The sequence below is a fragment of the Phlebotomus papatasi genome, chromosome 1, assembly GCF_024763615.1.
Source record: "Phlebotomus papatasi isolate M1 chromosome 1, Ppap_2.1, whole genome shotgun sequence".
Lineage (NCBI taxonomy): Eukaryota > Metazoa > Arthropoda > Insecta > Diptera > Psychodidae > Phlebotomus > Phlebotomus papatasi.
In genome coordinates this window covers 96,455,191-96,743,548 of record NC_077222.1, presented here as the reverse complement: position 1 = coordinate 96,743,548, position 288,358 = coordinate 96,455,191, and the positions used below count along the sequence as shown (strand labels likewise).

Sequence of the window (288,358 nt, the reverse complement as noted above, 5' to 3'; positions counted from 1 at the left end):
GTTTTTTTTCCAATTTTTTTTCTCGAATGTCAAACAAATAAAATGCTGTTGTGACAACGTGGATAATTTATTTCCAATTCCGCAAACTTTTTTATTGATTCATGTGGCAATTATAATATAATTAATTATGCGACCCTGCGTTTCGTGTACGTAATAGTGAAGTGATTACATTAAATAGGCCGCCAACCTAAAATAATACTGTTTTTATGTTATTTAATATATATTTTAGGAAAAATTATTTTTTTTTATAAAATATTTTTGTATTGCTCAAAGTGTTAATTCGTTATTGCTGGTTTAGTAAAACATTATAATCCTCGTAATCTTTGCTATTTCTTTAATATTCGGAAGTAAAATCATGAGGTGCATGTGACAGCTTCATTTTTTCTCCATTTTATTTTGGTGGAAAAATCCACATAAATTCCCCGAGCATTTCCATGGATGTATTCTATATAAAAAATCCATTAAATTTTCATTGGAACGTATTATGGAAAATCCATATGGAATTTTTTAAGGAACAATAGTGGAAAATTCTGAGGAATTTTTCGCTTGTTATTCCTATTCCGCTTTCTTTTGCTATGGGGTAGGACCTTCTAATAAGAAATGTCCGCGAGTTTCCATGGACTTTTCTCTGACGAATATTTGCACGGCTTTTCCTATGGATTATTAGCGTACAATCGGCAGTCAGCCATTTAAAAATTTGGAAAAATCCTCTTTATGTCCATGAAATTATCCGTGGAAATTTCCATGCAACGGCCTTAGAAGCTTCCGTGGTTCATTATTGCGGAATTCCACGACTTTTCCAGTGGATTTTTTTAAAAATATTTTTCTTCAAAATAATTCGAAAAATTGATTAAAAATTTCGTGGAACTTTCATAGAGAATTTTCCAGAAAAAAAACATCCACAAATATGGACGATAAGTGCCAATTGGCAGCTTAGAACTTGGAGAGTATTCATATATCAGACGAACACTCGGTTGTTCTATTTTTGAGTTGAAAATATTGTTACCATATCGTTCATTTGAGTATGTCTAGCTCGCAAGAATTATATAGCGTTAGGACGAAAAATAATTGCAGAATTTTCGCGTTTACTTCCATGGAGTCTTAGCTCGAAAAATACCAGAAAATATACTCGGAATATTCAATAAAAATTTTGTTTCAATTTCCAGGGAATGCTCTTAGATAACTGCAAGAAAATTCCTCGGACTTTTTTTTTCCAGGAAATCCAGGCGAAAAAAAGCTGATAACTCCGCAGAATTCCAAGCGGAATATTAGCGTTTATTTCCACGGAAACTCTCGCGAAAAAAATAGAAGATAAATTCCAGGGAATTTTCTGTTACTGTGAAACTTTGCGGCCGATCGGCTACAGGGAAACGTCATTATGTCTCGCCGCTTGTTGTTTGCATTGGTCAAACGGGTCAAACGATTTGCAGTCTTTTGTGTTTTTTTTTTCTAAAATATCTTGAAAAGCGCTTTCCTCGTTTTCTCACTTTTCTCGCAGAGAAAACGGTGTTTTACAAAGGTGTAGATGAATAAATTTTCTATGAAAATATGTCATCTAGGTATTTTTTCAAATTTACGGAAGCCTGTAATGAAGCGAATCAAAATATGATAATACCCAGGGGGTGACATTAGCTCTGAAAAATGCGACCGGTTTTAGTGTAAATTTTTCCCTGTTTTCGTACACGTTTCACAAGATATCTCCAAAACTACGTAGGTTTCCAATTTGTAGTTTTCGGTTGCCTATTCATTATTAAGTTGGCTTTTATTTTATATTTATATTTTTTGGTAATTCATTCTACAATGAAAGAAAACAGCTAATAAACCCAAAAGTTTTTTCAGCACGCTAGAAACATATGAAATGTCATGCTTCTGATAATACCCTATGTCTGGTACTATTTGCCCTAGCATTTTTGAGAATAGTCATAAAATTACCTTTTAGAAATTGGCTCGATAAGCGTATTTCCTTACAAAATACAGGAAAATTACTTTCACAAAGTTGTAGAGCGGTAAATTTCCTGTAAAACTGTGCTAATTTTTTTAAACGCTCGAGTAGCTTGTAAAAAATAAAATATCCGTTTTGTGACTTTTTGCCCCAGTCTCCTCTACGCTTCCTAAGCCATTCTGGGTTTTATTGACCATTAAACCAACGAAATTAGCAAAAACTTTTTATAAATTTCTTCCTCTTCCAATAGGAATACAATTTGTCAGTCCAAGATCACAAATTTCAAACTGGAAACTTTACACGAGAAGATGCTTGTTATCTAATCAGAAAAACGAAGATCTAACAATTTACTTTAATTAACTTGTTATGCTTCTCGCCGATAGGCCGAACGTGACTAAGCTTAAAAATATTAATAAACCTGCTTTCATTATTTTCTATGCATATTAAAAATCTTCAAACCTAAAATGTATCAAATTTTAACTTCAAAACCGGAACAAATCCTTGCAGTTTTAATAAAATTTTTAAGGTGTTTTGTTAAATTTGGTGAAAAAACTGAAAAAATGCATTTTCTTCATTCTTATATTTTCTTTGCTGAGAGTTGTGTTGGCCTACAAAATTTCGTATGGAATTTCTGTTGCACATATTTTTTTTCTAACTCCTGTTTTATTGCTGCAATCTGTACAAATATATTCAGCATTCAGCAAATGTTTTGATTAGTATGAAAGAAAGAATGGAATTAGGGGAATGAAGCCCAATGGCGGACACATTTGAGTTTCTGCTGCGAAAGCGATATGACTCGACTTGACCTAGGATACTTTGCACAATTAATATTTTTTGCAAAACATGTCTAAAAAAAATCTTATATTTCAAACAAAATAAATTCTAACCTCAAAAACATGACAGAGATCATAGCTGTCTAGAATGCTAGAGTATTTTTTTGATTTTGTTCAAATTATAAAAAAGAGTAATTGTAGATTTTTATTTAACTTGATTTTGTAGGGAAATTACATTTTACATTCAATTTAGAAATCTACCGCATTGGGATGTTTTTTTTAGGTTACACTTAACCTCAAATTCTAGAGAAACCTCTTCATAAAAAACAACCCGTTTATCTGTTGTATAGAATTTTTGATTAAAACAAGAAAAAAGAGATTCAACAAATATTCCATAAATTTAAATATGATATTCTAACCTTAAAATTAGAACAGATTTGAAAAATATTTGAGAAACTTCGACAAAAAATTTGTTGATTCTTAAACTGACAAAATTTCATATCACATTGAACGTGGAAATTTTCAGTTAGTCATTCTTTTTTTTGTTTTTGTGAGGTTAGGTCGAAGTTAACCTCAAATTTTAGGATTAATGATTTTTAATTCGAACTCTAGTAAAGTATAAAGTAATTAATTTTGTGAAGAAAATAAAATTCTTGTTATTAGCGCCTCTAGCGGTTATTTCTTTTACTTCTGATGTTCCAAAAAGTTTTTAAAAGATCAAATTTTCGCTCAAGAAAAAAATCTATTCAAAAAGTTTATAAGAGTAACTATTCAAGAAAACACATTGGCAACCAGAATTCAAATCAGGAAAGAGGATGAAGGCCAATTTTAACAAATTCGACGGGATGTCGAATTTTCGTCCGTCATTTTGAGCAAAATTTTTGCATGATTCACGCTAAGCGAGAAAGAACAACAAAGTGTATTCCCATCTCTGTCGGGCTATTTTTTTCCAAGTAATTGAAGGATTAAAGTAACTAAAAATCCATTCCTTACAGAAATTCGAATATCAATTGTCCTGGAAAATAAATCATCTAAAATCACTAGATTTGTGTATGATGTATAATACCATGGTAAGGAATGGGTTAATAAAAATGAACGAAATCACCAGGGCCAATTTTAAGGAAAGGCAATAAAAATAAAGTTTTTGATGCGGATAAAAAGGGGTGAAGAGTAATTTCAGTAAGTTAGTTCGCTAGAGAATTTTGATTTATGGGGGGTCACCGAAAACCCAATTTCTAGCCAATTTCTCATGGAATTCGAGCAGTTAAATTTTTTAATCAACGTTATAAAAATTTAAGAAAAAAAATGGTTAGTCAAGACACTTACCTTCTTTGAGGTCGCTGTCTTGGGCATGACGAACAGCCATCCGGTATTCCATCACGAGATCTTCAGGCAAGGTCATATTGGCGCCCAGATCCAGCTGCTTCTTGGTCACTTTCATGCTCAACGGAGACATCTTGGCCAATCCCTTGAGGACTCCCTGAGCCCATTCGGAATTGTCCTTCCTGAGTCTCTCCAGAATCTCTTCCACAGTCGCTCCACTGAAACACTCATTAATCTTCCCCATGTGCTTGGCCAGGACGAACTCCGAGGAGTCCTTGGGGCAGAATTTAGCCAGAGTGTCTGCTACTTCCTGGTCAGAGGAGCATTTGCAGAGAGCTTCCTCAAGTTCCGGAACCTTGGAAGACTCACAGTAGTGAGTGGCCACACCACTTTTCTCTACGTCTCGGCCTTTGAGGCGGAATCCCGTGAGTCCCAGGAACATTCCCAGCTTCCCGGACAATCGTGGGAGAAAGTATCCGCCTCCGACGTCAGGAAAGAGGCCAATAGCGGTCTCTGGCATTGCGAAGAGGGTTCTTTCTGTGGCCACACGATACTTCCCGTGAACAGAAAGCCCGACTCCTCCTCCCATTGTGATCCCATCGATCAGAGCCACGTAGGGCTTTTTGAGGGCTTTTATCGTAGCATTTACCATGTATTCTGTATGGAAGAAGTGCTTAGCTTCCTCCAATGGACCCTCAGTTATTGCCCGGACATCTCCCCCGGCACAGAAAGCCTTCTCCCCGGCTCCTTTGATGATCACTAGTTGCTTTGTTTCCTCAAATTTTTTAAGAACTGGGTAGATTTGCCTGAAATTGAGGAAACTTTATTTGGAAGGCCACAAATTAGACAGAAGGATAGAGACTTTACCTAACCATCTCCAGATTGATGGCATTCAGAGCCTTCTGGCGATCCAGAATGATGATTCCTGCATTGCCAACTTCCTGAGTGACCACAGTAGCAGGCTTTGATGCCATTTTTCGGGCATATTTCACAGTCGGCACACTATTTCTGACTGCTCTAGACAGGATCTGCAATTCAATTAGGAAATTAGTCGCTGTAAGTGAATAAATTACTGCTAAATTACCATATTTTTGGAGGAATTATGTAATCCAGTACAAAAAAAAGTGGCCAAAAACAAGACAACCTAACCTCACTTTTATACACTCTCCAGGGATTTTCAGTCGTGCCTGTGCTGCCCAACAGATGTCGCTTGCAGCATTGGGTGTTGTTGTTTAGGCGTTTTTGGGTGAAATTCCAAAATGGCGTCACACCTCTTGTCGCTTAGGTGTATCATTTTGGTGTTTTATCAAATTAAAATGATATCATCTGGGCAGGGTCGTTAAGTGTTGTGTGGAAAAAATGCAGAAATCCCCAGTGAAGTGATTTAGCACAAGTGACACCCTATTTTGCATGGTTTTAGTGGAAAAATAGTGACGGTGGAGAGAACCTTTTATGTTAGTGGCCTTTTTGGGCTGGTTTTTGCACAGCAAGAAGTGAGTGAGGAGGAGAGCCAGTGACACAGAAAACTTCTATTTTCGCCACAACACAGAACTTTCCCATTGGTGACGCACAACAGCCACTTCCTGCACCTCCATCCCGTCTGGTGACATCGACAAAGAATGGATAGTGTGACGACAACACGAAACACTGGTAAGTTTTTGCCATCCGGAAGAGCCTTTTGCGCCTCCTGGGGCATTTCCAAATCCCCATAAGTTCCCTCCTTGAGGTGTGAATTTTCCCAAGACACTCGCGAACACGATGGAAGACGGAGAGGAAGTGTGAAGAGAGATGGGTAACTGTAAATGGGCCACCACGCGGAAGAATGCTTAGTGCGGTGTTCCGGGAATGTCGCGAACTCTCTCGCAACAAAGAAACGGTCCAAGAATACTTGATTTTGCTACTGAGGGAGCCGGAAAAGTGCCCCGCGGGCGTTTCCATAGCACTCCCTAACCCAGGTGACCTTCCATCCCTTTTATGGGATATGCGAATGACCTTACATGAAAGCACTTCAGTATACATTTTGTTAGGGGTAGTTTTTTTTCAAGAAAATCTTATTTTAAATACTCTTTGAAGTCTGTGAATATCATTTCATCCAGCAAAAGAAATATTTTCTTATCACTCTTTCGTTTCCTGCGATTTTTACAGCTTGGCCTCAGACAAGAGTGCTATGTATAATTTGTGGATTAGAAATAGCAATAAAAAACACTCCCACTGATATAATTTTGTTAAAAAATGCTTTAGTTTAATCACTTACCTCAAGTGTGCATTATCATGCAGTACTTATTAATAGTTCCTTGAGAAGCTCTTGATTTCTGGGATCATGGTCAATCTTCTGGTATCGCAAGTTCTCTTAAAAATGTTCTTTCCCAGCAGCGAAAAGATGCCTTACATAAGTTTTACATGATAGTGCATGTAAGCCTTACTAATCACTATCACTTATGGAGGTTTAACACGGTATAACCACACTTTTGTCACCTACGTAAGCCTTACTTGTAAGGTATAGTTAAGCTATTGAATGCAGGGGCATGACGTTTCCTATATTTCCCATATGTTTCTAGCATGCCGAAAAAACTTTGGAGTTTATTCGGTGTTTTCTGTCATGGCGGAATGAATTAGCAAAAAATACAATTACAAAATAAAAGCCAATTTAATATCGAATGGGCAACCGAAAACCCCAAGTTGGCAACCTACGTAGTATCGGAGATATCTTGTTAAATATGTGCGAAAACAGGGAAAAATTTACACTAAAACTGGTCGCATTTTTCAGAGCTAATGTCATTCCTCTGATTGAATGCATGTTTATGGCTTTTAAGGATGCCTTACATAAATACATATGTAAAGCATTTGTAAGCAAATTCTGTAAAACTATAGTAATAAATACATGTAAACCATAAGAAACGCATTCATGTAAAGCATCCCAGAAGGGAAAAAATGCTCTAGGTAAGCCTTAAAAAGGACCATCCCGTAAGCCATACGTTAAACTAACTCTTATGAACGTTTAACATTGTATAGCTACCTTTTTGTCACCTACGTAAGCCTTAAATATAAGGCCGACAAACGCTTTTCATGAAAAGCATTCGTATCAAAACTTAAAGTGACTCTAATTAAAAAATCACTTTAGAATATGATCATAAGAATCATATTTATAATCATTCATCTTAATAGTAGGTTTTAGTCCAACTAAGCCCCACTGATGAATAGAAATAAAATAATTCAACTGAATCTTTATAGCAGGACTTCGGTGTACCTCGCATGAATTATATTCTTAAAGTGAAAATTTCTAGTAAGCCATTCGTAAAGCATACTTATGTCTCACATGATAATGTATCTTTCATAAAACTTACATGTTGATTATTTTGCAAATAATACATAGTAAAACTTTCATAATGATTTATTGTCGAAGAAGGGAAACACTTACACTCTACTGTACTTTTACCTTACATGACAGATAAACTTTCATATACCTTATTTCTAAATTTTATGAAAGCAAAACATGGTAAACCTTTAGAATAGTTTACGTGTTGATTAAAAGAAAGCTTTACACCTTACTTAAGCCTTACATGAAGGTGAACCCTTTCATATACCTTACATATTAATATTACGAAAGCAATACATGGTAAAGCCTTTGTATCGTTTACATGTTCATAGAAAGAAAGCCTTACACTGTGACTTACTTATTCTTTACATGATAGTATACTCTTTCATATACCATACATGTTTCATTTTGAAAGCAATACACTTGCAAAGCTTTCGAATGGCTTACATGTCGTTGAAAAGTAAGGCTTACACGGAGCCTTACTTATCACTATCACTTAATGTAAGTTTTCCTTTCGCTGCTGGGAGACTTTTTTGACACAAAACGTAAAAATTAAAATCTGAAAATTTGACATTTTGAAGGAACTTCGACAATTTTTTTTTCTCTACCAAGAATAAAGTACAGTAGACTCTCTTAAATTCGGGCATTTGGGACCGAAATGTCACCCAAAATAGAGAGAAATTCGGGCGACAAACTTTGAAATGCAACGATTTTTATTATTCATCTGCATACTCATATTAAGTTTACATACTCATACTTATGGTAAATTTCATGAAAACCTCTTAATAATGCAAAATCACATAATAACTAAAACAAAACATGGCAAAGTTGAGCTATATTTGCTTTATTAGAAAACCTAAAAAATATCGATGAACTTTTTTTCAAATTTAACTGCTGCTCAAATTAAAAAATAGTTCGAACTTAATTGCGTCGAATTAGCGAGAGTCTACTGTATGTGCAAATCGAGATGTGTGTAGAGGACTATAAAGGCTTCTTCACATATTGTTAAAGATTTTCATCAAAATGTAGCATTTTGAAGTAAATCTCCACCATTTAATTATGATTACCTCTAAAGAACATATTCTGTTTTCAAAATATTTCTAGCTATTGTCCAAAATCTTCATGAACAAAAATTGTTAAAAATAATAAGATCACCAGTTTAGTGTGAATCATTAATGGGTTGTTTGAGTAATGTCTCCCTTTTAGATGATTTTACATTCTTATGCGTGAAGAGTAATAAAAGTGTCAGCTTCTTCTAATTTATTCTCAAGTCTTTTCTTCTATTTATATTCTCGAATACCAAAATGAAACTACTATGGCGTACCCGAAGATCATACATATTTTGGTGGTGATCATAGAAACGTTATTCCATATAATTCAGCATGACTTAAGTATAGGGGAAAGTGCCCATGCATTGTATCGATTCGCATTGTAGCAATTCGCATAAAGAAAGTCGATTTTGTTTGTTCTACACAAATGTACAAGTCTTACAATACTTTGGCTAGGAACGTACGGAATTTTTAAAAGAAACTTTGAAACTAAGTGACTTCATTCAAGTATAAGCTGTGCAAATATGGGAATGAAGATAACTGGAATTATTTGTTTAATTAAATTAGTGAAGAATGATGAATTTTTTTCTGGCATAATTCTTATAATTTAATTTTTATTTTTGTAATTTATTCAGTATTTTGTGACAAAAAGGGACACAATTGAATATCAATTACCATAGGTCATTAACATGAACTAAAATTCCGATTACTCTGCACTTAATGTAATACCTTCCATTTAATATCAGTTTCTTTGTATTATTTACATTATTTGCATTATTTGCCTTAAGCCAAATGTTCTGGAAGGGAGTACACCTTTTGAAGCACAATTATATAATAAATATAGCACATTTTATCTTTAAATTACAATTCTCTGTAAGCTAAATTAATTTGTAATTTGTACTTTACGTTATCCCCTTTTTATTACCTTATAACTGATATTAAAAAAGTATAAAAGTTATAGCGAAATTTTAGGGCATTTTAAGGTTTTTATATATTGAGCCTTGAAGCTTTTATAACATCCTTATCACTGTCACGAATGTATTTTGAGATTATCTTTCTCTTCTGTGGCTTAAAAATGCAAAATATGCAACAATATTCAGTCCATTGAATTCTCATTCCAAATTGCAGGAAATTTTAAATGAGCGCAATGCAAATGACAACAAAGCGTGTCTGCAATTGTGATTTTCAATCATCATGTTGACATTTTTCTGAATAATAATGTTTCTCCATAAACTTGGTTTATTTATAAAACAAGTGTTCCCCTTGCTTGAAGTGCTTTGTGCATTTTGTTCTATCCCTTATTCATATAGCATACGAATAGACCACAAGTAATGATATTAGTACTGAGAGGATTATTAATCATCACAATAGACATTTATTTGTGGTCAGCTGGGAATAGGGAATTCTCTTTTTAAAAGCAGTCGCTTTTGTTGTGGCTAAAGTAGCTTTCCTTGGTGGAAGCTACAAAAGAAAAAATCCCTGCACCTAATTTCAAGCACAAAACCACATCAAGTAGATCAAATACCATTTAAGGGGAAAAAGCAAAATATAGTAAAATGCTGCGGTCGATAGATCTCCAAAGAGCAATTGCATCAAGTGTTTCTTGAGCGAATAATTGGAGACGGTAAAACTATTAATTAAAAATTGTGTGTCTGGAGCGAAAGTAACTTTCATCGTGCCAAAGAGTCTCTTTGGCAAATTGGTTGAAAGGGGAAGAAAAATGGTGTATATAGAAAAAAAGAGAAGAAGTAAACATTTTCCATCACAGTCCATTATGTCTTTCTTTTTTTTGCCTATTTTATGTCACTTTACTTTATGTTCAATAACAATAAAAGATTTATATGTTCTTTTCACACATAATGGTTGTGATAGGTTTACTTTAGTTTGTGAGACTTGTGATTCCTTCATAGGAAATCCGGTTTGTTAGCTCAAATTCGGATTTTATCGTATTTCGAAAACAGCTTGATTGAAATTTAGGTACAAAACGATTTGATGAAACATACCGAAAACTCCTAAAACTAAACGTTTAAAAAATATCTCGAGTAGACTTACAATATTTCGACGATGAATGCGATGAATCTTTAAATCAGAAAATAAGCGTATATGTCGATTTTTTAGCTAAAACGAAAATTCAAAGAATAAAATTCAAAGCAACATATTTCGAAATCGATACACTGAACTTTCAAGTATGGGAAACTTCTGTAAGACCGTCTTCAGACTAGAGCTTTAGCCCAGTTCCCGAGGGTCTCAAAACTTTAAACAGCAACCGATTTTATTGATTTTTCAAAATGTAATAGGTCATTTGCCCTTATTAATCCAATCCCAATTCAAAATTTTCCAAAAAATCTTGACTGATAAGATATTAGAGAAGTTGTGGCTATGCCTTAGGTCTGAAGCCCGTATAAAGGTTTGGGTTGGGCGTATAACCTGTCAAAAATCTCCTTAAGATCATAGCCTAGTCGTTGAAAAATACATTAAAATATGAAGAAGTCTAGTAGATAGCTAGGTTTTAAAAAAGCAAACCTATTCGAATTTACCTTAAGGTGAACTAATGAGTAAAAAAAATGTCAAATATCTTTCCAACCAAACTACAATTTTAGCGTATTACGATCGGTCGGCTGTACGCTGTACCATGTTTTTCATCCGATGATTTTCGGAATCACAGATTAAACTTACAAACGTAATATGGATTTCAGACCTAAGGGCCTAAATAGACTCAGGCTGATCGCCGAGAATATTTAATCAGTAAAATCTGGCAGTAAAAATCCGGTAAAAGAAATTTGTAGACAAATGAGTTCTAATCGATAATTCAAAACCCTTAGTGTACGGCAGTTTGGGATAGATCTTTACTGCCAAATTTTACAGGTCAAATATTCTCGAGGATCAGTTTGAGTCTATTTAACCCTTTAACGACGAAACAGTTTTTGCGGATCGAAAATCAGCAATAAAAATGATACCGATAAACAAAATCAGTAAAAGGTCTTACATCTAACCTTAGAAAATCCAAACGAGTCTGATTCGGTGTATTTTTTTTTCCTCTATGAGCGATAGGGACTTAAGTAATTTTTCTTACAATACCAATGAATGATAATTTTCATTCTAATGAAAAATATTATGTTTGAGTATTTGTAGTTTCTTTTTCCAAAACGGGTTTGCTTAAAAAAATTGAAAGTATAAAAAATTATTAAAATTAATTTTCATTATGAGAATTCAAAAATTCGTCATTTTTAAGCTTAAAAATTTGCTGTATAACAAATACCTGGAGACTTGCAAAAAAAATCTTAGATTCGATCAACCTTCTACTTTGCAAAAACTTACAAACATAAGGGAAAAATAACTTTAAGTAGTCAGGAAAAATTATTTTCTTTATGGGACACCGGTGTTCAAATCGTCCTTAAAGGGTTAAGCTTTAAGACTAGCCACACAGGCTTAACTTGTATAATTTCTTAATACACAAAATTTTTGGAAAACTTTAACTTTACATTGAATTAAAGAGAAATGATCCATGATACGGGCTTCAAACCTAAGGCTTAGCCATATGGCTTCACTACTCTAATTTCTTATCAATCGCGACTTTTTAAGTAAAATTTAACTTAGGATTGGATTATTAAAGATAAAGACCTATTAGGTTCTCAAAAAGCATTAAAATTGCTCGCTATTTACGATTTTGAGACCTTCGGGAACTGGGATAAACCTCTAGCTAGACTTAAGACCGGTTTAGGTTGGGACAAGGAAGCTTACCATTTTATAGGTTATACTTTAATTTTCTTTATTTTTCTACAAGATTCAAATGAAAGAGTGTGTAGTTAACAGCTATCCGTCGTCTGATAAAGTTATCAAGAAGACAATTTCCTTCTATGTGAATTTTTCTTTCTGTGATATCTTTTTGGCGCAAAAATATTTATCAAGGCACCGTGAATGAGCTGGATTAGTGTTGCCAGTATGGCTATCTGTAATTTCCATCACAGTTATCTACACAAAATTTCCGATATTACACGACTTAACGAGCTCAGGCCGTGACATTACAGTATCACAAGAGCTTTGCAAGTTAGTGCACATTGTGTGTGCGAGGAGCTCGCAATGAGAACCACCACAAGTGTTTATTCGTGGTAAGTGCCATTCTAAGGGGTAAAATTGAGACTTTGGAAGTCCGGCAATGAATTGGGGCGCTTCAATAAAAAGTTGTGCAGGACCAAGTTAAACTTAGTGAACAGAGCTTCAGTCGATCAGTTGGTAGTTTAGTGTCTCTATTACTGTGAGGTATCGGTTTCGAAATTCGGGAACTGTAGATTTTTCAGCAGCCTATAGAGTTATTCCAGTGAATGAGGCAGTCCGGTACAGAAACGAATTCTGCATAAAGATATCAATCGGATACGATTAAGTGTTTACTACTAAAACTAGTCTACCGCCTCTACTGCAATACAGAAACGGCACTGTGTGTTTCCCTTTAGCACACAGAAGCCGAGGGGCCTAAACTTGTGGTCTAGTTGCAGCGGGACCGGTAAAGGTTTGCCTAGATTAAAGGCGCAAAAGTTAATTGATTCAAAGAGAGAAAAAAGAAGGTGTCTCGGATTAAACGATTTTGGTGTATTGTACTAGATAATTAGTAGTGTCTATGGCTAAATTTCTTGTTACAACCACTCAGTAAATTTATGGTTTGGTATAGTTGATATGAGATCAATCAGAAACAGTTGACCGAACCAATAGCTGTGATAACACAAAAAATCAAAGCCCAAAGCAAAAAAATACTACATGTGACTCATAAACCATGAATAGATGAAGAAACCTCACTTTTAGTGGCTTTTGATAAGGAATCATGGGGTATTTTGATGAAAAATGAAAATTGCAACATGTATTACTGGGTCAATGATTTTTCAAAGAAAACTTTTATTGGCATTTTTCCGTAAATACTTTTTCCTCTTGTTTTCCAATGAGAAAGCACTTGTGGTGAAATTTCCTCAAGCAAGGCATCAGACTGTTGATTCACTTCCTTGTCTGCCGTTTTTTTTTCCTCCTCCAAACCCACCAATTAATATGTCATGTGTTGTTTACCATCGTTCGAAGAAGACCTTCAATTTCTCCAAACGAAAGAAAATCCTCAATATTTTCCTGTCTGTTGCAGCTCAAAATAGCGTTCTTGGGTTAGAGTGGATAGCAAATATAGTGTGGGTGATTTGATTTTCCATGACTCTGTTTTAGCATAAACTCTCATGGAGGATGACTTAATGAAATTGTCGTACGTGCCATGTAAGATAGTTGTACATGATAATTGTGCCTTTGATGATGACAATGATCTGGGTCAATTTTGCTGTGACACTTTTGTTCCTTTACTATTATTTGAATGCCTAACAATTTACATGATTACCATTATGTTCTCACATCCATAACTGCAAAGGCAAGGATATTAATAAAATGTTTGAGCAATAAAGTTTATTTTGTAAGGATTGCTCATTATAACATTTTGGAATAATTGCCAGAGTACTTTTAGTATATATGGTTATTGCAAAATTTAGGGATCACTGAACAAAATGTTTAATTGTAGGGACCTTTATTTGCTTGGAGATTTTAACTTGATAACTTAACCTTGACCACTAAATTATAGTGATTTAAATACTGGGTCATTGGATCACAGACAAATCTAATTTGAAACGGATGTTAAACTGTAAGCTAATTTTCAACACTCTGCTATGAATTGATTAATTTACAAGAGTGGGAGCAAAAAAAGGCAACTGAATTGTCTCAAAAGACTCTAAAAAAAATTATAAATATGTCTCATTCTGCTTAACAATGGAGCTATCAAACTGAAAACAATAGCGAAAAAAATTCGCAATGTGCTTGAACTCTAATCAAATTCTCAAATTGAAAAACTGAATTTAAAAACAAAGAAGTCAGACCACCTTGTTGATGTATCTTGGCTTATACCTGTAATTAAGGAGCTTTTCCATCGATTTGCATTGGAGGTTGGGTAACAACGCTAAGACGAAGATGGGCGCAATCGTGGTGATCAAAGACACAGTTTAATTCTTCAAAAGTGTCTTGGCTAAATAAGATAAAACGCCCTCAAGTCGACCGGTTCCTCAATTCGACCGGTAGAGTTATTTATACAATTTATTTATATTTTCACTAATATTTGGCGTATGATCTAACATTAATAAGTCAATTATTCCAAAAATAAATACGAATCATTGGCAATTTTATAGAAATTCACCATTAAAACATTCAAATATTGACGACCGGTTGAGTCGAGGAACCGGTCGACTCGAGGGCACTTTCCCTTAATTTGTATAAAATGTCGTTAATGTTCGAAAAATGCATACAGAAATTCGAGTTTTCATAATACATAGATTATTAAGGAATTCATGGGACGGATATTAGGATAACTGTACCATATTCCGGCCAGCTTGCAATTTCGGCAACATTTTTTGTTTCTCGAATTTCCATGAATATTTATTTTCTGCATACTCCAGAGATTATACAATGCAAAAAAATAACAAAAAATGTCGCTTCGACGAACAAACTGATGTCAAAAAGACATTGGAAGAATTCCGGAAGGGCAATGAACTATGAGAATAAAGGTGGCCGGAATAGGCCACCAATAATGCTATGTCTACATTTTTATTCATTTTGAAATCTATTAAAAATGATTTTAATGCTTGGCTTTGGAGTGGCTTTGTCTCTTCGAAAGGTTATTACTGAACGGAGCCAAACTGTCTACAAGATTCCAAACAACACTCCTTATAAAAAAGTAACAAAAAAATCAATTTGTTTTAAAAATATTACATTCCGAACTTGAGGCTTTGGCGCTTGCATTCAACTATGCCGAAATTTGGCACACTTACCCTATTATTATGATACTCGTTGTTTTGATTATCCCTATTAAAGTAAAAAGACTGACACACTCAGACCTATTCGAAATTCGAAAAAGAAATATTTCGGCCATCACGCGGATGACACGTGAATTAGAAATGTCCTTACTTTGACTTTCGAAGCCGATCTTCGAATGTATATTCTATTGGGGAAACTGGCTTTATTTGTATTATAAGTACTTGTGTTAAATTAAAACACTCATAGTTATTATAAATTTAACGAAAAATCCTTAATAATGAAAAATCACAGCAAAATCAAGAAAAACCCCTATAAATTTTAACCAGACATTGCAGCAAACCCGCCCTAATTGAGAATTAATTTATTGTTTATAATTTTAATAATTTAATTTATTTAATAAAATTTATTATTGATTAATTTATTTTGCTACCATTGAAATAATATAATTAACTTTCTGATAAAAATTAGTCCAGTTTTAACGATTTTAGCACGATTTAAAATCAATTTGGACTTATGGGAATTGTAAAACTTGCCAAAATAATCCCGTCTTGATCTAAATCAGTTGACAAATAAGCCTTTTATTTTGCCATTTTGGATAAAATGCCTTATCAATCTTGAAAAACAGAGATAATTTCCAATTTTATATTATAACTGGCATTCATAAGCACATCCTAAAAACAGAATATTACCAATCACAAATAGAATTTGAAAAATCCAAAGATTTTTTTGAAAAGCCAGAACAGAGACATTCTTATTTCTTGATTAGTTGCAAAGGTGGCTGAAGTACTTCCTGTTCGGGTTTCAAAGTTCTCGAACGTTAATAAATACCAGTCTTCACTTTGTTAATAAATATTCTTTTAATTTTTAAATATTTTTTTCTGTCCCTAAACTTTTAATCCATTTAGAGACCAAACGGTAAGAGATACGAATTTTCGTTCTTCCGTGACCCTCCCCATAAGTCGACGGAAGGATCATTATAATTTTCGAAAACCATATTTTTGGTTTATTTCGAAAACGACTCCTACGATTTTTTTTATTTTTTTTTATGTTTTGGAGATAGTTCAGGTGAATATTTCCTCTAATATCCATGACCTAAAAAAAATCTACATCTTGAATTTTTGAAGGTCAAATTTTAACCAGTATAGAGGGCCTATTTGATTAAATTTGGATTTTTTTGGAAAGATTTTGAAATCTCTAATGAATCGGTTAAATATTCGAAAATGGCTTATCTTTCTCATGTTTACATTTTTTTAATTGTCCGTTTGCCTGTAACTCATGCCAGAACAATAAATAAAATAAATTTCAACATTTTGACAAAAGTGTCAATAGAGGTTTCCTGTCGAAGAGGTGCTCATTCGACCGTATATCAAAATTCTTTAATTAACATTTAATAATTCGAATATCTTTTTATTAGTAAACTGGACAGCGTAATCATTACATGGGTACTTAATTTTTTATAATTACACATATTCAGACCAAACGGTCGTAAAACAACCTTGTTAAATTTTTATTGAAACCTAAAGTAAATTTAATGTAAAATTAGGATTTCCTTCGAAAATTGCGTAAATTGGCAAAAGAATTCCTCCACGAAGCATTAAATTCCAAAGTTATGTGCATTTTGCATGTGATGTGCAACAAGACGCGATGTTGTCTTATGCAATGGGCGTCTTTATGACGAAAGGATATATCAATAATTTACACCTGATGGTAAAGAATTTCACCAAGAACTCACCTTATTGACATTGAGAGGTATCGTATATAGAAATGCATCTTCAAGCGTATGAGTCATAGTCATGTTGTGATTTTTATAGTGAAAATAACTGACCCTGCTTCAAGATTATGAACTTTGGTTTTCCAATTGACTGGAGAGTATTTTAACTTTTGTCCTTTGTGCCATGTTTATGCCAATAATGAATCATCTCTCAAGAACATTATTGTATGGTCCGGGCTTGAACATGATTTTTTTTCATTAAAGCAGCATAAGAAGCATAAATGGAAAATGGGAAGAGAGTCATATAGTGAGATGTATTTCGCGATGCATTTCTAATTTGTCATTCATGAATAATTCATATTGAAAAATGGAAGGCATTAAGTGGAAAGAGAAGGAAAAAAAAATACTGTGCTAGTGCAAAACTCTCAAACGTAACACTATATTTGATAATGTAAGATGATGTCAGAGAAAATGGGAATTTTTGTCTCTGAAAACTAATCAATGATGCAGATTCGAAGATGAGTCAACCGGTTCTTTTGCTAAACGAAAGTTGGAAATTTGAATGAGAATTGTGTCTGTGGCGCTAATGATATTGATTGGTCTTGTAGAGGAAAATCATGAATGAATGTCTAGATTGGACCATTAAGCAGTGATTTTTTTTTAATCACTGCTTCTGTGATGATGTAGTTCAGTTGACAATTTCTAATCGAGTTTAGATGCACAGGGCTCTTATTTTGAACATTTAAAATGATAAATTCACGAACATAACCAGACAAAGTATAGGGTATTGCCTATTCTACACGGTAATTTTTTGATTATAACTAAAAGCTAGAGCTATATAACTAATACTAACAAATGTCGAAGAAGCACATATTGGTACTTTAAGAACTTGTGTTATGACCTATTGGCACTCTATTTTCTGTCATGATGAAATTTAAAGACCTATTCTTTTAAGAAAATAGAGATTAACAAAAATAGCGTCCTATTACTTGCATTTTATAAGACACATTAAATAAATTTCACTATTTTGACGAAATTGCCAACAAGTGTTCCCTAGCGAACTGATGTTCGTTTTCGACTCTATCTAGTGCAATATACCATTTGTGTGTAATCTTGCATACATTCCCGTATTCCAAATCGGAAACTTAATAGAGTTCCTAATTGCAACCAGTAAAATTTTGCCTGGTTGTATGTATTTTACTTCAAATTACGGATATGACCGGTCACTAAAATTAATCCCGTTGACCGGTCTGCCTTGTAACGTAAGTACTGTAGGTTGTACCGGAATAGGGTTGGTGGGACAGTTTCGCCTTTTGAAATGCTTTTTGAAAATACAAAACGATAGGAGAATAAATTTATGAGAAATATGATGTACATTTTCAAATAGCCAATACTAAAAGGAAATGACCTAGACTTATGGGCTCTTAAGAGTTCATCAAAAATTGTCTGCAAAAAATGAATAAAAATATAGACATGGATTTACTGTAAATTTGGACACCTTGCTTGTAATTTTGGACACTGCTTGTTATTTTGGACAGCTGTTTCGTCGCAATAAGATACCGATTCTCGTCCATTTCAAGAACCCAATTTACCAAGTTCTCTTCCTGCTTACGGAAAGAAGTAGCAGGATGTCCCAAGGAGCACGAAAACTTTTCATATAATTCATTAACGAGCGTTGACTTCGGCACTCTAAGTACGCGCAGATTCATGTATTCCCTTTTCTTTTAGAAATCCTACTACGTTTTTTGCACTGCATATCATTTGTAGCGGTAATGCTGTTTTGTTTCTTTAGGCATTGTACAATCAACAAAAATTAGAAATTTATAGAATTTCAAGAAATAAAACAACTATTATTATTAATCGTATCGAGACACTTTACTTGGTATTACAATATAATCATTACAAGGTGCCTCGTGTTGGAAGAATCTGCAGATCGTAGATCGCCCAGGAACGCCTTCCCCGTAGTGAATGCTTCTTCCGTGCTCCTGAAGGTTTTTGGGCAGAGGCGATGCATTTTATTACAGAGAAAAATGTTTTCCCGACATTCAGTTGATTGCACCGGGCGGGACTCAAACTCACAGCTGTGACAGTCGAGTCAGAGATCTCACTGCCCAAGAGCCAACGGTCTAGCCTATTGCGCCACTGAGATCCTAAACAAAACAACTGTCCTAATTAGGAAATACAACTTCAGTGGTAGGGAAAAGTGGGTTACCTTTGAAATTGAACTTTTTTTTTCTCTATTTTTAAAGGATATTGAGGCTTATCGTTGAGCTTCACAATTATTAGTTTGTGAATTTTAATAATACCACGGTAAGGTTTAGTTCCATTTAAAAATAGAAGACAAAAACCCAATTTTAAAGCTGCCCGACTTCCCCCTAAATCTCACACAAAATTGTTTAGTTTTTGCAGTAAAACGCAATTCGCAAAGCATGTTTCATTTCAAATCTAATAAATCACTGTTAGCATGTATTAACACAATATTCAATGAATATTTAATCATATCGCTTTAAAATGTCGAAGAAAAATTATTAATACTGAACTAAGGCTAAACAAGATAGAAAGTAAATACAAAGTTTTGTCCAGTTTTGTCATATTTTTCGTCAGGAACTGCTTATGTTTACACTGGAGTTTCAACAAAGCAAGTTTAATTCAAACAACATTCAAAATTGAACGAATTGAATGTCAATATCTTCTAGCAAGAATATATATTTAGATAGAATACACTGGAAGCACACTCCATAATCAATTTTAATCAATTTATTTAGTGTCTAGCTTTACTCTCAAAGTGTCCGAAATTACAAGCTGTCCCGAATTACAAGTACTTCCCCTATAAACAAACCATAATAATGTCTGTAAATGGGCGAGAATAAATGAAACAATTCAACTCACTAAGTTCTAGTATTATGTGCTGGGAAATGTAGTATACAGTAGGACTGTTTTTTGTTCACTAGAGACATTGAGCCCGATAACAAGTAGATTTTGATTCTCCAATAGTGTCTTGGATGAAAGGTAAATGGAACTCTATTTGCACAAAAAGTCGTTGAAGTTCGAAGAATTCAAATTCAATTTCGAATTTTCATACTAAATTTTCGAACAAGTTGGGGGAAATTTATCAAATATCACACTAAAAAGCTGGCAAAAGAGTTACTCAGTGATTATGGGGTGATTGCATAATGGGACAAGAACAGTAATCGTTGTTGTTCAGTTTTTTCCTCACTAAAATGTGAAGACCGTCACATTTTGACACTTGAGCACTTCGAAATTCGAACAGGATGTTACTTCCGCCACCTTGCGAAAGTGTTAAGAAGTAAGAAAGTCTCTTTTTTGGATCTTCAAATAGATTTTCGAATTTTTCAAGATCTACTTCTGTACGGAAAGATTGGAGTTTTCGTGTTTGGGTCAGGTCTAAGTTCAGAGGATAGGAACATCTTTAATTGAAAGTTGCCTGGTGCGGATTTTGATCTTGAGTAAAAAGTAAGACAGACACATTTGGAATTCAGACAACTCCTTCTAAAACATTTTAGAATTTAATTAATTACTAAATGAATATTAAATTAACAGTCAAGAACTCTCAAAAAGGTTCGTCCAAACTTACACATTGTCCCCATTGTCCCCATAATTATTACATAAAAGATTTACGACCACTGCACTTCCTTTAACATTCATGCTCACTTTCTGCATCTTTTTTTGCAAGATTTTGTCGTGGAAATTGTTTCCCTGACCATGACTAAACGCGTCTGCGGTCATGACATGAGTGTCAGTTTAAATTCAGGATTGTTTAACTAATATTTCAATTCTTTTTTTTAATTTATAGCTTCTATGGCTTAATATTTGGTGTTTCCTGAAGCATTTTACGTTCTTTGATTTGGTTTACAAATGAGGTTTCCAATGAAAAAATCACAAGTCTTACAAGCTTCAACAACTTATAAAGAAACTTTTGCAGAAAAGTTTCACTTTCAAATTTAGATATGCGACAAATTCTTTATGAATTTGCTATCAATTCTTATCGCCGGTATTTATATGGTGCTGGCAATGAGGTATGATGTATAAAACCGATTAATGAAGGAACGGGGAAAAACTGTTTGACTGACACTGGATAGATATTGGTTGCTGATGTTAAAAGTCGGCAATTGATAAGAAAATGTTATGGTGATATTTTTGAAGGGTGTAGCGTAGGTTTAGCTAAGGACATCTCAAAAGACATAGAACATCATCACGTGGGTGCAATTTAATCTAAATGTTCTGGGGGTATTCTCGAAGTCATAAGATAGCTTTTCTTGAAGAAAGCAATGTGTGTAAACCCTTTGGAAGATATTACCAAGAAATTTCAGTGATCGTGCAATCCTAATATTTGTTATTTATATTAGTTATTCTTGTCCCTTAAATGTCAACATAAACACAGTAAAATGTTATACCACATAACTCCAAAATTCATGGGTTTTCACATGTCTCCGAGACTTACCCGTAAATTGCTCAAAGACCAAATTGTGAGGCAAGATATTATATCAGCTTCAATATTAATTCTCTTGATAAATGTTTCAACTGCAATACACTGAAAAGTTGGCACAAATCTCTTGTATGTATTGCAACATTCAAAGCTCTTGTCGTGTTAGAGAAATGAAAGTTCTATGATATGACATATATATATCGCGTTATGTACAATGTGTTTCAGGAGGCATCAACCTTGTTTAAAAAGAAGTTTTTCAAGAAAAACATTTACTGTTACCGTTTTGAACCGATTCATCAATCACTCAAAACATCCCACAATCTTTCCGTACAGAAGTAGATCTTGAAAAATTCGAAAATCTATTTGAAGATCCAAAAAAGAGACTTTCTTACTTCTTAATACTTTCGCAAGGTGGCGGAAGTTACATCCTGTTCGAATTTCGAAGTGCTCAAGTGTCAAAATGTGACGGTCTTCACATTGTTGTGAGGAAAAAAACTGAACAACGACGTTTACTGTTCTCGCCCCAGTATTTAATCACTCCATAATCACTGAGTAACTCTTCTGTGAGCTTTTTAGTGTGATATTTGATAAATTTTCCCTAACATGTTCGAAAACTTAGTATGAAAATTCGAAATTGAATTTGAATTCTTCGAATTTCAACGACTTTTTGTGCAAATAGAGTTCCATTTACCTTTCATCCAAGACACTATTGGAGAATCAAAATCTACTTGTGATCGGGCTCAATATAGTTTTAAGAATAATACAATTGATCGGTTCATAACCGGTTCAATACTGGCTCTCTAAATCTCTGAAACCACTGCCCAAAATACCTTAGGAGTAATATCTTTAAATTTCGGATTAATATTAGTTATCGGTTATAAACCGGTTCATCGTCATTTTCAACCGCTTATCCCTATTGGGGTCGCAGACCTATGATATCCAGATTAGCAAGCTTGTCGATCCTCCGCCCTCTCAGAAAGATGTTCGGATTCGATTACAAGTCGCTCTAAGGTAAGATTCTTAATTTGATTCAGCCACTTCGTCATAGGTATGCCTCGAGGTTGACGCCTCCTCACAAGGGCTTGCTGAACCGATTCACAATCGATTGAAATCGGTTCAGGCTTGTCCAGAATTCCAGAATCCAGTCGAAACTTTTTCCAACTCAACTGGATTGGTAAATTCTTCAAATTGTACAAAGAAAAATTCTAATTGAAATAGTTTAGTTCCTATTGGAGTCTTGTAGTGGCCTATAAGAAACGTTTATCGATCTAAAGTAAATTTTGTCTTGATATTTTCAGAATTTATAAAGAGAAAACAAAATTAAAATTAAAATTTGTTAATCTCTTATACGGGCTTCAGACTTAAGACTTAACCATATGGCTTAACTGCTTTAATTTCTTATGAATTAAATTTTTTCGGAAAAATTTAACTTAGGATTGGATTATTAAAGATAAGTCACCTATAGGGTTCTCAAAAAGCAATAAAATTGCTCGCTATTTAGGATTTTGAGACCTTCAGGAACTGAGCCAAATCTCTAGTCTGAAGACCGCTTAAGAATTGTACAAATAATAATACTAACTACAAAGTAACTACAGAGTTCTAATTAAAGTTTTGTAGTAGTCTATAGGAGTCGTATATCGCGTATAGCAGTAGTCAACCTCCTAATGGGTTTTTAGGGCCCGTAAGGGGTAATCAGTAAAAGATAGATAAATATACATATATTTGATGTGTTTGTAAACTCTGAAGAACTGACCCCGGGTTTAGTCATTCAATCTCTCTCTCTCTCTCCATCCTTCTCTATCTCTATCTCTTACTCATAAAAACTCCATACTTATAGTAACAGCGAAATGTATGTAAAAGTACTCCCAACTTTGATACATAAATATTGTATGTGCTTAGGTCTTCTCTCTTTCGAGCAATTGTACAAAAGCTACTTCAACTATAGAGTCTCGATCTTTTTTTTTTGTATATTTCTTCATGTCGTGTTGTTGTTTCCTTCTTCAAATGAAGAGACTTCTTTAGCGATGAATGTAGCAAGAGAGAGAACAGGTTTATCCAATGTGTTTTCGTACTAAAAGGCACACAAAAATGACTTTTAGTGTAAATATGAAATAACTATATACATATATACAAAAATACACAACAAAAGCTTTGTGTGTATACATAGTTATATGCACATGAGGTGAAGTAAAGAACAAAAAAAATGAGTAATTAAAATGGTTCTTTAAACAATGATAGAAGTATAACAAAAAAAGCATGTTTCGCATTTGGAGAATTGCCGGAAAAAGCTAAATAAGTTGTCTGAAAATGCATTTACTGGTAGATCGTAATTCATTAGTGGAATTTACATAATTTGACCAGGGAATGTTTTTTGGGGGCTTGATGGTTTGCACTGCAAAAACTGATAAATTCTCCGACTTTAATTTATGTAAAAAATTGTACAGTGTTTTGAGGGAATTTCAAAATGCTACAAGAAAAAAAAATGCAAGATGGTATTATTACAAAAGCATGACAATGAAATTATTGCTCCAGAGCAAAATAGAGGGGCACAATATAGGGAAAGCACACTGAATGAGTTGATCCAAGTGTTTAAGTAACAAAGTGAATTATGGAGTTCATAACAGAGAGTTAGTAAAAGTATGCTATTCCAATGAAAAGGAGAAATCTTACTCTTGAACATTTTTTTTTAGTACATGACTGTTCTCATATGCTTCTGCTTAATTGACCTTTTTGCATTGGTTCTTCTCTCGACTGTTCGGTGATTTTGGAACACGACTAGGAGTTTAAAAAGCAATCGTGACAGGAACCAATACAAAGAAAATTCGATCATACAAAAGCATATGAGAGCAGTAATGTACTAAAAAAGAATGATTTCCCCTCTTCATTTTCATTGGAATATCACCATTACGTCAATTCCCTTAAATTATTTCTCCCACTTAGTTATCTCTTTTATATCTCATCACTTGTACTAAGATCTTGGCTATGCAATTTTCTCAACATACTTATAATTTAGTACAAATGTTTAGGTAGAATTCCTAACACATCATGACCTTGCTTATAGTAGCGTCTCTAAAACTAAAAATATCCAAAATCTATATTTACCAGTTATCTAAGATTTTATTTTAGTACAGGAGTGTTCTAAATCTTTAGCTTTTTCTGTACAATTTAATTCAATTCTTTTTCAATTGAAATCCATTGCAGTAGATTGCAAAAAATGCTAAAGCTCATTCAAATTGCAGAAACTAAGGATTGATCCGTTGTGACATTGGAAAGATAAAGCATCTGTAAACGTTTAAGTATAAAATTTGCTTTTCATTGTCGCTTTGAGGTTCTTCATGTCTTACACCTGCTTTGTACTAAAAACTTTGGTGTGCATTTTCTACAAATTCATACAAAATATCCACTACATTATTTATTGCAATTTTGCCTTAATACCAGAAAAGTCTATCTGGCTATCCTTTTTTTTTAGTACAAGCAAGTTTTAAATATTTAGTTTTTTCTGTTTAATTCAATTCAATTCTATTCAATAAAAATCCATTGCAGTTCATTGTACAGAATGCTGAAAGCTCATTCGAATTCAGAAATTACGGATTGATTCAGCTGTGACATCAAAAAGACAAAACAGCTGTAAACGTTTAAATATTAAGTTCATTTTTCATTGTTGTTTGTACTAAAAATTTAAACAAGCATTTTCTACGATATAGTTTACGATTTAGTACAAAATATGCATTATCTTATTAAACATATTTTAACCTTAACCCTAGAACAGTCTCTCTGGTTTTCTTTTGTTTTAGTACAGGCAAGTTCTAAAATTTTAATTTCTTTTATGAAATTCAATTCAATCCTGATGTGTAGCTGGATTAATTAAAGATTGATTCAGCTGTAGGTGAAACTTTGGCAAAAGTAAACATGAGAGTTGTGAACACTGAATTATATTTCTATACTATTTGGACTTAAATCGACTATTTCTTCAGTGGACAATGTTTCTTTTAGTATCTGTGAGCTTATATAAGTCTTGTCATATGCAGTCTAGCATCTGATTCCAAAAGGGGTAGTTTTTAAAACTACTGCCCCAGTTCCCCATGGAAAAGATAAAATGACTATACGTTATAAAATGCTTTTCCTTTGTAGTTTTGAGATTTTTCATGTCTTATACCTAACTTGTACTAAAAACTTGGCCACACATTTTCTTCTATACAATTTATAATTTAGTACAAATGGAAATCAGTATTTCATTATTAATTAGTATTCAATTAACTTGTTTTTTTTTAACCTTAACCATAGAAATTTACATAGAACCTTGTTTACGTTTACATATTTTAGATTTAGTACAGGCATGTACTAAATTTTTATTATCTTTCGTGCAATGCAATTTTTTTTCAATAAAAATATAAATTAAAGCAAAGTATTTAAAATATATTAAATGCTTCGCAAAAACCAGAAAAAATATACCTATTGAGTTCTAAAAGCAAGAAAAGCGGTATACAGTCTGTAAAGTTTTAAAACAAATTACTTTGGTCAATAAAGAAGATTCGAGATATTTGTATCATACAATCTATTGCTCTAACTATTTAGTAAATAACTGTAAGCCTTTTTAGTATTTAAATGTGCTAAATATTTAGTTAATTCTCCAATTTTTTTCACATTGAGATATTGTTAATAAAAATTTTAGTAAGAAATAAAGTTGGTTGACCCACGGTATAACTTTTAATGCAATTGATGATTCACCTCTTTAAAGATAAATTAAAGAAAGTGTAATGGTGATATAAAATGCGTATTACAAAATTCTGCTACAAAATGAAAACATACTTGAAATAGGGTGAAATGATGATTAACAACAGGTGTAGAGAGGCACTTAAATTATGTTATTATATATGAGTTGGGTTAATTATAATTCTCCATCCATCTGCCACCTTGGCAATATTGTTTCATGATAATTTTTATATGCATTAATTCCAAAATCAGACACACGAAACCCCACTGAGTTAGAAAAAGCAAAAAAATAAAAATAAAAAAGTGAGGGCAAATAAGACTTTTTAAACTCTTGAAGAATTCAATTCCCTAAAAAAAAGATCATTCGTAATTTGCCACTTGAAAAAGCATAATCAAAGATTGGTATTCATGAGAGTGCCTCAACTGTCGTCAGAAGTGCTTAGGATATATCTCTGCGGGTGGAAAAAAAATAAACGTGTTTTATTGGGAATTTTGGAGGTGAATTTGCGTGTTTTGTGTGTGGGAATCTCTCAAAGTAGTTTAATGACCTAAAAGAGGAAGAGACTTTTCTCTGATGGAGTTCTGCCAAAAAAAAATTGTTTTGTGTGTCATGTTGTGGGCCAATTGTAGAAAACAAAGATCTGTCTGTTTATTTAAAAACAGAATTCCTCCATCATTCACCTTTTTATCTTTATGTTGTCTCTCTCTATCTTTCCAGTGAGTGCAATAGTTGAACATGATTATACAGCGATGCAACCAGATGAATTAAATCTGGTCAAAGGTGCCATCATACAAAATATTAAAGTACAACCAGGTGGTTGGTGGGAAGGAACTATAGCGGCGTCTGGAAAAACTGGAATGTTTCCTGATAATTTTGTGCGTGTCCTAGAGCCGGATGATAAAAATCCGGTTGTACTGAGGTAAATACTATCATAATTATTTAATTTTTAACCCTTAAAAATCCGACAGAGAATCTTTAGGAATAACAAGTGAAAATACGATCTTTCCCTTTTATTTACAATCAAAGTAAAATCTGGTTTCTCAATCATTTTTCGGTCCTAGAATCACAGAAAAATTAAAATTCATGAAAAAAATTAAATTCATGAAAACCCCAATAGGGATAAGCGGTTGAAAATGAATGAATGAAAAAAATTTAGGATATAAAACTACTGATGGGGTTAAAGTTACCCTTTTTCATGTTAATTTTACCCTTAAAAAGGTGTAAAATTAACATTAAAAAATGTTGATATATTTTTACACCTAAAAAGTGTTAAAGTTATGAGGAAAAATAGTTAATCGCACCCCCGTTTTTTTCTAAGTGAAGGAAATATCTTTAATAATCACATTAAGTACTTTTGCAAGTTCAGGATGCCGTGCAGAAGTTCAAAAAATAGTGAAGCACAGGCTCTGTTTCCACAAGTAAAAAATATTTTGGAACTGCTCTGTGTTACTCCCTCTTGCTTAGCAGAGGCTGAGAGGAGGTTTTTATTACATAAAAGGGTTAAAACATTTCTACGGACGACCATGACATCACATCGCCTGAATCATCTTTGCCTGCTCCATACTTATAAAGAAGAGCTAGCCAAAATTTTCCATGTGAGGCTTCTCAAGGATTTTATATAATACAATGAATTTAGAAAGAATATATCCGGAAAGTTTTAAAAAGTACACTTTTTGCCCCTTCCCCCCTTGAACAAAAATCCGTTCCTACGCTCTTGTTTATTAAGCACTTAAAAGCACCAGGGAAGGCAGGAAGTCGGTAGGGGATGGGGCAGTGGTTCTTCCACCTTGAGCTGCTACGCCTCTTCCTCACAGCTCTGCGGGAACGAACCAATATACTAGAGAACAGGACAGGACCTCTACCGTCAAATTCACGGAAAATCCTGATGTGACTTGCCGGGCATGCCGGGAGGCCCTGGAGACTCTGGGTTCCAATCCAGCGCCATAATAAGATCCGTGATAGCATAACGGACGAAGAGGCGTAAGAAGTCGCAGGGGAAACGCTCTCCAAAGAGCAGGCCTTTACTCTCTGCAATGACAACCGTGGTCAACCGGGAAGGGGTCTTTGTAGTAGATGTAACAGTTAGCCAACAGTAGTGGGCACCAGGGGAGCAATCCCCCGGGGACAGTGGCGGGTTTGAAGCGCCTGGGTGTATACACCCGGAAGCTAGAAACTACTGTCTCCATGAACGTCCTCTGTTACTCCTTTGAGTTGTACTATCGATTCATGGAGTACGGAGAGCAACCAAGGCCAGAATAGGCCTGACCGCGATCCATTGTGACGTCCTATATATCATTCTTTTTGGCCGCCAATTTTAACATAATTTGTTTGTGACGTCCTAAGTTACTTAATATGACTCACTTAATATCACAAGACTTGCAATAAGCGACCAAGTCGCCTCCATGTTAAAGATCTGTAATATGACGGCAAATACGATGGCCTATGATACTATTTTAATGTATTGTACTATCACCAAATCGAAAGGTTAGGGTTAGATACTGTGGTTTGCAGTGAATCTCGTCGAACGAGATCTGGCGATTAGAAGACACTGCGATGCAGTGCCAGGAGACAGCTGCCCTCACACAAAGAAATAGTGCCTACTTCGGCACAAGAAAGAAGAAAACCCAAAACGCTAGCTTTGCAGTTACTATTTAAGGCATAAATATTTACTTAAGGTCTAGTGTTGGATAGTCTACATCTACAAGGATACTGTAACGAACGACCCATGAATGTTAAATCATTGTCCCTTCAGGCTCACTTTTTAGTAGTTTTTTAGGCATCCTCTCAGCTGGCATTCGCTGGAAGTGTCCCAGCTAGCTGATTTGGAATGCTCTGACGGTGTCTAAAATGTCTGGTTCCTCGCAAAGAACTTCCAGTTCATAGTTCATTCGAATACGGTACTCTCCACTAATTGTTTCACTCACTGGGTCACAGATCCGTCTCAGCATTCGTTTCTTAAAGATCAGTAGCGATTGCTCTTCAGCTTGCGTCATCGGTACTACAATAGACTCCCACTCAATTAGTCTCTTTTTCAAATAGGTTACCTCTCATTTGGATGGCTTTTCTGTTTCGAAGAATTGTGTTGACAATTTTCACGTTTGATTAAGTTTGTTTATTGAAACAAATATTCTCAAATTCGCTGCAGTTCCTCTTTTCTTATCGTGATTCTTTATAATTGAGCGTTTTTGTGGAATTGACAATGACTTTGACGCCCGAATCTCGATAATTCGGGTGACATTTTGCACCATTTGAAGTTTTTGACAACTTCAAAGTTTCAAGAATCGAGTGTGATATTCTTGTGGTGCCTTGGTGCCGCGGGGTCAGTTACCATGTGTTTTGTCTTCCCCTCTTTGAAAGTCCGTCATATCCGAGGCTCATCACGAATCTTCCTAACAATCTTGCTTTTACGGGGAGCGGTTAGCACCTCGCCCATCCCTCTCTAGAAAAACTTGTTCATTAGTCTGAGGTTCGTGACTTGCCACTGGAGTTGGTTACCCAATCTTCAATCACTCACCTGAGTGTGCAATGGCCTGCCAACACCAAGCATCTACTCCGCTTGGAGGTGAACATAGGAATTAAAAGAAAGACGCTATGTATCACATTACCCCCTTATATAGACCTCAATTTCATTTCATCCCTTTCGTGAAATCTTTTGTTCTTATTTTCAAGTAACAGAAGCTTTTAAAGAGGTTTTTGTAGAAATGATAAGGTACTATAGTGTAACAAAGTAATGTCATAATTATAGGATTGGTGCATTTAAACTTCTCAATAAAGTCCGAAGAGCTTCTAACGGATCATTAAATATGAGTGGGACCTGGCGTTGTCTTGATGAATCACATATTTCCTTCCTATTGACCATTTCTCGCTCACTGTTTGAAATTAAAATTAAAATTTTGAATAATGCAAATTTTGAAATAAACAAATTTCAGTTTAGACAACTTGTTTTGGATCAGTCTGGATCATATCTTAAAAGTACTATACTCGTCGTTTCGCTTTGTCCAAAATTAAAAATTTTAACCTAATCCGTTTTTTTTAAACTAATCGTCAATACTAATAAAATAAGGTTTAGATTTGCAAATAAGTAATGAAGAACTAATTATGGAACATCTTAATGTGTTGATTTTTTTCAATATTTATATTACATAAAATTTTCAATTTAAGTCTTCATCTTTTTCCGTAGATTGGTTCCATTGTTTATTAAAAAATCGGGTTTTCCCTTTGTAGGGGAAATGAGGCACCTTTAAATTGGGTCAGCTCTTAAATTTGAGTTTTTTCTCCTATTTTTAAATGAAACTGGATTTTATTATGATATAATTTAGTTGAACTAACCAAATAGGAGAAAAGCCTTAATTTCAAAGCTTCTACAATTCAAAGGTGCCCCCTTCCCCCTAAAACAAAATTCATTAGAGTCTGTACACTTCATATTGTCGAATTCTGCAGATTAAACATGAAGTTTCATCAAACTTCCTCCGTCCTTAAAGGGTTAAAAATAATCTAAATAACCACCCAATAAAAATTATCTCAGCACTCTCTTCTCTCCCGTAAAATAATTTATTAATTATGATGGTTCATTGTACATCTACCGCTAGTTGGATAATTGATGGTAAATTGAGGTGAAAATGACACAAGGCACTCACACCAACGACATCAGTTAGCAAAAAAAGAGTTTAAAAAATTGTCAACGAGAAAACTTTTGATGATTCATATGTAAATTTAGATCTGCTGTATAACATGAATAATTCAACGTTATACATTTTCTTGAGACATTTACGGTGTTTGTATATTATAAAAAAAATAAATGTCACTAAACCGATGTAGATGCGGCAACAAAAATATAAAAGAAAAGAAAAACAATGCAAACAGTGGTTGGCAAAAGTATTGGCACGTGGAACGAGGAGGGTCAGTATGACATTGCAATTTTTATTGTAATTGGGATTTTAAGATCAATTTTTGAAGAATAACTTCATGAGATTTCTTTAATCGGATTTGCGAATTATTCAAATGTCAGTCACAATTATGCTGAATATTAAACAGAACAGCTTTTATTGCTCGAACTCTACAAGGAAGGTATTTAGTATATCCATGGTTCCACCCCATATAATTCGGTTTTAAATGACAACTTTTTAGGAAGACCATCTGAAGTTTCAATATTTGGATTTTAGATTAATGATTCATCCATACTCGTCTATGACTTTGAATTGAGTCATTCCTATTACCGGTTTCTCAAGGTCAAAGTTTAAAGGTCTATTTGAAGGTTATAGACCTACCTTTGAATTCCAAAGAAATCAGAAAAGATAAGTTCAAATCAGTTTAATCAACTAATGAATACGATTATTTTTCGAAAGACTTGAATTCGGTTAAATCGATTAGTTTTATTCATTGGAACTCATAAGTTGGGGTGTTCTGCGAATTGTTTTTTAATTTACCATCCCAATTTGTAGGCATTAACCCTGAAGTGAAGCTTTTAATTGCGTTGATCATTTCATGGATGGTTTGTAATTGTGTTTCTATGTTATTAATTACAAATTGTCAATCATACAATACCGCGAAGTATTGATTAAAATTAATTTAAATAATTGAATTGTAAATTATTGTGTTTATCATAATTAAGTTCAGAGAATAGCATTACGAATTTTTGGTTTTATAACCAAGTATTATTTAAATAAAGAACATATATATTTGATAATTACACTAGGATTCAAATTAATTGTCGCCAAAGAGCGTCCAAATGTTTTTATTTATGTCTTTAACACTTAATATTTAGAGTTTGTTCTAATTATTGATAGAAGGTTAGACTCGGCCTGCAAAAGCATAAATGAGTTTCACATTAAAAAAAACATAATGTGAAAATCCCATTAATTTTTGGCATCAATGCTATAAATCAATATAAACCAATATTTGCGTGGTAAGTTTATCTCTTTATCAATAAATAGATCTAATTCGAAATATTAATTGATTCATTATAGGTACAAATCAAACATTTGAACTCATAACAGCTACAATTAATGTGAAACACATTAAATTTTCAATGTTCAAGTGTGATAACACCGTTATGTTGTGTTTTTAAGTATTTCGAATTAATTAATTTATTAAAAAATATCAATTATGGTAATTTACGACCATGACATTACGGCAAAAAATAATATTTTACATAATACTCATTTTCATTTATTAAATATCAAAAATGGCAATGTTGGCAATGTATAAGGTCAATAAATGTTTCTTCTAATAATCTTACGCATGTTCTACTACGATCGGACTTAAAGTTTGCTTATGTGTAACTCGCACTTTCTTGATCAAAAATACTCAAATACTTAAGGTACTTGAACCGCATTGATGAGTCTTTAAGGGACAAAGCCGTTTACATTAGCCTATTATTGTTCTGCCCTCTAAGAACCATTTTCAGGCAGTTTTCGCAGCGGACTATGAAACATTGAGAACAAACTCCATAAACCACGAACTCCATGTCCTCACCCGCTCACCGTCTGCACCCTGGCCCCAATATAGGTCCATTATGCATCCCTGTCCATTATAACCCCCTGGATCAAGGGGGTTGTACTGAGCCAACCAGTCTTCCGGGTAAATTCTATTGTGCGGCCGTTGGTGGTCATTCCCAAGAGACCACCCGAATACCGCTTTACCTAGCAGTACTCGTCTTGTGTTGTAAAGACTAGGACAGTGACATAAATAATAAAGGACCGTTTCTTCAGTGTTGTTACAACTCCTACAGATCATGTTATACTGCATACCCAATCTGTAGAGGTGTTCATTTAAGTAGTATCCGGTGAAAAGATTAGCAAACGGCCGCACCGTGCAGCTACCAACAAGCTACTCTGTCCTTTTCCTCTCCACTTGTAGCACGAATAATCTGGATACGCGACAGTTCCCTGTAACAGCCAAGACCGTTTGGTGTTGCGTGAGTAAATCTTCCTTGATGGTGGGTTTTTTTTCATTTTGGGGGATATTCCAACAGCAGGCTCAGGACTGATAAATTCAGTCTAGGTGGTTCGCCTACTCAACAATCTAACTTTACTGAGCCATAGATCCTTCCCAAGATTTCGCTCTCGATGATATGTAGCGATTGCTCTTATCGTTGGGTCACTTGCACTACTAGCAAATGATTGAGACTCACATGTAAGCCAAGTACTCGAGCTACATTTTTAAAATTAAGCAGGACGTTATAGAAGAACTGACCAAAAATACTTAGGATGTTAGGCCGGATTCAGACCTCCAAGGTTTAGCCCAGTTCCCGATGGTCTTGAAATTCAACATAGCAACCAATTTTATTGGTTTTTCAAAATTTAATGGATCACTTGCCCATGTTGTTCCATCTTAAGTGATAATTTTCCAAAAAAAAAAAATTGATTAAAAAGAAATTAGAGAAGTTAAGCCATATGGCTTAGCCTTAGGTCTGAAGCCCGTATTACAGTAGACTGTCACTCAATCGGCTCTTTTTCAATCGGGCGAAAAATTTTGTTGACAATTTTCACGTTTAATTATGAAGCTAATTTGCTCAAATTAACTAGTTCTTCCTATTTATCTATCGATAAACCGGATGACATTTCGCCCCAAATGCCCATTTGAGAGAAATTCTACTGTACAGAGAGATAACCTCCTTCCAGTTGCGATCGAAGTGTTGATCCTTTCAGAGACTAAGAAAAAATTTACCCCAAAGATTTCGGAGTGGAAGTGCGCTTACTTAAATGCTCAAAACCGTGATTTCTTTACTCTAAAATTCGCTATCTTGCACCACTTTACTCTTATTGAGGAACAACGGGGGAATTTTGGAATTTTCTCCGAAAGCACTTTGAATTTTCACACTAAACACATTACAACTCATTTTGGGTCTCCATGTTGTAGCCCTAAGCTTTGAGATATCTAATTATCAGGTCGAGTACACGGAGCTAGATTCTCTCCACCTCCTTGATCGGCCCAAGACTGCGTTTCACGGCTCTTCACAATCTCCTTCCTTTCATGCTATCGTGAAGAACACACGCCATACGACATTTGAAGCGTCATTAGTCTCAGGACGGGCGTCCACAATCCGCTCTGCAATACACAGCTAGAGGTTCAGTCTGGAGGGTATCCCTCTGGGTAAATTTTTTTTTAGGATAATAGCGATGGATTATGTCATACAAATCTACTCTGTACATTGGTGGGTAAAAAGAGGCACAGGGCCCGGAAAAAACATTTCTAGAGTGATCTAATAGAAGACAGACCTGGCAGACGCGTATGAAATACCCCAATACTGTAAAGTTAATGAGATATCCCGAAGACAGGAAGCATAAGTACGGAACGAATTCTGAGAATATTCAGGAGCGCTCAGACGCGTAGGTATGCCAAAGATATCTCTTCAAAAATCAAAGGCAGGTGAAATCTGCTTTCACCGTGAGCTCCCAGGTTCCTCACACATCCTAAGACTATTCTAAAACTTATTTCTTCAAGTGCATTGCGTTTCCCAATTTCAGATTCAAATCAAATTATTCCGATTTAGTTCACATTATGAATATCACCTACAAGGTGATTTTTTAATAAGAGTGTCTTTTGACACGAAATTCTCCCAAAACTTTCAAAGAGAGGACACTAAAGATTGTTCATTGAAGATTTGAAAAAAATACTCAGAAATGAGATATTTTTACTTAAGGATAAAATTCATGCGAGCAACACTGATGGTAAAGATAGACATGCAAGTAGTCAAGCTTAATTAGTGTGGCCTGAATGTTGTTAGTTGATTCTCTTTATCACTTCTTTGATCGATATGCATGGATCTGAACTATTGCAATTTGCAATACTTTCAAACTCTCATCCTTGCTTTTACCACCATTCCTATCTTTAATCATTTTGTATAGGGCTTTCTGTAACTCAGTTATTAGTGGAAATAACTCAATTGCTCCAAGTTATGATTCCTTTCTCTGAGATGGGCATTATTATAGGGAAAAATATCTGTATTGCGGAGGTACATTTATTAAGAAACATAGGAAAAATTTAGTGATTACGCAGTTTTAGATCGTACGAAGTATAGGGACGTTCTCCTAGTGGCTGCTGTACCATGTATCTTAAGAGAGGGAACCCACATTTAGCATAAGAGTTAGCAATAACTTCTAGTCTACAAAGGAAGTCCAGATTCATTACGCTTTCTGTCCCAATCCTTGCTCTCTTCTTCCACCCTCTCACAATAGTATTCAACTCATATATCAATGATTTTGCCAGTCACTTTAAAATATCTGTAATTGGACACTGACTGGAAAGAGAATATCTTTTTGATAGTAAATCATGTGAGTAACTGACCATTTCAGAAGTTGAGAAAATGCAAATGATCGTATTCCATGCTCAGTTTCGTCTTTTGCATGGCATGAATAAAATAAAATAACAAAAGACAACATCTCAAGTGTCTCATATTGAGAGTGCTGAGGAATTGCACGCTAAAGTGGTAGTATTAATGAAATGTCGTCAGTATGCTCATTAATAATTTTGTAGAGTAAGCAAGAGAGAATTTATCAAAGAAATATCTATGTCTCTTGACTTTGTCGTGGAAATATATATAGCGTTGATGTTTAAATTCTCCGAAACGGGGAAAGGGATGGTAGGGAAGGGAGTTGATGGGTAAATTTGTAATGAAGGAAAGTTTAAAATTTTCTCTTATGTAATGCACCAAACCACATGGTTCTCTGACGATAATCTCTTAAACATTTATACTTTATTCATGCTTTCTTTTCTCCTCTTTTTTCTCCCTTTCGCGAATCTGTGAATTATCCAGGGATAAATCTGCAACATCTAATAGACGTTGCAAAGTGGTTTACAGCTATACACAGAACAACAATGACGAACTTTCACTTGCGGTTGGCGACATCATTGAGATTCTTGGCGAGGTAAGTGTTCCTCGGTTATCTTGATAAATTTTACTATCAACGTCATATCAGATGGATTAGAGGCGATTTAATCGGAGAAGACAAATGACACATGAACTAAATTAACTCCACTGACCTCGAGATTAATAATAATCATTCTTGTTTTGGGGTGGTATTTTTCTGGTGCAGGTGGAAGAGGGATGGTGGCGTGGTAAATTGGGTAATCGAGTAGGTGTCTTCCCCTCAAATTTCGTCCTGGCCGTCGATGATGTATCACCAGTATCGGCTAATAGGATTTCAACAAATACCTCAGGCAATCGCACTAAAACTAGTCTCAACAGTTCACGCGAAGATTTAGTATCGGCTGGTGTAAATAATTCTGTCGGTCTGATGGACAAAGATGCACCGAGTTTACCTCCAAAGCCAGTCAGAGAAATCTGCAAAGTTCTCTATCCCTATGAACCTGTCAATGAGGATGAATTGGAATTGCTCGAAGGTGATATAATCACGATATTGAGCAAGGATTTACCGGACAAAGGATGGTGGAAAGGAGAACTTCGCGGCAAAGTTGGAGTATTTCCTGACAATTTTGTCCTCGTCCAACCACCTGACGGTAAGTTTCTGAAACTATTTTAGATGTTGCTGTTTTTTTTAATTCTCCCATTTAAGTTATTTATGTTTCGTGCACTCTATTCGTTATGTTTTGTGAATTCTATTTCTAACGTACGATATGGCCAACATTGACACAGACTAAGCCCCTATGATGCGAGTCTATGTTGATTGCTAATCTTGAACTAGTCGTCAATCATGGATTATTTAGTTCCAAACTGTTTCGATCATTAATTCATTTTTAACGAATTATCTCTATCGTAATCACGGACTTAGAACACTCAGATTAGCAACCTATGCTTTCCGATCTTCTGTCACTTTAGGAAGATGATCAGGAATCAAGATCGATTTCAAAAGAATTCCAGGCAAGATCCTGAATTTGATTCAGTGACCTTGTCTTAGGTCTGCAACGAGGTCGACGCTTTCTGATAATGGCAAGCATTGGTTTTCTGGGGAAACTTTGTTGATTCATGCGCAGAATATGATCATACGATGATATGATTCCGTTAATCGCCAGGAGGTACCTATCATCTCGGAAACTTTACTCTGAATCTTACTTTGTGTGTCATTATCTAAATCTCATGATCATATGTGAGGATAGGAATGAACACTGCTTTGAAAACCGCTAATTTAGCAGAACGGCTAAGCTTGGCCTTCTCGGTCTTCTTTGCCAATCTTCTGCCAAGCTCCCTTATTATCGTAGAAGCTTGAGTGATGTGCGACGAGACTTAGTGTCAAGCTTGAATTACTAATTGCCCCTACATGGAAAAATCGAACGGATTTCCAGCCATTCATGCCATTGTAAACCAAAAATTAAAATCGAAACGCTGTTTATAGTCTATCTTGCTTAGCGTGTAATTTCTGTTACAGTGCCTTAGTCTTATTGGAACGTCCACTCCATCTCACCGAAATTTATGCGTATACACAACTTCGGAGCGTTGTTCTCCGAAGTTGTTAGTTGACATTAGACGTCGCGATCCAAAAACGGATAGAGAACAGTCATCGACTATTTCGAGAGTCCTAGCAATTATAAACGGAGCTACTTGTCGACGTCGCTCTGAACAATACCGCCCGTATAGTAACAGGGTGTCAGAAGAGTACTCCAGTAGACAATCTCTATCCCTATTTTTTATGATGAAATTAAGAAAAGATAGATAAAAATATATAGAGAAAATGCAGGAATTAAAAAGGCGAAGAAATATACTATAAAAGAGAAGAAAACCGCATTTAGATTGAGCTAGACGAGAAAAACGAAACTGAAAGGATTCAGAGCACCCAAGCTATTTGGGTAGAAACTTGTCCTTCACAAGGAAGTTAAAAACCTTGGTATTTTAATTGATCATAAATTATCCTGAACGGGACACCTGGAAACCGGTTTAATACGACCACTAGATCCCTGTTCAGCTCTTGACGACTTCTCGGTAGGACTTGGGGTCTTTCGCCGAAAAACGTACTATGGATGTACAAAGTCATCGTTAGGCCAATGATTTCTTATCGAGCTGTGATATCATCGGTTACATCTACCTTTGTCGTATCTGCATTTGTTTTGTATCTGCATTCGGTGCAAGCTACAATACAGACGTCCCCTCTTGCGTGAAATGCTGACACAAAAGAAATGCAGATGCGACAGAAGTAGACACAACCGACGATATGGTGGCCTAGAGTTGAATTTAAACCTGCTTGTAGCTCGGAGTTCAATGGAATCTGGCATTGAGGGTAAGAAAATTCAGATTTTCTCAGATAGTAGAGCTGCGATTCTGTCTATTAAACTGATTGAGTGCAGGGACGCGTTAAAAGTGGCCTCACAGTAATCTGACGTCGGTCTACATTGAGTACCTGGACACGGGGGTATTTTTGTAAAGAATATTGTACATTTTAAAGCATTCAAGAGATTATTTTTTAGGTCTTTTCACTGTGAGATGCTAAAAATCTTAGTAATGATGTATCAACAATTTTTTTGTGGATTTCGCAAAGAATGTGTTACTAATTTGTAAAAGAAAATGTGTATTCATTTTTTATAACACATTATCCCTTTGGAATTTTCTAAACTAATATTTTATAACAAAAGTAATGGATAGTTATAAAACATTATAAAGCAAGATCAAAATAAACGTAGAATTAGACAATATTGATAAATTGAAAGAACTGTAAAATCTTTGAGTAGATAAAAATCACTGCTTAACTCTTTCGCGTCACACTTTTATTCAGCAAGTGAATTCATGTAAAATTGAGTTTTTCCTAATGCTTTATGATTAAATATAATAGTTCTGAAAGGAAAAAAATTCCATTGCGTGAAAACTCAAAGAAACTCTGGGTCATATATGACCCTATTGTCGGAAAAGGAAGTATACATACCATTTTCAAAATCTATATCACGGGCTTTCTAAGAGTTTTTTTGCTTGAAGTTATTAATTTGGCCAAAACCATGGCAAACTGGGTTGTCTTGATGAACACTGTACTCCTGGTATTCAAGGAATCTTCCTGGTAATCCCTTGAACAGTCACTGTCACAATATTTTGAGTGGTATTTGGCAAAAATAAACTTATCCACATAATTATTCACACACAATACAATTGCACAATATGGGGCGCTTGCAGAATACTCTAAAATATTGCAAAATATGTTATAATTCATCAGATATAAGATCAAATGTCCAGGAGCAAGATATTTTCCTTCTGAATTTCACAAAAAAAAAAACAATGTCCCAACTGTCCCAACTACATTGTTGACACGAAAACACTTTCATAAACTTTTACCATTGCCGACAATAGGGTCGTATATCACCCGGAAAATTCAACGCGCTTTTCCGGAAAATTGAGAGTAGTTTATTATATCAAAATATGCAATATACAATCTTTGGATATTCTATTTTGTATTTCTAAAGAACTTTTTGCTGAAAAAAATAAATTAATATAAAAAATTTTGAAAGAGAAAAGTCATTTCACAAAGTTCGAAATTAGTAATTTTTGATCTCAAATATTTTCTTTTCCTGAATATCTGGAGTCTTGAGAAAATTAGCCAAGAATCTTACATCTTTCTATTATGATGTCGTGCACAAACCGATAGATTTTAATTAATGTAAATAGTCAAAAAAAAAATTGTTTTTTCCCCGGGTCATATATGACCCTAATGACGTGAAACAGTTTAGGCTTCATATAGAGGTCCTTCTCAGATATTTATCTCATGGTTATTTGCGCTATGTGCGTCTCAGAGACCGTTTGTCTACAGCTATGACGCAGATTTCGTTCAATTCGCTTCTTCACCTTAAGGACGATGGTTGACAATGATGCAATTCTTTTCGGCATCCACCATAGAGTTTTATTATGCTGACGGTATCTCTGTATTGATTTCAAAACTCAAAAGATTTAATCCCATTCAGGTTTTGAAGGGACCTAAAGATAATCATTGGAAACCTTTCCGGTCAAATATAGAGCAATCCCGCCATCGTGTTTAACTGACATTACGGATAAAAAAAAAATCACAAAAAAATCCATAAATGTTTTTGTCGACTTATAACCAATAAAATGAACTAACCTTATGTAAAATTTTAACATGCTGTCTTGAACGATTTCAAAGTTACAGCGATCTAAATTTAGTTGTAGTTTAATTGACTCACTCTGTATACTGTGATGCCATTTAGAGAATTCGCGAAAAAACGGGGTGAATCTTTCACAGATCGCCTATAAATAAACTTACACGAATGTTTAGAGCTCTCAAGAGGATCTTAATGGCGCAATAGGCAAGATCAAGGGGGTGCCATTAGCTTTGAAAAATGTGACCGATTTTAGTGTAAAGTCTTCCCTGTTTTCGTACACATTTCACGAGATATCTCTAAAACTACGTAGGTTGCCAATTTGTAGTTTTCGGTTGCCTATTCTATATTAAATTGGCTTTTATTTTGTATTAGCATTATTTGATAATTCATTCTACAATGACAGAAAACGGCTAATAAATTAAAAAGTTTTTTCGGCACGCTTGAAACATATGGGAAACGTAGGAAGTGTCATGCCCCTGGGCAAGATCGTTGCCTCTTGGGCGGATAGATCTGTCCAAGTGGCGTTCCTGCGCGATCTACCATTAGCAGATTCTTCTAATACGGGATATACGACAACATGATTGAATTGTAACAAATATATCCCGATACGATTAATAATAGAGCTCTAGCTTCTCAAGCAAGAAGCTCTAAAAAACGGTTGAGTCCTTTAGTTTCAATAATATATGCGTTGTTTGCATGAATTATAGCCTAAATGCGAAAAATTGACTTTTTACAACAAATGTCACATAAAAATCACTGCAATTAAATAATTTCGCAAATTTTGATTTTTCCTCTAACTTTCCTAGCGTCACCTTCCAAGGACAATCCCAACAAACCAGATCGTCCACCACCGGCGTCAAAGATGATCATCCAGAAGACGACGAACAACAGTAATTCGACAAATTCACGAAAAGACAGCTTCGGTTCGAAGGATTCGCTGAATGAGACGGGAATTGTGACTGGAAGTGTTGCGGCTCATAGGAAATCCCTGGAGAGCAAATCAGTGGATCCGATAGCTGAGAAGCCGCCCAGGAAGGCATTTGAGACCAAAAGTTCGGGGGACATGCGAAAGAGTTTGGAGAATTTGGACGATAAAAAGGTGACACCGCCGCCGGTGCTGTCGAAGAAACCAAGCGTGCCAATTAAGAAGTCTCCAACAATCGGAAGCGTCACTACAAATTTGTTCTCGGGACTGAAGCAGAAGGTGAAATCGACTGAGAATAAGGTGAGCAATGTGGATAATTTGGATGGAGGTGCTGGGAGTAAGATGGGAACGCCTCAGGTGGCGGATAATGGTGAGAAGGGAGTGATTGGTGAGAGGATTTCACGGAGTTTTGGAGAGTCGGATTTTGATCAGGTGGAACGATCGAGTGGAGTGTTGAAGGATATGAGGGCAAATAGGGCAAAATTGCCGAAGGGTCGGAGACCTCCGACGTCAGCATTGAATTCCAGTGGAGAGAGTAGTTTGCTGAATGGGAGCAGTGGAAGTATTGAGGAGCATACCAATAGCAAGGATACGTCACAGAGTGAGGATGAATTGGTGAAGCCCAAAGCGAGAGAATGGGAGAAGAATCGAGCGCCGTGGATGGCGGAATTGAAGGCGAATCAGGCTAAAAAGACATCACCGAGCTTCGATGCGACCAAATCACCGGAAATTGCAAGGAGTGCAATTGAGAGTGGAGACAATCATCATATGGAGAAGTCTGATATGTCAAAATCCTTCAGTAGCTCCTTCAGTCAGCGCAAATCCACGGAAAACTTCGAAGTGAGGTCAAATAGTGTCGATGTGAAGAGTACGACGACGACACTGAGGGAGTCATCTTCGGACTCAATGACCAAATCCATCTCGGCCATTTCCACCAAAATCACCATTCCCGAAACCAGTCCAATTGCCCCGTCAACTGCTCCGCCCGAGGAAGTGACACCCAAAGCCAGGCCTGCGAGTGTTGGAGTTAATTTGAGGAATCGCAGTAGTTCCCCAATGAGGCAACTGAGTTCCGGAAGGCCTCCAAGTGTTGTCAGTGAAGTTCCTCCTGAACCGAATCAACCAGAATCGAAAGTGACAGAACTGGAGCACAGAGTAGCGAAACTTGAAAGAATTGTACAGAGTCAGGGAAGTGCGATTGAGGATCTAGTAAGGCGTCTACGTGAGGAAACGGATAAAGTGAGGACCCTCAAGGCTGAATTGGAAAAATATGCCCAGTGTGTGACACAGGTATGAAAATAATTTCCTAATCCCAGTCAAATGCAAACAAAAAGATTGGGATGAAATTTTTCCATGTATTTTGTTTCCCGGTGAGGGAGGAATTGTACATAATTATTAAAAACTACAATGGAGATTTTTGAAGAGAGTAAAAGATAAATGGCATTTGTACACTCTTGCATTAAGAGTTCTATATATCAGAGTCCTAGGCGATGGAAAGGAGATATGCTGATAATTTCAGCATTTATCGTGATTAATCTACATTCAGAGTATTTAATTGCAAGTTTTTTAGCATTGTGAAAAACAGTGGCTGCTGGAATTATCTGAACATGAACACTTTCATGATCTGTGGAACTTGAAGTGTCTTGGCTAAGAAATATTTCAGGATTGTTAAAGTTAACGAAGAAACTTAACGAACATTTCACGAATTTCTGTGGAATTTGTCAATGTTCCTTCAGAGAAATTAACAAACTTAATAAAATGAAAAATAAGTCTAAAAAGAATTATAGTAATAGTAATAGTAATAGTAATATTTATTCAATCACAAAAATAGGGTTCATCCCTCTTACAATTGTGATAAAGAAAAAAGAAAAACAAGTTAAAAAACAGCAGCAAAAAAAAAGGAAAAAGAAAAATAAAACAACAATTTACAATAGTATAAGAAAGGTAAATGAAAATTAAATAAGAAAAAAAAATCCAATAAGTGTTCTCTTAAGATTCAGCCTGAAAAAAGCGTCGGATGCCATCTGCAGACCTACGCAGATCACTTGGAACGGAGTTAAAAATAACTACGCCCTTTACAAATAATGACCGGTAAAGACAGTCACTCCTGACCTTAGGCACTATGAGTCCCCGAACCCTGGCCGAGCCCCCCCTAACCAGAAGACTCGATAGGTACTGAGGACACCCAAATATTAACAAATTAAATAGAAAGAGCACAGCTCTTAAGTTTAAGTGTGAAGTAAGGTCACAGCCAATAAATACATTTCTATGGGGAGTGATATGGTCCCGGCGATTTAAGCCACAGATATACCTGACACAATTATTGAAAGAAACTGTTAGACGACGGATGGTGTCACTATCCGCCGAAAAGAAGAGTTCTGCTCCGTAGTTAAAGAAAGGAAGAAGAAGCGCTCTCGCGAGGAGCAAGCGAGTGTCATAAGGTGTGATGTTTGTGTAATTATTATCAATAAAAACACAAAAATCAGTGACCAGTGATTAATATTAAAAGGGTATTTTTAGTTTTCTTGTTTTTTTTTTTATTAATTTTCTGACGTTTAAAAAGAAATCAAATCTCGGGAATATCATGAATATCAAAATTCCAAGCAGAAAAGAATCAGTATTTTTTTTCTTGCACATGATTCATCTGTGGAACTTGATGTGTCTTGGCTAAGAAAGATTTCTGAATTTTTCAACTTAACGAAAAATTAGTTCATTTAGAAAAATTAAATTGACGAAAACTATTATAAGTAATTACATATTAAAAAAAATTATCAATGAAAAACACAGGAAATTAACGACCAGTTATAAATCTTGAAAAGGTATTTTAGTTGGGTTTTTATCTTCAAGAAATTGCTTCAATCTAAGATCCATGATGTCTTATTCTTAGATAATTCATCTGTGGAACCTGAAGTGTCTACGGTAAATTAAGCTAGAGTGCCCGCTTCGTTACCCGGATGATTGGGAGACAAATGACAGATGTCCGCTTCGTAATCCAGATGGATTTTTTGAATTTGTTTAACGTCTCGAAAATATAATACAATGTTTTTTTCTAGAATTAGAATAAAAGTTTTAAATAAGTTTAAAAAGCCATAATTTGAGAATTCTATGCTATTATACGTCATTTATTAAACAAAAACATCACAGGATAATTAATTTTCATTGCTAAACACACATGGTTTTTCTGAAGTGTCTGCAAATACTTCAATAGGAAACACCGAAGATATGATTTTTTTTTTGGAGAGGTTTTCTTACTATCTCAGATAGGAAATGAGAAAAGACCAGGAATAAGAACAAATCCTGCGCTCAAGAGCAACTCAACAGGGTTTTGGAAGCCTTTCGTCGCGGTTTCACTTACACTGTTTGTCTCCAATTAGAAACTTTCCCTTGTCTACATTTGGATTAATATGTTTCCAATAGAAGCATTTTACGCTCGCGTATTTTTCTTGTATTTAAGAAGTTTATAAATTATATTTAAAGAATTTTCACTAAACAGTAACATTCTAGAAGAGTTAAGGAGCAAATTAGTGTAATTCTCTTCAGAAAAAATTAACTTAATGTGTTGAATCTTCTGTCAAAGTTAAAGCATGTGGAAATGGTTTTGAATTAGGACATATACCCTATCAAAAAAATAAATAAATAAATAGTTCAATAAGGAAATGACATAAAAATAGTGATTCAATTTGATAGTCTATTTGTAGGGGAATATCAAATTTTCAAGCGGTAAAGAAGTCATAAGGTCATGATTTCTTATTCTTACGTGATTCATCTGTGGAAGTTGAAGAGTCTAAAGGCGTCTACACATTGGGAGCAATTTTTGTCAAAAATTGCGTTTTTGACAGAAATTTGACGTTTCTCCCTACAACGCTGCAGGGAATTTCCTTCAAAAAAGCAATTTTTGACAAAAATTGCTCCCAATGTGTAGAGGCCATAAGCTGAAGAACAAAATTTCAACACTGTCCACACTTAACGAAACGCCAATTCTGTTAAAAAAATTGTTTTCAAATTTCGAAATTTCAACAAATTCAACAGACAAATAAAAGTATTTGTCAATAGTGATGTTTCGTTAAGTGTGGAAAATCTTTAAATCTTGTTTCTTAGTTGAGACATTTTAAGTTCCACAAATGTATCATATCAGAATATGAAATTTTGATTTTGGAAATATTTGACAGCTTAAAATTTTGATCTTGATTTTGGTCCCGAATTGAGGCCAGTATCTTAAAATTATTGGATTACAGTAGACTCTTGCTTATATCCGTGGACTCTTTTTCCGGATGACATTAAAAAGTCCGTGAGACCGTCATATATTATTTAATACAACCTATAATAAATTTTTCTAATTTATACGGCGAAGTTTCAGCAAATTCGGCAAAGTAATGAAGATATTTGTCAGAAGTGACGTTTCGTTAAGTGTGGAAAATCTTGAAATTTTGGTTCTTAGCTAAGACATTTTAAGTTCCATTAATACTTCGCGTCAGAATATGAAATCTTGATCTTGGAAATATTTGACAGCTTGAAATTTTTATCTCAGAATTGAGGCCATTGGTTCCACAGTTATAAAATTTCGAAATCCACTCGGTTTGTGTCATGGATTTCAAGACAATAGCTTTGTGGAATTAAATTATATCACGGTAAGGTGCAGTTAACGAAACATTTAAAATATCTAACGAAAAATTAAATGACACTTCGATGTTGCTTAAAATCAATTTGATTTGTGTTTGGATAACTCTGTAAGCCACTGTGTGTATGAATAAATTGAAACACTCCAAAAAATGAGACACTAAAATATTTGCCTTTTAAATAGATTCACTGTTTTTAATGAATCAGTAAATTATGAATCCTTAAAATGAAAAGAAAGAGAAAACATAGAAATATATACATTTTTGTGTCAAGAGCGAAATTTTTGTAAAATTTAGCGATAATAATTGTATTATTTCAATTAAAATGAAATGGTAAATTTTTTCTAAATGAATCACACACATTTTTTGAATATAATTGCGCAATTTACAAAAACAAAAAAAAAAGATAGAAATATATTTTTGATATGCTTAATGAGTGATTTGATGATATAAATATCATTCCGTGTGAGATTCTTTTTTTGTAAATTGAAAAATGAAATAAAAAGTGAAAACGTTTAATAGATGTCATGGGCAAATATTGCAATTTTTACATAAAGCTTGTCTTTTGCAAAACATAGAATAAAAAAATAATAGAAGATTTTAAAAAAGAAAAAAAGGCACAATTGTAGAAAGCTATTTGCTGCAATATTTAAAATTTTTGAAAGTTTTAATAGACGAAAAAAAACATAGAATTGGACATTCCAATTTTGTTAGCGAAAATAAAATGAAGTGCTCGAAATTACACGACGATATATCGACATTTTTTATTAAATGCTTGTGCTTCCTTCACAACAAAATATTCAGTTGCTATTTTTTAATTTAGAAATTTTTGCAGTTAGTGATCAGACTAGTGGGCATCATTTTGAAACGTTTTATCGATAGAATTTTCTAAATATACACCAAGATAAAGAAAAAATATAAATATATTTATTTTGCTATTTATTAAGAATACATTATACAACATTGAAGAGGAGAAAAAGAAATATTTTTTAAATAAAACATTTGCATTTGTAAATAGAAAGAAATGAGAAATATTGTGTAAACACGTTTTGAAATAAAGTCGCGAGTGAAAGAAGATTAAAAAAAAATGCCAGGCCTTTATGCATTTCTTTTAGAATTTATTGATATCAAAATGAAACAAAGATTTAAGTAAAAATAAAAACAGTCCTTAGTGAATTGTTCTAAATAAAGACAGAATTCTACTATGCAATATTGGGGACTTGTGGACTAGAGAATTGAACCATGGAATGGGGCTTTTTTTTTGAAGCGGTTCCTGTTTCGTTAGAGAAGGTTTGAAAATTGTGAAAAGGGGAGCAATATTTGAGCAAAAGCTCTCTCCACTCAATTATTCAGAGGGTTTTGTAAGAGGAAACCATCAGTACGTTCATAGTCCATTTTGTAAATTACAGATAACAAACGCTACTCTTTGGTTCACATTCTCGAAATAGTGATGGGGCAAAAGGGGTGAGACTTGAGCCAAGTACCCAATGAATCCTTGTAATATAATGCTTCATGAGCATTTTCAGTCTAAATGAAATATCATTCCAATTTGTATTAATGATAAAGTATCCAAAATAGGAATATTCCAATCTATCAACAGATATAACATAGAAAAAAAATGAAAATAAAAACGAGAAAATGAGAATGGAATGTAAGAGAAAAAACTAAATAGGTATTATGAGATTGATTTTTTTATAAGTCTTTATTTTGATAAAATCTAAAAGAAGATTGAGAATTTGTGCATTTCCTATAGATGAAAAAAACAAACTATTCCATTTACTTTGAAATCAATAATTACAATTATGCAATCTATATTTTTAAAGAATACTGTACTTACGGAAAATTTTCCATAATTATAAACATTATTTCTTCTATTGATTTCATAGTACGTAAATAATATTAATAATATATTTTTATTGATAATAAAATTAAAATTCATGAATTTAGTCTATGTTTTAGTCAAGACACAAAACATCGAAAGATCGCCCTGAAGAAAATTATCCTCTTTCTCAACTGAAATCTTCAAGCTGAAAGGAGTTTCTACTACTATATCTTTGTAAACTTATAAGGAGATATTCCTTCTGCTCTATTTGTCCTAAAACACGTACAGTTGGGAAAAATTTTATTTAAAGAAAAAATTTTCAGGTAAATTCATGGTGAATGACGGATCTTTTTAAGGTAAATGTGTTTAATGTTCTGCAAATGCCTTATGTCTGAGGGACAGGAATATTAAATTATTTAAGATGATCCTCCTGACCCATCTTATACCTTTCAGTTCTTAGATCACAACATAGCGAAAATTGAACACTGATCCACTTTACATGGAGCTATGTGTAGTCAGCTTTACTCAGCTCACAGAGCTGATCGGGAAAAGTTATTTAGACAAAATCTAGTATAATCTTTGTAAAATTATAAGGAGATTTTGGAGATCAGCTGTAAATTAATCGAAAAATTTGCAATTGGATGTAAATATTATCATTTGGGTGTATTTTTGCAAATTATTGTCCTCCTTATGCAAATTTTTGCCTATAACTGAACACAATAGCTGCGCCATCTACACTGAGACATCATAAAGCAAATTTAGTGTTCTTGTCTGCCGTATAAACACAAAATCGACGTACCCGAAATATTAATGAAGAAGCCAATTGCACTTAACAGTTTTAATTCCACTACGACTAGAAGATTGGGGCACATGTAAACATTTTCAATAGATGCGAATTTGAGGAGATTTTCCAAGGACACAGTGATTTTTTTGGAAAATATTTCTTAGCTCATGTTTTATCCTTGGGTATAGGCAATACATCGAAGGTAATGCGGATGCTGGAAAACAATTGAGTTCTCCATAAAAATAAAAATTGTGTCACTGTGCATTTTTCTCTTTTCACAAAATACCTGGGGTAGAAGTAAACACTTTCTGGGGAGGATGTAAACACCCTTTTTTCCACCCTTGAAATTAACTTTGCACCACTGTCAATTATTTTAATTACTTAAGAGATATATAAAGACTGTTTATTTTTCAAAAAATCACTACATTTTTTACAAGGAGTAATTAAAATAGCAAAAAAAAAAAACTAAAAGCATGCAAATCAAAGACATTTTTCAATGGATTTTCCCCATATTTTGACATGATGTGACTTCTTATTGAACACAGAGCCACCAATTTTTTTCATAGTATGAATTAGACATTTCACATGAAGGTCAATTTCCCGCTCTTTTACCTACTCATTTTGTGAAATTAAAATTGCCTGTTTACATCTACCCCAAATGCTGTTTTCTGACCAATTATTAATTCTTTTAAAATAATGAGAATCTCAATTTCTCTAGTAAATGCATTAATATAATCCTAAAAATGTAGGAAAAAACTGATATTGCTACATTTCGATTGTTCTACATAATTTTTAATTTCCAGGTGGAAATCCAAATGACCAAAATAATCGAAATATCAACATTTTCAGGAAAAATGATTTTTATTTTTAAAGTATTAGGATTATATTGACCAATTTATCTGTGAACATACATCCCCATGGTATCTGTGAATGCTTATGGGTTTTATCCTCTGGAGTCTTAAAATTAATGAAAAAAATCAGTTTTACAACTACCCCTGTTTACTACTACCCCAGTTCCCCCTATACACATTTTTTTTCACAATAAATTTTTCACACTTGCTATTATTATTGAATTTCTTGAAAAATTTTGCCAGTTTTAACCTAATCTAAGACTAATATATGTAAGAATTTTAGCCGTCGGATTATTGATAAGTGAACCGTCCGATATGTCAAAAACTTTTGCTCTGGGGATGCAACCTCGCGAACAAATCTTTAAGTATTTCAGTATTAAAGTCTTTTGGATACAAAATATTTATCACACAACACTCCAGGGACTTGAGTAATACCTCTGAACCACAAAATTTAATTTTTCAAATAAATAATTTGAGCAATTTTCCTGCAAAACACTGGTCAAATTTCATTGAATTTCTGACGGCACTGTCTTTTTCCGAATCACAACACAAATCTTTACCGGAAGAGCTTTTCCTCTCAATTTCTATACTATTATAATTACTGAGAAACACGCGAAAATTTTCACCACTTTGCAAAATAATTGTAAAGTGAATTAATATTTTGTCTGCCATTTGACAATTCTGAGTGACACAGCGACACTGACACTGGAAGCCGCTGGAAAGTGCTCATTTTTCCACAAAATTGACCTCCTTTTGCAAAAAATTGATCTCCTTTTGCAAAAAAGTTGGTTGGAAAATGGGTTACTAAATTTTTTGGTTAATTACATGGAGTGATGACCAACTTTTTACATCCTTTTGCAAACTATTTTTCTCAGAGATTTTTAAATAAAATTGAGCCTTATCGTGATATAATTTAGTTGCACAATCAGATTGAGAAGCTAAATTACATTATGATGTGGCTCAGTTCCATTTCGAAATAGGAAAATCCCCCACTTCCCCCTATGACATTAAGATTTAACTACTTACATATATCGTTCGTCGCGATCCTTGATTATTTCGACTATACTGCTTGAACTCAAAAAGGGAGTGGTTAATATATAAAAGCTTTTTTCAACTTGTTATCGGGCTAGAGGTCACAAAGTAAGATATTTCGACTTTCAGTCTTTAGAGACCCCCCATTCAGTTAAATATTATCTTGAGATAATATCTTTCAATTTCCCCTAAAACTTCTTCTCATTCAAATCATATTTTTCGTTATATTTCTGAGACGGCTAATATATTTTTCTTTTAACTCTTAAAGAACGAGATTTTTTTCAGACCAAAATCAACTATAAAAATGAAACTGATAAACATAGTTAATGCAAAGTATATAAGTAAATATAAGCAAAGTAAATAAGTTTAGTTAGTCAGGAAAAATTATTTCCTTTATGGCACACCGGTGCTCCAATCGTCTTTAAAGGGTTAATTTTTGGATACGTTTTAAAAGTTCAGACGAACCGTATAGCAAAAATGAGTGAAAAATGTTTTTGTTTTAAATTCTGGTCTTCGCTGCTTTTAAATTTAACGAAAATTTATTTTTTTATTGACTATTTATTTATTTCTATATTACTACATAAACGCATTATGGCTTGAGTTCGACTTCCGTACTCTTAAGTGAATGATTCTTTTGTTGATGAAGTACAACAATGAAAACTTAAAAGGTTCTATAGAGCAATTCTATTAATCGATTAGTATAAATGTGGATGCATTTAACAGGTCTCTGAGTCCTGAATAATTTTAAACTGGTGATAATAATAGAATATGATTCAATAATGAATAATATGTATATGAAATTGATTTGTTGAAACATTAACTAAACATAGCAAATTAAGATTTAATTAAATATTTAGTCTTATCATCTTATCGCAAAGCTATTGCCCAGAGCTTGAAAGCATTCAGAGAATTCAAAGCATTAAAATCTGTAGAAAAATCTATGTTTAATATTGCTCTCACTCTAATTCGGAGCAATAAACATTATTTTATCATGGGTCATATACGAACCAGTCAGCCTGAAAAGTTTAAAGTTCGCACACATGTCCTGTCCATGGTTGATTCTAAGCAACTTGTTAGATCACTCCTAATCACATTTTACTACACATTCCCTCAGTTTGGGGGAATTTTCAGGAAAGTTTTTGGAATAAAATTGTCAATGGTAATTTGGGTTTGTAGTTGTCTGATGTGGGAGTTTGTGGGAAGGAAAATTGCCATGTAACTTCTTTCATGTCTCATTTGATTGAATCCGGAGAGTGGGTGGATGTTCGGTGCGATAGAAACCACAATCAGGCGGCACCTAAAATCACAGAAATGTACTGCTGAAACAGCAATGTGTGGCGAATGAAAATGTCCTGTTTCTATTTTATGATTTTCCCTTACCATCTTCTCACGCATTCTTATATTTCGCTAAAGTGGGTGGCACTTTCGCCCTTCGCTTTTGTACATCGCGCTGGAGTATGTGGTAAAATATACAGAAATATGACTAGGTGGAAGAATGAGCAGGTGCCCATTATGTATTTTGTATCCTCGTAAAACCGTCGAATACATAGCAAGTGGATTGTACATGAAATTCTACGCGTCTTTCTATATGTAACACTTGCTTGGTGTCTACTGCGTTCTCTACAGTTACTGGATTACCATTTACGCGCTTTTGGCAATAACCTGAAGGAGTTTATTGGCTGATCATCTGGGACTATCTCACAAGCATTATTAGCTTTGGAATGATTTAGAATACTAAAGAAGCATCTTGAAAATACAAAAATGATATTGGGCTATGTGGTATGTTAAGGATAAGGAAAGTCTTCATGCAACTTCATCGTTTGTAATTCCGTTTTAATATTCGAACATAAAAAAACGAAGCTTTCGAAGAAGATTTTTTTGCGCCGAGAGATAGAAAGAAGTACACCGGGCTAAGGGCCTTGACAGACCTGAGGATTAGCCGAGAGACGGCTTAGCGTAATTATATTAGAAATGATGGTTAAACTAAAGCGTGTCCTGGATTTAAATGACAAGTTTTTGACATGAAGTTAGTCACAATAGGAATTGAATTTTGTTTTAATTTTTTTTCACGTTTTCTAGAGAATTTCGTCAGCTTTTCATTTCTGAAAAAAAATATTAAAAAAGGTTGTCCTTCCGGTGAGCATCGGTGAGGTGGTTTAATCCAAAATTAAAACACTCAAGGTTCCAGAGCTTTCGACACTATATCCTGTCTTCTTCAGTGGTTCTTGGTTAGCCTATTATCTTGGATATTGTCACTATTTTTGTCTAATTTTTCACTGATCAGATTGGAAACAACAGTTGGGAGCTATTAATGAACAATTCACAAAAATTATCACAAACAATTTTTCTGTCTTTTTTCTCTGCAAACGGCTTGGTACTCGAATCTTGGAAAAATACTTGGAAAAATTAGACAAAAATTAGATTAGATTAGATTTCAGTTTATTTCCTGCATTTTGGATCCAACGATCCTTTCTTAAGACTATATGTACGAATTTTACATTGAGTTGCGACCGCCCATAATACAGAATTCTAGCTTACAATGTATTCCCTGATTAATTTTTTAAATTCCTTAACATGGATTTCATTTTTCATAGTTTTTAGTTTTTGTGGTAATTTATTATAGTTTGTGATGGAAATATATTTTGTAGAATTTAAACCATATTTAGTGGTTTTAACTTTTAGGTTAATTATATTTCCTTTACTTCTCCTGTCTTGTGTTTTTAAGTCTATTTTGCTTTGTGTGTGAATTTTACCAATTTTCATTTTATGTATGTGAAGTATTTGTTGTAATTTGGTTAAATTTTGTAATGGAAGCAAATCTAATTCTTTATATAATATTTTACTACTTGTGAATTTATTATAATTAAATATTGTCTTTACTAATTTGTTTTGTGATCCTCGAACTTGTTTTAATAGTGTTTTATTTGTACAGCCCCAGATCTCAACCCCATAACTCAATAGAGATTCACATAGAGAATGATAAATAATTTTCCTAATTTCTTTCGGGATGGTTTTATATTTATTTCTAGCTATTGTTCCCTTTAGAGCTGCCAATTTTTTAACTAAACTATTAATATGCTCTTCAAATGTTAATTTATCATCCAAGACAATTCCTAAGTATTTGAAATTTTTTACAATATCAATTTGTTTATCTTTAAAATGTAAATTATCAGAACTACTTTTTCTTCCAAAGTGCATATATTTTGTTTTACTTTCATAAATAGTGACAATATCCAAGATAATAGGCTAACCAAGAACCACTGAAGAAGACACGATATAGTGTCGAAAGCTCTGGAACCTTGAGTGTTTTAATTTTGGATTAAACCACCTCACCGACGCTCACCGGAAGGACAATTTTGTCCTGAAACAGCAGAATAAAATGTCGAAAGACCGTGGCGATGATCTTATGAAGACCTTGATGAGAGGAATCAAAAAGAAGTTGCGAAATTTTCCTCATCAAAACCTTGAATAAAAAATCAATGTATCTAAGTAATCTGCAACAAAGTAAAGTTTAAAACAACATTTTCCTTTTTTTTTTGTTTCTGAAACATTTTTCTTTGGAACAATTTTATCGTGGACACACCTTATTAAGCATCGCGAAGTTCAAACTGTAAGTTCTATTATTAGGACAATCGATGACAAACAATAAGAAATACAAACTAATTGCAAAGGTAAGTTTTAGAAGCACTACTTTACAATAAAGTTTTCCAATTCCTTAGTATTGTAATAACCTTTGCATATACATATTGTGAGAAATTTCTAATGAAGCATTTGACGAGATGCTGTGCAATTTGCGTGCTCATCTGCAAGTAATTTATATCAAAATACTTCATTTTAATAAATATTTCTCACAATACATAGCCTTATTATAACAGACACAAGAAATAAAATTGGGTCATTATTGTGGATTCTTTCAAAAGTTTCAATTTCACCGCCAGAACTTTAGAAACTTTGGAAACTTTTATAACTATTTCAAGTTTCCATAATTTGTCTCACTCTCTTTCAAAAATAAATTTACCATATAATAAAACCTTATCTTTGAAGTTTATCAATCCACGAAACATACAGTGTGTCTCCTAAAATATGTTGCTGAGGATTCTTAGATCGGAAGTTTTCGTCAATTACTTACTAGTTTACGTGTTAATCATCTGAGGTTTTTTATTTTAATTACACTGAGAAAAAAAACGAGGATGCGATTAACTTTTCTTCCTCATAACTTTAACACTTTTTAGGTGTAAAAATGTATCAACATTTTTTAATGTTAATTTTACACCTTTTTAAGGGTAAAATTAACATGAAAAAGGGTCACTTTTACCCCCAATACACCTAAAAAGGGTAATATTTACACCGATTTCGGATCAATAATGCAAAGTAAAATTAACATTTCCGGAATGTTATTTTAACTTTTTCGGATTTCTCTCAGTCAGTGTAAGATAAGTAAATCAATTCACAAACTTCCTCAGAACGCTTCAACTTTTGTCCACCATTTTAACTATTTTGGCCATATAGAATAATTATCTCATAAATGAAAAGCATATCGAGTTTATATATTTTTAATAGAAAATTTCATAAAATTATTGTTTGGAAAAGAATTTCAAAAATAATCTTGAATATTTATTAGGTGAGATTCTTAACAATCTCACCTACTATAATCCTAACAAAATTTCATGTCGTCCGATCGACCTCAAACTTGGCCAAAATGTGTTTCGCCACTTCCTGATCACGAATATATATATGGCTATTTTACGTTCCCGGCCGGCCGCTCTTTGGAGCTTAATAGCTCCTAAACTAAAAAAGATATCGACTTGCGGTTTTCGGCAAAGGTTATATATCGGGTGAAAATTGCAACTTGGTGCATTGACCCCCCACCCCCCACCCCTCCTTCCGCCATTTTGAAGACCCCCCTTTTTTGTTTTCTCAATAGCTCCGCCCCTATGGCATCGAACGGGCTCAAATTTTAGTATGTTATAGCTACGCCTTATAGCTTTCCATCAATACCAAACTTAAGGTCCCCCGACCCCCCTGACCCGAGCTACAAGGGTCCAAAAAAAAATTCTTAAAATGGCCATAACTCCGGTTCTAATTGTCAGAATTTAAAAAGTGAGGGCTTTTTGGAAAGCTCTCGTGAAATACCACTTCCCCTTCTAACATCGCAAGTTCATAAAACCACCGCTAGGGGCGCTTTTTTTAAAAAGAAAATTTTTAAATCTTATAAGTTAAATAACTCAAAAATTCCATTGTGCATCGGGCTAAAATTTTAGTATGTTGTAGCTGTTGATTATACCTATCAAACAAAAAAAACCTTAAGTCGATCCATAACCCCTGACCCGAGCTATAAGGGGTCAAAGTTCGAACATTGACCGGCCTCTATCTCCGGTTCTAATGAACATAGCGACCTAAGTTTTACCTTTTTGGTTTCGTCTCGATGAGCACTTTCAGATGGAAGTTCAAAAAGTCACCACAGGTGGCGCTGTGATAGCGCCAAAATTCATCGAAATTCAAAGTCACTTTTCTAAAAAACGGCATTGTGCAAGTTAATGAAATTTTAGTATGTTGTAGTCCAGTCTAGGGCGTTTCCAAAATGGTGCGCATGCGCGCTGTGGTTAAAACAGAACCGGAGATATGAGGGGTCAAAGTTCACGAAATTCAAAAAATCATATCTCCGGTTATATGTGACCGATTTTAATAATTGAGGGCTTAAACGAAAGATCTCACCAAATGCTACAACTTTCTAGAATATTTGAACTTCGTGGGACCAACACCAGGGGCGCCACAGTCGAAAAACCAATTTCAATATCACATAACCTCAATTATCTCGACTGTCGCTGAACCGATTTTGATGATTACTTCAACATAATTGTAGAGCACATTTGTCTCTACATTTCGTCCATACATAATTTTCCGCTCAGACTACGCTATCACTCCGATTTTGCCGTTTAAGTGTGAAAAAATTGATTTTTCCCATAATAACGCTTTGAAATCACTCAGATGCCAATTTGACTGCCTCTACTCCACCAAGACACTTAAAATAGGGTTTTAAATGGAAAGTCCCACAAAATACAACAATTTTTTGATATAGTTGAAGTTCAACAAATGACTACTTGGGGCACTCTGGATGAAAAAACGAGTTAAGAAACAAAAAACCTCGCTTATCTTGGCTTCTGAGTAATCGATGAGTTCAAGTTCTACGGCAAAATTATAGAGAACATTCTGGTCTACATTTCACCCATATAACACTTTTCTGTCAGTTCATCCAAATCCTTGATATTTTGGTTTAAATACAAAATTTGTATAATTTCACGAATTTGATTCAAGATAACTGAATGGCGTCTCCTAACTTCAGCTCCAAATCGAATTTGTATGCACTCCGAGTTAGCTCACGTTAAGAATCTCACCTACATAAGCCGGTTAGGATTATCTGTCCCTTTTTAATTAAAAATCATAAACCCTTGCCTTGTGATTTAGGGGAAAGCTTTCAGATTTAGCACATACTCTGGCTTCGCATACTTCATATTTTTTCCAAGTTCCTTAATGAATTTGGTTTTTTGTTCTGGAATATGAGAAAAAATACATATGAAGTGTTAGAAGATTTAAAGCCACATTGTGTGCGAAATCTGAAAGCCTTCCCTTAGTAATGTTTCACAACGCAAAATAACGCATTTTGGCTTATCATATTCGAAAGTTCACGGAATTAGTTTATGAAATTTCCCTAATTAAAGTGTTCTTATAACATAATGCGTATATGATTCACTTTCCATGTCACCAATTATTTTACTTCACCTAAGAAGTGCAAAAGTTTACTAAACTACAAAACGAGCGTATCATGAGTTTTGATACGAGTTTTATAACTTCACAATTTTTCAATAAAATAAAAACCTTTTCGTCAAATAATATCACAGAGGTTTATTTTTCTCGAAATTCTAAACCTTCGCGTCCACTTAGATGTCCAGAGACTGTAGACCTTCGATGAACGTAAAGCTGCCACGGGGATCCCTTTTAGATGCTATATTTATACGCAGCGCAGCATTTGCAACGCTATACAATCGACTCCAGTGGGATTTCAAGGCGAGCCGTGTGCAAGTTCAGGTCCAATTGGGGGTGGTTGAGGGACGAGGGATGGATGTGAAGGGCCCTGAAAAAAGCAGAAGTGAGCAAAAGAGGATCTAATGAAGTCGATGGGATGGACTTTGGGTCCATTGGAGCTCATCCGTGAAGTTTTTTATGTGTCTGTTTCTTGCACGCGGTGTTCAATAAACTGTGTGAGATGAAATAAATATTCCAGTTCTCTCTCGCTCTCTGGATCGAATGCCACTTGTGGCGCGTGGTAATGCTTTGACCTGTTGGCAATCCAAAAGCTTCTCCTGGGTTTCTAGTATCATCGGAGTGGAAGCTCAGCCCTCCAGCTTACACCTCTCTCACGACGGCCTTTATACGGTAAATATGCCTGCGATGACGACAATGAATCAAGAGAGAGGGGGACTCTACACCAAGAGAGCTTCGATGCCCAAAGCGCCGGCGTCAAAAGCACGCCAGACAATTTTACAAACACCAATACATAGCTATGAAAAGCTTTCTTTGTGGAGCAACTGTAGCTTTTGGAGCTCTTTGTCTTGCTCGCTTTCCTGGACGTTGAGAAGAGATTGAAAACCGATTTGATGCTCATTTTGTAACTTATATCTTACAACTTTGTAGTATTAAAGAGCTTTTACCGGATATGTTAAAGCTTAGCTTTCCACAAGTTTCTTTCTTTATTCTTGACATTTTTTAAGCTAGACTGATGAGCGTTACTAATGTTTACTAAATTAAATTAAATTAAATAACCGACTGGAATCAGTTTAGACTTATCAAAAATTCCAAGACCTTTATAAAGGACCCAAACATGACCGCATTCGGTTGAAAAATTCACTTCTAAGCTTTTTTTAATTTTTGACCTTGAAAACCTGAAGGTCCCAAGCCTCAATCTCTAACTGTTTGGCCTCTAGGCACCCTAATGGCCGGACGGTTGGACAGACAGATAAACAGCGTAATATAATTTCTCGAAAATAAAAAAATGTAAGCCCAGGTGGGGCTCACCTAAATAGAAATACAAACTTAGAGGGAAATTGGAGAACTGAAGGTACCACCCATTTTTCACTTCATGAGAGTGAACCGTCCACGGCGACTGATGCTCACTCACTGAAGACTGAGGACCTTTACCTAACAATAAAAGCCCCAAAGCAACATTTCAGCACCCATAAGGATGGTAGGGGTTGGGCGTGTCAAAGAAATGAAGGAATAGGATTGGTGGGTTATGGCTGTCGACTGGGTTGACATGTGTCGAATAGGCCACACGCTCTACAAAAACGCCTTTTAACTTTTTAATAATTCGGCTTTAGGTAATTTTCTGTTTGAATTTCGAAATGTTCCATGTGTCAGCATGTGTCAGTCTCGAAGTTTGTTGAAAAGGAACGAGGTTCACGTTATTCAAGTAACGGTCGAATTGCGTTGAAAACAATTTGATCAGCTGGACGCATAGTTTCATATGCCCCGTCTCGATGCAGCTGATCCCTTGCAACACCGCTACTAGCCGTTCCCATGTAATACAGGGCTTACTGAGTGACATTAGAACCTTATAAAGACGTCATTACTACTTATCTACTGACCTGTTGAAGTTTGTCTAGCAGAAATTAAGTAATTAATACGTCAGGTAGCTATATTAATTGTCACTAATTTTATTTTGAATTTCCGTTTTATTTTGAATTTTACATAGGGCCGAAGGAACACCTGTTCGCCAGGGAACACCTATTTGCAATTCCGTCAAATTATTGGAATCTAATTAGTGTATCTAATAAAATGCACTCAGGGTCAGGGGCACTGAATGGGTCAAGTGGTAAAGCACTCGCTCTATGATGCAAGTGTCCCGGGTTCAAATCCCCTTTAGGTCACCAGGAACTTTTTGGCGTTAAAGGTGTTGGGATTGCATCCAGTGAGCTTCACTGCACTTGATTCCACGGGCATGGGACTGACAACCTCATCTCGTACAAGAAAAAAATAATAATGCATGTCTAGAAATCCCCTCGCGGGAAGGCCTTGTTCCTTCATGAAATGTTGTGCCAGCATTATTATTAATATTATTAATAAAATGCAAGTAATATGACGTTTTTTCAGTAATCTTCCTTTTCTATACGGATATGTGTTCGAATTTCATATCCCAAATAGGACAATATAGGGTGCCAATACGTCACGATTCACGATACGATTTCTTAAAATGCCGAGATTGGTGTTACTTCGACCCTATAAGCTTTTAAATTAAACGAAATTTTAGATTTTCAACAGACAATTAAAACAACGAATGTGCCACTCAATTCTTCCAAATAGAATTAATTTGATCAAGAATTTAGTTTTGTAAAATCATTTGTAATTTAAGGATTATGTTATGTTTCAAAACATTTACGGATACCATATTTGAATGTTACTTCTCTGTATTCTTAGAAGCTCCACATAAGTTTGTAACATAAGTTTCCAACCAATTACATTCTAAACTACAGGGAGTTCCGGTTTAAGTGAAAACGGATTGAAAGAATTTGATATAAATTGCCTACCATTGGGAGATCGTTTTTAAAATAATTTTTTAATTACCCCTAAATGTAGGGGGAGGTGGGGCTACTTTGTGCTGTGGGGCTACATTGTTGTATAATTTTTTAGCATATTTCTAAACGAAACTGGGTTTTAACATGATCTAATTTGGATTGACAAAACAATTGTGGATCTAAATAAAATATTTCTAAAGACCAGATTTATTTAGAAATAGGTGGAAAAATTGTTTAACAATGTAGCCCCACAGCTCAAAGTAACCCCACCTCCCTCTACACAAATATTTTTTCACGCAGTAAATTTGAAATACATTTCATATCGCTCCTTGGAAATTACAAGGGGCCAACTCACTTTTTGGCGATTTTGAGGTTTCAATGCACTCAGACAGAGAATTTAATAAAATTTCAGATGATATGAGTCAATAAATTTCGTTATTAGAAAAGTTTTTCAAAATTTTGCTCTTTATGATTGCTTGCGCGGTTTTGTTTGAAGTCAAGGGGCACAAAATAGATTTATCGTTCAAATTTTTGTGAAACAAGGGACTAACTCAAGCAAGTTGATCCCTTGTCATTCTAATTTCATGAAAATTTGCGCATCATTTAGAATGACAAAGAGCTAACTCATAAAAACACATATTTTGAAAGGTAAAAATATGTATGTTTCGATGTTTATAATAATGCTCATAGAAATAGAAAAGAATTAAATTGTTTTTATTAACATACTTAATTGAGATAATTATTTATACAAAGTTGAATCTTTCATGCTGTCTCCTGGAAAATGGCTCAGATTGAGTTGGCCCCTTGTAATTTCCAAGGAGCGATATGAACCGTTGGTGCTGAAAATAGGCTGAAAAATTACACCGAAAATGTTTTGCACATTATTTATTAATCGTGTCGAGACACTTTTTTTGTATTACAATGTAATCATAAGGGGAAAGTGCCCATGCTTGATACCATGGGAATTTTCGTAATGCTAAATTTTCCATGTTTCACAATATGTGACTCATCGCAACCATATTTTAAAAACTATGGGAAAGTGGCCAGTTTTTAAAATATATTGCGGAGTCATGTTTACTGAGAAACATAGGAAAAAATTAGTCATTACGAAGCTTCCCATGTTATCAAGCATGGACACTTTCCCCTACAATGTGCTCGTATTGGAAGAATTTGCTGATCGTAGATCGCCCAGGAACGCCTTCCCCGTAGTGAATGCTTCTTCCGTGCTTCTGAAGTTTTCTGGGCAGAGGCAGTGCATTTTATTACGTTTTGTCACAGTGAAAATGTATTTTACTGACATTCTGTTGTTTGCACCGGGCGAGACTCGAACTCACATCTGTGAGAGTCGAGCCAGAGATCTCACCGCCCAAGACCCAACGGTCTTGCCTATTGCGCCACTGAGATCCCCTGTTTTACATACATCTTGGTGTTTCCGTAACTTATTCCAGTGACCTCTCACAAAAAAAAAATATTTTGTAAAATTGTTCGTAAATGTTTGTGAATTCCTATGGGGGAGTTACGAAATGCTCGTAAATCGTATAACCCACAAACAAGTTCGTAAAAGTTTGTATTTTTTTCACAAACATTGTTCGTAAAACGATCATTTGACGAACATTTTTTGTACTTTTACAAACATTTGTTCGTAAATGTTCGTCAGGAAAACAAACATTTTCGAACAAATGACAAAATTTTACGAACATTTTTTTGTGTGTTTACGAACATTTACGAACAAATGTTTGTAAAAGTATAAAAAATGTTCGTCAAGTGATCATTTTACGAACAATGTTTGTAAAAAAAAAGTACAAACTTTTACGAACATGTTTGTGGGTTATACGATTCACGAGCATTTTGTAACTCCCCCATAGGATTTCACAAACATTTACGAACAATTTTACAAAATATTTTTTTTCTGTGCTCCTGTGGGTATGCAATTTTTTGTGTCACTGACTGGAGTGAATTCGCGGACTTTTTTCGTTCTCGAGAATGTCTTTCAAAGCGGAACTCCGTGTAATACGAAATCATTGTATATTGAACAGCATATAGCAAAGTCGTGTGCCTCCATCCTTTGGTTTCCCTCAGTCAACAGGGGTGAAAAGCATACCTTTTGAGTGAACTGGTGTGTGTGGGATTCTGACCAGTCTGTTGCATTGAAATATCACACGCTCTGGCCGTGTATCCTCAGTGCCTGGATCGCTGTCGGGGAGTTAAGGTGCATCCACTCACGGATCTATGTGTCACGAGTTGAGAAAAAAGTACTTCACGGAGCCTCGTAGGACACTGAGTCCCTTACCTTTTTTGTCTGGGTGCCCAAGAAAGCATCCCTTAGGGTGAAAATTCTCCATCTAGCGCGAGTGAAAGCACAACATTGGACATTTTTCGCGTGAAAGAGCTTTTTTTTCTGCTGAACTTGTTGAATGATGAAAAAAAATTGTGTGTGAAGCAACAGATTGTTAATGAGAATCAACGGTGGATTGTATGTGCAAATAGATACATTTTCATGCCCTTTTCCCTCTATCTCGTGACTCTCATTATCATAAGACTTGTCCCTTCCTCAGGCCCAGAACGGTATCATTTGACTGTGCAAAGTACTGTGGAAAAAAGCTTCTTCTGAAGAAAAATCAACACGGTTTCCAACACGAGAGGCATTGAAGATGAATTTCCATAAATTTTTGCCTTTGACTCAGTGATTGTTTTTTTTATGTGTCTGTGCAAGAAAAGGAGGGAGAAGGGCTCAAAACTTTTGCCTCAAAATTTTTCCCGGAAAATTTTCTCTCAAAATTGACTTTTTATCTCCTCCGGGAAAGGTGCTTGTGCATTAGGAAAATTTCACAATTTGCTGTGTGTATATGCGTTGTTTCCCATGGAAAACTCCAACGAAAAATAAGTTGAACAGTTAAAGTAAAGAAAAACAGGTGAAGTTCAACTCAATATGAATGTTAGATTAATGTGAAAGTAAAGTGTCTGGAAGGTCAGATGACTTTCAGTGTGTTTTTTCATGCATTTTTGATAGTGATGTGTTCTTATTCAAATGGATTTTTATGCTCTAACAATCTACTCCAGAAAGTTCTGCAGATGCCTCGTGGAAAATTAATCAGCATTTAGACATTGGTACGTGACCTAATTATCCTACTTTCCCTTAATCTAAATTGTAATCCCCTGCAATACATGGCTGTTTTTTATATCTCCCGGAAAAAACAATACGAAAAAAAAGAGCTTGAGGAGAAAAAATATAATGAAAATCAATTGGAAATTTCAAAAGGCTATCAGATTTCTTTTTTTTTTTGACAATTTAAGCTCAAGTATCATTTGTTGTTTGCCGACAAAAATTTTTATGGTGAGGTTCCGCAGACAAGGGAACTCTCCACTCCTCAATATAAATCGCTCCGAGGGTTGTCCTGGGACAAGAAGAAAAAAAAAAGCTCGACAAAATTCATCATTTATCATTATTGGCATCCATTTACTCGGGCACAAAAAAAAAACTTCTACTGCTACATTTTTTTCCCTTCCTAAAAGCACTTTCCTCTGTGGACTCTTAAATTTCTCCAGAGACAGCTGAAAAGTGATAAATTTCATGAAATTTAGGAATACATCTATTAGTGCTGAAATATGTGAAAATATATGCTACAAGTTCTTAATTTATGGATCTGTTTATTCCTAAAATAAAAATCAACATAAAACACAGGTTCATCTTGCAATAAAGGGGAGATAATCTAAATTTTAAAACCTTGAAATGTTCATAAAATAGTTTCTTGACCACTTTATCAATGTATCGTCACAGTCATTCCTCTATGCAAAATTTTGCATAGTTTCTGGTCATTGCACTAGAGAGGTTTCATATTCCCCATAGTTATTAATAATAGAACTTTCTAAGTTTATTTAAAGTGCCTCAGTACCTTCAGGCACTGAAGATGATAGAAACATCCAACCAGGTTCTTTGAAAGTATTTTCTTAGCAACCATTTATTGGCAAATATGCTATGCAGTAATGTTTTTGATATTAGTTATGCAAAACTTTAGTGTATCACTCTGTCTTGTAAATACGAAAGATCAAGAAGTTCTATAGAAGATTAAGGTAAAGTGTGAGGTATCCTTGAGCAATAGAAATCATGAAAGATATAATGTTCAAAACTTCAAAATATCCGTTCAGGAGAAGAGAAACTTTGAAATATTATTTACGATCAGAAATTCTTTTTTTGGGCTAAGTTTTAATATTTGAAATTCGTTTTAGGGTAAGTGTGCCAAATTCCGGCCAGCTTGCAATTTCGGCCACCTTTTTTGTTCCTCGAATTTCCATGAACTTTTAGATTTTACGTACTCTAGAGATTATACAATGCAAAAGAATAACAAAAATGTAGCTTCGACAAACGAGATGACGTGAAAAAGATATTGGAAGAATTCCTGAAGGGCAAGGAACTATGAGAATAAAGATGGCCGAAATAGGGCACCAAAGCTATGTCTAAAATAGACATTCTTAATACATTTTAAAATGTATTAAGAATGATTTGAGAGTAAATAAAGACGGTAAACTCTTTACAAGGTTCCAAGCAAAACTCTTACAAAAGAAAGAATTAAAAAAATCAATTTGTATTTAAAATATTACATTTCAAACTTAAGACTTTGACGCTTGCATGCAACTATGACGAAATTTGGCACACTTACCATATGTACTCATGAATCTCGATAGAAGTAGATGTAACCACTTTTAATTAGAATTAAAAGATTAAATTCCCAATTGAATGTTAGGGCTCATCTTAGATTGGAATATGATAATTCTAAGCTTAATCTTAAGGCTAAGCTTTGACAAGACAACATGGTCTTTAGGCCAATCGTTTTTAGCCAAATGGTATAACATCTTAAATTCATTATCAAGCTTTAATTAAATACTATACACAGAAAAAAATATTTTGTAAAAATGTTCGTAAATGTTTGTGAATTCCTACTCTGGAAAAAATGTTTTGTCAAATTAACAAGACAAGTTTGTAAAAAGGATGTTCTTCCATACAGAATATGGAAAAGTTTTGTCAAATCGGCGGCCAACTGGATCTTCTTAAAAGTTTGTCAAAAGGGTGTTTTTCCATATAAAATGCAAGAAAAAGTTTTGTCAAATTGGTAAATAACATCCTTTTGATAAAATTTCAACAAAATCCATTTGCTCGTTTAACAAGACATCTTTTTCAGAGTATGGAGGACTTATGAAATGCTCGTAAATCGTATAACCCACAAACAAGTTTATAAAAGTTTGTATTTATTTCACAAACATTGTTCGTAACATGATCACTTGACAAGCATTTTTTGTACTTTTACAAACATTTGTCGTAAATATTCCTAAACACACAAAAATATGTTCGTAAAATTTTTTCATTTGTTCGTAAATGTTCGTAAAATGTTCGTCAGACTAACAAAAATTTACGAACAAATGACAAAATTTTACGATTTTTTTTTGTGTGTTTACGAACATTTACGCACAAATGTTTGTAAAAGTACTAAAAATACTCGTCAAGTGATCATGTTACGAACAATGTTTCTAAAAAAAAGTACAAACTTTTACGAACACGTTTGTGGGTTATACGATTCACGAGTACTTCGTAACTTCCCCATAGGAATTCATAAACATTTACGAACATTTTTACAAAATATTTTTTTTCTGTGTATAGTATTTACACCTAAAAAGTGTTAAAGTTATGAGGAAAAAAAGTTAATCGCACCCTCGTTTTTTTCTCAGTGATCTTATAAGGTCTGTCTATGAATAATAATAGTTAGCCTTTCTTTTAAAATCTGTAAAAGGATTGTATTGAAACTAATAGTTGTTCTATTTTCCTAACATTTTAAATTTCTATATTTAATTTTCTGAATTTATAAAAGCGTCCTAAGCATTCAATCGCACTTCGTCATTTGAATCTAGGCAAGGGCTTATGCAAATCAAAACCAAACGGCCACGACCGCACCCTGCATAAAGCTTTTGATAAATAATGAAAAGTTTCGAAATGAACATAAATATTTTTACAAAATTTCTCAGGCCTGAAATTTCTATAATAATATTTAGGCTTGGCGAACAAAAGTTGTGCTTTTGGGCTGGAAAATGCTCAGAGCAAGAGGCATGATAAAAATTTTAGCTTTTCTCAGAACTTACCATGACTAAGAAGGATTATTACCAATAAGGTATTAACATGGTATTAAAAGAAATTTACTAAAATACTATCTACCATATAATATCAACAAGATGGAAATTGAAAACTTTAAATTAGAAGGATTGGGCTATTTTTCAATGAACACGGTTTTTCAGAGCTCCCATAAAACGATCTTAAGATCTAAGGTGTATGTACGTATGACTTGATTTCTTCAATTTCTTTAGTTTGAAATATTTAGGTAAAATTTTGACTATTTAAAAGACAATCAATCTCAAGTTTCTAAAATCACTGCAAATGCGTTTGGCTTAAAAAATTTAGATTTTCAAAAACTTAGTACAAATATTGAGCAGGATGATCACTTAACCCACTTAACACTCAAATTCCAACGATAATCTGCTCGAAGGGTGTCATAAAATTGCATCAATAAACATTAAATAAAAAAATATTTCATTTGGGCATGGTTTTCCAATGAATATTTTTGTGGGCGGAATAAATAAATATAATCCCATATGAATAAATTAAAATGCTTATATGGACTTCAGCAAAAATATAAATACTCACCAGCTCTCAGTAAATAAAATGCAGATAACCCGTTAGAACAATGTTCTAGGAATATTGTAGATAGAATGCTTAATAATAATTGTGAAAAGCAAAAAAAAGTATTAAAAGGGCAAGGATTTCGGGAAAAGACCGGAAAGACCCTGACAAATACGAGTCTTATGTCAGTGATTATTTTTTTTTAAACAATAATCAATAACGAAAACCATTTATTTATACAGTGAAACTATCTAAGAGAAGAATTTGTTACCCAAATTTCAAATTAGAAAAGAGGATGAAGGAAAATATCATCAAAAATGAAACAATGTTAAACAGTCCGTGCATAACTTCGTGCGCAATCACGAAATTTCTATGTTAAAAAATTTCTATGTTATTTTATTTTTTCTACTTCTACATCATTGAAGGATTAAAGAAACTAAAAATTGTTTTCCACAAGGGATGAATAAGTGGTTCTCAAGGAGAACCGTGAGCGGCGATCGGTAAAATAGTGCCAATCTGGAGCTAGAAATTGGAAGATCGGCAAAATTTGGCCAGAAATCGACAGATCGGTAAAGGACAATGGAGAAAAGTTGGTCTATGGTGCGACCACTACTAAGACCTATATCATTGGATAAAGTCTTTAAATTATAAGAAAAGTTTTAGGTTTCGAAACTATTCTCAACCGCTTTTAATGATCTTATAATATGTATGTATGATATTTTTAATGTTATAGAGATGACATCATTGTATTCATCGATTTCAGTAGAAACTATATATATTGACTTATTTTTCTCTAACTGTTATTTATTTATTTATTTTCTTTTTAAATCGTAATCAGATTTTATATGACTGAATATGCTTTCATAAACCATGTTCCCATGCCGAGTTTCAGCTTTCTACCTTTTCTCAGAGAGGGGTTATAGTGGAAAAAGTCCTCATTTTGTATGGGGACTGCTGGAAGGAGTGGCGGAGGGAAATGTATATATACACGGTTAAAGAGTCCTCCGTTACCCTTGATTCTATACCAAGTTACTGATTTCTACTTCTTTTCACAAAGGAGTTATAGTGGAAAAATTCATTATTTTATATGGGTGCTAAGAAGAATTGGAGGGGCGAGGAGACTATAAACATGGTTAAAGAGCATTTCATAAATCTTGATCCCGTGCCAAGTTTCAGCTTTCTACTTTTTCTTAGAGGAAAATTGAAATGAAAAAAGCCCACATTTTGTATGGGGGCTACTAGAAGAAAGGGATAGTAAGCATGGATAAATAGCTTAATACATCGCATTTCATGAAGATCCCTTTAACTGATGTTGAGTAATTCGATGTGAAAATAGTATTTTTGCGAAAGGATAAAGGTGTTTTTACAAGGACTCCCGGCGAATATCGTCTTGGGTCTCGGTAGTTTTACATACTATACCATTACCTATAAAATGCGACTAGTCCCATCTGTGGTCACTACATAGACCAACTCCTATACATTTTTGCCCAATGTCCTTTGGCCAGAAATCGGCAAATTGACACTAGATCGACAGACCGGCATCATTTTTGGAAGAAATCGACAGATTAGCACTTGAATCAACCGTAAGCGGCACAGATATCTACCCCTTAATTTTCCAGTAGCAACTTGGATATCATTTAGGCAGAAATAATTTATCCAAAGTCGTGTAGCTTGCGTTTAATACACACAGAAAAAAATATTTTGTAAAAATGTTGGTAAATGTTTGTAAATTCCTATGGGGGAGTTACGAAATGCTAATGAATCGTATAACCCACAAACAAGTTCGTAAAACTTTGTACTTTTTTCACAAACATTGTTCGTAACATAATCATTTGACAAACATTTTTTGTACTTTTACAAACATTTGTTCGTAAATGTTCGTGAACACACAAAAAATATTCGTAAAATTTTTTCATTTGTTCGTAAATGTTTGTAAAATGTTCGTAAGACTAACAAAAAATTTACGAACAAATGACAAAATTTTACGATTTTTTTTGTTTACGAACATTTACGCACAAATATTTGTAAAAGTACAAAAAATGCTCGTCAAGTGATCATATTACGAACAATGTTTGTGAAAAAAGTACAAACTTTTACGAACATTTCGTAACTCCCCCAAAAAATTCACAAACATTTACGAACAGTTTTACAAAATATTTTTTTCTGTGTAAGGGAAACTGAGGCACCACTGAACACAGGGTAGCACCGAACACTACGATTCTTTTAATTATATATTAGACTTCAGGGGAGGAAAACCTGTATGAATTCATAGATACTCTCCACTAAAGAAATGGTCGTCAGAATCCAAGTGATGCAAGTAGTTTGGAAATAAAAAATGGTGTTCGGTGGTGCCCCAGTTTCCTCTACTATGCAGATACGGCAAAAGACGATCAAGTTTTTTGTTAGCGCGTTATGCAGTAAGGCATTTCATCGTTTTTAAGAAGTTGTGACACATAACACTGTAGTAATTGTGCCTTAGTCATTGGAACTGCATTAGAATTTTCTGTAAATTGCACATTCCAGACTTCATGATGAAAAGTGACTTTGAGCTTTGAGACCAATATTTCACTTCATCACTTTCTGTGAAACTTTGCAACCCCCATTTTATTTCTCAAGTCACTGGTCTTAGATTAATCACAGGCCATACAAATAGCTACTGGGGTAGTGTAGGAAGGTCCTTTTGTAATTCAAAGAGATTAAGCAAGATCTGATTTCAATAAATTGCATCGAGTCTATACTATAAAATCCTGAATATCCCACTGTGAGAATTCTTGCATTCAGAGATGATATGAGTCATAGACTCCCTGGGAAAGGACGCAACATGTTGAAAATGGTCTAAGTCAGGGTATGAGAATGCGAGGTGGATAAAATAAAATATTCTCAATGAGAGTGAATTGTGTGAAAAGAAAAGAGATTATGTGATTATCTAGCTCTAGCATGATGCTAAATAATTTGATCATTTTCTAATTGCATTTTCTTCATCTGTTAGACCCGGATGAAATTATAACAACACTGTGACGGAATTGGCTCAATGGTTGGAATTTTAATTAAAACTTAACTTTGAGGATTTAAATTCGAGCATGAAACTGCAGTAGAGTAGGAAATTTCCATAATTAGCCCGGGCTTAGAAGGAAAATGTTGTGTTTGCAGATATGAAGATCTTGTGCAATTTATAATTTAAATTTGATTACCTGGGTATGTTTTTCCTTCCACTATTCAATCAACTATGTAGAGTGCTTTTCTTGTTATCATTCCAAGGAAAAAAAAAGAAACAGAGATGTTTTTTCTCAGTTAAGGTATCTAGGACACTTGAGAGAATTAAAGAAAAATTTTTCATATTTACCTTACTTTTCCTCAAGGAATATTCCCATGAGAGAATTCATTTTCTTACAAATCATTGAAGTATTAAAATAAATATTTCTTCTTTGAAAGGATTTTCTTAGTGTAATATCGATAGCATATAAAGCAGTTAGGACACTTGGTTTATTTTTCGATGGAACATGGGTAAGGGAAAGGTAGGTCTGTAATCGATATTTTGCTCATGCATAAAGGCCTTTCCTCGGGGATCATTCACAGATACTTTAATACAAATTTCATCAATATTTTTTCCCTCTCTTATTTTCCATCTTGAATATTTTATGTTGTAGAAAATTTTAAACGAGTTCTTGCCTCATTTTGTTTTTGTTTTCATTTAGAAAATCGCTGAATACATTTTCTTTTTATTTTCTCAGATAAATATGCTAATCTTAATAGTGCTTTTTCATAGTGCTAATAGCCGAATACCCTGGTGAATTAATCACACTGCATAGTATGCATTTTCAGAGATACAACTGTAAATCCCTAAATTGTAATAGAACAAAAGCGGAAAAATCCCCCGCAGGCAATATAACATTTGTCAAAAAGATGCTCTTACATGTCCTTTGCATATATTTTTCCAAATTATACCTTTTAGTACCATAACACAAAATGTGCATAGTTTTTTTTTGTCTTTCTGCGACATAAAACATTAAATTGTGCACTACTATCGGGGCCTTTGAACACGTAACATCCCCGGAACCGCAGCACGTGCTTTTCAAAAGCACATAATAGTGCTATTGATGGGAATGAAGGGAATGGACATGAAAGGTGCCAATACAATTTTAAATCAATTTAAATTATTGTTCTTTTTATGACAGTTGTCTGAAAGTGTTCAAAATGATGATTATTTTTTATTAATCCTCTGAATTGTAGGAAGAGGAATTGCACAAAATTTCAGACAGCTTCCGATATCAGATACCTTTTTTGTTTCTCAAAATTCTATGATTTTTTGATTGTCTTCAATATTTAAAAGTTATTACAATAGAAAAGAAATAAAAAGTGTCTTCTACCAACAAGATGCTGTGAAAAAATCCTTGGAAGGATTCCGAAAGAGTATGAAATTGCAAGAAGCTCCCTGTCCGGTATTGCACACTAAGCAACGTACCAATTTTTATTACGTTTTAAACTTGTTAAGAATAATTTTAAAGGAACAAAGACGATAAAACACTTTTAAAGTTTCCAAAGAAGAATTCTTAAAAGAATGGTAGGGAAAACTGGGGCACCGCCGAACATGGGGTAGCACCGAACACTGTGATTTTCTAATTAGATAATAAACTTCAAAGGACGAGACCTGTATGAATTGATAGATATTATTGTCCACTGAAGAAATGGTCGTCATAGTCTAAGTAGTTTAGAAATAAAAGTCACTGTTCGGTGCTACCCCATGTTCGGTAGTGCCCCAGTTTTCTCTAAATATCAATCTTTTTTGAACTTCTTTCTTTCAAACGATTAAAGGCCGCGTTAGTATTCGAATTGACGTCCATATGGATGTCTCTCGGAGCCGACTTCTCCTAAGAGCGATTCTAGTGTTAGCCTGTGAGTTAGCCCTTTTAAACGAGTATCGTAGGTTTAGTAATGAGAGTTAGTTTGTATTGGTCCATCGATCGTAGGGATGAGATCATTAGAAGAAACGCTGAGGGTGATAATGGTGATAATGAAACCTTTGCCGATTAAGACGCTCATTCACCCGATGACCTTTTAAGATTGTAAAATTTATTAACACAAAATTTTAAAAGTACTTTATTTAATTAAAAACTCTGACAATTTTTAATGAGCAACTACTGTGAAAACTGCAGCAACATAAATTGTTAATGCGTGTACACAATTGGAGTTGTACCACAATTTCCTATAAAGTAAAACGTAAAACATCATGTTAATAAGTAAAGTGTTCTCAGGCTGTTTTCCCAAACGGCATTTAAAGTACTCACTTATTCGTCATTTTAGAATTTACTATGAGTGGCATATTGATAAACTTTTATGAATGGTGGAAACTTTCTCAATTACCATCAAAATTTATAACTCTAATTTTTCACACCTGTCTAGAGAAATATGTTGAATATTATTACTCATACTGCGCATATAGAGGGTAATATTTAAAATCCCTCTTATTTTATAAACTAAATTTGCCACCCCATCGCTTGGTAATTGATGGAAATTTGTTAATCTGTCGATTTCTGAAAGGTTCTGTCAGGATGTTATTCTGTCTATCTATCCATCCTAAAGTTAGGAGACCTAGAGGCCAAACGGTCAGAGATTGCAGATTGAATTGCATAGGACTATTTAGGTAAAACTCATTACAATACTTAGATTTAAAAAATAGAGATAGGTTCGTGGTTCATCCTTATTCAAATACCTCGGATCGGTACTGACGACGGTTAATGAAGAGGTTAACGAGAGATTTGAGTGTCCTTTGCTCTTATTGAGAATTTCCCATATATAAATGCAAATGTTATTGAACAAAATTCCTACGTTAAATTTAAGGATTATCATTAAAAATAATACCCGTCATTTGAGATTACATTCAGAATTATCCAACCAAATCATGAAGTATTTGGTATACTACCCGATCGTCAATTTTCTCTACCATTTGCTTTCGATATCAATCTTAATAAGTCCCTTCTTTTTCTTCTCGCTCTTCAGATGATTCTCAAAATATAGGGGAAAGTACTCTCCCTTCGAACGTTCATGCCTTCGAATAATATAAATGTACTTTTAGTTTTCCTAAGAAACTTACACATTTCTATTATGGCTAGCTCTCTCTAAAATCTCTTAAGGCTAAATCTCTTAAGAAAAGTAGAAGAAATTCACATTATTCGAATGCATGAACGTTTGAAGGGAGAGTACTTTCCCCTACTTAGAAAAAGAATTTTCAAATTTCAAAGCAGGTTTATAGCCAACAAATTTCAAGGGAAGTCTTGTAGAAGTCAGTTCTTCTATTGAGTTGTTAGGGTCATAAATTGTATAATTCACGAGTTCATTTCCCTCACTAGAAAGGGATCGAAAGGAAAGAGTTCGTAGGGAGAGCGAGATAGTCTTTGGAGAACTACGGAAGGGTGAGCATCAAGCTCCGATTTCTAGGACTCATGAAGTGGATTTAATTGTTCCAGGACCAGCGACGATAGCCTAACCTTCCATTGATATGGTTTCAATTTGATAAATATGTCACTTACGTGAAAATATAACAAAACAATAACATTTCAGAAAAATTTATCTAATTTTTTGAAATTTAGTATTTTTTCTTCAATTATTTTTAACATTTTAAAAAATAAGCTTTAAAAAGAAATAATGAGAATACCCATAGAAAAACATTATCAACAATTTAATTATTAAAATAATTTTATGAATGCGAATTAGAATTAACTAATAACATTTACGAATGGATCATTCCTTATTTATTTATTTATTTTTGAATTTGACGGAGCGTCATTTAATGGATGGTCTTCTGTGCATCACACATTTTGCCAATTATTTTTGAATTTCTGCTACCTTTTATTCTAAAATTAGTAACTTTGGAAAAATATGACAAGGAATATTTTCTCCAAGGTCTTTTTAAAAATAAATTTCAAATTTAGACCATTCTTACGAAATTATATCGCTTTAACAAACTTTCCTGGAGATCATTAGGAGGTAGTAGAATACCTTTAAATTGGGATATCTTTGAGATATGTTTTTTTCTATATATATTTGGAACTCAAGAAGAACTTAAGTTCCATACGCAAATTGCTATGAGGCTTAGTTCCATTTTAAAATTAGAGAAAAAAGCTCTATTTTAAAGGTGCCCCAATTCAAAGCTACCCCACTTTCCCTTATCCTCTTTAACGTAAACGCGAATGTGCTTTTCAGTCATGTCAAACTCCATATCGTATTCCTTGATCAAATCTTGTCAAACTTTAAAAGTTAAAGTTAAAATACTTGAAACTTTATCCTATTTTAAAATCTTGAAAGACATTGAATTTTGAAACTTTCGCTTTCGTACAAACTCTCTCAATTTTCTCTACTACATTGTACCACTCCAATACTGTCAAAAGGTTTGATCCTTATTGTTTTACAGTTTTATAAGTTATTGTTGTAGTAACTATTTTACTCGTAAAAAGTTGTTTCTGGTTCTTACTCTTCTTATTTAACGAAAGTACTTCAAAATTTTGTAAATTAGACAGGATTTAACTACATTTTTTTAAATTTATTTTTCAAATGAGCAGTAAAATAGTGAATTTGATAAAAAAAAAATTGATAACTAGTCAATATATAAGTTGAAATATACTGAAATTTTCATGTACAGTCGGTGTCAATAGTTGAAAAAATGTTAGAAAAAATTTACTTTTTCAAATATTTCTTTTTGCAAATCAGTTCCCTGTAATCCGTAGATCTTACTTATTATATTTCTAAAAAAATAATTATTTTATTTCATATAAGAAAAAATAATCGTTTTTCAAAAGTTGCTCATCTTTTATGTGTCAAAAGTTTGTTGCCTCATTTGAAAAAGTGATTAAAAATCGTAAAAATATGGAGCCATCTTAATGTAAACCGGTTACATTTTGAGTCTATATTATTTGAGAGGCAAATGGTGAGTTTGTATATTTCTAAAGTTATCAATGGTAAATATACTCGTATGTATATAAAAGCGACGTTGAGGTAACAAAAAATGATCAACTTGTGAAAAACAATTCTTTTTTACATGAAATATGATTATTTAATTTTCTTAAAATATATAAATAAAATCCACGGATTACAATGAACTCATCTGCATAAAGAAAAAGTGAAAAAGTCATTATTTTCAATGATTTTTTCCACTTGGTTTCTCAAACATAGGGGAAAGCGCACTACCTTCGGACGACTAAAGCTTCGGACAATTTAATTTTTCTTTATGTTCCTTATGGATTTCATCCATAGCTCTTTTTTGAAAATTTGAGGCATTGGACAAGCTATTAAAATATGATATTATATTGGGACAAATTCATTTATAAACATTGAAAAAAATGATCTGTGCGAAGCAGAAATCGTCCGAAGGTAGCGCTGTAAGTTTTGGCAAACGAATAATTAAATTCATTCAGAGAAAACCGGTTTAAGATTAAAAAACTCTTTCTTAGCTTTCACATCTTAGAGGAGAACACATGTCCATTTATTAATATCCTTTGAAATAAAATCGGTTGTTAAAAATTCTATTTTCAGAGTAGATGAATCTCTGCGGGTGTTAAGAAAAATGATTGATTTCGGGTCAGAATGTGGAATCACAAGGAGGATAAGGAGCATTCCCTGCACAATATATCCATTTTTCATGATAAGAAAACACAAGTGTTTTTCCGTATTGCGATACAAACCACGAGCACATAAATATGTTGAGAATTTTCACATTTATCTTTCATATTTTTTTCTCATATATCCTTTTTTCCATCAAATCCACCTCCCGATTTGCGGATAGAAAATTGTTTTGTTTTCGGTGGAATTTTTGAAGTGAAATTCCCAACGAGAATTGACAGTGATATTTCAATATTTCAATTTCAATTACCCAAAAAAAGCCCTGAAATTTCAATTCCAACACCTCATGTTCACCTCAACAAATTAATTTCGATTGTCGATGTTTTTTTTTTTTGAGGGAATGACTACGGTCTTTTTTTTTCTCCCCGGGAATTCCCTGTAGTAAAATATGTGTCGCAATAATTTAAAATGTGATTAATTTGTACCGGAGACCACACCCACATTAATAAAGCGTTATACATTTTCGGCTTTATAGCGCGAATACCCAAGAAATTTTGTTGAACACACAAAAGATACTTCCTGAAGCGTCAGTTTAGGCATTCTGGGGTTGATAATTAAATCTCAGCCTGTGGACAGATAACCATTATCCTGTGTAGGTAGAAATTTTTTTGTGTTGACATTTAAAATTTGGATTTTAATTTAGTGCTGACAGTTTCATGAAAGAGAGATTGCTTTTCATCAAAATCGTGGGTGATGCTTATACTTTAACAATTTATTTGTTTTAAAGTCCTCAAGCATACCATAAAGGTCAAAGTATCATCTGTCTGGAAATTTGAAAATTTAAGAAACATTCAAGTGAATACTAAAGAGCACCTATGTTAGACATACATCAAATCATCTTTCACATTTGGTTTTCAACGAATATTGACTGTAATATCCTCGCTCTCCCCTATTTACGAAGGTATCAGTAAAATTTATTCAGTAAAAGATTTTTCTTTTACTCTATTTAGTATGCAAATTTCATACCATAATAACTTCCAATTTCAAACTAATATTTAGATAAATTATTCAATGCAAATTATGCGGCGGCATTCTATTTTAAGAAAGTCTACAGAAAAGCTCAGTCCTGGGGAAGCTTTTAACAAAAATCTCGATATAATAAATTTAAATAAATTGTGATAGCATCGGAGTGCAGAAGCATAAATGTAAATAAAAAATGAGTAGAAAAATGGATAAGGCTTTGCCGTATGCTGAAAATTGTGGTTACGATGCTCTGCCATTAAAAATATTTATGATAGCTTATCTGAAACTTGTTTCGCAAGACTAATTTGGAAGGCTCATCCAATCAAATTTTCAGTTCAGAGCATTTTACGGATCTTCATCCAGTCTGCTAGTCTAAAAGAGATTTGAATTTGTTTCAAAAATATTATTAAACACTTAGAAAGAGACTGGGGAGGCTAAGTATAATGGAATCTAGTGGACTATAGTATCTCTTCTTGCTCCTTACAAAAATACTCCGTTTGTGCCTTCCTTAGTTTTTATTCAGAGCGTCATACCCAGTTTAAACAGATAAGATATCAAGACCTTTTACCCAAAAGCAATTTTGTTCCTTTCGCTTAAAAAATGAATTCTTTATAGCCGATTAAACTTTGCCCTTGAAAAATGTCAATAAGGGAAGATTCAAGGTCATTGTCATATATGGATGAAATATTCGCCTGATTAAGCTCTAAATGAAGACAATGAAAGAATCTTTCACCAGGTAATAATTTATTGTGTAGAAAATATTTTATAAATTCCAACTTTTAGGATACGAAACCCGTCAAATAATTTCGTCAGATATCTTGCAGATTTCCGCAGAAAATATCTACGTCTCTACCGAAAATCTGGCGAAAAATCTGTAGATATTCCTAAGAATTTTATTTGGGCTTGGGACAAAATTCGTCAGAATTTTTTGCAAATTTTCTAACGAATCCTGGTGCATACACTGACGAATTTCTGTAGATATTTTGCCGATTTTCTGTAGATTTTTTCTACATTCCAGACTTTCCAGACAGCTGTGTTTGAAAAGATGGAATATTATTCACTGAAGTTTGCAAAATTGAATAGAGTGATTCTTAGTGATTTCACAGTGATTATATAAAATAAAGAATTCTGCGACGCCGTGTTCACAGTAGAGAATAATGAAGTGAAAACGTTAAGCAGAGTGTCGACCTAAATTTCGTATTTTTGTATCATTCCATGGGCGATTTTTAAGAAATTAGTATTTTTGCTTGAATCTTTTTACTCATCTAAAATGTTTAATCGGAAATGCTTGTTAAGCAGAGCATACCATTTTCTTTGTAACTTCTACAGTTTCTTGATAAATCAACAATATTATTGTTGAGACAATGGAGACTATGCAGATTTCCAATGCAGAAATTCTGCCGAGAATCTGCGGATTTTCGGCAGAAATTCTGCCGAAAATCTACAGAATTTCTCTAAATGTACTAAAATGTACCGTTACAATTCAAAAAACCTCCGAGTAAAATCGGCCGAGTAAGTTGGCAGATGATTTTCGGAACCATATTCCTCAAAAAACAGACCTTGCGGTAGGCAGGATTTCTCCCAGTAGGTTCAAATAAAATAAAAAAAAACCGAATATACTTTGTTAGAGGCTTAGGTGGACCCGTGGATGAACGAAGGATTCTTGAAAAAACTAAATTTGGATTTTTGACAAAAGCTATTGTAAAAAAGTATCAATTTTACTCTATTTTTCAACACATTTTGTATTGTAAAAATGGTTCTGATTAAAGGAAGTGCAAATCCTTAGTTCAAACAGTAGATAATACTTTTCAAAACAAGTATGCAAAATTTCAGAAAGATCGGTTCAGTAGACTCTGAGTAATCTTGACTACCGCATTGTAAAACGGTATTTTGAGAAAAACGCGTTTAAAGTTTTACAACAACATGCGCGCGCGGTCGGAATGCATAACTAAAACCGCTCTACCTCCGAGAGTTTTACTCCGATTGACTTGAAATTTTTAGAAAATATTTTTCAAGTGTTGTACTATAAAATAAAAAATAAAAATAAAAAAAAATGATTTTTTTGACCTGAGAAACCCATGTAACTTCCTTAATAGAGAGGTGAGACTATTTTTTCTTACAATGAATTGACCTTTATCAGGGTATTACTGCATTTATACCGATTAGTACCAACATCTCATTCAGCTTTCAAGCTCCGACCCTTCGCTGATGGAACTTTTGCACATCATTCGATTTTTTTCCATGTTCCTCAATTAATTTGACCGACGTTTCTTTTCAGGAAATGTTAGGTACGGGGTACGGGACTAGCAAATAAAATGTATATTATATTATATAATAATTATATTACGGGGTAAAGAAACTCATCCGTGGCCACTATGGCAAAAAAAAAAAATAAAATTGTGGCGGCAAATAAGTAAATTGTGACAATTTGTGATCAGAAAATATATGATGCCTTTCTAAAACCCTAAATCACTGTCTCTCACTGTTTAGCCTTTACAATTCTTATGCATTAAGAATTGTTACTGGATTCCTACGAAATTTTAAATAAGATTATTAAAAAAAAATCACAAAAGAGGGATATAAAAGCATTGAAAAATTAAGTAATAATATGCTATCCTCCCTCTGTCTCTGTTCAGAGTTCGAGCAATAATTTAATCGTGGTATAAATAGAAAACTTCATAAATTTTCCCACCCTTAAATTAACAGAGACAGATTGGACGAAAAAAAAACAATTAATGAGTAAAAATTGCAATTGACACGGTTATACGGTAGCAACAAGTTATTTTGGCCACATAAAAGTCCTTTTACTAACCAGATAATAAACGTTGGGCATAAAGGCTATACATTGCATAAGGTGGTTTACCAGGATGTGGTTCCACCAGGTTAATCTTCATGCTCTTGCACAATTTCCTATCTATAGGTCACTCTTTGTGTTGCTGTGTAGAAAGTTGAGATATATGCCAATGGCATTCTAAGCAATCAATTCATCTCTGTTAATTAATACACATGAGAGCCTTGGAAATTTATTGAATACCTGTAATGTGGTGCATGTGAATTAATTTTGAATTTTCCACCCTATCAACTGGAAAATTCGTGGAAAATTACACGCACAAAAGGGAAACTTTAATAAAAATATTGACATATAACTTCATTTGCAGACCACGGTTACAAAGAAAACACCATGTAAAAGGAAGGGAAATAATAGGAATGAGATGATGAGTAAATATTAAACTAGAAGTACGAATGAATCACAATTTCATAAAAAATTGCCTGAAGCAAAATACGAAAATTCAAAACTTTTCTCCATAGCAATTTCATTTCTTCTTCTTAACCGTATGTCAGAGGTTATTCTCACTAAAATTTGTGGGAGCTATCATGAGCATTCTTGCAATGGAAGTGAAACTTTTTATTCTCGCAAATAATTAACATATTAAGTCTTTTTTTTTTCTTTTGAACCGCCCTCAAAGAGCAAACAACAATTTACATAATAATAAATAAAGAAATTAATTTCTTTCATCAGTTTTGCATTAAACGTTTATTAGAGATTATACAGCATTTTATAAGAATAATGGAAAACTTTCTTAGAAATTTTAAATGATGTTGCCTTTTGAAGAAAATTGTTTATTTAACAAATAAAATATCAGCAATTTTTTGAAATTAATATTTCAGAGTGCGTTTGTTCATACTCTGAGATTTCATGTCTTACAGACATAGCTATTTTATTTGAACTAAAAATATTGTGTTTTACTCACTTATATATTTATTATATTTCTCAATAATTGTTTAATAGAGGAAATTATTGGCTGAAATGTAATGGTTAGTATTTTTATTACATTTGTATGAGTATCCTGGAAAGGCGAATTTTTTCTGTCTTCAGGCATCTCTCTTGTAATACCTCCAAAAATAGAAGCATTTAAGTTTTTAGTAAACTTAGGGGAAGGCTTAGGCTCTACACACTCCTTGGCATCGAATACTTTATATTTTTTCCATATTTCTTTAATGAATTTGACCTACGGCGATATAAATTAATAGCCCAGTGCAAAGTTGGACAATTCCTGAAAAACTTATATCAGATTTATTAAAGAAACATGGGAAAAATATCGATCGCTCAGAATAAGAAATGAATAACTCGCAGAAGGTAAATTTTGACACACAGGAGAGCGATATGAAGCTATAGGATTTTTGAGATTTAAAATCTCTATAACTTTGAAAATTATTATCTTTCGAGTATAACATTCAAGTAGAACATAAGGGGTATAAAGAAGTAGGAGAAAGTGCGCTACCAATCATTTTTTTCGATGTGTTGTAAATGAATTTGACCCATTATAATACTATATTTTAATAGCTAATCCAATGCCTCAAATTTTCAGAAAAGGGCTATTGGTGAAATTCATAAAGAACATAGAGAAAAAATTGAATTGTCCGAAGTTTCAGTCGTCCGAAGGTAGCGTGCTTTCCCCTACCAATAAAACGGTAGCGAATAAAACGATTTTTGTAATAAATCGAGTTGTTGGACTTATATTCTGAGTCGTCGATATGAAGTGTTCGAACTTCGAGTGACTGTGAAGCCTAAAAACTTAAAAAATAAAATAAAGGCTATTAAGATAGCCAACAGTTACAAATTACAGAAAATTCAAAGAAAGTTCAAATTACAGAATGCGATAGACCAATTTGCATTAGAACTCAATAGCGAAACGTTGTTTTTTTTTTTAGCAAATCTTGTTTTACTTGTTTTACACAAGAATATTTCAATCAAGTGCATCGAATCCAATATTTCTTACCAAATATAGTAAGTGTCATAAAACTTTTATCGAACAAAATTTAATTTTTGAAGAAGTATTTTGCCTATTGAATATTTAATTATATTCGGCGAATACACAAAAGTTGTATTTAGTTAGTTAATATTTCATTTTATATTATTTTTATGTAAAAATGAGCCATGGCGGAAAGTGGTAATATTCTAAAATTGATTCACCGCCTGTCGCCATAGCTTTTCAATAGGCGACGCTAACTTTACTTCATAGATTCTTAGTTGTCAAATCTACTTTGTTTACTTTCTGCAATAGTCTAATAATTTGATTTCTCAAAAAAAAGTGAAGAAAAATCATTTAATGTGAGCAATAATAAGGTGATCATGTGGAAAAAAAATACTGAATGTATTCTTTGCATATTATTGCTCAAAATAATCGAGTTTAAAGTTTTCCAAGTGGGTGGCGAGAAGTGGTTACAGAACTGGCGAAAAGTGGTAAAAAGTGGCGACGAAATGATTATTTTTGCATTGTTAATAAAAACCAGTTTTTTAGGTACTCCCGCGTTAAATTGTAGGACAATTGTTTTGACGAATCTAGAGTCAATATATTTAAGTAGCTTTGTGTCAATTTTGAGTTTTCTGATAAATAAGAGGTGAAAAGTTATAATACAATTAATTTCACTTTTTCCTAAAGGTGGCGATAAGTGGTTACTCCACAGTGGCCGTAATTGATTTATTTTTCTCGAGAGTCTGCGCATTTTGAGATTGATAGACCAGTCTTTGATTATTTAAATAAATGTGGCAAAAATATTACTAATATAGAGTTATTATATGTTGAGCTCAGAGGCAAAATAGCACATATCCTATGGATAAAGCATAGGACATGTGTCATTTTGCCTCTAAGCTCCACATATTAAAGTATATACTGGTGAGTATATTATATTAAGCGCTATACAAAATGTCAAGATAATTTTCTGAGTATTTAAAATAATTCCTTAAAATCAAAACATAAAAAAATGTCTCAAACATGCCGGTTCTCCCCTATTCCTCTTTTTGTGCGTAATATCCAGATCTAAAATATTAAGACATGCAACCTGCATAAATAATTTTCTATTTCACAATGGTTTTCTAATTTTTGAATCATTTAAATAGGTAAAATCATGCGAAAATATGATTTACGGAGAATTCTAACTCGTAAATTCAAGCATTCCGTTAACCTGGGACGCTTTGCCATTTCTTTAATAAAAGATTTTTATACTTTCTTAATCCCTGATTGGTTCTGGTGGTTCTGGTCTATAGTTAATTAGAGAACGTGAGGATTAAAATACTTCTCAGAATTCAATGCCTAACAACGTGTGTACTGTGCTAATTGAAAAATTGAACAGTTAAGAGTAAATAAAAGGACGTCAAAAGGATATTAATGGGATTGGAGATATACTATTTATTTCTAGTCGTTTTAATGAAATATGTAAGATATGCATGTAAATAAAAATTCTAAATATATCAAAAAAGGCAGGTAAAATACAAATTTGTTTACATCCTCTTTTCTATAGAAATTCATTAATTTTGCAAGTCTAAACCTAGAATTTTTATAAAGTATTTATATATCGTCGATTCTCTGGTACTCTCGCATATTACTGTATATAGGAAAGCATATAGATTATAGTACATTATTTCAAGAAGAAGACGATGGAAAAAAAGATGAATTTATTTATTATATATTCTTATATTAAGCAATTTTAATTAACTGTATCAGAATATGCGGTACCTAAATAACTTGTAGGGGAAAGTACTCTCTCTTCGAACGTTAATGTCTTCGAATAACGTGAATTTTCTTGAATTTTTCCTAAGAGACTTACACATTTTTATTAAATATTAGTTAGATTATTATCAATTGTTGATAATTATGTAATAAATATGTGTAAGTATCTTTAGAAAATAAGAGAAATTTCACATTATTCGAAGGCATGAATGTAGTTCCCCTAATAGGGAAAAGTACTCTCCCTTCGAACGTTCATGCCTTCGAATAATGTAAATTTTCTTGAATTTTTCCTAAGAGACTTACACATTTTTATTAAATATTAATTAGCTAATTATCTATTATTGACAATTATGTGTACGTCTCTTAGAAAATTAATAGAAATTCGCATTATTCAAAGACATGGACATTCGAGGAGAGAGTACTTTTCCCTAGCAATGGTTCGACGGTCAATGTGTCTGTGCCCTGAGAAACCCGAGAATAAAATGATTATAACGAGTGAGATTATTAAGAATTTCATACGGTATTATATTTTACGCAGACAGACTACATCCTAGCAACAACTTTTCCACATCCTGTGCTGCAACGCTCTTTTCCATTAATATTTCATAAATGTAAAGCATACATATTGTTTAAGGCATGTTGTGAAAATAAGACTACATATGAGTAATATAATATCTGTTTAACATTTTGGGATTTAGCAAGAGAATCCGAGTGAATACTAATTGTTGAACAAGTCAAACCTATCACCTTCATACACACCTTAGATTCTCAATATAAATTCCATCCAACTGTGAAAATTTGTCGAAGAATTTATACATTATGTATTATCCTGTTATGAGAGAAATTATGTTTGGTATGACAAAGATATGTGATTTTATCAGAGAATTATTGTGAGGAAAACTTAATTAAGGGCAAATTACAATCAGTTGCAATCCAATTGCGATGGCATTCCTAATTGGATGATCTATACCACCATGTGAAAAGGATAACGTGAGCAAATAATGCTTATAAATTTTGTAAGCATAGCACTGGGATCTCCATGTCTCATACGTGTTTATTCCGTTAATACATTTTAATTGGAAAATTACAATGTTAGCTGTAGACATTTAGTGTACAAGTGAAAATATCTTACCCATTTGGCAATTTGGACAAAATTGTCCCATTTGATTTGCATTTGAATGTGTTCTGGATAGAGATTCCTAGCATAAACTAATGGTTGAACAAGTTTAAATTACAATCAATCATGTCAAAGTAGTATCCCGGATTGATGAAGGGGGTTTACTCATCTAGATATTTTGGAAAATTTTCAGTTTTCATGAAACCCATGAAACTGACAAGTTTTCGCAAAATTCAAGAATAATAAAGTTCAGCAGAAATTATGAAACTTAAATAATCGAATAGTAGTTTCTTTAAACTCGATATTCTCACAAAGTATTATGAAATCCAAGAAAACTCCTAACTATCAGAAGGTTTGTAAAATTTAATTAATTGGATAGTTTGAAAGAGTTTTGCAATTCTATAAATTTAAGAAAGGCTTTCCGGAAACCTGGAAATCTTCGGAAGGTTTCTCGAAAAATAGTAAATAAAAATAATAACAAAGAAACAGACAAAAAACATAATAAATTTCACAAAAGTAGTTTTGCGAAACCAAAAAAAAGAACAGTGAGATGGTTTAACAACACTTAAGAAAGCTTCTGCGTTACCCGAAAAATTCAAATTTCGAAAAGGGTATAGAGAAGTCCGAAAATCATTCACAAAGTTTTTAAGTATTTTAATAAAATGGTTTCGCAATTAAAATGAGAAATCATACATTCGAAATTAGACTTTTCGGAATCTGAAAATAATTTTGCGAGATCCAAAAAAAATATCAGTAGGTACATAACCCTAGAAACTTTTAGCGGACTTTGAAAAAATATGGTTTCGTAAAATCAAACAAATTTTCACAATATTTTTCCAAACTAAAGTATTTTTACGAAACTCTGAAAAAAAAAGTTTGCGAAGTTCAAAAAACATTTATAGGTTCTTGAAGAATTTTGAAATGATTTTGTAAAACCCAATAAACCTTCAGAAAAAAAATCGAAAATAAAAAAAAGGCCTCTAGGAACCTGAAATCCTTCGGAATATATTTTTTAATCGAAGAATATGAAATTTCATGAAACACAATAAATACATTAAGGGCAGAATCACATTGACAATAAAATGCTCGCCGAAGCCTCACCGTATTTCGTTAATTTACACATTTTCACTGCAATTCCTACGCAAATTTTCGATTACCGTATTACCTTATCTCATGTTCGGTGGCACTACGTGAAAATAATATAAGAAAATTGAAGAAATAAAATGAATAATTTCTAGTACAGTTTTTTTTGCTCACCGTTTATCGAATTTTCGTTTTATTTCTTCAATTTTCTTATATTATTTTCACCTAGTGCCACCGAGTATGAGATAAGGTAATTCGGTAATCGAGAATTTGCGTAAGAATTGCAGTGAAAATGTGTAAATTAACGAAATACGGTGAGCATTTTACTGTCAATGTGATTCTGCCCTAAAAGCTAAAACACTTTTGCCAAAAATCGAAAAATATTCAAAATTCAGAAAAGATATCGGTAAGTTCCGAAAAATATTAAATACGTTTTATATAATCTTAGAATAGTTTCACAACAAAAAAGAGAAATCTTTAGAAGGTTCTGCTAAGTCACAAAATTTCACAAAACTCTTTAAGCCGTTAGAAGGTTTTGCAATAAGATATTGTTTTCCTAAAAACTTACTGAGGGTTTTGTAAAACGTATAGGAAAAACTTTAGGACATTTGAAAAACCAGGTTTTGCAAATAATAGTTTCGTGAAAACCTTGAAACCTTCAGAATGTTTTACGAGACCCGGGTAAGTAGACTTTATCTGATCTTTGAAAATACTAGTCAGTAAAATTTTGCAGTAAAAATTTATTACAAACTGTCATAGATTAAGGGCTTAGATGGCTTAGATTTATCGATTAGTGGTCATTTGCATAAATTTCTTTTACAAAAACCTATATTGCTAAATTTTAGAAATTAAATTTTCTCGAAGATCAACGTAAGTCTCTTTGGGTCCTCTTGGCTCCTAAGAATGGTTTCGAAAAACTTAAATAACCATAAAAATGTTTTACAAAACTATTATAAAATGCTTTTCGAAACTGAGAATTCCGTCAAAGAATTCTTGAAACTAAAAAAATGAGTAACCACTGTTCTGAAGACTTAGGAAGGACTAACCCCTTGAGTTTGACAAATGGGCATAAATTTTGAGACTTTGTCAGCCTTTAGGGACAAACTTATTAATACGCTTTATTCCTGCGGCTGAATTGCGCCGTTTCCCTGTGAACCCCATGAAGTCTTTACCCTTAAGAATACAATACAATAACTTATTTTCTCACATCCGCTTAGGAGCTTAAGCTATATTTTATTAAGCACAGTCTTTGGCAGAGGTTTTCCCAGAATACTAATGTGTTTGTGCATGCGGAAGTAGCTTCTGAGATAGATGTTTCAATTTGCTCCACTTGAATAATTGAGGAGACAAGTCACCGTCACTAACGTCACATAAATACCCTTGCTACATCAAGAGTAGCTCTCCAATTTCCCAAATGCATTGAACGTTGTGCCTGACCTATGACAGGGAATAAACGCAAATTGGCACATTGAGTTGGTAATTTGGCCATTTTTGTGCACTCTACAATATAATTAAATCGATTTGCCATTCTCCCAACTGACGATAACGAGAATTGTGGTCTGAAATTAAAGTAATTATCTCACAAAAGCCTAAAATTCTTCCTCTACCAAAAGCTCCCCCAGGCATCCCACCGATTCCAAAAACCCATCGATTATCGCTCTGTTGAATTTTCAAGGGAAGACGAAATCCCCAGTGAATCCACCAAAATTCTGCCATAGAAACGCCAAGATGTTCCCGCACGTTTTCACTCATACAAAGAGCTCCAATCCATCACCATCGCACCCATCCCTCAACAATCAACAAACCTCAGCGTGAGGGCTTTGTTTTCCCACCCCCTATCACACCTCCCCAATATATAGCTAAACACACCTGATTTTGCCAAATAACCGTTGCTGGGAATCTAAGAAAAAGTATCCTTGGGAGCTTCGATGAAAGCGTTTCCTGGAAACTCCCAATAACTTTGAAGGTAAATGTTCTTGGAGTTACTATACTAAGAAATTTGCTAAATGAAACCAAAGCTATTTCATCAGTAGCCTCAGACTAAATTTAGAACGTTTCGTATTAAATATTGCTTCAAAATACAAAATTAACTTCAGTATAATTCCGAAATGCCCTAAAAAACAGTGCCTTTGTCATTTAGAAAATTGATTAGAATTTGGAGTAAATAATCTGAATCATCTGAACAATATTATGTGTAATTTATGTTAATGACAGTGAGGTAAACCATACTAACTGCTATTCTGAATTGCTTACATTTAGTAATAATTTTGAGAATGTGGAAATAATTCTTCCATTCCTCCTTTGTTAGAGCAGCCTCCAAACTAGAGGGACTAGAGCAGGCATGTGGCAAGTTAATTTTTTTATATGGAGCTATTTGAAGCCAATTTCTAAATTGATCTCGGACTCAGCTCACAGTGCTCCGAGGAAAAAATTTATTTAAGCAAAAATTTAGTATATTTATCCCTCCGTATGGAAAGGTATCTTATAATACGGAAAAACTTCTCACTTTTTTGTTATTTAGTGTAACGGTCGCGAGTGCAAAAGAATTCCCATATAAATTTAAATCGAAGTATGAGAAAGTGGCTTCAAATTTTAGGCAACTTGCCAGGGGCGTGGACTAGAGGTTTAGCCTATATCTTTACATCTCTCTAAACGGGACAGTATTCGAAGACAGATCCCTTTCCATTGTGTAATTATTTCTACTTTCTAGACAAGTAAATGGATAAAATAAAGAGGTGTGATTATGTAAGAATCGCATCTAAAAAGATTTAGTTAATTTTTGTTAAAAATTGTATAAGTTACTTGATATTCTTTTTTTACCTTTATTTAAGTATATTAAATATAAATCACGAAGACTAAAAAAACAAAAGATTTTCTCAATTTTATTAATATAAAAAAATTAAGCACTTAAATCTAAAAGAAAACTTTCAGGTTTTCAACATATAGTAATGTGCGGTAACCGGATCGTTTCTGTAGAGTGCTACTTAAACGCTTCTTTTTGAACTGATGAAATTCTTTTTTATTTCTTAAAAATCTATAGAATTATTCACTGTTTCATTTAGAAACATAATATAAAAAAATTACTAAAAATATTAAAGAAAATTTATAAAATAATGATAATACTGAAATAAGTTAGCGTTCACTAAAAAGATCGCCTCTTCGCTAATTGGGTCAAATAGTCTTTTAATTGGATCACTCAATTTACCAGCATATTAAAACGAGAAAATAATTTTTTATTACATTTTTAAATTTTTTACTGGATTATTTCATTTAATATTTAATGTGATCGGCAATATTTGGTGTAATATCAGTTTTATGAACAACTATTGGAAGAACAATTTGGTCAGTAGCAGACACCATGAAGAGTGTTGTGGCACATTCCTTTAGTCCAGAATTTTTAAGAGCTGGCACAACACGTTAACCTTTCCTGGCCAATACATTTCCATCTTCTGGTGTCGAGAAAAAAACGCATTTTCGTCGAAATTAAAAACCCGATCTGATGAAATGGTTAGCAGATCGTTTTCTGTGAAATATTCTCGACAATTCTGAAACCATTCCGTGAGATCTTCAGCAGTAACCACAGCCCTTTCCAATGAGAAGGACTTTGGCTTGCGCATGCTGAGCTCTAGATCACGCTTAAGAAAATTTCTGAACCAAGCATCTCCATCCAGGCCTTCCATCCGTAAAATAGTTTGGAATTTTGAAGTTCTCGCAGATGATTTTGACGCTGTCCAGAATTTGTTCCTTGCCGATGATGGGATACCAACCATCCGCACATCCCAGGATCTACATTACGAGTCACAAGTTCTTCTTCTTGTACTTTTGTAAGCGTCGTTGGCCTGCCACTACGATACTCTTCCGGGTATCTGCCTGACAATTTGTTGTACAGTGTCGCCCTTGGTACAACTAATATTTTGAATGCATAGATTATGATAGAACCATCTCGTACACACTTCAAGGCATTCTTTAGATCTTCCTTAGAATAAGGTTTGTTCTCAGGAATCTTTTCCTTTGTTCCCTTCGGCATCTCAAATAATAAAGCAGTGCTGAATAATGCGATTTCCGGAAAGAAATATTGATTTGCGAAGCGTCCGTTTTAGAGCAAAATATAAACAGCCACAAATTCACTAATTTCTTTATAAAATAGTATTATTTCATGAAAATCGATTTACTCACCTTGTAGCAGAATTATTGCACTTCACTTTTAATTAAACCTTTGGATTAAAAATACTTTTTTCACACAGAAAAAACAACAGAAAGCTGGACTTCTTGGTTCGTGCTGTAGTCGATCCATCGAAAGCTAGGTCGGCCTCATTTCCTCGAAGCGTAGAGTCTGTCACTAAATATTTTCCAAGTTGATTCGATCTCATTTCTTCAAACTAGATGACCAGCCTTCCAGAATCTATTGAGACGTATTTGCTTAACGACTATTACCTTTTGGTAGCGCTCAGACACCTCATGGTTGTATAGGCTCCGGGATTGTCCCTTCTCACCACACACTAGGTCAAAAATCCGTCGTAGTATCCTCCTCTAAAACGCGACTATGATTTCGAAGTTCTGTTTGCCGAAGACCCACGTTTTAAACCAATAGGGGAAAGTACTCTCCCTTCGAACGTTCATGCCTTCGAATAATGTGAATTTTCTTTTAGTTTTCCAAAGACATTTCACATTATTATCACGTAATTATCAATAAATTGATGATAAGCTAACTAAAATTCAATAGAAATCTGTAAGTCTCTTAGAAAAAATTAAAGAAAATTTACATTATTCGAATGCATGAACGTTCGAAGAGAGAGTACTTTCCCCTGTCAGAACTGGCAAGATCATAGTTCTATACAGTAGGGGAAAATACTCTCTCTTTGAACGTTCATGCCTTCGAATAATGAGAATTTTCTTTTATTTTTCCTCAGAGATTTACACATTTCTATTAAATATTAGTCAGCTTATAATCTATTTTTGATAATTACGTAATAATTATAAGCAAGTCTCTTAAGAAAAATAACAGAATTTCACATTATTAAAAGGCATGAACGTTCGAAGCGAGAGGACTTTCCCCTACTAGCTTAGTCTTTATGCCTAAGGTGTTGGATCGGAAAAGTCTCGATAGGCTGAAATAGGCAGTCTTATTAAAGAACTTAAATTTCGGAAATTAAATTTTTCTTATGAAGTTTTTTTATTCCACATTTTGTAGATAACGCACTAATTTTATAAACCTTCTATAAGTATAAATAAAAATTAAGTTTGTATAATTTTCACATTAAATGAAGTACGGTGAAGTGGGGCATCTTTGAATTGGGAAAGCCTTGAAATTGGGCTTTTTCTTATTTTTAAATAAAACTGCACCCTTAAAAATGAGAGAAAAGAGCTTAATTTCAAAGATACCCATTTCAAAAGTACCCATTTCAAAGGTACCCCACTTCCTCCTACATCCATTCTTCAAACTTTAAATTTGTAATAAAATTTATCTCTCAAATTTATAATAAGGTTAGAAGTATATTGCTCTGTTGCTCCCCTTTGAGTTTTGAACCAGGTCTATCGAAAATATAATCAGTATTCCCTTCACGATTCTGATACGTTCTTTACATCAAATTCTTATAATTTCTGATTTTTTCCCTTGCTACTCTCGCATTTTGATCACTGATATACGACATTGTTATCAATTCCACTTTAAGAATTTACTTGCCTGAGGCCTAAGGATTTGGGTCTAATTGTCTTCCAAAAAAAACAGTAACCCAAATGTTAGCTCCAGAGAGGTTTCATAGCATACATCAAAATTTTCCACGCCTCAGTACATTCAAATTACCCGTTCCATGCACGCAATTTCGTACAAAATGAATTTGAAGGGTAATTTACCAGCGACATAGCTCGAGGTGATATCCTTTGAACTCAATTGTAACAATCTATATAACAATAGCTCATTGTAGAATTCTCCTAGCATGACTTTTCTCTAAATACTTGTAGAAGGAAAGTGTTGGACAACTTTTTAGCTCGAAACATGGTTAATTCATTGGCACCATGTTCCTTTTCCTCGATTTTCCATCTCTTGGTTTTCCTCAGAACATACGTTTGGGGAGGGTCGGAAGCAATTTATGCTGCACGTAGCAAATAGGAAAGTTGAGGTATGTTAGGTGCTTTTGCGACCTCTTTAATTGAAAGAGATGGGGGAATTGTGAAAAATTGAATTTCTGTAAATTGTTCCTCTGTCACAAGATCCTCATTGACACCCACTCTCTTATGCCTTTTGCGTTTTTCATCGCGAATCTGCCATAAGACGCTCATTGTGCTCAAGAAAGGAGCAAATCGAGTATGAAGTTTGCTCGAGGCTAGAATGGCGTCTTTCAGCATGAATTGATAAAACGAAGCCAAACTGGGGGTGTCTATTATTTCATTCTCTTTAACTTTTCGCTATTGTGTAAATGAGTCGTCAGCCTCTTGAGCCCCTTTCGCCAATTGACACAATTCTTCACCAGAGAGGAAGCGTATAAGGATCTCGCAACTGGTGTTCTGCAGAAAAGCCACAATGTTGGTCAGAACAATATGCGACAAAATCACCTCACACCCCATCGTAAATAACATCGAGTGCATTATCGACAGCAAGAAAAAGAACCAATAAAATTGCCTACAGCCGTGACTTTCTTATGTGCTGATTTCGCCTTGTGGACATTGTTTGGCTTCAAGATGGAAAAGCTTTTGCGGGGAGTGTGAGAAATCCCATGTAACAGATGAACGTGGCTTTTGCCCAGCAAAATATCCTCCAAAAAGGCTATAAACAGCTTTAGCTTCAATGTTACCACAACCCCTGCTATATATGTGACTTTGAGAGACTACATGCTGGTATAATGGTGTACGTTGTGATTTCAAATTGCGTAAAGGGATATATATATTTCCTGGAAATGTTTCATCGTTTTGTTTGTCGAATTATATCAAGCAGTAACACGAGAAAATTTCTCTTTTGGGTAAATATTTTCTAAATGAACAAAGACTAACTTCATCCGGTTTATCTTATGAAAGCAAAAAAAAAAAGTTTTTTGAATCTTATACAGATTTAACTTAAAGCATACGCAATGTGCTTTAATATTTCAATAAAAATTTTCTAATTCAATATAGCAACATAGCAGGGGGTGGATTTAGTACAATGTGAGAATGGTCGTGTGAGAAATATTAATGAGAATAGTCACGAAAGCTTTTAAAAATGCGCCTCAGGTTACAAATCTTATGGTAAAGCTTATCACTGGTCCAAGGTTACTGTTTTAGAAATTTTGTGAATTTTCTTCTTAATTGAAAAAGAATATTTCGAAAAATACTTGAAAATTCCTACTGAGAACTTACGAAAAAATCGAAAATAGTACATCAAAGTAAAAAGTTCGTAAAAGTTTGTAATTTTCACAAACATTGTTCGTTATATTATCATTTAGCTAGAATTTTTCTGTAAATTAAGCTAATTCAAAAGCTGCTTCAAATGGAAATTTTTCGTAATTCCAAATGGAAACGTCATTGTTTTCATGATAAATACAGTACTAAATTGTTATATTTATATATTTTCTATACCACAATTTCATTATTTAGTTAATTTTGCTCCAAATAAAGCGAAAATCCATTCATATTCACAAATTTTAATTTGTTAATTTCTCAGAAAAATTAAAAGTGTACCTTTTCACCATTGAATTTTTCATCGATCGACCATGTTTTCTAATGAAAAACATAATGAAGTGACTGTTGTTTATTCATTTTGTTTAACATTTATTTCATATTTCTGCCTAATTTTAGTTAAATTAAGTGCTAATCTTTATTGTTAACGGTACGTGAAGTTTTCAAATGAAATAATTATCTATTTCGTGAACAAAAAGGGTTTTCCTGAAGTGTCTGCAAATGCTTCAATAGGAAACCCCGGAAATATGATTTTTTTAAAAGATTTTTTTATTGTCTCAGATGGGAAAGGAGAAAAGACCAGGAATAAGAACAGATCCTGCACTCAGGAGCAACTCAACAAGGTTTTGGAAGCCTTTCGTCGCGGTTTGACTCACACTGTTTGTCTCCAATTAGAAACTTTCCCTTGTTTCCATTTGGATTAATATGTTTCCAATAGAAGCATTTTACGCTCACGTATTTTTCTTGTATTTAAGAAGTTTTCAAATTATATCTAAAGAATTTTCACTAAACCGTAACATTCTAGAAGAGTCAAGGAACAAATTTATGTAATTTTATTCAGAAAAAATATGAACTTAATGTGTTGAATCTTCTGTCAAAGTTAAAGCGTCTGGAAATGGTTTTGAATTAGGACATTTACCTTAACAAATATTTATAAAAGTTCAAAAAATGCTCGTCAAATGACCATGTTACGAACAATGTTTGTGAAAAAAGTAGAAACATTTACGAACTTGTTTGTGGGTTACGAGCATTTTGTGAGTCGCCAATAGGAAGTTACAAACATTTACAAACAATTTGACGAAAAATTTTCGTCAAAAAACTCATGAGGGACCATGTAAAAAATCGATGGATTTGTCATAAGAATATTGTTTCTAAATTAACAAAACTTTCTTTCACATTTTTAGGCAATTTTTTTGCAAAAAGGTGACAAGTCGATCTTTTTATTTAAAGGTATCGTAGATGCGGGTGACTTTTGCAACCCTGAGTTTTGTCAGCTCTCCATTAATTCTAAGGCATAAGGATAATTTTTATAACATATTTGAGGTTTAGAATAAAAGAAATGTTTACGAAAAAGAGGGATGCAAAGTCACCCTCGGAGTGGAAAGTCAACCACATCTACGGTATTCCGAAAAAATAAATTTGTAAAATTACAAAATTAATCTTGTTAAAAATTTGTCTGTTTGCCAACAGGATGATGTTTCCAAATTAACAATATTTTTTTCTCATCTTTCATATAAAAGAACATCCTTTACACTAACCTTTAAAAGAGAAAACCAGACTTTTGCTGTCAAATTACTCCGTAAGGATGTATTTGTAAAGTTGACAAATTTATCATGTTAAAAGTTTTTTGAAAGCACGTTATCATTAAATTTGCCAGAATTTTTTCATACTTTATATAGAAGGACATACTACTGACAATTTTTTAACAAGACCAAATTAGTCGCCACCGATTTAACAAAACTTGACCATTTTATTTATGGAAAAATGCATCTTTGTGGCAAACGTTTAATGACAAAAGATTGTAATTGATCCACTGCACTGAGGAAGACCAATACCGAGTGTTGAAAGCTTTGGAGAAAAATTTAGTCATTTTAGTTTGAGAGGAAGACAATCCTCTGACGAACACCGGAAGGAACCGAAGAGAATAGAAAATTCACCTTTCATTAGAATGGAACCATTATCCACTCCTTATAAAAAGTCTACCGTCGTCGTTACCATCAACAATTGTCGTAACTTATTCTTCAACTAAATCATCAGGTCGTTTAAACTCTGTATTCTTTTTTTAAGTTACGACAATTTCTAATCTAAACGAGGTTTTGTAGATAAATTAACTGACTTTCAAACTCATTACTGATAATTCGTCAATTGGATCAGCAATTGTCGTAACTTCCTCAACAGCACTTTTTTTAACAACATGGAAATACGCATACTATACAAAAACTACTGATGAGGTAATGAAGAAGTTACGAGGATTGCTGATCCAACTGACGAATTTTCACGAAAGTGCTTAATAAGATTACGAGAAATTTCATGTTTTACAGATCTCAATTTGTTGAAATCATTATCAAAACTCAATTTACTAATTTCAATTGTCAAATCAACTTATTCATGTGATATGTCTGTTCCTATAGAGATAATATTGAGCCTTATAACCTTTGGCTTATTTATAATAAATTTCATCCCAGATCAATTCGTAGCTTGATAAATTTGTCGCGACAACTATGAATATTATTTTTTTAATACAAAATGAAGGTTTAATTGAAATGTACAACATTTGTATGCCCCAATATCTACTTTTTAGTCATTCATTCCTTTGATGTTTCAAACAATCATAGAAATGCATTTTGACTGAATTCATAGTGAACAAATCCTATTGCAAACTGATAAGGGGTGTCAAAGTGTACCAGAGCTTTGTGGAACGCTCGAAATTCATGGCTATAACACTGTGCAATAATATAATTTATTTCCAATTAATTATTCTGATAAGTGATATTGTTTAGTGATTGAAGATTAATGGAGTAGAGAATCGTATTTATGTTTGAACACATTGCAAAGTTAATAATTCCGCGTTGCATTCTTATTATGTTTACCGGTTCATAAAGTATTTAAATAAGTTTCATTTACTGATTTATTCTCATTTTTTGTATTTTATACTACCCCTCATGTGGCTATCTTCGTCTTAGCGCCGATTCCAACCTCCAGGCCGGAATTGATGAAAAGTTCCTTCACTGGTTATATGTTTTGCTACCGTACATCATGTCACTTCTTGCCGCACTTTTAGAGTTATAACATGAATCAATTTCAAAAATTACACGGGCAGCATAGGAAATCGCCAACTTTAAATGGCTCTCCTGAAAAGTTGTCATTTTGAGATAGAATAGTATGGAATGAAACCGTCGATATATTATAATATAACATAATATATATCAAATAATATAATAAATATATTATATTTAAGGAAATTCATAAAGTTTGATAGTGACATTGTACCGTTTAAATAAGTGTTAATTTTAAAAAAGCTTTTAAATCGGTCAATTTGACCGGATCTTGGTAGGTTTAGTGCTAAAAAAGCAGAATAGTTTTTTTTTATTTCTTGATTTTAAAAAAATATTAAACTAAATAACCCATTCCTCTGGATGAACTTGAAAACGTATACAAGAATTTAATAAACTCGTGTATTAGAGATATCCTGAAGGAAAAACGAAGATAATATTATTTCATGATCAAGGGGGTTATCCGAAGATCCAGGAATTATCTAGAACTGCTTGACCTATAGAATATACAACGAACGGATTCGAAACATCTAAAAAATTTAAATTCCTTGTTTTTAGTTGATTGAACCTTTTCTTTAAGAGTACCGCAGATTCGGGCAACTTTGCGCACTCCGGTCTTTTTTATTTCTTGAGTTTAAAAAATCATTAAACTAAATAACCCATTCCTCTGGATGAACTTGAAAACGTATAACAAGAATTTAATAAACTCGTGTTTTAGAGATATGAAGGAAAACCGAAGATAATATTACTTCATGATCAGGGGGTCATCCGAAGACCCAGAAATTATCTAGAACTGCTTGATCTATAGAACTTATTACGAACGGATAGACTTGAATCTTCTAAAATTTTTAAAATCCTAGTTTTTAGTTGATTGAATTTTTTCTTTATGAGTACCGCTAATGCGGGTAATTTTGCGCACTCCGGGGGTAAGATAAGATAAGATAAGATTTTGCCAGGGGTCAGTTCTCCATTTCGGATATTCCGATGCATCCAGGCCACCAATTGGGCCCCTTATGCTTCCCCACTCCTATTCTATCTTATCCCCCGATATGGGTAGCCGCTCTATATCGCAGCTCTGTGAGCAGTCAGTGCCGTTACTATATCACAGCATCCCTTCTCGGTGTGTGTTTGGGATCAGTGACAGCGAATACTTGTATCGACTGAAGTACCACTTTCATGTCGAAACTCGTTTTCGTACCAGCCTCTATTGTTTTTAGGCGGTTCACTTTTTTTTGCCAATAATGCACCATTGACATTACTATTCATTCATTCACTGGACGAATTCGAAGCCGATATGGCATGAGAAATCTTTTTCTGCTGCCGCTCAGCCACGAACCCACGACCTCGCAGTCACAGAGCCACTGCTCTATCCACTGACCCACTCGAGGCGCCACTCCGGGGGTAACTTTACATCACTGCTTTTCGTAAGCTTTTCCTCAATTCTGTTACGTGCTTAAGGATAATCTTAAGACCATCTTTAAGTGCTGTTATGGCCTTTACGCCATCCTTGAAGTCTAGAATTAAAGAAAAGCTTACAAAAAGCAAGGGTACAGTCAGGGGGGTGACATTAGCTCTGAAAACTGCGACCAGTTTTAGTGTAATTTTTTCCCTGTTTTCGTACATATTTCACGAGATATCTTCAAAACTACGTAGGCTGCCAATTTACGGTTTTCGGTTGCCTCTTCGCTATTAAATTGGCTTTTATTTTGTATTAGTATTTTTTGCTAATTCATTCTACAATGACAGAAAACAGCTAATAAACTCAAAAGTTTTTTCAGCTCGCTAGAAACATATGGGAAACATGGGAAATATCATGCCCTTGGGTACAGTCATCCTCGAAGTGGAAAGTCACCTGCACCTACGGTACTCCGAAAGATTTGTAAAATTGCACAGATGATCTTTTTGAATGTTTGTCTGGTTTTTATCCCAAAGAAAAAGGAAGATAATATTATTTTATGATCAGAGGGGTCATTTGACGGTCTCAGACATTATCAAAAACCGCTTGACTTATAGAACTACTAATAAAGAACGGATAGAGAGACAGTGTGACACCTGCAGTGTTTTGAAATCTCTAAATTCCTAAATTTTAGTTGATAGGAGAGAGGGGGCGGGTAGGATTCGAAACATGTATACAGTACAAAGTCGATAGATTTCTATATTGCTGACTGATATGAAATTCGAGCAAAATTGAACTATTGCGATGTCATTTTAAATCCAGTTTATATATCACTGAAATATCCCCCCAGGATAGTGACATTTTGCTCCTTTGTGTCATAAAAACCGTTCACTGGCTGGGTTTGAAGCATTATTGAACCAATTTCCAATTTATTCATAACGCTATAAGAGAGATTTTTTTCTCATTTCATAAAAGCTATTATATCATTCACTGGTAAAGTGCTTTATCTAGCACCATGCCGTCCTATCTTGGGATGTTGCTGTTTTACAAATAGAATTATCAATATTACCCCCATGTTAGGGCATTAAAGCTCACAGATTGTCAATGAGGCACAAGTGGCACTAATACCAATAAATCTGCTAATAAAAGCCCTCTCTACATTATTCCAATTCACTACATTTTGCTTTTTCGTTCATTACATCCCGAACCACGCATTTTTCTCCGGGAATATCGGTCGATCCTGTTGCTGGTTCGAGGTCAGCAACGGAAATTCCCATAAAATACCAGAATAAACAAGGAGAAGCCACCTTCTCACACCTGATACGACCTGAAAATGCTTAGAGAGAAAACGAAGGTGTCGAATTAGTTCTTGTGGAATTTAATATCAAATATTCTTGTATCCTACAAAAAATCAACTTCGCACAAGCCCATCCAAATGGCAGATTGATCAAAATATGTTGGTTGTTACATAGAAAACTTTTACACATGGTACACATTTAGATTCTTGAAGAGGGTCCCCAATTAATTATGATTAATTATGTATTTTGTCGGGGGAAAAGTGATGGTACAAGGGCAAAATTTATGAGACTGGAAATTCAATATTAGAGAAATTTTGCTGAGTACCATACATTTAATATTTAGCGATGACTGTCACATTTGAATGGGAATCGCATCATTTAGGCTGTTGTGATAAATCATAAATTTTCCTCTTATCATAAGCTATTGACAGAAAAAATTTTATAACATTGATTGCTTCATTTCTTTTCATTTAATACGACACACAAGTACTACAGACTGAATGGAGGGGACATGAAAAAGTTTATTATCAAAAGCTCGTTATGGGGAAAAAGGATTAAATTTCTCGCGAATGAAAAAAGCTTTTTGTGATAAAAATTCAATCAAAATAATTGAAGTCAATTTGAATTTGACATTTTATATTATTTTTTTTTAGAAATACTTTTCATTTGAAATTTCTCCTCATTTATTTAATGAGAAAAAAATTGCAATAAGTGAGACGTTAAAATAGTAGTATAAAATAAATCATCAACGAGTAATTTATTAAATTAAGTTCATTATAATTAGTTTGTACATCTTACATTTAGCGCATTTAGCTCTCTATTTACTTGTACTTAAACACTGCACTATGTTGACAACTATTAAGATATAAATACCTTTGGTAAGCAGTTAATTAAATATTCCGCTTTCATCAGTAAAATCTATCACGTGTTTTAACTAACAATACAAAACTGTTAATTCTAAATAAATACATAGTGAAATCACGTGTTTAAATTTTAAAACTTTTAATTTAATTTAAACTAAAAAAAATCAGTTCAACACTAGTTCCAAATCAATTAGCTGAGTTTTAATATATCAGGTTCTGGGATTAAAACAAAGGGTTTCTCTTAACAATATTCTTTAAAAAAATTAAAACTTTTGACAGAGCGTCCAACAATATCAAGACTATCGTGAAACATATTTCTTGACACTTGCTCAACTATTGAACGCATGAAAATATATTCGACCGGTTTATGACACTAATATTCCACAAGTTCCTTTACTAATTAGCTGTTTCTAGTTTTATAAATTTAAGCAATAATATAAAAAAATAACAAACAAGAAACTATATGAATGAAATAAAAAAAAAACAATAAGAAAATATATAAAAAAGTAAAATTTAAACTATTTTCGAAAATTGCAATCCTAATCTATGAAGCTAAAATTAATCTAATTACGGCCTATTGAACCAGGGTTTCTGTCGTTTACCTGAGGAGGCCGGTAATGGTAAGGCAGCGGCAGACGCAACCAGGTTACAGAGTGGGAATAAAATTTATCTATTTATCTATCTAATACTAGATACTATTTAGAATTCTAAATTCTTATTCCAAAAATCTAAGAATACTTCTTAAAACAAGTGTCTAACATTTTGGAAAGCTTTTGCAAATTTCTATTGACTCTACAGTATAATTATCATTTTCAATCGCATATCCTTATTGAGATCGCGAACCCATGACATCAATTTAGCAGCCTACGTCCGTCGTAGAATACTAGGGAATACTAAATAGTAGTGAATATTAAAACGCGGACCACCCCAAAACCTGTATCTCCTGGGTAAGAAGGCCTGTGACTTCAGGCTTGCATCTCGTTTCACAGTATTCTGCTTAAAAAAAAACACAACAAATTGCCTCGGACGACGGACAGACCGAAAACGACATACGCTTGAACAGATGAACTCTACTGAGAGAAATACGAAAAAGTTAATATAACATTCCGGAAATGTTAATTTTACCCTACAGTATTGATCCAAAATCGGTATAAATATTATCCTTTTTAGGTGTATTGGGGGTTAAAATTACCCTTTTTCGTGTTAATTTTACCCTTAACAAGGTGTAAAATTAACATTAAAAAATGTTGATATATTTTTACACCTAAAAAGTGTTAAAGTTATGAGGAAAAAATGTTAATCGCACCCTCTTTTTTTTTCTCTGTGTCGGGTTCGGAGGACACCAGAGTAACGGAAAACACTCTGGAGTGGCATAAGGCTTAAGCAAGCCTACCACCATCGTTACATTATATTTTATAATAACTTTTTAAATATGAACTGTAATTAGTACTGAGTAGTAACTGAATTTACTTATACAGAGATGTGAAAAAGAATTCAAATTCAGATCATCTCCATTATAAAGCGAGTGCTCTACCGCTTAAAACATTATCAGTAAAGTGAATTTTAATGTTTCATCAAATACTTTAAGAACATTTTTTCCTTCTTTAAAACCAAGAATGTTTTTTTTAATTATCATCTGTACTTGAAAAAGTTTATTTCCTCCTTTGTCCTACGAACTCTGTGACTTTTTCTTTGGATATTTGTAAAATGTCACTCTCTTTACCTAATAAACCTTATCTTTTCTATTTTGTAACTCTTGTTTCCGTATTAAAAATTACAACACATTTGCACAATGTATGAGAAATACTGGATAGAACGTATCTTGGTCAAAATCAAAGTCCCAATCGCCAAAATCTCGAAAGCTAGGGTTTTTAGGACAATCTGTCTTTCCGGTGAACGTCGGAATCTGTTAATCAAATCCTATGAATCAAATACACAATTTTACGAGAGATTTTAACACCTATCTCTGGTAAAAGCTCTGGTGAAATTGTGTGTTTGATTCATAGGATTTGATCAACATATTCCGAAGCCCACCGTAAGGAGAGATTATATTAAAAACCTAGCTCAGTTCCACTACCGTCAGCTATCCCTTTATACATAAAATCCCGAAAAGGCCAAAATCTCGAAAACCAAAATCTCCCAAGATTGCTCCCGTGCTAGCTGGAAGCAAAGGAAAATTTTATGAGTTCTGGAAAATTTTTTAACACGTTATTCTCCGTATAATTTCGTTCCTTTCAAGTTTTTGACCATTCGGTGTTTTGGATTTCCGGATTTTGATGTTCGGGATTTTGGTTTTTTGGAATTTCTGCTTTTGGGATTTTGGCTATCAGGATTTCGGGGTTCGGTATTTTGGCTTTCAGGGTTTCTGTGTTAAGAATTTTGTCTTTTCGGAATTTTGGCTTTCGGGAGTTTTCTTTTTTGGAATTTCGGTTTTCGGAATTTTGATGTTCGGGATTTTGGCTTTTCGGGATTTTGATTTTTTGGAATTTCTGCTTTTGGGATTTTGGCTATCAGGATTTCGGCGTTCGGTATTTTGGCTTTCAGGGTTTCTGCGTCAAGAATTTTGTCTTTTCGAAATTTTGGCTTTTCGGAATTTTGGACTTTCGGAATTTTAGCTTTCGGGATTTTTACTTTTTGGAAGTTCGGTTTTCGGAATTTTGATGTTCGGGATTTTGGTTTTTTGGAATTTCTGCTTTTGGAATTTTGGCTATCAGGATTTCGGGGTTCGGTATTTTGGCTTTCAGGGTTTCTATGTTAAGAATTTTGTCTTTTCGGAATTTTGGCTTTCGGGAGTTTTCTTTTTTGGAATTTCAGTTTTCGGAATTTTGATGTTCGGGATTTTGGCTTTAGGTATTTTGGTTTTTTGGAATTTCTGCTTTTGGGATTTTGGCTATCAGGATTTTACCTTTTCGGAATTCTGAACTTTCGGTGTATTGATCGCTACCGGGATAGGAAATTATCGTCGCTTGTAACAAATATTGTCGTATCATACTTGTCATTCAAATGAGCAATTCTTGTATTAGCTTGTGAATTTTCACATTGTTGCAAAAATTTCTGATACAGATTTAGCGGAAGTTAGAATAATTGTAGATTCAAGCGACGATTTCACAAATGGAAACATGAAAGAAAATCTTTTCAAAAAAAAATCACTTGCATAACTTTTCCTTAAGTGGAAAAATTGCAAAAGGGAGTGATCAAAAATCCTTTCCATGCAGCAATTTAGATAGTAACTACACATAAATAAATTATCTGAAATCGCCTAGTTTTCGTATGGTAATACGGGTAATACCATAAGAGAATAATGGATTAAAGAAACTGCCATTTGTTTCACAAGTTATTTCGGTGTATCCTTGAGTTAATTATCATTATGTAAATTATTTTCTTATACCTAAACTTCCCAAAAGTTTTAAAATTATTTCTAATTAAAGGTGAAAAATAAATGATCAGTAAAAGAATAAAAATGAGCAAGAAAATATTAAATTTTTATTAGTATCAAAATCGCTCTAATGTAGGAGAAGGCCTTTAGGCTTCGTGCACTTTGTATTTTTTGCATAGGTACTCTTTTGTTTCAGGAATGTGTGACTTAAGACTAGCTCTTGGAATATATTGCCATAGATTAGGTCAAATTCATTAAAGGAATATTGGAAAAATATGAAATGTTCAAGGCTAGATTGAATGCGAAGCTTGAAAGCTCTCCCCTACATAATTTATAAGTAAGATGATTAGGGGAAAGTGACCATGCTTGATACTGTAAAATGATGTCCAAGGTTTGTGATTATTTTCTGATTAACACACAAACCGAAGCGATTCTTGCACTATGACAAAAAAATTTCTCACTTATTAGGTTCACAATCCAACCTCAAATAGTTCCTGGAAATCCTTAGATTTTCCTCAAGATGAAAATAGAAATTCAGTAGCGATTTTTATACAAGTTGGGTCCGGGGCCTTCCTGTATAATAATTAATTCGACAATTCGGAGGCCCATTTTCACTGCAAAAAATTCACCGGATACAAAAAATTGCACATCAATATTTAGACGGAACTCTAATCTATCTGCTTAAATCATTTATATGACTGGTTATTAGTTTTAAAATCACTTTTATGTATTTTTTCTAAGCCATGTTTTTAATGACATTAGGGCGCTAGCGAAAACCATTTTTTCACTTTGAGTCCATGAAAATGTCACTCTGCAACCTTAAAATTCAGGCAACAAGGTTGAAGGTTATGTCAATTGTCGATAAAATTGGAGGATTACAAAAGGTGTAATTATGAAAGAATCACATCTAATGATAGAGTTCCCACATTTAAATTATCATTCATGGACCCTTCTTAAAATATAGGATGGACACAAGTAGAATTTATGAAATTGTTACCACCCACAAAAACAGTGTCCACCAAGTAAAAATATTTTTACATAAATATTAGTACTGATGACCCCTCTATGTGCCTATGATAGTAGTTTTAGTGAACAGCGACATTAAATAAGAAATACTTATGAAATATCATGTATCGAAATTACAGTTTTGGGCCTATTTTTGATTTTTGCTTCCTGAAACTAGGAAAAAAGAGCTACGATCCTAATTTTTTTAGGAAATGTGAGGCTTAGCACCAGCTATTGAAATATATTGCGATGAGTCATAACTATTGATTAACATAGGAAAAAAATAGTTATTATCAAGCTTGGATCGTATCAAGCATGGTCACTTTCCCCTACAGGCAAAATAAAAAAAAATCTTTGTCTTCCCTTTTCTAAAACCTTGTATAAATATTTTTACTGTTGATTTACAAAGTGGCTTGATTAAATAAGCTCCACAAGACCTACTAAAACATACGTGTTCCGTTGGGAGGGTAACAAAATTTAGGGAATCATCAACAATTAGTTTTATATTGATTTCTTGTTAAATGGGTGACATTGATTGTGGGCTGTTTAGCTACTCAGGCAGGTGGTAAATTTTCACTCGTTTTATATTGAATAATTCATATGCAACCGGATGGTCAATTGTATACGGTTTAGCATTTCTACACCTGCTGAAAATTGGTCACAGCAACGTTCTGCATAATTAGAGTGAAATAGAATGGAAAATAGTCCCTATGAAATATTCACTGAGCCAATTTTCGTAAAAATGTTTCAATGTTTAATGATGCATTAGAATGCTAGACAAGTCGCCTGGTTTGGGATTTTAGTTGGAAGATATTTTACTTTGAATACTCCCTTCCTTTATAACGCTTGGAGGAAAAAGGATTCGCTTTTGCTCTATTGACAATCACATGAGAAGGTTGATTCTCGGGGTAGAATGGATTCTTGATTCTCTTTTCACAAAGATTGTGGGTGTTCTCTTTGTCGAGTGCTGATCTTTGTGCTGTACAATAAGGCCTACGCAGAAGCCATTAAGAACTTTGTAGGGCTTCCATGTCGATACAACTGACCTTTAAAAGCTCAACACTTTCCACAGCCAACAAAAGGATAAAAGCCCTTTTGAGATACTGCTAAAGGATTGAATTTAAAGACCATGTCTTAATTGGGTGGTCATTAGGAATAGGAGAACCCAGAACACATTACGTGGTTAAAATAGTCTCAAAATAACTTCAATAAAAATATTTTCTGATGGAACATAAATTATTTGTTGCAATTTGTTGTAATTGTAGAAAGTGGTCAACATTTTAAAACAACTACCACAACACAATGTTTTTCTTCTGCAACATATCCTGAAACCTGAATTGTTATTGTACACAAAATACATGAGTTCCAAATTTGCAAATAGATTCATGGAAATGTTCCACTTCTCTGACTCTTTGTTGCAAGTTATAAATACAGTGAACAACTGTTGACCAACACTATATACAATTTGTTTTATGAGTGAAAATTTTGGGAAAATTACGGTCGATACAAAATTGCGCAGCCACCTGAAAAGGTGTATACAGTGTTGCGGACTATAGAAAATAGTGTGAGTTTGAGCGGAAGCTGATAAGGGTTATGATGAACAAAAAAAAATCCATAAGCCCCCTATATGTCACAGCAGAATATTAATTTTTCCAGCTTTTCTCACATTTTCAGAGCTTTAAGTCACACACATTTATTATGTCCAAGCATAGATTCACATATTGCGTGCTAGAAACCTTTTTTCAATTTTTCCCTGAAAAAATCGTCAACTCTATTTACAAATTCAGTTATAGTACCATTTGAATTTAAATGGATGCTTCATACAAATAATTTGACAAATGAATTCCAGTGAAATTTTTATCAGTTGTAAATATACGAAACGCTGAAAGCAAAAGAGACCTATCGTATATGTATTTTCCTATTATTAATAGCCAATTGTTACTTTAAACGACACATATGTATATACTTTAATTTACAACACAGACTCAAAAAATCTATTTAAAAAAACTCTTAAAAATATTGTTTATTTTTTAAATGTTGTTATTAATAAAAGAATTAATCAATTAAATGAAATACTGTGTAGAAGCCATAAGACAACCTCAGACTTATGGATTGAACTGTAATGGCCTGGCCTGTATTCTGTCCTTATTGAAGCAAATTGCCTACATTTTTGTAGGGAAACCCTTATGAAAAAAGGAATGGCAAAACATCCCAGGCTTTGCGAAGTGCTCTAACTTGTGACTTAGATGCTATCTCTCAAAAGTACTTTCGCATCAATTACCGTTTATCAGTTCTCAACCGATTTAAACCGATTTGTAAATCAATCGATAGATCCTACAAAATAATTTTAAGAGTAATAAAATTGATTTTCGGACAAAAATTACTTATCCGTTCATAACCGGTTCATTACCGTTTCAAAACCTATTGGAACCGGTTTAGATTATAGGCAGTTCACTGTTGACCTAAAGAATATAAAAAAATCACTACCAAGTTTTTAAGGAACTGAACTAATCCCCTAGTCTGAAGAACGCTTAAGAGATCATAGGGAATTCTTACATAAATAGTATATCACTTAAAAAAAAGATTAATAAATTTAGGGGAACTGTACCATATTTTAGCCAGTTTGCAATTTTGGTCACTTCTTTTGTTACTCAAATTTCCATATATTTTTCATTTTTGCATAGAGAAGATACAATGCAAAAAACAAAAAATGTCGCTTCAACGAACGAGATGATATTAAAAAAAAACTTTGAAAGAATTCCGAATGCGCAAGGCACTATGAGAAGCAAGGTGGCCAAAATATTACCGAATGCTATGTATATACTTTTATTCATTTTAAAATCTATTAAGATTTTAGGGAGCAGAAAGACGATAAACTATTTATAAGGTTTCAATCAAGACTCCTTAAAAAGAATAACAAAAAAATCAATTTGTATTAAAAATATTACATTTCAAACTTAAGAGGTTACGTAGGTAAAAAAGATTGGAAAATACCATAGGGGGGAGTGGGGCACCTTTGAAATTGGAATTTTTTACCTATTTTTAAATAAAATTGAGCCTTATCGTGATATAATTTCAAAGGTGCCCCATTTTAAAAGGTGCCCCACTTCGCCCTACTTTCTCTAATATCTTTCCACAAAAAAAATATTTTAATTAAAGTTCATAAACGTATAAAAGTACAACGTTTAAACTATATTTTCTGAAATTTTCATTTAAAAAATTAAAAATTCAACCATTGGTTGGGACCTGATTTTTGGAGACAGTTTTCTGGAAAAACAAACTTTTCATTAAATAGGAATAGGGTCATCTGAAATCCGAAAACCAAATATTTTCTTTTATCTGATGAATTAAACTTTAACTTTAACGATACTTTTTTTTTAAATGAAATTTGTATTTTTGACAGTATTTTATACAAAAAAAAACAATTTTCGGCATATTTTACACCATTTTGTCTTATTAAGTAAATTGTGATTAAGGTATAAAAGTTATACAGTTAAAGTTCGAGTTTAACTCATCAGCTAACAGGAGATATTTAGTTTTTTGCCGTCAGATGAATATACTCTCAGAAATCTTGTCCACCGAAAAATATGTTTTTTTTTCAAAAACGGTTTTCAAAACAAACTGAATTTTAAAAAATTTTAAATCAAATTTTGAAAAAATATAGTTAAAATGTTGTACATTTATATGCTTTAAAGTTCGAATTGGCTCGAATTACGTTTTTTTATTATGTTAAAAAAAAGTTGTCAAGTAAATATCGACGACTCAGAATATAAGTCGAACAACTCGATTTTTTACAAAATTAATTTTATTCGCTTTTTGGATACTTACCTTATACCTTCCCTGTGAGTATTATACTTGAAAATTAATTATTTTCAAAGTTATTAAGATTTAAAATCTCAAAAATTATATACTCTACTGTAAAATCTCACCTTCAAATCGCTCTCCTGCAAAATTTGTCTATTGCGAGTTATTAGTTTCTTATTCTGAGCGATCGATAAGCTATTTTTTTAGTTTGCGCTACCCACGTAACCCCTTAAGACTGGCGTTTGCATACAAATATTCCAAAATTTGGTACAGTTCCCCTAATCACATTTAAAGTGATTTAAATAGGAGTGAAAAAGCATCCAATTCGTAGGGTAAGTGTGCCAAATTTCGGCATAATTGCATGCAAGCGCTAAAGTCTCAAGTTTGAAATGTAATATTTATAATATAAATTGAATTTATTTGTTATCTTTTTATTAGGGGTGTTCCCTGGAACCTTGTAGACAGCCTATCGTCTTTATTTTCTCTAAAATCATTTTTAATACTTTTTAAAATGAATAAAAATGTAGACATAGCATTGGTGGCCTATTTCGGCCATTTCCATTCTCATAGTTCCTTGCCCTTCCGGAATTCTTCCAATGCTTTTTCAGATCATCTTGCTCGTCGAAGCGATATTTTTTTGTTATTCTTTTGCATTGTATAATCTTTAGAGTATGCAAAAACTAAAACTTCATTGAAATTCGAGGAACAAAAAAAATTGCCGAAATTGCAAGCTGGCCGGAATTTGGCACACTTACCCTACAGAATTATTTGAATTCCAACTTCAATACTACTGAAAATTTACTTTTATTTTTTTGTGGTAATTGTATCGTCTATATAATATCAGTTTTGTTTTAGTACATTAAAAATTTCCATAATATACAACATCAATTGCGAAAATTCCATTGATTTTGTTATTTCATTGCATATTTCTGTCTATATTCTACAATTTTCGCATCAAACTGAATTTTCACTGATTTCAATTTATCATATGCTCAATACTTGCATATCCCATGCAATTTTTTACGATAATTATAGAGTTTATGCCAATACATACCCACATATTTGTTTATTTAAATGTTATGATAGCTGTCGATGGGAATAAACTATTAAACTGTTTGTGGTATCAATATATCCTTATACATTTTAAATAAATTAAACACTAAACATAGGTTTATAAACTTTTTAAAATTTTATCATATTTAAACGGTACAATGTCGCTATCAAACATTATGAATTTCTTAAAATATGCATGTAATATGTTTTTCAGTGTTTAAATTTTAATGCTTAATCTTCCCCTATAACACAGCGTATTTTAATAAGTGAACATTATTATAGAACAAAGCATTTAACAGATGAAGATTTATATCTACATCACTGTGTCTGTATTATTTCTAGAACACATCTTTTCTTTTCATTTAATATTCTCGACTCTGCCACTCTATTCTAAAATGAATGATTGGTTGGAATTACTGGGGGATTCTAATCCAGAGATTTAGTATTTCGAGCGTGTTTCATTTCACAAATCACTCTGTGTCAACGGCCATGTAAATCGTCCTGGCCCCTTGTTGAAAGACGCATTATTATCATTGGTGGCATTCCACTAGCTTGCTCCACAGTAATTTCCATTAACGCATAAATGGGAATTGCAGAATTTTCTCGGGTTCCATGAACCGAAATAGTGGCCGGAGATATGCCTTGCAGGGGGTAGTTCAGGGGGCAAAAGACAGGATATTTACATCAATTGTGCACGCAAATCACGTTATTCGCACAACTACGATGCCGCCTGTCTGTCTGCTGGGGAGACATATAATCTCATTCGTATTAGGTCCACCTCCAACTCCACGCACTTGTACCCAACTTTACTTTCACCCGCACCCACCCATTAGCTGCCCTTCGGAATTCCATTTGGCAGCGGTGCCACGATACGGGAAGTGGTGAACCTAGTTGTTGGTGGATGAGACATGGAGGACGATGATTCTCACCCACCTGCGTCCTTCATGTGGAGGCTTTCATGACACATTTTGTACAGACGTATATGCGAAGAGAGAGAGATTGATGGTTTTATTTGCTCCCAGGAACAGTCTCAACGTTAAGTGTGGGATGAAAGAAAGTCTTTTTCCCTGATGTGAGGCCAGGTGTTTTATGCCATTCTATGGCGCTGAGCACTTTAGGCAAAGAGGCTGTGTAGGTGGACGACAAATAGGATATACTATGAACTTTGCAAGCCCTTCGCAACCAAAATTGCTGTCAGCAGAAAAATTCAAAGTGCTCCTACACGTGATAATGTTATTTATTCAGTAAACTCAGCCACAGATCCTTAAATTCGCATGAGATTGGACGAGAGAGCCCTGCAGTTCTGTGGGAAAATATCAGTACACTTCGAATTTTACTAGTACGTAAGGGATTTAAAATATAAAATAATATATTTTTATTAATGGAATCATTCAAAATTAATAAACTCGGAGAAAATCTATCTAGGGATAATGCCTATGTAGGGGAAAAGCTCATAATTTTGTTCAGTTTCTTATTTTGGACACTTTGAGGATAAAATTGGACACTAAAAATAAATTGATTAAAATGATGGATTTTTATTCCAATATTTGATGAATAATGAATTCTATCTAAATATTTGTTCTTTTTGGAAGATTTTGACACTAAATACGTTAAATTTTGAATATGATTTGAGTTAAAATTGTTTTGTAGAAAATTTAGTGTGAGCGATTGCTTACGAGAAATGTGACAGAACTTCGTGTTTACTTCGGTCTTATTTAGCTGTGGTGAAGTACTAACAATGTTTCTTCGGTTTTTTTGAGTGATATTATTGAATATTAATTGAATATTGTGTTGATTCACGTTAGTGGTGATTTGTACATTTGATCTGAAGTGAGATTTGCCTTGTGAATTAGATTTTTCGTGTGAAAAATGGGAAATTTTTTAAGACATTTATCAGTGAGGTGATACTCCTTATTTTGGACAGGTGTTTTTCTCACGAAATTTCGTGAAGTTTCAGCTTTTGTGATGACTAGGTTGGACAAATGCCTGGAGAAACAAAGGAGCATCATCTCTACGAAAGAGATGAAGCGAGAAGTGCCTTGAAAGGCTCCCGGAAAGGCCAGGGAATGAGCGAATCCGCACGTACTTGGAGTACCTAAGTCAACTAACTGATGAGGCGAATTAGCTGTCCAAATTTACATATAACTTGTCCAAATTAATAACCAAGTTGTCCAAAATAAGAGTCAAATTCACCTCTACATATCAATTCATTTTTAAACGTATTAAAACTAATTTTAGTAAAAAAAGAAGACGATAAATATCTTGTCAAGTTTCTAAACAACTCTTCTGAAAAGACAGTAATAAAAAAAGTCAATTAGTATTGAAAATATCGCATTTCAAACTTGGAACATCGATGCTTATAAGCGGACTGTCCAAAATTATGAGCCTTTACCCTATAGGTCTAGAGAGGTACCGCTGACCAAAAATCCATACATTTTATACGGGCTTCAGATTTAAGATTCGGTTATATTTCAGATTTGTATACCATAGATGTGGCTGACTTTATTCTTCTTGTGTGACTTTGACCCTATCCAGTTCGTAAGCTTTTCTTTAATTTATAGCACTTAATGATGATCATTACCGATCCGATCTACCATGTCTAATCGGCGAGGACCATTTTTAAGCATTAGAATTAAAGAAAAGCTTACGAACAGTAGGGGGACAATCACTCGCATCTACGGTATATTAAAAGCAATTGATTTTAGGTAAATGGGCTAAGTTTCTTGAAGACCGCTTTACCGTTTAGCTACTAAATTAGTCCGGAAAGAAATGGGAAACCTGAAAATGATCGAACACCAAAAAGTTTTGTTCATCCCTTTTCTTGGGATTACTCGAAAATGTGTAGTCCGTTTTTTTATGTTTGAATATATTTTAGGCATTACCTGGCGGACATTAACGTCCTTAAACGAAAATCCCTTTAAATCATTCCTAATAACGGTTTTTCAAGATCAAAGGTTGAAAAGGCTCTAGAGAACGTATTTCTCAACCGAATGATATCATATTTGGGCTTCTTGGAAAGGTCTTGGAATTTCTGACAAGTTAGAACCGGTTCTAATGTGTTCTGAATCGGTAATGAACCGCTTCATAACCAGTAACTAATTTTTTCACAAAATCAATTTTATTACTCCAAAGCTATTTTCTGTGATGTTTTGAGTAATTTATAAACCGGTTCAAAACGGTCGTAATCTGATAATGAACCGGTTAAGAAACTGATGGGTAATTTATTGGATATTTTAGAAGTATGCTGTTTAGTTTGAAAGAGGTGGACTTAGTCAAGTAATCGTTTAGAAAATGACTTGATCAGTCATCGGTCATCAATAATAATAAAACCAGTCGGATGCCCTTTAAAATTACATTTTATTCCTAAAAATATTTTCTGAATATTTTCTTTCATTTTAAGACAACGTAAGTTATTAACTAGAATCTTTTATAAATTCTCTGACCGCTTATCAAATTCCGGGATGATACTGTATGATGTTATCGTTGATTTCCCTCCAAAAAGAACCGGGGTGATCTGTCGGATGTATCCCACGCCGTGGCCTCAAATCGCAGTGAAAACACGGAGCATCAGCAGTCAATCGCACAAGGAATAAATATAGATTGAGCGTAGGAACTTGTTGAATGAGTGGGCGAAAAGATAATTTTGCGTGGGTTCTACTCAACACAAACAACCACCCATAGCAACATTAGATGGTATGTTGGCCCAATGTTAATGCTCCTATTCTTACTCTGTGTGTGACGATTACAAGAGCAGACGACAGCAGTTTTGCATTCCATAACGACCTGTTGACCCAGGTCGGGTACACACTGGTATACATATTTCAACCAAGGGCGAAAGTGTAACGATAAAATGCAAAGTGAAAAATCACTAACGACGTGACATGTTCTCTCAAGAGTACCGCATTTCCCCACAAAAAGCCATGCGGAAAGACCCCCCTTAGTTGAGAAGGACTCTAATTAGTGGAAATTACAGCATTTCTCTAAAAAAAAAAAAGTTTTCATATTAAAACTCTGAAGCTGAGTTCTACAAATATTTGTACATTTCCCAGGAACCATGACAATTTAGCATTTCTAATTAATTAAAATACTGGCATATAAGAATAACACACTGTCTCTAGGGGGTTCAGTGACTCTCCTGAAATCTCGTTAGATGAAAAACACCTGTAATAAAATAAAATTCATGTCGCCATCATCATCGCTTTTGGGCCGCAAGCGAAATGAATTCGTTTCCTAAGCTAAAGGATGAAACACATTAACCGTTAAGGAAAAGTTTAAGGAGAAGAACACAAAATGAAAAGCCCTAAAAACATATTTGTAAGACAAAAACTACCAAGGACCTGGATAGCTGGTGGTGGCGACCAGACAAGATTACTCCTGTTAAGGGTGTTTTGATGTACTTGTAGCTCAGGATCGACTGACGGTCTCTTGAGAGTGCACCATATAGTAAGGCATATAAGCTCTCTGTCTAAAGTCCCATGCTCACCGGAAGATATGTACATTAATTGGCATTTTTAAAGGTGCACACCATTTTACCTCTTACTTAGAGGGCTAACTCTTAATCAGTCTTTGGGGACTCATAATAACAACAGGCACTTTAAGCCGCGGAACCGATTTTAAAATTTTAACGCTCCTAATTCAGTTATTAAATCATTTTAGAAAAAAAAAATAAAACTCACACTGTAAGAAAAGCATTATAACGATCTTTTTTAAAATAACGTTTGCTTTTTCACAAGAAATTCACAAAGAAAATTGCTGAAATTCGAAATAGAAATATCGGTTCAGCAAAGTTTTACGAACCGTCTATTTCAGTGTCTTTTTACTCTTAAGCCGTATAATTCGGGAGGGCGACACATATGAGTTAGCATGACAAAGACGCCAATACTTGAGTATAAAACACAGAACAGAAGCTTTAAATTGCCCCTTTATTACCCGGGTAATCTTGGCATGTGGTATCTATCACAATTCATGATCATTCGACTGTTGTGCGACTAGGAAAGCTCTTAGGGCTGTTAATAGCCATATCAACTTTTACCAGACATGGACGTCGTCATTGTTACTGTGGATGGAGTGTCTTCGATTCCAGAATTTAGATTGAATTCGTCTGCCATGAATACAATTGGCCAGGAAAGCTGCCTTGGAGCTTATCAGAAGTCGAGAAGCAAAACCGCTTTTATAAGGTGATGAAACCTGAGGATAACCCCATAAAGTTTGAGGACTTTGGAGATGCTCCAAAGTCAAAAAGAGATAATGCTCCACATGGCAATAGAACCGTCGGAGTTTAGAGGATCTATGCTTGAAGTCATTTTTAGGACTTTCCATTGACCACTCTGAAGCTACATTATTCGCAGTTCAGTAACCATAAAGACACCTAAAGATGGTCTAAAGATCATCCTTAAGTGCTAAAATTAAACAAAAGCTTACGAAGAGCGAGAGTGCAATATCTCCTCCTGAGTGCAAAATCACCCGCAATTACGGTATCGGAAGAAAGTTGCAAATTGACTGCTTTAACCCTTTAAGGACGAATGGGACACCGGTGTCTCAAATATAAAAACTATTTTTTCTGATTATTTAGAAGACGGAATAATTTTCTGCAGTAAAAAAAAATGTTTTGTTTTTGGGACACCGGTTTTCCACTTGTCCCTAAAGAATTAATAAATGTAAATGAAAAGCAATCTTATAAGAAAATTTTGTTAAAAATTTTATTGCATGATATACATACTAGTGCAATTTAAATTTAAATTTTTTCTGAGTATTAGGCCAGACTTTTAGAGCCTAAATCGATTCAAACTAATCTTTAAGTATATTTTGCCTGAAAAATTTGGTATTAATGGTTTAAATAAAGGAATTTGATGCAAAGGATCCCTAATCGATGAAACTAAGTCCTAAGTGTATGACAGTTTGGGTTGATCATTTTTTTACAGCTAAATTTTACTGAATAAATATTTTATATGTTTAGCCTGAGTTTATTCGGGTCTTTAGAGCCTAATATCTGTGGTCTGTTGAGACTTGAAGATTACTCAAAAGGTGGCTTAACGAGACTATCATCAAAACTAGAATTTTACAACATTTTTATCAATTTTTTTTAAACCGTATTTTAGCTGTAGCCGTAGGTCTGTCTAAAGCCTTACAAGGGCTTCAGACCTAAGGTTCAGTCATATGAATTTTACTTAGGATTGAATACTACAGAGATGATCAATTAGATACTAAAAGAAAACCACTGCAATTGGTTATTTTATTAGGATTTTAAGATAAGTGAACTGACCCAGTGAATTCTTGGGTCCTGGAATAACCGGAATAACCAATTATCCGCTCTCAGGAGTCCAGAACACGAAGTTTCATGTTTCCCATTTCACCATCAAACCACGACTGTCTCTATTTCTCTCTCGCATTTCCATTCTACTCGTGCTGTCATGGACGGAAATAACACACAACTTTCAAATAAACAATCGTTAGGACTATTGTACAGGAATTGACTCCTACAAGTTAAACGTACAGTTTGAAGTCCACATTACATTCTACATCAAATCGTTACGTTATAATTGAAATCTTGCATTATCAATTCCAGTAAGCATTGGGGGATGGGACAGCTAAGAAAAAATTGATTATTTCCAAAGCTTTCGGCACAGACTCCAAAACTTCCTCAGTGGTCAAATCTGTTCTCTTCTTCCTTTGTCATAGGTCTCCTTAGTTCATAGGGCATAGGATCTGGGGCACTGCATTTGTCCAATTTAGCTATTTTCACAATTTTCTTATTAACTTTTGTTCTGTATGTCTTTCTTGGTGGTTTCTTTGTGAGACTATTTACTTTTCTTAGCTGTCCCATCCCCCGACGCTTACCGGAATTGATAATACGAGAATCAACCGTCGGAAAAGACCAATAATAAAATCTCGCAATTCTTGCCTTTCTACGCGACCCTCAGAAAAATTTTAATTCCTAAAAATAAATTAGAATAAAATATAAAAAAAATAAGCGAAAATTACAATAACGCCAATATTGACGAGGAATATGTATAATGCAATAGGGATATGACCTCCCCCGGGTACGTCAGGGATGCTGATCCTTTCAGGGACAAAACAACAATGTCGGCAAAGCCTTCGCACTGTTGTCTCTGGAGAAAAAAAAACATTGTTGTTTGGTCTCTGAAAGGATCAGCATCCCTGACACACTCAGAAGGAGGTCATCTCCCTATTGCATTATTAAAACAAATTTTTAAATATATCATTTTTCAAAAAATCTCAGCAATAATATTAATATCTTAGATTAGCAATTATGAATTTTCTGAATTTTGATAGTTCCGGTTAACATTTGACGGGCAATATGTTTGAATCCTAAAGACGCCTTTATTAACTAGACCTTTGAACACTAAAGAGAGTCCCAAATGGCTTTCTCGTGCAAGATGTCCATCCATTTAGTATCCCATATTCTTTCGCAGAATTTTCCTCTGGTATTCATTAGAAGTGGTGTATACTTTGGCCATAAATTTTCTTATTCCACCATCCATGGTGAAAGATGGACTTCACACGCAATTTATTACTCAATTTCATAGATATAGACTCTATCGAGATAAGGATGGTTACATTCTCAATGTTTGACACATCGTTTTGTGAGTTGTCTGGATTTACCAATGAAAGATTTATATGTCCTTCTCCTGAGTTCTCAGGCTTAAATAATTGCTTTCAAGTTAAGATCTTCCCACAACAAGGCTTTGTTTCTACTTTTCTCTTCGAGTATGTTAACACCTAAACTTTATCGATAGCCCATAAATGTATAGGAATCCCCAAAATAAGTGCGAAAAAATATTATTTTCTGAGAAATTGTCAAAGACATAGACATTGATATCGATTTGGGGTTTGAGGGTGTACATAGGCCATCTCAAATATTTCTTCTACATGATATAAAATAAACATTGCAACCCTTATACGCTACACTGACTTTTCACGTATATGAAAATCGTGCTGGAATATTGAACACATTGAACAGATGATAAATGGAGTGGTGGTGTAAGTTCATGTATTGGAAAATTGCGAATTCGTAGATTGTGCACAATATACATAAAATATAAGACAAGTCTCACCCTGAGAGTGGTACTAGCTTCAATTGAAGCATATCGCACTGATATCCAATTCTGCTGAGTTACCAATGTACCAGGTATGGAAGAAGATACTTAGGTGCAAAAGATAAATTAAATTGATGCCACGGTGGTGTAGGTACAAATTAGGGATTAACCTTATGTTTTGGATGAAAGTTATAGGTTACATAGTATACATTTATGTTTATTTTATGAAATTATCAACAGGTCGATTGCGGTCAGGCTAAAGTTCAAGCACATCTTTTGAGAGTATTTTATCTTGAAACGCAAATCCTGTACCAAGTCCTTATCTGGCGCATTTGAAAGTATTCCCAAAGGTTTGTGCTGTAAATTTCGGATTTTCCCTTGTGTCCCTTAGATGAGATATAATAGAGAAAGTTCTTTTAACAAAAAATGTCTGCTGAGATAAAACAGAGAATAAATCCCTCCACATAATATGATGATTTCTTAAGGCCATTGAACCAATAAATTGACCTTTCATTTTTTTTTTACTTTAAATATCAACCTGCAAGTTAAAGGCATAACTTTAAATCTATATATAAATTCAATCAGTTTCTGTTTCAAGTGGTACAAAATATGAATCAAATTTGATGCTGAGGGATTTTAAAACTACGATGTTGAATCAGTTTTTCTCAAAGTGCCTTATCGATATTGATGTATTAATATGCTAACTTGTGCAGAATCTTGCCTTTTGATCTTGTTTTTTATTTATTATTCTAAGCCTTTCGTATGAGATTTAGAGTGAAAACTTAAATATATATTGCAATTTATATAACTTATAGATAAATTGGTCTTCGACAAATTTTAGTTCTTTCTTTTATATCGTAAAAATTCTTAAGAGAGTATGGGAGACTGGGGCCAAATTAGGGTTTTAGATATTGAGATGTTATAGTTTGCCCTACAAGGAACATTGAGAAAACCATAATTTTATCGAAGTAAACACCTCCCTTTTAATTCTTTAAAATATTTATAAATATGATAGGGTGAAAGGAATACCTATTGACACTTTAAGAACTCGTGTCAGGACTTATTGACACCCTACTCTGTACCATTTGGAATATGGAATTCGAACACCTATCCTTATAAAAAAACGCAGATTAATGAGAAAACGTCATATTACTTAGACCTTGTTAGATGCATTAAATAAATTTCAACATTTTGACAAAAGTGTCAAAAAAGGGGTTCGCTGTCGAACAGGTGTTCCTTCGACCCTACTGAACTTTTTTTGTGTTTTATACGTAATGAAAACAATCGTTTGCTGACTAATTTTGCCCCAGTCTCCCATAATACAGGGCGTACAACTTAATAAAAAATATCTTATTTATTTTATAAATCAGAAGCGACCAAATCAAATTTTTAAGACCTTGTAGCCAACTTCATCGTATCGTGACTCAAGAATTTTAACAAAAGGTTCAAAGTATAATGGCTTAATTAAAACATTTTTTCTCTGAATTTATTACTCAAAGTATTTAAATAACGGTATCTTTTAGGACCCTGCGATCTTTAGAGGTTTTAACTCTTTCTACAAGAAGAATATTACTGAACAAGCGGCATTTCCCTATATACAATCCTTTTTTTATGAATTTGAAGGATGGTAAAATATTTATAAGGAAGATCTGGAAAATTCCAGGGAAAATGAAGAGATAGGGATATGGTTTGTTCCAGGAAAATTTTCTTTGAGTCATTCTTTAGAAATTATTCTTAGAAACGACCAATATACGAGTAACCGTTATTGTATAAAGGGAGTTTTGCAAAAAAATCATTACAGTTCTCATACATATGTTTTATGCTCTTGTGATTTTCCTACATAATTTTGGGGTTCTCTGTGAATTTAAAGAATGAGCAAACAAATAAGATTATTCGAAATTCTCGCATTTTTGTTATTCATATTCCGCTTCTTAACTTGTTGATTTGACACTCCAATTGAGAACTATAATCGTTAACTGAATTGTTATAATGTCTAATATTTCAGAACGTGTATATGAGTGTACAAGAAAATAAGTTTCCTCTCATTTCAGTCGATCAATGGTCTGGAATAGCAATAAAAAAACATTAGGATTACACTTAAGAAAATCCAGTGATAAGAAGATTAAATGGTCTTATTGTCCAAGAGATTCTTATTTTGAGCAATCTTTAAGTGCCTGCAAATTTGGCAAAATACTTTTCTTTTGTATTGTAAAGGATTGGAAAGAGATGTAGGATTGGTTCTCAACTCGAAATTTGTCATTTTTTCTCTTTTTGCAGCACTTTTCAATTGGAAAAGTGTTGCTCAGCTAAGCCGTACAATCGACCAGAAGAATTGGTTATAAAAAAGAATCAAGTCAGGAAAATACAGCGAGGGTGGTAGAACATCGATTTTGATCTGGACCATAGAAGTACAATAACACTGAGCCGTTTTGCTAGCAATACGTGATTCAAATCGGTCAAACGATATTGGTACCAATTCCAATTGAGAATTTCGTTTTCATTGAGTAGCTCATAATGCGTAATTCCTCATTAGTCCTCGTCAAATCCCGAAATGATGTGCATGGTTTCCTTCCTGTAGATATTTGCCCTTTTTGTTGAATCCCTCTCCAGGTGAGAGCCAGAAATCGTTATGGGTTTTGATACTCAAATAATGTTCTTTTTTCATCGTCTGTAACACTTCTATTCTGGAAATACATTCCTTTACACTTCAAAGGCAAAATTTCGGTCGTGGATTTTTGGATTTTTTATGCTTCTCAGTCAACTCATGTGGCACCCATTTCTCTTAATTTTTTTTTTTAATTTTTTCATAGCATTTAAATCAGAGGTGTGCAAGAAACCGTTGAAACCGAATTAACGTCAAAATAAGTTTGTTATAGTAGCGTTTTGACCATTGACGTACATGTTTCATTTGACGTTAATTCGGTTTCAACGGTTTCTTGCACACCTCTGATTTAAATGCTTGAAAATACTTAATCGAATCACGTTTAATGCCCTAGAAAGTTTATTTTATCATCTTCATCCAGTATCTTTGAATTGGGGCAACTATCAAATTAGGTTTTTTCCTTTTGTAAATGTAACTGGATCTTGTCATGATATAATTTAGCTTTACAAACCTATTTCGAAGTTAATGATAAGGCTTAATTAGGTTCTTTTGTTAGGTTTAGGTTCTTTTTTTTTCATTTCTTGAAGAATGTTAGAGTACATTTTAAACATTTTTTTCTTAAACCATTACTCGGTTCAAAAACCGTAGATCTACTGTGGAGGAATTCCGTAAAAGTATGGCAATGTCATTTGACAAATTCGAATTATTTTTATATGGTAAATTCGGAAGAACTAATTGGAAATCAGATGCAGAAGACCTTCATAGCGCTATTTGCAATGGTTATTCGATGCATCATGGCTATAATGTTGTCCTGTTTCCAAATTTATCATGAAAATTTGTCATATGACATTGTCATATTGTTATAGAATTCCATTACAAGACATAATTTAGTTAAGATCCACAATGGGATCAGATTTGAAATTTTTTAGGTAATTATTTTCGAGTTCACGAAAAGGTGAATGAAACACTTTAGCAAAGTATGATACAGATCGGAGGACACACAATTTCGTACGGATTTCAATAGATGAGATAATTGAAAATCTCATCTAATGTATTCCTTCTTATCCAATCTGACGATACAAATAAGGTCAATGTCAATTCCGTCTCAATGGATTGCTGGGAGATTCTGCTTTTGACTACATAAGGGATTATCTTATGGGAAGTACATATTCCTTTTGACGGAGCATAATCTGTCTTCCTCTGGATTAAATAAAATTCAGAGAACTTGCCAAACTTAAAGGCAAAACATAAGTGATTTGGGCTTTCAATCGAGCTCAATATCTTCATCTGGAATATGTTTTTTGGGATGATATAAAAACAGCACTGAAATGGGCGGAAAAAAAATATTTGAAAAGCTAAAAGCCATGGGTAAGGGATTGAAGAGGTATATTTTATGGTTCGTTTGAAATTTAATACATTTTCATATTCTATATGCAAAATTTTTGGAAATAAAAAAAAAGAAAAGTGTTATCTTTTGGTTCTGCGAACACAAAATATAATGGAATATTTTATAATGGTGCTGTATAAAAGAGGATATTTCTAACTCCTTATGACACATTGAGAGTTAAATCGGAAATTTTACAGAATATTGACTGTCTATCAGGTCGTTTGCAAGGCTACAATCCATTAAATTCTGTCCATCATTGTCACATTTTCTTTTTTGGAAAATATGCGGAAATTCTGATGGGAAGTGGTTGTCTTTCATTTTTGCAAAATTTTTCTCATTTTCTTATGAATGTTTAGCACTTTATTCTTGTGCATATTCAGTTGAATTATCAGTAGTTACTTCATCAGATTATTCATCAACATTTTGGAAGGCTCTCACTATATTTTGCCATTTTGCACATATTATGAAGTAGATAGAAATTGTTCAGCGCTTCTTTCACTCGTTGATTTTTTTTATGCTTCTTTTTGAATTGCTACAAAAGCTTCCGTACATCACACTAGCATATATGATATGAAAGTTTTAGAAAGCACGATATTATACTATCGTGAAAATGGTTGAAAGGTAGAAGTGCAAATCATTGTCTTTCAAAGTGTCTTGACGATACACATGAGCGTTTGCTCTGCAAATTTAATTGTTTCTTTGTACAAAGCATATTACATTTATAAGATATATACTCTTTTCTGAGATAAAATTAATTTGTTCAATTTTAAATTTTATCTTCTAAATAAGACTAAACACTTTTTCTGAAATTTTTTTTTAAAATAAATTTAATTGTGATTGATAAAGCTTCAACAGTTTTGATAGCTTTTAAGTTATGGCTAAACAGAGATCGCTATCAAATATTTTTTAAGGATTTTAATAAATGATCAATTTACATGTATATTTTACTTTACTAAAAATTTAGAGATATTCAACCGCATTAAAAAAATAGAGTTGCAATTCCAGTGTGAAAAACTGTCTGGACTTTTTTAAACTAAGAAACCTTTCAAATAAATGGTAATAAAACTTTAAGAAAAAATAAGTAAAATATAATACAGTAATTTTAAAATAATTAGAAAAACATACTTATCTATAGGGCAAAGTGCCCATGCTTTGTACGATCTCAAGCTTCATAATTTCTAATTTTTTCCTATGTTTTCCAATAAATGTGACTGATCCAACACATTTTAAATACTAATGAAAAGTGTTCTATTTGTAAAATATATTGCGGAGTCGGATTTATTCAGAAATATAAGAAAAATTTAGTCTTTGAAGCTTGGGACCGTGCAAGTACTTTCCCATATATTATTGATTAAAAAGGAGTCTTAAACATTTAATGCGAAAATTAAAGATTTCTAATTCTTAAAAGGGCTACGTGAATCAAAAAGATTAAAAAAAAAGTATATTTTTCTATTTTTTTCTGCAACATAGTAAAAAATGTTTCTTTTTTTAAGAAAACTTACTTTGCGGTGGATAAGATTATTCAAGGTGAATTTATCTAACTTAAACAATCAAAGATTTCCTGTTAGTAAATGAGTTAAACTAATACTTGAACGGTAGATTTTTGAAAAAAAATGAAATGTGTATTCTTGGGAGAATTTTATAGAAGAAAGTTATAATTTTCGGCGTATTTTACACCACGTTTAATCTTGAAAAATTAGTTGTGATCAAGGCAACAAATTATCCTGCATTCAAGTGCGAGTATAACTCACCGGATAACAGAAAATTCTTTGTTTTGTTTATGTCACGTGAATTTTGAGTAGTCTTATCAGCCGCAAAGTAAGTTTTTTCAAAAAAGTTCTCCAAAAAAACAGGCCCCAACGACTGAATTTTTATTTTTTTTATATAAAATTAAAAAAAATAACTCAAAAATATTTTAATTTCATGTTCTTAAGAGCTTGAATTAAATAAATTTTTTATTATGGTGAAAAATGTAAAGAAAATATGCTGTGTTTTTCAGTTCAGGCGACCTACGTTACCCCTTAAAGCGATAAAATTAGATTATTTTATAAGCACGCCTTAGAACTTTTAACTTAAAAAAACGCTAATACAGATATTTTTTAAAAATTTTAATTTTGTTTTGTGTTTTTTTCTGTAAAATAAAAAGCAGTTTTGTGTAATCTATCTAGATAATTTAGAAGATAGATATTTGTGATTTTGCGTCCACCGTCGTCTTAGCGTTGGTACCCAACCTCCAGAGCAAAACGGTTATAATCAAAATTACTTACTCTTATCGATGACAATAAAATAATAAAAAATTAGTGTCTAAAAATTAAATTGGTATTCAATTTATAAATTATGTTGATGCTTATATTTCACGAACTAGAAATAAAGTTTTCACTTTTTAGAAAATCTAAATGTCTATACGAACAGTTTTCAAATAACTCCAAGAAATTATTTTTTTAATTTTAGAACGCAAATATCAATGTTTAATAACTTCAATTCTAAAATAAACGTTTACCTTTAAATCCCTTAATCAACCTGTACAATTTCGTGTGAATTTTGTATTACGAATAAAAAATAAAGAATTGGTTTTAAAATAAATTTAAAAATGAATTTGTATTCATTGAAAGGTAAATATCAAATTTATTTTAGATTTCTTAAGGTTAAATTCTTAAAATCCTAATACTTTTGAATTGTGATTTAATTATGTTGATCATTTTTTTTTTGAATTATGAAGTACAATTAAAAACTTTTAAGTTAAGAAAATAAACTGGGTTTAAGGGATGATTTGAAAGGGTTTAAGGATTAAACTGAAAATTTAGAGATGTTTTTGGCAATGTTTTAACAGACATGGTCAACTTTTCTTTAGAGCACTTAATCGTTTAAAAGAAACTTGCAACCAGCTTTAAAAAGAGGAAAACTGAAAAGAAGTCACGTAATTTTGTTTCAAGAAAATTAGTGAAAAGTTTATTTCGTTCTATACATTAAAAAAAGGCTTTGAAAGCCAGTTTAGAGTTTTGAAACTTCTACAATATCTATATTTTATAGTTATAAGAAAGAGATCTAGTAATTTGTAATAAGATAAATCCTAAAGAGATAGCGGGAGGTGAGACTACTTTGAGCTGTGGGGCTTCATTGTTTTACGATTTTTTTCGCATATTTCTAATGGAAACTGGGTTTTAACATGACGTCCATGATGTCATTTTAATACACAAAATAATTGTGGATCTAAATAAAATAATTGTAAGGGCCAGCTTCATTTATAAATAGGCGGAAAAGTGGTATAACAATTTAGCCTCATAGCTTAAAGTAGCTCCACTTCCCTATACAGGACCTTCAGCTTTAAGTTTCTCTTATTTCTCTAAGACAATGAGAAAGTAAATCAAAGGAAACATCTTTTGTGTATCGCCAAATCACCTTGTCTCATATGCGCATTTGAAAAATCACGGCTTTTCTCTCTTCTATGCCATACAATTGTTCGTCTTTTTGTGTGTGTAGTTACATTTGTAATGTGGTAACATCCAGGCATCTTCTTCATTCTATCTTTTCAGGCGGTCGATGGATTCCATGTCGAGTGGCCGAAGTGCTCGTCTGCCCGCCACACCATCCATCAATGTGCGTTCCTTTGAGAGCAATCACAATTATCAGGGAGGTAGTATGCCCAACAGTGCTTTCAGCAATCTCGGTCCAGAACTCGCGGCAGCCACGTCGCAAGTCCTGGACAATTTGTCTGAGCGCGAACGTCAGATGATACTTAGTGTTTTGCACCGTGATGAAGGGATTCGTCAGCGTGAAGCTGCTAGAATTATGTAAGATCTCTGCAATATTCATGGCTATTCATCTCTATGTAATATTGTGCACAAATGCACCTACAACTGCATGCTAACTTTACCATCACAAGAGTTTCCCTTACTTTCCGCCTTTCATATCATTTCAAAATCATCTATGTGAATGCTGTTGGCTGGGCTGTTGTCTTTCTGCATGCTAATGCTTTTGACAACAGGTGATACATCCTCCCATTAATATGTATATTTCCCATGATATAGCATCCATTCTATTGCTCCATTCGCTCTATTGGTATTTACAATGGAAAATTTATGTATATTTGAAAAGGGGTGTAATGAATTCATCACCCTAATATACCTAACCCACCTAACCCTCCTTCTCAATTGACGTCCTTTTCCAGCGAATGACAGTCAAAGTCCTTTCTATTCGAGGGGGAATACAGACAACTCAAGGATACTTTGGGGATACCACAAAAAGCCTCAAAATTATGTAGAATAAATTATTTCATTTAATGACAGTTTTATGTGTTTTTCAACGGTTCAATAAAACCCTTTTTTAATGTGAAAATTTCATTATCATAGTCAAATTATATCAAATGACAAAGAATAATTATAACTCTGTACGATATTACGGAAAAATGCTTAAGAGAAAAATTCACAGCAAAATAGTATATAGCGATAGGAATAAAAAAAAGCTTTTCACTTTAAAAGACCAAAAGTTAAATAAGCTTTTAATTCAATTTCAAACAGATTGTCTTACAATTACTGAAAGCAGTCAAGCAGTTAATATTGTCTGAGCAGATGACAAGACTTTTGCGCTATTGATGGTGATTATGCACCGACTATCATTAGAATTCGGGTCACAATCATTTATATAATTAATATTCGCCTTGTTTCTCGGATCAGGTAGTTTGATAGAATAAATTTGTATTTCAATGAAAAGTTCAATTGCTCTTAAACATCAAAAGTAAATTGTTCTTGATTTGCTGGAGATTTACTTAGACTTACAAGAGGATTTTAATTTATAGGGCTAAAAAAGATTTTCATAATGGTAAGAAGGGCAAGTTCTTAAGAGATGAATTTTATGGGTCACCGTCAAAATCCCGAAAGCCAAAATACCGAATTCTTAAAGGTGTCATAGCTACTCCCACGATTGCACCCGCGCCTTCTAGAGGCAAAGGGAAATCCTTGGTGTCGTGGGAAATCATTCTGAACATTTTCCTCCATATAATTTCATCCCTTTCACGATTTTGAACATTTGGGATTTTGGCTTTCGAGATTTTGGCTTTCGGGATTTTGGCTGCCACCGGAATTTTATATCGCTATTACTAGCCATGCAATCAATATAACCATTGCCGAAAACCAGAACTTAGTGTCAGAAACCGTTTTCTCTCTAGAATTGTTTCTCGAAGAAAGAAACAGTGAAGCAGACGAAAATATTGATTTTTAATTAATAAGAATAATGCCTCTAAAATCTTAAATAGAAAAAGCTCAAAATTTGAAAAATTTCTTATTATTATTTAAAGAATGAATGACGTTTCGAACACTACAAGTTTACTTAAAAATTTTCAGTGCCTTTGAAAGGTTTTCGCAACATGTTTAAAAAAAATATTGTAAAAGTACTTCATTAGTATTTAGTTATAAATATCGGAGGCAGCCAAAATCCCGAAAGACGAAATCCAGTATGTTCAAAATCATGAAAGGAATGAAATTATATGGAGGAAAATGTTTAGAATAATTTCCCAAGACACAGAAGATTTCACTTTGCCTCCAGCAAGCGCGGATGCAATCGTGGTAGTAGCTATGACACTTTTAAGAATTCGGGATTATGACTTTCGGAATTTAATGGTACATCATTTAGATTTGTCAAATTTTATGAAATCAAAATTCGCGTCTCTTTCTTTCTCAAAAGATTTACATGAGTCGATCCCATTCATTTGGACTTCAAATTTTACTGAAATAAATTTAATTTGGTGTGACGTTCAAAAGAAGAAGAAGAATGCAAAAGAGTAGGATAGACATAAAACTTTTAAGAAAGAAAGGAATATGAATTTTGATTTTATGAAATTTTCCTGATCTTAAAGGTGTGCCCGAGCTATAACGTTCGGGATTTTGGCTATCAGGATTTTGACGTTCGAGATTTTGTCTTTTGGAATTTTGGCTTTAGGGATTTTGGTGTTTTGGATTTTGGCTTTCGAGATTTTGACCGGAACCCGTTTGGACCATAGAACTAAACATACGAAGAGGACGCGTTAGAACAATCTTTAAAGACAAAGCTAAGTGACCTCAAAAATTGAAATGCAATCAAGTTTACTCAATACATTTAAATGTTCTTCAGAGTGTAAATAAAATTTAGTGAACAGTTCTTAAGGCCAGGATGATCTTTTTGGCCAGGAACTGGAGTGAATCGTATTTAGTGATGAAGTAAAGTATACAGTGCTATAGGAAGTGTAAAAATAAATTTCCATGATCAGTGAAAAGCTCGAATCTGAGGGTTTATTTTAGTGAGTACTTCTTAAACTTTATTTCTAGATGTCCAATCACCGAAGGCCGCTATAAAAATCTTTTCCGATTTTTTAGTGGGCCCTACGCAATTGCACATCTAATTAATAACGAGCTATCAATAAAAAAAGCGTGAAGTAATTGAATTCGTTATGAAAGTACACACTGGTGCCGGTTATTCACTTTGAGGAAAATTATTTTATATAAAAAATTCGCAGATTTTTTATTTAAACGTCCTCTTCGTAGTATTACTCTGAGGTTTGAACGAAATGTTCGCCTAGGCTACCTCTAAAACATAAACAGAAAATAAAAGAAATCTATAGAACCGGTTTCGAGATGCGAAGAAAAATTAAAAAAAAAAGTCTGAAAATATTGTTTTTTTTTTGGGGTCATCGAAGACCGGAAGTTGATATCTTTTATCGTTTAAGTTTAAGCTCTCCAGAGCGGTAGCAAGTTGGTAAAGTTCAAAGATTTATCTCAGGATTGAAATCCTGAGTTAAAGTTTATTTACTTAAGAACGATAGAATCACAAGTGGTGATCCTGATGTGTGACAGAAACGACAATATCTTCAGAAATAAAAAGATAATTTTTGGATTCATCGAATTAATATCGAATTTCACACAAAATAGGATTGTAGAAAATCCTTGATATTGTTACGCAAAATCCATGTATACGCATACGTTTTATTTAAAATTCATTTAATTAAGAGCCACAATTAAACAATTACTATGCTAGCGATGAGCTAATTAGAATTTTGACATATAATTAATGAACTAAAATTAGCATTTATTGAAATACTGAATTATTAATGCTATCTAATATAATTTAATATTTAACAGAAAAATATTAAACTATAATAAATATTTAACAATGTTTCAGAATTTACCTTGACCATAAATTCTTTTGCTTAAAAATTCCTACAGTGTTTTAAGTTTTCTACTCTGAAAAGAATTCAATAATGAAATTACTTTACATGCGAAAATATTTTGAATATTTCTAAGAATGTGGGACAAGATTTTTTTCTCAATAAGGTATTATGTGCTAGGCTGAAAACTTTTCAAAATATTATATACGTGGGGAAAATGCATAAAGAGATTACTATTTCTTCCTTCCTTCACAATTTTCTATCCTTACCACCTGACAGAGATAAATAGATTATGAAAATCTCCTTTTTATAACAAGTTATACGAGAAAGGACAAAAGGAAAAACATGCCTTTTCTTTTTGTCAGCATGAAAGATACAACCGAGAATTCTTTGCGATTTTTTTTCGCGCAAAAAAAATGCAATATACTTTTCAGACGTAATGTTCATTTGATCCTCGTCTCCTTTATTGTATATCTCTTTCATAGAACGTTTGGCACGAAGAGAAATATAATATTTTTAAAACATTTACAAGTTCTACTAGTCATGATACTTTCCGTTCCATATCATTACTACGAGACACCTGTGGTCTCAATTTACTCTCAAACCAGTTTTTCCTGGAAAGTTCTTCCTCAATTTTATCGCTCAGTCATCTATCAGATAAAAGTAATTTAGGATATTGATTTTATAGAGTTAAAATAGTATGTGTTAAGGGATATGAAATTATTTGCACCACATAATTCTGATAAACTATTTGAGGAAAAGAGCCTGTTGCATATTTTGCCTTCCAAAATAGTAATATATCAAATTATAATAGCTCTTGCGCTATGTATGTACATAATGTGTGCAACCAATCGTTTAAGGCGCCTCACTTGTTGAACGCCAACGGGGCCAATGGGTTTTGACAAGGCCAAAGTGCACATTTTTGGCAGTGCTTTTATATTTTTATTTTTGAGAGTTAATAAAATAACATGCAAACTTTACATTGTTCACTGAATTTGACTCATGTCCGCAATATTCTATGTTATAAATTGTTGTAGTTACTATTTCACTCGTTAAAAATTGTCTCAGGTTCTTACCTAACAAAAGTAGTTTAAGAGTTTGACATTAAACATGAAATTTGAAATTTTTTTTCACGATGTTTAAAATTTTTAAAGGTTGATTCTATCGAAGTTGTACTGTATTTCCAATTCAAAGTAATATAATCTCAAAGGTAATCTCCAAAAGATAGAAATATGTTTTATATAATCGAGGATATACAATTAATTGACCCGAAAGCCTAAATCCCAAATTTCCGAAAGCCAAAATCCCGATAGAGCCAAAATCCCGTAAGCCAAAATTCGGTAGCCAAAATCCCGAATGTTCAAAACCCTGAAAGTGATAAATTTATACTGAGGATAATATGTGGAATAATTTTCGAACACAGAGAATTTCCCTTTGCCTCTAGCAAGTGGAGGTGCAATCGTGGGAGTAGCTATGATACTTTTAAGAATTCGGGATTTTGGTTTTCGGGATTTTGGCGTTCGGAATTTTGGTTTTCGGGATTTTGGCTTTCAAGATTTTGACTTGGGACCCTCTCTGTGAGCTAAATCTGTTTTTTTACACTATTACTTCTTAAAGAAAGTTTAAAGGGTGATTTTTAACAGCTTCTGTGAAATTGAAACAATTGATAACCGGAAAGTTTAATATCTGCGAAGAATATTTTAAGTGCTGGAAAATTTCCCACTGTAACCCTTTAAAATTTTGGTTGCATCCGATATGAAACGTGTCGCGTTGTTGTCTTGAAAGACTTATTCTTTTTTTTTTGGTCAAAATCTAGAGTAATAGCTACTTTTTCCGATTCAGGCGGAACGATTTTAAAAACGTATCCAATATATTTTTTTTTAAATAACGAAATACGGTGAAATCCTAAGAATCTTGTCAATTATAATTCGTAATTTATCATCCATTCGAATTCTCATAATCAAAGTTATAGGCCGTACAAAATCGAGTTGATCTTTTTAAATATAAATCACTATTGCGAAATTTTTCAAGTAACTTTTTAATCATCATAAGAGAAAGTACATGATGTAAATAAACACCCTAAATGCTTTCTTTGTGGAAGTCCATCACTTATTGATTTCCATAATTCGCCTTACATTAAGTGATGAAAATGCATCATTCTCTTCTTCATTTTGGAAATGTTCTCCAAAGGACAAATCGACTTATTTGAAAGATACTTGGGAATAAAGGAATGCAGCACACTATAATCTTTTCGGTGTATACAAAATAGTTAGCACAAATATTAAGGGTAAGCTATGGGACTTGGGTCACGTTTGATAACGCCTGTGATGTTAGCCTACGAATTTAGCAATCATTCAATATTTTACTCAATATTTTTTTCTAAAGAAAACCATAATATCCCACTGTTTAATTACACCCTTGACTAATTCTACCCCAGTCTCCCCTATTTATAAAAACGAAACCGTAAATAAAATCTAAATTGGTTACAGGCAAAATCAAAACCCCATTCTTTCTCTTTTCCAAAAAACTTTCAGTGCTTTTGAAGTTTCAAATAGAGTACAGCTCCAATTTCATATTTTTTACCAAATTTAAGTTTTTTGGCTTATTTGTACAGTGTATTTTTTGTATTGGTATTAGTTTTAGAATGGACAATATTAAAAAAGAAACAAGAAAATTGTATTTGCAATTAATAGTAAAATCAATTTTGATGGTAATATTAAAAATACATAATTAATAATGTAATTGAATTGTGAATTGCTTTTAAGGCTTTTAAGGGCAAAAATATTTTGAAATATGTTCAGCGCATTAAGACTAATGACCAACGCACAATAATTTTTGTTTATAAACATGTTTTCAAAATTTCCCATGAGAATGAGCGAGATGACTAGATCTGGATCTCACTCACTCTCGTTGAAATATCAAAAACATGTTTACTAAACAAAAGTTATTGTGCGTTGGGCATAAGTATAAAATAAACATGGTAAATATTTATCAACTATTATTTTTTAATGTAAAATAATGCATAATTTACTTTTTCCTAAAGACTCAAATGCCCTAAACTTATAAGGAAAAGTCACATGAATTTTCCTGATTATTGTTCCTTACCGTTTATCTATTAAAAAGTCATAAAAATGTCATCAGAAATAATAGCAAAATAATGAAATGAAAATGTTTTTTTCCGTAAAAATACTCGACTTTCGACTGGGGTAAAAAATCACAAAACAAATATTTTATTTTTTTACAAAATAAGTGAGCGCCTCAGATATTTTAAATAGTGCATTTTTATAGGAAATTTACTGCTTTACAACTTTATGAAAGTAATGTTCTTCTATTTTGTAAAGAAAAATACATTTATCGAGCTATTTTCTAAAGGGTAATTTTGTGATCATTCTCAAAAATTCTGGGGTAAATGGTATCAGGCATGGGTTAAGGCTTATCAGATCTTGATTCTATTACGGGCTCTCGTATATTTAAAAAACTACGAATTAAAAAAAAACTATTCAAAAAATCCGAATCATTTAGGAAATATTGACAAGTGCATAAATTTTGGAAAATAAATAAGTAAAAAATTGATATCTTCTGTAAGGAAAATATTTCAAAACACGGCTAAAAGTTTCAATATTTTTATTTTCTAAATTCCTTGTTCGAATTCTAAAAAACTTACAACATTGAAGAAGGTACATATCTAGATGCTATGTAAAATATCTATTGAAAAAATTTTAAGCCGCTATCTTTTTTATCTTGAAAGATATTGAATCTTGAAATTTTCGATTTGTTACTTTTTGCCCCAGTCTCCCCAATCTTCTTTAGACTTTCGGAGGAATCTTTTTTAAAAAATATAATTTTCTGCTAAAATTACACTACTATCTATAGGCCTTAAAACAGAATAAAAATTTTCACTTCAAAATATCTGTAATAAGGTTAAATGGAGTAATTCTGATTCTGAATCATTTATAATGTTTCCGACACACCTTTTAGATTAGGAAAATGTCATGAAATCAAAATTCACATACGCTTCTTCTTCCCCAAAATTTTTGCATATCTATACCACTCTTTCCCACTTGAAATTAAATTGAACTAAATTGAATTTGTCATGATGTTAAAAAGAACATGAGCATAAAAGAGGCAAAGCTCTTGGGAAATATAAAGATGTGAAATTCGATTATGAAATTTTTTTGACGTAAAAGGTGATGTAAAAGCGCACTACCTTCCGACGACTTAAGCTTCGAAAAACTATTTTTTTTTCAATTTTTTATTGGATTTAATGCATGATTCTTTTCAGAAGATTTAAGCCATTTGACTAGCTAATCAAATATAATATTATAAGGCAAAGTGCCCTCAAGTCGACTGGTTCCTCAATTCGACCGGTAGAGTTATTTATTCAATTTATTTATATTTGCACTAATATTTGGCCTATGATCTAACATCAATAGGTCAATTATTCCATAAATAAGATGAATTAGTGACAATTTCGTGTAAATTTGCCATCAAACATTCAAAAATTAACCCACCGGTCGAGTCGAGGAACCGGTCGACTCTAGGGCACTTTACATGGGTGAAATTCAATAAAAGCATATTGAAAAAGAATAATTGTTCGAGGCTTGAGTTGTCCGAAGGTAACGCCCTTTCCCCTTGTGAATTTTACCCTATCTGATTATTGAACTATAAATGCTTTTCGTACTAAATATTTGGATTTTATTTTCAAATAACTGTAATATATCGTACTAGATATATAGATTGTTCAATCCCAAAATGTATGATATAAATTGAGGTACTTATGTCAGAAAATTGCCCAATATCTTCTGATTTATCAAAAGATGTTCGTATATTAAGTGTTCAAGATAAAGCTATACTTGTATATTTGAAACTTTCCATTAAGTTTGTCAGTCCTCTGTCAACCCCTTACATATCTTTCGTAAAGAGGGGTCTTCATCGTGATTAATGGGGAGGTGAAACAAATTCGATTTAGGTTTCATTTATCACACCGTTGTCACGATATTAAATAGCTTTTTTTTTGATAAGAGAACGAGCCTAAAGTTGACGGAAGAAAACACAAAAGATCCACAGAGGATTCATTAAATGAGTAATGTAATTAAATTAAATTATGGAGAAATATTTCTATTTGGAAGTATTTATGAGGGCAGAGTATATGAGTATTGATAATAAATGGGGAGTTTAAGAGGTATTTAAAAACCATTAGACCAGAATGTTATAAGCTTTGAAACTTTGAAGCCCTAATAAGTTAGGACAGTTACTTTGCTAAAACCGCTTTGAATTTTGCTTAAGCTGTTGATTGGATTTTAATGTACGATACTCTATGTTAAATCTGTACAGCAGATTGTACTCTAAAACTTTTCCTGTATCATGTAAGAAGTGACTGAAACAAGAGGAAGGAACACCAATTGGAAATCAAGTGCTTTTGCGGTTTCAGTCACACATTTATCAGATTCTGAGATTCAAGACAGTTCCTTCACATTTCGTGACTCTGTGTGCATGGGATGACTTCTCACCTGTTCAGGTGAAAAGGTATATGATGGTAGGAGTGAGGTGTATGGAGTTGACACCTTCACTAACACGACTAACACTAAAAGACATTTTAAGAGATCTTAGATGGATTGTGTGAGGAAGGAAATTCTGTTGAAATACGAAGCTTCATCGTATGAAGGATTTAGTTGTTGTCGGGACGAAGACATAAGAGGATGGTATCCTTTTGATCTCTGACTCTAAGTGATTGCCACGATGTCAGTGGATGGGACAGATGAGATGGATGGGATAGTGTTTTAAGTTAAGAGATACTCTTCAGAAGTACACAAAAGTTTATGGTAAACTTTTTGATCAGGCTGTATGTTTACTTTGAGACGCTATACACCGTGCAAGTCTCAGGTATAATGCTATAGTGAAAAGATGCACGAACACATGAAAGCCTTCGTATCACAAAGTACACAACAGGTATCTGTGACTAGGCTGGGGCTGTTGAGCCAAGGCAGAGTTCTTGTGTTTGTGGTCCCGTCAGTCGACTTTTGCATTGCGAACGATTCGAAATTGCTTTGATACTCGCTCCGGATTCCCAATAAGTTCTCTTTGATCCCAAATACAGACAGTGCAAGTGGCCCCCTATTGCAGCTAAAATGTGCATATGTGCAGTAAAAAATTTCCTGATGATAGCACTTTTGCGATAAGTGATGATTTCATGGAGAAATCCAAAGTGTTGAATGGGAAGAAAAGGTGCTGTGCTGGTGACTAAGTAATACAAGACCAGAAAACAATGTCAGCGGCCATCATGGAGCCAAAGTCTTCAAGCAACAGTGAAAAAGAAACTTGCTCGACTGCACGGCAAGAAAACACCATTGATCAGAGGTTCAATTTTTTTTTTCTCTTCAGAAAATATTCCCATCCAATTATTCTTACAAGATCAATCTTTTTGCAACAAGGATCACCCTTTGCTCTCTCAGTACGTGTCACCTTGTTTGCTAGAGATCAGTAAAAAAAAAATAGTGCAAAAATAGGTGCTAAGTTAAATTGTGTGGTGAGAATTAGATCATTTCTTCAGACTCAATGCCATTATGGTTAGATTCTGAGACGGAAAAGTTTGATTTCTTTTTATTGCAACCTCTCGAAATAATATACGTGAATAGACAGCAAACCGGTCTTGGTGTACTGAATAGTTCAATACTTTGATGGTGTTTAGAACAAATACTAAAGCGATAGACCAAGTGCTTCCGGCGCCACCAGGAGCCTTGAATTGTCTTTCTGGCCAATCTACACTTTATTCCCCCTAAAATTGTCCAGCTAACTTTCTTTTAGAGTTTCTCTCTCATTTTTGATTGGAGAGTATGTCAGAAGATGCGACAACTAAGCATCTCAAGATACAGTGATATGCAAAAGTCGTTAGTGTTTTATTAGACAAAATTTAATGATGAAGCATAAATCTCGTAAATTATGTAAGTATTGAGGAATACCGTGATTTTTCAATCAAGTTCCATATTTAGAAGGGGGTAAACAAGTACGGTTAATGAGTGAACGAGTGGCAAATCGACTGATCAGAGCCGATTAGTCACAGTGATCGGTAAAATCAAAATAACGATTTGGCCGGCTGATCGCAGCCCGAAACAAGCTCCATTTGATACCATCCTTTTAAGAATTTAAAACTTGACTTGATTCCAGGCCTTCGTTTAGGTCCCTTATCCCCTTTTTCGGCTATTCCTTATATATAGATTTTATGTATTGAGCCATCAGATCTTTCGTATAAGTTCCATTAGACATGAGGGGGTCCGTGGTGCAATTGGTAAGAGCGTTCGGCTTTTGGGCGGTGTGACCCCTGGCTCGACTGTCACAGTTATGAGTTCAAGTCCCGTCCGGAGCAAATGATTGAAGTGTCTGAATGGATATTTTTCACGAAACATTGTAAACTGAATAATAAATTTCTAAACTGAACAAGGTACAGAATGGCTGAAATAGCCCAGTACATCTAAATAAATATTTTAAAAAAATCTATTGGACAGGCCGGCTTCAATTTTGAAAGGTCATTCTAGTACCCCAAATGGCAATTTTGAGGAAGATTACTGTTGGATGTATGTATTCTGGATCCAAAAATGGGTTCTGTGACGGTCGTCAGAGCGTCGAATGACCGAAAGTGGGGAATAATATGACGGTTATTACGAAAGTCACTTGGCGTCGTAATAACTCTGAGATTACTCACCCACGACTAAAATATGACGCGCCAAAATGGGCTCTTCCAGTGACTTTCAGTGTCCCTGCGGTAGAGAAGGACGGCAAGTGTACTGTTTTTGGCGCGTCATTTTTTCGTACGGAAAAGGACCGTCCTTTGGAGTCGTTTTTATTACTCCATGGTAGAGTAAATTTTAAACCCGTAAAATAACTAATGTATTACTAACTCAATTTTGAGTAATGCTCTGACTAAAATTCGACGCGAATACGACTAATTTTTAAGATTCCAATTAAGAGTAATTTTTTGACCATTTCTTGTAGAACAAAACCCAGTCATTTTTGAGTTGGAGTAATTGTTTGACAATTGGGCCAGCACTAGATGAAAGTATCCATGCTTTACACGGTCCCAAGCTTTACAGTGACTAAATTTTTCGTATGTTTTTCAAAAAATTTGGCTCATCTCTTCTATTTTTTAAAAACTAGGGGAAGGTGTCTTGTTTTGAAATATATTGCGAAGTCGCATTTATTCATAAACATAGGAGAAATTTAGTCATTGCAAAGCTTGGAACCGTGCCAAGCATGGGCACTTTCTCCTACATTTATGAAATAGCGCTCCTCTGATGTTACAAAGGCTGAGGCGGTGTCAAACATAATGTATAACCGTTTCCTCAGGGTTAAAACGTGTATACGACAAATTTTGGCCATTGAAAAATGACTCTTACATGTTAACCACTATTTATATGAAAAACAAATTTTTTTTCTGAAAGATAATTTGATTGGGATTTTTATAGGATTTTGGTTTTTCTTAAATCAAAATTTTAATCGCCGAATTCTCGCACCTTCTTCTTAATTTTCTTTACTAAGGACTTAACAAACCCTTTTCACAGTATTTGGTGATTTTCTCTACCACTTCCTCCCAAAATCCAGCAAGTTTTCGGCTGCCTGACCCTTCTTTCTGAGATTTGTCTTCAAAATTCCCCAGTATTTCTCAATCTTCCGGAGTGCAATACGGGTTTAACATCATTCCCATAGCCTTGGAATCCTTTAAAAAGATGATCGTTGAGTTTCCGCGACCTTGTTTTAGCATTTTGACGGTGTTTGTATTTCCGATGGGGACTAGCCTGATCTTTGTAGGTTTTCAAACCATTCCTCTTCCTGCTTTTATGGACCAAGCTTCATGGTATTCCCATCTATTTACCGACATCTTGCACGGAAGGATTGAGTTGCTTCTCGAAAAGCTCTAGCACTTTCTTTTCCATCTTCTAGTCGTAAAGCCCACTCTTTCGGCCATTTCCTCTTGTCTTCTGAGCAACAGTCTTCAGTTCCTTAAACCGAATTATGATGTTCCGGACAATAGAACGAAACACTTCTTGGTCAATTTCATCGATTTCAGCATAACTCGCTTTTGGATTTTTCAGATTATTGTCAACTTTTAATCTGCATTCGCATCTCCATCTTTTTCCAATTACTCACTCAGTCAAAACTCAATATTTTTTAAGAAGATTTTCACCAAAAGAAAGCTCATTAAATTCTCTTCAAATGACACTAAAGAAAAAAACAAAATCCAAAGTCTACTGCGACAAACCTACGACGTATGTTTGTCGTAGGCTTTTCTTCATTCTAGTTCTTTAGGATAGTCTTTTATCGATCCGACCTATTATGTATAATAATAAAGATTAATTCTTACAGGGGCCTCTCGACATTTAATTTTTCCATACGTTTTTGTATAGAGGCACTGAAGACCATTGGCAAGTTTTTTCCTAAAGAGAATTGTCTCATCAGTCTGATATATTTCGAAGTCGTGCATTAAAAGCTATCTAAAAATACATATTTTATAATGTTCGCCAAAATTATACTAGACCTATGAGCAAGTTAGTTTAAGTCGCGGTGCAATAGCTGCAAAATTTTTACAAGGAAAACTGAAAAATAGCTTCACTTTTTGTTAGGCTTGATGGGCCCCTGAATTCTAAATAGTAGAATTAATGAAAAGCTTACAAAAAGCGCAAGTGCAGTCATCTACGTAGTGCAAAGTTACCCCGCATCTACGGTGCGTTAATATATAAGCCACGCCCATTTATGTGAGCATTTTTTTTTATTTAAAACAAAAGCAACATCGTCAGATAAATCAGCATTTTTCGTGACTTCAATTTTACGATTTTAAGTTATATACATATTTGAAATCTACGTAACTTTGTTTATTAAACTCATTTATGAAAAAGAAACTTGTAATTCTATTAAAAATTATTTCATATAAAAATGATCGTAAGTGCCAAAAATATTATCAGTATTTGTCGTAACTTCGATTTTAAATTAAGTTACAACACATTTTCACACAATACTATTTTTAATCGGCATTTGCTGTAAGCTCTTTAGCTCACTTCTTTTTCTTCTAATTTTCAAAAAAAAAATTGTAAAATTTCTCAACGAGATGTTGACATACCTACACTGAGAAAAAAAGAGGGTGCGATTAAATTTTTTCCTCGTAACTTAAATACTTTTTAGGTTTAAAAATATATCAACATTTTTTAATGTTAATTTTACACCATTTTTAGTGTAAAATTAACATGAAAAAGGGTAACTTCAACCCATAATACACCTAAAAAGCATAATATTTACACCGATTTCCGATCAACAATGCAGGGTAAAATAAACATTTCCAGAATGTTATTTTAACTTTTTCGGATTGCTCTCATCGTAGTTATTCAAATATCGAAAGACAGTGTAAATAATGCAGAAGTAAGTCATTTTATTTAAATATTTGTAAGAAAAAATGCGCAAAGAACTTCTTCCCATCTGTCAATTATTCAAAACCTGTTAAATGTTTCACATATAAATGGGGCGTGGCCTAAAGTTTTCTTAAGGCGGAATTTATTCAAAACTCAAAATGCAAAGTTATTGTAAAATATAAAATAAAAAAAATTGTTTTTAGTATTAATCACAAAATACTTTTTGCAATTTAGCACCTCACTGTTCAGTACTCATATGCAAAAACTTATGACTTACGGTATAGACATTGACCACAAATTGTGCTACAAACAGCCGGTCATCCATCACAACGTTTCATTACGCATCTAATCTGTTGAGATGTGTTTAATTATATTCAAATATAGGTCAAAAGACACATAAATCGGGAAGTAGAGTGAACGGGATATATTGCTCTCAATATTAATCATGAAAATGATTTCTTCCTCGTGAACTCCGTTGAATGTTGAACTTGTTGCAATTTCTTGCACCGCTTTTGCACCCATTCTCCAAATACCCGGCATTCCTTCTATTCTTCTCGCGAGAAGAATCTCTAACATTATTCCAAATGTAATGTAAGATATGCAAGTGGATTTATATACTATGAGAACCATCTTAAATTGTGTCACAATTGTATGGTACTCAAGTTTCTGAACCTTTGCTGTGAGCTTTTTTGCGACGTATATGGTGATAAAAGGAATGAGAAAATCTACATTGTGTACACCTTCTATATTCTCTTCTTTTAAATGCAAAATGTAATTTAACATTTCTTGCAATGCACCTTTTTCCGTGATAAATTGAAGCAAAATTGCAAAATTCAGCAAAAATTACTTCCATCTCGGAGAGAAATTGATCTCAAAACACTTCCCATAAGTAATAATACGCATTTGAGTAAGAGACCAAACATTTCGCAGCAAAAATATGAAATTTTTCGATGGTTTTTTTTTGTGAAATGTGAGAATTTGTACAATTGTTGTAAAACAAATTATATTATCTAATTAAAATACGAAATGTGGTTCCGGCAATTGTGTGGGTTTAATTCCTCTTTTATCGTTACTGGATGGTTCGCTTTTAAAATGCACATATTCTCGCCTCTAACAGACACTGTGCATTCCCTTTTAATGTTTCTAATTAAGACTTTACATACAAAATTAATATAATACACACTCATTCATTCATATAATTATCTAGAGGTTCACAACTTATACAACTGCTCGATATGGACCATCTATCATCTAAAGATTGAGTTGTTTTTAAAATAAACTTGTACAGATATCTATCGCGATTTCTCACGTGATTATGGCGATAAAGGTAAATTTAGAACAATGGAAAGAGCGGGAAGAGCAAAAGAGATGTTCTCGTGTTGTTCTATTTGTGATTAGTTTGTAAATTTGAATTTAAATAAAAAGAAAATAAAATTATACAAAAATTATGATGAAACCCAATTAAACTCAGTAGAAAATAGAGTATTTTACGAATTATTCAACGCTCATATACTCATAACGCAACACTTTAAAAGACAAATTGGCTTTTTATGAGAATTTCAATTTTAAAACCATTAAAATTTTCTCAAGAAAAGGTTAAATTTAACTATAAATGACACTCAATGAGCTAAGCAGTAGAGTATTCTCCCAATGATGAATTTCTTCCGGGTTTATATCCTTATATTATAACTCCATGGTTTCAATAAACCCTGCATAAGAAAAATGCCTAATTCACAGCATTATTATTTAAAAAATAATGAAAAATAAGGGAAAATTGACACTTGTTTTTAAGTAATAAGGATCAGAAGAGACGTTTCAAGTTTAAGTATGGCTGTTGTATTCCAAGATCCAAAATTATTCAATTATTAATCTCCATTTCAATCAATTGCAAAATTTCAATAACCAATTCTAAACATTTAAAATTTTATAACAAAAGTTTATCACACTATCTCCACGTCTCACTTAAGAACTTCTTAAAATTGTCACATTGAAATGCAGTAGGGTGAAAGGAACACCTATTAACACTTTAAGAACTCGTGTCAGGACTTATTGGCACCCTACTCTGTATCATTTGGAATACGAAATTCGAACACCTATCCTTATCGAAAAACGCAGATTAATAAAAGAACGTTATATTACTTAGATTTTATTGGATACATTAAATAAATTTCAACATTTTGACAAAAGAATCAATATAGGGGTTTTCCGTCAAGGAGGTCTTCCTTCGACCCCTATATGGATAGCATATAATGCTATATGGTTAAGCCGTACAATTACAATTACCTCTCTACGATGAACGTTTTCTGTGTTTTAATCCCAGTCTATCCAAAATCCTATTCCGTATTCCAGACGTCTTGAAAATAATTAAGAATTCCTGAACTTTACGTAATATTGAAACACTGCTACTTAAAGGTGTCTACACACTAGGGGCATTTTTTAAAAACCTCACCTAGAAAAACACTTTTTTAAAGAAAATTTTCTATATTATTGCAGGCAGAAATGTCAATATTTAAAAAAGGCAATTTTTTGACGAAAATAGCTTCTAGTGTGTGGACTTACGAAGATTACAAAAAAAAAAACATTATATTTCCCCTCAAATTGTTTTTAGACACAATGAAAAATCTATTTAAATCATACTCTTAGCTTGTAAAAGTAAAACACTACATTTTTTTAAAATTTTCATTCAAAAATCTTAAAAATTCGAACACCTTTTTGAAGAAAAAAAAACGTACTTTTCGGCGGGCAACATTTCTCAGAGTAAGTTCTTCTAAGCCAAAAAATAAAACAATTATTTTCCGTTGGCGGAAGACTTAAACTCGTATTAGAACGATGAAGTTTTGAAAAAATGAATAAAAAAGAGTTATGCCCTAGATAAATTTACGGTCCAACTGCTGATTTTATAAATATTATATCAAGTAATAGCAAATATAAATAAATTGAATAAATAATTCTACTGGTCAAGTCGAGGAACCGGTCGAGCGGGGGAACTTTACCTTTACATGTTTAGAAATATTTAAAGGATTTAAAGTACTTATTTTTTCATATTTAGTATGAAAACAAATTCATAGTTCTTTAATTTTTTTTCATAATTGCATTTCATATCTAAACTAAGAAAACTCGAAGAAAATCGTGAAATTCTGACTTTCTGAATATTTTTTTTATGCATTCTTCGAACAAAATTATGGCTTTAACATGTTGTAAAAGATAGGAAATAATAGGTTTACAACAATTTTTTTAGTTCCGAAAATAATAATCTTTAATTATTTAAATCTGTCCATAAGTTTTTCTTATTCTTTCCTGCAACGAAATCGTAAAAATACGGATAAAACTCGCTTCAAAGTTTTGGATGTTCACTCAAGCGCATGCAAATCTGTTCGGCGCTCCTTTGCTTTTGTCTTTGTATCTTCGAAAATACTTCCAATTGACTTTTGAAATTTTTGTGTTATATTATTAGATAGTTTATCTTTCGATTTAAGCAATAAAAAAATATAGACCTCATTTAACCTGGTATAATTAGGGGAAGCCCTTTAAGGTTAATAGGGTAACGTGTGGTATTTCGGGACACTTTTTTGCACTTTCAAGTTTCAAACAGCTTAACAACTTCTCAAATTATTTTTTCTCTGTTGATACAAATATTTATGTTCCTTGTGCTATCCAGAATAAGATTCTTATCGAAAATTGTTGAAAAATGCATCATTTTTTTTTTACACAAAATAGCAAAAAATGGAAAGAAGTAAGAGTGGTATATTTCGGGACAGTTGGGTATTTCGGGACAGACAAAAGTCGCTATTATGCAAATAAATTTTACCGAGGCTGATTATTTACCTTTAAGTAGAAGTTCTAAACTTCACTCTTTCATAAAAATTTTGTTTAAATTTCATTTTTAAAGTGACTTAAATCGAAAAAAAAATCAGCACTGTTTGTGTTGACATCTGCAAAATTGACCACACTGAAGATTTTGTAAAAAGTGAAATGTCACACTCACAATTCACGCGTATTTCATGATTTAAATTAAATAAAATTTTAGATGTTTTATGTTTATCTGATACGTAAGGAGCTTAATATTTCATATAGAACTTAAAACTAATTAGAAAACAAATATTTATAAGATTTTTGACATGTCTTAAAATACCTATATTATGTCCCGAAACGGCCATCATTTAATAGTCGTGAGTCACTTCTTCTATCCGGAACAGTACAGCAATGGGTTTTCATGGTGAGAATGAGTTACTCCAGGGCCAGGCCATCAAAATATACCGATTTTAGTCTTCGTGACTTATTGCCTGTATCCAATAAAAAAAAATTATGTACATATTGAACAGTTTTTCCTACAGAAGTGTAAAGAATTTGCTTCAATATGGACATAAATGTCTCTAATGTGTAAAGGCTATAAGGGCCTTGACATACCTGAGGATTAGCCGAGAGACAACTTAGCGCAATTATGTTAAAAATAATGGTCAAACTACATTTTCATCATTTTCCACTAAGTCGTCTCTCGGTTTAAGTCGTAAGTGTGTCTAGGGCATTACATTATCGAGACTCAGGCTGATTCTCGAAAATATTTAACCTGTGAAATTTGGCAGTAAAAATTAATTAAATGAAATATATCCTAAGACCTCTGTGTTCTCAGCATATGACAGTTGATCAGCCTAAGTCTGTTTGGTCTCTAATTCTTTAAAAGGCTCACTCTTACCGAATAAAGAGTGAAATGAGCAAGCTTTAAGACTACATAATCCGATAATGTCTGGCTTAAATTTTTTAGAAGACGTTGCACGGAAGAAAGTACGACTTGGGTACTGTTTTTATTGAAATGACAAAAACTAAAATAAAACAGCCAGAAAAGCCCATTGCCAAGGTTTTCGTAATTGTAGTAACAGGTTTTATATTGTAATAGTTATAAAATTTAAGCGACATACATAATGTAGAAACACTTGAGTTATCTAATATTTAGAAATAAATATTTCACATTTTTGTATTGATTTAAAATAAATAGATAGCAGACTCTCGTGTCATATGATAGATTATTGTTATCAGAAGAAACAATTAAAGCCATTACGTTTTATTACTAGCAGCTGCGATTTAATTGTTCATTACCCCTTTTCATATCATACAGACTGTCTCTCAATGAAGAGTTTATTATGTTTTCTACATAAAGGCAAAAAAAAACTTTGAAATATTTTGCCAGACTTTGAATGACTTAATTACCATTTCGTGTAGCATTTGTTTTGAATCACTTTATTCTATCTACAGCCAGAAGGTATTTTGTCCCCTTAATCTCAAGTTTGTGCTTCTTCTGGCATTTTTGTGATTGAAGCAGCTTTTCAAGTATTTGGAACGCGGCAAGAAAAAGAGATATCCCAGTGGATTTAAGCATAAACCATATCGATTTTATCACAAAAAAAGCGTTATCGCAAGGAAACGCACAATTTCTGATGATGTAAAGTAAAAAGTTTGTGACTTTGTTTGTCTAGTACACAGTTTCTTTTTCTCACACTCATTCAATTATTATTTACCCAAAAATAATGGAAACTTTTCTGTTTGTGTACATAGATTTACAGTCATACCGGAGGAAAGTTCACCAGAGTAGGAGAATCAATGGTGTTTTTCAATATCCTCTAATCCCTGAAAATCAAGGTGCGAATGAGAGAAATCTCACAAACAATATTGTATGATGTCCTTCAATGGACTACCGAAGAAGTTTTCTGGCATTAGTTTGCTATATTTGATTTTGCTTGATCCATTGTTTTACTTTTATTGTTTCCTCTTATTCTCTTGCAAGGACTTATAATATTTAAATCCATATCGATTTATGAGCATTGAGAATTTTCATCTCAATCCATCGCTTTTCATTGTGAATATATAAGAAATATGTTGCATTGAACGTTTCTCTATTCGTTTTCCTTTCGTTAACAATCAAATTTCATATTGTTATTCTAAAACAGACTGAATTTCCTGCACTGTAAAGTTTATTTGAAAACTATAGATAGTTCTTCTTAAGCAAGTTCAATATTTTGCTTTCTTATAAGAATTTAGCATTTTCTTGTATAAAGTGTGTATAATAAAAAGGTTTAGTTAAATTATATTATTAAGGAATTTGAAAATTAAAAAAAAAAATATTATAACCAATGCCTTAAGTGGTAGATTACTCATTCTATGACCCAAGAGTCCTGGGTTCGAATCATTTAGGTCTTTAGAAATTTTTCTGGCATTAAAAATGCTTGACTGATAATCCCATCCCTGCATGCAAGGAAATCTACTTCCTCTATGAAATGACATGTTAGCATTTTTATTATTATTAGTATAATATTAATACATCCATTTCAATTATAAACTTTCTTGTCCTTTTACTTGTTTTAGTAAAATTTTATGGTTCCAAAGTTCTGAAAAAATTAACGTCGATTGTTTGTCTTTTCATTCAAATTTTAAATAAATTTTAGGTATTATCTCGACAGATATTTTGTCCATATACGTCAAAATTCAAATTTTAAATACAAAATCCTCAAACAAGCTTGTATCTCAACAAAATTTCACTCAAATTCGATTCATGAACAATAGTTCTGCATCGTTTTGAACCAGCTGCTAGGCAGGTATTTCAGTTTTTTTTATTGGTAATTCAAATTTTTTAATAATTGGAAATGTAACCAACTAAACGGAAAACCACATTCAAACAATATCTCTAGATTATCGCTTTTCTTTTCATTACAATTTCTTACTTTTAATAACCTTAGAGCCATTTCCGACAATCATACTAATGAGTTCCAAACAAAACTAAGCAAAAAATACTTTTCTAAGTAACTACCAATTTGCCATATTTACAGTCAATTTATTTCTTTTTGTTATTTATTTCAATATTTTGCATTGATTCAAGTACCGAATAGATACTATTAAATTTTACCGCTCAAACTCCACAGGGTGAGAGCAGTATTATAATTCCTTGATTCTGTGTTTAAATATTATATAATATATTTCGGCTCCGGAAATCTGAAATTTCGAGTCTTCTGACGTCACGCTGTATGTCCGTCTGTGTGTCCGACCGATAAGTAGTCTTCAGACTAGAGGTTTAGCCCACTTCCCGAGAGTTCAAATTCCTAAATAGCAATCAATTTTCTTCGATTTTTGAAAATCTTATGGGTCATTTACTCTCAATATTTAATACTAAATCAAAATTTTCCCAAAAACCTTTACCAATAACTTTTAAAAGTAATTTTAAAATAATTTTTTAAAAAGTTAGAGAAGTTAAACCATTTGCCTAAGCCTTACGTCTGAAGCCCTTGTTATCATTCCTAGAGTCCAATCGCTTAGGAATAGAGACTTGGGACCCTGGGGTAGACCCCCTTATACCGATTGGAGCATCGTTAACATGCTCCTCATTTTCCCCCACCCTTATACTTACCCTCCAAACTGTGTTTTTTGGGATTGACTGACCCTTTTTAACAAAAATGGATCATATTTGATCCTTTGAAAGGTTCACTTGAATGTTTTGAAATTTTGTATGCAAATTTATCACGATAGATTACGTTTTATCGTAAATTTATTACTCCTATCATGTTTCCTACATCTGAGCAAACACCAAAGATGACTTTTTCATTGTTTTTAATCGTTTATTCCGGAGTTAAATAGGTGTCAAAACGGTGACCCTTTCAAAGGATCATAGGTGATCCTTTAATTTTTACCAGTGTACGAAAATCCCATTGAATCATTCCTTATAATGTTTTTTCAAGATCAAAGGTAAAAAAGGTTCTAGAGACCGTATTTGCAAACCGAATGGTATCATGCTAGGGCCCGTTGGAAAGGTCTTGGAATTCCTGACAAGACGGAATCGATTCCAATCGGTTATGAACAAAGTTTTACTCGAAATTCAATTATAATGCTCCTGAGGTATTTTGGGCAATGTTTTCAGTAACCGCTTTTGAACCGCTTGTGAACCGACAAGTAATTTTTGTCAGAAAATCTATTTTATTACTCTAAAAACTGTTTTGAGGGATTTGTTGAGTAATTTATGAATCGATCCAAATTTGTTGAGGACTGATAAACGGTAAATAAAGCAGAAGTACTTTTAGGGTATTAAGATGTATTAAGGCGTAGAAGAGGTCTAATGGTAAAAAAAGCTAATGATTTAAGTAAAATAAGGCAATAATCAGGGAATGAATGATTTATTATTTTAAATTAAAGACCAATAATGCTCATTAGAAGGTCAAATAAAAATTTTTTGAATTAAAAAAATATATTCCAGGTATGTTTTTCTAGGGTTTTTTGTGTTTTATCTTAAATGATTAAAAAAAATGATACTTTTAATATCGAAGACTATTAGTATATCGAATGTATTGAGAAAAACGTATAAACCTTTAAAAGAATATGTTAAAATTGGCATATTAGTCATATTAAATGTAGTGAAAAATTCGCGGTATATGAATTTGTGTTAAATTCTAAAGATTTAAATAAGTTTTTGAAATGATTTACTAATGAAAAATTTATCAAAAATTTAAGCTTTTTCACTAATATTCTCTCAGCTAGTTTATTTTGTTATTAAGGTCCATAGAAATTGCTTTTAATGAAAATTACTTTTATTTTCTAAACAAATTCTGGAACTGTACCATATTTCGGACAGCCTCCAATATCGGAAATTTGTCATGTTTGTCAAATTACTATAAACTTTTAATTTTATTTTTCATTTTCTGATGGAGGCTGTACAATTCGAAATAATATAGCATAGCTTTCACAATCAAATTGCTGAGAAAAAAATTCAAGAAAATTGTCCGATGTCCGATGTTGCACACAAACAACGTCTTTACTTTAATTCATTTTAGATATAATTAAGAATTTTTTGGGGAAAACAAAACCGGTAGACTATTCTACAGTTCCAAACAATAATCTAAAAATTTCAATTCATATGACATTTCAAACTTAGAAAGTAAGTGCTTAATGCAACTTGTCCGAAATTTGGCACATTTCCTCTATTTTCCTGCTTTTAAAAAAATCTTGCAAAGTTTATTAAATTTTTCTGATCAATTTTTCTGTTGAAAATCATCTTTATATTGTTAGTTTATTTTCCGGTATTATCTGACTTGATACTATATACTGACGGTAGTTCATATAATCACTTAACTTTCAATTTCATCTGTTGCATTTCACCTTCTATCATTTTCCACTACATAGTCGTAAGGTTCTGCCTTAAACATGGAGTTCCCCCATGTACAGTGATGTGATAATAAATTGCTATGTTGACACTGCTATATTCTGTGGAGTACGTTAGTCGTAGAGTTTTAAATTTGTATCAATTTAATATAAAATATCTCACAAGAAAGATAAATATTGAGGCAATGGCTGTGCACACCGCCTTACGTAGGCAAAAAAAATGAATATAATTTTTTAACATGAATTATCTAACTTTTCTACGTGCGGTCTTTCAAATCCAAGCGTTGAGTTTCAAGCTATTTCTCACCATTCTGAATTATTTGTTATGACTTCTTTTTTCCCTCCTCTTCTCTTTTTTTCAAGAACAAATCCAGCTTATATTCCAATGTTTTGCGTTACTTTTGCATGTTTGAATGCTTTGGGGAAAAAATATTGTGTAAAACACAATCTAAAAGATTTATTAAGAACATCTTTTCATCCTTCAATTTTCACGTGTACAAAAATTATTGCTGTAATGGTGGTAGGGAAATTGTGCTATATATCACATCCATCTTCATCAAGAAACAACCCAATACAGGGAAAGCTCCCCAGAAACTCGGAAAATTATGCAAATTGAAAAAGAATACGCCTGGTCAAATGAATATTTTATGCTTTCGCATTTACATAATAACTTTCAAATTGATGACAGCAGAATAGATATTAATTGATAAGGCAAACAGCGGTACTCAATGTTGAACAAAAGTACATACATATTTACATAAAGAGTGCTGAAAGAGAGTAGATTTTTTTTCGGGGGAATTTGTGTGTAAAGTTCTGCTGATGCACTTGGCTTTGAGGATAGAGAGAGAGAGTGAAAAATTATGTTTGAAGGAGATATGGGTGTTGTATATGAGAAAATCATAAACTTAAGCTCAAACAGCCTCACAACTGCCTTGATGAACGCCTTTTTGTTTTATGACCATTATTTTAATCTTCCAGTTAGCTCAGTTTGAGACTCATTATTCTGCTATGTCCAACACCATTAACTGATAGATGTGATCATAAAGACGAAGTAATTAATAGGATTTCTTAGGTTTCACATCAGCCCTGAGTGCTACAAGTCATAATCGGAAAATGACTCAAAATAAAACCATGACTTATATAGAATATAGCACACCCTAATTCTTTCCTTACAAGGGGAGGAACCCAACTGTCTCCCGCGGATCGGGACGAAATTTGGCATGTAAGTAGGGTCCATATAGAAAGTTAACCAGCCACTGGCTTTTTACTGTGCGGCCATTAGAAGTAGTCATTGTGACCATTCATAGTCATGAATTTCTTATATATGAAAGATTCTTTTAACATTTGTTGCTATTTTTCTTTGACCTGAAAATGCGTTTTAATGATGTTAAAGCTTGGTTTGTGATTACTGATGAACGTCAGAACCCTTTCATGCGATACACCTTCATGGTAATGTCATAGGTCATCCGAGTAAACATTATACTTTTTCAAGGAAAATAATATTTTTAATATCAGCGAATTTTTCTTTCAGATTGTTTAAAAATAGCGAATGGGAAAATTTCTTATTCTTGTTCCTTTTTTTCCTCTTTAAATTTTACTGCTGCCGGATTTCTTTTTCTTTCTGGTAAGATCCACATTGCATACTTTTTCGTCTTCATTTTTTTTATTACAAAAATGATTGTTTTTTATTCATATCTCTGCCATTTTTTATTCGATTTTGATGAGTAAGTAGTCGTTAGGAAGGTCCCAATGAGCTTTGTAACATAACCAAAAATCATAAAAATCGGAAAATTACAACTGTCAAATTTTCAAGGTCAAAACTTTCAAAGCGATTTTAGCGCTACTAGAGGAGGTTTGACGATGTTTAAATATTTACAAAATTATAGAGCGGATCGAGACGTTTCATTTTCATATAAATATTAATGTTTATGTTTGGTCAAGTAGTTTTGCAGTTATGGACAGAAAACCAAATGCAACTAGAAAATAATATTCTGTCCTAAATCACCTAAAGTAGCATATCGTGAAATTCTTTTCTTTCTAATAAAGTAGTATCCCGTTAATTGAATAAAAATATAACTGCAATAATCTTGCATAATTTCCATTAATATTCAAGGAAGTCTAATATCTATATATTGCATTGTTCGAATAAATAAAAGATAGAGTAGGAGAATACAAGGTATCAAAATTTTCTTATATTTTTTTTTTAATAAATTGTGTTCTTCCTGAAATTGTGCAAAAATTTTATATTACATGTTGATGATAATGATTACTTATGATAAAAAATCCAATATTTTTATATTGTATAGAAAATGTGTATTTTTGAAAATTTCAGACTAACTATTATTGTTTTTTTTTAATATTTTCCAAACATTTCAAAGTAGAATTTTAAAAAGTAAATTAAAACTCATATAGACAAAACTAACCACATAATTTTAATGTAATTCGCTGTTAATGTAGTCAAACGTTAATTCAGCCGAAGAAGTATTTTTTTACCTTGAAAATTTGACAGTTGTAATTTTCCGATTTTTATGATTTTTGGTTATGTTACAAAGCTCATTGGGACCTTCCTAACGACTACTTACTCATCAAAATCGAATAAAAAATGGCAGAGATATGAATAAAAAACAATCATTTTTGTAATAAAAAAAAATGAAGACGAAAAAGTATGCAATGTGGATCTTACCAGAAAGAAAAAGAAATCCGGCAGCAGTAAAATTTAAAGAGGAAAAAAAGGAACAAGAATAAGAAATTTTCCCATTCGCTATTTTTAAACAATCTGAAAGAAAAATTCGCTGATATTAAAAATATTATTTTCCTTGAAAAAGTATAATGTTTACTCGGATGACCTATGACATTACCATGAAGGTGTATCGCATGAAAGGGTTCTGACGTTCATCAGTAATCACAAACCAAGCTTTAACATCATTAAAACGCATTTTCAGGTCAAAGAAAAATAGCAACAAATGTTAAAAGAATCTTTCATATATAAGAAATTCATGACTATGAATGGTCACAATGACTACTTCTAATGGCCGCACAGTAAAAAGCCAGTGGCTGGTTAACTTTCTATATGGACCCTACTTACATGCCAAATTTCGTCCCGATCCGCGGGAGACAGTTGGGTTCCTCTCCTTGTTAGTAAACCACCATAAATATATAATTACAGAGTAATATTATATTACAACAGAGTGATAAGATAACAATTAAGATGGGAAAAATATATAGTCAACTGTCTTTAAAATCCAATAGAAATTCAATTAAATTTTTTAATACTTCCTCTCACTTTTCTAACAGCAATTGTGGTGGTTCAAATGTTCCATTGTGTGTGCTTTTAGTGAGCTATACACTCAACAAACATACAACTTTAAACGAGAAGTTTTGAATATTGTATGCAGAATGTGTATTCTACTATATTTATACTTTTATGATATATATAATAATACACTCTGGAAAAAAAGTCGATGAAAAGTTACTTGAAACGATGTGAACTTAACTCTTTTTCCTGTTACCACTTAATCGTATTTTTTTACTCTGTTCATGTCTCTTTCCCGTACCGTACCAAATAAGAATAATTCATTTTGTTCTTCTTAAGTCTCATGCAAACTTATAATGTAGTTTTTATGATCTTCATAATGAAGATCGATCGTATTAGCTGGCTTATACAGTTTCTGCTGTGACCAGTTATGGTAAGACGGTGGTAGACTCATCCAAGGCATAGAATTGGGAAAATAAATATAAATAAAAAGAATTAAAAAAAAATTAACTTATATTAAAGTATAACATCCCTATAACACATCTTGTACTTATTAAGAACTTAGGAACTTAATAAATTCTTAACTCAATAACTTAATTTTAAAGAGTTGAAGAATATCCAACTACTTAAAAAAAATGTACGACAATAAGGCAAACGTCAGCGCTTTGTAGCGAATAGCGAAAATAATATGGCAACTCAGCCTTAACGTTAAGTACTTAATTTTCTTAAGTATACAGTAAAAGTTCTTGATTAAATAGATTGTATCACGGTGCTATCACACTTAGGATTTTTGCAATTTAAATTTTAAATTCAATTGAGCCAATTGAGCATTAAAAGATTTCTAGAATTGACTTGAAAATTCTCACAGCCAGGACACATTTTGCAAGAAATTCGCTCAATTTTAAATAATGCCGTGAGATTTTTGATTGTAAATGACCCTGAAAAATGTGTAATAGTCTTTAAAATGTCCTATAGTCACTTATCTGTTATGCAGAAGGATCCCCAAAGCCAGAAGAATGAGTTGTAGGGAAAGGGCTCATGAAAAGACTCTGAAACAGGAGATATTGGCACAATAATTTCTTTTGAATGGCTTTGGATGAACTTAGCAATTTGCTCCCATACTAAAGCTTCACTCCCGTACAAGTTTATTACTGTATCACTATGCTTATCTTATTTTTTGGTCACAAATAATATTAATTACGAGTAAATAAATTTAATAAGAATAATTTGGTTCAAACGGCTACTTGTTTAAAATTGAAATTAATGAGCAATTTTAGCATTTTAATTTGCTAAATTAAAATTTATTTGAGCAACCACATTTATGCTATTTTAACATATTTAAACAGGTTTTTGTGGACCAAACATTAGTTTATATTAATAAATAAGTGAAGATCTATCAATTTAATTGGTTTTTAATGTAAAATTGCGCATAGGATCTGAAATAAATTGATTATACAAATTTGAAAAATCCTAGTGTGATAGCACGGTTAGGGATATAAAAATATCCTTTTTCATGTACTTAATTAAGGATTTTCGATTAAGCGCTATTTATGTAGTACTCCTACGTTAAAAAAAACTTATTTTTCTAAATTCATTGTGTTTGTTTTATTTTTCAAATATAAAATACCTTCATAATGGTTTCATTGTCACAATCAACACGTTGCTCTAAGTATTGTAGGACCGGCCAGGTATATCTTTAAAGTATATTCAGCTGGTACCAGGCATCAATTTGTTCCGATTAAACTAATTTTCTCGTAATTAGTAGTATATTTGTCGCCGAAAAAAATAAAATAAATACAGAGAATGAGTAATTAACGTTTAGAATCGTTAGGATCGGGAATAATTCGCTAAGTTCCCACAAATTACAAATAACTTCGCATAGATTTTCAACAAAACCGTGATAGTCGCTTCAGAAGCCATTTGGCTTTCAGTATCCTTTTGTATAACAGATAAGTGGCTTATAAGAAGTATTTTAAGTAATATCGCATATTATTCCAGAGATATTCGAAATGAAAGATTCTGAGCACCATCTAAATTAAGCCAGTATTTCGCAAAATGTGTCCTGACAGTGGTAAATCTCAAGCTAGTTATAGAGCTTTTAATGTGCAAATTTCGCCTTTAAAAATTATTCTAAAATTCATAGTATAAGGTTAAGGATTTGATGTTTCATACGAATTTTTCCAAACAAAAATCATCTCGACTGAAGTATATTCTTAAACCGAAAACATGTAAAAGCGACAATCGACATGAAATTTTGCTGTCCTAGGCCCTAGAATATACAAATAACTACTCCTAAGGGCCCAGAACCCGGAGCTTCATGCTCCCAGTTACCCGATTAACCCCACCAGACTGCCACGTCTATCCACGGGTATCCTGTTTGCCGTCCCCTAAAGAGAGAAAAATGACTCGTTACTTTTCAATTGTAACCATCGTAGTTTTAATAGAAGAACTCACTTCGACAATTTTACACTAAAAAGAGCTAACAACAGGTATATCGATATCCATCGAGTTAATTCAACTCGCCCGTTAGAGTCGTTTTAACTCTTCAGCTTTCTATCTGAGATTTTTCTCAGTGTATGCATATATGGAAAGTCAACTTCTCTATAAGTATAAGTTAGAAAATAAACTTTTACGATATCACAATGTGAAATACGATACATAAACATTGACATGTGTCATTTTGCGTCCAGAAAAGTGCAATCCTTTATTTGTAAAACGGAAACTCAACCGTTAGTAACATTAAACACTCTTGAGCACTTCTTCACATCAATCACTCTTCCTTCACGCGAATACCAACAATTCCGTGTGCAAACAAATCTTTAGCCTCTTCTGGAAAATTTCCCTACAAAATGAAAATAGTAGGTGAGATGATTAAGAATCTCACCTAATTGTGAAAAACCAGTTATGTACTTAGGCCTAACAACTGAATCTTAAAAGGAAAGCCCCAGGAAGCACAAAATTCGCTATCTTTTGCCAATATTTGCCAACAGACGTGAGGGAATCACCGTTAAAAAGCGTTATCTGATACTATTTTGGAAATATGGTGTAAATAAGTTCATAAAATTCATGTTTGAATATCAATGATTCACATTTTGTAAAAGCACCCATGTCTCTTAAATTAAGAGACCTTTATTATTTTCTGTGAATACAATTATTTGGACGTTGAAACACAATGAATAAAAGTGCAATTTATTCATGATTGAATAAGATTTATATGTGGGAATTTTTAAATTATTTAATTTTTAATTTACTCTCAATAAATTGTTGCATTGATTGCAATAAAATATGAGAAATAAAACTAATAAAATCTCAGCAAATTTTAACCTTTTAAGAACATTGGTGATCCATCAGGAAATGAATTTTTGCATATTTTTAAATAATTTAGATTTTTTCTAATAACAACTGTAATAAATTTAATAAAATTTCTTGTCTTCAGATTTGACTGAAACTTTGCTAGTGTTTTCAAATCTCTCTGTTATTAAAATGTTATTTAAAATAATTTCTTTGAAACTAAGAAATAACTTGATAACATACCTTTTTTATTTTAATTTTTAATTTAAAAAGGTTGTGGTTAGGGGAATGTTGGCAAGGTTCGCACAGAGTGAACCTTTAAACAACGTAAATTTTCCCTTTGTTTGCAAAGAGCTAGTTCGTCATTTCTTAGCCAAAAGACAGATCATTATTAAGCTCATGAAACGAGATGAGAAATGGTAGGCCAGCTCTTTGCAAACAAATAGAAAATCGTATCGTTTGAAGGTTCACTCTGTGCGAACCATACCCACATTCCCCTAATTACATTTCACCTAAAATAAACTTTAACTAAAATCTTCTGCAAGATTTAATTTCTAAAATTTTGTTATTTCAATTTTTTATAAATAAAATCTAAGCCATTTAACTGTCGAATAAAAAGGTGTAAATAAGGCAAAAATATAAAATGAAGAATAGCATCGGAAAATCGTTCGGAATTTGAGCAAGTTTAATTGATTATTTGCTCTAAAAGAGGCGTGATTTAAAATTACTTATCGCAAAATTTACTTAGAAGGTTCAATGCAATAGACGACTACAATTCGGATCTCATAGTTCAAGGATATAACAAAAATACAATTTCAGTATTTATCACTTAAATTGTGCAGTAAAATTTTCGATTGCAAGGTGTAAATGTATTTAAATGTTTTGCATTGCAGTTTTAAGGTCTATTAAAAGTTCGCTACTTTGTAAATAATACACTTTTTATCAAGCCCAATTTATCATTTCATAATGTTGCGTCTTTCAGATGCTTTAATTCTGTGTTTTTATGATTGCTATAAACACCTCTTAAACTTTGCCAATTTATAGAGAGATAAAAGAAAGTCTTTAGTGTGTTTAAAAACAAGTTTATGTAATTATATATTTTTGACGTGAAATAAAACACTTTAGGTGAATAAAATTGACTCAAGAGAATGTTAATAGAAGTAATTTAATGCGTCAATTGCTATAAAAAATATTTTTTATTCCCTGCTATTATCTGATATAATTATGATGAATTTATAAATTGAATTGAGCATCACTCGGAATATTCGCATTTCAATGCTTCGGATCTCTTTTTCCTGTGAAAAATGTCAAGAAAAACACCAGTGAGGAGCATTAAAATACCATTATATAGAGCTCTCCAGGCAGCAAAAGCTCACCTCATCATTTGTATCATCATTCTTTCCTCAACAATTTGCATATGAAACATTTATCAAATCTAGAGAACTTTTCTGTGTTATGGAGAATAGTAGGAGTTTATGAGAAGGCAACCACTGACCAGAAAGCTGTAACAATAACAAATACCTAAATAAATGAAAATTAACGAAAATTCTGAACCCCATATACGCAGAGATGCTTTACCTGAAAAAGCCCCAGAATATTTTCATTATTTCATTTCATATTTGCGTGTTGAATGTTCATTTTAGTCGTCGGAACCGTCAGCTAAATGATAATTAGGCTAACACCACCCAAAATCCAACCAATGGTATTTTATTTCTCAACAATCGTGTTTTCAATAGGAATTTCCTTTCAGACCATGGAGCAAGCACACACGCTCTATGTCATTTTCTCAACGACACAAAGAAAAAGCACGTAATTTCAATTGAGACACATTTTGAAATTAATTGAACTTTATGATTGATGGGATTAAATAGAGATTAACTACAGTCCAATTTCAGTTTAATCTTCCATTGCCAGGGAAGTTAATGTACAATGAGTGTACTTAAACTAAAATATTCCATCATCCTTAAATTCGAAGAGGTTTCCAAGTGTAAAAATTTATGATAAAAAATTCGTTTTGACCTGGAAATTGATTTCGAAGTTAAGACGGCGATGGCCGCTCGCGGAATGTGGTAAACGAAAGAGATGATAAATATTCATTCTATTCTTATTTAAATTGTCTCACTATACAGTGCGTACCATTACCATAAGGTCACTTTGCAGAACTCAAAATTTTTCTTCTGTTTTAGTTTTATTTAATTTTTTTCTGCAAAATACTTTGAATTGAATTATTTTACACCTGATTATTGTATTTTTGACATTGCAACGGCTCTCCCATTTTTCCATTGAAGAAATGCAGATTTTTATGGTTTTCCAGTGTATCATTACCATAAGGTCACTTCTCAATGAGGACATTTTTTCTATATATTTTTTTTATTTAATTTTTTTTCCACAAAATGCTTTGATTTGCACCTATTTATAGTATTTTTTGACAGTGCAACATCTTTCTTAAATTTTAATTGAAAGAATATAAATTTTACACGTTTTTGAGCGTAAAACTACGATAATGTCAATAAATTCTTTTGTAATATAATATTATTAGGCGAGATAATTTTTATGCAAATCTTTAAAATTAGTGAGTCCAGCGTTTTTCTGAAGTATTTCAAGAATGAGATTAGGCATACTATCGATCAAATTTTCGATGAACTTATCTTCAGGTTTGTTCCAGGCATCCAAAATTGCAGATTTTAACTCCAAAACGTAAATGTATTGGCGAATATCAGCGTAAATATGGAAAACAAGAATCCCCCAAATATTTTCAATTGGATTAAAGTCAGGAGTTCAAGAGTCAGGTGGCCACGGCATAGTTTTGATATTCAGAGAGGTTTTGATATTTATTTTGATATACAATAAATTTAGAATATTAAAATTTATTGAGATTTTGTAATTCGCAATTAAACAGACTATTTAAAAATTATCAATTATTTTTGCTCAGTCATAATATCGATACTTGTTAAAAAAAATAGTAAAGCGTCCCAGTCTTATGCCCTAGATACACTTACGACTTAAACCTAGAGTCGTTTCTCGGCTAATCCTCAGGTCTATCAAGGCCCTTAGTCCCAGCTTTACGAAAAGCTACCACCGGTATAAAAGAAATTGATTCATGAATAACAAAACCATTCCGAAATCGAAAATTGATTAAAAGTGCACATTTTAGAATGTTTTGACATCGGTAAAAAGCTTATGGACAAATCTACGAGAAATATATTGAAAACGAAGAATCATTTATCAATACCAATCCTTACCAATTGGTACTTGACTAATGCCTTACCGATTGGTGTCGAGAAAGCCAGATTATAAATTTGAAGACCTTTCAATTTAATCCAAATTTGAGCAAATTGGTTGAAAAATTAGCCTTCCAGCGTGGTTAGAAGTTAAAAATTCAAAAATTCGTAATGGCGAAATTTCCAGGAATAAGGATGTTTTTAAGGTGGCTAAAAAATAATTTTTTTAGCACTGCTCTCAGGTGTTCTACATGATAAGACAAGAAAGTTCTTCCGGTATTATTCTATATCATGCCCTGGCCTATCCCGACCTGAATCATACATGGCTTTACGCTCTGGGTAAATAGTTTTTACGCCCACATGTCTCCCCTGGTTATTGCACAGAAGGCAGTGATTAGAATGATGCCCCGCAGGCATGATTCTAGGCGTTACCAGGCGTGCAAACTACCCCGATGCCCTGTTTGTGCCTAAAACGGTCTTCAGACTAGGGGTTTAGTCCAGTTCCAGTAGGTTTCAAGATCCTAAAAAGCGTGCAAATTAATTGCTTTTTGAGAGCCTAATAGATTATTTATCTTTAATAATCCAATCCTAAGTTAAATTTTCCCAAAGAGTCAAGATTGATTAGAGCAGTTAAGCCATTTGGCCCGTATAACGCCCGTATAACGTTGCTGGAAAGGCTGAGCTCATCGTCATCCCTATGCCTCTATCCGAGCGCTTCAGAAGATCGATAAATTACTCTCTCTAAGTGTCACTTATTAATCATGAGCTTTTCCGGGGAAATATTCCTCTGACCGGACCGACCTTGAAAGCGTGGCTCCAGACTGCTGATCCTGAGGATATTGAACAGCTGTGCCGACAATGCTATGAGGTCTGACTCCTGTTACTCCTGTATGTCTACATCACGTACCTCTATCAGACCTAATGCTATTTTTGACTGTTGCCTGTTCGCCGTTCTTCTTTCCTATAACCTAATTTTAGTTATCATGTTTCAAGGTGCCGAACAATAATACTACTACTAGTGCGATTATCCTCTCTCATGGGCACCTATTTCACCTCATTTCTTCCACGGCAATATAATCAGACACGGATTAGAGGTAGCTCAACGACCGTCGTTGAACTACCTCTTAACAGTGTCCTTGCCGTCGAAGTAGAACTTTCTTGTCTCATCATGTAAAAAATCTGAGAGCGAAAACAAAAGTTGAAATGATTGAACTTGTAAGCAGCCTGGACCAATTTTGAACAACACGAAAACATGGTTTTTGGTTGGAAGGGAGAAGGTAGGGGATGCATCTGTAGATAATGTTTTATTTTATTGGGAGTTACTGAAGCCCGCTAGATGATATCTCATCTCTTACCATTTAAGCCTCAGAACGGTGACAAGTTGAAAGAAAGGGATTGTGTATTATTCTCTTTGTGAGTGCGAGCAGTAAAATTTGTCAAACGGATTTCTATGCAAGCCATTGTTCAGGAGTCCCTTGACCTCGGGGCAGACCTAGGACAAGGTCGCTGAATCAAATTCAGGATCTTGCCTAAGAGCGCCTTTGGATCAATCGTGAATATCTTCCTAAAGTGACGAAGGATCGACAGGCGTGGGCTCTTAGTCTGGATATTCTGGGCCTGCGATCTAACTTTTGTTGATTGTCATTAACATTATTACAAACCGTTACTTTTAGATATTTTATTTTAATAATGCATTTATTGCAATTTATTTATTTATTTATCTGTAGCTTGGTCATTGATATTACAAAATATTTTGTTATTTTTTTTGGAAAGGTTCGTCTTATACTGACTTAAGACCTAAGGCTTAGCTAAATGGCTTAACTGCTCTAATTCTTTGTCAATTACGATTTTTTGGAAAAACGTAACTTAGGATTGGATTACTGAACACTGAGAAAAAAAGAGGCTGCGATTAACTTTTTTTCGTCATAACTTTAACACTTTTTGGGTGTAAAAATATATCAACATTTTTTAATGTTAATTTTACACCTTTTAAGGGTAAAGTCAACATGAAAGAAGGGTAACTTTAACCCATAATACACCTAAAAAGAGTAATATTTACACCGTTTTCGGATCAATACTGCAGGGTAAAATTAACATTTCCGGAATGTTATTTTGACTTTTTCGAATTTCTCTCAGTGAAGATAAATGAACTATCAGGCTCTCAAAAATCAATGACATTGTTCACTGTTTAGGATTTGAGGCCTTCGGGAACTGGGCTATACCTCTGGTCTGAAGACCGTTTTACCATTACCTCTTTACGAAGTTAAACTGTGTTTTATATTACCCTATATCCCCTGTTTAATACAAAGTCACAAGTTATTAGAATATTTTCTTGTAAGTTTTTCAATTCAGTCAACTCTAAATTCAGAGTCAACATCTAAAATTCACTCTCAAATTTACACTTTGATTCCAAAATCTGCAAAAATGAAAATTCACCTAATCGTGTCAGTAAATTTTCTATTCAATTGTGAATAGTTACTTGGAAACCCTTTTTGGTAATGAGCTCCAGTGCAAAATTCACTCAACATTGTCATTGTTCATGGTATATCATGAATATCATGTACCACGATAAAATTGAGTAATTAATCATGAAAGCTATTGAAAATTATACAAATCTTTCACATAAATACCAACTCACTTGTGTTATTTTTCAATTTAATCCCCTGAATGCTATATTCCCTTCTCTCGGTGTGCCTGTTTATTTTACATTTCTATCCCATTTATCAGAAAAAATATTTGTACCCATTGTGCCGTATTTCCGAAATTTCAATTGCTATCGTGTATTGTTACTTCTCAATCTATTATTGTGCTTTTTATTGAACTTTTTTTCTTGCAACTTTGTTTCACATCTTCTGTCATGCTTGTGCTAATGATCGTCACAATATATTGCTTTCTTGTGTTTAAGTATGATTTAGAATTAGCACACATTGTATCTAATTGGTAAAATATTAACACTTAACTCTTTTCTGCAACACACAATTCTATATCTTTTCACTGGTGAATTGCAATGTTGCACACGAAAACACATCCTATAACACGACTAGGCTTCTTCGTGCCGAACTGCAGAACTTACGCCGAAAAGGGGCGATTAAAATCGAAGCAGGATCCCTTGACAGGCCCACGATCGAGACACAACGAACGTGCTCTCGATGCTGCTCTGAACTCGGTCGGATCATTAATCGGGGCGCTCCTTGCAGATCATGTCGCCTTCGCGTTTGCAAGGGGTGTCGTGAGTTCACGACACGTACGACCGATTGGGTCTGCATCGTATGCCATAAGCAAATGTGAGTTAAAACTTGAATGTCTTTCACTCCATCACATCCTGCTAAAAGTTATTTTTTAAAAAAATGTCCCATCTCCTTTAAAAACTCAGGATACATACCCTCAACACTCTGCAATTTACAGGGATAGCCTACACCTCCTGATTTTCTTTTCCTAGATCAAACGACTCACAATTACCATGAAAATTTTCACAAATTCTCATACTTTTTTTTTATGATGAACGAAAGTGCTCACGAAAGGAAAAGTGTGGTAAAATTGTACATTTGTGTTGATTGCATTTCCACAAAATTTTTCCTCTTCTCCCAGTGACTTTCATTAAAAATTCGTTTTTATCCACTTGGAAAATGATGTTGGGGGTAAACACCAGACTGTTCTCAAATTGTGATTACATTATATACAAAGCTTCCTTACAGTTTCCATACAGAAACTACATTTATATAATCTCTTACATTTTCCAGGTTGCATTAAATTTGTACATAGGAGCTTTTTTGGTGAAATAATTTAATTTTTCTGTTGCTACTTGCAACATCTTTTGTGCAAAAATAAATAATTAGTACACCTTTTGAACTTGGTAGAGTGAACTTTAAACTCAAAAGCATTCTTATAAATCTGTTCTTCAATCTCAAAGTCTTTTTTTCTCTCTGTCATTAGAAGTAACACGATTTTTTGTACATAAAATATCTAAGAGTAGCGCTTTTGTGCATACATTCAACTGTTTTTTTTTCCTCTGCAAAAGTTGCATTGCAATGCGAGAAACTTTCGACTGTTATGCTTTTTACATTCTTTTCATCGTTATTTTATGAAAAAGTCAAACTAAAAACATTACCCAGAAATGTAAGGGAAATTTTGCATTATATTTCAAATTTTAGAATAGGATTTTTATGAAAGTACAATCTGATATCTTATGCAAATATTATATGTACTATCTCCCGCTCTATTAAATTATAAAGAATCTTTTAAATTAAGAGATTTTCTATTTTTCTGATTATATGTTTTAAGAATTTTTCAAAATATTCTTTTAATCATATTTTTTTTTTACAAATTGTCACATTTCGAATGTAATCTTTTCTGCAGCTCTAAAAATTTATAATTCACAAAGTCTTTGGTAAAATATAACCTGGATTATACCGTCAATTCCAATTAAGGTTATTCAAGCACCTTAAGGTAACTGAACACCACCATGAAAGTTTATTCTTCGCTTTTAATTAATTTTAACTATTTTCTCTATCACAACGGATACAGCATGTGTCAAAATCCCGAAAGCCAAAATCACGAAAAGCCAAAATCTCGAAGAGATAAAATCCGGAATGGATCGAAATGGGTTGAAATGTTCAAACCCAAATTTCCGAAAGAGCCAAAATTCCAAATAGGCTAAACCCAAATGGGTCAAAATCCCGAATGGATCAAAATCTTAATAAATTAAAATTCCGAAAAGCCAAAATCTAGAAAAATAAAAGCTCGGAAAGCCAAAATACCGAAAAGCCAGAATCCTGAAAGTCAAAATCCTGAAAAGCTAAAATCAAGAAATTCAAAATCCCAAATGGACAAAATTCTGAAAGCTGAAATTTTGAAAAAAATAAACCGGAAAGCCAAAATTCCAAACACCAAAATCTCGAAAGGCAAAATACCGAATGGTCAAAATCCTGAAAGGGACAAAATTGTACGGAGGATAACATATAGAATAATTTCTCAAAACACATAAAATTTTTCTTCGCCTCCAACAAACACAGGTACGAATTTAAGAATTCTAAATTTTTGCTTTCAGGATTTTGGCTTTTCAGGATTTTGACTATTCCGGATTTTTTCTTTCAGGATTTTGGCTTTTCGGGATTTTGGATTTTCCGAATTTTTGGTTTTTGGGATTTCAGCTTTTCAGGATTTTAATCAGTTTGTGATGCTGGCTTTCGTGTCCTTTTCGTTCAAAATTTTGGGTTTTCACGATTTTAACCTATTTGGAATTTGGCTATCTGCGGGATTTCGATAAATTCGATATCTTGGCTTTCCGGATTTTGACGTTTGGGATTTTTGCCTTTTCGGAATTTTGGCTTTCCGTATTTTGACCCATTCGGGATCTTGGCTTTCGAAATTTTGGCGTTCGGAATTTCGATCCATTTGGGATTTTGAATTTTCGGAATTTTGATCCATTTGGGATTTTGGCTTTTGATATTTTAACAGGGATCCGTTCCATTAGTAACTAGTGCAAGACATTTTGCAAAAAAAAGAATTAGTATACTTATCAAAAAAAAATTATTTTGGGGTGATAATCGAACCTTCATGGTAGATGCATGCTTCACTTATTTTTAAACAAAAATCAAATTGAATAAGCCTTCTTTGACGAAAACCTAATTTTTGGTCTTAAGCTAATGCGTAAACAGTCCAAATCCAAAATATTAATCAGCGAAGCTTCAATAGCGTTTGTTCTATAACCGTCAGCTCTTTAAAAGAGCCTTCAAGTGCGAAAGTACATTTTTTCAATCGATAATTTTTTACCGGGCACGATTGGTTCAAAATATTATAAATATTTTAAGTTTAAGATAGTAACAAAGGCAGTACCAAGTCTTTGTTTCATTTGTTATGATTTAGAATTATAAAACCGAAATCCGATCAGTAATGGCACCTGGCGCAAAATGTATCAAGATAAAAATCCTTGCGGAAACATTAAAATTCAATATAAATATAATTCTAAAACAATTTCTTTGTCACATCTGTAAAAATTTCGCAGCATCAAAGATTAATACATATTACAGAAAACACTTAACATCTTCCTTTTGTTCCTTAATTGAGTAAACCTTAGTGCTAGCATAAAAATTCAAATGTCAAAATTCCCAATTCCCAATTCTGCGTATGAATATTGTTACATTTGAACTCATCTAAAAACTTTCACAATATAAGGGTTGAAATGTCTCTCAGCAACTAGGGCAATGAAATTACAATTAAATTTAAACAATTTAAAAAGTTTGACACTTCCATTTCAACATAGTTAATTTGAAGTTCATTGAATTTTATCGGTTTTACTCAAAATGGCTAATGAAGTTCTAGCAATTCTGGATCAATATTGATAATACGAATTAAAACTGTACGAGTTTTTCATTACCTGTAATTGTTTATTTTATTTTATTTTTAAAAATGAATTTCTTACATGTCTGATTGAAAGGTTTTGAAGTGCAAACTTTACGAATTTGGAAGTTTTATAACTAGGTTATTCGTATTATTAATGTGTCACTGATTTAATTTATTTTGTTATTTGATAATGATAATTTCAACTTGTCAGTCTATTTTTATTGTAATTTACCGACTAGATATGCCAGAGGTAATTAAATAGATACAATTACGTAATTTGAACATTCTAAGAGGAAGAGAATAAATGTATAATACTTCCGATGGAAGGTGTTCTACAAATGCACTGGACTTCCCATTGCGGTTTTACTAAATCAAATCCACAATTAGATTATACAATTTGAAGGAGAGATGTTGAATTTTAAATTTGGGAGAAATGGACGAGACAATGGATTGGTAAATCGTTATGATGTAGATGGCAGACCCACATGGAAGCTTGATATGAACTTGTCCTCGATTGTCTGGGAGATACACAACCCACCTTATCTGCCTCTGTCACTTTGTCACGGTACATTGTGCCACTTTGGTTAAAGTTTGTGAAGCAAACTAAATAGAATTCAAAGGTATATACGTATAATAGTAAACTTTGACTTTGAATAAGCAATATCTTATTGTCTTCTCCATTCAACAATATACCTACGTTATGTTTCCTGGACATTTTCAATCAATAAATTCATTGTTTTCACATTTATATGTAGTCGAAATAGTGAGTGGATGAGATAGTGACTACCCTTTGTTTGCTTTTGTAGTTAAAACTTCATTAAGAGCTTTTTCCACTTCTGTTACTTTAATTAAAATATGTGATTCGATATTCACTTCTTGATAAATCTAAATTGATTCTATACTGAAAAAACATGAAAATGAAAATTAAATTGGTTTTGATAGCCATAAGATCACTTTTAGAATTCAAACATACACTGATTGGTTAGATAGACAGTGCACAATGTGTGGATTTTTAGTTCTGATATGACCATAAAATTTCTTTTGAAAATGGGTATCGTGGGTATTCAATATATCGATTGACACGTCTTTTTCTGTAAATATTAGCCTAACAATATTTCGTTCAACCACCTGTATGGGAAAATTAAATTAAAGGTGTCTCCTTAATGAACATAATATCATTTCTACCCTAATAGCCATGTCAGGAGTAAAGAACGCTTCCTTTTTTCGTAATATTTATAGGGGAAGGCTTTCAGGCTTTGTACACAATCTGGCTTCAAACACTTCTTATTTTTTACCATATTTCTTCAATGGGGCACTCAATGGGTCAAATGGTAGAGCACTCGCTCTATAATGCAAGTGTCCCGGGTTCGAATCCCCTTTAGGTCACCAGGAATTTTTCTGGCGTTAAAGGTGTTTGAATTGCATCCAGTGAGCTTTCACTGCACTTGATTCCACGGGGCATGGGACTGACAACCTCATCCCGTACAAGAAAAAATAATAATGCATTGTTTAGAAATCCCTTTGCGGGAAGGCCTTGTTCCTTCATGCAATGTCGTGCCAGCATTATTATTATTATTATTATTATATTATTTCTTTAATGATTCTAGAAATATATTAACCCGGCTAACACATTAAGTACTTATTAAGTACCTAATAAGTCCTTAACTCAATAACTTAATTTTAAGGAGTTGTAGAACATTCAACTACTTAAAAAATATATGAAAATGAGACAAATGTCTGCGCTTTGTCGCGAGTAGTGAAACTAATATAACATGACTCAGCCTTAAGACTAAGTACTTAATTAAGGTCTTTGTCAGTGTCCTTAATTAAGTAGTTTGTACTAAGGACATGAAAAGTATTTTCAATAAGTACTTATTTAAGGACTTTCAAATAAGCACTTTTTAAGTATTTACTCTAATGCATATAAAAGATGTATTTTTATTCTTCATATTTTTTTATTTCTCAATTAAAAGTTAAAATCACATTTTGCCTAATTGTTAAGATGAATCCGTTGTTACCGCAGCTCTATTGTGTTTTCCAGCACAACACTTTTCTCCCTGGTTGCTACTGTTGCCGGATGGAACTGTAGTTTTCAAATTTTTTTTAAGACGTGTTTCAAATGCATCTGGAACAAAAAACCAATAGGACAATCAAATAAAAAAATTATAATATTCAAAACTTTTTAAAAAGTAGACTCCCGCTCGAAACGTGAGTTTATGAGATTTCATGAAGATATGCACTCCCGACTCCCGGATTATACGTTAGTGGGACTGGAGAGAGGATTCATCGAAATTTTTAAAATTTTGTGTAATTTACACTCCCAGATTACGCGCTGAAGGGAAAATTTAACAAAAATGGGACATTTATTGGAAATTTAAGTGGAAGTTTAAGTTAATAGATCTTGGGATACTTGTGGGCAAATAAACATTCCCGGATTATAAGGTCTAGAGACTACGGGGAATGCCTTGAGTTACACTTACCAATTCAAAATTCAAAGAAGTATATTATGTTATATTTAACTTAATTCACTGAACTTTACTATTTATAAATTAATCACTACATCACTAGAAGAAAGACAACTTTGTAAAATATTTAATAAGATTTTGTGGTTATGTTTTCCTGAAATGTCAATTTGTTTCATATCTTTCTAACCAATTGGTTAACATGTGTCCATCACATTCTCTATTCCAGTTTCCACTTTTTACCACCAGATGTCACTACTTTCGCTCGAAAAATTCCTTAATTAAGTACTTAATAATTACTTATTAAGAACTTAATTTATGAACTCGGGCTAAGTTATTATTTAAGAGCATCTGCAATGCCTTTAATTATAGCATTGCGCCAGTAACAGCTTACCTTGTGTTAGCCGGGAAGTGTCCGAAGCCAGAGTATGTGCGAAGCCTGAAAGCCTCCCTATACTATTTTCACCTTTTTTATAACAGGAATCTATCTAATGATATGATTTTTCCGTATTTTCATTTTTAATAACTTCTTCTTCACAGAGAACTACAATCGGCTACTGGTGAGTGGATGAACGAATATTCCAGAGGACAACCACGTCGAGATTCCGCTTCAGAATTGATTAAGAAAAGTATTAGAAGATCCTGGACAATATCAAGTATGTGCCATACAAAGCTGAAAAAAAGTTGCAATCCAGATGACATGCTTTAAGGATATTTCAATCTAACTTGTAGGTCCACAGAACGAATATTTGCCTCATATCCGAAACGGTGCTGAATATAGAAATTACTCCAGTTTACCACCTAGTCAGGAGATCAGCAATTATCCATCTCTAATGCAGCATCAGATATCAGCTCAAATGCAGTTCAGCGGTGATAAAGCTCAGGACTATATCGATGATGTCAATTACCAGGATGTACCGCAACAGCGGAGAATACTGAGACAATCAACGTTGCCAAATCCCGATGTTAATAATTATTTCGGGAACAACAATCTGTTGCCACCGGGTTCACCGAAGCAACAACTCAGCCCACAGTACAGTCCCTACAATACGGACAATGAGAATATGATGGATCTGTCGGATCAGGAAGTTCCACCAACAGCTCCACCGCGATTTACAATCAGACGCCAATCGACACTCCCGTGCCGGCCAAATGAGCATCATGCCTCAGTTAAGTACTCTTCAACGAGTCCTAGTCGAAGTTTCAGTCGGTCCCCCGAAAAATCCGACTCGGACCAACCCCGTTGCCCACCTTTTCGACGACAATCAACCTTCCCTTCCAATTCTTCCGAGCAACTCTATCCATCTCACCAGCAACGCCCTAAACTCCTACCGACCTCACCCAGTCGCTTGGTATTCTCCAAATCCCCCGATGGGACGGCTGAGACCACAGAACAGGCTGTGCGGTACCAAATGCTAAGACAATCGACTCTCCCAAATCCCGATCAGCACCTCAAACTTCTGCCAACATCTCCGCCAAAGAAACAACTATCGCCACAATATATGAAACGATCTCCAGAATTTGCACGTCAAAATACCCTTCCTAATCCCGAAACCATGACATCACTATCAATTCATCAGCATGGCGCAAAATTTTTGCCTATTTCACCGCGCCAGAAGCAGAACTTCCTATTTCCTCAGCCACAAAATCCACGACCCTTCCTGTCGCAACAAAACTTCCCTACAATGGCAGAAGATCAAGGCTCTACCCAATCCATTGCCCATCGCGATCAATCGAAGATGATCAAGGTGCGCAGTCACAGCAACGAGGAGTACAGCATTACCCGATCGTATGCACCATCTGAAGGCAGAAGACTCCTTCCTGAGATACCCACTCGCAGATCGCCCAGGTAAGGCACTGCACAGAACCAAAAACAGAAAAAAAAGAGAAGACAAAGCACCGGCACTTTGGAATACAGCGGTGGTAGACTAGTTAAATTAACATAATCGCATGTGTCAGGGTATCACCCAACAACTCTCTTTTCAGGCTAGTACGTCAAGAGCACGTCAAGGAGGATCTCATTCGAAGCAATTCCGAACAGAGATCCCCCATCAAACGTACTTTTGCAGAGGCCAAGCAGAATCTCATGGAGTCATTCGATGAAACAACATCAGGTCCCTATGGTGAAACTCCACCACGGTACTCAGACTACCCTGAACACAGACAGATGTACTTGGAGACGGACGAAACCTACCTCGATGACTACGAGGGTGATACCGGCCGATACCAAGAAGAACCAAAGCCTTCCGATGAGAAGGCAAAGACAACCCGAAGCAGTGGACATCCAGTTAGGTCAACAGAGAGTTTCCTCAATGACTCGTCACCAGAGTACTTTCATCCAGATGACTACATTAGAACGGTGAAAAAGGAAAGAACACGTCGTAGACGTTCGCGTGAATTGATTGAACCTGAATTGATGATGTCATCAAACGATGAGGAACCGGTAAGACCCAAACCAGAGACAATGCGGTCAATTAGCGAGGATTCTGGAACACGTCCCGTTAAACCTGTTACCAGAAGGTCTCTTTCACATCCTGAAAGGGGAGATAGCCAAGTGGGTTTTCCACATTAGATTTTCTTTTATCAGTGTTTTCTGTGTTTGAAGTTATCGCATGTGGTATGCTCTCCTCAAGTGTATTTTTGCTAACACAGTGTCTTTCTCTTTTTCTTTTCTTCCACCCCACGTGGAATAGACCTTTAAGCGGTCCGACACAGTGAAAGTTCCTAGCCCAAAGCCTCTGGCTGACATGCTGGAGAAGCAGAAGAAAGAGAAACTCTCTAAGCTGCCGTCACCGCGTCGTAAGAATTACAAATCCCTCGATTTGCCAGATTCAGCACTATCATCAGGTGAGTGATGCAGTCATAAATGTTAATAGCAACACTCAGAGAAAATCCTTTTAACTCTTCATACTGCAACAGGGAATTCTCATAAAATTTTTACCACCCTTTTTAATGTCATGGGAAGTCACAGAGATCTCACCAAGTTGTTAGGATTAACGTGTTCAAAAGCCACTAATTAACTTTACTTGGTCTTTTTTTTTGGCTTTGTTGTCTCATTTAAAATTCACAAAGTGAAAATAAATGTAGCAGCTATTTCCAGATTCCTGCAAATATTTTTCCAACCAATAGAAAAAGAAAAACAGAACCAGTTTCATTTAACCATTAATGGAGTCCTCTTAGTACATCTTTCCATCTTAAAATATTTAGCATTCCAAACATTATTGGATTTTTTTCTGTAGAATTGTTTTAGGAGAGGAATATAGATAGTAGAGATGTTGTGAAAATTTGGGACAGGGGTAGATTGAGACACTGCATATTTTTGCTAAATAAATAAAGTAAATAAGATTAAATCCTCGTTGCATTCAACATAAAATGTTAATAATCATAGATTTTCCACCGCAATTAGCTTACTTAGAATTTTATTGCTCGAACTCTGCGGAAAGATCCATATAGAGAGGGTGGGGCAGGTTTAGACAGCTGCAATTGCTAAGAGTTTATGAAAAATATTCAAGTTATCTAAGTCCAACTAGTTTCTCTACTATCCCAAATATTTATATTTTCGATAGTAATGTAATCCTGAATCTACCTCACCCTTTTCTACACGTAGGGATATTTTAGACACTCAAAAGAGGTTAAAGAACCAGAAACTGAATGATAAAGATCAGGAAATTTAGAAAAAAAAATCATTAACATTTTAATTATTTATTTGGCCAAATCCCTTGAATAAAACCCTCCAGGGTGGTTGACTTTTAACCTTGAATACATCAAGATGACGATTTAACCGGTGAAAGATGTCGATCGATTAATGTTTTGCGGGACTGACATTAAAACATATCCGAAAATCATTGAAATCGCTAGGGTCAATTTTTGAGCAAAGTCAGAAACTCATATTTCTGGAGAAGATAAAAGGGATAGGGGGTAATTTGGTAAGTAAGTTCGCGGGAGCAAGGGGTAACTCATATTGAGAAACCCTTGACAATTGCCCGAGAAACGCTTCGCGAAACACGAGAAACTCACTCTTTGTATCGCGAACCCCGAAAAACCCAAAAATTCCATCGAGATACCCAAGAAACCCAAAAATTGCATCGCGAAATCCGAGAAACGTAAAAATTGCATCGCGAAATCTGAGAAACATTTGTATCGCGAAACCCGAGAAACCCACGTTTTGCATCGCGAACCCCGAGAAATCCAAAAATTGCATCGCGAAATCCGAGAAAGATATTCTTTCCATCGCGAAACCTGAGAAACGAGAAACCCAATTTCTGCATCGCGAAACCCGAGAAACCCAAAAATTGCATCGCGAAACCCAAGAAACTCAAAAATTGTATCGCGAAATCCGAGAAACCCAATAATTCCATCGCGAAATCGTAGAAACCTAAAAATTGCATCACGAAATCTGAGAAACATTTGGATCTCGAAACCCACGTTTTGCATCGCGAATCCCGAATAATCCAAAAATTGCATCGTGAAACCCGAGAAACTTAAAAATTGCATCGCTAAATCCGAGAAACCCAATAATTGCATCGCAAAACCCGAGAAATCCACTCTTTGCATCGCGATATCCGAGAAACTTATTATTTGTATTGTGAAACCCGAGAAACCCACGTTTTGCATCCCGAACCCCGAGAAACCCAAAAATTGCATCGCGAAATCCGAGAAACACAATTTCTGCATCGCAAAACCCGAGCGAGAAACTCAAAAATTGCATCGCGAAACCAGAAACCCTTGTCAGAAAAAATGGGAATGAGTTACCCCTTGTTCGGTAAAGAATGTTGACTTGTGTGTGTGGGGGGGGGGTCACCGATGACCGGAAATCGATATCTCTTATCGTTTGAAGGCCAAGATGGTGGGAAATTGAAAAAATATTGGATTGTGAAAAGTGCTCTCTCGTGGAGTTCGAGCAATTAAAAGAAAAGGGGAAATCTAAAAGGGAAAAGTAGTACTGATATGGTGCAATCTCTATTCCTCGTGATTAAATTGTTAAGTTTCTATTTATGAATTGTAAAATACATGTGACTGATATGTGACCATTTCAATATTGTAACATTATTTAATATTCCACTCTAAAACTGTGTTCTTTGGGATTTGGATGTATTAGACGTTCCCTAGGTCGCCTTTTCGTTCATATAGAGAAAACCGTTAGGGGAAGTACTCTCCCTTCGAACGTTCATGCCTTCGAATAATATGAATTTACTTTTAGTTTTCCTTAGAGACTTACATTTCTAGTTATCTTATCATCATAATTATCAAAATTGATAATTATGTGACAATCATGCTTAAATCTCTTGAGAAAAGTAGAAGAAATTCACATTATTCGAAGGCATGAACGTTCGAGGGGAGAGTACTTTCCCCTACTGCATTTCTAACAACGGTTTTCAAGGTCAAAGGATTAAAAGGTTCCAGAAAGCGTATTTCTTAATCGAATGGTATCATGTTTGGGCTGGTTGGAAAGGTCTTGGAATTGCTGATAAGACTAAACCAGTTCCAATTGGTTCTGAACCCCTTATTAATTTTTATCCGAAGATAAACTATATTATTCCTATGTTATTCAAGACGATCTTTTGAATGATTTATGAATCGGTCCAAATCAGTTGAGAACCGGTAAACGGTAAATTATGCGAAAGTACTTTTGAAGCATAGTATCTAAGACACGTGTTCGAGCATTTTGTTGTTGACACCTTATTTTTTTAACGTCATAAGAAAAGCGTTAATTTTCGAAACTGAATAGATTCATTCCTTAGTACATATTTTGTAAAAATAATAAATTTCACTTTTTAGAATATTGAGAATATTAAATAATTCAAAACTTTTATTAGTGTGTTAACCCATTCCTTACCATGGTATTATACATCATACGCAAATTGAGTGATTTTAAATGATTTATTCCTGGGCAAATTTTATCCGAATTGCTGTCAGGAATGGATTTTTTAGTAACTTTAGTTCATCAATTACTTGGGAAAAATACTCCGACAGAGATGCAAATACATTTTGTTATTGTTTTCTTACTTCACGAAAAGTCATGAAAAGTTGTTGCTCAAAATGGGGGACGGAAAATACGACATCCCGTAGAATTTGTTAAAATTGGCCTCTTTCCTCTTTCCCGATTTGAATTCTAGTTGCCAATTTCTTTTCTTAGATAGTTACTCTGTCTAAATCTAAAGCAATAGAGTTTGTAATGAATTAATACACAGAATTTAAATTCAGTGACCATTAAGACGTGATGATGATTTAAAACACGGACTATGACCTATGTTTGGATTTATTCAATTGTAATTTGATACGACACGTTTCGGAGATGTTTGCCTCCTTCTTCAGGTCTACAAATTTGGTATAGGAACAATTTAAAAACATTAAATAGCAAGGATTTTTCATATTACATTTATATTAACATTTACATGGAGATAATTGTTATAAATCGGGTCACAAGGGATCCAAAATTACGACGTGAGTTTGATAGGGGCTTCCCGCGCCCCCATAATAGGTAATTTTTTTTCTTTTCAAAAAATCATCTATTAATCCGTAGGAAACTAATCCCAAAATATGAACATTCTATCTCAAGTATTTCTGATACATTGACTGAATGGATTAATTATAAGTCTTCTTAGGGAATAAAATGTTATGCCTTGACTTAATCACAATAAGTTTTATATTTCATTTTTCTTTTCCTCACTTATATTAATCAACCAAAATATTTTATATTACATAACTCAAAAATAATTTTCTAAAGAATTAATTATTGACTTTGGCTAGGCTTTTACAATACTGAGAATATAAAATCAATCATTTTCTCTGAGTGAGTGCTACATTTAACAAAAGCACTTTTATCGACTTTACTCTTCTTTTTGCATGACTTCCGTATCAATATCCAGCTCCCAAGGCAATTCCGCTGCAAAAACGAGATTCTCGGAGCTTGGAAGCCGTAATGAAGACAGCAGCAATGAGTGAGAGGCTGCGAAATGCTCTCGATGATAACAAATCTCAGTCATTGGATGAGGGCATTTTTAATGAGTCGGACGAGAGGAAGGCTAGTATCTGTGATGAGCAGGACACGAAGCGAAAAATACCAGGAGAGGTAAATATTTAACACAGAGTGTAGTTTTTTTTTTATGCCTTTAATTATCAGCATCCGCTGATATGTTGGATTATGAGTCCTGTGCGAAAGTGAATGTGGCGTAAATGGAAGGGAGCTTTGTATGCTGTGAGCTTTTATGTTAGTGAAACGCAACAATGAAGAAATGCCGGATTCTAGGCGTTTTAATTGCACAGTACATGAACATGAGTTATGTTCATTGGGGGGCTTTCATTACTGGCAACAGGGAGTGCATAAAGTCGCCTCTACGTGGTCATGCTGAGCATTCTGGAAGCGCCTTTGTGCCCACCCCATGCTGAGGCTTGACTTGGGGCTTGGGGGTTTGATTGCATGGCGGGAAAAGTGAAAGAAAGTGTTCTGATGTGACGTCAGGCACGGGAACGAATGCCACCCGGTGTCTTAAGAAAATCTTCTCATTGTACCTCATTAGACATCCTCAGACATAGGGGCCCCTACCCTTTTGCCTCTATTATGCCAATTATGCCATAAATCTGAGAAAATTGCCAATTGAAATGCTATTTTTGGGACATCAATTGAGTCCCTCAGCTGTCCAAATACGGGATTTCCAGATGCCAAAAGACAATCAGCAATGTTTTTTTTTTATTCCACAAATCAAGTCAATAACATACTCCTCTCTCTCTCACCATAGCACAAGACCACGCTGGGCGAAGCTGAAATTCAGAGTGCTGTAGAGGCGGCAGCCGTGATTTTCAAGAAGGTCGTTCTCCAAAGACGCAACGCCAAGAAGGCAGCCGAAGAGGGAGGTAAGACTATATCGTTTCATTTAAAAAACTTTTTGCTGCGGTGATGGAGATGAAAAAATATCTCACACCATCCAGTTTCTAATTAACCGGTGATGGCTATCGACTATCCAAGAAAACTTTATGCAACTATACTAAAGTTTCTTCAGCTCAAACATAAAATTCAATCTTGGCAACTTCCCTCAAGACTGATCCCCTGCAAATTCTCACAAAGTGGATATACCCAGTGAAGTTTTCTTGGATACCATGTGCTTCTTTTTGTGATTGTTGCTGGAACATTGTTGAGGTTTGACAGTTTTTTTTTCCTGTTTTGTTTGTTAGCTAACAGTAAATTGAGAAATTATTCTCCAGCAACTTTGCTAAAACTTTTACTAACTATTCAGTATCTTATAGTATCATGACATGACAAAATCTTCATTATAAGGGCATGTTGGTTCTTTTTTACTCTCTTGAAGCTTGATATTTTTTGAGGGGTGTATTTAAGAAGTTTTCCCATAACAATAAATCACATCTGCCACATTAAGTGGATTTTCTTTTGGCTGAAAAACCACACAATTATTCACTCAATGGCACTAGAGACTTTAGAAAATTTACTAAAGAAGTAAGATAAATTACTGTCTTGTAGAATATGTACATGACATTATTCAAATACAATTTTAATGCAAAGAAACAAAGATAAAATTTGAATGAAAAACACATTTCTTTGAAAAATTTTCATTTTAAGGTATTTTGAAAAAGATTTATACCTATTTAATTAATGGTAATATAGGACTTCAATATTGCAAAATATGAGAGAAACGGGCAGAATGTTACAGTTTTTCTTAGGAACACTGAGAGAAATCCGAAAAAGTTAAAATAGCATTCTGGAAATGTTAATTTTACCCTGCAATATTATCCGAAATCGGTGTAAATATTACCCTTTTTAGGTGTAATGAGGGTTAAAGTTATCCTTTTTCATGTTAATTTTACCCTTAAAAAAAGTGTAAAATTAACATTAAAAATGTTGATATATTTTTACACCTAAAAAATGTTAAAGTTACGAGGAAAAAAAGTTAATCGAACCCTCTTTTTTTCTCAGTGTTAAAATAATTTAACACTAATAATCTGATCAGATAATAATCTGATTTAAACATGTTTTTCACTAATTAAATGCAAAGAAAAATTTTATTTCTTGGTTAATTCTGCCACTGTCTCTATTAACGATTAAACTAAACGCTTGTTGCCCATACGGTCTTCAGATCTAAGACTTAGCCATATAGCTTAACGGCTCTAATTTCTTAGCAATCACGATTTTTTGGGAAAACCTACGTTTGGATTATTAAGAACACTTAAAAAGCAATAAAATTGGTTGCTATACGATTTTAAAACCTCTGGGAACTAAGCTAATCGTCGTTTGGGTCACAAAGATAATCCCTAGACTTAATTTTATTTATTTCTACGTTGACCCATTACTTTTAAAATCGTTTTCTTGGTTTATTTTGAAAACAGTACTAGCCCAATTTCGAATGTCTCGAGATAAAAGTTGAACCTTAGAGAGTGTATTTTCCAACCGACTTGATCAACATTAAATTTACTGAAAAGGTCTTAGATTTACAAACACACAAAATGTATTTTACAAACTCAATTTCTTTTAGTTAATCTGTGCAAATGAGAAATTTGTTTTGGAAAATTTTTGATTTACAATGTTTATAATCATTTGAGATTTCTCTAGCCGCTGAGATGGAGTTTTCCACCGTTGTGCTCCGGAGTAGTATCAACGCAAAATAGTCAGTAAAAGTAAAGTATCGGTTATTCCAAGTTCAGTTTACTTTATTTCTAATAATTTTGAGATTGCTTTCAGTCGAACATATGAGACAGTTGAAATACGTAGTAAAATCGTGTACAACCAAAATGTTAACTAACGTTTTTAATTGTCATATTTATAATTAAAATTGCTTTCGAGAACTTATGAATTTCAACAATAGAATTAATATTTACATTATTAAATTTTATTATTAAATTATTTAAAATTTAAATTTTGTTAAAGTCTCATTTTTAAACCTATTTCCAATTAATTGTGCATTTGCAAAAATCCTGGGTGTTTTAAACGTTACTATTAAATCCGTTACTGGGCTACTTCTAAGCCGCTACGATGTCATTATCCTCTGGGTCTTTGCCACTGCACCTAATTAGTTAGAGAGCCAAGAGAGCGGGTCCGGTCTAGAACGTCAGAGAATAAGGACGTGTGGTCTTTTTGGGTATCTCGGGGAACTCTGGCTAGGTGTTAGAAGCTATGGCGGTTAGTTGCCTTAAGAGAGCCTATTCTCTCTCAATCATTCTGACTTAAGAAACCGACCAGTAAGGTAAAGTGTCCTCGAGTCGACCGGTTTCTCGACTCGACCGGGTGGTCAATATTTGAATGTTTGATGGTGAATTTCTACAAAATTGTCACTGAATTGTATTTATTTATGGTATAATTGACCTATTAATGTTAGATCATACGCCAAATATTAGTGCAAATATAAAAAAAATTGAATAAATAACTCTACCGGTCGAATTGAGGAACCGGTCGACTTGAGGGCACTTTACCTTAGTTTACATATTTATGTAATTAAACACTTAATAAATTAATGCTTGTATAAACAGTTTTTAACTGTATGTCTTCTACAAAATCTTGAAGACATTCACAGCTTTGAAAGCTTTACGTGGTCATCATAGATAATGCGATGAGGAAAACTATTTAAAAGAATTCTCAATCGGATTAAAGGATTAATTGTTTACAGACAATTGAACATTTAGTTCCATTAAATATTTAAGTTTTCCCGCGTTCTCTGATTAACTAAAGCTTAAAAGCACTTACAGCATTCAAAGATTAAGCCTCTGATTTTTGTTCGAGGATGTTTAATGTTCGTATTACTTCTCGTATTCTTATACATTTTAATAAAAAATTATCATATTTTTAATATTAATAGAAAATTTATTACGGCATTAACAAAACTATTTATTAGAAATAATAAATAAAATTTCAAATTTCTCATATTTAAATATGAAATTTTTTTAAATGCGAAAACAAGACACCTCTCGGCTATGTATGGGTTCTTCGCCAATTGTTGTAGAAGACAATATCTCTTTATATGGCTGTTGTCGCTGATACATTTCACGTAAACAATTTAGATACGACTAAAGCAATGCATATTGTATATCACCAAATTGAATGGAGAAGTTTTCGATGAAAAAATGACATTTTTATTTTTTTCCATTAATTAATTGAAAGAGTAAAAGCTTTATCGAAAAAATGTATAGTCGGAGTGTAAGCTGTCACACAAATTTTGATACACAATTTATCAATACATTTGTAGGGGAAGCTGGGCAAAATGTGACTAGGTAAGATTTCCACAAATTTGATAGAGGAAAGTAGGGCTACTATGAGCCTTGAGATTATATTAATATATGACTTTTCTAATATTTTTAGAAAAACCTACTCTGAAAAAAGTTCTGTTTAGCGGACAAATAAATCTTGTTGAAATTTTGTTAAAAAGATATTCAATTTGAAAAGACTTTTATTCACAGTTTACAGGGAATAACATCCTTTTGACAAACTTTTAACAAGATCCAGTTGGCCGCCAATTTGACTAAATTTTCCTTATTCTTTGTGGAAGAACACACTTTTAACAAACTTTTCCTATTCATTTAAGGAAACCCTTTTTCCAGACTAGGCTTTAACGTGATGTAATTTAACTCTACAAAAAAGGTGTAAAATTAAATTTAATTATAGAAAAGCGCAGCTTCATTTTAAAGACTACTACATCTACAGTGAGTAATTTTCGTAAAAATGTAGTATCATGACATAAATCTCTGAAGAAGATCAAAGAATTAGGAACGATCTTGTCGAAAATATCAAAATTTGACGAAATTTCTTAGTGACAGATAACAACGGATTAAGAACTATTCTCGCTTCTTTCAATTTTTATTCACTACACCATTTCATGAATACGATGTCCTCTTCTTTAGGTCTTCAATATGTTTTCAACAATTTTGTTTACACTTTAAAAAATAAAGCTTTTCTCTAGACCGTACATAGACGGAAAATTTCTTTAATGCATAAAGGTCATAAGATAAGTTTCCTATATCAAAGATTAAAGATTCCCTTTTTTGCTGCTCGAACTCAAACAGTTAGCAAATCGGCTTTCTGTTCATCAACCGAACTGAAAGTTAAATCGTGAGAGATATCGCCTCCGAAAATACCTATCCCGTAGAAAGTTTTTCCAGAGGAAGTTTTTTTTCTTCCTTCCTCTACAACTCATTCCCTTAGAACATGTTTTTTGTTTTTTGTTTTATTTGATTTAAAAAGCGTCTAGGCTCTAGGCTGAAAGTCTGTATTTTTCATAAACTTGATTCGTAACATTATCACTTGATGAGCATTTTTTATACTTTTACAAACATTTGTTCATAGATTTTTGTTTGTCTGCCAAAAATTTATAAACAAATAACAAAATTTTAAGGACTTATTTGTGTATTTACGAACATTGTTTGTGAAAAAGTACAAATTATTATGAACTTGTTTATAACCACAAACATTTACAAACAATCTTACAAAATATTTTTTCCGTCTGTTTAAAAATGTATCCCACAAATTCGTAGTTTATTTTAAGAAGACTTTTCTCTTTAAAAAATCTTTTATAGAAGAGGACCACTTGGAATTAAAAATTGTACAAGGTATTCGTGGTGAAAAACTCGGTCACCAGTTCGCCTTTTCCGCCCCTTTCCAAACCGGCGAAGAGACTTTTCTTCCTAAAAGCACATTTACCAATAAAAATATATTTTTTTTATAGGAAAAGAAATGTCCGATAACAATATGAGAACTGGATATTTTACTTATGAGACCAGTAATTATGCGAATCAAAATTCAACAAATTTTCGTATGTCTCGATATTTTCCACAGCATTTTTTAAAATTTCCACATTAGTAACCCAAGAAGCATTTTTTTTAGTACAGTCTTATAAAATTCACAAAGTAAAGCATTATAACCAGAACCAAAAATCTTTTTATTTGCTTATAACGCTCTTGGTTCCTTCACTGAAAATACTATATCAGAAGAATTTCGGTTCGACAGAATGTAGCAGGAAATACTATAAGTATAACAGGAAATACTATAAGTAAAGTGGCGCACTCTTAAGGATCTTAAGAGTTTCTATAGGAATTTCAACAGAAAATTCTAACTTTAAGTCTTTTAAAAGTGCATTAAAAGACTTGCCTAATACTTGGTTCTATAAGGCAGGTATTTTGCTTCTTGGAAAGTTTCAGAAAATGACTTGGGAAACTCATTTCTTATTGAAATAAAGGAAAATTATATTCGGTAAAGTTAAAGTGAACTTGTAAAAAAATTTAAACAAAAAAAAACGTTTTGCCACATTTTACCCCACCTTCCCCTATTATGTATTTGTTATGCAGTCTGCAAAAAATAATTGCTTTTTAAACGAAAAGCTTCGGGTAAAGAACTTCCGAAAAAGTCTTAAAACAAAGAAAACAAGAATGTATTCCACAGATTCCACAATTTAATCAGCATCAATAAACCCAGACATTTTATAATTATCGGCTTTGAATGATGGATAATTAACATCGGTTAATTTGGTAATTTCTCTCAGAATGGAGTGTTAAAGATGAAAATGCAACATGTCATTACAGTGATTACAGTTTTATGGGTGCAATATTCATAAAGTTACCAAATTATAAATAATTTTCTGCAAATGTAGCTACTTCATATGCATTCAGTACTAGATGACGCCACAAACTTTTTCCATTTGATCCCACATGAAAACGATACAGTATGATGTGGGACATAATATTATTACGTTAACTTTGCAATACCGAAAGACTGACTGCGTGGGAGCTTATTTAAATGTATCCTCAAGTGAGTGCAGCAAATGAAACACAACAAAGTAAATATATTATTTATATGGTAATGAGGTAAAATGACGAATTAATCGCATTTGCTGGCTTGTATTATGTAGTCTCCGAAAATATTCTCCACAATCCTTGGGTGTATAGGGGGACAAGACATTTAGGGCGTTAATGGTATTACAAATTAATGCCAGCGTAATTATTTTTCGCAATAAAAACTTCTTTTATTTCAGCATCAAAAACAGTTAAAATTTCTTCAAGCATTTTGATTTAATTTATTTTGTCCTCGAAAAAGCACAAATTTTCACTTTCTCTCTTGTATCTTCCAAAAACCCAAATGTGAGCTTTCTGTTTAACTTTTGTCCTATTAAACCGCCATATCCCTCTCGTGGTTACACCGAGGAACAATATTTTCAAAGTATAGTTTTTAATTACTGCAATATTTTGCTTTCATTACCCCATGATGATGCATATATATGATTGTGCTGTAACTAAAAGCACATCAGAGCTTTTATTTTCATTAAAGCAAAGACCTGTGAAACTTTTAGTGTGTGCACTGATTAGAGGTTTTGCTGGATATCTCTCTCTCTCCTCATTAGTAGAAAGTTTTTGGTACTAATTAATATTTAACCAGGGGGCTCTTCAATCACAATACACAAAGGCCCTCTTATATGAACAAGCATTTCAATTATTGAGCTTTCGTTTAATACGGTTTGCCAGAGTTTATATTCGCTTCACTCACCGGTTTCATCCAGCTGAAATTTCTAATAAGACTTATTCATCTCAATAAGTAATCCTCCATTATTGTTTGTAGAATTAAATTCTAAAGTTCATTTCAAAATATTTGAACATTTTGGAGATGAATTGAAACTCCTCCAAAAGAATATTTAATTCTGGGAAATTCTGAGTTAAAACGTAGTCAATCCTCTTGTTATACTTAATTAGGATGTGAAATCGAATACTTTTAAACTTTTGAAATATAGCTTTATGAATCCTACATGAGCATTGTTAAAATATGAGGCTTTTATTATGTATAATTAAAATAACTTAATCAAATACGTGTCTTCTTTATACTTTGAAAATTTATTTTGTTCATTTGCGAACTTGGGCTATCCTTTTACATCACTCTTTTCTTACATTTGAATTTTATAGGAATGATACGGAGAAGTAAGGCACCTTTGAATTGGGGCAACTTCGCAATTGGTTTGTTGAGCTAAATTCTAACATAATAAGGTTCAGTCTCATTTTAAAAATAGGAGAAAAAGCCCAATTCCAAAGCTTCCCCACTAAGAATGATAAAAAAATAGAGATGACAATAAAATTCAATTCAATTCAAAAATTCAATTTAATTTGAAGTTGAACGTAAAGCGGTCTTCCAACTAGAAGATTAGCTCAGTTTCGAAAAATTTAGAATTTATAAAACGCAAAAAAAAATATTGCAGTAAAGCTATATCCATAAACCTTGTGTCCGAAACCCATATAACACGAGTTATAAATGGTATTTAGACTAGAGACGTAGCGCAGTACCTAAAGTCTCTTGAATTTCTGAATTATTTCTGATATTGCAGCAATTTTTAAAATCGTATTAGTCATTAACCCTTAATATACAATATTCAATAACATACTATTTAAGAATTTTCCGAAAAACATTTTTTTTTTAATTAGAGCAGTTGAGTCGTATCCTTTACATTCATAAGTCTTAGGTCTGATAAGGACGGTTTAGCCCAGTTTTTGAACGTCTGGGTTTCAAGATCCTAAAGAACAAAAAATTCAAAGGCTTTTCAAAACCTAAAAGATTATTTGCCCTAGTCAAAATTTTGGAAAAAGAAACTTATCCAAGAAATTATTAGAGAAGTTAAGCCATATTAGCTAAACTTCAGGTCTGAAGCGCGTTTGAAGGCTTAGAATCAAATCTAGAATCTAGTAAAATTACAAAGAGTTAAGACTTACAAAAAAAAAATTAAAAATAAATAAAGTAGGTGAGATTGTTGAGAATCTCACCAAATAACAATAGATGAGAAATTTTATTCAAAGGAAATAAGTTAAAATTATAAGAATATAATCTAACCCCGATTAACATGCAATTTTGGTAGATCTGATAAAATATTTAGTAAAAAAATATCTTAAAATATAACAATATGCAATGATTTAAAGTATTTTAAAAAAAATATTGTTTAAAAACTATTTAAAATGTGAATAAAATAAATTTAAAATTATTAAATTTCCAAGACTTTAAATTATTTTAACCCTTCAAGGACGAGAGGGTCAAAAATTGGGGGTGTAAAAAAATTATTTTTCCGACTTTTTTAAGCAAAACACAACTTTAGATGGCCGTAGGAAAAGTTGTGGTTTTGGGTCACCGGTCGCCCAATCGTCCTTAAAGGGTTAAAATAAGGAAGGGCAGACTTCTTCAGGCCCCTAATCAGGCATTTATAGCCTTCCAAATTTTGATATTAACGTTCAGATTGATAAAAATTTGGTAAAGATATTTTACAGCCAAGTCTCACAATTTTTAGGAGAATTTACGATAAGAAATAGCTTTTCGGTAATAATTCATGTTTCAGTTTTTTTTAAACACTTGTTTTCAAATAAATTTTAAATAAGTACGATACATACAAGAAGAAGTAATTCAGGAGAACTACAAAGCACAGAGATAATAATACTTATTTCGTAATTTTTCGAATTTACATGAATTTTTTTGAATTGGCAACTTTAATAGGTCACTGAAAATGCATACATAACAAAGAGGATTGCTCCTTAATAGCATAATTAGAGAATGGGTCCTAATATATGTGGGAATGAATTTGGAATTTGGAATGATTTCACTGGGAACGTAGTACCCGATCAGTAGAACAAATAATATTATAAAGTTCTGTTCAAGAGAGGAGACGTACTGAAGTTACATAGTACTGAATTAAACTATTTATTAAATTAAAAGAAGAGTTTTCCCTCGATATCCCCCTTTCCCAAATCCTACATATATAAGATTTTTAGTTTTTGCTAAATTAAAATGTTACGGTAGATGAGGATAACTCATGGTAAGCCTTTCTGTAAGTCTAGCATATAAAGATGATTTTCACAGATCTGATCTATAATATTCAATCAACGAAGACCTTCTTAAAGGGCTATAGGATTAAAGAAAAGCTTGCGAATTATATTTATATTAAAAAAAAATCAAAATCACTTAAGAATTGAAGACTAAAGTTATTTCAATTTAATATTTTCCATTAATTTGTATAAAATATATTCAATAATATTTTATTAATTTTTAATTTTATTTTATTTTTTATAAACGGGTTTGTAAATATGGAAATCGAATGCTATCCTATAAGGAAATAAGAAATTATCTCAATTTTCTCACAAGCAAATTTTTTCTACATGGTTTAGGGGAATCAATTTCTTGACCTTTCCAATTTTGGGAGTCTTATGATAGGGTCGAAGGAACACCTCTTCAACAGGGAACCCTTATTAAAAATTTTGCTAAAATGTTAGAATTTATTCAATGTGTCTAATAAAATATAAGGGAAAGTACTCTTCCTCCGAATCTGCTTACATTCGAATAAAGTGAATTTATTTTATATTTCCTAAGAGACTTATGGGGTCTACACTACACACTAGACAAAATTTATGTCCATATTGAAGCAAATTCCTTACGTAGAAAAAACTCTTCAATATGGACATACATTTAGCTAGTGCACTGAGAAAAAAAACGGGGGTGCGATTAACTTTTTTTCCTCATAACTTTAACATTTTTTAGGTATAAAAATATATCAACATTTTTAAATGTTAATTTTACACCTTTTTAAGGGTAAAATTAACATGAAAAGGGGTAACTTTAACCCCTAATACACCTAAAAGCATGATATTTACACCGATTTCGGATTAATACTGAAGGGTAAAATAAATATTTTCATAATGTTATTTTGAGTTTTTCGGATTTCTCTCAGTGTGTGTAGGGGCCATTACACCTAATCATTACATAATTATCAATAATTGATAATAAGCTAACTAATAATTTAATAAAAATGTATAAGTCTCTTAGGAAAAATAAAAGAAAATTCACATTATTCGAAGGCAGAAACGTTAGAAGGGAACGTAGTATCCCCTAAGTAATAAGACATTTTTTCTGTAGTAAACCTTTTGATATAAAGAGAGTTAGATTCCATAAAGATTAGGGTGTCAATAAGTCTGGCACGAGTTCTAAAATTGTCAATAAGTGTTCCTTTCACTGTATCTGTTCTCAGGGAAATTTATCCCATTGCCATTTCCACTAAATTCATTTTACTGATCTTTGAAGTTCTAATTTAAATTTGATCATATACTTTTGTTTTTATTTAAACTTACATGCTATTACAACCCTGTGTTAGTCGAAAATGTGAAATATGCTACGCAAATTTTAAATTTTATTTAGGCAATAAAAATAACATTGGATTATTTACTAATTTGCTTTGAGAAAGCAAATACATCTCAGCCATTGAACCCATTTTCATTTAAGTGGATATATGGTACTTAAACAACGGAACAATTAACACACCGATGTCAGATAAAACGACGTAATTTCAAACACATTCATTGAGCAGTTGGAAAACACAATAATTGATATCAACTTTTAATGAATGTGATTGTTACCTTTATTGTCTTTTTGACTTTATGACCAAGTTTCTATAGACGTGTTTCGGATTGTTAACTCTCCCTTTCGAAAAGGAAACAGCAATTAAAAAAAAAAAAAACATAAAGTACCCTCTTGAATGCATTTTACTCTTTTGGTGCTTATTTAGATTTCACGCAAATGACCCAGAAATCTTCTTCAAGTTGCAAATGAAGGGGAAAAATTACATGTAAAATTTTAAATAGAAAAAATACCGGAGGTACATGAGCAGCAAAATAAAAGTGTAATATTCAGGGCACTTGTACCGGAGCAATTTGTTAGGTCTAAACTGTACAAGACGCAAGAAGTTTAGGAATTTACCTGAGTTGCAAAAATCAAGATACGAATAATAATCAATTATGGTACCTCCCCAAGTATTTTCTGAGGAAACTAACGATTTAACTCCTCGTCGGAATCAGTCAAGCATTGCTAGGTGATTAATGCCAGAATCGTTAGTATATTACTTGGAGATTTCAAAAGAGCCATGGACTGCATTGGTGCACAAAGTGAAATCTTCTGACATGGTGAAAAAGAACAATTGATTGAGTGGCTTTTTAGGTATCAACTTGCCATTTTGGTCAATTGAGACCTGGCGCGCACTTCAACACCTTAAATTAAGGCACTAGCACTGTAATTCAATTATCGCTACATTTATTATGTTGAAAATGGTTGTATTACATGAGTTTATAATGGATTTGTGTCAATTGTTCAAAGAAAGTCTAACATTTTTCTTTTTTCAAAACTCTCTTCTTCAGTTTTGTTTATATTATAGCAGAACCTTTTGTATTTATTTTCCGCTCGAATGTCTCTTTAATTCGTTGAGGTCTGCCCCAGAGAATGTTCAATGACCAATAAATTACAGTGATAATTGATAATTACAACAATTCGGCCAATTTCTCGTAATTAAGATTGAGGCTGTCTCTCTTGTATTTCTCCATTTATTTTACCATTTGGTGTATGTGTTCAAAAACAATAAAACAAACTCATATAATTCATTTTGAGTCTGGGTTTTATTCGTAAGTACAGCAAAATGAGGGTATCTTATGGGGAGACTCATATGGAAAATGATTAGAAGACTAGCCAGAGTGTTTAATGGAGAGGAACTGGGCTACCGAAATACCCAATAAAATGACCTGTCCACTTGGCCCGTTAATTACACTTGGTGTGACGCAAAAGTAATTTTGTGTGTCATCTGAATTATGGAAAGATCAGCGATTCCAGGTCATTTGACATGGTCTCATATAGCGGGATGCATTTAATTCTACAAGACACGGAAGGAAAAATTTATTGATTTGACTAAATGACACGCTCAGACCGAAATGGCTATTTTAATAAAGAAATGCTATACGATAGACCGTTTTTGCTCACAGCAACTTAAATATTAGTCATTAGTTTAGAAAATGAGTTAAATAGGGTACACTGGTAAAAATAAAAGGGTCAAATTGACCCTTTTTCAAAGGATGGATCATATTTGACTCTTTGAAAGGGTCACCAGGAACCCTTCGAAAGGGTCACGGTTTTGACATCTATTTAATTCCGGAATAAACGAATAAAAAACAATCAAAAAGTGATCTTTGGTGTTCGCTCAGATGAGAGAAATATGATATCAGTAATAAGTTTACAATAAAACATGATTATTCGTGATAAATGTGCATACTAAATTTCAAGAGATACAAAAGTGAACCTTTCAAAGGGTCAAATACGATCCATCCTTTTGAAAAGGGTCAATTTGACCCTTTTATTTTTACCAGTGTAAGATGGGGTAATCCGGAACCGGAACTTTAGAATTTTTAAATTTCTCATTGTTAAAGGTGGTCAAAAAGAAAAGGAAAACCATGATGAAGTACAAGGCTTTACATATTTTTTCCTTTTATCATCTTAAAACTGTTAGAAATTACCAAAGATCCAAATTAGACATGATTCCAAATTACCCCATCTTACCCTAGTAGAGCGCTGTCTCTGTGTACAAAAACAAGAGCTGTCTCTTGAAAAAAGAACTAGAATCGAAGTTCGAATATCTTTTCATGAATGTCTAAAATATAGGTATTGAGAAGGCCTAGTTACCTTATAGGATGCACTTATTGTTTTTATTATTTGTAATTTAAATTAAGAGAAAGTATTCCTTTTTTTTAAAGAAATCTTGCGGTAGTGAAAAGAATTTTCGAATTAACGTAAACTTTACGAATTTTATACCTTTTCTGAATTACGATCTGAGTTACTATCGACTAAATATAATAATTATAACCCTAACCAAGTAACATACATGCCACCAAGAAAGGGATTTTTTTAAAATTTCGTTTCTGAAGTGGGTACCAATGCTAAGACGGAGACGCATGGAAAAAGAAGTTCTTCAAATAAGTATAAGAATAAGACGAGTTTCTTTTAAACTCAAACTACTATAATTATTTTATACTCTAATTGCGTAAGTCGAATAAATTTTAATTGCAATTGATGTGAGAACTAGCTTCTACACAACGATTAAACCCCCCGTTAGTATTTGAATTTACATCATAGTTGTCTATCAGAGCGGCGTCGATTTTTCCTAAGAACGTTTCTAGTTTTACTCTGTGAATTACCTTTTCAGGAGAGGATCGTAAATAGGATTAGTATTGAGAGTTAGTTCATGTTGGGTCATCGTAGGGAATAGATCGTTAGGAGGAAGCTGAGGGTTCTGGAAAAACCTCTAGCGGCCAAGGCGATCATCCACGCGATTCTCTTAACATATTTCCTGATGGATCTAGCATCCACATGTAATTAAATACTGAATTCTGTAAAATATTTTCATTTCAAAACGCATTTTGATTGGTTTGGCGTTAACCAAGTAAATAATGCAATAGAATTTACATAATACTTTATGTGATTGAATACTGTATATGTGGATGGGTGATCAGTGACGTCTTTGCCATCCTGCTGTTCACATCTTGCCTTTAAGTCTAGGACATAAGGATGGTCGAATTAATTAAAACCCTTTATTATTTAGAACCACAATTAAAGAAAAGCTTTGACTGTCTTCAGGCTAGAGGTTTAGCCTAGCTCCCGAAGGTCTTAAAATCCTAGAGAGCATCTAATTACTTTGATTTTCAGAATCTAATACATTCTTTAGCTTTGACAGTCCACTCCTAAGTCAAAATTTTACAAAAAATCTTGACTGATAAAAAATTAGAGAAGTTAAGCCATATGGCTAAGCTTTAGGTCTGAAGCTCATATTACGTGTAGTCGGAAGCCAAACTCTCCTTAGGGCCTAAATAGACTCAGGCTGATCCTCGAGAATATTTTAGCCTGAAGAATTCGGCAATAATGGATTAGGTAAACGATATTTATGTAAAGGACTTCTAATCGATGTTCATAAGCCCCCAGTATATGACAGTTTGGGATAAATATTTACTGTCAAATTTTACAGGCTAAATATTCTCGAGGATCAGCCTGAGTCTATTTAGGCCCTTGGAAGGCAAAGTCACCCGCATCGACATTATTAATGTTACATGCGTATAATTCTTAAATTTCATTCTTCCATTAATTAATTTCTAAAAACTTGTAGTGGGGGGATGATAGAAGTTTCATGTACTATTCGATGTTTTCTTTATGTTCTTTAGTAAATTGGACCCTAGGAAAGGTGGGTTATAGGGCTGTAAAATTATATATTGGCAAAGGTCAAATTCTTTAAGGAACATACCTTTAAGGAAAAGATCAAGTTATACGAGGTTTCCGTCATCTAAAGATCCAAAGCTTTCTTATAAGATAAAATATCTCGCTAACATTTGATTAAGGCATAGGGGAGACTGGGGCACATGTAATCATTTTCGATACATGCGAATTTGAGGTGATTTTCCAAGGACACCGTGATTTTTTGGAAAATATTTCTTAGCTCATGTTTTACCCTTGGGTATAGGCAATTCGTCGAGGGTAATGCGGATGCTGGAAAACAATTGAGTTTTCCATAAAAATAAAATTTGTGTCCCTGTGCATTTTTCTCTTTTCACAAAATACCTGGGGTAGAAGTAACCACTTTCTGGGGAGGAAGTAAACACCTTTTTTCCCACCCTTGAAATTAACTTTGCACCACTTTCGATTATTTTAATTACTTAAGAGATATATAAAGACTGTATATTTTTCAAAAAATCGCGACACTTTTTACAAAGAATAATTAAAATAGCAAAAAAACTAAAAGCATGCATATCAAAGACATTTTTCAATGGATTTTCCCCATATTTTGACATCATGTGACTTTTTATTGAACACAGCGCCACCAATTATTTTTCGTAATCTATGAGTTATAGATATTTCGCATGAAGGTCAATTTCCCGCTCTTTTACCTACTCATTTTGTGAAATTGAAATTGCCTGATTATATCTACCCCAAATGCTGTTTTCTGACCAATTATTAATTCTTTTGAAATAATGTGAATCTCAATTTCTCTAGTAAATGCATTAATATAATCCTAAAAGATGTAGGAAAGAACTGGTATTGCTACATTTCGATTATTTTACATAATTTTTAATTTCCAGGTGGAAATCCAAATGATCAAAATAATCGAAATATCAACATTTTCAGGAAAATGATTTTTATTTTTAAAGTATATTAGGATTTTATTGACCAATTTATCTGTGGACATACATCCCCATGGTATCTATGAATGCTTATGGGTTTTATCCTCTGGAGTCTTAAAATTAATGAAAAAAATCACAGTGTTTACAACTACCCCAGATTACTACTGCCCCAGTTCCCCCTAGTAATTATTTAGCCATCAAAATCAATTAATAAATTGTTTTTTTATTGTTTCTTTATTTTAAAAGCTTAGTAAAATACCGATCAAATACTTTGATTCTGCGATTCTAAAATACCGGAATATTAAAAAAAAATGATAAATTTATTAGAGTGACACTAAATTACTATCATTGATAACTTTTCGAGTTCTCAAGCTTTATAAGACCAAAAATTAGGCCAAACAAGGATTTCATGAAAACTTCTCACTATATTTTTAACCAAATATCCTTCATTTGAAGAGATTAATAGTAAGGGAAAAGCTCCACGGATCGAAATGTTAAGAGACATGCGCCATATGTAGTTGAAAATATAAGCCCCAAAAGACTTTTTGGTATTTTTGTTTTTGATAATTAGTCTATTAATTTCCATTTAACTATATATGTGCATGTCATTTTTAAATATTTACAATAAAGTAATAAAAATAGATGTTACTGTAAACTTGAACTCTGTACCTCGGATCGTCACTAATTTAATCAGGTGTCCCACAGAAAATTGGTTTTATAGATTAAATCTCAGATAATGAAGTGCAGTATTATGAGAGTGAAATGGTAAAAAGGACCTAATAATTTTTAAAAATTCATTCATTCATAAACGATACGGTAATAACCTGACGATCCGAGGAACATTGTCGATCGCTGGTGCTCTTTCCTTATTTTTCGGGTCAAATAATAAACACTCAATAATATTCTGAAAATACCAAAAGGCCCAAACAAAATTAATATTATACAGGAAAAATATTTTTAGCTTTACGATCATTAATTTTCAAAGGATGTACTCTCAATAATATTTTGTTAAATCAATAAAACTTTAGAAATATTTTCATGAGTTTAACCAAGTACATTTGTTATTTTAACAAATGTTTTTCTATATTGTGTTGGAAAATTTGCAGCTGGAGGCCCTATTTGAATGAATTTGGTGGTGTGTCGACGACATTGGTCGTGAGGGCAGTGTGTTGTCTGGGTGCTGGGCAAAATGCTATCAGCATGCAATGTTTTTGGATAATGTTGTGACTAGAAAGCGAAACATATGTTTGGAGGAGGGGCTCTATGAAATGAAATAGGTAATGGATGTGTAAATACTACATGTGCATATGGAAATTGTCTATTACTAACCCATGAAGGTGTGAGTGCACAGCTAACACGCATAGAGGGATCTGGGACAATGTTGAAGTAGTTTTTTTTTTTGGGGTGAAGGGCATGGTATCTATGCAACAGTGATTAATTGGTGCGTACTATTCAGGTGACACATGTGCAGGACCGCGAAATAGGAAATCCTCACTCATGCAGGATGACATATCGGACTATGAAAATTGCAGTGGCCTAAAGATGCTCTATCCGGACACTGATGAATATAAATTGGTATTTATCAGTTCTGATTCATCCAGTAAGGAGGAAGAATTTGAAGATAGTAGCTCAACCACCAGCTCCATCAATACACGCCACAGCTTTTCCCTTGACGACTGCGACTGGGATTATTTTGAGCCAGGTGTTGGGAGTAGAGCTATTTTCAGGGAATTCTCTGTCTCCCCATTTGACTCACCCAGTGTCAGGCGGAAGCACTTCAAGAGCTCCCCCATGACTTCACCAATTTTCTACAGAAGGGGCCATACAGAGTCACCCTTTTTAATGCGCCAGAGACTGAGGGAGAGTGATACGGGGACTGATGAGGAACTCCTGGTGCATGCAGAGAGTTCCTCTCCCACAAGTTCTGATGGATTTATGAATCAGGAATTGGTATTTATGAAAAATCATCCTCGAAAGACATGGTCTCAGTCCAGTGGAAAGGTGTCTTCCACGTCGGAGTGCAGTGATAGGGCAAGGTCCTCTAAAAAGGAATGCACTTGTGGTGGAACAACTGTCTTTGTGCCAATCCCAGTACTTATTCCACCAAATTGGAATCCCTCTGATCTTCTGGTGCAGCCCGAAGAGATTGAGGATTCTGTGGCAAAGCAAAAATTGCGAGCCATCCAGCAACGTCAAGTGGACATCTTTCAGCTGTGGAATAGTGCTGCATTGGTGCATCAACAGCAGAAGGGTGAGGCACAAGAGGTGGATCAGCGACTTGAAACACAAATACACCAAGAAGCCGAAGGAGGCACCACAAGTGCGTCTGGTGTGTTTCGCAACAGTGAACCCGTGCAGTACGATCGGAACGATGGTAGTCGGACCGAAGAAGTAGACTGCACAGCCGATGGTGTGGCAGTGTCCATTGAAACACCGGCCCAAGAGGTGGCAAGTGATGCGAGAGAAGTGCGTATTGGTGATGCGAACAGTGTATTAAGTCGCGATATCACAAACCTACCTGATAAGCCCTTATCTGCTAACGATGGTGCAAAACAGCGAAAGGTCACGAGAGAGGAGGTGGTTTCACTAGTACGGCACGAGACACCAGACGTGGCTGTTAATTTAATTAGTGAGAGTGCACAGTGCGCGAACATTGGGCAGGAATCTCAAGTAAATCCAGTGGATGAAAGTGAAAAGTGTGAAAAGGACAATATGATATCCGTGGGCAAACACGACACGCACATGAGTGGGTATTTACAGGCAGAAAGAATGTTTTCCTCCAGTGACTCTGACTCATCGTGCGATAGCGATGAGGCGCGCAATTTGAGGCCCATCCGACGGAGTTACGATGTCACTGGAGACAATGCCGAGGGATCGGATAATGAGGTGGATGGCGGGGTGAGTGATGTGGGTCACAGTGACAATGAGGGAAGACACTCAGTGTCCAGTTCTGCACGGGAAGATCCCAGTTCATCAGAGACAGAAGCCACAGACAGTGACGACACGGGAACAGTAGCAGATCGTCGTCCAAAATCCAAGAGATTTTCACGGGTCTTTGTGGTGAATCGGCGGGATTCCTCCTCAGATTCTCAGAGTTCAGATGGAGACACAGAAGACTCCTCGGACAATGATACAGACACAGAGAAGGACTGTGGAATTATTCTAAATTATGTCAAAGAAATTCCTGACCAGGAAATTAGTGAATCCACAAGTTCAGATGAGAGTGAGAGTGAACCAGAGCCTCTAAATGATGCACCTGGTGATCAGGATAATTCTGTGATACTGAACTACATCAGGTGCTTAGATGACGATGATGATGATGATGTGAAGAATGTTGTGTTGAATTCTGTAAAATTCCTCCCGGAAGATGAAATATCTCCAATATTTCCCCAACTAGACAACCTTCAAGAATCAATTGAACCACGCGGAAATTGCAGTGAAAATTCTGAGGCGAGTGCCGAGAATGTGGTATGTGATGTGCACGAAAATTCAAATGATTCAGAGAATGAGGAGGAAAAAAATCACACGAGGGCATCTAATGAGAGCTGTGCAGTGTCAGAAGTGCCAGCCATAAGTACCAAAAGTGATAATGTATCGGGAATTGTGGAGTATGTTGCACATGTGGCTGATACCACTGCCACAGTGAACACAGACACGCAATTGACTGTGCTATCTGAGACCAGTGATTTGGCTGAAGTGGAAAGTGAATGTTGTATTGAAGGCGATTTTGTGGCTGAAGAAGAAGGTGTCGTGGATAATGAATTGCAGAGGTCAAGTGTCCATGTAAATTCTCTGGCCTTCCCCAAAGAAAAAATCGCCAGTGAGGCAGATTCTGAGAAACAAACACCATCTCTTGCGCCTCTGTCTGCCGCTGCTGAGGAGGTGTTTGTTGTGGAGAAATCCCACGACATGGAGCAAGGGGTATCAGTGAGTGAGAGCGAGAGATCTTGTGATACGGCAGAAACTAGTTTAGAACGGGAAGAGATGGCATCTTCGGGTGGTGCAACTGTTGTGAAAACTGAAAGTGCAACGAATTCTTGCGGCACACCAATACACCAGTTCAGTGATCAAGAGGTGATCACACATACAGCTGAAACGATCTGCTCCAGTGATTGTGACGATGCCCCCACTGCTGTGCCAGGTGAGGGAAACACGGTACCGACACACGACGAAGACACCTGTGAAAGTAGCGAAGGTGATCATGAGGCGGCAGTTGAGAGTGAACGATCAAACAGCACGGATGCCGCACAAAATGTGTCTGCGGGCGGGACTAAGTACACAAGTTTGGTGATGATCACACAGGATACACGTGCCACAACCCCTCCTGCTGTGAATATTGTTACCACTAATACCACTCACATTGTATCCGATTCCGACGAAGTGATTGTGCACCATACAAATTCCCAAGATGACGATGTGTGCAGTGATAATACCTTAGCTGGGTATTTTATGCATGCACTAGGGGAGGATGTTTTCCCCGAAGTACCACGGCGTCGACCCGTGAAAATAGTGAATTCCAGTGAAGACACCCTCGAGGTGCAGGACAAGTGCTGTGAGAGTGAAGAAAAGATGAGTGCTAGTGTTAGTGGTAAGAGTGCTGAAAGTGGCAAAGATGACGTCACTGTGGTTACTGGCGCGAATACACTGTCGGCGGTTATTAGCCTCGAAGAGGGTCTAGCAGATGATGATTCCTGGGTGGAGGAGATCAGCAATAATGACGATGAGGAATTTGGCGGGAATACCGCCACAGACTCTGATATGGATTCGGGTGAAGAGATCACGCTATCATCCACGATAGACCGTGAAGAGGAGCTACGTGGATACAATCGTACAGCTATTGACTTCACCCTGCACACAATTGTCGAGGAGAGCTGTGAGGATAGTGAAGTGGAGCAATCTAGCATGAAAAATAAGTACCGTGTATCAGCATCAGATCTCGAAAAGTACTTTTTCTATGGGCTGGGAGATGGGAAACCCAGTGCTTCAGTTGAGAACCGTGAGGATTCCCTGTCAGAAAGCAGTAGTATCTGCAGTGAAGGGATGGATTCCCTCGGAGGTCCTGATGATCAGGGAGTGGAACCAAATCCAGTTGCTGATTTAACAGCATCCCGCCTAGAAAAATACTTCCTGACGGGATTCATGGGCTTCTCAGCTGAGAATGCAGATTCCGATGGCAGTGGCAGTGTGGGGAGTGATAGTGAGGGTAGACCTAGTCCTGAACAGAGAAGAAAGAAGCTAGTCCGGGCTAGAGGTTCCGGAAGGTCACATAGTTCATCTCTAGATAATTTGCTAGCCAAGGAAGACAGTATCCCCGATCAGCAGGTTATCAATGATACAAATGACTCCAATGACTCATCAGAGACAGATACTTGTGATGAGAATACCCTGACCCTTGACAAATCCGATGGTCAGAGTGACACAATGAAGAGGAAGAAACAGGCTAAGAAACGATTAGAGCATACAGATGATAACAAAGAGGATACTGATTTGTCTGATGAAGAAGGTCGCAAAACCCCTCAACCTGAATTCCTTCTCCCGCCAAATAATCTCGTACAATCCCGGAAGCAGCACAGCCGTGACAGTGGCTTTGTGGGCAGCAATGATGATCTCCTGAAAACTGACGATTCTCTAAAGTCCTCAGAATTGAAGGTGGAACTGGAGGAGATTGAAGAGGAAAATCGGTCAGAGATAAAAGAGACTGAGACTCAAGAAAGTGCCACAAAATCTATCCCGCCATCCGTAACACTGACCCGAAAAGATAGCTTCAACAATTGGAGTTCAGATGAAGAAACCAATGTTATGATGTCCAAGATGAGGCAATTTTTTAAGACACTCGTAGCAGCCAGCGCCAATGCTCAGAGTATGTCACAATCCTCAAAGACAGCTCCCACCACGCCATTGGCAGATTTGTCTGGTGAGTCACTAAAGAGTGGAACACCGGTTGCAAAACCACGAAACCGTAGCAAACCACCGCAATTGGTGTACTTTGAGAGTGAGCTCACGAGACTCATGAAGACTGTTCCGGGGATCAATGATGATCAAGTGAGAGAGATTGTGGAGTATTTGAGTAGTGAGGATACATGGTCAGATTCCTATGATTCCTCAGACTACACGAGTTCAGACCTCGAGGGTCCTGGCAAAAAGCCCAAAAAATCAGAACTCCAGGAACAAATTTCAGCAAGTTGTCAGCAAATTATTAATAAATTTGACAATATTGTTGATCATGATGAGGAAGGAGATCGTGGGGATGGTGGTCTTCTGATCGGAGAGACCAATGAGAGTCCGGGACTTAACCGGGAAACAGCTTTTGTGTATCAAAAGTTGGTGGCATCCTTCTCGAAGATTGCAGCTGGGGAAGAAAAACCAGCTACGTCTACGGGATCGCCTCCAATCTTTGCCAAAGTCATCCATCATATTGGGAGTCGTCTGGTTGCCCTGATGCATGAGGTGAGCAGTGGAGAGTCTCATACGAGTTCATCTCCCCGAGGAGCTGCTGCTTCTAGGCACCATCGACGACTCCAGGCTAAGATATCTGCCACAACGACCGAGGATGACGATAGTACGTCAGATAGCGCCATGGAGAAGCCGGAAAAGATCACCTTTGCCCACCTGCCGCGCAGCAAATCCCATGATTTGCTCCTGGGTGAGTCACGACCCCTGCATCATCAATCAAGCAGCGGTGTCAGTGACACGGCGGCTGAGGAGAAGGAAGCCAGTGATTATGAGCGCTTCTCCTGGCGTGGAAGCTTTGAATCGGCTCTACTGGCCAACGGTGACTCCCGCACCAAGCTCACCCTCCTCGATCATTCCTCTTCAGCCACTGCCCTGGCGGCCAAGAGGCGCTCAGCAGGGGATCTGCTATTTAACCAAAAAAGCCTCAGTCGCGAACAACTGGATCGCGTAAGATCATGTGGGAGTATTGGAGGTGGGATGGATCATGAAATTGAAAATTCCAAACTCTGGGGCTCATCCACGAGTCAAAAGAGTGCACGCAGACGATCCAGTGTTCCCGATGCTGCATGTGATTCCGACAATGACTCATCAGATGATGAGAGAAGATTTGCCACACGATCCACACTGCCACGGAGTTTGCAAACAACACATCAAGCAGCACAAATTCCCTCCCGCGTCTCTCCACATCCAATCTACCCGGGTCCAGTTCATCAAAGCAGCACAGTGTTTACCATTTCCTTCAGAACAATGTTAAAAGTGCTAGGTATCGTGCTCCCGGATTCACAAGACCCAATTCCATCTCCAAGAAAACCCTCTCTGCCCCAGGACTACAGCATCAGCCCGTACCCTCCATGTACCAACGTCGAGATGGACGTCGCAAGGTGCAAAGTGTGCACAGCTTCGGTGAGTGTCTTATGCAATTTTTATTACAGAGAAGAATTTTTTCTCTCTGTGAACTTTCCGGAGCGTGAAGTAATTAACAAGCGCTGAGGTTTTAATCTATTGAAATTTGATGCAGTGCAAATTTCCAACACTAATTCACTCTCTTTGATAAATTAGTCAACATCAAAAGACACCATCTGATATCTCTTTATCCAAAAAATCACAGAATTGCAAGTCTTTTCGATTTTGCGATCATATACTTTCACTGGGATGTCCAAGAGCAATAACACATCCAATCGACTTTCTAAATCAATCGCTAAACCACTCTAGGCGCATTAAATTTCTCACAATTTCGCTGATAAGCTACCCAATGTCTATTGAATTTCCTGCCATTTTATGCATTTGATTTCAGAAAGAGAAAGACTTTCCATGGACATATGACCACACTCTTATAATTTTCAACCCCGCATACCTACAATTCCCATTTGCGTCACTTTATAAGCTTTAATTAGGTGAAATTCATTTGGAGAGAAATGTAATAGTACCCTGCAGAGCTATAGCTGTAGCGTGACAATGTCTTGAGCAATTTTCATGATGTTATGAGTTGAGCATCAGACAGAAAAAAATGAGTCTGTTCTACCTCGTTTACTTTTGTAATCTCCAACAAGAGTTTTGTATAGTATTAGTTTTACGTGGAAGTATACTCATATTGCATGGAATAGAGGCCAGTGGAAAAATACTCTATCTCAAAAAGTCAGAGAGTGCAAATGTAAGCTCAAAACTTGATGATCAGTGTGGGAAAATTTTAGATCCAAACAAACAAAAAAACAAACTTCTATTGAAGTCCATTATGCAAAATTCGTGACTCATCAAGGGACAAATAATTGGACAATTGATATATAAGCGGCACTCACATGACAAACTTTTGAAATTCATCCTAAAAAGAGATGATAAAATGTCCCTGGCTTTTGCTGACTACTCGAACTTATGAGTTTGAACGAAAAATTATGTTCAAAATTTAAGATTCAGTTTCTAGACTTACCCCATTTTGTACCCACAAGTTTTCGGTTCGGAATGTAATTTCGATATGTACAAAGGCAATCGGAATAGTGTGCCTTTGAACGTGATTGAGGCTGCCTTTGAATCTCTATTTTTCACTGATAATATTGAGGCAAAAACATTAAACGGACCATAAATGATTATCCTGAAGCCTAATGCATTCACTAAAACCATCACTGTAGTCAAAAGACATTATAAAATAACTTTACTTCACATTTTTCTCAAGCACTGTTTTTCACGTGAACTGTCATAAACTGAAGTTGTCAATTTTCAACATGTCACTTTGAAACATCCCGACCGGACAAGACAGCAAGTTATACGTACATATTTGTATGACATTCGTCAGACCAAAGTAGGAGATTGATATCAAATAATTTCTTTTGGGAATAGGTTATATAGATAGATAAATTTATTCATCAACCAAGCATTCTAAGTACAGTGTCGTTTTAATGAGATCCCGTGTAGTTTTCGGCGTCCACAGCCGTCTTAGCGTTGGTGACTAACCTCCAAAGCAAAACGGTGGAAAAGCTGTTTCTCAGTTAGCTTATTGGCAATTATTGATATTTATGTGTAAGTCTCTTAGGAAAATTAAAAGAAAATTCACATTATTCGAAGGCATGAACGTTCGAATGTAGAATACTTTCCTCTAATTTCTTTCATTGTAATTTTCTAATTGAGAAACATCAAAAATACTCTGGAATGTCTGGGATTTAACTAGAGAACTCAAATGAGAGGAAATATAAGAAATAGAACACCACATTTGGGCTGACTAATATCGTACAAGTACTTATGACTTCCTGATTTGATCCGGCCGGGAAGCTCTCAGATGTTGCGGAAAGATAGGAATCATGTATGCGGAAAGATAGGATTCAAAGGCACACAACATTAAGATTCGATGGCTGCCGCAGGGTGGTATTTGCAAACTTTTACCAACTAAAAAATTATCGCATCGGAACTAAAATCAAAATCATCATAGGAATGAGTCACTTCCCCCAGTACCCGATATTCAATAAATAAAAGGAGCATAAGGGAAAATGGGGCACTTTTTGAATTAGAGCAGCTTTAAATTTGGACATTTATCTCTCATTTTAAGATAGAATCGAGCCTTATCATCGCACAATTCAGCTTCATGAGCTTCACAAATGGTCAGTGGACCTAAACTATATCGCGTTAAGGTCAAGTTCCATTTAAAAATTGGAGAAAACTGTCGATTTTTATAGCTGTCTCAATTCAAAGGTATCCCACATCCTCCTAACACTAAAAATAATTCATGAAAATTAAGATTTAGGTCACGTTAGGGACATTTTCATCGAAGAAAAGCACCTTTTTGGCTTGAAAGTTCTTTTGAATGATTTTATGATGAATTTCGTGAATTTCTTAAAAACACGTTGCACAAAATCTAATATTAAAAAAATCGAAATGGTTTTTTGGAGGACTTTGGGGAAGCTTTTGATCAACCTTTCTCAAAGAAAGCTATAATGTTATATTAGGAAATTTCAGAAAAAGTATCAAAATTGAACGAGTAATTTTTTTTCAAAACAAACTTTGCAAAAAGACTTTTGAGCCTCTAAAGAGCATTTTCCATTCGGTTTTTGATCAATTTTCCCGACATTTTCTTCAAGAAAAAATATTTTTTGATGTCTTTAGCATGATTTCAGCTTACGAAACCCGCAAAGTTCATCAAAATTATATTTGAATTCTGTTTTAAAACATTAAGAACATTTTTTTATTTATTGAAATTCCCACCAAGAAAAGCTCCTCATTCACAAATGGTTTAGAGTATTTTAGGAAAAGGCTTTCGTATAAACTAATAATTTGAATTTTATAATAAATAGGTAAATAGTTTAAACAGAAAACTTGTAGTTTTCCTTTGCAGGAAACTTTTAAGCTACTTTTGATATTCCTCTTTCACAAACAAGCAGAAAAAATTAATACAGACTCTTTGAAAACTATTGCAAACTTTAGTAACTCCCCGAACCTCTTTAAATAATCAAAATCGGATTTGAAACATTTCGGATCCATGAAGACGTTTTTGTACTTTCGTCTAAATTTGTCCAAATCGGTGCAGAAATCGATCGGAGAACAAAATTTCTTTAAAAAAAATATTTCTAAGGGGTTATGTAAAGATTTAAGATTCTAATAGAGGATTTTATTTATTTTTGAATGAGCTCAAATTTATTCGCATTGGATTAAAATTATTTTTATGTGCGATTTTTCGATTTTTTTTTTGTTTTGTTCCCTGCATTCAAAAAACATTTCTCTGTTGTATAATTCTCTTCATAATAAAATTCTGGCTAAGCCCTTGCTTCTATGACTCACGATAAAAGAATTACTCGTAAAATGATTTTTATTATGAAAAAGCAAATGAATTTTGTAACAGTAAAAGTACAGTTTATAGTTCATTTTCGTTTTCTAAAGGCTAGGCTTTCTACTTCTGAACGACTTGTGAGGAAAAATTTAAAAAAAATTGCGACTTAAATTTATTCATAACTCATTTAGATAAAACGTATTCATAATTATTGGTAATTTACCCGTCAATCACTGGTCGAGACGGTCGAGACCGATGCAATCGGGTTGTATATTTCAAGACCTTTCAATTGAATCCAATTTTAACTAAATTTATTGAGAAATAAGTCTTCAGCTAGAACAATTTAATATTAAAAAAGTTAACTTTAACCTTAAGAAATTCGCTAAAAAGCGTCGAATAAATTTATAATTTGTGTCTTTGAATTACTTAATATTTGGATTTTGATCTATTTATTGATTTTTAGGTCGATTTAAACCTATTTCTGTAAGTCAAGTCTACCTTTTTATCAAGAAATAGAACAAAACTCTAAATATTAAGAAATTCAAAAATACAAATTACAGATGTGAGAACGATGTGAACGCTCTTTATCTACAGTTAATGTAAATCAAAATCCCTAAATGTTTGTCTTTTGCCTGTTTGACTTGTCTAATGGAATAAATTGTTTCAGTTAAATCAAAAAGCCATATTTTAGCAGAGTTAAGAGCGAGCAAATAATGACGAAAAATAAGAAAAATACGTCCATAGCAAAAAGTATGTGCATTTAAGTGGGTTCACCGAAGATAGGACTTCGATATTCCTTACCGTTTCGCTTTTAGAATGGGAACAGACGAAAAGAAGAATGCACAAATTGAATGTCAGTTGTCTCGAAACTCCAAAATTTATGGCTTTTGCAACGAGATCTTATCAAGAGAACCTATTAAGAGACCGTAAAGTCCTTTTAGAAATCTTTTCTAGGTCCTCCTCTTAATTCGTTTCGGACGTTTCGGAGATTGATTGCCATTTTTCTCAGATCTACAATGTGTTTTTAAACAATTTTTAATTTTGAAATATTCATTTTCCTGATTTTCCACAATTTTCATCGACGTTTTGACAAAATCAATGCTAGTGCTCTTTCTGCAAGTTCGAGCAATAAAATTCCATCTACCACTTGCATAACAAAATTTTTGAAAAGATCAATTCAAAGAACTAGAAAAATGGCCCTCAACTGTAAAAGGGCCTTTTGAAATGATTTCTTCGTTAACTTTACAAAGTATTTAGGACAGTAATTTCAGCAAACTTAATTGCAAGACAGACCGTTTAATTAATTAAGACAAATTTTAGAAATGTTTCAATTAAGCTACACAAACTTTTAGTTAAAATCCTACACTTTCACAGAAAGAAACGAATTTTTATTTATAATATTATAAAAAAAATATATTGCTTATAAAAGCATAAAAAATTAGTCACGGATTATTAAATTATCGTAATTACAAATGCTTATTGTGACCCGGAATCACCAAACAAAATTTATAAATAAAAAGCGGCAAAAAGTAAATCAGTGAAATGTTATTCCATCTTCAAATTATTGCAGAAATAGAAAAAGACATAAAAAACACGGCTAATTCAATGAAAGTTCCATTTTAGAGGAAATTGTCGACATTTTATAAACGGCTTATAGGCTTATGTACCACATTGAGCGAGATACTTTCCCTTGAACTTGATTTCTGTGGTAAATTGTGATAAAATGTTTTAATATCACATTTCATCTACATTTTTTTTAACTACTGGATCGTATATCAAAATATTTGCTTGGTAAATTTTCTCACACAATGATTAATTGCCAACAATTTTGGCTTTCTATTAAAAACTTTTACACACCCAGCATCAAACAATTTGGACTATTCACGGTATCACATTCATGGTGAATTTTTGTCTAAAGATCAAAAGTCGTTTTGTTGAAAGTGATGCCTGGTTGAATAGAAGACCTGAATAACTTCACACGTTATGGTTCTTTTATTAAATTGAACTTTCATTCATTTTATAGGCTTCTAACAACATAGAATATATTTTGGCTGAGTTTGGAAAGACATACAAATTAACTTAAAACTTTTTCAACAGCAGAAAATGTTGCTTCTGTGTTGCTAAAAATCGCATAATATTCTCTTCTTAAAGTTCATTGCTTCAAATAATGCCAAAGAAGGTTTCTAAGAATTTTTCACACAAGGTCTTGCCCTGAAATTCATATTTATTAAAACCCTTCGAAAAAAAGTCTAAGCACGTGGACACGAAGGCATGAAATAAAGTCCTCATAAGCTTTCTTGAGCTTATGAGAGTTGAGATTCTTAGACTTAATATTCTGTTTGTAACCCAAAATGAATGAATTATCATTTACTTAATTCTGAGATAAAAAAAGATTAAAGATTCTTGAATATTATATGAAATATTGAAGTAAATATTAAAGTTTAAAGTCTTTGTTTAAAATTGTTTTCAAAAGTTCATTAGTATCTTCAGATAAAGAGTATTTAATTTTAAAATATGAAGTTTAAAGAATATCCTCAACGCTAATACTCAAAAAACTTCACATGAATTATATATTGAAAGTTTTAAGCTTAATTAAACTAGTTGAAAGGTTGTTTTAAACTTTTAAATTTAAATACTGAAAATATTGAAGGTATAATACTAGTATATAAATATTGAAGGTATAATACCAGTACCCGTTACTGGCTTCATAATTTCTCAGAATTGGGAATTTTAAATTTTATTTATTTTTTTTAAAATATAAAATTACAATTCCTATCTGAAATCTAATGAAATGAGACTTTATTTATTTCAAAATTTCCTTCGAAGTTTTCGGTATTTTAAAGGTTTCAGAGGCCTTGCAATCTTAAAAATATAAATCGTAAACAAAACGAAAAAAATGTATAATATTTATATTTTAGGTTTTTTTTAAGTTTGAAGTTTCAATATAAATACAAATTTAACATTTTATATTTAATAAATACTTTTATATAAAGGAATTTAGCTTTTTTAGAGGCTGGTTTAGAGATACACATTTTTCAGATAAACCTAAAAATTCAGAGGTAGGGTAAGTGTGCCAAATTTCGGCATAGTTGCATGCAAGCGTCAAAGTCTCAAGTTTAAAATGTAATATTTTAAATACAAATTGATTTTTTTTTAATCTTTCTTTTGTAAGAGTGTTGCTTGGAACCTTGTAAAGAGTTTACCGTCTTTATTTACTCTAAAATCATTCTTGATACATTTTAAAATGAATAAAAATAAAGACATAGCTTTGGTGCCCTATTTCGGCCACCTTCATTCTCATAGTTCTTTGCTCTTTGGGAATTCTTCCAATTTCCTTTTTACGTCATCTCGTTTGTCGAACCTACATTTTTTGCTATTCTTTTGCATTGTATAATCTCTAGAAGACGTAAAATCTAAAAGTTCATGGAAATTCGAGGAACAAAAAAGGTGGCCGGAATTGCAAGCTGGCCGGAATTTGGCACACTTACCCTATACCTTGAAAAATACTTTAAAAAAATAATTACTTCACAGAAAAAAAAATTTATATTTTTTATATGTTTATATGTTTACGAACATTTACGAACAAATATTTGTAAAAGTACAATAAATGCTCATCAAGTGATTATGTTACGAACAATGTTTGTAAAAAAAAGTACAAACTTTTACGAACTTGCTCGTGGGTCATACGATTTACGAACATTTCGTAAGTACCCAATATATGTATAGGAACCCACAAACATTTACGAACAATTTTTACGAAATATTTTTTTTTGTATTACCGAAAACTCGAAAATGTAAGTTTAAAACGATTTAACAAAAATTAATTAATTTAAAATGTAAAAAAATAAAGTCGGGATATCTTTTTCAAAAACAATGATTCAGGATATTATATTTTGATTTAGGTTGATTACAAAATAAGTTGTTTAAACTCGAAAACGATTTTAATTTAATACTTATTAAGCTAAAGTTCACTTTGCCCTCCGTAGAGGCAAGCTTGGGACTTGCTCGCAACCTCACCTCGCTTGTTCCCGAAACATAAATTATGTCTTCTTTGTTCAATGTCTCATGATCGACTAAGTGTAAAAGGATACAAATGTACCGCCCTCCGGGGGTAACGTTTTCACTCCGATGTTCGTAGGCTTCTTCTCAATTCTAGCACTTAAGGATAGTTTTCACTGATCGGACGTAGTTGATAAGATCGATAGAGGCCATCCTTAAGGGCGAAAAATAAAGAAAAGCTAACAAATTGCAGGGTGGCAATTACCCCCGGAGGTTAGTTACCCGCATCTAAAACAGTAGATTTTAAAAAGGCATCAAGTTGACCCTAATAGAAAAAAAGCGCCCATACTTCATACAACTTCATACTAGGAATTTTCTCCTAGGCTTATATTCTAATTAGTATATAGTCGTATATGTTAAAACATTTCCAAACTTGAAAAACTATTCAGTAATTTTCGAAATAAACCTTTTTAAAGCTTTTTTTTAAGCAATTTATTATGCAACTAGCCAACCGTAAGTGACATGTTCATCTACGGTTTATATAAAGATATTTTGTAAATATTCTTTATGCAATATTATCTTGTTCTTATGTAAAATGTAAATTTGAAAATAAAAAGAAATTATCAAGGTTATTGTTCTCGAACCGGAGTTTTAACAAATTAGGGGGAGTAAAGCGGTATTCGGACGAGAGATTTAGTTCAATTCCGGAATCTTTCAAAATATATACAGCAATCAATTTTATAGGGAAAAGTAAGCATGGTTCGAATACAGTGAACCTTCAAAAGATACAAGTTTTCTCTTTGTTAAGAACTAGTTCGTCATTTCTTAGCCGTAAGAAAGTAAACTATCTTTAGTTTTTATAAGGAGAAAATTCGCATGGTTTGAAGGTTTACTGTGTGCGAAACATGCCTACATTCCCCTAAAATTATTCAAAACACCTACCCTAAAATTACGAGCTCGATCAGAGTTGGTGAACTAAGTTGTAGCATCACAGTAGCTGCTTATAAAAGAATTACATCTAATAGAGAATTCAGAGAACATTTGGCATCTAAATTGAACAAGTAGAAAATTATGCCAGAAGGTGGAAGGTAGGCTAGAAAACTAATTTAAGATATGGCTGAAATTGTGCATAAAAATCATATTAAATTATATTATTCACAATACATTATGATGGCCATTTATGCGGTGGATACAGTCAACCCCAAAACTCCCATCAAGGATGAAAATGCTACCTGGAAATTTTCTTTTATCTCACGCACGTTTTCATAACATTATTATTCCATTGCTTAATCCAAACGCGAGAGGTGGTAAAGAATAAAAGACAGTGTCGTGAATACACGAAAAGAAAATGCGTATAAATAGAATTCAAATTGGCGGTTGAATAATGGTGCTAAATATTAGGTATACGTACAATACATATTAAGAGGCATCGCTGGTGTAAGCCTATTCACAATTTCAAAATGATTTATACTTTTTGATGATCTTTTTGTGTCTCTCCTTATATCACTTTTTTCTTCCCATAGGTAATCGGAAATTCATTAATTCAGGTTCAATTGTCTCTGATTTGTTTTTTTTTTGTGGAACCATTGTTTTTTTGAGGTTTTCAAAACAAAAACACTTTATCATATTGCAATATTTATTCTTATGATAATTAACCTCGCAAAAATCCCCATTTTAATTTCATTTATTGTGTAATTTCCTGATGATATTCAGAATTATTATAGATAAATTTGATATCACATATTTGGGCATAGTTCAGCAATTTGGGGTTTGAAATGAAAACTACACATAAATATAAAAGATTTCCGATCATAATTATTTTATAATAAAATAAACATTTTGTGTGCTATCAAATTCACTAATTAATTGCTTTTAGTAAACAATCAAGTGGGAATTACCAATAAAATGCATTTCATGTAGCAATTTTGTGCAATTTGAACAAACAATCTCAATTTTATATTCATTAGTATAATTTAGCCCGTTTTTAATCGAATAGGCATAACTCGTTTTAAATATGATTGAAAAATTTAAAATATATTGAAAAAACTATGCATAACTTAATAAAACCGATATAATTTTGCCAGAGTTTCTGGTAAAACCTGGGAAGAGAGAGTATTTTGCACTAAAGTTATTCTCTGTTTTAACAGCTGTATTGTGTTGAAATAAACCCACAAAATCGCTTCGAATTACAAAAATATATGTATAGAAACTTGAAGAACATCAATAAATAATTCACTCAATTTGCAGTTGAAACAGTTTAGCAATTGAATATACTTTTTGATACATTTCTTGTATGATGTGTGAAAAGATCATTGATTTTTTCACATTTTTGGAAAGAAAAGAACACATCTCTATGATGTTTAAAGAGTAAAAACTGTACAACTCAAAGTTGTATAATTGAGTTAGTGAAATTCAGAAAAATGCATTAGGCGAAAGTGCACATGCTTCGTACAATCCCAAGCTTCGTAATGATTGAATTTTTCCTGTACTTCTCAATAAATATGACTCATCGCACCCATATCTTAAAAACTAGGACAAAATGCCCTGTTTCTAAAATATATTTAGCAGTCACATTTATTTAGAAACTTAGGCAAAATTTAGTCATTACGAAGCTTGGGTCCGTATGATGCATGGGTCCTTTCCGCTATGATGCTATCCTAATGTAACATGAATAAGTTTTTTTTAGCATGTTACTGTTCTCAAATGATTCTACATTTCCGACTTTTCTTTGTGTTGGTTCCTGTTATGACTGTTTGGTGGTTTTAGAACACAGCGAGGACTGGGGAAAACAGCCGAGACAGGAACCAAACAAAGAAACGTCGATAATTCAGAAGCACTTGAAAACAGTAAAGTTCTAAAAAAAAGCACATTAATTTCTCATTGAATATGGCACCATTATTGAAACATGCTTTAATTATTTGGTTTACATCGCTTAATATGTTTAACGCAAATTAGGCAATTTTAGGCAATTTATGTCTACGCAATTTATTTACGAATTACTTCCGGAACAGGATTTTCACTTACTTTAGTTCTTCAGTAAGGATTTATGCCCGAAGTTACGCTCGCAAGGTTTGACATTGCATCGATTTTGATAATATTTTCCTTCATTCTCTTTCCTGAATTGAATTTTGCGCAACAAATTGCTTCCTTAGATAGTTGCAGTACATAAATAAATGGTGGTTTTTAATAGGGTAATGTTAAGAATCTAAATTCAAAGGCGGTTATGACGAGTGTTTAATGATGCCTTCTTGCGCCTTCTTAATATTTTTTTACAATAATCATTTATAATTGTGTAAGCAAATAATTCCAAAATAAGAACGAATATCCTATCTCCAGTGTTTTTAGCAAACTGAACGGTTGTAATAACTAAAAGTGATACAATCTTTATGTTATGTCTCATTTCGACGAATTTTTAGGCCGAATTTAGATTTTATCATGATGTTAAATTAAAATGTATTTGTTTTCTTTTCAATTTAATTTACGTAAATTATTCAAATGGTTGTTAATTTGTGAAAGAAATATGGAAAAAATAAATGAGCAGAAAAATTAAAATTTGATCAGCAAAAAAAATTGAATTTGATCATTAAGTCTCTGGCACATCTTTTAGATCGCTATAATTTCATGAAATCAAAATTCGTATACCTTTTTCTTTCAAATGATTTGCATAAGTCTGTCTCGTTCGAATGCTGTATCTGACGTAGTTGTATATTATCTTCAGTGTCTTCCGGTGTTCGTCAGAGGATTGTCTTCTTCTCGAAACCAAAAAGACTCAAGTTTCTCCAAAGCTTTCGACCCTCGATATGGGTCTTCCTCAGTTAGTTTTGAGAAGAAGACAATCCTCTGACGAACACCGGAAGAAACTGAAGATAATCTGTCTCGTTCGTTCGGTATTAATATTGGACTGAACTATATTTAATTTGGTGTCATATTTAAAAGAAGAGTTCGAAAAAGTAGGATAGACATATGCTAAACTTTTAAGAAGGACAGGGATGTGAATTTTGACTTTATGACACTTTCCTGATCTAAAAGGTGTAACAGAGCCATTATGCCATTATGAGCCATTATGACCCTAATTCTGACTTCATGAAATTTTAACGATCTAAAAAGTTTTCCAGAGGCATTATAAAACAAAATTTGATCATTAAAATATTAGATTTTGGTCTTATTAGCATGTTCTCCTTAACGGTTAACCCCTTAAGAGCGGTCTTGATTCTCCATAAGAGTGCTTCTAGAGTTAGGAAGAGATCTATTCCTCGGAGAGGGTATCGTAAGGAGGTTAGCTGATGCGACTTTAGTTCATGTTAGATCGTCAGGAGGTGAAGACGTAGGCTAGGAGGTGCGCTGAGGATTCTGGGAGAATCTCTAATGGTCAAGGCATACTTCCCCTTGTGTTGTCTTTTGGGCTCTTAGCCCTTATTTCCCTGATGGTTCTAATAGTCAGTAGAAAACCTGAACCTTTGCAAAAATGGGTCTAATACCGGCTTCAAATTGGAGGCTTAGCCCAGTTCCCGAAGGTCTCAAAAATCTAAATAAGAAGCAATTTTATTGATTTTTCAAAATCTAATGGATCATTTGTCCTTAATATCCAATTCTAAACAACAATTTCCTAAAAAATCGTGTCTGATAAGGAATTAGACCAGTTAAGTCAGATGGCTAAGCCTTAGGTGTGAAGCCAGTATAATGGTCTAATTTATATACAGCCAAGTTCCAAAAATATGACCGATGACGGTTGAACTCAAAATGTAAAATTTGAGGTTATGTGAAGAAAGTTGTCCGTGAAGTCTGAATTAGAACCATTTTTCTCCGATGGTTCCTTAATATCACCGTATTATATGAATTTTCTCGACAAATTCCATTTATTAACAACAAATTACAGTGATAATATCACTAAACTTATTTTTCTTGATTTAAAATAAAGTGTATTTCGCATAAATTCCGTTCCGTTTTTGTAAAATGTTCACATTTGAAGAACTTTACTTTTATTATAATTGTGATCTAAGACTGTTACAGAAAAAATGAAGACTTTATGGTCTCTTTGACTAAATTTCCAATTTATTTGCTTTTAAAGTTTAAAATTAAATTACAGCCTAACTTTGATTTTTTACTGACCAATTTTCATTTTGTACTGCTCCATTTGTTCAGTGTTAAAAAAAAAATAAAGAAACTTTAGGGATTTAGGATCAATTAATCAGATATACTGTAAATAAGGTATTTTCTATCTTAGTCTACAAGCATTTCCACAAGATTGCAAAATAATCGAGTTGCCGCTTCAGTTGCAAAGGTGTGATGGAAGATTAGTTATTTAATGTGTCAATTGTTGATTTTAAAGTTCCGCACAACCCTAATTAATGCATCTGTGCAACTTTGAACATCAACGCGGTATATCACGAGACTTCTTGTGATGTGAGCCTTACTCAAAGAGTGGTAAACGTTACACCAAAGTGATATAATAATCACATGCCACTCCTAATTAGTAGTTTCAGTTGCTGATTCTGCAAACCCTCCGGCAAACCACCTACAATACTAAGCTGAATTTCAAAGCATAACTTTTCAGTGCAGAAATGTTTACTTTGAGTTTATTTTCGTTAACACCTCTCTGTCTGTATCACGGTTAGAACTTCTAATGGAAATCTGCACAGGATTTTGGCCTTTTCTACAAACCTTTCATATAGCAATTAATTAGTGAATATATGTTACAATGTATGGGAATTTTGCAATTCTCTAAAAGCAAAGATTCACATTTTGTAGAGTTGCAAAGGCCCTTTCAAATTACTTCCATTTGCAAAAGCCAAAGAACTTACATGTTTCCTTTGCTCCATACATCTTTTCGAATGTCGATAAATGATTTATTTGCAATGAGAAATGGAAGTATGAAGGAATTGAAAATGTAGATATAGGGGATCTACACATCATTCACTGTAACACTTTGTAGTACCATGTGTTTATTTGTTGAGTCCTCATATTTTTACTGGATACATAAAACTCTCATATATTCAATTGGAGTTATGGATGCATGGTGGAGAATATTGCTTTCACGATACCATCAAAAATTCCCTCATCGCAAACAAATTCAATTTTTTTGCAATTGCAAAATGAAATCTCATGTGAATTCTCATGCAATGATAAAATTGAATTTAGCACTTTTGCCTCTAACATTGTTGTTTATTGCGGTCAAAGAAAAGAGACATTTCATTTTACGGAATCACTGCCAAAATGAATTTTTGAGTGTAATCTCTCTTTACCTCATACATCCTTTATACATAATTTAAAATACTGACTTTCTTTTTACGTAAATCACGAAAATCTTTTTTTTCGAACATTATTCGTCAATGTTAAATTTTACAATATTTATTTTGTTGAAAATATACTGAAAAATTGAATTTACTTTTCTATAATATAAACTCTTAAAAAAAACTACAAAAGCTATGAAAACTACAATTTATATTTCGAATCGAATCAATAACATTTCATTGGTTTTACTCTGTAAGAAATTGGAGAATTTCCGGTCATACATTGAAAGAAATCGTTCAATCTAAATTTGTTAAAATGGCTTGATGTTTATAAAGCATTTGGAAATCTGTATTATCGTAGATTCTATGCCAATAAAGAACTAACTACAGGGTGGCTAAAAAAATGTATCAAGTTTCAGAGCTCATAATCTCCAATCCACTTGTGACAGCAGGTTCTTATTTTGCATAATTATAGCTCATTATATTGGTTAAAAGCTCGTGAAAGCATTTCCGAATATATTTTGAGAAACTTCTTAAATTTGTAATGGAATTCAAACGTGATAATTTGATGGTACTATTTTTTACTGAAAAGTTGGAACCAGCCATTGTTAGGGCTCTTCAAAACCTTAAAGTAATTAAACTTTTCATTTTTCGAAACATTTTGGTAAGGATACTTGTAGCATTTTAAAATGCTTTAATGGGACTGTAAAAAAAATTGCTTTATCGCTAGTCATCGTCCTAAAGGTAGAGAACAGAGAAGCAAATTGAACGAAATTTGCGTCATATCTGCAAACAAATGATCCGTGAGGCCGTAGCCGTATATCACAAACAATCATTAAACAAAAGTTTTAAAAGGACCTCCATATGAAGCCTTAAAAATCCCAAAAACGACAAGATTTTATGAATCCTCAAAAAAAGTTATACTCGATACAACGAAGAAGTAACTTGGCTTGTACGTTTAAGGTCAGTTGCAGAGTATCGTCTTTTTTTATGAGAAAAATTTTCCATTTGACCAATTGATCAGCAAACAAAATGAACGAATGGCCACCGGAAGTCATAGTCATAGACTACCGTATTTGAAGACCCGTGGTGACATGATAACGTATTTTCGATACTGTCAACTGTCGATTCTGAATAATTTAAGGGATAACTGCTCTTCCTGTAACAAATACTCTTTCCGTTCCGAAACGTTTGGGAAAAAACCATTCCTTAATCCCTAGTTTTTCCCCAAACGTACGACTTATTTCGGAACGAAGGGAGTATAAGATGTTTATCAACAGTCACATTGTTTTGAAAATGTCTCAACGAACGGCCTAACAATGCAAGAAAAGTCAACATTAATCTTAATCTAACAGATATAGAATTATCGATACTATCGATTCGATAGTGTCGAAAAGTTATCATTCAACTCCTAGACATCCGTGATAGCAAATTATCAATTTCCACTGAAGTTTTTGGGCTGCAGTGTCAATATGAATGCCAATGTGTGTCTAGAAATTGTCCCGGAAGGACTCCTGAAGCCGTGGACATATAAAAGTTTCAGTAAACGATTCTGGAAGTTCGAATAAGACTCAGCACCGTCGTAGAAATCACGCGACGAACGAGATTTGCTTGTTTGTTTCTTTTTTTTTCAATTTTGGAGCATACTGACCTCAGCGAATCTTGGATGCAAAACCGCTTGACTTCGACAAAAGAGGTACCTATATTGTTGGACAAGGATAGAACCAGGGGCCCATCAAGTCTAATAAAAAGTGAAGTTTTTTAAGTTTTCCTTGTACAAATTTTGGAAATATTGGACCCTGACTTAAACAAATTTGCTTATAGTTCTTGTACAATTTCGGCGAACGAAATATGTATTTTTAGGTAGTTTTCATCGCACAATTTCGAAATATATCAGACTGATAAGTCAATTCTATTTAGGAAAAAACTTGTCATTAGGTTTCAGTATTCAGGATAGGACTAAAAAATAGCAGAGTGTCGATGAGCTGAAGGCTGCCCTTCGTCATAAATGGCAGGGCATTCAGAAGGCTGGCATTTGTACAAACTGCGATGTATTTTCCGACAGTTTTAGGAACATTGTTAATTTAAGATCGGATTGAACAAAACCGATAATATTCTAAAATGTTGATGTATTTACTACCATTTTGTTCTTATTTCAAAAAAAATTAAACATAAAATAAGGATAATACAGCGTTTTAGTTTGTTGCATTTTTTTTAGACACTCTGCAGATATTTTTCAGTTTCGTCTATCAATCCTAGTTGTGTATACCCCTTTGCAAAAAGGAAGGAAAGGTTCATATTTTATAATATTACTTTGGACTAGTAGATTACCCAGTGCACGCAGTGCACTTAATATGTTAAGTAGTAGAGTACCCGTTGTATATTGCTTGTGTCCCGTATTCGAAGCTCATGTCATCAGGAAATATTCTAGTATTAAAAATGCTAAATTTATAATATCCAACGAGCTTCAAAAGAACTCTCGCGTCATTTACAGTTTACCGGTACTCAATCAATTTAAACCGATTTTTAAATCACTCAAGATATCCCCCAAAATAGTTTTAAAATAATTAGAATTGATTTTCGGACAAAGTTATACTTGGTGGTTCATAATCGGTTCATTACCGTTTTAGAACCGATTTATAAATCACACAAAACATTCCCCAAAATACACCTCAGGGGCAATATAATTAAATTTCTAATAAAAATTGGGTATGGGTTATGAACCGTCTCATTACTGGTTCAGAACAGATTGGAATGTGTTCAGTTTTATCGGAAATCCAAGACCTTTCCAAGAGCCCAAATAAGATACCATTCGGTTAAGAAATATGCTCTCTAGATCCTTTTAAAACATTGATCTTGAAAAACAACTAGGGTGGTGACGCAATTACTTGTGGCCTGTCTTTACTTAGACCGTCTTCAGACTAGAGGTTTAGCCCAGTTCCTGATTTTATTGATTTTTCAAAATGTAATAGATCATTTGCCCTTAATAATCCAATCATAAGTCAAAATTTTCCAAAAAATCTTGAGTGATAAGATATTAGAGAAGTCAAGCCATATGGCTATGCCTTAGGTCTGAAGCCCGTATTATGGCCTCATCGCAAAATGTAACCGAGGCATAACTTTAATGAAAGTTATAAAATTTTTCAGAACTATCAGAATCTGTGCGGTACTTCTCTAATTAGGATGAAAATAAATCAAATTCATAAAACCGAATAAATTTCATAGCACTATCTTTGTGCTAATCTGCAATCTCCACTGATTTAGTGCTTGAAGCCTTATGCTTTGTAGTTAACAAAACTTTCTCTGATGGTCAAATAACATTTCCCAGAAATTAAGAAATTTAGTTTTTTTTATGTGTTTGAAGGTAAATTCAATTGAAAAACTTTGTTTTGCGTTTAAACTTCGTTAGTGATATTTGGAAGGGAATAATAGCAGCAAAAACAGCTAAACATTGTTCTGTCGGTTGCACACATTTCTTCATTTTAACGTTAATTCCATTGAACAACATCGAGTTGGTTACATCCGCAAATACATTCCGAAAATTTTAATATCACAGAAGCATTCAGCGTGATTAATTTTATCCATATTCAAAGTATTATGGAGTATGCGGATATAAGTTTGTTGTGAATATGTGTTTTTGCCTTGAGTGTGTCTAGTAGAATTATTAAATACTCTCTCTATCTCATTCTCTGTATCTAAAATATTACCTGGGGCTTGAGCATCCAGGTGTACAAATTTTAACATTTGAGGGCTTGATGAAATAATTTGTCCACGAGATCCTTAATTGCTATCATAGCTCATTTTGTGAGGGTGGTCACAATATTTCATTTCCCATATCCCTTCTGCCTCTTGTCTCACCTGAATTTTCGGTGAAGATGGAAAAGTAAAGGGGGAGACCTATAGTAAATACCAAAAAAAAAAGTTTGGTTCTCTCTGTTTCCATTGTTTTCTGTCTCTGTGTTTCAGCATTACTATTTTGTAGCGAATTCTGACTTGTACTTGTAACACATAATAATTCCCTCTTTTTCTCACTATATTTTGTCCTCATGAGCTTAGTACAACAAACAATTTCGTGCAAAATGAACAAAACAAAAGTTACGTCACTTTTTTTTTTTTTTGATGTTTTATATTTTTCTACCATTTATTGTACCATCTCAACACACTCAGAAGAGAGCATTCACATTGAAGCACGAATGTGTAATCTGCAAAAATACAGCCCCAGTAGTGTAAAAATACCGCCATAGAGAGACTCTTTAATTGTACAACAGGCTTATGTATAGTTGTTTACGATGATGTCACCGTCATTGTAAAGATGGATTGGTGGATGCTCTATGTAATACCATAATATATCGCTTTTATTTCTCTTTTCTTTTAATATTTGAGAACATGGACACAAGAAAAAATGTCTAATCGACCCACGTTAAATGGAAAAATATATAGGGCGAAAGTTAAAAGACTTGGAAGTATGCTATACGTGTGGAAAATAAACTAATTGATAACCATGTTTTGAAAATTAAATAAGAGCAATGGTGCTATTCCAATGAAAAATGAACATGTATTTTAGTACTTCACTGTTCCCAAGTGCTTCTGCATTATCGACTTTTCTTTCTATTTTGGTTCCTATCTCGACTATTTTCTTCAATCCTTGTCATGTTCTAAAACCACCAAATAGTCATGACAGGAATTAATACAAAAAAGGCGATTATGTAGAAGGACTTGAGAATAGTAAAGTTCTAAAAAAACACTAGTAGACTGAATAATACCCAACGCACAAATAACTTTTATTTTGTAAACATGTTTTTGACATTTGAATGAGAGAAAAGATCTAGATCTAGTCTTCTCTTTCACTCTCGTAGACAATTTTGAAAACATGTTTACAAACAAAAGTTATTGTGCGCTGGGCATTAAAACATAAACAAAATATACATAATTAAATGAAATTAGAATCCCGCACAAACAATTGTTTAGGGAAATTCTTTGTACAGAGGACAGCTTGTCTTATTTATTTATCAATAAATTGAATTGAATTGAATTGAATAATTGCTTATATTAAAAATAAATATAATAATAAGCATTTTGACAGTTCAGTTTGAATGAATAAGATCTACCTCTAGTTATCTCGCTCACTCTAATACACAGTTTCGTATGGGAAGACAGAGATAGACTTCACTGAGTTTATGCGTGATTCTCCATGCTTTTGTTTTGTAAAAATGTTTTTGACATTCCAGTAAGAGTGTTATAAAATTTAAATCTAGTAATTTCGATAGCTCGAGTTATCGTTCGATGGACATTATTATTGAAATTGGCTTTAGTATTTTTTGCTTATCTTAAATAAACAAATCCGGTAGGACATAGGACTAACACAAGATATTTATCTTTCATACGAAATAAAACTATTAAAGACATTTTCATAAACGCTCTAAAAACTTACTTGTTTTGATCATATAAAAGTCACCACTAGTGGCCAATTAAGCCTTATGCCTTATTTGCAAATAATATTTGGATTTCTTTTATCTTCTTAGATATCGTTTTTTACCAGTTTTTTTCGAAATAGAAAAATAAAAGAAAAAAATATTATTTTAATAATAAATGCTTGTTTAGAAATTTTTCGCAAACTTTTGGATAAATGTACAAATTAAATACTTTATAGAAAAATTTTCTCCGTATTCAAAAAATAAAAAAGCTAACTTAGAAATAAATTAAATAAAAAGAAAAGTTTTAAAAATTGTATGTACCGCAATCACCGCAATACCAAAAAATCCACTAAGCATTAAAAATTCTTTTTTTTATTGCATTGCGTAAACTTCTTTAGGTATTTTTTTAATTGCTATTGCAGTTCTTTCTTTGAACTCTTATTAACTAGTTCCTGGAATTTCTCTGGCACTTTTTTACACAATTTTTCAAAAATTATTCTTAGTCTTCGTAATTAATTCTTCTTTCTTAGTTTTTCGTTACTCAAGAATATTCTACTACAGGAAGACCGGGGCAGAATTAGCCAAGAAATGAAATCTTTCCTTCTTTAATTTATGAAAAACTTGTTTAAATTAAATTGATATTCAGTTGATAGGAATGAAGCTAATATCTAATACTCAAAATAAATAGTAGTTTACTCAATATTCTTTCTAACAAAAATTATAACACCCCAGTATCTAATTCCATGCGTAGCTAATTCTGCCTCAGTCTCCCCTATTCGGCCATTAAATTTATGATTTAGAATTTCAATAAATTTTGAATTTTACTGACTATTTTTTGCCTAAATCTTTAATTATACCCAATAAGATGCAGTAATTTGTTATATTAAACCAGGTGATTGGAATACTATATCTGTGCTTCTCAAGACTAACGAGATTGGCCAGTTGAATCACATTTTGTGAGGAGATCATATTATGCTACTTCTTGCAAAAGAGCACCAAAAAGAAATGTTGTAAGCAATTGAATGGCTGTATTAAAGCTTCCGTGCTTCCTTTGTCTCAGTCAGCCATTATTCGCATCAGATTCCCTGACCAATCTCTATACCAGTGACCTCATAAAAAAGGGTATAGCCCTCAAATTTCAGACCAAACAGAAGCATTACGGTAACATAAGAGTGTTCAATTTACACCTCAATCCCCAAGAGGCTTAATTGAAAGTTGCGAGAAAATCCGTCAATGATTAGTGTGGTATTTTCCGCGTTGTTCGCTCAAAACCACAAATGCTACAGCAAACAAGTCACAAAATGAGCATTTCGACATTTTCGGTAGGCGACAAGTTTTAGTGTCTTGTTTCACCAATTTCAGCAAAATACTCTTTCACTCTTATACGTAGGAAGGATTAGACAAAAATATCTCTCAAATATTTCAATAGATATCTTGTCTGAGAAACATTAGTAGGATTTCCTTTTTGTAACCACAAAAGTCTTGAAATATTTTCCACAATTTCCCTCATTAATTTTGGGAGGTTTTTCATGGATTAAAAGTCTCCATTGTCATTTAGAAAATACGATTTTCATCCTTTTCACAACTCTTTCGGGTGTGGGATTAAATAGGGGGAAAAAGGGAAAAATAAATGTCTTTCGGAAGTGAAGAAATACAATTTTCAAGATTATGGAAGAAAAGGTGATGGATATTGAAGTATCATTTGAGGAAATGACTTTTGATTTCAAAACTCAATCTCCTTCCCATTCCATTTGCTATTTGACATGACTGGCAAAGTTTTCAGATAAATCACGTTCTATTTTTTTTCACAAACCATTCTCTCTAAAGATTTTTTTCATATAGCATTGAAAATATTACTGAAAGAGAAAATACTCTGGGTTGCATTCTGTATATTTTTTCTTAAATAAACTAATAGAACAAAATGTTCTACACGAAGTAAAATCGTAAAGTCGAGGGGTTAATACCTATTTGGTTAATTATAATTTTTTTTTTTAAATTTAATAATAATTTTGGTAAAACCCTAATAATATACCTATTAAAAATTAAAAAGAATTATTTTTATGAATATTTCCCAAATTAAAATACCGAAAAATATGACTTGTTTTATTCTAAGCTAAATAATTTCTACTTTTCGGGCTATTTTTTTTTATAGTTTTTGCATTAAACGTTTACTTATAGGCTCTGGCATACCTTGTAGATCACGAAAATTTCATATCCCTTTCTGTCTCCTACGTTTTGGAAATGTCTATCTCATTATTTTGAACTCCAAATTCGATTGAGCTAAATTGAATTTGTTGTGATGTGTAAAAGAAGAAGAAGAGTGCGAAAGGGTGAGATAGACATATGCAGTGGGTTTGAGGTAGAAAGGGACGTGAATTTCAACTTCATGAATTTTTACAATCTTAAAAAGATGCATTTCGAATAACAAAAATATGAATGCAGATATTTTTCTAATATCTGCATGATACTAATTTCTATAATCTCTCTACGACTCTGTGACAAACCATTTTTTTTAGCTGTAAGAGGATCATGTTTTTTGAGTATTTTTTTTTTCAAAATTTGTTTTCTTTTTCAAGAAAAGCCTATTTACTGGTTTAGAAGGCAGAAAAGGCGAACTGTAGAAAAAAATGGGTCGAGCAAATATCATTCTTTAGTCCAATTTTTTGTCAAATTTTAAAGGAAAAACTATTCCAAAGAATTAAAACCGAACCATGGATTCATGTTTAATGGATTTAAATTATTTAAAAATAATCACTAATCTAATCAAAATTATAAAATATGTTGATCAAAATTGGTTTCTACTATAAATCCCTGTATTTTGAAAAGTTTAACTCTAAATAAGGTCATAATGCAAGTAATTGCTCTTTAACTTCTTAAATTTTGACATGAAATGCCTAAAATTAGTAAGTGCTTGAATCCTAAGGATCAGTGGCTCACTAAAACACAGAAAGTCATTTTTATTGCTCGAACTTCACGGAAGAAGCAGTGTATATACCTCGATTTTGTTGACTCCTTACCCTCCCCCTCCCCCCCAAGTGGTCGTATTTTGGTAGAATTTCGGATATCTAAACTTTCCAGTTTTTGATGTCACGCTGTTTGTCGCCTATCCGTTCAACCACTACCACGCCTAGAGGCCAAATTGTTAGAGATAGAGACCTAAGATTTTCGGGGGACCCCCATAAGTCAACCCTGGAACCATTAACATTCTCCTCTTTTCCCACAAAAATCATGTTTTTTGGGATTGCTCTAAAGTGTGCCTTGCGATTATTTAATTTTTGGATATGTTTCAAAAATTACCAGGCGGCTATTTCGTCCTTATTCGAAAATACCGTTGAATCATTCCTAATAACGGTTTTTTAAGCTGGAAGTCTAAAAACGCTCTATAGAGCGTATTTCACAGCTGAATGGTATCCTGTTTCGACTCGTTGGAAATGTCTTGGAATTCCAGACAATCCTAAACCGATTCGAATTGGTTATGAACAAGTAATCAAACGATTCTTAACCGATTATGTAATTTTTATCGAAAATAAATTGTATTTCTCTTAAAATTATTTTGGGGGATCTTTTGAGTGATTTATGTATCGGTTTAAATCGGTTGAGTACCGGTAAATGATATAAAAGTACTTTTGAGGTATAGGTACTAAGTCATGAGTTCCAGTACTTCCCAAATGCGTGGGATGCATTATTGTCCTTTTTTGGACAATATAACATTCTACAGTCAAAAAATTGTCTTAATTTTAGGTCAATGAGAGCCCACTGGTCGTGAAAGAATTAAGAAAAATGTTTTAATAACAGGGCTCAAAATTTCAAAATTACTTCTCCTTATTCCTTGATTGTTTCACTTAAAACTTTGTAAGTATTTCGGAAGTACATAAAGGCAATCACTAGTATAAATTTGAAGAATCCATATCCTTTATCTCTAAAGTTGTCGAATTTTGAAATTTTTGGCGAGGGAAGGAGCGAAGTTACGACATTGGCTGATACAATTTTTTAAAATAAACAAGAACTCTTCAAAGCAGAATTTATCCTTTTTAATAAAGTAATTAACAATATTGATTTTATATGACAATGTTTAAAATGTAATTATCTAAGAAAAACATCGACTTCTATCGTTTTGTATTGTACAAGCTATATCACTTTCATAACAGTTTTGTGACAATTTTAGTTCCAATTGAACGATCAGCCGAAATATAAATCCCTTATCAATTACTTTTTAATATGTCGAGTCTTTTACGTTTTCCCAAATTTTGACTTTAATGATAAGCCCCTTGGGTAAGTTTCTGTTCGATTTCTCTCGAGCTTTTACAAAGAACTCAGCAAACTATTAAATAGTTTAAGAAAGCCAATATGTTTGCCAAATATTTGGACTAAAAACTTTAGATGTCAAATGTTTACAAGACTATTAATGCGTGAAGGTATATTTACTCAGTTTCACGAGATTGCAAAATATACGAAAATGATCCTATAATATAAAAAATAGTGTTTTCTTAATTAGGTGTTTAAGACCCAATGTAAAAAAAAGATCTCAAGAAAAAATCTTTACATACCACCAGCCTCCAATTAATTCACATGCGAAATTGAATCATGGAATCAGCCTTAATTTCAAATCAAAGTCTCGTGGTTGATTTTTTCTTCTTATGGGTCACGGACATTAATGAGTAGTTAATATTTGATTTCATTCACATTTATGTGAACTTACATAGTTTGTACAGAAGACGTTTGTATCAATACATACGAGATTAATTGTAAATATTGCCTGAAGTCATTTAAGTGTACGTGTAATTAAGTGACAGACGAAATATTCATGTCTTGATGGAATATCAACAATATACGGATCCGTGGCAATTCTCAAAGATCCATTTGAGACAATCAGATTGACCCGTGGGGTTGAGGCTTTTGGTTAACCTCCTGAATGGGGCAATCTGTGGTGGTGTCTGAAACATATATGCCTCCCATTGTCGCAAATACAATGAATAATGGCAGTTTCAATGGAAGTTCATCTCATGTGCCTTGTTTAGTTCTTTGGTACAAATTGAGAGTGGAACTCTGGGCTAGAGATGCACCAGACTCAGAGCTCTCATTGTTGGGAAAAAAAGAGAAATTTATCTTCATCAGTGAAATTATTTATTAAAAATTCTTCTGAACAAAAATTCCACGTGAAAAAAAACATTACTCCCAAGCTGTGAAAGCCTAAGTTGCAGAATTTATCGCAACAGTTGATGTTGTTTATGTGGACAAATATTTAGTGAAGTGCTCAATTATCTTCCCAACTCTCCTCTCAAACACATGGATATATCGTCTTAAGCACTCTCTTGTATTTGAAACTAAATTAAAATTTCAAATATTTCTTTCGTCGGCGGATGAACCGGTTAATCTAAGACTATCCGTTACATCTCCGAACATCTTGTCCAAAAAAAGAAATGAGTGACTTGTGTGTAATTGTGTGTAACTCTTTTTGCTGTTGAGAATTACGCCGTCATTTCTTTCCCACAGAAAAAAAAGATAATATCCACCGTCTTTGTGATTTTGATTAGGCATTATCTAATTTAATTTCAATTATCGCAAGCCATCATTTGAATTCCATTTCTGTCCATTTAATTAACATCCTGAAAGTGTAGACTGAAATACTGAGTACTAATTGAAAAATACAGTAGAAAGCCATGATGAGCTTATAGTAGCTGGGATTCTTTATGGGCAACGTCGGAATGTGCGCAAATTTGACATGCTAGAGCTATAAGTCTCACAGAGAAACATACTTTACAGGAATATGAAGCAATTCACATTTATTTTTTAAATTTGTCATTAATTTGAAAGGTTTGGAGTAAAAAACGTAAAAAATTACCATATCAAATCAGTATATAAGAGCCTATGCAGACTCTGAAGATTATCCGAGAGATATCTTAATTGTAAACCTCAACTAAAACGGATATCAGACATAAGATATTGCCATATGGCTTAACTCCACCTATTAGGCTGTCAATTGACCTATTAGGCTCTCAAAAAACAATAAAATTGCCCGCTATTTAGGATTTTGAGACCTTTTTCGAACTGGGCTAAATCTCTAGTCAGGACTAGACACACTCTAGAGACCTGTAGACAGACAGGACTAGACGCATTTTATAGGTAATAGTATAGGATGAAAAACAATCGAGACCCAGAACAATATTTGCCAGGAATTCTTGTAAAAATGCCTTTAGCATTAAAAAAAACTATTATGATGTCGAATTACTTAAGATCATCTGAAGGGATCTTCATGATATTTGCTATGGGATTAGTGTACAGTTTAAGCATTTTATCTATGCATATCACCTCCTTACCCCGCCTCTCCTTTCCTTAGCCCCCATACAAAATGAGGACTTTTTTCATCACAACTCCTCTCTGAAAAGAAGTAGAAAGCAGAAACTTGGCATGGGATCAAGGTTTATCCATAATTTAATTTAGATCCACAATTGTTTTTTCTATCTAAATTAAATTACGTTAAAGCACACTTTCTTTTTTATAAATACGACATTGGAGGAAGGGGTTGGTATACATGGTTAAAAAGTATTCTTTAAGTCTTGTTCCCATGCCGTATTTCAGCTTTCTACCTCATCTCAGAAAGAAGTCATAAGGTAAAATGCTCTCATTTTGTATGAGGGCTACCAGAATGGAGAGTGGGGGGAGGGGGTGGTATGCATAAATAAAAAGTTTAAGTAATACACTGACCCTATACCGAATATCATCAAGATCGCTTCAGCAGTTCTTGCGTAATTCGCTATCAAAACAGCGATTTTTCGGAAGAATAAAAGCATTTTACAAGGACTCCTAGCGTTTATTGTCCTGTCTTAGCAATTTTTTAATCTTATATCAGTACGTACAAAATGAACCTACTCACCTCGTTTGTGCTGATTCCGGGATCAGCGTCTATATAGTTTTGAGTTTTGACCATTCTCCTTTATGTTTTAGTTTTGAAAAAAGCAGAAGGGGAATGTTGGCATGGTTCGCACAGAGTAAGCCTTCAATCAACGCAAATTTTCTCTTTGTTTGCAAGGAACTAGTTCGTTATTTCTTAGCCATAAGATAGATCATTATTAGGTTTATGAAACAAGATGAGAAATTGTAGGTCAGGTCTTTGCAAATAAAGAGAAAATTCGCATCGTTTGAAGGTTCACTCTGTGCGAACCATGCCTACATTCCCCTATAAATGCTCTAAAACTTTCCACTCATGTTTTAGAACTTTGGTTCCGTCACAAAGGTCGTTACCTATCTATTCAATGGTATAGTTCTCTTTTGTGAACGCACAACAGACCACTTACACAGACCACAGACCAATATTACACAAAACATATAATTTTTGTGTAAAATTTCTACACATATTGTATAAAATTTGTGTAATTTCACACAAAATGTGTCATAAAATCTACACAACTGTGCAATTAGTTGCTAATTTTGTAATCTAATTTACATAATTTATCACTTCATAAAATTTATATTATACTTTTTAATATATGTATATACGTATGTTTCCATCAATAAAATGGAACTACAATGGTATCAAAAAAGCAAACATCGATTTATCGTTGTGAATCTTTTAGACTATGCAGCGTAACGAAATATTACATATTTACTGTATCACTTTGTATTTCTTATAAAACAAACTGTTCAAAAATCTAATATCATTAGTATATTGAAGATATAAATTTTCAAGTATCATTTTGAAAGAGTTATACTAAATAGGGGTAGATTCTGAATAGTTTCAGTGAAAATTTTATTTAATTAAATAAGTTTTAAGAACACAAAAGATCATTATTTTTCTTTAAAATTATTAATACCAAGGGACAAAAACAAACAAATGATAAAAAATGTCTTCTAATAACGCAATAGTAGAAAAATTATTTTAGAAAGTCTTTTCCCGGATCAAATTTTCGTATTTTGGAAGTACTTAAGGGGTAATGTAGATCAGAAAGACTGGAAAACACCACATTTTCTGTATTTTTTTGTTTTTCAACATAATAAATTTTTATTTTAATTTTAATTAATAAGCATAAAAATACAATATTTAAATCATATTTTCTGAAATTTTTATTTAAGAATCTAAAAAAATCAGTTGTGGAGACTTGATTTTCGGAGGTCTTTTTAAAAAAAAATAACATTTTTTTTTGGTGAACAAGATTTCTCAGGGTATATTTATCTGACATGAAAAAAAATTAAATATTTTCTGGTAGATAACGAGTTAAACTCTTACTTGAACGGTAGGGGAAGTACTCTTCCCTCAAACGTTCATGCATTTGAATAATGTGAATTTTTTTTTAGTTTTCCTAAGACTCTTCCCCACTCCGGGAATTTATAAAATAATTCTTTTCTGACATTATCATTTTATTATTTTGCTACTATTATCATAGATTATTTTATTACTTTTATTAGCCATAAGTTTAACTGTAATTGTTGTTTACCTATCTGTAAAATATGTATGAAAGTGCCCCATCTCATCCTTTTTACAAAAAGTTCATCGAATTAGATTATAAAAAATTGTTTTGAACCGCACTGTCTTCTCTTCTAGGTTTAAGAGGGGCAGTATCCATCAATACTGAGTAAAATCTAGAGTTGAGCTATTAAAAACTTGAGCCTATTCCAAGCCCTATAGACTTATGCCCAACGCACAATAACTTTTGTTTAGTAAACATGTTTTTGACATTTCTATGAGAGTGAGTGAGATCTATATCTAGTCATCTTGCTCATTCTCATGGGAAATTTTGAAAACATGTTTACAAACAAAAGTTATTGTGCGTTGGGCATTAGATGATTATTAGACAAATGAAAGAATATTATAATTTGTCTAATCTTAATAGGGCACTTTTAACCATTTATGAAAATCCCTAAGTCGATATTGCCTACAGTTTTCACTCAAAATCCGATTAAACAAAAATTAATTCTAGGCCGATATATGATTTGTGATCTGATAGCATCAAATTAATTTCACAAAATTAATTAGATGTAGTGGGATTCACCTTGGATTACAATAGCTGGAACTCCAAAGAAACCCAGGAAACTTTAAGAAGTTTTATATAGAGCACCCCCAGTGCAATACTATATTCCTGTTAATTTTATTAATTCCCCTAAACAATTCTGCCCTACCTCTAATTAAATATTTACAGTTCTTTGTGTATGTGCCTAAATAGCCAGGAAGAGTCTTAAAATATTTCAACTTTCGTGCTTAATAAGTCCATGGAGAAATTTTCGCCAAAAGTTTTGTGGGAAAATCATAACAGTACATTTTCCGGGAAATTACCTAATATCTCCTGAAAATTTCATTATGTAAAAGGAGTTGGAGTGCTCTCTTGCATTTGACAGTATATATGTTTTCTCCAGAGAGAGAGAGAGGAAAGGGAAATTAGCAAAATGTTCTGAAATTCACTGACAGAAATTACATAAGATAGAGAGATTCTTGAAAGGAATTCTCTAGCACATCCCGATTGGAAGACTTCTTATTTTTTTCTTCTTTAGCATATTATGTATCCCTCTTGAAAGGATAATTCGCAATCTTTTTTTCTCAGTCCCCATATCCATCTTTCTTAATTTTTTTTGCACATCACACTCAATTTTTTCATCTTCTCTTGAATTTATAGAGCTTTTCGGCATGTACAAAATTCAAGTGCGCAAAAGCTCTTTGATATGCTCAAAAAGTTGAAGGGTGAGGGCAAAAAAGGTTTCACAACAAGTTCAATCATTAATTTCATACGAAAACTTCTCACAGAAGAAGTTTAACACGTTTTCAGAATATAAGCTTGGGGAAGCTTTTCAGTGACCGGAAAATCAAAAGTGGGTTCGAAATGGATGAAGAATATTGTAAATTTGCACATTTTCCTCACAATCCTTACTTGTGTACTTTATACAAACTATTAATCATGTAGAGAAAGGATATCTCGAGAGAACTTTCGTCATTCCTATTAAAACTTGTGAAACAAATTTATTTGCATGAAAAGTCAATACTCCGATAGAATATAAAGCAATTCGAAAAGATAATGTAATTCACTAGCAAATTTATGCCTTGAAATTCTATATGATTTTCTCGTGCCCTAACACGCGCCTTCGAAACTTAAAGGTCCTCAAAAGCGGCATGTGGGACACGTGTGCTTTAGATTTAATATCTTTAAAGCTCAAATGAAAAATTGAAGAATATCTTGTATCAGTTTTCCACGAATTTAATGAAGAAGAATTGATCAAAAGCTCTGCCTAATGAATGAGATATAACAAAAAGTTTCAAAATAATTTAAACGATATTCGAAAAACCTATTAAAAGTAGTAAAATATTTACGTACCAATGTTAATGACGAATTTATTGGGAAATGTGATATATTGAATATTTAAATGAGTTAGCGAGAATCCAGGAAAAAAATAATTGAAATTCGTTAAAGCAGAAATATTTTAAATGCATTTGATGACAGAAATAAATAATTGTATAATTTATTGAATACATATTAAAATTTTATGGGAGGCTAGATACATTTTATACTTTTAAGCATGAACAATGTTTAAAGATTATTTTTGCAACTTTAAGAAGAAGTTCGACAGCTTAATAATTATCATATTTAAAACGAATACTGTTTATTTCTCGTTTGAACTTTATATTTTCTTAAAAAGACAATAAATTTATTAAGCATTAAATCCCGAACGCATTTTCTTCTACTAAGGATATGTAGTGAGGGAGAAAAAAGGAACGGCCGTCGTTGCCCCCCCTCCTTGCTTAGTATTGAAATAAATTTAAAAAAAAAGCAATAAAGTAAAATTATTTAAAGAACACGAAGATTTTGCTCACCTTAAAGGCATTTCCACTCAAAGAAGCGCTTCTACTATAAAAAGATCTTTTGATGAATATTTTGAGCTTTCGAAAAAGTTTAAAATAATTTAATTTGAATATGAAATGAATTTAAGGTGATTCTTTGGAGAATCATTGCACAAAAAATAATATTAAAAACTTCAAAATGGATCTTGTGGGGGGCTATGGTGAAGCTTTTTATCCATTTTTGAAAAAAAGCTACAGTGTTGTCTCAAAAGAGCTTTTATTGGATCTATAAACCTTTCCACATCTGCTCATTTTTGGTAAATTTTTGAAGGAAACTTTTCAGAAAAAATTTTGAGACTCTGAAGAGCAATTCAATGTTGTAGAGCAACCGTTAGTATAGTACGATATTAAATTTGGAATATTAATCTTAGATTTTTTTTCTTGCAATCGGTTTTTACTGGCCAACGCTTCGATCATATTAGTTGGAACCTTCCCCAAGGCATCAAAAACAGGGAGAACAAATTGTGGCATAAATTTCAATACCCTCAACTGTTTGCTCTTAAGTTGTCTATACATTAGGAAAAATATGGATGAGTGGCCCTTCAATAATACTATTGATAAAAAGCTTCAATTATTGAAGAGAATTATTGAAGAAAATGCCTCCACACAGGAACTAATGCGCTTCAATATTGACACTTTGTGTCATTTCTCGAGTCTCCTAGCGGCTTGAGATTATTTTTCGTGAAAATTTATTATTTGGCTGCTGGAAAAGCATGGAAAGTGTTTATAGAAGTTCATTGAGATAGTGTTTAGTGAATATTAGTGGAAAATTTTCCAAAAGTGCGATGTGAAGGTGTTTTGTAGAGATATTGCTCGTAGTGGAATTCAACCAAGTGTTACAAGAAGTTTTCACTCGTTTTTTTTTAATTATTGGTAGTAATCCCTCCTGTACATCACTTTCCAATTTCTAAAATGATCCGACACATATCCGGGCGACAATACGGTTTTTCAGGACTTCAAAACATTGAAACATAACCTCAAACTTTGTTCTAAATAGTTTTCTGAAAAGTGTACAGCAGCAGAAGAATACTGTAATCTAGAAGAGTGAAAAGCATCAGTGCGATGTGTCGTTCTAGAGCAGTGATACAACAGTTTGAATCGCTGACTGAGGGATTTGCTAGCTACATATGCTCAGTTTCCTCGATGGAGGTATTGAAGTGCTGAAAACCGAACAGGGTAACAATCTGACAGCAGCTGCCGGAGCCGGACGGGTGGATGCTGCGAGTCCAGTGTCGGCTGAGACGTTAGCCCACATCGCCCTGATGATGAAAAAACCGCGAAGTTTTTTCCCTGATAAGGCAGCTGACGGACATGTGGCTGCTGTGAGTCCAGCCTCGGCTGAGAAGTTATCCTTGATCACCCTGATGATGCAAAGACTGCGAAGTTGCCCCTGATAACACTGTAGAAAGTGCCAGTGGGATGCAGGATCCAACAGCTGGTGGTTTAAATACATCCGGATGGCTTTAGTTCCACTTCCAATAAACATTCTACGAGGAAATGATGGAGTTTAAGAATCTGGAAATGGCAAAGAGGGCTCGTTATAAGCTAGTACTCTTCATTTAGAAGTTGAGGGACCCTCATATCCGGCTGTTGGATTACAGATATTCACAAGCAGGGACTGTTCTGACTTGTAAGTGCTTCTGCTGCCCAAAGGTTCATGGATACACTCAGAAGCTCTTCCTGAGATTCACAGAAGGAAGTTGCAGACAGATTATGGATTCGACTCCGCTCCAGAGGTACAGAAAAATCTCAGATATAGAAACAAAAAATTAATGTATGTATAAAATTGTGAATACTTTTTATTTATAATTTTTTAATTAAAAAAATTAATAGAATTAACAAAATCTCTTTCTTTTTGCCAATATTGTGTCACTTCAACTGTGGCTCCCAGTGTCTTTGCTTGAGAAGATCTAGCGCCTTATCTATTCCTTGATATTTTATATTGAAGAGATCCACGGATTGTGTTCCAACTAAAAAACTCACGGGATCTGCTAATGCAATAGAATGTCTCACTTGCATCCCAATTCAATTCCTTACCTTGATCTGTTCTCCAGCTGGATGCTGGGATTGCGATCTGCTTTGTCTCAGAAGCCTCAATCCATGTCCAGATGCATAAATTACTCCCAATTTACATCTGAACAAAAACTTTCACCAAAACTAGGGTGAATTCCACTAGGAAGTTACATTCCCTGAAACACACTTTTTTCTTTTTGAACTTGCACCAAAATCGATAAATAACATTTTTCGAATATTCTGTAACACAAAATGTTCGAATTTGCGTGAAAAAGAAAAAAATATTTTGATGAAAATATCTAATGAACTTGATATCGACCATTTCTTCCATATTCCACTTCAATAATATTATGGAAGAATAATATTGATGATATTTGTCTCAATGTGTAGGGGTAAACAATATTGAAAGACAATATGGAAGAGAAGTCATCCATATTGAAACAAATATTGAAGAAATTGCCTCCACATTAGACAAATTTTCTTCAATAATCCAAATTTATGTCCATATGTTTTGCTAATGTGTAGGCAATTTTCATCAATATTAAATATTGATTGCAAATATTGATGAAATTTTCTCCTAGTGTATAGACAGCTTTACTCCGTCAGCAGTGGAAGATTGACTCAATGAATCAGTGTAAAGATAATCGTAGGGAAATTTATGGTGCAATTTGTTCTCTGTGTTTTTGATCCCTTGAGGAAACTCCCAACCAAGGACCGATACGTTGACCAATAAAAACTGATTCCAGAACAAGAAATCTAAACAATATTCCAAATTTTACATAGTACCCTAAAGAGCATTTCTCACACATCTTTTTAATCAATTTTTAAGTCAATTTCCTGGTTATTTGATTTAAAAAAAAGTCTTCTTGGTGTTTTTAGTAACCTTTTAGCATTAGAAATCCGTAAAACCGTTAAAATTTATCCAAAAATGAATCAAAGAGCGGTATTTCCTGAATGAATTCTCCCTAGGTAGACATTTATTAAGATATAAGGTCCTAGTAAAATATTTTATTGATTTTCCAATAAACTCAAATTCATAAAAATTGGATTAAAATTATTTTTTTGTGTAATTGTTCCTGAAAACTTTTTTTACGAGCGTAAATTGGGGAATATTCCTTGATATTGACTTAATTTTAAATTTGGTTCTCCTTTTTTCTGGTCTTATGTACTGGATACACGTACACGGCTAGTATACCCTAGACATACTTAAGCGGCCTTCATACTAGAAGTATAGCACAGTTCCCGAATGTCTCAAAATCTTAAATAGCGAACAATTTTACTGCTTTTTGAGAACATAATAGTTCATTTACCTTTAATAATCCAATCTTAGTTAATTTTTTTTTCAAAAAATCGTGATTGATAAAAAAATTCGAGAAGTTAAGACATAGGGCTAAGACTTAGGTCTGAAGCCCGTATATACGACTTTAAAGACGGCTTAGTGGAAAACTGAAGAAAATGTAGTCTAATCGTTATTCTGATTAAAATTACGTTAAGCGGGTCTCTCGTCTTAAGCCGTAGGTGTGTCCAGCACATTACGCTGAGTCGTAATTCTAATCAAAATAATGATTAGACTACACTCTCATCAGTTTCCTACTAAACCGTCTCTCGGCTTAAGCCGTAAGTGTATCTAGGACATTAGAGAATTCTTCAAGTAACACGGATTTCAGACTGGAGATTTAGACCGGTTCCTAAACGTCTCGCAATCCTAAATAAAAATCAATTTTAGTAATGTTTCAAAATCTCTAATAGACCATTTGCTCTTAATATCTAATCCCTCGGTGGCAGCCAAAATCCCGAATTTTCAAAATCGTGAAAGGGATGAAATTATATGGAGGAAAATGAATAGAATAATTTCCCAAGACACAGAAGATTTCCCTTTGGCTCCAGCAAGCACAGGTGCAATCGTGGGAGTAGCTAGACACAGACACTTTTAAGAATTCGGGATTTTGACTTTCGGGATTTTGGCCCATTCGGTATTTTGGCTTTCGGGATTTTGGCGTACGGGATTTTTGGCTTTCGGGATTTTCACCGGGACCCCTAATCCCTATAATACTCAATCAAAATTTTCCCAAAACCTTTGCTTTATAAGGAATTAAAGAAGTTAAGTCATGCCAAGGGGTAACTCATATTGAGAAACCCTCGTCAATTGTCCGAGAAACGCTTCGCGAAACCCGAGAAACCCACTGTCTGCATCGCGAAACCCGAGAAACCCAAAAATTGCATCGCGAAACCCGAGAAACCCATTGTCTGCATCGCGAAACACGAGAAACCCATTCTCTGCATCGCGAAACCCATTGTCTGCTTCGCGAAACCCGAGAAACTTATTCTCTGCATCGCGAAACCCGAGAAACCCATTCTCTGCATCGCGAAACCCGAGAAACCCAAAAATTGCATCGCGAAACCCGAGAAACCCAAAAATTGCATCGCGAAACTCGAGAAACCAGAAACCCTTGTCAGAAAAAATGGAAATGAGTTACCTCTTGAGTCTTGCGGTTAAATCTTAAGTCTCAAGCCCGTATCAAGTATTAAGTTCCATAAATTTTGAATTCTGGACAATAAAAAATTACAGGAAAAGTTTATAAGTTTGAACTTTTATAGTCTTGTAGTAATACAATAATTATGCAATAATTTTTAACACCAAACCTACCAAGACCGGTCAAATTGACCGGTTTATAAACTTTTTAAAATTAACACATATATTTAAACGGCATAATATGTCGCTATTAAACCTTATGAATGCCTTAAAATATACATGCAATATATTTTTAAATGTTTATTATATTTTTTCCTCTTTTCCAAGAAATATTTGTTGAGTATCCTACTTACCGCTGTATGTCATATGATCGATCGCGTAAGGAAAAACGACCAAAAACGATCGGTAGGTTTAGTGTTAAAGATTATTTCCTTGATTTTTAATAGGTTTTTAAGAGTTGCCTAAATTCTAAATTGGTTTGTTTGAAATTCCGCATTGTCCGGAATACCATATGTTGCCCTATAAAACCTTAAAATCTTTTGATACTTATAAGAAATTTTCTTTGTTTTTCAATATGAAAAAACTCAGACCCAAAATTACAAGCAATTAAAAACAATAATATGTTTTTATTACATCTCCTGACTCTTCTGTTACCTGCAAAATACGTTAAATTTTACGTTATTTGCATGACTTTCAAATACAAAGAAAATTTTCAATATTGAAATTCTATTTGAAATTATGTTTGAAACTGTTTGATATTCACTGTGCAAATTTATACCATACAAACTTGCTTAAATATCATTGTGAAAACAGTTTAATTAAATGGTTTTATGTTTTGTAATCCACTTATGTTGCTAATGAAATCTACAGATCAAATATTTGTAAATTGAGTACTATCAGTTCATTATTATTTGAACATTGAAATCACAGCGAAAACGGTAAAGGGAAATTCGTCGAGTGCTCAATTCGATTTAAATCAGTTCATTAATCGTTTGACAACTTTCGGAATATCGAGAAGGCATATAAATTGATTTTAGGCTGGAATCGGTTTTGTGCTTCTAAGTAATCAAGACCTGTTAAATTGAGAAATGGATGTTTTAGGACGATAAGGCCGTAATGTGTTATTTTAAGGGGTAGTAAAGGAAGAGGGGTCGGGAAAAAAACGTTTTTAGAGAACATATTTATGTGGGGGTCATTACAGACTAAAAGTCAGTAACTTTTTCCATGTGACTTCAGGAATCGAATTACAAAATACTCTTATAGATTACAAATTTGCTTTCTACTTATTTTATTTAAAGCGAAAAATTTCATAAAATTTTCATTAACATCTTAAATAAAAGAAATAAAGATTCTTCCAGATCTTTATGTATACATTTCCCATTTTAAAAACAAATGTAAAAATACAATTTGCAAATAAATAATAAATAGACTGCAAGTGCAGTAGAGAAGATAGGATGGTTTGACTGTTGAAAAAACACGGAAAAAGGATAAAATCTTAAATGTATTTCTTTTCTGTGAATAAAAATAGATACACAAACCAGGTTATTCAGAGTGAATGCAGAGAACTGTCATTTGAATTAATTGGTGAGCAGCGCATTACTCATCGTGAATAAATCATAAATAAATTTTCCAACAGTTTTGAACTTTTTTTTGCATGATGCCACCATGTTACCCGGATGAATTCGCTATTAATTATTTACTTAGTGGCTTCCACTGTCACTGCATTTTTTTTTATTCCATCCCATAAGAGAGTACACGAAAATTGATTGATGATTTTCTCTTTGATACAAAATATCCCTCAAAAGATATTCCTTAAAATGTATTCATTAATTTTTGAAGATATTATTCACAAGGCTCGAGCCAAAAAGGATGGAATGGGACATTTCGTTAAATATTCATGATGCGGAGAATTTTCTCCTTGTCACTTTCAGTCTCTAAATTAATCGTGTTACCAACTAAATGACTGCTGTCCGTTGATATACTTTAATTAATAAAATTGCGTAAAATTGATTATATTTATTGCGCAATGGTTTCGTGTTATTCAAACGTTGTAGACTCTTTTGGAGTTTATTATACCTGCCAAGATTCTCCTCGTAATCACCAACCAATAGCAAAAGGAATTACCTAAAAGAATAATCGATTTTGAGACTTGACCAGGATTTTCAATGACTTCCTTAACGTGTCTTGTTTCCATTGCGAATACCCTTTTTTGTTTAATTAATTTAATTGAAGCTTTTGTCTTAATGTCTTTTGCAACTTTTAGTCCAATTTTAAATGAACTAGCAGGCAAACTTAACTTTTAAGGGGACTGGAATCTGCCTTAAGGCTACATTTTACTTTTTCATAAAATTTTGAAAGGCGATAGTATTTAACCCACTTAGTAAACTCCGCCCATAAATAAGTTTATATCCTGCTCTCGTAAGAACCATGGAAAATTGAAGTTTAAACTATCAGTTTTTCAATATTTATTACAGTTTAAAATGGCACGCCTTGAAATAACCCAGTATAATTTGGTATGGGCCAAAATTGACCCGCCCATGAAAATTAGTACACGCCCCCATCTTAAAAACTAACAATTTCAGAGATTGTTGTGCGCTACTTTGTGTTGTGAAGTAAAGCGATAATCATGTGAACCCTATTTATATTCGTATTTCAAATTGAATTCTTGTGTCTTTGTATAGTAGAGGAGACTGGGGCACTACCGAAAAAGGACTAGCACCGAACACTGCAATTTTCATTAGATACTAGACTTCAGAGGACGAGACCTGTATGAATTCATAAATACTATAGGGATGCTTATTCGCTAAAGAAACATTAGTCATAATCGTAAAGAAAGCGGTGAATATCAGGGATTTACCGCAGCTCAGAAAACAACGATTTTTTTCCAAAGCTTTTGGTTCAGACTCCAAGCCTTCAGTGGCTGCCGAAAGTCGAAAGCTTTGGGAGAAATCGTTGTTTTTTAACTGCTTAACATCCCTGACGCTCAACGGTTTCTTCACGATACAAATATCCCGTCGGTAACCACATAAGAATTTGTCATAATCCAAGTAGTTTAGAAATAAATATCAGTGTTTGGTGCTATTCCATGTTCGGTGGTGCCTCAGTTTCCCCTAAACGACATTAGAAATGTGCCGACGGTATGAAACATCTTAGAGCCCAATTTAAAATAGGGGTGAAACTGTCCCACCCTCCTTAGTCGATTCATAGCCGGTATATTACCGGTTCTTAACCAATGGAAGAGGTTCAGATTTAATAAGACTTCCAATACCAATCCATACTTGTCCAAATCGATTAAGAAATACACTTTCTAGAGCTCATGTATATCTGACTTGAAAAGCCATTCATAAGCTCCAAAGACTCAGGCTGATACCCGAGTATATTTAGCCCATAAAGTTTGGCAGTAAAGGTTTTAGTAAGGGAAATTTTTGCCAAGGACCTCTAATCGATGATCCTAAGCCCTCAGTGTACGACAGTATAGAATAAACCTTTACTACTAAATTTTGAAGACTAAATGCTTCAGCTTCAGCCTAAGTCTGTTTGAGCCCTTAGGGGAGATCGATAATAAATCCATTCTTATACCCTTCTTACATTTGTAAATCCTCTACAGCATATTATTCTAAGCCCCATGAAATATTATAGGCCGAGCTCAAATTTTAGTGTGCTACAGATGAGTTTTAGGAATCGGTATCCTCCTGCAATCATTATGAATTTTGTGCAAAAAAAAACATGAAAATTAAATACTTTATCATTTGGTAAAACTTTCAAAATTATTGCATTTGGTTTTCTACCCAAACTAAAATTTAATTATTTTGCATTTAAAACTTAAATGCTTGAGAATGTTCCACTCTGACTCTAATACATAAATAATTTAGATTTTGCATAAATTGTAGAAATCTGTCACAGAACTTTATTTCCCATAAGAGTTTCATTTACTCTATCTGTTCTATGTTAAATAAAATTCAATTTTTTCTTTCATTTAATGAATTCAAGAGGAGGATCAGGTTTTTCAGTTTTACTTTAATTTTTATGCGATTTTTGACAAAAACATTATTCTTATGCCCAACGCACAATGATTTTCTTTGTGAACATGCTTCCAAAATAGCCTATGGGAGTGAAGGAGATGACTAGATTTATATATTTCATTCACTCTCATTGAAATGTCAAAAACATGTTTACAAAACAAAAGTTATTGTGCGTTGGGTATTATAAATTTTGTAATGTCGGATTACTATTGTTTTTTTTTGTGGTTGCCAAAATCCAGAATGGTCAATATCTTAAAAGGATCAAAATTGTGGAGGATAAAATTTCTCTTTGCTTTCAACAAGTTCGGGCGTAATCGGGGAAGTGGTTATGCTACTTTTGAGAATTCGGGATCTTGGTTTATCAAAATTTTGATCTTTTTGGTCGGTTTTGGTATTTTGGATTTTGAGATCTTGATCCTTTCAGAGTTTTAAATTTCGAGCCTTTTCTGCTCGAGATTTTGGCTTTCGAGAATTTGGTTTTCGGAATTGTAGCTTTCCGGATTTCGGGTTTTCACGACTGTGACCCATTCGGGATTTTAACTTTTAGGATTTTGACTCTTTTAGAATTTTGGCTTTCGGCTTTTGGCTTTAGGATTTCGGCTTTCGGGATTTTGTCCGGGAACCATTTGCTTTATATTCATTATTTTGTTAATCTAGAAATTGACTATCAATTTCTATAATTTTAGAAATTCAAGTAACCTGAATTTCGTATTTGTAATTTTCGAAACTTGAAACTCAAAATTCAGATCCAAGCTCAGAACCTAAACGCATTGCCTATTCGCCCTTGATTCAGTATAAAGTCTTGTTCTAATACGGGCTTCAGACTCGAACTTTAGCCCAGTTTTCGAAGATCTATGAATCCTAAATAAAAATCAATTTTGGTGGTTTGTCAAAATCTAATTGACCATATACCATATACCTCAACCTTAGATCTGAAGCTTATATAAATCGTTTTATTCAAAATAGACTACATTATTAAGTTGTCAATAGGTGGTGATCACATTTAGCAAAATCTTTATTTCTAAAGAGATTTTTATTTTACTAAATATTTTGTGACATATAGGTGAAAGTGCCCATGCTTCGTACGATCCAAAGCTTTGCAATGACTGATCGTACCCATATTTTAAAAACTAGGGGTAAGTACCCAATTTTTAAAACATATTGCGGAGTCACATTTATTCAGAAACATAAGGAAAATTTGGTCAGTACGAAGCTTGGGATCGTACGAAGCATCAGAATTTTCCCCTATTGCCCTACTTCCAAATAAAAGCCTTATTTTACTTAAAATTATTTACATGTCGATGGCTCAGAATATAAAACGAATAAGTCGCGAATGGCCAACTTTACAGGAAATCGATTTGAAGTTGAGATTTTACATGCTAAATATAAGATTTTTAAGATTTAGAACCCCTTTAAAGCGGTCTTCAGACTAAAAATTTAGCCAAGTTCCCAAAGGCTTCAAAATCTTAAATAGCATGCAATTTTATAGGTTTTTCAGAATCTAATGAATCCTTCTTTAATATCCAATCCTAAGTCAAAATTTAACCAAAAATCTTGACTTATAAGAAAACAGGGAAGTTAAGCCATATGCCTAAGCCTTAGGTCTGACCCCTCGTATAACTTTGGGAATAATTAACTTTCCGGTATAATAATTCACAGGGCAGGTAGGGGGTGTCAAAAAATACCCGAAAAGCGAAAACTAATATTCTGATGAGTCGATGTATAATTCATTTTGCTATCAGTCTCAGCATGATCTCATTTATACGCTAAATGGTTAAACCAAATAATTGAATATTAATTAAGATTTAGGAAGTATCTATGCCTTAATGCCAACAATTTATTAGTCTGACACTTCAAATGTGAACTCTATGATCAGGAATACCATTCCATTAGAAATTTAATTGAATCACTTAAACGAATATTTCCTGGAAATTGTCATGATGGAGTGCTTGCGCCTTTATCGAACAATTTCAATTACTGAAATATGTATAAATGCACTCAATGTCCCGTAGCAAAGTGCAATGTGAAATAATTTGAAGCAGGAACTTGGTGAAAACTTGATCATTTGTGAGAAAGGATTGTGTGGACATACAAAATATAAATGACAAAGGCCAATATGGCACGGCTAGTGAGCTACAAAATGTACGATGAAAATCGATACAGTACCTTTGGAGCTGAATTTAACAGCATCAATAGCATGGAAAATGATTCAACCACTTCAAGTCTCTTTCAACTTGTCCAGAAGAGACGTCGGAAGAGGTCGAGGTCCAGGAAACTATCCTGGCGGCAATGTATTCTGTGTCAGTGCCTCTGCTGCATAAAAATTCGCGGGAAATTGTGCCCGTGTTGCAGGAATCGACGATGGTGTCGATTCTGTGGGTCAGATGATGATGATACTGAGAATGACATCGACAGGCAGTTCAATCGATACAAGTACGAGATGAGTACGAAACAGACACCCAAAAGGGTAGAACCGGGGGTTAATTCGGAAGATAAATCACCGAGCCAGAAGAGTACTTTGCGAGCAGATGAAGTGAAAAAGGCCAAAAAGCATTTTTGGAATTGGAATGATAGTCTCAAGTCCAATTCAGACAAATTTCTCGAGAGTTTAGAATATGATGCAATGCAGGGGAATAGTCTCAAGAAGTATACAAGAATACCCAAAATTCGAATTGGTTACGGTGAGCGGTGAAATTAAGTGTTTGCAGCATGATTCTATTGCTTCTTCTTAACGCTACCACCGATTCTACCCATAAAATAAAGCACATCAACAAGTGGGAGGGAAAGTTTAGTGAGACTTTTCTCACAGCAATTTCCTTTAGCTTTTACAATGAGATAGAAGTATCTTAAGGGGAGTATAAGTCTGGGCATTTAATTCACTTTCAAAAAGAAAAATATGCCTCTGGGGCAAGTTAGTTTAAAACTTTTTTAAAGTTTTCATCATTGACTGATCAAAATCGAGAACTTCAAAACCAGTTACTTACAAGCCTTCTGGGCTATTAAACTTTTCCGATTACAATTTACACTAACTCTATTATAAGTTTCTATTTATTCCGTCAGTTTTGGACCTGAAGCTTTTCCAGAAAACTTTCAGCTGACTAACTTTCATCCACATTGCTCTCTTTTGTACACAAGACTTTCGACACACAATTGAGCAATAAAAGGCGAAAAATTTGTTGGTCATTAGGTCGAATCACAATATTTAGCAAAACAAGAATATGATTACTCTTTTTTTTTTACATTTCGCTTCAATAACTTTCTTACGCTCTACAAAATTGCTCTTCTTTTTTTTTTGTATATTTTATAGCACTCTTTCCGTATTTTACCAATAAAATGTGTTAATTTTTCTTTTTCAGATGAAAATCCAATTTCACCAGAAGCTGCCCCAACTTCACCCATTAACACCAGCAAGAATGTCTCAAGTGGAGGCCCAACTAGTCCCGCAGGATCACGCGGATCAGCCTCCAGTGATCCATGGCCATCGCAGTCTGATGAGGATATCGATCGACTTGTGGCCCTTCATCAGAATAGACACAGTTTGAGCTCACTTGGGGTAAGTTTCCTCTGACATATTTACATGAAATATTAACTCTTGGAATGTCCATTTAAATGAAAATTTTGGCATTTGCGTGTCGTTATTTTGGAACAAACAAGAGAAGGTGCTAATGACCTCTACCTCTGGAGAATAATTTAGCGCTTAAATGGCGTATTATAATTTGGGATTTAACCCTTAGAGACATTTCTTTTATCAATATTAACCCTTCACACAATATTTGCTTTGTTTTAATAATTTTGACTCAAATTTTTCATTAAAGAAATTGTTATTTAATTTTCAATGGCTCTGAATTTGAACCGATTCATGAATCACTCAAAAGATTCCACAAAATAGTTTTAGAGTAATAAAATTGATTTTTGGGCAAAAATTACTTATCGGTTCATAACCGGTTGACTGATGGTTCACAACCGATTTGAACCAACTTATAAATCACTTAAAAGACTCCCATAATTTAGCTTTAAAATAGAATAAATTTTTGATAAAATGAAAATTTGAATTGAAAATGAAATTTAATGGCGCTGGCACACCCTTTCAATTGAGTGAATTTTAACCGATTGAAGTTTTACCTCTTACTCTTTCAAAATGAAATCAGTTGTTAGGTGTCTCTTTCCGTCAAATGAAATAAAAAAAAAAAAACATTGAAATATCAATTTTAATTTTAAATTTCATTTGACAGAAGAAGACAACTATATCTGATTTCACTTTGAAAGAGTAAGAGGTAAAATTTCAATCGGTTGAAATTCACTCAATTGAAAAGGCGTGCCAGCGCCATAAATTTAAATTTTTATTTGACAATAAAGACGATTATTTTTCTTTAAAAAAGTAAGAGCTAATGCTTCCGAGACATCTTTTAGATCAGGAAAATTTCACTTAATCAAAATTTATTTCCCGTTCTTTCTTAAATGTTTGGTATGTCTATCCCTTTCTTTCGGACATCAAATTGGATTAAACAAAATTGATTTGATGTAATGTTCAAAGAAAGAAGAAGAGTGCGGAAGAGCAGGATAACATTTGAAAAAAAAAACGCTTGAGAAAGAAAGGGATGTGAATTTTGATTTCATGAATTTTTCTTAATCTAAAAGGTGAACTCATCGTAATAAATTAAGAGATTTTAAGTGTAATACAGATTTTACATTCGATTAACCCTAAAAAGCGAATGTGTTACGATAATACATTAAAAAAAATTCTTTCTTCCTAATCATTATTCTTTTTCCGTACACGAAATGTAAGGACTGACAATTTAACAACAAATATCTAGCCAATTTCTTTTCGCGTTTTGGAAGTTGTTGTAAATGGTAAAAGAAGGAAAAACATGAATTCTTGTTATTTCACCTCAATAAACCTTTGAATTTTGAAATCTAATATGAGTTTTTGGCGGTATAGAAATCATAGTCTTTGGAGCGGGAATGAAGGGATCAATCGGGAAATGTGTGAATTAATTGCATATTGTAATAAAACCAATCCAAAAATTTGATATATAGAATCACTTCCAAACGTGCTTGAATTAAACGGAAAATGGAATAGAATCAATCGCAAAATGGAAAGAAAACTATCCGAAATTGATCTCAAAATGGAAAGGAATCCATACGACAATGTTATTGAATGAAACATAAAATGGAATAGCATCAATAATTTCAAATCAATTTCAAAATGAAAAGCAAGCAATCTCAAAACGGAAAGGAATCAATACGAAAATATTGTTGAATGAAACACAAAATGCAATAGAATCCAAATCCATCCTAAATTGTGATAGAACCAAAACCAAAATGGATAGGAATCAATCTAATGGTAATATCAATGGCAAATGGTGGTAAAATCAATCCCAAAATGTCATTGAATCAATCCCAAAATGGAAAAATATAATCCGAAAATTTGATTGAATCAAACACGAAAAAGAATAAAATCGAACTGAAAATGTGATTAAATAAGTCGAAAAATGGAAATATTGTTGAATGAAACACAAAATGGAATAGAATCCGAATCCATCCTAAATTGTGATAGAACCAAACCCAAAATGGATAAGAATCAATCTAAAAATGCAAATTGTGGTAGAATCAATCTCAAAATGTGATTAAACAAATCGCAAAATTGAAAACAATAAGCCTGAAATCAATTTTAAAATGGGAAGAAATCCATCCAAAAATCTGAGTAAATCAAACACAAAATGCAATACAATCTATATCAAAATGTGAATCAATCCCAAAGTAGAATGAAATCAATGCGAAAATGTGATAGAATCAATCCCAAAATGGAAAAGAATTATTACAAAAATATGATCGAATCAATCACAAAATGTAAAGAGAATCAATCTCGAAATTAAATGGGACCATTTCCAAAAATGAAAAGTATTCAATCCGAATAATGGTAAAATGAATCAAGCACAAAATGGAATAGAATCAAACAAGAATTATGCTAATGGCTACACGGAAAAAATATTTTGTTAAATTGTTCGTAAATGTTTGTAATTCCTACTGAAGTCTTACGAAATGCTCGTAAATCGTCTAACCCACAAAAAAGTTCGTAAAAGCTTGCACTTTTTCACATACTTTGTTCGTATCATGATCACTAGATAAGCATTTTTTTGTTCTTTTACAAACATTTGTTCGCATATTCTTACTTGGTAAAATTTTACGAAAAATAACAAAATTTTTGCGAACATTCTTCCATTTGTTTACGAGCATTTACGAACAAATGTTTGTATGGCCTCTACACATTTGAAAAATTTATGTCCATATTGAAGCAAATTCCCTACACTCACCCAGGAAAAAGCCTTCAATATGGACATAAATTTCTCTATTGTGTAGAGGCCATAAGAGAACAAAAATGATCCTCAAATGATCTATACGAACAACGTTTGTAAAAATATAAGCTTTTCCGAACATTTTAGTAAAGTATACGATTTACGAGTAAGGGGAAGAGGGGTACCTTTGAAAGTGCAGCACCTTTGAAATTGGGGTTTTTTACCTATTTTTAAATAAAATTGAGTCTTATCGTGATGTAATTTAGATTCCGAATCTGTGCAACCCTATTATAAAAATACACAAGTGCAAAATGCTTCTATTGGAAAAAAATTAATCCAAATGGAGACAAGGGAAAGTTTCTAATTGGAGACAAACAGTGTAAGTGAAACCGCGACGAAAACGAGACTCAGTTGCTCTTGACTGTAGGATTTGTTCTTATTCCTGGTCTTTTCTCCTTTCCCATCTGAGACAATAAGAAAATCTCTAAAAAAAAATCATATTTCCAGTGTTTCCTATTGAAGCATTTGCAGACACTTCAGAAAAAGACCCTTTTTGTTCACAAAATAGGTGATTATTTCATTTGAAAACTTCACGTACCGTTAACAATAAAGATTAGCACTTAATTTTACGAAATTCTGCCAGAAATATTACATCACCCTAATGTGTTTTTCATTAAAAATATGATTAATTGATGAAAAATTCGATGGTGAAAACGTACACTTTTAATTTTTCTGAGAAATTTATAAATTAATATTTGTGAATATGAATGGATTTTCGCTTTATTTGGAGCAAAATTAACTAAATAATGAAACTGTGGTATAGAAAATACATAAATAAAAATTTAATACTGTATTTATCATGGAAAAAATGATGTTTCCATTTGGAGTAGCGAAAAATTTCCATTTGGAACAGGTTTTGAATTAGCTTTTACTCTGAATTTTAGACATTTTGTATGAAAAAATGTAAGATTTTTTCGGAACAGAGGGAGTATTAGAATTCAATTGTCTCGTATAATTGGGGCTCTTCCAATCCTACAAATATATAGGGTGTCCCATAAATTACGCAAGATTTAAATTAAAAAAAAAACACATTTTTTCTCAATTACGATTTTTTCTAAATTGAAAAACAAAGTACATAAGATAGGGTTTATGTATTAAATATCGCATCCAGTAATTAACCTTCATGACTCTGTTGGCATATGAATCCTTTCGTCTAAGGTTTTCATGACCTTTTTGGACAAATGTGACTAAATTTCGATAATTCAGGGTTAAAAGTCCTTTTTTAGTGCCACAGATGGATGTAGGTCTGTTGACTTAGGCTTATGACTTCGAATAACCGAATAAAAAAATTAATGGTCTAAAATTACATGATCTAATAGACCAATTCGGATCACCAATAGAGAAAATCACAATCATGAAATGTCTTATGCAGGAATTGTATTATTTCTTAGGATATATGACATGTCACACTATCCTGCTAAATCCACATGTCCTCAGTATTAATGAATTCATAATTACTTAATTATTAATGGACAAATCCTTCGGTTGAGGCTTCATAAACTCGGTTATCATGTCGCGATATCGAGCGTCAGTAACAGTAACGCTTGATCAGCTTTCTTTTCTGTTATTATACTGATACGATATTATTAATCATTTTAAGGGCTTGTTCTTGGATGACAAGTGCATTTAGCCCCCAAAATTAATTCAGTTCTGTGAATTTTTGAATTAGACTCTTCATAGTTGATGAAGTTAAGTCAATTTTCTGACCAATTCTCGAACCAAATTATTTAATTATTTTTTAAATATATTTTTATAGGAATAAAAAAGCGTTGGTCTGTCATTTAGTGATCGATTTTTAATAACACTAATCTATAAACTGTCACGTAGTATTTTTATTATTCGTTAGGGACCTTTATTTCAGAAATGCCGCTCATTTTAAATCTTGCGTGATTTCTGAGACACCTTTTATAAAAAAAATGATAGATTTGGGTATTTATTCGCTACAACATGGTATTATCAGGTTCTTTTGCAATGCTCATCTTTTTTTTTCAAATTTTAATTAATTCTGTTTCTAATATTCCCTATTGAATTTACTAAAAATTTAATCTAAAATTTAACTAAATGAATGGATTATCAGTTCTTTAAACTGTTGTTTTTCGAAAGGGGAAAAACAATAACAACAATTGAAAATTTATTGACTTAATTCAATTCAAATATTCAATTGAAACCAGTTGTGGTGCACCAAAAAGCAATAAAATTGTAAATTGTAGAAGTAAATTGGAGAGACTTGAAGAGGATTATCAGTAATTTTCTGGTGCATTTTGTGCTTTTAGCTACGATCAGATTCAATGGCTAGTGTATACTCTGGAGCCGGGGAGGGTCGCTATGGGACAGTGGTAGTGAAGGGGAACATCGAATTTGGGATGCAGTACAACTATAAGCAGAATGCACTTGAGATTCATATTGTGCAATGCAAGGATTTAGCTGCTGTGGACGCCAAGAGGAATCGCAGTGATCCCTACGTGAAGGTATGTAGTTAGAGAGAAAGAGAGTGAGTGAATAGGAGTGAAAATTGATACAAATTGATACTGATGATGTGGGTATTTGGTTGCGACAGGTGTACTTGCTGCCCGATAAATCCAAGAGTGGCAAGAGGAAGACTAAAGTGAAGAAGCATACGCTCAATCCCTTCTTTGACGAAGTGCTCAAATTTCACATGTCCATCAGCAGCCTGGAATCTCGGACATTGTGGCTAACTGTGTGGCATTCGGATATGTTTGGTCGGAATGATTTTCTGGGTGAAGTGCTAATCAATTTACAGGGAAAATTATTCGATAACCCTCAACCACAGTGGTATCAGCTGCAAGAACGAGTAAGTTTGGAATACGGAAAATGTGTGATTCATTGAGAATGATATGTCTTTTTGCCACTGCAGAGTGAACCATTTGACGAGCCAGCAGCCTATCGGGGTGATATTATTGTGGGATTGAAATTTGTACCACCGGATTCTGGCCACAATTCCAGTGGCAATATTAGTTTGCGAAAATTCAGCAAATCCTCAATAAAAACTTCAACCAAGGGAGCCCTGCACGTGCTCGTGAAGGAAGCTAAGAATCTGATGCCTGTCAAGGCCAATGGAACTTGTGACGCCTTCTGCAAAAGGTAAAGAAAGAGCCACCCATTTAAATCCGTATCACTAAAAAAAAACTAAATTTATTACAATCTTTCCCCATATCTCTAGCTATCTCTTGCCAGAAAAGAGTCGCAGTTCCAAGCGCAAAACCGACGTAATCAAACGAACAGTTAATCCCGTGTGGAATCACACAATCGTATACGAAGATGTTACGCTCCAGGAATTGTCTGAGAGAGCCCTCGAACTGACGATCTGGGATCACGATCGACTTGCCAGCAATGAATTTCTGGGTGGCGTGCGCTTCTCTCTCGGAACAGGTAATGGCCACTTTTCACTTTGCCCAACGGGAGGTCTTGCAAGACTGACTTTTCTAGAGCTCAAGATCGCTCATTGGACACTTCCTGCCATTTTTGCATTTTAAAATATTTTTCTACCGCCAAGTCTGCCTCTCTTCTCAGTTTTTTTTTCAATATTCCAAAGGGGGAGATATTTGGGTGAAAATGTGTACATTTGTACACCACTTCCAGGCACTTCCACAATTTGTATGGAAGAGTCCTTCGCACTTCCAAAACTTCGCAACACTCTCAAAAATGTTGCAATACTTCCAGTACTTCCTGCACTTCATGCACTTCTCATACTTAGAAATCAATAATTTATTTAATCTGATGAAAAATCTAATAAGAAATATTCTTAAAGAATCTCAAGAAATTTATTTTTACAGATATTTTTAACATTTTGCTAATATTTTGAATTTCTGGAGCCAGATATTTTTGCAAACTTTCAATATTTTAATATTATCTGCATTTTACGAAGGGCTATCAACATATTTTGAATTTTCATAAGAGACCAGTGAAGCTACTTTTGGAAAATAGAATAGGGTGGAATCACCAGTTCTCGCCAGTGCCCCACTTCTCGCCACTTACATTGAAATCGCTATTTTTCGCAATTTATGAAATAAATGAGTCGCAATTTTTTTGTATTGTTTCTGCTTCTACGCATAGATTCGAAAAATAATAATTATTCGTTTTGGATTCACGATTTTGATCACTTTTTAGAGCAATATTTTAAGCAAGTGCATCGAATCCAACATCTCTTACCAAATGTACTAAGTGTCGTCAAATTTTCATCAGGCCAAAAATACCTATTTGGGTAAATAATTTGTCTATTCAATATTTAATTGCACTTGTGGAATACATAAAATTTGTATTTAGTCAATTAATATTTCATTTTATATTATTTTTGTATAAAAATGAGGCATGGCGAGAAGTGGTAATATTCTGGAATTGATTTTACCACCTGTCGCCATATTTTTTCAATAGGCGACGCTAACTTCATTTCGTACATTCTCAGTTGTCAAATCTGCATTGTTTACTTTCTGCAAAAGCCCCATAATTTGATTTCTCAAATAAAAGTGAAGAAAAATCATTTAAAGAGAGTAATAATAAAGTGATCACAAGGAAAGAGAAATGGTGAATGTATTCTTTTCATAGCATTGCCTAAAATAACCGAGTGTGGTTCTTTTCAAGTGGGTGGCGAGAAGTGGTTACAAATTTTACAAAACTGGCGAAAAGTGGTAAAAAGTGGCGACGAAATGGTTATTTTTGCATTATTAATAAAAATCAGTTTTTTAAGTAGTCCAGCGTTATGTTCTAGGATTATTGTTTTCACGTATTTAGAGCCAATACATCTAAGTAACTTTGTGTCAAATTTGACTTATCTTGTAACAAGGATTCAAAAGTTATGATTAAATGAATTTAATTTTTTCCTAAACATGGCGATAGCCGGTTATTCCACCCTATCAAAAAAATGTATTGTCATTTGTAATAGCACAGGTCTACAAAATTAATTTTTTTTTAAATTCTTAAGAAGTATTAGTTGATTATTATGCTATTGGGTATGCTGATTTAGAAAATGACTTTAATTTTTTCCAATCACATCGCAATTCTGAGAATTTATTTTTTTTTTTGCATTTTAGCTGTTTTGTTTTACTTTATTGATTATATCTCCGGTTCTAGTGAACGGAATTTAAATTTTAGATATCCATTGGAAAGGTGAAGAGTTACCCTACAACTTCATATTAATACATGAAATCTGTAAAACCACCCCTTGAGGGTGAATTAATGAGGTTTTCCTTAAAAATCTCCAAAAAATGCTTTGGACTGAGGTTTTAAAAAAAATCATATATAACAAATTAAACCCGACATTTCGGTGCTCTCTTTGGGAGAACATAGAGGGTCCTTGAGGGTATATATTTGACCATAGAGACGCCTCCTGTGAATTCTCTTAATGTTTCATTTATTGATCTTAGTCATTTTTGAAAATACAAAAATTCTATCTTACAGCAAATTGTTCTAGGGATTTTTGAGATTCGATTCTTTAGAGACGGGAAATTAATTCTTTAGCAATATATTGCTTAAATTTGTCTGCAAAACACAAAGTTCTCTTCAAATTATCAAATTATGATGTAGTTCAAAAGAAAACCTCGAACGTACTATTTCATTGTATTTATTTCTAAGAATTTTTTTCATTGTATACCTGTTTAATTATTGAAACTGTGCTGGAAAGCCTGTAAGAGTTTAAAAGTACGAGTGCAACAGTAATTCAGCATTTCAGACGTATCTTCACCTTTCATTAAGCTTGATTCTCTCCCTACTTTCAAAATCCTTTAAAATTAAAACATTTTGTACTCTTGGGAAAGGTTTTTTATGATTATTAATCAACTTTTGCAGCAAGTTTGGCTATTTTTCCAAGACCTTTTTCGCTATTGTTGCATTAGGTCAATTCCTCATCACCTGTCGCCAATCGATCCAGAAAAGATTTTTTATCGCAACATATCAGGAGAAATATGACCACATTCCCCAAGTTCCCCTTATTCCTTTCAGTGAAAGAATGTAGCACCCATGTATTGAGCTTTTAAACACATCGAAAATTTTCTTAATAGCGAAATATGATTTAGTTATTGTTTTCCAACATTTTAAAAATCCTTTCAATTATTGTTATTCACAAACTTTCTTCCACTCGAATTATTAGGGTAATATTACAAACGTACCTTTTCGTTTCTAATTTTGCAATAGTCCTCAAAAGCACAAATCTACTTTTTTGACAAATACTTTTGGCATTGATGAGATGTAATACACTAAAACCTTTCCAGTATAATGTAAAAAGGTAAACAAAAAATGGTAAAGGTAACCTATGGGATTCTCCTTAACGACATTCGCGAAAAAAATCCCACGAATACGATAAATTAAAAAATATATATATATCAAATTGATTTAAAGTCAACTGCAATAGCTATGTCATTATTTGCGAGCCACTACATGAATTTGAAATTCTTGTAAAAATTAAGGAAAATTATTATTCAACTGAATATTTTTCTCAGAAAAATTACGACACAAATTAAACTATAATAAATTTGAGCGTATTTGCTTCAAGCCGAATTTGAAAATTTCAACAAACATTTTGAAATTTTATACTGCCGCCAGAATTAAAAATCTCAACTAAAAGTAACGTAGTCTGAAAAATACGGAATTAGACCCAAAAGACTAGTACTCCCACTTCCAAAGACTTCCAAGCAATTCATTTTTGGCTTCCGACCCTAATATCTCCCCCTTGAATATGCCCCATTCGTGGATAAAATTATTAAAATACCTCAGAACTACATTGTAAACACGATTGACACAAAACCTGCCAACCGTTTTTGATCATTTTTTCGGTCAAATGACAAACCATGATATAGGGTAGGATAGGATACTCAACAAATATGTCTCAAAAAAGAGCAAAAAATTTAAATTTAAGGACTGAAAATTAAATTACACGCATATTTTAAGAAATTCATAAAATTTAATACAGTAGACTCTCTCTCAATTGGGCATTTGGGGCAAAATGTCATCCGGTTTATCGATGGATTTGGGCGTCAAAGCCATTGTAAATTCCACAAAAAGCGCTCAATTATAAAGAATCACGATAAAATAGGAAGAACTACAGCGAATTTGAGCGAATTAGCTTCATAATTAAACGTGAAAATTGTCAACAAAATTTTTTGCCCGATTGAAAAAGAGCCGATTGAGCGAGGAGTCTACTGTAGTGACATTGTACCGTTTAAATATGTATTAATTTTAAACCGGTAAATTTGACCGGGTCTTGGTAGGTTTAGTGTTATTTAGATCTTGAGATAAAGTCTGAAGTAATTTTCCCTACTATATAATAATTTTAGGCTCTCCACGTTATAACATTTTCAAAATTAAAAAATTAAATTTGCACTCACCAAATAAGACTTCTTCCCATGCTTCTTCAGGACTTAAAGAATATTCCTCCCCCATCATAGATAAAATTGCTAGAACTTTGATGAAAGACGAAAAATTCGAGTTATCAGGTAAAAGATCCACGCACGTCTCTGATTACTTCATAGTTGATATTCGCCAATATTGTGAAAATTTTCAGCACGAAATAGTGTTAATTCTTTAACTCACGGCTGCTTAAAAGAGCTAATTATTCACTTTTCATTCTCAGAACTTCCTGTATTACTGACGTTATTTTGTTAATTTTTTGCTTCCTTTGGTTTATTCATGAATTATTCCTATTGCATTTATAATAATAACGAATGCCATAAAAATCGTAAAAATCTTCGATCCATTGAGAACTTAAAGTTTATTGCAATCAGAATTAGAATAAATAATTTTAGATGGCAAACTAGTAGTTTTCTCAATAAAATGTTCTTTTTTGGTCCGGTAAAAAACACAAAATTGATTTGAAGTTATTTTAAGGAAGGGGATTGTACAAATGAGAAGTAAAAACTTAAATTAGGTCAGCAAGTAATCAAATTTGAAAAGTACTGAATTTAGAACTTTAAAAACTGTAAAATTTTCATTAAGTTTCGGCAAAGGGAAAACAAAAAGGTTTTCATTTTACCTGCATCCATCTAATTGGTAATTGTATAAACTAGTCCAATTTTTGTGAAGATATTGTAACCGACTGAAATTTAATTCTTTACCATTCATTTACTTCTCTTATTTTAACGCATACTGTAGATCGGACATAATTGATCGAATCAATGAAGTCCATCCTTAAGTGCTAGAATTAAAGAAAAGTTTACGAAAAGCAGGGCTGCAAATTCACCCGTATCTACGGTAGGGGGAAGTACCCGGTACCCGTGTGCATATGCACGCACTCATATTTTTCGTAAGCTGTTCTTTAATTCAAGCACTTAAGAATATGGTCTAAAGACAATAAGGGCAGTTAGGGATGGGATAAGACAAGATTTTTGAGAATTATTTTGACTTATAATTGCATGTCAAGTGATTCATTAGAATTTGACAAATCACTAAAATTGCTGAAACCGCTGAAACCCGTATTACTCATTCTCTGCAGCTAATATTTATTCTGAAAAAAATGTTTAAAAAATATCGCATTAAGGTGTAATACCGTTTTTAAAGTAAATTTTTAGCCTAGTTCTTTGTTGGTCTGGAATTTATAATAAAAAACAAAAATTTGCTATGATTTTTTGAAATCCGATTGATCATTTATCCTACAAATTTTGCAGGAAAGCGATTTGAAGCTGAGATTTGACATTCTAATTATAGGATTTTTGATATTTATAGCCCCAACTTTTAGAATAAATAACTTTTGGGTATAATATTCACGGAAGGCATAGGCTGTCAAAGAATACCCAAAAACCGAAAAAACGAATTTTGTAAAAAACCGAGTTGTTTGACTTTTGTTCTGTGCCGTGAATATGTGGAAAAACTTCATGTCCGAAGCTTGACTAAGTTTTCGAAAGTGATAGCCATGAATGTAGATATGCATATGGAATAGGCCTACACTTATGGGCCTATCCAAATTCTGAGATAATCTTTCAGTAGAAAATGCTGACTTTTATTAAGGGAAGGATATTTGGTGGATTGTACTAAATGTTTCTGAACGAAGGTATCTATTTAGGTCGCTACAAGTCTAATCACAAGCCAAGGAGTGGAATGTTGATAAAGTAATTTAACTCATTTTTATTTACTATATTCAACATTACTTAAACGCTTTCAATATTCGAAGTTCGGGAGAAAATTAGTTTGAAATTTGTATTTTGTGATCTTGATCATCTTGATTGATCATATTGTTTGTTCGGAATAAATTATTCAAGGGATAAAAACATATCAGATAGGGGAAACGAAAAGAAGCTCAACTAATAAATTCCTAAATTTGGGTTTTTACGGATTCTGGCCTTTTCAGGATTTTGGCTTTTTCGGAATTTTGGCTTTCAAGATTTTGATCTTGTCGCGATTTTGACTTTCGGAATTTTGGCTTTTTGGACTTTTCGAGATTTTGAATTCTCGGGATTTTGCTTTTTCAAGATCTCAGTCTTTTCGGGATTTTGGTCTTTTCAAGATTTTGAATTCTCGGGAATTTGGTTTTTCAGGATTTTGGCCTTTTCGGGATTTTGGTTTTTTATGATTTTGTACTTGTCGCGATTTTGACTTTCGCAATTTTGTCTTTTTCGTGATTTTGGACTTTTCGAGATTTTGACTTCTCGGGATTTTGCTTTTTCATGATCTTAGCCTTTTCGGGATTTTGGCCTTTTCGGGATTTTGGATTTCAAGATTTTGAACTTGTCGAGATTTTGACTTCCAGAATTTTGTCCTTTTCGTGATTTTGGACTTTTCGAGATTTTTACTTCTCGGGATTTTGCTTTTTTCAGGATCTTAGCCTTTTCGGGATTTTGGACTTTTCGATATTTCGACTTCTCAGGAATTTTCTTTTTCAGGATTTTTGGCTTTTCGGGATTTTGGCTTTTCAGGATTTTGTCTTCTCGGGATTTTGGACTTTTCGGGATTTTGACTTTTAGGATTTTGTTTTTTCGGGATGTTGACTTTTGGAATTATGGCTTTTCTATAGATTTTCAACTATTCGAGATTTTGATTTTCTGGATTTATTTGGCTTTTCAAGATTTTGACTTTCGGGGTTTTGACTGGGACTCCCACAGAAGATCTTTAGGATTCTAAATCATTAGAAGTCGGTTTTAGAAGGAATAATTAAACGCTATTAGTTGAATATGGACGAAATGTCTTTATGCGCAACTTTTAAAGCATGTCAAGTGAAAATTCATGATTATAATCTCAGGATTGACTTATCGAGGGTCCCTGAAAACCCCTAACGTTACCTCTAACCAAAACGTTCAATTCGCAAAATTGCATCTACATAATGGCCTCCACAGACTAGAGAAATTTGTGTCAATATTGAAGAGTTTTTCCTACAGAAGAATAGAGAATTTGCTTCAATATGGACATAAATTTCTCTAGTGTGTAGAAGCCATAAATCTCCTTGGAAGCATGTTGAATATTCGAATTTACAAAGGAACAACTTTGCTTTTTTTTGTCGAAAAAAAAACAACTTGAAACTTTTACGTTGACTCTTGCAAATTTACTCAGAATCAGAATGAGTTGTGCCTCTGTCAATTCCAATGACTGCCACACTGCTATTTTTCTAAACTTCAGGAAATAGCAGAAATATAACAATAATAAATATAAAAGTACAATTCGCGTATCTTGTAAAAAACTTTTCTATTTTAATTAATTTTTGAATCTTTGCACATTTTCTGGGGAACGTTCAAGGGAACGTTCTTTCTCGTCAACGTGCGGAAAATTATCTTGTGTAACTTTTCTATAATTTATTTACTCATTCCATTCATTCTTAATAAAATTGTAACATATTGGTTTAGCTTTCTAATGGTTTATGAGCTGATTTAAATCAGCAATTGACAAGGAATGTACAAAAAATTACTTGAATTCTGCTTTTTTGCATGAATTTAAGTAAAGTTTGAATTCCGCAAACTTTTCATAGCTTCACTGAAGAGGAATTATATTTTTTACTACATTTTAATACAACCTTTGGCATAACCATTTAGTCGTTTGATATTGAAAAGTATATAGAAGTACTTTAAGCACCAATTTGTTAAACATTTTCGCAAATCACTTTTCAAGTTGGGGTTGAATATTTCAATGTTATTTGAAAAGTTTTTACCTTTTACAGAAAAAATTCAAAGCGTTTCAGTTGAATGCTTGACCAAAACGAGTGGCACTTACAAGTTTAAAAGCGACCGATTTCCTCGTTAAAGTTGGGTACATTTGACATGGATTGATTACTGAAATATCACTTTTATGACGGAATAAAACGTGCAACGTGCTCCGGTTTTCATCTTCACAGCTTTTCTTTCACCCTCCTTGTTTGAAGCTCTTTTATCAACAACCCACGCTCAACATCACTTCAATTCCTCAAGATAATTAAATTCTGAATTAATAGAGATAATCAATATTCAATCAGTGGACATAATTGATTTTAAATCGACCTCTCATGGCAGGAAGTCGTCTCTTTCTGGTATGGGGAAAATATTTAAAAGCATTTTAGAATGAGGAATATTGGCTAACCAACAATAAGCTCTTGTGGTTTAGTAAGGGTATTCATCGGAGGAAATGCTTGTGGTATGTTTTTGCAAAGTAATACAGTTTGTGATTTTTTTTTTCTTCTGCTCTAGGCAAACATTATGGGAAGCCTGTGGAGTGGATGGATGCTACCGGCAAAGAGCTATCTTTGTGGCAGAGTATGCTGAATCGTCCCAATTTCTGGGTGGAAGGCTGTTTGGTGTTGCGTTCATCAATTGACACAGCACGTAACTCATTATAGTCACAAAGTGATTAATTGGTAAATTTTTCCAAGTGCTAACATTTGGAATTTATTGTTGGAAGAGTGGTTTTTTGCATGAGAAATTACCATTTTTTTGATGTGGTGCACTTCCTCACGATTGAGGTGGTTTTTACAAAGGCACCAAAAATTATACTCAGAAGAGATGTTTTTTGAAATACAAGACCATGTTAAATTTGAAGATAGAATCCTCTAATATAAGAAGTGAAATTGGGTCATTACTTTACAATTCCAATTCTTTTAGTGTCATATTTTGCGGGAAAAGAGACTGGACTTTTTGGGTAAATTCTTAACCTACTGGAACTATTAGCCACGCCCCTTTCAGAAATTGCAATGAAATAAGAACAACATTTAAGGTGAAAGGAACGTCTATTGACACTTTAAGAACTCGTGTCAGCACATATTGACACCCTACTCTGTACTATTTGAGATATGAAATTTGAACATCTCTGTTTATAGTAAAAGGTATATTACAGAAAAAATTTCAACATTTTGACAAAAGTATCAATAGGGGTTCCCTGTCGAACAGACGTTCCTCCGACCCTAGATCAAGATCCGGAAAACTCAAAAATATTGGTATAAAAATCAACTGAGAAAAATAAAAGCAAGAATTATACATTTTTTGAGTTATTTAAATACATTATTGAAAAATATAAAAAAATTAAACATTTTGAATTTAAATTTTCAAAAGCTCGAGATTTTTTCGGTCTTGATGCCCAGTTTTCGAACTTCTATCATGTTAGAAGCATATTTGAAGATATAAATCGCCATCATGATAGGCGCTTTCAAAGGAGTTCTGCGAATATGGATTTAGGCCACGCCCCCTACCAAATTTTAGACGTTAAATGAAATATAATATCTTCATACTATATTTCGCAAAGGCTATTTTTCCATCAAGATGTTCAACAATCTTAAGGCAGCAGCTAAGAAAAATTAGGACTTTCGGTTTTAATCGTAAAAAAAGTGGGTATCATTCTAAAAGGGGCGTGGTCTAACAAGATCTTCCCTTTACACATGACCATCAAAAAACTTCGCCAACTAATTTTGGCTGCAAAGAGGGCTTACAAGAGCGAAAAATTAATCAAAATCGTTATTATTATTAATTTCCATTCAATTTTCAGTTTGTTTTAGGCGGTTTTTTTTAGTAACTAGCTGTCAAATGTTTTTAGCTGTCAAATGAGACATGGTCAAAAGATAAGCGGCAATTCCAACAATAAACACCGATTTAGAGTAGAAAATCGACAGATTGACGCGATTTTTAAGGGATCGACAAATGGACATGATCTATCGATTTCGAAAACATCGAAGATCAGCATATTGGCACAATCGGCATATTGGCACAATTTCGTGAAAAATCGACAGAAGAACACACAAGTGAGCCAAGTAATAATTCCAACAAACTTATGACATTTTGGTAAAAATCAGAGTTTTATTTGAAATTGCGAATAAAACTGGAGGGTGGAGCTTTTAAAGAGGCGTGACCAGTTTAAATTTTCTCTATTCTCAGTAATTCCAAAGACTTAATGAGACGGCGAAAATAATAGAAATTTAGATGAGAAATATTACCTCGAACAAGTCTTACTTTAGTAACAGGTGATAGAAATAGTTTCATGAAAAGGGCGTGGCCTCATCAGATTTTTTAATTATTTTCTTATTATGATTATTGTTAATATTACTTGACAAATATTACTTTCTGAAAGATTATGAGAATTTTACGAGATATTTAAAACAATCTGATGTTTTTTTGCAATTAAAAATAAAAGCAAGTGGGTGTAACTTCTAAAGAGGCGTGGCCAAATTAAATGTTCCCTTTTATCAATAATTCAGACGATCTAATGAGACAGCGAAAAATAGGAATTCAGACGAGAAGAATTAAATCAAACAAGGCTTAGCTTTCAACAACTTGTATCTTTAGGTAAATACCCATTTGTCTGATAATTCTGACAATATCAAACTTCATCAAACTCTACAATTATGTTTTTATTAATATTATTGTTAATATTACTTGGCAAATATTATTCCTAAATTCCGTGGATTGTACGAGATACTGAATGAATTTGATGTAATCTCTTGTAATTAAAAATAAAGCAAGTTGGGGCAACTTATAAAGAGGCGTGGCTTTACCAGTTTTTTGTTATTTTGTCAATTATGGAAAGGGAGACAAAATTGACAAAGTATTATCTGCCAATGACGCTTTCCCACAAAAAATACCATTTGTCCAATAATCCAAAGAAGCTCACGCTTTTCAATCCTCTGTCGCTTTAGAATCCGTTCGGAGTCGATCCCAAAACGATTTTACGTAAGATTCTGAATTTGTTTCAGTCACCTTGTCCCGGGTCTGTCCCGAGATCGCTTAATGGTCGTTTGTGTAGCCGGTGTAGCCCTTCCGAACTACAGACACTCATGCCTTAAACCACGCACGGCTTAAGCCGAGAGGCGGCTTAACGTATTTATGAACAAAATAATGATTAATTTATATTAATTTATAATGATTTATGATTAATCAATTTCGCATCAACTAAACCATTTCTCGGCTTAAGCCAAGAGATGGATAGTCAGAAACTGATGGAAATGTAATCTTAAACTATCTTCAGACTAGAGGTTTAGCCCAGTTCCCGAAGGTCTCAAAATCTTAAATAGCGAGCATTTTTATTGCTTTTGTGAGCCTAATAAGTCATTTACCTTTGGTTATCCAAGCCCAAGTTAAATTTTTCAACAAATCGTGATTGATAAATAAAATTAGAGCAATTAAGCCGTATGGCTAAACCACAAATCTGAAGCCCGTATTACCATTATTTGAATTATAATTACGTTAAGCCGTCTCTCGGCTTAAGTCGTAAGTGTGTCTAAGGTATTACAATCAACAGGTAGTGGCCCTCTTTTTGGGAAACGCAGGCTCAATCGGAAACTCTAATGGCCTTGACAGACTTAAGGATTAGCCGAGAGACGGCTTAGCGTAATTATATTAGAAATAATGGGTAAACTACATTTCCATCATTTTCCACTAAGTCTTCTTTCGGCTTCAGTCGTGTGTGTGTCTAGGTCTAGGACAACCCCCTGGAAAGTTGCCTGGAATTTGAAGTCACTTTCTCATACTCGGTGGCACTAGGTGAAAATATTATAAGAAAATTGAAGAAATAAAACGAAAAGGTGATAAACGGTGAGCAAAGAAAACTGTAAGAGAAATTAATCGTACAGTTTTTGTTATTCACCGTTTATCGCATTTTCGTTTTATTTCTTCAATTTCCTTATATTATTTTGATCTAATGCCACAGAGTATGAGATAAGGTAATACGGTAATCGAGAATTTGCGTAAGAATTGCAATGAAAATGCGTAAATAATCGAAATACGGTGAGCATTTTACTGTTAATGTGATTCTGCCCTTAAATTTATATGGGATTTTTTTTTGCACTCGCGACCGTTATGCTAAATATTTAAAAAGTGAGAAGTTTTTCCGTATTATAAGATACCTTTCCGTATGGAGGGATAAAATATACTAAATTTTTGTTTAAATACATTTTTTCCTCGGAACACTGAGCTGAGTCCGAGATCAATTTAGGAATTGGCTTCAAATAGCTCCATATAAAAAAGCCAACTTGCCATGACGCTTGGTCTAGGGCATAAGCCTTCCCATGACACACTGACTCCACCATACATGGCGCCAGGGTGTCATAACACTCACTCTGAAGCAGGTCAGGGAGGCAACCTTGAGATTGCAATAGGAAGAGTTGAAAACGGTGAGGAAAGTAACGACACGATCGCTACCTTGTCGTTGTATAGCGGAAAATCTTCTAGACAAAAAAAATCTTCATTTGGGGCGTGGCTAATGGTTATTTCTAGGTGGAGCTTATTCAGAAGGTCATGTTCTACTTTCCAGTAAAATATGAGTTTTTTAAAAGAAGTCACAGATTTGTAAAGGCGACCCAAAAAGTTGTTCACATTGATCGTGAATTTTTCTTGTGATCAAGTGGATCTTTGTGGTTTTTTGGCACCGCCCTCATTTTGAAAAGGGCGTGTTTTTAGCAAGACAAATTTTAATAAGAAAAAAAAGAAACCTTTAAAAATTGAAATTTGATGTTGATATTAACCGTATATTGTATTGTGTTATACAAAGCACAATTTAAATGAAAAAAAGATAATGATTCTAAAAATACAGAAAATTATTTATTGAGCAAAAAAGTAAAGTTAAAATATGTAATAGAGATTAGAAATATCAATATAACTTGCAATTTAATCCACAGATATTCTAAAGAAGTGCAAAGGAAACACCCAACACACTCATGTAATATTTTTTTTTCTTCAAGATTTGCCGAAATGAAACACAAAAATTTTGTGACATGAGATTTTAATTAATTTATAGAATCAAATTAAAGTAATAAATACCACAAATTCCTACTTAGGCATGCTTGCAAAACAAAAAAATATATATGATAAGAAATAGAAATTGCCACAATAATAATTATTGTGATTGCTTGACATTCCATTTTCTTGCGTATTTTTAATTTAAGTGAAAATATGATTAAGAAGTTAAATGAGAAAAAAAAGAAAATTGTAGAAATTTATCATATTAGAAAAACTACTTGGAGGCATATTAGTCAAACCATTTAGTAACGTCTGTGAGCATCCAAAATCTTCTGCAATTGTGTATTTATTGCATTAACTGTAATTTGTATTATTCGAAATCAAAATAATATAAAAAAGAAATAAAGTATCTAGAGATATTTCTTGCTCCTTGCAATATTAGTGACCCTAAATAGAAAAAAAACGATTAAAAACTCGAAAGAATAAAAAGTAAAATGATTAAAACTGAGAAAATTCTTTATCTTGAATTTGAAAAAAAAATCAGTCAATCATTCTCCTCCAATATAATTCTTAAGAAAGTTTGTGTGTTGTATCGACGAAATAAGTTCTCTTAGACTTTGTAATGTTAGAACTCTTTCTATACACCTTTTTGCGAGTAAAAAAAAATCTTGTCTTTGTATTACAAAACTTTAAGGATGTTATTGAGTAAAAAACAGTTGGTTTCACATTCTATATTGTCGATAAACTCGATAGCGTTTCAAAATAAAAGTTAGAAAAATAAAATAAAAAAAGAACTTTGAGATAAAAATATTTGGAGTTATAAAACACACGAAACCTTCCACTAAATCGTGATACTATTTTATCTATACATATTTACATGCATAAATGTATCTCTATAATTGAAAAAGAAAAAAAGAAATCTTATATACACATTTAGAAGAGACTCATGTGTTTGTTTTTTTTTCATCAAGAAAAAACCTTTTCTATATTAGCTTCGATAGGACATTTAAATAAAAGAGATAAAGCCCTTTCGATAGGCAGAGTTTATCAACTTAATAAAAAAAAATACAATTACTGAAAAAAAAGAAATGTTGACGGAGGAGAGAAAAAAAATGCATATTGATATTAGTGTTTAAGAGTGTATTTGATGAGATACGATAATAAAATAGAAATTTTTAAAAATATCTACCTATTTTCAATCAAAAGAAAAAAACAATTAAAATTATCTTTAATTTTCAAATATCCTTTTCTACAATATTTCCATCCCAGCAGAGACTCAGTACTCTATCCCCCTGGAACGTGATATCACGAACAAAATCCTGGCTAGTAGCATCTTCCAGGATCAGTTGGTCATCATTGTTAAACACTTTGAAGGAATTCGTATGTCCACAGACTGCAAACTTCCCTTTTGTCGCTTTGATTCTCTTAACTGGACGCTCAAAGGCAGAAAATTCCTGTACAACTTCATTGGGCTTCCGGACATCAACTGTGAGTATCGAGCCAGCAGCATCGCCCAATTTTACCACAGAACTCTCTTCCTGTTCCCCATTATTCCCCAAAGTCCAACAGACGGCAGTCAGAGCATTCTTGTGCTTCTGAAGAAGACCACTTGCAGGCCTTGAGGCCAGACGCAAGTCCCAGAGACATGAACTCTTGTCTCGAGAGGCCGTGACGAATACATCATCAGATCCTGGACGGGTCGAGACGCTCGTTATGGCACCTCCATGGGCATGACGGAATGTACTAGTCGATACAACATCCATGTAATCGACCTCCCAAATCTAGAGAAAAATCATCTGTCGAATTTCTTTCTCACAAACACACAGAAAAATGGAAAATTCTTAAACAGAAACACCCAGGAATTTAATTTTAAATCCCATCCAATGAATGTTAGTGCCCTAATTCTAAATCCTTGATCATTTAGTTTTAGTTGCAATTTGCAAATCTGTAGACATTTTCATTTTCCAGCTAATGCTGAACTTAAGTTCCCGATCTCTTAACTTGAAAGAGCTAGGAATTTTAGCCCATTTAATTCGCTCAGAGCTTCTAAACTTAAACGCTTCGGGGATTCACGTGAAATTTAAGTTCCCAGGATCTTATATATTCTTAAATTTAGAGCCAAAATTTTTCTGCGTGAACAAATCAGTTTAACGAGGTGGGAATTCGGGAAATCGTCGGAAAAGTACATTTCACTCAGGGAAACTCATCAATTTTTTCCAGAGCTTTCGGTTCGGTCTCCCAGCCTCTATCTGTGGCTTCAGCGAAAAGAAAAAATAACGAACACTGATGAAGGCGTAGAGACCGAGCCGAAAGCTCTGGAAAAAGCTTTGTAGTTTCCCTGAGTGAAATAAATTAAATTGTAAGTAAATTAAATTACCCCTGAGTAAATTAAATTGCCATACAGCTGATTAGATTAACTTGGCAATCTTGCTCTCTTTTTTTGACTGCCCTACACGGTAAAAAATTTCGGCACATATTTGTTCCACAGACACCGAAAATTTTTGGAATAAATTTGTACCTTCTAGGAGAAACAAAAAGATACCCAATATTGGTAACGAATTTGTTCCAAAAAATAGCTCGTCTAGTATAAAATGGTATTCCTCCTCTCACACTCCGTCACCCGTCACAACGAAGGGAGGAGGACGCCAAATCTGTGGCAATTTTCGTGCTACATGGTTTCACATTTTTTATTTTGAGATTCCCTTCCCTTCCTTCTTGCCAGAACTCGCATATGATTTCGTCATGCACGCGTCTGTATAAAACACTCTTAAGTTGGTTTTATTTGATGTTCCTTATGAACTTTCGCCACCGAAATCCATCTCGACTGAAGTATAAGCCTTAACTGTAAGACGAAATCTTTTACACTAATTTGTTCCCGACAATGGGAGCAAAAAGATTTCCCATATGAGTAATAATTTCGTTCCAAAAATTACCTCGTCCACGGACACGGAAAATTTTTGGAACAAATATATTACAGATGTAGGAATAATATTGTTATAAAAAATGTACTAATTTGTTCCTGACAGTGGGAACAAAACACCCAATAGCCAACGGCGGCAGCGATTCCACTGGCTTTCCAGCAGCCTTTTCTGCGATGTCCGCTGAATTTACCGTTAAAAATCCGCGTGGAATTCCCTGGATTTTACCGCTCAAAATCCGCGTAAGCTTCCGAGATGGAATATGACGCTAAATTTCTTCCTAGCGTTCCATGGACGTTTGCGGAACTCTGTATATGACCGTCTAATAAGAAATGTCCGCGAGTTTCCATGGACTTTTCTCTGACGAATATTTCCACGGCTTTTCATATGGATTATTAGCGTATAGTCGGCAATCAGCCCTTTAAAAATTCGGAAAAATCCTCTTTATTTCCACGAAATTCTCCGTGGAAATTTCCATGCAACGGCCTTAGTGGCTTCCGTGGTTTAATATTACGGAATTCCACGACTTTTCCAGTGGACTTTTTAAATATATTTTTCTTCAAAATTATTCCAAAAATTGATTAAAAATGTCGTGGAACTTTCATAGAGAGTTTCCAGAAAAAAAAAACATCCACAAATATGGACGATCAGTGCCAATTTGCAGCTTAGAACTTGGAGAGTGTTCATCTATCAGACGAACACTCAATTGTTCTACTTTTGAATTGAAAATATTGCTACCATGTCGTTCATTTGAGTATGTCTAGCTCGCAAGAATTATAGCGTTAGGGCGAAAAATAATTGCAGAATTTTCGCGCTTACTTCCATGGAGTCTTGGTCAGAAAGATATCAGAAAATATACTCGGAATATTCAACGGAAATTTTGAATCAATTTCCAGGGAATGCTCTCAGATATGTTACAAGAAAATTCCTCGGACTTTTTTTCCAGGAAATCCACGCGAAATAAAGCTGATAACTTCGCAGAATTCCAAGCGGAATATTAGCGTTTATTTCCACGGAAACTCTCGCGGAAAAATAGAAGATAAATTCCAGGGAATTTTCTGTTACTGTGAAACTTTGCGGCTAGAGTTGGTAAATTTCATGAAATTTAATGAATTTCTGCCTAAAGTAGATGGCGACTGCTGTGAAATTTCTGAAATTTTACCATCTCTATTTGCGGCCGGTCGGCTACAGGGCTACATTTCTTTTGTGTCAGCCACAGCATTTCACACAATAAGCGCCATCTGTACACTCAGTTTCGGCATTATGCACATCGGGATTATGTACATGCAAATTTGCCTACTTTTGGGAGTCAATTTATCAAATCATTTGTGAAATACAGTAGAGTTCCTAAAATTTGAACTCCTCAAATTTGAACGACAGTTGAATTCAAAATGTAAAATTTGAGGTTATTTGAAGAAAGTTTTGCGTGGAATCTGAATTAGAACCATTTTTCTCTGGTCTTTCCTCAATATTATCGTATTCTATCAACTTGCGCAACAAATTCCATTTATTTCACAATAAATTACATTGATATATTCTCTAAAGATATTTTTCTTAATTTAGGGAAAGTGCATTTCACATCAAGTCCGTTACGTTTTTGAAAATATTGTTCTAATTTGAGGAGTGAGAAATGTCATCTATACCCCCCCCCCCAAGTTCAAATTTGAGGAACTACTGTACGCCTGAATGTTTACTAGGGTAAATGTTCTAATTCAAAACCCCTCTCTCTCTCTTCTTTTTATGTTTTTGGCTGTCAGACTCAATCAGGTCCATATAGCCAAAATTCAAAACCATTTCCAGACGCTTTCACTTTGACAGAAGATTTAACACATTTCATATTTTTTCTGAAGAGAATTATGTAAATATGCTCCTTGATTCTTCTAGAATGTTACTGTTTAGTGAAAATTCTTTAAATATAATTTGAAAACTTCTTAAATACAAGAAAAATACGTGAGCGTAAAATGCTTTTATTGGAAACATATTAATCAAAATGGAAACAAGGGAAAGTTTCTAATTGGAGACAAACAGTGTTTCCAAAACCCTGTTGAGTTGCGCTTGAATGTAAGATTTGTTCTTATTCTTGGTATTTTCTCCTTCCCCGTCTAAAACAATAAGAAAATCTCTCCAAAAAAATCATATTTCTAGTGTTTCCTATTGAAGCATTTGCAGACACTTCAGAAAAACCCTTTTTGTTCACGAAATAGGTAATAATTTCATTTGAAAACTTCACGTACCGTTAACAATAAAGACTAACATTTAATTTAACTAAAATTAGCCAGAAATATGACATAAATGTTAAACAAAACGAATAAACAACATTCACTTTATTGTGTTTTTCATTGGAAAACATGGTCGATCGATGAAAAATTCAATGGTGAAAAGGTACTTTTATTTTTTTCTGAGAAATTAACAAATTAAAATTTGTGATTATGAATGGATTTTCGCTTTATTTGGAGCAAAATTAACTAAATAATGAAACTGGTATAGAAAATATATAAATATAATAATTTAGTACTGTATTTATCATGAAAACAATGACGTTTCCATTTGGAATAGCGAAAAATTTCCATTTGGAGCAGGTTTTGAATTGGCTTAAAGGTATCTACACATTAGGAGCAATTTTCGTCAAAAATTGCGTTTTTGACAGAAATTTGACGTTTCCCCCTACAACGCTGCAGGGAATTTCCTTCAAAAAAGCAATTTTTGACAAAAATTGCTCCCAATGTGTAGAGGCAATAATTTACCCTATGTTGCGACGCGGTAAATTTGAAAACACTGTTCTTCTTTTTCAGAATAAAACTTTAATTTCTTTTATTAAGGTAACAATTTTAATTATTATAACAATTTACTAAAGAACTCTGGCCAAAGAATACTGTTTGTGTTGAATTTCTTTTAAACAGTTGAATTGTTTTACTCTGATTGCTTTGACTCCGTGCGAAATTTTTTCTATATGGCTAATTCATTCAAAAGGAATCGCCTGCGGTTATGCAAATTTTCTCGATGCATAAAGCCATTTCGGGTTTTTTTCGGTCCCGAAAATGTGCATAATGCCGGGACTGAGTGTATGCAGATACGATACAACAATCGATGCAATCAACGATTGATCAGAAGGAAATGAATGCGAGAATTTGATAGCGGATCGCCTTATCGACTTTATTTATTTGTTTATTATTATTATTTTTTTTTTTTTGAATTCTTCTATTAGCTGACCCAGCCGACCAGAGAATCCCCTACCTCTGTCGATTTTTTCTTTATACAAATTTTAATCGAACAAATATTTTGATCCTTGACTACGCCACTGCATAATTCGGCTTGAATATTATGCTCTTATTCTAACAAGAAAATTGAGAAAAAATTGATTACGATCAAATCTTTACTGGATAATAATTCTAATCAGAAAAAATCTAATAGGTCAATAAGAAATTAAAAATCAGTTTTATAAAATCGTATTTCTTTTTTGTTTGATTATAAAAATCCTATAAGATCCCATAAGATAGGCAAGTGTTTTCGTAAACCCTTTTTCTTGTACTGAAGTGATTAGGAAACCCTTCTAGAAAATAAATCTTAAAGATCTTACCTTTATGCAGGCTTCGCTGTCCACGGAAACGATCAGACTGTTCTTCTTTTCTCCGTCCTGATTCAGAAAGACATCGATGTCCAGGACAGATCCTATATGCTCATTCTTCTGGTCAATTGGAAAGTATCCCTCGACGGAGGTATTTGTGGACCAAACCTCAACGGTCCCTGTTACCCTTCCCAGGGCTATCTGTCAGAGAGTTGAAGGATTAGGAGGTTTCTTTGGGAAAGTTTCTTAAAGTCTTACCAAATTGTCCTGGATGAACCTAATGACATTGATAGGAGAAGTCGTGATGGGCTTGTGCTCCCTTGGATTACTGGCTCTCTGCTTGTAGTCCTCAGTTGTTTCGTATCCCCAGAAATGTCCCACCCAGAAACGAGCTCGGTAGTCATTGATGGCAACAACTGTCTTCCCGGCTAAGTTGATATCGAAGGACTCATGGAACTCCTGAGCAATAGTGCTATCTTCCGGAATCTTCATCCTCCGGAGGTATTCCTTGGTATTGAGATGAGGAAAATGTGTGTTTGTTGACAATTCCTCTTCTGCCGGTTCACCGCCCAAATCTCTGAACATATGCGCCAGATTAGCTCGTTCTCTTCCGGGAAGCATTTCGGGGAGTTAACTGTGGGAAATGCGTGAGAAAATGGGCGGAAAACTGGTTGAAATGCAGAAAAACTGGCGGGTAAACAAAAAACGTGAAAAATTTTCAAAAAAAAGCACATGCACCTCTGACAGCCGGGAGTTTTTATGGCACTTTTATAGCAAAGAGGAAGTCCCGCGAAAAACAATTGCGGGCAGTTTTCTGCTGATTTTGCAGGAAAAAGCTGAAAAAACGAGGATGAAATTATGCTTTTGAGGCAATAAAACTACCAGAGAATAGAATTGAATGCATCTGCAAATTGTATTCTGAGATTATCGTTTTTTTTAATGCTGCGCAAAGTATGAATGAACCATTTCTATTGGTGATGTGCGTTGTGTTGCGAATTCCGGGGAGATGCTTTTTTTTATCGTGTTTCCGGCTTCAATTTGGGTGGATTGAACTCTAGAGGTTTCTTGGGTTTCTTCTTCTTCTTGGATGACGATGTACCTGCTTGGAAACTGTGCCAACTGTCCACACGGCTCTGTCGGGATTCCTCCCATGATTTTTGCCAAAGGCGATCCTGTTTAATTCTCTCCTCTTCCTCAATTTCTGCTTCCCTCTTGCGTTTCCGCTCCTCCTGATCCCGTGTCTCCAGTTGCTGCCGACGACGCTCCATGTCTGCAAACAACTTCATTGTCATGACATACACAGCGTGTTTGTATTTGCTGGGATCATCTTCCGGAATTGCTTCCTCTCCCCTTCCCTCCTTCTTGAGCTTTTTCCGCTTCTCAGCAATCTGCAACAGAGTCAATTACCTCAGCACAAGCCCCCCACGAAACCCATTCCCCGGAATCCTTACCATGTGATCTGTTCGATCTTTGGCCTCCTCGTAGACATCCAAGCACTTCTTCCTCGTCACATCACTCTCCAGTGTCTTCCAGGCCTTGCACACAATCTCAAAGGCCTGCTGAGCCTTATCCTTGTTCTCCTGATTCTTGTCCGGATGCACTAGAATCGACAGACTCCGGTATTTCTTCTTGATCAACTCAACGCTCGTCTCGGGCTCTACCTGCAGCACTTCAAAAGGATTGAGATTGAAATATGTGGATCCTGGGCGAAGGAGTCTTTCAATCTGCTGCTTTGACGTTAACACAGAATCTCTGCGCTCGATCTCCTTCACCTGCCGTCCCAAGAACAGCCACAAGTACCCGGAAATACAGACAACAGCCAACATTAAATTATGTAAACAAAGGCCGCAAAATCCTAACAAACTCTCACCTCAACGTAGAAATTATCAAAAGGTTCGTCTTTCTGTGAACTTCCTGCACTGCCAGACATTGTGACGAATGGATGTGGCGGTGAATTGGCCAGGAAATACTCCAGGAAATGTGTGAAAAATTCAGATGCACTTTCGCGTACAAAAGCCTCCTTGATTGCAACTTGACGTTTTGCTATAAAATCGCCATGATGCACTTTTACCTTCGACAGAGCGAAAAAATACCGAAAACCCGGCTGGATCACCGAAGAGAATAATTTATCAAAAGGATTCGGTTCGGAATAAGGCTTAACATTCCAAATCCAAATTCCAATTAGAAAATTATTTCAAAACATAGATTTATTTATTTAAATTATGCTTTTGAGAATCCCATTGCCGTAAAAAATAAAATAAAGAAGAAGAAAAAATCATGCTTTATTTAAAAATAAATATTTTTAAATTGCTTTTTTAGAAGAAAAAATGAATAAATAATTAAAATAACACCTAGAATAATTCTATAACAACTGCAATAGTGTGCAAAGTCTTCTTAATGAGAGTATTTTTTCTCGCATGAGAGATAATCGAATTAATATATTCAGAAAAATCTGAATTTTTAATCAATATGCAATTCGAATTTCGATTTTTTTGGATTTTTTATTTAAAGAAAAAAGAAACCTAGAAGAACATAAGTATGGTAAAGTACTCTGTAGTCGGCCGGTTCCTCAACTCGGCCAGTGGGGTTATTTATTCAATTTACTTAGGTTTGCTATAATATGGTTTTACATATCTAACATTATAATGTCTATTATATTGTATATAACATAAATCAGTGAAAATTTTATATGAATTGACACAGTTAAACAGTTAAAATTTTATATAAATACTATAAAACGTTAAAAAAAATAGTTAAACAATTCAACTGGCCAAGTTGAGGAACTGGACGACTTGAGGATACTCTACCTTAACACTCTATGCAACTTATGATAAAGTAAACCCGTAAGCTACTATAATAATTGCAGATATAAAATGTATTGGGATTTTGGAAAAGTCTTCCGACGGAGTACTTCTGTGAAATCTCACTATTCTTTACATTGTTTTCATATTTCTGACAATTTTTATGGATTCTAACCAGTAGGAAAATTCTGTAATAGTATGACGACAATGTCAAATGGCAATTTTTCGTGGTCAATTTCCCAGTCAATTTTGGAGCCCAGTCAGAATCGATTAGTCATTACAGGAAGCTCTATGAAGCTCTTAACTACTGATATAAATCGAATTTTATATTAGTTCTTCCAAATTTACTACATGAAAAAAATTAAGTTTGTCATAATGTTATAGAATTCCTCTGCAGGTTCTAATAACATTAATCAACAGAATTTTAGATAATTTGGTTATAATTGTTAATTTTTATATTTGAATATAATTATAGTATTTTACAGAATTAGAGTTTTGAGCGACATTTTCTCACTACTTTTAATAAATTTAGTAAATTGACCTACCCATGGAATGATACCTTTCTGGAGTCGCTTTCTGTGACTTCGTAAACCATTAATTAATTTATTTATTTTTCTTGAATTAAATTCTGGTTACTAACTTTTTTCCTTGGATAATTACTCTATCTAAATCAATGGAGTTTAAAATGAAGTTATGTAAAGAATTTAAATTCAGTGATTGTTAATTCCAAATAATTATTAAAAAAAACAGTATATCCATAGTATTTTTAGTTTCTAGTACATTGACTGAATGGGCTATGGACACTGTGGATGATGTCCTTATGGACGTCTTAGCATCTCTTTCTGGGATAGTCTTTCAACCTTTACACATCATGTTCCAAATTCCAATTCTTCTGGACATTCTTCCATTATATGTGAGACAGCTCATTCGTCACGTTTGGATAGAGGCAAGCCACAATGTTTGGCTTTCTGTACAGCTGCTCCAATCCATGATTTATTCTGATTCTGAAATTCCCCGTTGTAGCAACTTTCACGGGTCTAAAAATCTCAGGTAAGATCCAAAAATTTGTCTCTTAAAAACCAGTAGTGCAATTTCTTTTGTGCGGATTATCGGTGCTAATTCAAAACCATATGCGATGATCTTGCATATTTTGGTTTTCGATGGAAAAGAGACGTCCTTTTAGCGGAATCTCGAAGGACGTTCACCTCTATCTCTATCCTGATCTGACGAAATATTTCTCTCGAAATTTCCACAGGATTCTTCATATGATTCATCAGAATTAACCTATACTAGGTCGCTATATAATTATTTAAATTTATTTGACGTTGACGTCACATCAATGACATCAATTAACCACCATTTTTTTTGTTCTAATATTTATCTAGTAATGACATAGTAATCATTTTACATTTTTTGTTTTTTTCTGTTCTTTTATTTATTTTCTTTATTTTATTTTTTACCGACTGTCGGATTCAAATTATCCAGAGCCAACGGAGCCAACATATTTTTTGTTCTTTTTCTTTATACAAAAATTATTCGGTACAAAATGTGTACAAAACTCCATACTGTTGAGAAATGTGTAAGGTCTACGAATATCAGTTCGAATAGTATCAAGTACGCGTGGACATCTGGGTTGTTCAGCAAACGTCAATGTGTGTCGCGTTTTTTCACATTGCACTCTGAAGGGAAAATCTAATGTTGAATTTGTGCAGAAATTGACAAAAAATCCACAGCAATGGCTCACGGCGAAGCGACAAACAATCTCTACTTCTACGAGGATGAGGTGTATCGCATCGATCATCGGGGGCGCGTCAAGTTTGGCCTCATCATGGAGAACTTCGAAGGCACACCGTCCGATTCAGAGGACTATGCCCTCAACAAGGGTGAGGTCCGAGTCATCTGGCATCCAGAGGGCAAGGAGCAGATCCTCAATGAGAGCCAGGTGAGGCAGGGACTTTGGTGGGAGTGGGATGGGGAGGCCGGGGGTTATGTAATTTGCTTGATGAATTTTTGACAATGGGTGGCTCCTTTAATCGATCCGGACCCCACTTGCAGGTTGGTCTGGCCGATCGGACACTCATGCCAGGGGATGTGGTGAGGCGCCTGGTGCCTGGCAAGGATACACAGCATGGATACTGTCAGGAGATATCCGTGAGGGCGGATGTTAAAGTTGTTGGCACGCGGTTCGTCCTCAAGAACGTCAATGCCGAGCGACTTCGACCTCTGGTTACGGTATTTCGAGACAATGCCGTGTGCCTGGACTCCTGGGTGGGCAGTACAAAGTCCGTCCACGAGAAATTGGTGCTTAGGTGAGTTGTCAGGGAAGCTAAAGGGAAGGGTCTAAAATCTAAAAGAAAATTTTACTTAAATGACTTTGTTTATTTATTAATTTCCCTTTACTGAATATTAAATTTCATTACAAAAGTTCTTTTAATTAAACCAAATAAAGTTTCGATCGAGGTCAATATCCCGAAATTAAACGATAAATACGATTTTAAACTACCTTATTTTGTTTATTTAATAAAAAAAGGATTTGTTTATTGTTTTATTATAAAACAGATTTTTTTCTCTATTTTAAAATATTTTATTCCCATTTGTTTAGAAAATTCTTAATATTCACGTTGCTTTGTTTTGCAATCCGGTTCTATGGAAAGGTATCAATTTATTTCAATGCAAAAATCAAAGTGATTTAATCCCATTTGTACTTTAATTAATAATATTTTTAATAATTAATTATTTAATAATTTATTTCTTTTTCGTAATGCCTGATTTTGTATTTGACATAATCAATCTTAACCCTTTAAGGACGAGTCGGACACCGGTGTCCCAAAAACAAAACAATTTTTGGCTATAAAAATATTATTATGTCCTTTAATAGTGCGAAAAATTAGAATTTCTTTGACAAAAAATTTTAAATAAAAAAATAAAGAAGAAAAATCCTGAGAAGTGGTTTTAATCGGTTAAATCGATAAATCTTTGGCTAAGTTATTTTACAAAAAAGAAAACATAAATAAATAAAATAATGTAAATGCACAAGAAAAAATTGGAGATTGCCTGAATTTAGATTTCGAACACATTACAAATTTATCTTTAACCGATTTCAACTAGTCGAAATCACACCAATTCATCCGAAAAGGGACAGATAATTCTATCCGGTTTATGTAGGTGAGATTCTTAACGTGAGCTAACTCGGAGTGCATGCAAATTCGATTTAGAGCTGAAGTTGGGAGACGCCATTCAGTTATCTTGAATGAAATTCGTGAAATTATACAAATTTTGTAATTAAACCAAAATATCAAAGATTTGGATGGAGTGACAGAAAAGTGATATGAGGGTGAAATGTAGACCATAATGTTCTCTATAATTTTTCCATAGAACATGATCTCATCAATTACTCAGAAGCCGCGATAATCGAGGTTGTTTGTTTCTGAACTCGTTTTTCGACCAGAGCGCCCCAAGTGTTCATTTGATGAACTTCAACTGTATCAAATAATTGTTGTATTTTGTGAGACTTTCCATTTAAAACCATATTTTAAGTGTCTTGGTGGAGTAGAGGCAGTCAAATTGGCGTCTGAGTGATATCAAAGCGTTATTATGGGAAAAATCAATTTTTTCACACTTAAACGGCAAAATCGGAAAGATCGCATTATCTGATCGAAAAATTATGTATAGACGGAATCAAGGGGGTGACGTTAGCTCTGAAAAATGCGACCAGTTTTAGTGTAAATTTTCTCCTGTTTTCGTACACATTTCACGAGATATCTCCAAAACTACGTAGGTTGCCAATTTGAGGTTTTCGGTTGCCTTTTCGTTATTAAATTGGCTTTTATCTTGTATTAGTATTATTTGCTAATTCATTTTACAATGACAAAAAACAGCCAATAAACTCAAAAAATTTTTCGGTGCGCTAGAAACATATGGGAAACATAGGCCCCTGGACGGAATGTAGAGACAAATGTTCTCTACAATTATGTCGAAGTAATCATCAAAATCGGTTAAGCACGTGTCGAAATAATTGAGGTTATGTGATATTGATATTGGTTTTTCGACTGTGGCGCCCCTGGTGTTCGTCCGACGAAGTTCAAATGTTCTAGAAAGTTGTAGCATTTGGTGAGATCTTTCGTTTAAGCCCTCACCCATCAAAGCGGTCAAATAGAACCGGAGATATGATTTTTTGAATTTCGTGAACTTTGACCCCTCATATCTCCGGTTCTATTGAAACCACAGCGCGCATACGCACCATTTTGGAAACGTCCTAGACTGGACTACAACATACTAAAATTTCATTAACTTGCACAATGCCGTTTTTGAGAAAAATGAGTTTAAAATTTGATGAATTTTGGCGCTATCGCAGCGCCACCTGTGGTGACTTTTTCCATCTGAAAGTGCACATCGAGACGAAACCAAAAACCCAAAATTCAGCTCAAAATGTTAATTAGAACCGGCGATAGAGGTCGGTCAATATTCGAACTTTGACCCCTTAGAACCGGATTTATGGCCATTTTAGGAATTTTTTTTGGACCCTTATAGCTTGGGTCAGGGGGGTCGTGGGACATTATGTTTGGTGTTGATCAAAAGTCCTAAGGCCCAGCTATAACATACTCAAATTTGAGTCCGATCGATGCCATAGGGGCGGAGCTGTTGGGAGATTGTTAAAAATCTCACCTAATATTCCTAGTTCTTCTAGTATCAGAATGGAGCACTAAAAGAGCTAGTGTTTTGAATTATTTATTGAAATAATTAAATTTGATTAAGAATCGAACCTAGGGCCCTTGCATCATAAAGCCAGTTCTTTCTTAATAAATTGAAACAATTTATCAAGCTAGCGTGTTAAATCATATCAGTAAGATTTCTCCAGTGCCCAAGGCAAGAACTTGCATTGATTGTGATCTTTTGGTAGATCTGCATGCGGATCGGTGCTAGAGATCCGGCCAGAGGCGGAATATTGTCCGTTGAAGGATGCTGAGAGCAAGAGTCGCAATGGTTTGTTCTCCTCGACTCTGTTCTATCCGGGACAGGTGCTGACGGGGCCCGTGAGTGCCCTGGACAATGCCAAGTGGCTGGTGACATCCCATGAGATGCGCACGAGTCGGAAGCACAAGACGTGCGACCGGAAGTTTGTGGTGCAGTCCGTAGAGGTGGAGGGGGTTTGGGTTAATTGGCAGTGCAAGGCACTGAGTGAAGAGAATGGGCTTTCGGGGATTCAGCAGCCAAAGCGCTATGTAACTGGAGATGATCTCAAGCGACTGAAGAGGTTGAATCTCTTTGAATCGTGCATGCTACAGATCAATGATAAGAGTCACTTGAAGATCGCCGAGGGGGATGCCATTGTGAGGAAGTCACAGTGGAAGAGGGAGCAGAGTAATAAGTACAAGATCCTCCAGTATCAGCAACGCAGGGAGGAGGGTGGGAAGGGTGGTGGTGGTGTTGGTGGTGGTGGTAGAGGGCGTGGCGTGGACCAATGTGATACTGTAAAATTAACTACAACAGAATGTGATTTAGATAATACGACAAACAGCGTTATTGAATGTGATAGAAGCAAATTGTGCCCAGAGGGTGGAGGACGTGCGAAGGAGAGAAACAATGAGACTGCCAATGTGCCACAGATCGATGAGTGGCAGACAGACAACGAAGAGACAGACTCACAGTCGGACAGTGAGAGTGTCACTACGATATCCTCGTGCTCCAGCAACACGCCCAAGGGCAGTCCTAAGCGATCACCATTGTTGGCCAAGAAGCTCAAGCGTTTCCGGAAGCGACGTACAACATCGGTGTCTGAGGCACAGATGCCCCAAGTGGGCCAGGAACGTGTCACGGAGGCTCTTGTTGTGTACAGCACGGTGACTGTTGTGTGGCAGGATGGCACTATCGAGAGTGGCATTCCTTCCACACAGCTCTATCCCATTCATTACCTCGATGATCATGAGTTCTTTCCCGGAGACTTTGTGTTGTCCGGGAATGAGAATGATGAGATTTCGCGAAGGGATTATGGGGTTATTCAGACTGTCGATCATTTTGGGCGCACTGCAAGGGTCAAGTGGTTCCGGACGTACACGTGCATCGAGGAGCCAACGCCAAAGTACATTGGAGTCTCAGAGGTGAGTCAAGTTTTTCATATTTCCACTAATTTCTTGTTTTAGGAATATTAAAAATAAATTAATTAATTTCTTAGGTAAAATCACAGTGAAAATATTACAGAATTTTTTTAAATTTATTTCAAAACTGGTTCAAAAATTTATGAGAGCATTGGAATTAAATATCCAGTTTAAAAAAGAAAAAAATGTACCTTAAAAATCACAAATAATTTTAGGCCACGCCCCCTCAGACACAATGATCAAATTAATGTGGAATTATTACTTTTACTCTATTAAAAAAATATAAACATTTTAAGCAAATTGTCAATATCAATTTTATTTTTGACGAGACTCAAAATTTTGTTTCTAAAAATAGACCACGCTTCCAATAGGATAGAATGCTTTGGGTGGAGATTGCGTAACGCTACTTAGTGGGCGTGGCAGAATCAAATTGAAGTCCATTTTAATTTTATATTTTTATACACTTTCATTTTAAGGGCAGAATCACATTGACAATAAAATGCTAGCCGTAGATTCACCGCATTTCGTGTGAATTGCAATGAAAATGCTTTACGCATTTTCATTGCAATTCTTACGATGCTATCACACTAGGATTTTTACAATTTAATTTTAAATTAAATTGAGCCAACTGAGCATTAAGATTTCTAGAATTTACTTGAAATTTTTCACAGCCAGGACACATTTTGCAAGAAATTTGCTCAATTTTAAATAATGCCGTGAGATTTTTGATTGTGAATGACTCCGGAAAATGCGTGATAGTACTTAAAATATCTTATAAATCACGTATCTGTTATGCAAAAGAATCCTTAAAGCCAGAAGAAAGGGTTGTAGGCAAGGGGGCTCATGAAGAGACTCTCATAGTCCTATTGAAAATCTGTATGAAGTGATCCCAACTGCGATTTCTTGACACAACAATTTCCTTCCAATTGCTTTGGAGGAACTCAGCAAATTACTCCCGATACTGAAGCTTCACTCGCGCACAAGTTTATCACTAATCACTGTACTTATTTTATTTATTTTTTTCCACAAATAATAATTAATTACGAGTGAATAAATTTAATAAGTACACTTTAGTTCAAAAGTCTACTTGTTTAACTGCAATAAAATTGAAATTAATGAGCAATTTTAATTTGCTGAATTCAAATTTAATTGAGCAACCACATTTATGCTATTTTAGCATGTTTAAGCATGTTTTGGTGGGCCAAATATTAGATGAGATCATATATTCTGTCAGTAGAAGAGGTAAAAAGTTTGGAGTGGTATATCTCAGCTCCTGATGAACATAATTGGATGAGTGAAGTATTGTTGGAAAGCTTGGTTCATTAGCTTTCAGAATCTGGTATATGTAGTCTGCTATGAGTAAACCATGGTCATCCAGAACAATTTATGTCGAAGAAGACAGTTTTTGCAGCGTCATTTTTGACCATCTACTGCTGGGACCAGGAGTGACCCACAATTCTCGCACTTGGACTGTTCGTTAGAGGAACTCAAAGGGTATAATTTGTGGAAGAAACTTTTTTTTTGGACATCTTACTTTTTTTTATTCATCGACTTTTGAAAGAATTTTAACATTTTATACGCATAGAAAAAAATGACAGAAATCCTTCTATCTCATTTTCTGGACAAACTAATGAAGATATCGACTTGGAATGTTCTAAGTACTCCCCCATAAGTTGATCCAAGGAATCCAAATATCATATCAATTTCATCCCCACGTCTATCCTTCCCCTCCAGAAACCACTCTTTTAGGATTTTTGTAATTTTTTCCTTGTGTGTAAAATGTTAAAATACTTGCAAAAGTCGATGAATAAAAAAAAGTAAGATGTCCAAAAAAAAAGTTTCTTCCACAAATTATACCCTTTGAGTTCCTCTAACGAACAGTCCAAGTGCGAGAAAAGTGGGTCACTCCTGGTCCCAGAAGTAGATGGCCAAAAAAGACGTTGCAAAAAGTGTCTTCTTCGACATAAATGGTTCTGGATGACCATGATTTACCCATAGCCAATTACATATACCAGATTCTGAAAGCTAATGAACCAAGCTTTCCAACAATACTTCACTCATCCAATTATGTTCATCAGGAGCTGAGATATACCACTCCAAACTTTTTACCTCTTCTACTGACAGAATATATGATCTCATCCAATATTAGTTTATATCAATATATCAATAAATAAATATCAATCAATCGTTAAATAAAATAACGCATAGGAACAAATTTATCTGAAAATTAATTTGAATATAGAAATTGAAAAAATCCTAGTGTGATAGCACGGTTACGCAAATTTTCCATTACCGAATTACCTTATCGCAAACTCGGTGGCACTAGGTGAAAATAATATAAGAAAATTGAAGATATAAAACGAAAATTCGATAAACGGTGAGCAAAAAAAACTAAGATAAATTAATCATACAGTTTTTTTTTGTTCACCGTTTATCGAATTTTCGTGTTATTTCTTCAATTTTCTTATATTATTTTCATCTAGTGCCACCGAGTATGAGATAAGGTAATACGGTAATCGCGAATTTGCGTAAAAATTGCAATGAAAATGCTTAAATTAACGAAATACGGTGAGCATTTTACTGTCAATGTTATTCTGCCTTAAATCTAAAATAATTTTTGCAAGTGTCCTGCTAAACTTGCCATATTTTTTTTTTTAAACATTTCATCCGGGAAAGCACTTTTTTCAATTCTAACAGAGTTTGTTCTAATTCAGCAAAATTTTGAAGTAACTTAAAGGAAAGTGCCCATGCTTCATACGATCCCAAGTTTTGTGACTCAATTTTAAATTTACTGCTCGAATCCAAAGAGAGAGCAGTTATATAATTGTCTTTTTTTTCAATTTTTCACCGTCCTGGAGCTCAAACGATAAAAGATATGGACTTTTGACCTTCGATGACCCAACTAAAAAAACAATATCTCCTAACTTTTTCTTCCCTTCCTCCCTCCATCCCCTCCAAACCATGTTTTTTTTTTAATTTTTTCTCAAAATTGGTCCAAGCTTTTACAAAGAGGGAGTTCACACCAACATTTCTTCCATACATACCTATGACAGGAAAATTCTTGATTTTGAATTATTGAAGGTCAAAAGCCATTCACTTTGGAACGCTCATTTTTCAACCAATTTGGTTGAATTTGGATTTTATGGACAGGTATTGAAATTTTGAACCCGGATGCATCGGTCTTCATCTGTAATGAATCGGTTAAGTACGAATTTTTGAATAATTTTTTTCGGATTTTTTTTCTCTTAACCTTAAAGTTTGTTCCCGAGCTAGAGGTCAAACACTAAGAGATATCGACGTCGGGTCTTCGATGACGGCCCCCATAAGTGGACATGATCTTGGACGGTCTTTTTTCCTTTCGCCCCTATATCCCCTCCATCACCTAAAAACCGTATTTTTCGGTTTTTCTCAAAATTGGCGCAAGCATTTTCAATGATTTTCGGGTATGTTTTAGAGGTAGTCCAGGTGAACATTTCGTCCAAATATACCTATAACCGGAAAATTCGCCACTTTATTAGCAAAATGTTTTCGAATTGTAAAGCAACTGACGATGTTTCCTTAAATTCCTGACAACATGTCATAAAACCCTGCGGTGAGACGAGTTTGATACAATATCTTTTTTAATTTATTTTTCATCAACCATTAATATTTACTTGGTAACCCTTTGGCTTCTATTAAATTATTGCCAATTCCACGTACCTCAAAGCAAGTTCGAAACGTTTCGGAATAAAATAGAAAGTCTGCTAGACTTTCTATTTTAGTCGAGACTCAAATGGGAGTATTATAACAGCTAACTGGGATATTTTATTCAGACACAAACCTCAAGGGGAGATTTTCCAAGACTCGCCGGTGCATAGCATAGCACCACAGTGCGGTGCATTTTTTTAAAATACCCTCGTTTAAAAGCAGGCTTAGGGTATAAAAAATTAAATTTTGAAAAAAAATCAAGTTAATTTTTTTAATTTAAAATTTTAAATTAAAAAAATTTTTAAGGGTAATCTTTAGAAATTTCTGCAGATATGCACTGCATAGTATTTCTTGTGTTATTAGGTCAGCGTTTATGACCTGAAGGATCATCCGGACTTTCAGTATCGTCCAGGAACAATTGTGATCCGCGTGGCGAATTTTGTGGGTGAAGATGCGTCTTGCACGGCTGGTCAGGTGGTGGATAATTATCCGGAGGGTCGGGTGAAGGTGTGGTGGGTGGATGGGCATCAGAGTATGTGCTGGCCACAGGATCTCTTCGAAGTCGGTCAGTACGATACGGGAAATACGTTCTGGGACAACGATGACTCGGATAATTCGTGGGAGACGGAGAGTGAAGTGAGTGAATTGGGTGGATCTCCCTTGAATGATGAAATCACGAAGCCACAGTTGGTGCACAATCTCGAACGTGCCCGGATCGCAATGGCACGACTGGAGGAGCTCTTCAATATGAATTCAGCTCTGCAGAATCAATCGGTCATGCGGAATCTTCTTGGAGTGTACAAGAAATGTCGGTACCTGGATCGTCTCATGAAGACCAATTTCTTCCACGAGAACAACTTCATGGGGCTCCTGGAGAGGGTTCGTAGGGGAAGTTCGACAGCTGAGAGGGTTCAGGATCAGGTGAATCGACTTTTCACACCTTCATCGCCTCCCAAGACTACGATTGGTGGAGTTGATCTGCTAAGTCCGGCGCCGAGGGATGATCTGCCACAGGTTCCGGGAGGCAAGAAAAATTCCCTGGAAGCCACAAAATCACAATCTCACAGTCATGACGATTGCAGCAGCTTCAGTTCGGGAAGTTGTCAATCCACTGAGCCCAAGAGTAAATCCACAGGATCATCCGGAGTGGATACCAGGGGAGCTTCCTGTTCTCCGCTGAAGAATGCCAATCACCTGTACTACTCGGCGGAAAACTGGAGCATCGCTGAGCATGACTATCACACGAAACTGATCTCCTGCGTGGTCACGAATATCGATATGGCGGCGCAGAATCAGAAACTCTCTGCCAGTCACAGTGGAAGAATCACAGAATTCCACGATTCCGGACACTTTTCCCGGACAGAAAGAGTCGAAGGAGGCAGTTCGATAGATACGTGCGTCAGTTCCTCGAATGATCTCACCCTCTCCGTCAATGGTTTCCTCAAGACAGATGATGATCTCAAGTCCCAATCTTGTGCAAGTATCGAACTATCCGATGAAGTGCCAGAGTTCGTTTGCGCTAAACTGTGTGCCCTCATCAAAGCCCAAATGGTCATTGCTCTTCAAGAGGTAAGTTTTTTTTTAATTTTGAATTTTTATTTGATTGTTTTTGTTCAGAAAGCGCTTAAAGTGAATTGAAATTTTCTAAATTTGATTTGAAAAAAATCTGATGACCTAAAGTGGATTTGAACTCGGGACCTGTCCTTAACATAACAAATACTCTACCATTCAATTCATCTTATACCACGAAGAAGCACATTCTCTTTAATGCGATTTAAGCACTGCTAGCGGCAAGGGATTTAGCTTTCAGTTACGTAAAAAGGTTTAAAATTTTCTAGCTTTTCTTAAATAAAAAAAATCAAATTGAAATTGAAATTTGAAATACGATTTCAATTTAACAAATTATTCTTCATATAAAAAATATCATATATTCCGGTATTTTTCACTCAAATCTAAATTCAATGTGGTGTCAGAAATTCGATCGGGAAATTTTTGTCAGAATTTTTTCATTAAAAACTGCCGATGCTTGAATGAATTCGGGAACTGTAAAAAAGCAAAAATTATTAATCTATTGACCAATTAGTTGTTAAATTTCGGCAATCAGTAAATATTCAGCACTCTAAATTCATCTAAATCGAAATTAGCCAATGAAAAAATGATTTTTGGTCAGTAAATTAGCAGATTGGTCTGTAAAGAATTTAAAATGATTAGTAATGTCTTCCACACTGATCGAGGGCAAAATTTCGAAAGCAAAAATCTCGAAATATCCAAAACTTTGAACGCTAAAATCGTGAAAACCTAATATCTCGAAAGCCGAAATCCCGAACGCAAAAATCCCGATAAAGCCAAAATACCAAACACTAAAGTCCCGATCCCGAAAACGCAAAAATACAGAAAAAGTCAAAATCCCGAAAACTACAATGCATAAAAAGCCAATATCCCGAAAAAGCCAAAATCTCGAAAAAGCCAAAATCCCGAAAAAGCTAAAATCCCGAAAAGGCAAAAATCCCGAAAAAACCAAAATCCCGAAGATACCAAAATGCCTAACGCTAAAATCCCGAAAAGGCCAATATCCCGAAAAAGCCAAAATCCCAAGTAGCCAAAATCCCTAACGCTGAAATCTCGAAAACCCAAAATCCTGAAAAAGTCAAAATCCTGAAAAAGCCAAAATCCCGAAAAATCCAAAATCCCAAGAAGCCAAAATCCCGGACATGCCAAAATTCTTTACACTGAAATCACGAAAACCCAAAATCCTGAAAAAGCCAAAATTCCGAAAAAGCCAAAATCCCGAAAAGCCACAATCCCGAAAAAAAGTCAAAATTCCTAACGCTAAAAACCCGAACACAAAAATCCCAAAAACCCAAAATACCGAAAAACCAAAATCCCGAAAAAGCCAAAATCCCAAAAAAAAAAGTCAAAATTCCTAACGCTAAAATTCCGAACACAAAAATCCCGAAAAAGGAAAAATCTCAAAAAGGTCAAAATTCCTAACGCCAAAAACCCGAACACAAAAATCCCGAAAAAGGAAAAATCCCAAAAAAGTCTAAATTCCTAACGCCAAAATCCCGAACACAAAAATCCCGAAAACCCAAAATTCCGAAAAGCCAAAATCCCGAAAAAGGAAAAATCCCGAAAAAGCCAAAAACCCGAAAAAGCCCAAATCCCAAAAAAAAGTCAAAATTCCTAACGCTAAAATCCTGAACACAAAAATCCCGAAAAACCAAAATCCCGAAAAGCCATAATCCCAAAAAAGGAAAAATCCTGAAGAAGCCAAAATCCCGAAAAAGTTAAAATCCCAAAAAAGAGTCAAAATTCCTAACGCTAAAATCTCGAACACAAAAATCCCGAAAACCCAAAATTTTGAAAAGCCAAAATCCCTTAACTTGTCATAGATACTCTGACGAATTTCACCCGTGATTGCTTTTGGTGTTCGGAACTTTAATGTTTGGGATTTTGGTGTTCAGGATTTTGCTCCATTTGAGATTTTAACTTATGCGGATATTAGGCTTTAGAGATTTTGCCCCTCGGGATTTTGACCTATTCGTAATTCCGGCTTTATGGATTTTATCCGGCATCACGGAATGCAACAGCAATATAACATGATTACATTGAAACAAAGTATTCCGATACGATTAATAATAATAATCCGGCATCGCTCCTACACATCTTTTAAATCAGGAAAATTTTATGAAATCAAAATTGACATTCCTTTCCTCTCCAAAACCATGCTTATTTTTAATTCTAGATAGGTTTTTTTGATAGATAAGATATTTATTATTATATTTATTATTATTTTGGCTTCCTATATGCAGATATTTCGTCTTTATAATATGAAAATTCCATTGAATAATTCGTAATAACGCTTTGTCAAGGTCAAAGGTTAGTCGTTCTAGAGAGCGTATTTTTCTACCGAATGGAATATGTTTGGTCTCGTTGGAAAGGTATTTTAATTCTAGACAAGTCTGAACCGATTCCAATCGGGTTTAAAGCGGTAATGATCCGCAGTTCAATTATATTACTCCTAATGTTTTTTTTGGCAATGTTTTAAGTGATTTATAAACCGGTTATAATCCGAAATTGGTATTTCTTACAAGTCTAAGCTGGTTGCAATCGGTTCTAAACCGGTTATAAACCGATAATTCATTTTTATCTGGTATTGGATTGAATTATTCTTAAGTTATTTTGGGTGATTTTTAGAGTTATTTTATAAAATCGTGTCAGATTGGTTGTCAATCGGTAAACCGTAAATGCTTAGACATCTTAGCAACGTTTAATTTGCAGATCAACAATCGCTTCAGTCAGCCATCCAATGGCCTCAATGAAGTGATCATTGAGGAGTGTGATATGTGCATTCCTGGAGTCGACAGTATTCCCAATGAGCCTGTGGAGTTGGGAGAAATAGCTGAGGCTATGCCAATTGTCACGACTGAAGTGGATCTCAATAGTTCGCTGAGTGAGGCTGATGCAGGTTCAATTACTGCAGCTCCGGTGCCTTCTGACTGTTTTGCCATTTTGGAGACTGCACCAAATACGCACAAGTACCATCTCACCATTTTCCATCCAACTAATCCACCGCAATTCTTCAGGGCCGTGCAAAGGGAGCACAAACTGTTGAGGACGGCACTGCCTTCGGGAGTATGGGTTCGGTGAGTGTAAAATTTTAGCTGAGTTTATTCAAAGAAAGAATAAATTCTTCATTCGAATAATTCTCCTGCGTAGGGCCTACGAGGACAGAGTTGATCTCTTTAGTGTTATGATTGAGGGTCCCAAAAATACTCCGTACGAGGACGGAATGTTCCTATTTGACATTCAATTGTCCGATGATTATCCTCTGATGCCGCCACTCTGTTACTACATCAGTTACTGTTCTGACCGTCTCAATCCCAATCTCTACGAAGATGGAAAGGTTTGTGTGTCCCTTCTGGGCACATGGTCAGGACGTGGATCGGAAATCTGGGGTCCTGACAGTTCTCTGCTGCAGGTGATTGTGTCAATTCAAGGATTAATCCTAGTCGCTGAGCCTTACTACAATGAAGCCGGTTATGAGAAGCAGAAGGGTGAGTTGTTTTTTTGAAGTTTTCAGCATTCTTTTCAGGTCTTTGACGAGCTGTTTTATTTATTTTTTTTAAATTAAAAAAGGCACCCAACAAGGCATGGAAAATTCGCGAATGTACAATGAAATGGCAGTTATTAAGCTTGTGCAGTCGATGACTAAATTAATGTGTTCACCGCCTGAAATTTTCAAAGAGCAAATTGTGCGGCATTTCGAAGAAAAAGGTTTCGCCATGTACGAGAGAATCAAAAGTTGGCTCGACTTGTCGATGGAAATTGAGAATTCAGCTGGCAAAATTGGTAAGTGGAACATTTTTCTTTAATCTTTTTTTTGGCACGAATTTACAAAAGGTGAAACAGCTTGGATTTTTTCCTAGGGTACTCTATTACCGATATTTTTAGTAAGATATTTTTAGAAGAGAAAAATATTTTTCCAATTTGACTATATTCAAAATACTCAGACAGTATTGTAAGATCTCTAGAGGCCAAACGGTCAGAGATAACTACTTGGGGTTTTCGAGGATCTAACCGGTATTTCGATCCTGGAGCAGTGAATAAGTTCTTGAGGCTTTTTCTTATCTGCATTACCCCTTCATCATTTCAAGTCATGAGTTTTACCTGAGATTCTTTGAAATCACAACTTCAGGTGAAATTCGATAGAGTATGATCGAGTTTAAAACGAACATGACCCGAAAATAATCCTCAGTAAACCGAATTAATCACAGAACTAAATAGTTCTTTGAGGAAAATGCTAAAAAAAGAAGCCGTTATCAGGTATTTGCAATTAAGGATAAAATTCATGCGAGTAACTGATATATGAATGTGATATAATGTTTTCATATTGGTTGGCACCCAATCTCTCGCCTTCTTGAATTCCATGGGGACAAGCTATTGCTTATTTAACACGTTCTGGGCCCATTCTCGTTGTGTCCCTTTCAATCATCTCTCACAGAAAGAAATTTACAGAGTCGTTCGTCGAGGTCTAACAGCGGATTTACTCAACATAGACTAATATCCTTCTACATCGCCGTAAGACATTTTATTCTAGTGCAAGAGATCTATTAGCATTAAAAGCGCGACCCTCTTTAGGTCGTCTGTTATTCTGCAGAAAGATCGCCCACCTGAAAAGATAGCCCTACGGGAGATCTTCGCGCCCTATAGGAAAAAATGGATGCCGCCCGAAAAGTTGCCCCTTTGTTCCTAAGGACACTGCACCATCGCTATTACACGAGCCCCCCATTCGAATTTTGAGTAATAAATGCTAAAGTTTGGAATGGAACCTGAGCCCTGAGCCCCGCCACTAATACAGACCCAATCCCTAGTCTCTTCCTTCCTCTTTTTCTCGTTAAACTCGGCGTTAGACTCAGGAAATAAATTTTCGAAATTTCAATGTTGTTATCTTGAAATACAGATTTTCTATTGACATGAAATTTTAGTATGTTTTGGGGGAGCGTACTCTCCCTTCTAACGTTCATTCCTTCGAATGATGTTAATTTTCTTTTAGTTTTCCTAAGAGACTTACACATTTCTATTAAATATAAGTTGGCTTATCTTCAATTGTTGATAATTCCGTGATAATTGAGTGTAAATCTCTTATGAAAAACTAAAGAAATTCACATTATTCGAAGGCATGAACGTTCGAAGGGAGAGCACTTTCCCCTAGCTGAGGTAGAGTACTTTGTACCGCCCGTTGTAAAGATTTTGCAATCTTTCAGAGATCTGATTCCATTCCAATTCCAATTCCATTTCACACATTTTCAGTACAAAAGGACGGTATATTTTTTCTTAAGTGATTTTTTAGTTTTAGTATAAAACCAAATGCAATCATTTTAAAACTTTTACCAAATGAAAGAGTATCTAATCTTATGTTATTGGCTCAAAATTTATAATGATTGCACGAGGATAACAGTTCCTAAAATCTATATGAAAAAGACGTAAAATTCGTATTTTTTTGAATTTTTCAGACAAATTTTCTACTTGTAACACCAGTAACATTTTAAATTCGATAAAAATTTATTCTCTGTATATGGATACCATTTCGTGTTACCGTCGTTGCGGGTGACTTTGCACTCTGCTGTTTGTGAGACTTTGAACAATTCTAGCACTTATTGATAGTCTTCGCCGATCCGGTCTACCATGTCAAAGTATATAGGGATATGTTAAGTACCAAGTAAGGCACAATGATCCTCAAAAGGATTCTTGTAGTTTCAGTAATAGTCAATGAAATCCTAGTATAGGTATTTTGTCAAAAAACAACTCCGCGAAAAAGTTATCTGAAGATGCAATTCCAAAATCGATTTCAGAGAAGTAAATTGCCCAAATCTATTCTAAATTTATCTGGCTAGAATAATCCACTTCGATTTTGTTCATTATTTTTAGTAAATTCCTTTTTTTTCACTATAGTCTTCCTAAGAACGCATGATTTATATTATAAAATTGCATATAATGGACTTTCTTAAGCTTTATTATAGAAGTATTTGACCAAAAATTATCCAATTTTTTTTTATGACCTAACAAAAAATAACCGAGATCTACAAGATGGTATGGTCGCCATCTTGATTTGACGATTCTGTCCGCCATTTTGAATAACTGTCAAAACAAAAAACTTAACCGATTGAGCTGAAATTTTAGTATGTTCTGGCTGATGTCAAGACCTTTTCAGAACATATATAAAATCCGACCTAGGTCAAGCGATTGTCTGAATACTGGGGCTCTAAGTTCAAAATTTTGACATTTTCATTAATACAGAACTAGGGAGAGCTTCTTTTATCGAAACCATCACAAAAAAGGCAGTATTATCGTTAGGCGATGAGATCTAAATAACAAACAAAAAGAAAAGTAATGTTTTTCTTTATAACAGCATATTATTTGAAGATCTGAAAAACTTTTGCAAAGATGAAGAAATAAAAAAATAAATAAATGCACTTTTCATTTATTTTTTTTTAATTATGTAAGAGTAAATAAATATATAAAATAAAAGCCTCAACCATTTCTAATGGTTACTGAGGCATTTCGTTTAGGTTTTAAAATTCAGGATTACAAAATAAAGATCGCTAAATATGAATATTTCAAATATTTAAACTTTGAGCCTCTGTATCAAAGTAAATACTTGACGTAGACCGGAACATAGATACGTTCTGAAAAGGTCTTGATATCAGCTACAACATACTAAAATTTCAACCTAATTGAACCTGTTTTAGATTTTGACAGTTATTCAAAATAGCGGACAGAAACGTCAAATCAAGATGGCGATCATGTCATCTTGTAGATCTCATGCATCTTACCTTTAGATGTGAAGATCTTCATTGTCGTTTATTATCAGAAATTATTGATTTTTTAGTATTTATTAAAAAGTGCAAAGTCACCCGCACCTTATCCCCAGTGCAAGTCTTTTTTCTTGATTTTTTTAAACATAGTAAAATTTTATAAAATTAATGCTAGTGGCACAAAATCCATTCATTAACAACTGAATACAAATAATTTTACTCAAAAACCCCCCTGCCTTCACTTTAACCATCCACTTTTATAGGGCAAAGTTGAAAAACAGCGAAAAAACGTGCAAAGTCACCCGCAACGACGGTATATTTATTTTTGTGTGATCTAAGTCTTAAAAACTATAAAGAATTAAAAATATATATACCATTTCTGGATTAAAATGCTCCATCCGTTAGTTAATCATCCTAGATCAAGGCGAATTTCGTCCTTAGACACCTATGTTCGAAAACCATTTCTATATAGAATTTTCGAACATCAAAGTCTAACTACTTTGGAGGGTATATTTTTCAACAGATTTGCTTAAATTACGATTTTTTTGAAAGATCTTGAAATTTCCAACCCGACAGCATCGGACTTAATCAGTAGTGAATCGGTAATATGTCCGTTAATTGGTACCTTTCTCGGATTTATTTTTTATTTGTTCTAGAACTTAATTTTCTTAAGAAATTTCTTATTTTGGAATATATTCTTTTTTAATTTATCAATTAATGTAATCGGTATTAAAGCGGTTTTTATCCATAAAAGAAAGCGAAAAGATATTACACGAATAGCTCTTTTCCGTGAGTTCGAGCACTCCGCAAGGGTGTTTTATCCACAATTTAATTGTAAAAAGATCTACGCTAATATGTACGATTATTTGGAATGGTCTTTAATTCACTTAAAATTGGAAGGGAGCCCATAATTAGTGTCTCTAAAATGTTTCATGCGGTCTTTTTCGCTTTGGAATATACATTTTTGAATATTTTCGGATTTGGATGATTTTTTCGTCCCTTTGCAATGACCTTGAACTGTTCCATTAAAGTGGTTTCAGGTCATTTCAAGGATTATTGCTTTCCCTGGGGGTTCCTGTGGAGTGTAGACAATTAAGATTAGCTTTTTTTGGTCAGTCTGAAACCTATTACTGTCGTTTGTACACTGAGAGAAATCCGAAAAAGTTAAAATAACATTCCGGAAATGTTATTTTTACATAATAAGAAACACGGATTTGACCTAGATCCTTCTCCTCCTTTATTACTTGTCCAAGTAATAAAGGAGGAGAAGGATCTAGGTCAAATCCGTGTTTCTTATTATTCAAAAAATTAATCTACTGACCGATCATCTAATATGTTATTTTTACCCTGCATTATTGATCCGAAATCGGTGTAAATATTATGCTTTTTATGTGTATTATGGGTTAAAGTTACCCTTTTTCATGTTAATTTTACACTTAAAAAGGTGTAAAATTAACTTTAGAAAATGTATATATATTTTTACATCTAAAAAGTGTTAAAGTTATGAGGAAAAAAAGTTAATCGCACCCCCTTTTTTCTCAGTGTAAGCACACAGGTCCATTTCTCATTTTATATTTAAAATTGATGTAAAGGTTAAATTAAGCGTTTTTTCCCTAATTCAAAATTCTATTTATTATTTATAACGCAATTTCATGTATTTCTTTAATTCTAAGGCTTTTAAGAAAATGTATTATAATTTATTTAAAATGACGAAGAAAAAACCAAAGCTGTTTCACCTCTTGGAAATCTAAGCTATTGTTTTCTTGTAGCTAAATTAATGCTTTTAGCATTCCCTAATTATTCCATTTTAAACTTGTACAAATAGATCCAGCAAAATTGGATGTAGCCAAACCTGATTTTCCACTAATTCCGGCAAGTCGTGGCTTTTGTCTCACGCTAGTGAATTTACTTGAGAGCTTGCGGAAAAAATTAGAAACATTGCGTGAACATTAACCAATTTTGGTCCATTTGAAGCCCACCTTTTTATTTATCACTAAAGAAAGAATTAATAGATGATAGCAGGAGAGAATGAAAAAAAAAAACTTAGAAGAAAAAAAAACTATAAAATTATATATTTCTATAACAAACAAAAAAAAGAAATTCAAAAGATAAAATCTCACTTTTTGGCATTCCACGATGAATTGCGCTCATCATCAAGCTTCCCTCCAAAAGAAAACACACTCATGTGAAGTAATAATCGCAAAGAATTTAGTAAATATGCAATACAATTTAGTAAGAAAGAAAATAAACCTTAAAATTCGTTCTGAAATTTTTAGATAATAAAATTGAAATAAATAACTTGTTGAAATTGAATTAACATATACCAGAAGAAGAAAAAAAACATTAATATTAATAATGAAGAGAAAACTATTATTATATTTAAATGTGAGAAATAACAAGAATTCTTGTTGCCGTCCCGAAGGATTTCCCTCATTTTCATAACTAATTGTACATTATTTATCTCATTTTAAGCTTTCATTTCATGAGATTTTGGTGTCTTTTTATGTAGATATGTAAAATACAATATTTTTTCATTTTTTTTTCACTGAGAAAAAGAGCATTATACTCAAAATAATTTAAAGAAAGATGCTACTAATTAAGTATATCTCACATTAAAGTTTAGATGTATAAAATCAGTGACTGAATTTATTACTTTTCCTAAGTTGAGATATTTAATTTAACTAGGGTCTCATAATATAAATAGCACAAAGCTCAAATTTTACTATAAAAGAAGAAAAAATGAGAAAGAAATAATTAAATAAAAAGCATTATGCAAAAGTTAGTCGCTTAAAAGAAAATGAAGCAAGAAAAAAAGAGCAGTCAAAGAAATAAAATAGAAGAAAGGTTTTACTGTTAATAGATTTAGAAAAGAAAAATCACTTTAGAATATTACAAAAAATATTTAATATTTCGCGTGATAAAATCATAACATTTCCTTATCATTTTGCCTATCAATCAATGGTTTTTTTTCAAATGTAATTTTAAAATTATTGTGTGTCGTTCCTTTTAAAATGAAATCTAATTAGAAGCAAATGAAAAAGATACTGATATTTAATCAAATGCGGTGCCTCATGAATAAATAATGTAATAAATTATAAAGAAAATCCATTGAATATGGGAATTAAAAATAAAAGAAAATAATCTTTTAAATATTTGGAACTACAGAACAAGAAAGAAAAAATAATAATTTTAAAATATTGCTCTACTGTGTCCACAATATTTGAAGGAAAAAAGATAAATTCCTATATTTGAGATGAGATAGAGAGAAAATGGTGAGAATGAATAAATATAATACAGAGAATAATCCTGAAATAATGTCATGAGACAGAAAAAAAGGAAATTTAAAATGTGTTATACGTTTTTTCAGTTGAAAAATCTCAATATATTATTATACACCATTATACATAATAAATCTAATAGAAATAAATAAGGATTAAAACAATTTCTTGGTTTTTTTTTATTTCGATCATGTGATAACCGGTTTGAGGTGATAAAATTATTTAGATGGAACACTTAGTCAAGTGGCTTTAAAGATTAATTTTAAGTAAGGAATGATCAAATGTCCCGATGAAAAAGACACGGATTGATCCTTTATTCTCCTTACTACGTTTCGGAGGCTTGTTTCCTCCTTCCTCAGGTATGGAAATTATTGCGGAGAAAATTATTTGACGGGAATCCTCTTACAATGGGCACTGGGACTTTCACATTGAACATTAACATGCAGACGGTCCAACACGAACTTTCCATCGTTACAATCCAAAGTGACCGAATTTCCCGATCAAATGTCCTATTCACGGTTCACCTACGCTGTGATCTTGCGATCTCTGAGCAAGAAATCGTGCGATCTTCCAATCTCTCAACAAAATGTACGATTATGAGGAATGTAATACACTATTTCGTCTTCCTTTTGGAAGAACGAGCTATGCTCTGTCATTAAAATGATGAAGATCAGAAAAGCGGCAGGTCGTGATAGATGGCCTATTTGTTAACCAGGTGAAAAACCTTGGACCGAAGACAATACTGGTTTGATTGGTTCCTAAAGTTACTCAATCACTGTTTTATCCATCAAAATTGCTAAAGATATGGTGGCAGGCTCATAGCCATCTTAAAACCTGCCAAGGATCGTAGTGACCCGAAAAGCTACCGACCTATCTCTACGGTGTAACCCGTACAAAGTGGTAGAAAGTATACTGTTGAAGAGAATAGCTCCTGTTCCTGAGGATAAACTCATACCGAAACAGGTAGGTTTTCGCTCTGGGAAAATTATCCTGAAGCCAAATCTTCAATTTAACTCAAACTCAAATTATTGAGAACGGCTTTCAACAGTGTAGGATCACTGGTGTAGCCTTTCTTGACCTCACGATAGTGGTGGATGTTAAAAGAAATTGCATCATCGCCAACAATCGTCATTAAAGTGAAGAAGCAAATTGAACGAAATTTGCGACATAGCTGCAGACAAATCGCTCCTTGGAAATTACAAGGGGTCAACTCACTTTTTTGCGATTTTGAGATTCTAATGCACTTAGAAAGACAATTTAATATATTTTCAGATGATATAAGTCATTAAATTTCGTTATTAGAAAAGTTTTTCAAAATTTTAATCTTTTTGATTACTTGCATAATTTTGTTTGAAGTAAAGGGGCACAAAAAATATACATCGTTCAAATTTTTGTGAAACAGGGGACTAACTCAAGCAAAAGTTGATTCCTTGTCATTCTAATTTCAGCAAAATTTTCACATAATTTAGAACCACAAGGAGCTAACTCATTAAAAAACATATTTTGAAAAATAAAAAATAAAAATTCCAAGTTCAAAAAG

General features: G+C 33.7%; 6 protein-coding genes and 1 pseudogene across 7 annotated transcripts in view; 4 read left to right on the top strand and 3 right to left on the bottom strand.

Moving 5' to 3' along the window:
- The window catches only part of LOC129809919 (3-hydroxyisobutyryl-CoA hydrolase, mitochondrial), a 7,181-nt gene extending 1,975 nt beyond the window's left edge, over positions 1 to 5,206 (bottom strand). For both annotated transcript variants that reach the window (XR_008752687.1, XM_055860064.1), the window contains exons 1-3: positions 5,123 to 5,206; positions 4,906 to 5,066; positions 4,042 to 4,844 (exon numbers count right to left, since the gene is read on the bottom strand). Coding sequence is in view for 1 of the 2 variants with exons in the window: in XM_055860064.1 (XP_055716039.1) it covers positions 4,042 to 4,844; positions 4,906 to 5,066; positions 5,123 to 5,125 (967 nt within the window). In the remaining variant the exon portion in view is untranslated. The remainder of the gene's footprint in view (positions 1 to 4,041; positions 4,845 to 4,905; positions 5,067 to 5,122) is intronic.
- A 3-nt stretch (positions 5,207 to 5,209) lies between these two features.
- Positions 5,210 to 42,783, top strand: LOC129809918 (CD2-associated protein). Its single transcript, XM_055860063.1, has 5 exons — positions 5,210 to 5,688; positions 26,818 to 27,019; positions 35,858 to 35,969; positions 36,138 to 36,561; positions 40,899 to 42,783. The coding sequence occupies exons 1-5, from the start codon at positions 5,658 to 5,660 to the stop codon at positions 42,311 to 42,313; spliced, it is 2,184 nt and encodes a 727-aa protein (XP_055716038.1). The 5' UTR covers positions 5,210 to 5,657; the 3' UTR covers positions 42,314 to 42,783.
- A 19,117-nt stretch (positions 42,784 to 61,900) lies between these two features.
- LOC129809915 (uncharacterized) lies at positions 61,901 to 255,590 on the top strand (annotated as a pseudogene).
- Positions 218,470 to 236,442, top strand: LOC129809917 (uncharacterized). The gene is made up of 2 exons (XM_055860062.1): positions 218,470 to 219,840; positions 235,752 to 236,442. The coding sequence occupies exon 2, from the start codon at positions 235,841 to 235,843 to the stop codon at positions 236,429 to 236,431; it is 591 nt and encodes a 196-aa protein (XP_055716037.1). The 5' UTR covers positions 218,470 to 219,840; positions 235,752 to 235,840; the 3' UTR covers positions 236,432 to 236,442.
- A 1,685-nt stretch (positions 255,591 to 257,275) lies between the features above and the next one.
- Positions 257,276 to 263,400, bottom strand: LOC129809916 (protein valois). The gene is made up of 3 exons (XM_055860061.1): positions 262,898 to 263,400; positions 262,652 to 262,840; positions 257,276 to 257,937 (listed from the first exon to the last, which is right to left on the bottom strand). The coding sequence occupies exons 1-3, from the start codon at positions 263,258 to 263,260 to the stop codon at positions 257,392 to 257,394; spliced, it is 1,098 nt and encodes a 365-aa protein (XP_055716036.1). The 5' UTR covers positions 263,261 to 263,400; the 3' UTR covers positions 257,276 to 257,391.
- Positions 263,401 to 263,528: 128 nt separating this feature from the next.
- On the bottom strand, positions 263,529 to 264,704 carry LOC129809914 (dnaJ homolog subfamily C member 8). The gene is made up of 3 exons (XM_055860060.1): positions 264,510 to 264,704; positions 264,091 to 264,411; positions 263,529 to 264,027 (listed from the first exon to the last, which is right to left on the bottom strand). Exons 1-3 carry the CDS (start codon positions 264,567 to 264,569, stop codon positions 263,656 to 263,658), a joined length of 753 nt encoding a protein of 250 aa, XP_055716035.1. The 5' UTR covers positions 264,570 to 264,704; the 3' UTR covers positions 263,529 to 263,655.
- Positions 264,705 to 267,049: 2,345 nt separating this feature from the next.
- Positions 267,050 to 285,661, top strand: LOC129809913 ((E3-independent) E2 ubiquitin-conjugating enzyme). The gene is made up of 8 exons (XM_055860059.1): positions 267,050 to 267,382; positions 267,496 to 267,749; positions 270,341 to 271,538; positions 275,586 to 276,791; positions 279,504 to 279,868; positions 279,942 to 280,279; positions 280,362 to 280,574; positions 285,366 to 285,661. Exons 1-8 carry the CDS (start codon positions 267,176 to 267,178, stop codon positions 285,491 to 285,493), a joined length of 3,909 nt encoding a protein of 1,302 aa, XP_055716034.1. The 5' UTR covers positions 267,050 to 267,175; the 3' UTR covers positions 285,494 to 285,661.
- Positions 285,662 to 288,358: the final 2,697 nt, after the last annotated feature.

Excerpts from the sequence above, each read along its gene's own strand:
- LOC129809918 (XM_055860063.1), top strand. The coding sequence starts at position 5,658 with ATGGATAGTGTGACGACAACACGAAACACTG. Across the intron at positions 27,020-35,857 it reads AAAAATCCGGTTGTACTGAG|GGATAAATCTGCAACATCTA; the intron begins GTAAATACTATC and ends TGAATTATCCAG. Across the intron at positions 35,970-36,137 it reads TCATTGAGATTCTTGGCGAG|GTGGAAGAGGGATGGTGGCG; the intron begins GTAAGTGTTCCT and ends TTTCTGGTGCAG.
- LOC129809917 (XM_055860062.1), top strand. The coding sequence starts at position 235,841 with ATGACAAAGGCCAATATGGCACGGCTAGTGAGCTACAAAATGTACGAT.
- LOC129809916 (XM_055860061.1), bottom strand. The coding sequence starts at position 263,260 with ATGCTTCCCGGAAGAGAACGAGCTAATCTGGCGCATATGTTCAGAGAT. Across the intron at positions 262,841-262,897 it reads GGTTCATCCAGGACAATTTG|ATAGCCCTGGGAAGGGTAAC; the intron begins GTAAGACTTTAA and ends ACTCTCTGACAG. Across the intron at positions 257,938-262,651 it reads ACAGCGAAGCCTGCATAAAG|ATTTGGGAGGTCGATTACAT; the intron begins GTAAGATCTTTA and ends ATTTTTCTCTAG.
- LOC129809914 (XM_055860060.1), bottom strand. The coding sequence starts at position 264,569 with ATGTCTGGCAGTGCAGGAAGTTCACAGAAAGACGAACCTTTTGATAAT. Across the intron at positions 264,412-264,509 it reads TTGATAATTTCTACGTTGAG|GTGAAGGAGATCGAGCGCAG; the intron begins GTGAGAGTTTGT and ends TTGGGACGGCAG. Across the intron at positions 264,028-264,090 it reads AAGATCGAACAGATCACATG|ATTGCTGAGAAGCGGAAAAA; the intron begins GTAAGGATTCCG and ends ACTCTGTTGCAG.
- LOC129809913 (XM_055860059.1), top strand. The coding sequence starts at position 267,176 with ATGGCTCACGGCGAAGCGACAAACAATCTCTACTTCTACGAGGATGAG. Across the intron at positions 271,539-275,585 it reads AGTACATTGGAGTCTCAGAG|GTCAGCGTTTATGACCTGAA; the intron begins GTGAGTCAAGTT and ends TTGTGTTATTAG. Across the intron at positions 280,575-285,365 it reads GAATTCAGCTGGCAAAATTG|ATCCAGCAAAATTGGATGTA; the intron begins GTAAGTGGAACA and ends TTGTACAAATAG.